This window comes from Boleophthalmus pectinirostris, unplaced genomic scaffold (genome assembly GCF_026225935.1).
Source record: "Boleophthalmus pectinirostris isolate CB_2022bp ecotype Guang Dong unplaced genomic scaffold, ASM2622593v1 HiC_scaffold_18, whole genome shotgun sequence".
Classification (NCBI taxonomy): domain Eukaryota; kingdom Metazoa; phylum Chordata; class Actinopteri; order Gobiiformes; family Gobiidae; genus Boleophthalmus; species Boleophthalmus pectinirostris.
In genome coordinates this window covers 33,869,405-34,153,353 of record NW_026571133.1, presented here as the reverse complement: position 1 = coordinate 34,153,353, position 283,949 = coordinate 33,869,405, and the positions used below count along the sequence as shown (strand labels likewise).

General features: G+C 38.2%; 1 protein-coding gene and 1 long non-coding RNA gene across 3 annotated transcripts; one reads left to right on the top strand and one right to left on the bottom strand.

Annotated features, from left to right (window-relative positions):
• Positions 1 to 6: 6 nt before the first annotated feature.
• On the top strand, positions 7 to 11,896 carry LOC129408892 (uncharacterized). Of its 2 annotated transcripts, none has more exons than XR_008632135.1 (2): positions 7 to 7,158; positions 7,219 to 11,896. It is a non-coding gene; the product is annotated as an uncharacterized LOC129408892 (long non-coding RNA). The 2 variants fall into 2 exon arrangements; XR_008632136.1 differs by having other exon boundaries at positions 7,207 to 11,896.
• A 30,763-nt stretch (positions 11,897 to 42,659) lies between these two features.
• LOC110166375 (ephrin type-A receptor 5-like) lies at positions 42,660 to 194,405 on the bottom strand. Its single transcript, XM_055153197.1, is given in 21 exon segments — positions 42,660 to 42,761; positions 42,763 to 42,778; positions 44,058 to 44,222; positions 48,468 to 48,661; positions 57,828 to 57,977; positions 63,812 to 63,953; positions 64,045 to 64,112; positions 72,032 to 72,093; positions 73,605 to 73,790; positions 74,404 to 74,529; positions 76,565 to 76,632; positions 83,806 to 83,908; positions 86,582 to 86,651; positions 88,748 to 88,837; positions 91,842 to 91,966; positions 116,021 to 116,150; positions 116,152 to 116,360; positions 119,754 to 119,909; positions 172,843 to 173,560; positions 193,016 to 193,080; positions 194,291 to 194,405. Coding segments are annotated over 21 exon segments (3,060 nt in total).
• Between the last annotated feature and the right edge of the window lie 89,544 nt (positions 194,406 to 283,949).

Here is a 283,949-nt window from a genome sequence, read left to right as displayed (position 1 = left end):
TACCCAGTGTTAAAGAATGGGTCAAATGCAGAGAACATGACTCCTACTTCTAATATAACTTCAATATTACATAATAAACCAAGTTCCTTCGTGACAAACATAAACTCCAATTACAATGAGCTAATTTTATAACTCATTTGAATTTCATGATTGGATTTGCTCGAGGTTAAAATCAAATATGATCATTTATATTAAAGGTTCTCTATGTAATATTTTTGTTGGGGAGTCCATCTTCTGTTTTTTTCTATGAATATGTCATTGCTCTGTCTGGAATGTTCCACAATATGGCATTAAACAGCTCTACCTTACATTTATATCAATTATAGCTGGTTTTCTAGCTCAAAAACACCTAGAAAAACAAGCATTCTAACTATGAGCAGGGTTGCCTCTCCACAGATATAACCCCTAAACCATTAACTACTGTACACAATAGCGTTACAGTAATTTTCATGTCAATATTCCCAAGTCAAACCAAACAGCACTATTAGACCACTAAAACAACAACTGCTGCATATTTCACCCACCATCTTTTCCACACATGTTCTGTTTGCCTGTTCCAATTGCATTATTCAATCCAACATGACACTGTGAGCTCTAACATGGGATATCAGACATCCACGCGCCCCCTTTGTTCTCCAGAAGGTTCTTTGTTTGTCTGTGAAGGTGTACGACAATGATTAGGTTTGATGGATGATAGCGAGCCGATAATTGTGACAAGGACGCCGCGTTAACATTGAAGCCGGGACAATGGCACCGCTGCAGCTGCACGGCCACTGCATAATTCAGACAGCAGCGGATGGGAAGCAGGAAAAAAAGGGGGGAAAATGGTAGACTGGGAATGTGAGGAGATGGGAAGGGAGGAAGAGGGAGGAAAGGGGGAGGAGGATATGGGCCATTTAAAAGTTTCTGAACAAAGGGGTTAGGTTCTGGAATGGATGAAACTAGAGAAAAAAGTGGAGAGAAGCACAATGCAATTTAAGTTAGGATTAGTTACACAATATTACAAAACATGAAAAAAGGTGGCTGAGACTTGTAAGTAACATAAGAGCCGGTTAGGTAACATTAACGTCTTTACCTTATTTGTTTAATTGGTCGTTACTGTAGGTGGTTACTGTACAACTTAATTATATGGTTACTATATAGCTTAGAATTTGTCCACTAAAGTCCACAAACAGAAATGTTGAGACATATCAATTCTTCATTGTATCCATGGATTTATTGCATACAATATTACAAATGGAGGCTCATAAGTTTATTTTGATGAGATAACTGTTGTCACAAAGCAAACAAACAAACAAACAAACAAAATTCAAGCATAGGCGGAGTTTGCGGAGGTCAGGGGAGTAACTGTCCCCCCTAGTGGCTGAAATATGTCATGACATTGAGTCTATAATATGGCCAATACAAATATTTACTTATGATTGGGTGGTTGGTCCTTTCGCCTGCGGTCACCCGACGGTCTACATGGGCGCACCTTCGAGCCCTTCATGACACTCAGTCCCGGTTCAGTTCTGACATAGTCCTGTTTTAGTCCTGGTCCCTGATGTCTCAGGTCACTATAGGACAGTACTGGAGATATCATGAGCCTATGCAGCTTGTTTTCACCATTGCCAGTAGCTCTGGTTTGACATTTAAGTTGTAGCTATTTTATATTTGTTATTTTTTTATATCTCACGTCGGGAGAAGTGGGTAGACAGCATAACCCTGTGTACCACGCTCACTACACCCCTAACCCCCCTCCTACACACCTCATGTGTGATGCTGTGTGGTGTTTGGCTTTATGGGAGGCTTATGAACAGTACTGCTGTATGTGTAATAACATTATAACTGTTGCATGTAATGTCACTGAATAGTTATAATGCATGGCGTCATGGACAGTAAAGCAATAATTTCATTGTACAGGGCAAAGCATTTCTTCACTGTGCACAAGACAATACTCACTTTAAATCTTGAACTTTAAAATGTTTGCCCCTCCCAGTGCAAAAGTCAAACTTTGCTTATGATTTCAAGTCTTCTTCAACCTATCCATGTTACAATGATGAAAAATTAGAACAGTTGCCCTAGCAATCAACAACAATCTTTTTTGAATGGGAAAGGTTCCAAATACTAACAGTAATGTTAACCCATATTAGTTCTTGATTGTTTACACGGATTTATTTCATGCAAAATTACAAATATTGTTTTGTTAAATTTAAATTTGGTGGCTCATGAGTTTATTTTGATAAGATAACTGGTGACATTTTCACCCTGGATATTTAGAATCCTTAATGAAAAAAGCTGTTAAGCTGTCAGACTGTAGATTTGTTACTGGAACTGGAGTAAATAAATAAACTCAAAATTTGAAAAAATGTCAGAAAGTTCAACATCTCTGTCAGTGTAAATAAACTAAAGTGAAATCATCTTTCACAATAGCTGCAGAAAGTGGTGCCATATTCAACCCCCAGTTATCAGTTGATAGGAGGTTCACATTGCAGGTTAGTGGAATATCGAAAAGATTCAACATTTATGGATTTTTATTTTATTTTTTCTTTCAAAAAACAGTGAATCTCCCATAGAGTTACATATAGCCCCTTACCTACTGTCTGAGATTATGACATTTCAATTTTTCAACCTATCTGTGTCACAATCATAGCAAAAAATTGGACAGTTGTCATAGCAATTAACAATTTAAAACATAATATTACATCTTTTTGAATTGGAAAAAAAGTCTTCACAATGTTTCATATAACGGGAACCTGAATCCCATGAATTTGAGGAGATAGAAGAGGGAGGAGGATGTATGGAGCAATATAAGCAGAAATGAGTCGCAGCCATGGCGAGGGGAGGGGAGATGGATGGAAATGGGTGGGCAAGGGGCGGGTGGAGGTGCAGGGGTGTGGGGCCGGGCAGGTGGAGAAGGTGGGGGTGACTGATGGGAGAGGTGGTGGTGGTGGGTTTGGTGATTGCGGATTCTGACTGGAGGCTATGTTGGAATCTGAGATGGGTAACATACAAGAGATTTTTCAGTTTGCACCATTGTTTCAGGTTGTCACTTGATGTAGTCATGTTACTGTTATTTTGGAATATTTCTTTGTTGTGTCATGTTTTGTTTTTTTTTTTTTTTCTCTCTATACATTATAGTTTTTCTTCTTTTTTCCTTTTTATTGATGGCACTCTGTTGTTGTATTTTTGATCGTTTTCAACATGTATCATATGGTAATGCTGGTACCAGACTATTATTTATTTATTTATTTAGTTTTTTTTTTTCTATGTGATATCAGAACATGTCATGACAATATTTTAAAATAGAGCTGGAGGGAAGTTGTTGGAATTCCATTGACTTTTTAACTATAATAACCTTGTTCATTTGTCCTGGTCTATGCTTAATGTCTGTTTTTGTGTCATGTGGATGGGCTTAGTCATACCTAACATTCAACTGTTCTAAGGTATTTTAGTATGAAATAATAACTAGGCAAGTTTATTTGTATAGCTCAATTCGTACACAAAGTAATTCAAAGTGCTTTACAAAATAAGAAATACATAAAAATCACAATCCAAGCAAGTCAAAACATAAATAGTCATCATTAAATTAGAGGGAAGAATGCGGAATGAAAACCTTTCAGTCATGTGCAGCTAAACAAACTGTTTTGAGCCTGGATTTAAACAGTCAGAGTAGAGGCCTGTCTCAAATGTTGAGGAAGATTGTTCCAGGTTTTAACTGCATCAATCTGAAACACTGACTCCCCGCATTTAGTCCTGACTCCGGGCACCAGCAGGAGGCCATCCCTCGTTCATATGGCACTAACATGTCACAGATGTATTTTGGTGCTCGGTCATGGAGAGACTTGTACACAAGCAGAGCTGATTCTGAGCCACAGGAGCGAGAGCAGAGACCTGAGCGCAGGACTTATGTGCTCGTACTTCCTGTTTCGAGTCAGAACCCGAGCTGCAGCGTTCTGGATGTACTGCAGCGTCTCACAGCTCATTTGAAGAGGCCCATGATCAGGCCATTACAGTAGTCTAACCTACAGGAGACAAACTAGTTATTGTTTTATTCAAAGTATTTTTCCTTTTTACCTTCAACCAGCCAATAAGACTATGGACCAAAATGACCTTGTATGGGAAACTCTGGCACTCATACTTCCAATTTCCAATTCCAAATCCATAGTATTTATATAGCATTGTTTATGATCATATAGCTTCCAAATTGAAAAAAAAAAAACAAAAAAAAAACATAACAAAAACTATCTGAATAAAAGTTCTAATCCAATGCTAACCACCACAGAAACCAATATAACGAAAGCAATACAACAACAAAGTACAAAGGAGAAAGTGATGTGATTGTGAGGGTTTAGAGGTGGGAGGGTCAATCACATCACTTTCTCCTAATTGCAATAACCCTAGGAAAAAATTTTAAAATTTAAAAAAATGGAACAAAGAAAAAAAATAATAAAAATAAGAACAAAAACGATCTGAATAAAAGTTTTAATCCAGTGCTAACCAACACAGAAACCAATATAACGAAAGCAATACAACAACAAAGTAATAAATAACAAGAAAACAAAACTTAATGCATTCAGTTCATACCATTAAATAACTATGAACAAATTTGAACAAGACAATCTATAAAGTATTGCAATAAGGAGAAAGTGATGTGATTGTGAGGGTTTAGAGGTGGGAGGGTCAATCACATCACTTTCTCCTAATTGCAATAACCCTGGGAAAATTTTAAAAAAAAAAAAAAAAATGGAACAAAGAAAAAAATAATAAAAATAACAACAAAAACGATCAGAATAAAAGTTTTAATCCAGTGCTAACCAACACAGAAACCAATATAACGAAAGCAATACAACAACAAAGTGTGGTATTAAATAACAAGAAAACAAAACTTAATGCATTCAGTTCATACCATTAAATAACTATGAACAATTTTGAACAAGACAATCAATGAAATACTTCATTGCAATAAGGAGAAAGTGATGTGATTGTGAGGGTTTAGCGGTGGGAGGGTCAATCACATCACTTTCTCCTAATTGCAATAACCCTGGGGGGGGAACAAAAAAAACTGCACACTCGAACAAATCACAATCATAAATAATAATACATTTTCTTTATATAGTGCTTTTCAGGACATTCAAAGATTATCATTAGATCAATAGGTGTATAATACAGTAAAGATAAAAGCAGTGATTTGTACAGAGAAAAAAAGTTGAATATTAAAGTATATTCTAAATAAATAATCATAACTGCCATAATGAATCCTTGTTTCTGAAGATGTCTGATTGTATTCATTTGACTAGACAAATCACTGACACAGCTCTAGATTCCACAGGGAACCATATAGGAACTTTTAACATACTCAGTCATGTATATTTACCATTGAGCATTCATATTTTATTTTAACACGTACTTAACTACCATAAATAGTTGATAATTCTCATACATTCATTCAGTCGAACGCATCTGGAGTATAGTGAAGAATAGATGGTCCCAGCCCCCACAGCGGCTCTGTCTGTGGAGATGGAGCTATTACAGAAACACTACAGGGACTGGGAGAATGCAGGTCATCAGCAGATCTGTAATCAACACTGTCTCTTTAAGCAGCTCTAAGTCTAAGCGCACCCAAAGGACCTGTTTACTGACCACACTGCTAAACTATAGATACTTCGGAGCTGACGTCATCGACATAACTGTAGGCACCGCTCCGTCTGAAGCTCCGTTACTCAAAATTAGACTTGAATCTGAGTTTTATTTCAACACGATCTGACCAGAAAGAGTTGATTTAGTTGGAACTTCAACAGGTGAGCGGATTTAAACAATCGCACACATAAAGTCACAGTCACAAACTTTTTTTCAGTTCAGGTTTTCAGTTGTCTCACCTTTTTGTTGAAAATCAAACACCTACACGGGAACATCTGCTCCTGTAAATGTGGTGTTTAAGTCTATTTTATATTTTCTTGAGTTGTCAGACAGTCTTAAAACTTTTTGGCTGTGTTTGGCTAAAGTATCATCATGTGTGTCAGTATTGTAACTTCTAATCATTTCACTATACAGACATGTAGAACCCCCCAAAGCTTGACGTCACAGCAATTTATATTTTAGTGATGTTGCATGGAACCACAAAACCATGAAGCAGAATGATTATTTTTATAAAAAGAAAAAGAAAAAAGAAATGGTGATTAAAAAAGAGACAAACCATTTTAGACTGGGTGCCTATTCTTTTTACATACCAACCTCCATAATCCATACCTTGGGACATGTGACTCTACATTAGATATATAGATAAATAGACACTGCACCACTCCACCAGAACAGTTATGCTTTGCAACTTTAAACATTCAAACTGAGAAAATTAAAAAATAAAATAAAACAATAATAATAATAAAAATAATTACAAAATTGGATGATATGATGATGGATGATTTTAGATCAGGGGTGTGAAACTCAAATTCATAGAAGACCAAAATAAAAAAAAAAAAAAAGTCGTGAAATTTTTGTTTTCTTTCAAGATATATAAAATAAAACTTTTCTTATTAAAATAAATGTTTAATAATAGTTTTGCTTAAACAATTAATCCAGAACAAGCAAAATATAAATAATAACAACATTTAAAATAAAACAATAATAATCTGTAGCTGCTGGGCCAGCTCTAATACATATTTGATATTATACTGCAGGAGTTTGACATGTCTGTTTAGATGACAATAGTTTTGACTGTGATCACCTTCACAAAGAAGAGTCTTTTGGATAGAGTTTGATTCTCTTTTGGAAGAGTTTATATTTTAAGTAACATTTAACTAATCATCTTGCCATATATTATGACTTTGACACAGATCATCAACACATTTTCGTACCATGTAACTCCTCATGAAAGATAAAACTTTCCAAGTAACATCTTGACCATTAGACCAAGACTAAATCTGGACTAAAAACACTAATAGTGTTACACTTTATATTAAGGCATATTACATGGTGAAATGCTAATGTGAATCACATACAGTGTTGGGGAGTAACAGATTACATGTATCAGAGTTACGTAATCAGAGTACAAATTATGAGTAACTGTATTCGGTTACAGTTACTGTTTCAGTGAGTGGTAATTGGATTACAATTACTTTGTTGAAATAAATGCATTACATGGCGGTCTAAAACCAGGACTAAAACCAGGACTAAAACCAGGTCTAAAACCAGGACTAAAACCAGGACTAAAACCAGGACTAAAACCAGGACTAAAACCAGGACTAAACCAGGACTAAACCAGGACTAAGTCAGGACTAAAACAGGATTTAACAGGACTAAACCAGGACTAAATCATGCTGTGCAGACGTGTCTCCTCTTCTATCAATAATATTTTTTAATACGGTTAAGTAAAGTCTGGGCTTTTTATTTTCTTTTAGCAGACAAAACATCTTAAGTTATGATATCCTAGTCTTTGCTTCTCTACAGCAAATCAAGTAATCCAAAGTATTCAGATTACGTTACTCATTTTAAGTAAGTTAATGGATTACATTACAGACTACTTTTTGGTGTGTGTAATCTGTAGGGGAATACATTTCAAAAGTAACCTTTCCAACACTGATCACATATATGCCATACCGTACCATAGGTAACCCTTTGAAAACTCACTGTTCAGTTTCAGTTCAGTATGTTCTTTTTCTGCTTGTTTCTTCATGTCTTTCAATCCAACTAAGTGCCAAAAATACAAAAGGAGTTTAAGATGTACAAAAGTTTAATGGCAAAAACAAACATCATCGTTTTGAAAAATTGCCCAAAGGTTTTCCACCAACGTCTAGAGATATTATCAATGACATTGTATAGTGGATGTTTATCAAGAAGAGATGGAATAATATTTTAACAGCAGTGAAATACATTTGACTTTTGAAACTATTACTATACTAAGCGTAAACTACAAGCCTCTGATGACTTTGTCAATTAGCATGTATCTGTTTTTGCAAAGTATCTTTTCAAATATATCTTACTTCCTTGTTTGCTATTACAAGAAATCTATATAAACAACAAAAATCCGGGACTATTGGGCATAGCACAACTATTTTAAGTTTAAATAATTAATCTTGTAGTTCCAACAGCTGCTTGGTAACCAGACAAAAATAACCATATAGGCTACGAAACACAACACATAGACGACTTTTGAACAATACAGCTCATAGGTCCATTTTTACTTTCTTATCCAATCCTATCACAATCTATTTAAAGTTTTTTTCCTCCACGCTAAAAATCTGCTCTGTCTTGCCTTTGGTGTGGCGATAAAATATGCATGCTTTGGACTTTTCACCTTTCCAATTTTTATTCCTTGTATAAATCAAAGGGAAACTGAGCCTTTTATGGGGGGAGCTCATCCATGTTTGATGTGCAGCCAGGAGGGAGACCCAGATAATAGCTTCTATCATGGGCACGGGTAACGGGGCAGGGTGGGTGGGTGCGGTGGGCATAGGATCAGCTGGGTGGGTGGGTGTCCTCGGTCTCAAGAAAAGTCATTATAGGCATTAATGGGCTCGCGTGGAGGTCTATTATTGCAGAAATGGGTTCAGTTGGACAATAGAGAAGGGTCTTGGAGTAATTTGTGTCTGGGTAAATATGTTGTTGGTGAGATAAATACACGGGCCTAGGTGTGAATCATAATAATGGGGACAAATAAGGTCAAGTAAGAAATAGACGGGTTTTGGTCATATTTATTTCAGTCAATGGTATGTTTGACCCAGTTCTGTGTACCCTCTGCTCAAACCAACTGGTGGCAGCACAGTGGCATAGTGGTTAGAGTGGGGGTCTCCAAACTTTTTTTCTCCGGTGAGCTACCTGTACGAAAAGAAAATGCTACAAGTCATAAGAAATTGAATATATACATGGCATGACATGGCAAGCTTTAGATGAGGTACAGTTAGATGCCTATAAAACAAACTATTATTCAATACCAGTGTACAACGTTAGGAACCAAAATGATACTTGAACAGTTGTAAAAGGCACTTAATTAATCAGATTTGACTTATTCAGCACAATACGTGTAATTCAGAAATCCTTTGGCGAGCTACTTGTAAGGGAGTAGAGGGGTACCAGTAGCTCCCGAGTTATAGCTTGGAGACCCCTGGGTTAGAGATTCAGCCTCACAACAAAAAAAGTGTCATTCCCAGAGGAGTGGCTTCTTTCTGAGTGTTCAAATGTTCTAATAATAATAATGCATTTGTCTTAAATAGCACTTACTATTTGGTGCATTATTCAATCACTCCACAGCAGGTGGTGGTAAACTAGCCGCAGCTGCCCTACGCCAGACTGATGGAAGCAAGGCTGCCAATCTTCACCATCGGCCCCTCCGACCACCAACACCTGTAACTTACATTACAATATATTTAAAAGCATTAAAACTGAGCTTTTGATATCAGCTTTGATGGTTATATTGCAGCAATAAGGATGTGATGTACTCTCCTGTATATTCCTATTTATAATGTATATGGTATACCTTTTTTATTCGCAGTCATCTTTTTTGCATTGCACAATGTAGGTAAGGCAAGTTTATTTGTATAGCACAATTTGTACACAAAGTAATTCAAAGTACTTTACAGAATAAGAAATACATTAAAATCATAATAAAACTAATCAAAATATAAATTATCATCATAAAATTAAAAATGTAAATAAAAAAATAGAGAGAGACATTAATTACATAAATTAGAGAGAAGAGTGTGGAATGAAAACCTTTCAGTTATTTGCACAGTTAAACAGAAATGTTTTGAGCCTGGATTTAAACAGCGTCACAGAAGAGTCTGTCTCACATGTTCAGGAAGACTGTTCCAGGTTTTAGCTGCACGAAGCGGAAACGCTGACTCCCCGTGTTTAGTCCTGACTCTGGGCACCAGCAGGAGGCCGGTCCCTGAGCTCCTCCGAGTGCAAGATGGTTCATATGACACTAACATGTCACAGATGGATTTTGGTGCTCGGCCATGCAGAGACTTGTACACAAGCAGAGCTGCTTTAAAGTCTATTCTCTGAGCCACAGGAGCCAGTGCAGAGACCGGAGCACAGGACTTATGTGCTCGTACTTCCGAGTTCGAGTAAGGACCCGAGCTGCAGCGTTCTGGATGTACTGAAGCAGATGTAATGTATGAATTATATGTGATTGACCTGTTCATTCTCTTGTGTTTTTTTTTTTTTTTTTTTTTTTTTGTCACTTCTCCTTCGTTTTTGCAAGTTGCGAGTGTTTGACAGCCTGATACTTTTGCCATATTCTGGGACATAGTTCAGAACCCTCCTTCTTGTTAGTTTGAGAACAGCCATGTATGGTAAAGGCTCTTGACTCCATCCAGTGGTAGAAAGTAATATACAACCAAACAGCACGCTGAATTTGCCTTTGCAGCAACTCACTTTGTGTTTGTATTCTCATGTGTTTATGGATGTTTGTTAGTTGTTTTGGATGTGAAGTTTATGAGGTTTATACCCTCATATTGAAATATTGAACCATGCACATGATTTTGTTTTGCAGTGAGCTTCTAATCAAGATCAAGAATAGTGAAGAACAAAAATTGGAGTCTGACGTAAATTGAAATCAAAGGTATACAAGTAGAAGGTGCAGCAATGCAGGTTTAGACCGATGAAGGGAAAAACTGAAACTGGAGAACTGATTTTGATAAAATAACATTTTATAGAATACAAAGGTTGGACACCCCAGCAATTGAAGTTGTAAGCTCAAATGAAAGTTATGATTGTAACTATGGTTCTATGAATTCTGGACTACCTCTAGTAACCCTTTGTTAAGGAATAATACTAAATCAAGGATTGATTGATTGGTAATATTTTGATAACAGTTGGAACTTATTTATCACAATTGCTGTCAAATCTGTATTAATTTCCCTCCAATTCTATTCACATTCAATTGGCTGGTACTCAGTGGTGGTACTCAGTAGAAGTAGAAGTACTTAAGTAAAAGTACAGGTACAGGAGGGGGGAAAAAAAAAGAAAAAGTATCACTAGAAAAACTCTACTTACCTAATGCAGAAGTAAAAGTAAAAAGTATCCAGATTAAAATCTACCTAAAATGTATACTTATGTACAGTACTACTTTTACAGTCAAAATTACCCAAGTATTAATATTTTACAGTAACATTACTTTCACCCAATCCCAGTACTTCTTTAACCTTGAATAATTTTACTCACAAATCCACTTCCTGCAGGACTTACCCATTCAGACACTTTCAGATACCCAAAGTTCTACTGAATCTCCCACCAGGCGGAATATAGAACGCCGACTAAAACATCTCCAGGGCTCCACCGCTTTGAGAACGAGTGATCAAAGCGTGCAAGTCGTTTATCATGAGGAGGATAGACGATCATCTTAAGGGGATGTCCTCAAACTAACTCTCCCCACTCTGTTTATAACTATGTGTTCTTGGCTTGCGTTGCTAAAGGACAAAATCAATAGCCATTTGACAAACATGACTTCATAATAACTGCCTGCAAATGCGGTTGAAGTGAAGGACAGGACAAGCATTGGTTTTAATGTAAAAGGCTTTGGAGGTGGATTGTTTCTGTCAGTTTTGAATGTTGCACAGTGAAAGAGCTGTCATTTTGAAGAAGTGATCCAAGTAAATGGTGATTTTATTGGGTTTTAATCTTATAAAAGGATGTTGTGCTTGTTTTCGCGGTCAAACAGAAACAGGAGACGCATACAGAAAAGCTCCGACCTGATTTTCCCATAAGACTATGTATACACTACCAATTAAAAGTTTGGACTCAACCTCTCATTTAGTGCTTTTTTCTGTGTGTTTACTGCATCAAATATCATCAACGTCAAATATATGAAGTAAGATTACATAAAAAATACATATATTTTACAGCCAAATCCTTAAATCCTACACACCCTCTGCTTTGTCAAAAAATAAATAAATAAAATAAAAAATACACTCTCTCATTCAGTGTTTTCTTTTTTTTGTACTACTTTCTACATTTTAGATACAAACAAAAGAGAAAAAAAAGTTAAATAACTCTAAACTAAATATATACGTCAACAAAAGCAAAATATGGTTAATATAATATGTATAGCAGAGTTATCTTTGCTATATAATTCTATACATCTTACTTCATACAACCAATTCTTCTGAGTCTTCTGTATATCAAATGTAGTAGTGTTTAATTCAAATGGTCAATCAAAAAAAAAAAGTTGGATTTGGTGATTTACTTGAGTGGTTCGATCCAAGAGCTCACTAGATGCCACACCAAAACATCTTCACTTTTACTGTATAATTTAAGCAACCCTGAATCTTGTATAAAGGTGCATTGTGTAACTTTTCTGGTGGAGGGTACAGCACATTTTTTTTCTTTACAGAAATGTTATTGCTATGTGTCCCACTGTATGGCATTAAAAGCTTTAGTTTCATTAGGGGTGATTTTATTGCATTCTTGCTTGCTTGACTCCATGGGGATAGACAGCATGAGCCCTCTCCAAGAAAAGTTATGCAGTGCATCTTTAAACAATAAATGTTCATGAACACTGTGAATATTTTAATACAGCAGGTGGAATGAAAACCCAAAAACATGCTACATAGGTCTCCAGGAAGAACAGTTGATAGCTAAGGTCAATTAAATACAATTAATCAATGAACCTACCCAAGGACTACAGGTGGAAATTAGCAGGTACAATCTATTTCTCCTGTTAAGGTTAATGTAAATTGTGCACTGTCCCTGTCTCAATAAATAAAGAAATTACACCTAAAAACCCTTTAAAAAAATACAAACAAAAAAACAAAAAAAAAACTGCCCCCCCTGTACATCAACGGCCAAAGTGTGGAGCGAGTGGAGTCCTTCCAATTTCTTGGGGTTCACATCTCTGTGGATCTCTCCTGGTCAGTCAACACCTCAGCACTGGTCAAAAAGGCCCTGCAGCGGCTACACTTCCTGAGGAGCTCAGGAAGGAACAACTAAACACAAGCTGCTGGTGACCTTCTATCGTTCCACCATTGAGAGCCTGCTGACCTCTGCTGTGACAGTGTGGCGCTCCAGCTGCACAGAGGCTGACAGGAAACGTCTGCAGAGGGTCACCAACACTGCACAGGACATTATCGGCTGCCCTCTGCCTTCCTTAACCACATTATACAACTTCCGCTGTCTCAGCAGAGTGAGGAAAATAATTACAGACAATACACACCCTGGATTCCACCTGTTCAACCTGCTGCCTTCTGGCAGGTGCTTTAGGTCAATTCCAGCTAGGACCAGCAGACTCAGGGACAGCTTCTTCCCCAAAGCTATCACCATACTGAATGAGAACTGTTCATTTCTTTTATATATTATTAATTCTTGCACTTTGAAGGAGCAGCTCTGAATTTCATTATACTGTATAATGACAATAAAGGCTTTCTCTTCTCTTCTCTTCTGTTTCTGTTCTGTTCTGTTCTTCTCTTCTGTTCTGTTCTATTCTGTTCTATTCTATTCTATTCTAAATAAATAAATAAATATGAGTTCAGTGTTGATCTAAAATGTAAACATTCACTCAAGAGGAAGGTTCTCAACTCAATTTCTCAACCAAGTTTTCCCCATATAGACCAATTATTCAAGTTTCTCACCTATTAAACTCAATGATGATTACCTCAAATTAAGTAACCTCTATTAAGTAATATATATATATAATATATATATATATATATATATATATAATATATATAATATATATATATATATGAAAGTTATTTAACATAAAATCAATCATAAAACATGTTTTGGTGCAATATTTTGCATATAACCAGGAAAATTCAACATAAATGACAACCTCCTTTAGAACACCATGCCCTAATTTAACTTTGCGTCAAAACCCAAATGGTACTGGCAAATACAACATCACATTAAGTAACGCTGTACTCTGCAATTAGTGATTACAAATTTGACATATTTATATAGTACAAATTACTTGGGAGATTATACTTTCCATTGAAATGTTGTGCTATGGTGCATTCTGCCCAACAAAGGAAAAGTACAGTATTGGAGTTCATACCAAAAACTACTTCATAACACCTGGTTTATTCAGTGATTTTATTTTTACTCTTCTCTGTTCCAATTTTGATGAATCAGATGCTTTTTTTCTATTTGTTTTACTCTCTACAATCTGACATATGGCACACTATTTCTTATTCAACCTACAAACTAAAATACTACCTTTGAAATACTTCAATACAACATCAAATCTTTGAGTACAGATACTGCATTTGTCCATTGTAGGGCAGTACTATTGTATTACATTTTCCTTGTATTGCATGCTCTGTCTTCTTTATAGATCTGGACAGGAGGCCAGCTCCAAACCAGGACTTCTGCTGCCCAAATCCTGCTGTTGTAACTCGGGTTTGTAGTACCACTGTATATACCAGTGTTTCCTTAGTACAAAATCAACCTTGACACATTTCTTCCAATTAGCATTTCACCATCTGTATCCCCCAATGTGCATTTAGCATAACACGGCATTCTATTGCAATTCATTCAATGTTAACAACCACGTTGTAGTACCTAGTTTCAAAATGACTTCTTTTTATAATATGCGTCTTCCACTTTTTGCAAATATGATTTAAGGTAAACCCGCCGAGGCATGAATTCATTATATATACATGATACATTGGTTACGTTACATACCGAAATCCGCTGGAGACAATGCGGAGAGCGAGGATGCGGCTAATACTTTTTGTCATTTTCCACGCGCACACAGGTGATACATTGCAGTCATTAGGAGCTCCGTGCAAAGGATTGTGGGTATTAAGACAGATGGGGCAGTTGCCAGAACCAAATTCGCAGTCATTAACTATGGATTATACAAATGTGGGAGAGGAATTTCCATATCGTTTAGCGCCAGGCGTGGTATGGGGTATTACAGGACATCTAGTACACGATGCAAGGGCGTTAGAGACATGCATCAAGTTGGAAATTGGAATGTGTTTTTGCATGGCTTTCTCGGATTACATTTGCGAATATTATATGGGGACAATGAAAGAGTGTGTACGAGGTTTGTGAATAAGCAAAACATAGGGGTTGGGTTATAACAATGGACTGTCACGAAAACGTAATTTGGAAGAACAGTTATGTATTGCGTGTTGTGGACATTGGCCATGATTGTGCCTGGAACAAAAAAGTATTTATTGTAAAAAAAACGTACTGAGTGTCTGTTTGACATAGAGTGAAAAGTTTGAGAACTACTGGATTAAAGTCATTAATCAGATGTTAAGTGCCACCGGAGAAATAGTTTGACGTTATTGGATCAGAGTACGAGCAGAGCTAAATCAGAACTACAACATGACTATTCTAGGTCTAAACTGGCGTCTAAAATGAGAAAACATAAAACAAAACCTGAACATTTTTGATTATTTTTTTGTCTTTAATTAAGCTTATGTAAGAACTGTAGAGGAACCCAAGTACCACCGAAAGCAGCCAGTGTACAGCCAGTTATATACAATTATAAAATTATATAAGATTTCCTTTTACTACATAATTCCATACATCTTGTTGCATATAATCAATCAATAAAACTTCATTTATAGAGTGCTTTTCATACAAAAATGCGACACAAAGCTCAAAAAACACAACATAATGGATGTCTTCTGTGTATATCAAATGTAGTAGTGTATATTCAGAAAATATTCAACATTTGTATGGTACTGTATGGTGTATTTTCATTTTAAAATAAATAAATAAAACAAACAAATAAATAAATAAGTAAATAAATTAATAAATAAAACTAATAAATAAAAAGGTCAATCAAAAAATGTTGAGATTGGTGATTATAACAATGAACTGTCACAAAAACGTATTTTACAAGAACAGTTATGTATTGTATATTATGGACTTCCAAGCACAAATTTGATCATTGTCTGGTACAAAAAGTGTTTATGGTGAAAAACGTATTGAGTTATTGTTTTGACGTAGCACCTGATGAATGATTTTAATCAGTGGTTCTCAAACTTTCACATCAAGTATAGCCTGAGAAATTGTATGGAGATCCAGTTATTGGATCAGAGTAGAAGCAGAGCTAAACTAGAACTAAAACAGGAAAAAAAAAAAAAAAGTTTTAGTCTTGACTTTAACAAGCTTATAAAAGAACTGTAGAAAAACCCACCAAAAGCAGCCCATGTAAACCTAGTGGTACCTGGACCACAACTTGAGAAATACTAAATTAGAGATAATGGATCTAGCAAAAAAAAAAAGTACATATTACACATTAAAATTACTTTTGTTTTGCACTGTATTGTGTTCCGTTTATGGCTCAGGCACAAGCAAAACATATGTGATTAAACAGACAAAAATAGAAGTAATTACATAACTGCCCTCATTTGATAACATGTTTTACTTTTCAGATTTTGCTCATTGTGAGATAAGCTCATCCTCATTCATGTCACTGTAACATTTATGAAAACTCAAGGAAAGGGCAGAATTTGGAAACACAGAAACAAACCTCCATATTAAGTTCTTCTTTCCTCCACTAGGCTTGTTCTCACAGTTGAATGTAATAAAACAAAGATAAAGTATTGACAACTCATAGCTATATTTGGTCTTTTTTTGGTCATCTTGAACAATTTGTAAAATTTTTTTTGGTGGAGGGACCGCTATGTACTTGCTTTGCTGAATGTGCCACAGAATGACATTAAACAGTTCTACTTTGCATTTATTTAAACTGCTTAAAATGCCTAGGAAACAGGTATTCTAACTGTGAGCGGGGTTGCCTCTCCACAGATCTGACCTTCAACTTGGTGTGGCTTGATCTCTATGAAAATAAATAAGGTTTAATATCATACTGTGAAACATATTAGACAAAGCAACAACATCTCCATGGACAAAAGCAGGTGGGGGACATTCCACCAGAAAAGTTACATAATGCACCTTTAACGTTGTTGGTATTGATCAGAGGTGGGAGTCTTTGTTTTGCAAGTCTCAAATCTTAAGTCTTTGACCACAAATCCGAGTCAAGTCCCAACTCAAATACAGGCAAGTCCAAGTCGAGTCTCGAGTCACTGGCCCATAAATCCAAGCCTCAAGTCACTTCAAGTCTTTAAACCAAAAAAGTACCAAATATATATTTGATTTTTGCAATTTATATACATTTTAAACTAAACTGTACTTAAAAAAATCATGGTATATTTATATATAAGTATTTATAGAGGATATACGAGATGTAGAAATTAATTTGGTTATAGGTTTTTTCCTTTTTAAATGTCTTTGTCAAGATCCTGGTGTGAATCATTATGGTCAGAATAGAAAGAATTCAGATTTAAAAGTGCTTCTCAAGTCACTGGCCTCAAGTCCAAGTCGAGTCCCAAGTCGTAGTCCATTTTATCAAGTCAAGTCTCAAGTCCTTAAAATAGTGAGTCCCCACCTCTGGTATTGATTATATATTAATTCTGGATATGTAACAAATGTAACGTATATAGTGTAGTTATATTTTCAGCCAGACTCACACATAGCATGGTTTGGTGTCTCGCAAATTCTTCCCACCAAAGAACCATGTCAAGGCATAGCAAAAATTTTACCTTTTTCTCCAACCTCCTCTTTTTGTTCTCAGATTCAAAACTCAATCAGCTCGAAGAATGACATTTAGACGCCGTTTCTGTCAACACTGATCCCCTCTATCCCCACAACGTGTGCGACGAAAGCCCTTTCCGAACACGGTATCCCCAACTCCCCTCTCTCTCTCCAGAAACACACCCTCTCCCAGTGCGCAGAGCTGTTCATGCATGACAGCACTGATTATGAAGTATGTACGGCAGACTCCAGGCTAACCGCCCCCTCCTCCTTCTGTATTCCTTCATGAGTAATGTCAAAATAATTATGCGAGCAGACAGCGCAGTGGGCATCGGCACCTCTTCATTTTGCAGCAGCTTTGTGTGTGTAGGCTAACGAACTCAAAATACTGCTTTGACTTTGGCCTCCTTTAAATCACACGCACCTTTGGCTTTCTTTGTAATACTTCTTATTAAAAGCTCAGCATTGTCCATTAGCAGTAACAGTAGTGCTCTGAGGGCAGCGTGTTGGAAATATTGAGTTTTGATGGTGTTGATACTTTGCAGCTGATGTCACCAATGTTCCTCGGGGTGGCTGAAGCTAACCTGAGGCACTGCTCTGTCTGAAGCGCATCTTATTCATCTTAAACTTTAATCTGAGCTGATACTGCAACAGGAAAGCTGATATTCACCGTATTTTCCGGACTATAAGTCGCTCCAGAGTATAAGTCAAACCAGCCAAAAAATGTGTAATGAAGAAGAAAAAACATATACAAGTCACACCAGACAATAAGTGACACTTTTTGGGGAAATGTATTTTATAAAATCAAAGACCAGGAACTGACATTTCATCTTGAAATGCAAGTTATAGTAATAACTACAGAATAGAGAACAACAGCCTGAGTAGGAGTTAATATGTTAATGTAACATATAAACAGTTATTCAGATAATTAGGTATAGCATAAACAACATAAGTTTATCAAACTCGCGATCTCACTCCAAATCACTAAATCCATTGAATTCTTCATCCTCAGTGTCACTTCTGCGTGACCTCCGGAGGTAAACCATAGATCCATGATGTAAACGGAGAGCTGCTTCCTCTTCCGCATAGCTGTCGTCAGACTCAGCATCATTTCCAGTTAGAATTATTCTGGCCTTTCCGAGTCCCGACAGGATAGTTTCGGTTGTCATTGAGATTCAGGCTTTGTCGATCCATCCAATGACTTCCAGAAAAGTTGCATGGTGCACCCGCCCCATTCCGTGAAGCTGTGTTCTCCATTCCCGCTTTCCGCCAGTCCCTCTCAAGTTTCTTGCTCACTCCAAACTTTCTTGCTGCTGCTTGATCACCATTTTCGGCTGCATATTTCACTATTTGCAGCAAGACAGCGGCTTTTTCGGCAGGAGGCATGCACAGCAGAGCGAAGTGAGTGGAGTGGAGTAATAGGAGTACTAGATACTGACACACAAGCCTAGAGCACCCTCTCATGGCTGTCAGTCTGAAAATTTTAATATATAAAGGGACCACCCAAACCATGAAAAAAAGTGACTTATAGTCCGAAAAAATACGGTACTCAAGATCACCGAAATATGCTGTTTGTATTATTTTGCTTTTTAGATGTGTTTGTTAATGTGTGCATTGTTACCATAGTAACTGGAACATTCCTCCATAGACATACGTGCAGTCCTCCCCATCATGTCACTGCAAAGTATGAATTATAGAGTGATATAAGCAATGGTAAAATAGCTCAGTTCATGGTCTGATATGTGCAAAGTGAAACTGCATATGCGTACAGAGAAGTGTGGGAGTGTAATTTATGAAATATTTCTTTGATAAACCCCCCCCGCGTTTCTTTGTTATCAGTAGAGCTCCCTCAAGAGACTCATACTGGTCCAAGAAATTAGGTCATGTTGATAATTGCAAGAATGATACTTCTGATTCAGGATGTGATTTCATACACGCTTAAAGCTGCAAATTCACAGTTGGATAGAATACAATACACGATACTTCTATTCATCTAAATGTCTTTATTATTGGACCAAAAACACAAAAAATTAAATCCTGTATATGCCAGTTGCTGAAAACTATAAATTGTACTGTATTCCTGAAATGCCATTTACATAGGTCTACCACTAGATGGAGTCATGAGCAACATACACAATGATAAAGTTTAAACCATTTAAACTGCTATGTCGTACAATTGACATTTGCAAAGACCTGTATGGAAAACTGAGCTACACATAAATACATTGTTATAGTTTTTGTAAGTACCACGTTTTTTGTTGTTTTTTTTAACTCATTTGTCCAGGAGTTGTCTATGGTAGAAAAGGTTTCAAATGTACTTCATGTCTTTCATAGTATCATTTCTTACAGCATTTAGCAAATATTGTCTTCTCTTGAAAAGTATTTGCTTTTGATGGATGTGTGTGAAGTTGTGTCAAGTTTTATCTGTTTTGTTTTGTGCGTCATAGTATTGTGTGACTGAATTAGGTAGACAAGACGAGCTGTAAATGCATAAAAAAAAAAAAAAAAAGAAGTACTTGGTGTCTCACAGTAGACCCGAGAATATAGAGAAATAAATGTCTGTAATTTAATACAATTTATTTTATGATAAGAATAACTGCCTCCCCTTATGTGTGAGTAATGCTTATGCAAGAAACTATTCATTACAGTCGTTTTCTTTTATTGCATCAGAAAATGAGAGCTATAATAAATTGACTTATGAAAAATAATACAAAAACAAATGCTTTTTAACTCTGGCTAGGAGTCTTCCAATTTTTCCATTTTTACTTTTTATTATCTCCGTATAATTACAATTTAATGCAATTTACAAAAACATAACACAGTGAACTGGGTACACTTGGTAATATTTTAATCTGCCCATAGTTAAAGTGAGATGGATAGCAAATAATAATTGTAACTTTTTCTAGTAGGGGGTCTGACACAAGCTTGTTTCCATGGAGATGTTATTGCTTTGCCTGAAATGTTTCACAGTATGGCATTTATGTTGCACTTATTCAATTACAGGTGTTTTACTACTCAAAAATGCTATGAAAAACTTGCATTTCTACAGTGTGTGGGCTCAACTCTCCACAGATCTGATCTGTAGCTTGGCCTGAGGGAGATAGATGGATGGAAATAGATAAGTTTAACGTCCTTACTGTGGGACATTGTAGACAAAGTAATAATATTTCCATAAAAACAAGCAGGTGGCCCTCTACCAGAAAGTTACACAGTGCATCTGCATTATCTTTCTCACATTAGATTCAAAAAGTGGAGCCATCATCATTCATTTTCTAAGGTGTAATTGTAATTTTTTGGAATTTTAGTGGAGCTATTCCTAACAAATATGTCAAAAAGAGTGAATCTCTCATAGGTCCTCACCCTCCACCTCCATTTTAGAACATTTAGAAACATGTGATGACAACTTTCAACAAGCTCTGTTCAAGTAGTAAGTCTGACAAAATCTGGGAATAATGAGAAAATGGCCCAGTTTTCTCCATCTACATGTCATTCTGTTGTGTTTGGCTAATCAACTATTACAACCATACTGTAGTTTTTATCATTCCCCCACTGACACAGAACTCCGAGTGCACTGGGTACATTGTGATTAAAAGAGATGAGGACGTCAAGTTCAAGATGATTCCAAACAGCACATACATATACAGTCTTTATTTTACCTCTGATGACATTTAGGTTATGTTTACACTGAAACAAATCACCATAGCAGCATATCGGAAACGAATTGCGTCCAGACATGTCGTTTCTGTGTCCGTTCCCTATCCACACACTAACTCAAAACTGCCTGAAATGCTAGTCGCATGACTAGGCTGGCGTCATGTCATCACGGTGTCACGTGGGCGGTAAAAACAAGAAAGTGGAGCACCATGTCTGAAGTTGCCATCTTCCTCAGCTTGAAATTGGCTGCTGCAAGCATGAAAGTAGTAAGTAGTCCTAGCTACGCTGTTTCCTGTTTGTCTAAGGTTTGTTTAAACTGTTTTCCGCAATAGCGTCACATGATCAATGTCATGAACCCAGCGAATCAGCAAGGCACAAGTCACAGTGATGTGGTCTAATAAGGACGGCAACTAGAGCTCCTAGGTCAGTGTGTCAAAGTTTTCAGGCGTCCACACAGTGCAGGATCAGATCCGTACTCAGATGAATTCGTGGGAGCTGGCGGCACCAGATCGTTCTGTCTCTGGAGCTGTTTTCCATCAGATTAGTGTGAACAAACACTGCATCTGCAACAAAAACAACTTGAATACGTACTAGTGTGCATGAGGCCTTACTTCAGTGAGTTTTATCACAGTTGGTCGGCGTTTGTGATGTACCGTGAATAGAGCCTATTGTCTCCTAATATACTGCTTATGTTTTTCAGTGTAATGTATTTGACCAAATCTGAGCCTAGAGCTAAAAACACACCAGAACTACATAAAAACATGTTATCAAAATGAACACCGAAATAGACATTGCGTGGGATGACATTTTAAGGCATTGCTTTGAAATAAGAAAGCGAACCAAGTGTACCGTTTGCAGCCATCCCAGCCTCCGCCGCCTGACATAACTCATTATACTTGAGGAATGGTGGCTGGAGTCTGCAATGTGCACAAGGGCCCATATAGTTCCCATTAATATCCACTATTATTCTATTGTGTCTAGGGTTAACTGCTCCTCTCACCTTGACCGACCTTGGACACCAATTCATGCGCAAACACACACACATACACACACACACTCACGCGCACACACACGCACATACATATTTTGGGTTTACATGCTTCTTGGGGACATTATATTGACTTCCATTCATTTCTTGGAGACTTGGAGACTAACTTTTTGGTTGGTTGTCCTTCGCGTGCTGCTTTATGGAGATGTCATTGCTCTGCCTGGGATGTTTCACAGTATGACATTGAACAGCTCTGCCAAACATTTATTCAATTACAGGAGGATTTATTGCTCAAAAACAGGCATTCTGACTGTGAGCGGGGTTGCCTCTCTAGAGATCTGACCTGTACCTTGGTCTGGTTTGGTCTCCATGATGACATTTCTGATAAAGCAATAACATCTCCATGGAGAAAAGCAGTTAACGGAAAGTTACACAATGTACCTTTAAAATGCATATGACAACTGTTTGTGTTTTCTAATTATTACTTGGTTTGGTTGGGATAGTTCCTGCCGAACTATACTATTTTACATCAGCCAAGTGACGTTTGTTGAAAAAAGTTGAGAAGAAAGAAAAACATAAACTTGATTTCAATACTAAGGAATGGCCTGGATCCTCAATACTGATATAAGGCTTTATTTAAACAATAGAACGTGTAATAGACAACAGAGCATTTTCAACATTTAATAATACTTTCTTTAATTTTACCTTGTGGCCTTATATCTGAATAATCCTTTTCATCCAACCCTAATAGTGTTGATAATATCAACAATGAAAATTCCATTCAAACAACAACTTATGTGCAAGTAACCATTTTCAGTTTAAAGTCGATGTAAATGTCTGTGTTGATAGAATAATGTTTGAAATAAAACTAATCTCGCATTGCATGAATCGTCGCATGTTAAGGGACTATTTTCTCATATATCAGTCCACCGCTGCCAAGCTTTTTATCAGGAAGAACAACTCGCTGCTGCTGCTCAGACAAAAATCTTCCAAATGCAAGGTTGGTTTAGACATTCACATTGATAGTCTGGTGTAATAATGGATTTGCTTCGGCTGCTTTGTGGAGTAGGTAAGTTTTTAGTGGCAGGCTAACTATGGCCATTGACATGCACTAGCCTAGCCCCAGCGACCAATGCAAATATAAGGGGACTGGATGTAATATTTAAAAAAGTGTCTCTACACGTCTCCAACACTCTGGGTAACTAGGAAATGAGGTCCTATGTCCAAAATGTTGGACTGTCCCTTTAAGTACTTTTTACTAGTGTAGTCATCTATTGCTAAATTTTTTTGGCCTTTGTAAACATTATATTTGCAAGGTAACAGTTTTGGAATTACCTATACATGTGTCACATCTACTGCCCATGTCCAACCAGGAAGCAAAATCATAAACTTAATAAAAGAGGGGGGGGGGGAAAAAAAAGCAATGTTTTAGTAAACATACTTGTTGTCTAACCTGTCATATGCACTTTAACCAGTCACTACTTGCCTAAACTTAATTTAGACCCTAAACATAAAATGTACCCATATCTGAACCTTAAATCATGCTGCTGTTTTAATAATAATTTCCTTCAGGTAATTTTTGTCCCTAAAAAGGAGACAGGTCCCCATTTTAGTCCCTGCAGTGTGCTAAAAACCCGTCCATGCGCACATACATGCCACTGCTCCTATGGGATTTCACATTAGAGACATTCCAGTTCGTATGATTGAGCGCATGGAATAAAGGACCTTGGAACAACATCTGGCCGGTGACACCCCCACCCCCCGGCTCCTCTCTTTGTTGGAGGGGGACAGATAGAATGCCCAAAACCCACAATATATAATGACACTCCAGACGGCACGGCCCTATAGTCCAATATGTCTTTTTTCCAAGCACCTCTCAAAGAAGACCTCCTGGATCACGCCAGAATGGATAAGACTATTTACCAGCAGCTTATGTGGTCCAGGTCGGGCCTCCAGTTATGGTTTTATTAGAGGTTAAAGGGAGGCTGCTACTTATCTGTCCCAATGCACCTTGAGTCCACATCTGCATGTCGAATGGATTTGAATGTACAATTGGACACGTAGAGGCTGCTAGAAACTTGGTGTAAGTGTTGGGAAATATCTATTTTAAAGGTTGCATATTATGCAAACTTGACTCTTGTGAGCTTTAAGATATGTTTGTATATTAGTATATTAGGCTGTCTACATTTCTCCCAAAGCTCAAAATGCTCTGTTCCACCTTGTGATGTCATGAGTGGTAGTTTTCAAATGTTGCCTTTTTAGTTTTGTTTAGTAAATGTTGACAGTTCGAAGGCTAAAATTACCAAATTGATTCTAGTGAAGGTGTATGGAGTTTAAAAACACAGTGGAAACACTAACACCTAGGGACGTAACACCATACACATCTCTTCCTACAATATTATCACGATATGCATCTCATGGTACAATATTTATTGCGATATTTTAGAGAGGCTAATATACTTGTAGATGGGAAACTTTTTTGCTTTTAAAATACCTTGACAAGAGTTTAGTGTGAATTATTTCAGTTTTAATCCCAAGAATTCAAGTAAAAAACATATTTCTTCATGTCGTTTGCACTGAAATGAATCATGGGATATGTAGTTCTTTATGTTCATAAGCCGTTGCTTCTATAAAACCAGGCATTTAAGCAAAGAAACTAGTAATTCGATATATTGTGACAGCCCACGATATTATTGTGAGACTTTTGACGATACAATGATATTGTGATATGGTATTTCAATTATTGTTCCAGTCCCTACTAACACCACAAAATCAGCACCTTAATTGTCAGAGGTAGGTAGCAGCCAAAAACTGTACTGAAGTAAGAGTAACATTACTTCAAAATATTACTCAAGTAGAAGTACAAAGGAGTGATCCAAGAAATTACTTAAGTAAGAGTAAAAGAAATAAGTAACATAATGAGTAACTGTTTGGACTTAACGTGTTTTAAAAATTAACAAAAAGTTAATGTAATTTGAAGAACAAACATCAAATAACGCATAAAATCTGGTATTTGTGTTGCATTTGTGTATGAAAAGCACTCCATAAATAAAGATTGTTGTTATTGTTGTTGTATTTTCAAAGAACAGACTCAAAAATGAGAGAGAAAAAAAAAAAAAGATATTATATCTGAAGGAGCCAAGCAAGAAACACCAATATTCAAATCATTTAATACTGTCAATATAAAGCTTTTGTCACTTGTAGACATACTCACAATGGGAAGAGAAACCAAAACTTTTATTCAGGTAAGAGTACTGTTAGTTCAATAAAAATATGACTCAAGTAGGAGTAAAAGTATGCTGCTAGAAAAGTAAATTGAAAAGTAAAATAATAAAAAAAAAGTCACTCAAGTAAATGTAACTGAGTAAAATGTACAGTTGTTAGAGGTGAATAGTTCTTTGCCTTGAATGTCACTGTGTTATCTGAAACCCTGCAATAGACAAGACAGGAGTGGTATATCACTGAAGTACTTTAATATACGTGCGTGCACAATGTGTATGTGTGCAGTGATGTGTCTTTATTTGTTAGCCAATTTTCTAAAACGCTTCTGTTAAATTAGTCATCATGAAATGTTGTTAAATACTGGCAAATAGCAGACAGTCACAAGCATCAATTCATTTTCTCATCCAAATGATTACATGGTACACTGAGCACATTATGCACTTCCCATATTAATTCCACTGGGTTATCTAACAAACGTGTCTAGAAGAATACAGCGCACCCAGTGAAATACACAATTTAAAGTGTCCATACGACGATATTTTCTGATCTATGTTATAATGTTTTCTCATCAAAAACATACCCGAAGTTTTGTTTTGTTTCATTCATGTTTAACACACAAATCCTGCATATTATATCCTGCTCAGTTCTTCTCTCAAATGAAAACACTCTGTTCCACCTTGTGATGTCATGTCGTAATACAGGAAGTGCTCCGCTGTGTTTTTAAACTCCTTACACTTTCACTAGAATAATTTGGATGATTTCAACCCTGGAATTGCTTATTTCTACTGAATAAAAGTTAAAGGTAGCTGTTAACTTGGAAACTACCACTACATGACATCACAAAGTGGAATAGAGTATTCTGAGCTTTGGAGATGTTTGCAGACAGTGTGAATGAAGGAAAACACAACTCCAGGTATGTTTTTGACAGACCCCTAACATAGGGGTCTCCAACCTTTTTCCTCCTATGAGCTACTTTTTGTTAAATGAAACTGCCAGAGAGATACAAATTTTAGCAGTCGCCAGAAATTTTGTAAATGTAAGAGCCATGGTAAGACGAAGATGAGGTACAGTTAGATGTCTATAAAACATAACTCATTATCCAGTTGTCAATGCACAAAATTAGGCATCAAAATTATACATTTACATAGACAATAGACATTTAATCAATCATATTTGAGCTATTTAGCGCAATATATATGATTCAGAAATCCCTTGGCGAGCTACTTAGAAGGGAGTGGAGAGCTACTGGTAGGTCCTGAGCTACAGTTTGGAGACCCCTGCCCTAACATGACTTAAAGCTCTCAAGAGTCAATTTTATGTAATATAGAACCTTTTTTATGGCAAAATGAGTAACACACATATTGTTTTCAAAGTGTTTAAAGAATAAAGGGTAAAAATAAATAAATAAAGTAATCCGTGTTGCTATGGTATCTCAAAGGAGGATAACAAATTAGAACAAAACAATCAAGTGGGAGGTGAGGGTGACCCCCATGAAAACTGTAATTACCTTGTAACTGTCACTGTCTCACCAGGAGCGAGTGAAGTGCGCTTTTAATAGCTACCTCTGCACACAGGGGTGGAGACTACAGACTACACGGGAATGAAGCAAGTTTAATTGTATATATAGAAAATAACATCTGTCTTTTATGATTTGGAATTTGGTGATGCAATTTATACACAAATACATGGACATTTGCAATGCTTAAAGGCTGTATGGAGGATTTTTATTTTTTAGTTTCAAATTGTCAGTGAAAGTTTAAAATATCGTTACAAAAACACAGCAGCCTTGTAATTATGATGACCAAAAAAATCTATCAACTGTGGACATAGTGAGGCCAGATAAACATCAGCCAGTAGATAATGAGACTACCTCATTATCTATTGGCTGTTAGGTTGTCAATCAAACTCCCTACAGTTCTAGTGTAATTGACTCGCCGGCGTGCGGGGATTACGTGGTTTATGCAGCGGTTCTTAGAGGCTTTTTCAAACTGTAGGTTACTCACAGTTTGCACAAAGTTTGTTGTGACAGCGGACGAGAATCCAGGACCTGTTCGCCGCAAATGAAAGTCCGTTTTTGAGATCGCTGAAAGAAGAAAAGGGGAAAAGGAGTGAAGCCAAACTGAGGTGATTCTTAAATATTCCTTCCAGCGATTGCGCGACTGATGCAGACGAAGGGGTCTAAAAACTGACATGTTGGTCGCTAAATTACTTCTAGCCAGGTCACTTCAGCAGTAATTCTGAACATGCACCGGCTGTAAACAAACATGATTTCTGGAGTAAGATGGCGGGAGGAGGTGTTTCTACTTGTGGAGCTGTGGAGGAGGAAAGTGGTGTCACGCATGCACAACATTTGAAAAAGTACTGTCGCTGTATTTCTCTTCCCTTAAAAAAAAATCCTCTATACAACCTTTAAGTGCTGTAAGGAAGCAGTTAATTGGTGATATTCTTATTGTACCTGATGCTATGTATGTAATATAGATGTTTTCCCTTTTTTAATGTATTTTTAAATATCAGTAATATTAGGATCTTTAGGCTGCTAGGTGCTCTTTTTTTAATAGAGTTTTTAGGTCTTTTTTTCCCCAGGATTGTAAATTGTGGCAGATTTAATTCAAGTATGTTTAATTCATTTCTATTTTTGTTGCTTACTTTATCCTAACTGAGGTGGGTTAAAACGAACATTCATATGAATATGTTGGTAATGATTGCACTATATAATCTCTTGCTTGGTTCTTTTCATATTTTCTTGGCAAATGAAAGAAACCTCAGCAATTGCAATCAGCTAATTTCATGGACATTTGTAAGACAAGGAAATTAAAAAAAAAAGAAAATTAACACCACAAGAGTCTGTATCCCACTACTAATGTACCCGTATAAAGCAAATATTAAAACTATAATAACTTAACTGATTAAAAATGAAGACCAAACTCCACAAAAAAGCTAACAACTTATGAAAAACTGTACAGCAGCTAGTCCATATGTGTGCGCGATGATGTTCACCTATATTTTCATGCACAAATATGCCTTCAGAGATGTATGGGCGCAGTCACCAGCACTGACAGCTAAGGTTTCAGTGAAGGTCATTGGTAATGATTAAGAAGCCATCTCTGCAGTGATTTTCAAATGACCCTCGGGACACAGGGACCACTGACACCTTTCAGGAGAAAATTAGTTTATCGTGCCTTGGGACATTTGACTTAGACTGACACGGGGATGCACTTATGAAGGACCAGACAGTTAAATGCAGAGAGCTAGACAGAAAACCAAATCCGGAAATTCGATAGTGTCACAAAATATCAATATGTCACCCAGCAGGTACACAATTTTGAGTTATTGCAGCCTTAGTCCATTTCTATTGCAGCCTTAGTCCATTTCTAGTTTTTATGTCCTGTCAACGGTTTTACTCAGATTATGAACATTCAAATGAAATTATAGTGTTGTTGTTACCTGGCCAGCCAGATCCACAAGCTTTGACAAAACTTTACAATGACAAGTAGATCTTTTTTGTGTTATATTTTAATTAAATATTGTTATACAGTGGTCCCTTGTTTATCGAGGGGGTTATTTTCTAAAAATAACCCGTGATAGGTGAAATCCGCAATGTAGTCAACTTTATGTTTTACAATTATTACATCTGTTTTAAGGCTGAAAAAGCCCTCACCACACACTATACATATTTCTCAGACAGAACAGGTGCAACCCTTTTTGTATCCTTCTTAAAACTTATTGCTGCTGTCGTCCTTTTGTTATTTTCCTCCTTTATGTAACGAACTGAAGATTCATTTATTCTGTAATGGAGAACTACAGCGCAGAGTCCTGCACAGGTCAAGACCCGCACCCGCACAGTACAACGCCACACCCGCCCGTTAACCTGAGATTATATCAAACTTTTGCACTGCCAAGCCACGGACTGAACCAAGACTAAACTAGAACTAACCCAGGACTAACCTAGGACTGATTCCAGGACTGAAACAGGAAGACTAAACAAGGACTGAACTAGGACTAAATCAGAACTGAAACAGGACTCACTGTCGGAACAAACTCGGAGGTGACCGCAGGAGAAAGTACCGGCTCAGCGCCGCACCTCACAGAGGTAAATGCTGCCGTCGCCCGATCACGCTTTGCGGACACCCTGCTTCGGTGTTCTCTCTCTTAAGTTCAAGATTAGTCCTGGTTTAGTCCTGGTTTAGTCCTGACCCACCATGTGTAATCCCGCCCACAAAATTCCAAAACATTAAAACCTACCAGTTTCAGCAACTATTTGCGGGTACCCGACCCGGTGCAAGGCTCTGCCACAGTTGCATAACTTCTACCTTTCTTCAGCATGTCCAGAAGTCCAACTTTTTGTGCAATGGTTTGCATCTTCTTCTGCCTTTTAGGTGCGACCGCGGGAGCCTTTGTAGGTGCAGACGTTTCGTCGACATTGTGAGTTTTGTCAGGGAGAAAACTTGCAAACATACAACACTTCAGAATGGAACATTTATTTAAATTTGGTAGCTAAACGCATGTGTACTGTACAGGAGACACGGCATGGAGGAGACTGATTGACAGTGGTCTACAGTCTCTTATCCAGTCAAGGTGCAGGGGGAGGAACACAATGTGCGTTTATACACTGTAAAAAAAAAAAAAAAAGGCATGCAGAATTGCACTTAAAAAAAATCCGCAAAACAACAAGACCGCGAAAAGTGAACCACTATAGCAAGGGACAACTATACTTATAACAAAATTGTACATTCTAACAGATATATTTCCAAGATGCTAATTGGGCTTATTTTAATACTGTTAACTGGACAAGAAGAAGGCAAAAAACAACAACTTTCAAACCTGTCAAGTTTTTGCTAGCACATGGAAGAACTTTTATGAACTTCAGCAACCTATAGCAAATGTTAATGTTGCATTTGGACTTTGTTGCATTGCATTGTTGCATTGTAATTTGTATCTATACACAGAGCTGGCGAAAGTGCAGGGCTAGATAGAAAATCATAGGCTTAAATCACTGGAGTTAAAAATTGGTGAGCAAGCCAGGAGAGCGTACGCCAGTGCAAGTATCATAAGTGTAAAGTTTATTATTACCAAACGTTTAGCTTCTTTCTAATCAATTTTGACCATCAGCTGTCCCTATTGATTAATTCTCTGCATTTTGACATTGTAAATATTGTAAAATTGGCACTAAATATTTTGGGTAAGAAATGTAGGCAAGCCAGCCAGGTGGATTAATCCATTTCTATCACAGCCTTAATCCATTTCTAGTTTTTATGTCCTGCCGACTGTCTTATTCTGATTATGAAAACGCAAATGAAATTAAAGTGTTGTCGTTACCTGGCCAGCCACATCCACACGCTTTGACAAAACTTTATCTTAACAAGTAGACCTGGAGCCATATCCTGTCTCCCTGATTTCAGAGGTTGTGATTGTCAGGCATATTTACCAATCAGAGAAATGCATTATATATTTTGTTCTGAATGATATGAGAATGTTTTCCACATTTAAGAGACACATGTTACAATTTAATGCCGACGGTTGGGTAGTCTCAACTTTGGACAAGACTTTGGACAAGACTTTTCATACACTATCGTCCGATTCCAGACACTTCACTAGAATGTAGAAGGGACTGGCTGGTCAGGCAAGAGAAGATGATAAATTAAAGTTTTATGTTATCATTTATCATCTAATTATAGTGTGTAAAATATATTTTCTTTCTACTTAAAATGTAAAATGTTCACTAAACATGCATTATTAAAAAAGTATGTAGGCTATTAATAAACCCAGTTTCATTTTTCAAGTGAAGGGCCATTTAATTAGGCTCAACAGTCTGGTTAGCAATATTCTGTTGGCTATTTGACTATTAATGTCATTTAGTTTGTACAAAATTTCATTGTTAAATTTTATATTGCGTTTTAAACTTTGTAGACTAAAAATATGTTTAATGCATTTAACCTGTGACCCTTCAACTGGTGGGCCAACCTGTCAGTGACCATAGTGCAACACTCTGTACAAGTGCAAAACTGTATTAACAGCAATGGCATAATAATTACCTCTGTTGTTTACCTTTAGGGCTGGATATCATTAAGAAGTTGCCAATACGATACATACCTCGATACACAGGCCACAATATGATACATATCTCGATACAGCTTTCGATTTGATACGATATATTTCAAATTGATTCGATACGGTTCAATTAAAGATTATGGCTAAATTATGGCTGTGACCCTAAAAGTCTTAAAGTCTGTTAAATCACTTCTTGTGCAAAGTTAATATAAAACACATACATTTTAGTCATCAAAACAGTGAATATATCAAATGTGTTGCATAAATGAGTTTTCTTTCCCTGAACAAGGAGCAAAACTGTAGCATTGTAACAAAAGCATTAAGTCAAATATACCAAAAAAATATTCTTGGCGATATATCGATACAGCAGCCCATGATATCGATACTGTATCATCACATTAAACAATACGATATATTGATATTTTGATATTTTTACACACCAATATTAACATTTGATTTTTAATTACAAACAAATGTTGTTCATCCTGTACGTCTTTTGCTATTTTTCTTATCTTAGGTGATACAAATATTATTATTGGCACTTTTATCAGAATTTGTACTCAGACTTTATATAAAATTATGCTGCTGATTTTTATTCAGTGTGGAGCACAACTGCAACAAAATTTCGTTCTGTGTACACCTGTGTATCTGAATTACAATAAAGTTTCTAAGTCAAAAGTAAAACAAATTCCATTTTTATCCCTGTATTTCTTGTGAGTTTTTATGTATCATTATTAATAAGAAAACCTGCGCAACACGATCCACAAGAACACAACAGGAACAATGTGATGGAAGTCAACTCAGCCCTGAGCAAAAACCTCCACTCAGAACCCTTCCAGTCAGCACCGGTGGGAATTCCAACCCATCCCACTCACTCACTTCCACACTGCCTGCAGCCCCTCTTTCTCTCCCTTTCTGAGTCGCTGATACAAGGCTTTTGGTAATAACCCCGATGATGGTGTGATGGCTAATTTCACCTTCATGCACTGGAATATGTCTCCAATAACCACCTTGAGCTATTCTGGCAGAGGATTCCCCCGGAGATCTGCACGACTTGATTCAACGTAACAATCAAATACAGCCATTTGGTTATGATATTTACATATAAATAAAGTGGAAATGCCTTGAAGAGGTTCACCTTCCCACAGAATCAAGGTTATCTTAAAGTTGTAATTTAGCATTATTGGCATGGTAAGCTATGCCAAAGGGTTAAAAATGACAAAATGGTATCAAGCACAAAGTGGTTTTAGCAATACTGGAGTAAAAAATATGTAAAGAATGTAGCTCAACTGGCATTTACAATAGATTTTTGTAGGGTTAGGGTTAGACAAAGAAACATGAAGCAAGTTTGGTTAAAAGATCTTGCATATTAGTGTATCATTAGCATTAACATTAACTCTTATACTACACACTTCCTCATGTACTCTAATTTAATTGCTAAGACAGGCTTTTTGTGCCAGATTGTAATTAAATACTATTACACTTATAACAAAATTGTACATTATAACAGATATATATTTCTAAGATGCTAATTTGGCTTATTTTAAAACTGTTAACTGGACAAGAAAGGGGGGAAAAAAAATACTTAGAAACCTGTCAAGTTTTTTGCTAGCACATAGAAGAACTTTTATGAACTTCTGTTACCTATAGCAAATGTTAATGCTGCATTGGGACTTCAAAGACTGCATGGTAATTTGCATCTATACACAGAGCTGGTGAAAGTGCAGAGTTTTCTCTTATGTCTAGATAGAAAATCATAGACTTAAATTGCTGGAGTCAAAAGTTGGTGAGCAAGCCAGGAGAGTGTACACCACTGCAAGTATCATAAGTGTAAAGATGATTATTACTAAACATTTAGCTATTCTAATGAATTTTGACCATCAGGTGTCCCGATGGATTAGGTCTATGCATTTTGACATTGTAAAGATTATAAAATTGCACACTAGATATTATGAATAAGGAATGTTGGCAAGCCAGCCAGGTGGATTATTTGAAGAAACAAAATGACCAAAAGGAAAGAAAAATATACTGCTGTTCCATCCTTTTTGAAATGAATCCAACACTTAAATACACCAATAAAGATGAAGTCAGTTACAATGAGAGGAACGGGTCTATTGTCTTCAAGAGACAGTTAACAATAGCATCAAGGAACAGCAATACATGCCAGTAAATTAACAGTCAGATTTAATTATCGCCTGTCCCGGTTGGCCTATCTTACACATTTTCGTCGCTAGTGAAGAACAGAGATCACACAATAGCACAGACCGCTGACATCAGCAGCTGATTTCAGTGCGGCTGACAGACCAATCATTGCCAGGGCTTGCATCATCAGCTTCTGTAACAGCAGGCTTTTCAGAGGACTCACATCTTGTTATCAGCACAACACAGAAATGAATGCTCCTGTACTGTAAGCTGTTGTCTCCTCTGACATAGTAACCAACATGAACTAAACAGAAACATGGGCATTGTGATTGAGTGTAGTTTACAGTTAGGTGAAGATGCATTTCCAAGGTTAGAATTACTTGACTGTTGACATTTTTTCCCTAGAGCTGCCTTTGACCATATTCCTTGTTGTCAATGTATCTATATTTGTATTACTATATATTTTATTTTTACTTGTACATATACATTTATATAATTATGCCTTATTTGACACCAGTCTCTTACTATTTTTGCTAGTTATTTAGAATGTTTTATTATGGATGGATGGCTATTACTATTTATATTTGTTTTCTTCATTAATATAATATATTGTGATGTGTGAGCTACTGTGTCTGAATAATTTCCCTTGTGGATCAATGAAGTTTTTCTAAGTCTAGATATATACATGTAATTTGAATTTCTAGTTTTCCTACCGACCTGCTTGGAGACTACAGACATAAACTAGCTTTCTTGCTATAACCTGGTTCCAGCGTCTTTCTCATGACTTTTGTCCTGGTTTATGTGTTGCTGTGCACTGTCCCTGTACAAATAAAAGCATGCCATACCATTTTTACCTTTATCTTGTTGTTCTGCTTTTTAACCTCCTGACCATGCCCTAAATATTTCAATGATGACAATGTTGAAATTATTATTAGCAGTAAACTTCCTTTTTAAAAACTCATGGTTGTCAGTATCATTTTGTATGACTTCTGAATTTATCTTCCATCTCCCAGGTCAAGTAAACCTGGAAACTATAAACATTAGAGCAGGGGTCTCCAACTTGTACCTTGGGAGCTACCAGTAGCTCTTCACCCCCTTCCAAGTAGCTCGCCAAGGGATTTCTGAATTCTATGTATTGTGGATAATAAGTTAAATTAGATTTATTACTAATGAATTAATTGTAAATATATCATTTTGATGCCTAACTTTGTGCACCAATAAATGGATAATGGTTTATGTTTTATAAGTATCTAACAGTTCCCCATCTAAGGCTTGCCGTGGCTCTTATTTTACTCTGTTTCTTTGCGACCGCTGAAATTGGTAGCTCTTTGGTGTTTTTGTTTCGTAATGGTAGCTCACTAGAGAAAAAAGGTTGGAGACCCCTACATTAGAGTAATTACCGTAGAAGGGAACAATCAATAACTAATCACATTCTATTGTAACTACTAATAGAGCCTATTACCATCACTATTAATTATTTAATGTTTGCTATTTTGGCCATGGCAGTGAAAATTATCTGACCCCTAAAGTATATGCTCTTATTGGCTATTGTGTTAAAGGCGGCTACAGAAGTCCAGGTCCAAGCTGTCAAGTTACACCTATAAACCAAAGACTATTACTTCAAAGAGATGGAAAAGCCAATAACTAATCACACTTTGCAGTTTATACTCTAATGGAAAACACTACCTAGTCCAGTTTTGTTTATACTGTTAATGAACTTTTATTGTGCATTATTTAGACTTCTTTAGCTATTCTGGACACCTTAACCTTGGCGTTTCCTCTAATTTGACTTAATGTGTGTCTTGAAAATATGCCAATGCCTTAGTTGGTGTGAGAAATGATCAGAAGAGCAACGGATATGGAACAGGAAAGAGCTTCATGGATAATGATGGACTGCTCAAGTATATCATCACATATATTATCATTACAATATTGTGAAAAAGTTTCGCATAATATGAAACACAGCAATTTAAGAGACATAGGGGAAGCTTATTTCAGTTGCATTCATAGCACCATCTTCAACAACCAAGTGAATAATCACCCCAAACTAATTAATTTTACATATTTTATTACAAAAATATAAATTTTGATTAACACGCTACAAAAACATCAACACAAACATAATACATGACAGTCTCAAAGACAAACCAATAGCACATCAATAGTTATGTATTTCCACTGTGCTTTCGATGAAATCACAAAACAGTTTATCTTCAAACGTTAGGTGTGATCAACCCATAGAATGTCTTTGAACGGGGAGAAGCCTACAATGTTGAATAGAACTTTACACTGAAATTGTATGAACGGAAGCTGCACGTATTTGGAAGATGTAAATTATCAGGTAATCTTTTTTTCATAAATTGTTGAAAATGTGTGACCATGGTGCATTTCTTGTATTGAAATATTATAAGACAGTTATATAAAACATCTGAAATTTATTTTTGTCAGCAAATTTTTTTGTTTGTTTGATGTACCCAACATGTTTTATGCTCAGAAATATTGCTTTATACAATTACTGGAGTCCTGTCAAACCTGCAAATTAATATTTTTGGCAATAAATGAAATATTGAATTAAATGCAAACTTTTATGTTAAAACAAACTTATTTTTTCATAATAAGAATTTAATAGATTAGTCTAGATTAGAAAATCACTAGGGATGAACTGATCCATCTTTTTCAATTGGTACTTTGGCTTTAAGTGTTATTATATTTAACAATACTAGTGTAGGGATTGAAAAAGTCATTTCCCCTTTCATTTATCCTGCAAAGTAACAATTAAACACATTTGTATAGATTCAAATTCAAACATTCTGAAACTTCCTGAGCCTGCATTAATTAGTAAATAATAGATTACATCCAATTGAAGGCCCAACCAGGATTTCAGACAAAATGATATCATGGAGCTGATACCTGATCCAGCAAATATTGGAAATAATGGATTCGCGATTGCCGATATTTGATACCAGCATCAGTATCGGTGCATCCCTAAATATTACCATTAAAAACTTTACAGCAAGGTTGATGGAACTTCAGTGTTAGCGTAGTGGTGATCAGGAGACATAACGCAGAGTACACTACAAGTCTTTGCTGGTTTCTTGTGCTCTCTGTTGCTTCAGTCGTTACACTACAATACTTGAAAGGATGAGATAACTTTGACCAAAAACTGTACTATCTTATCTTTTCATGATCAGAATTCTATTACTGAAACCCTGTGCTCACCTTCAGAAATCATGTATTTGTGCTAGTGAAAATGGTGCTTCATTTGCTTTGAAAGAATGATACACGCTATGTTTTCAATAGTTGTGCTTAGCTGTTGAAATGTGGATTATTACAGACCACAAATAATTACATATTAAACAATTCATAGAAAGAACACAGCCTTCAGACATATTTTGTCAAATAAAAGGGCAACTTATTCCTTGTAAAGTGCAAATTAAACTAGTTCCAACATTGTCTGACATTCTTATTATAGCCTCAAGATATTGTAGGCAAAGTATAGAAAGATTGGGGCACATTTGGGATTTCGAATTTTGGCAGGGGAGGAAATCGCGGTGCTCATAAGAGGCACTTTAAGGGTGTACTTGTCGTTAACCGTACAGGCCCCGGGTTACAAGATGAAGTCGGTCAATAAAGAACGCCAAGATCACAAAATCTGGGAAAGGTTTCAAAAGATTGTAAACTTCATCGAACATCAGTGATATTCTAGATTACAATAGTGAGCACATAAAAGCGCTCAGTAAAAGCCATTCAACTTTCCACGCTCTCGTACCAGGTGCCCTACCGATGCATTTGCCCTTTAATCCTCAATATGGTTTGGTAATCCCATAACCAAAATTCATTAAGAACATTAAAGCGTCTGTACCTGACTTTTCATATACTGTAAAATCAGCTATTTGTTAACAATAGATTACAGTGAATAAATTAGAAACAACTATCTGATTTTGACAGCTGTTTCTCTGCAAAGGATCAACATCAGAGAGGAAGGAAGGACTAAGTGGGCAAGGCTATAGGTTCACTCTCAAACACGTTCTTCACTCTTAGTTCAAAATCACGTACAGACCCTTTAATCTTCCAGTGTTGCGTAGAAGTGTAGAATAAAACAACTTCATTCAGGCATACAGTTCATTGAGGTCCTGTACACATACAATGATATTCTTAAAAAGCCAATTAATCTGATTCCCACACAAATCTATACAAAACAATTATAAGTAGAAGCTCAAATGGTTAATATTTTTGGTAATTCGGGTGCAGTATTTGCAAATATTTTACTCTAAGGACATGCAGGTGGAGCAGTAATCCGTGTATCGTTAGTTTTTCTAAATAAAACCAAAAATGAGAAAATGAAAAAACAACTATTTTCTTCATTATTTGCCTTCAAAACCAAAATGAAAAAAAGTGATAACGATTAGCTTTTTTAAATTTTTGATTTTGTGTTTAATGAATATGAACGGACGTTTCCCGTTTCCGTGACTTAAAATGCGATGCTGGACTTTTGCGCCACATATGGACTGAACCAGGTCTAAACCAGGACTGAACCAGGACTGAGTGTTGAGATGCGTAGGTGCGCCCGCGTAGACTGTTGGGTGATCAGGACTGAGACCGGGATCAGGGCCAGGACTGAATCCGGGACTGAGTCCAGGACCGGACCAGGACTAAGACCAGGACTAAGACCAGAACTGAGACCAGGACCAGACCAGGATGGAGACCGGTTTAGTTTGGATTAGGCCTGGTTTAATCCTGGTTCAGTTCTGGTTTAGACTTGGTTTAGACCTGTTTTAGTCCTCGTTCAGTCCATAGGCAGCACAAAAGTCCGGCATCGCAGTTTAAGTCACAGAAATGACCATTATCTGTTTTTTCCATTACTCATTTAAACACAAAATCGAAACCTGAAAAACCTAATTGTTATCTGTTTTTTCATTGGTTTTGGAGACAAATAATGAAGAATTTTTTTTTGTTTTTTCAATGTCTTATTATTGGTTTTATTTTGGAACACAGATTATCAGTGCACCTTTTTCTCTTATGTCTTTGCTTAATCCATATTCTAAAATTGTATTATTTTTTCCCCATGCATTTCATATGTCTATGTTTGTTCAAATTGAATTATCATTGTATGTCTCCAGGTTGTCTCCAGTTGAGGTTGCCACATTTAAAAACACAGAACCAATGTAATCAATTCACCAACAGTTTTTGAATCTGTAATTTGAGAATTTTGTAATTGAAAGTACACATTTATTTATTTATTTCATGTTTGAAGATAACAGTCTGAGTCTTTAAAAGTGCAACGCATCTCTCCAACCCCATTTAACCTTACATTCCTTAAGTGTGCTATTCGTGCTTTCTTACAGTCATGTCAGCGTCCATCTGTCCCTCCCGTCTTTACAAAACTAACTGTACAATCTCAGTACTTCTGGCTGTATAGGAGAATAATATGGAAAAGTAATAAATGCCATCTGCAATTCATTTTATATGTATCTACGTACTGTCATATCCTGCAATGTGATGCAAGTGGTGAACATGGTAATATACACAAAGTTACAAAAGTTAAGCAGGGTTAGTTTGTTGACATCATTGAATACCTTGCTTCATATGATTCAAAGTTCATAAAAGCACTCAACTTATATTTGGCAACATCCACACAGGTTACTTAACAAAAAAAAATTAGTCCAACTGATTTGACGTCAGTTACTAAGAGACCAAATTGTTGTATTGCTTTTAGTCTAAATGCCACGAGATAGAGAGGACTTTTTTGTAATAGTGCATTTTTTGTTCCAGCTTTGCATGAATATGGCCAATTTGAAGAAATAAAAACTAAAAATAATAAATCTATAGATTGAATAGATTGAAATAAGTGTGGATGTGGCATCTTGCTGATCAAACGATAGGATTCCTTCACCGAAAAAAAACAAACAAATTTCCAAGATACATCACATATTTTGTATATTATTATTCACTATTGTGTTAAGCTCTGAGATGGCTAAGCAAACTGTCTAAATGATAAACGAATGCTCCCTGCTTTAAATATATATTACACTATATACACAAAAGACATATATGCCGAGCTGCTCAGTAGTCCGAAATACTGGTATGATTCAACACAAACACTTTACATTACCCATTTTCAAAAGTAGTACAAATAAATAAATGATTATCAAGTTGATATTGCCTCCATGTTTTCCAGCAGTTCGAAGAGAGAGTGAGGTTGCTTGGGTTGTGGCAAAGGTGTTGGTGGGCTGGACCAAGTCGGTTTATTCCTTGAAATACCTGAAGTTGGTGAAGGCTATGAGAATGCTAGTGCACGTATGAATGAAGGCTGCGTCGGAGTCCATTAGAATCCGTCTGAATAGAGCCGGCATTGATAAAAATCTGTTATGAGCAAATATACAGTTGGAGTTTTCCACTGGGACTATCCAACGTCGAAAAAACTGACATTCGCCGAAAATGAAAGATAATGAACGCTCTGGTTGGGTGATAGATGCTTGTGTGGTCTTTTTATAGTGTGGAAGTTTGAAATCCATACGAATTCCTCAAGATGTTTCAAAGCTCGCGCTGTTCATCTGATGTTTACACAGTCTGGAGAACCAGCGTTGGTTCGTGACTCATTCGGATATTACAACATTTTAATATGATCGTGAATTTGAGTATTCGAGTGAGGGTACATGTAGACATTGTGTAACATGTTTCACAATACATTCGAGAAAAGAACGGTACGCAGCCTGTATGGAACTATTGACAACTTTACAACTCTTGGAAGCTGGTATTTGTTAATTCTTTTGCCTTTTACTGCTTGATAGTCGTGCTTTGAAAAAAATAATTCCATATTGCTGTTTCAATTCAACATTTTTCAAAGTTTGTTGGAAAAATAAATAAATTGGGTTTGAAAAGCTCCAACAAACCTTAACAGATACATTTTAAATTAAGAAAAAAAGACAATTAACCAACGTATGAGACTGGTTTCTGTAGTGATCCATGCAATGTCGCTAATGTGGTCTTTCACTTGTGACTGCTATATAATATGTTTTCATTACAGCATATTGGACTTTTTTATTTTTCAATCACGATCGGCCCTCTGCATTTGGCCCATCCGTCTTTGCCACTAGAGTAACCAATCAGCAGTAGTAGGCGACAACTGTGGATGAGAAACGCCCTGGGATCTTTCTACAAATCTTAGCTAGGTCCCAATTTGCCTATTGTGTGTTTACATTAAAGAGTTCAATTGCAAAAACAGATCTCAGTTTTGGAAAATAAAATGTCAAAAAGGTATTATTTTTAAAACACAACGGCCAACATCAGGGCAGCCCTGATGAAGACCAGATAAGGTTGAAACTAACAAATAAAGGCCTTTTAACTAAATTTTTCCTCATGCGATTTTTTACTTTTTCTACTTCTTTGGAGTGCCTGGAGTCCGTTGTGTTTTAGTTTTGATCCTTTTTCCAAGGGCACCCTCTACCTGCTCCCACTGATTGGAACACCTGCAGCGAACAGCCACATTTTTGTTCTTTTCGCACAAGGAATTATTTTTGTTTGTTTTCTTCTACAGATATCCTCAAGAAACATGACTATTGAGCGCATCTGAATTGAGCCGCTTCAACAAAATTTGAACGACATTTTAAAATTGTACATATATAGGCTGCACCTGAATATAAGCCACCGGTGTCGACATCTTCAAGAACTTTTTCAAGTTTGGGCCAAAACACAATCAAACTAGAATCTTCCTCGGCACATCACCCCCATCTCTCCCCGTGCTCTACTGCGCATGACTCCCGCAGAAAGAGCCTCTGTCATGTCTGTATCATGTCAGTGTCTTGTAGGAGTTCAGCAGATTTCAGATTTTCTGCGGCTAGGCTAGTTCTGTCAATCAGGTATGAGTAGATGTCCGGCTACTGAAGTTTGAGACGTTTCTTCTTGTCATTTATGCATACGGGTAAGACGTATCCCCCTCACTAATGTTCATTTAATATCATAACTTATTTCATCACATGGCAATAAACTATTTGAGTGCGCTGACAATATCACTTGCTAGTGTAGCAACTTCATGTTAACCCTAGATCCATGTGTTAACAGCACAGACAGCGACCAAATATATGAATGGACAATGTGCCAAACAAGAATCCGTCCATATATTCGACACATAGTTTTATTAGCTGCAGGGTTCAAAGTATGAGAAAAAAGTAGCGGCTTATAGTCCAGAATTTACGGTAGTATTTTGATTGCAGTGACATATAGTGTTTTTAAAATGACACTTGTCTGTTTTTGTGAATGAACCTTTTTTTTTTTTATTCTAGTTTGATTTAAGTATAGTCCTAATGTAGACTGGTTTTGGTCCTGTACTAGTCCAGTATAAGATTTGAGGTTTATTTCTAATTTGCTCCCAATTGGTGAACGCAGTTTTTGAAGGATGTGCCAGTCAAAATTATTTCAGCTTCAGGCCCAAATAGTTGTTGGATATTTGTCAAAATTAGATATCTCTGATCTAGGTGTACTGCATTTTCCACTTGATTGCATCATATTTTAAGCCTTACCATTGGAACATACTAGTAGTGAGCTGGAGGAAATATTAAAAAAACATGTCAAAACAAGCCTTAAAACTAAATTATGCTAACGATATCTGTTTTTTTGTAATGACGTGTATACCCTGCCTGAGAAAGATGTCCATGTGGAGGTTTTGACAACCTGAGGCAGGCTTTCACAGTTCATTCAGCCTGCTTTGTGGACCTCCTATATCTGCGATCCAGCCATTCAGCGCCGGAACTATCAAAATCCAGTGTTTCGACTTGGTTTGAATAGAATCTCATCAGTGCAGAGATGCAAAGATCTCAGAAAATTACACAAATACAGAAGTAAGAATGATAAAAATGTCTTCAGAGTTTTCACAACTTTGTCCACCATCGGTTTTCCTTCAGTAGCACCATTCTGTTTGGTTTAAGTGCTTCAAAGTTCCATAGTTCCATAGATCGATCAGCCAACCAACCAACCAACGAACCAACCAAAAACTGGCTTCCACAATCACAGCCACAACATTGGGTTTCCTTGTCCATAGAAAGTGCTAGCTAAGCCGCTCTAGGTCCAACAGCAGATTCCGTGTGTGGTAGGTCCATTCTATGCGGGTGTGAGTGAGGGTCTGTACATTAGAATATTACGGGCAGATTTTGACAGTGGAGCTGGCACTGTTCATATGGACTCTCATTTCTTGGATGCTAGTGATGATTTTCTTCTGGTGTCCGGCGAGGTTTACTCCGAACCCGTCGTAAATCCCTGAAGAACACAGAAAGGAATGGTTACAGGTCGTCATGGAGTTTACATAGGCTAAAAGTCAAATGTAAAAGAAGGAATCAAGTAGAGCTGTTTTCAGAGTTGAGAGGGCCCAATGCTTAATGCTTTGTGTGGAGATATAATTTGCTAAAAATGAGTCCTTGCATGAACCAGGTAAATGTCAAAATATATTTCACAAATGACTATTTTAAAGCTAAAAGGTTATTTGATTTTTTTTAGTTGATGGCATTTGTGAGAGAATGAGAATACAGCAATCCAATTACAGATTGCAGCTTTAAATGCAAAATAATAATTCAAAAGTAGAGCACTGTGAGGGCTCAATGTTAGATGTTCTTTTTCTGGATTTTACTTAATAAATGTACATTTTGTGGACCCACTTAGTGGCTTGGGAGGCTGTGTGTTTCAGAATGATAAAAAATTAGGACTGGTGTCATAGGAATTAACAATTCAAAACAAAATGATTACCGTATTTTTCAGACTATAAGTTGCTCCAGAGTACAAGTTGCACCAGCCAAAAAATGCGTTATGAAGAAGAAAACACATATATAAGTCACACCGAACTATAAGTCACACTTTTGGGGGGAAATTAATACAATCAGAAACCAGGAACCGACATTTCATCTTGAAAGGCAAGTTATAATAATAACAATAGAACAGAGAACAACAGGTTGTTACCATAACATATGAACAGTTATTCAGATAACTAGCTGTCGTCAGACTCAGCATCACTTCCAGTTAGAATTATTCCGGCCTTTTTGAATCCTGACAGGATGGTTTCGGTTGTCTTTATATTTGTTTACATTTTTAATTGTCAGTGATACAGAAGTAATGGTGCGATACCAGACAGTACAGAGGCTCTTTCTCTTTCTTCTGCAGCCGACATGCACAGTAGAGTGCGAAGTGACAGTGGTACAGGAGTACACAAGCCTAGAGCGCCCTCTCGCAGCTGTCAGTGTGAAAATTTTAACATATAAGACGCACCGGAGTATAAGTCACAGGACCACCCAAACCATGAAAAAAAAAAAAAAAAGCGACTTATAGTCTGGAAAATATGGTATATCTTTTGAATGGTCCTCAAAATATTATTTATAATAGGGATATGAAACCCAACCACAAAATAAAAGTGTCTTTCAACCTGAACCATGATAACATCATGTCAATACTAAAACCAACAAAATGCAGTGGAACAAGGACTGAACCACAAATCTCTGGGTTAGTGGGTGCTCAACCAACTAAACTACCGTGATATTTAGTGACTTACTCTGATGTCATCTGGGCCACAGTCTCCATTGAAGAGTACCCTCCCTCCTCGAAGAGCTCTGTGTAGCGGCCCATCTTTATAGAGTCCAGCCAGTCCCCCACAGTCTGGGTCCTGCTCGAGCAGTCTCCCTCCACACTGGCATGCTCCACCAGCAGGTTGGATACCCTGTAAACCACAACAAACATCAATACTATTACAAATCTTTAAAAAAATAAGAATAAATAAATACAAATAAAAATGCTCGGCTTTTTCATCATACAATCCAATCAACATCATATACTCCACTTTATTTCTTTGGCACATATACACTATAATCATCACAACTGTACACAGCAGTATTCCAATGTGTAACCACTCAAGCTTAAAGATGATTTTTCCTAAGACTAAAATGAGCCCAAATTCAAACTGAATCTGTGTCTGAACCCTTTGGAGTACAGTCAAATGGCGTGACTCTTTGTGAAGCTGAGCCTCTGTAATTTTGGCCTCTGTTTGATCTACTCTAATTATAAGTGGTAACAAGCTATGCACAAAGAAATATAAGATCCAGCTTCACTTTTTAACTAAATCTGTTGTCTGGAGGGATAGTCTAATAGACAGTACACAGCCACATTTTTGTTCTTCCAAAATGGACTCAGACTTGGGGCTCGACTCTGACTTGAAGATCAGTTACTTGGGATTTGATTCGGACTTGAGGCCTGTGACTTGTGACAAAAAAAAATACAGTATGTTTTTTGAAAATACTTTTCTCTTTGCAGTTGATAAATGCAGTGCTGAATTTTACAGGAGCAAACTGGAACATGTCCCTCCCACTTCTCTATTTGTTACTTTGGATGTAACTGATAAGATATCCTAAAATGTACTACAGTAATATATAGTATAATACAGTAATATCCAGTACAACACAGTAAACCAGAGGGAACTACAGAGAACATGATCTTTCATGACAAAATAACTGTTATTAAGCACTTTTAAATCTGAATTATGTTTATTCTGACTGTAATGATTCACAATAAATCTTGACAAGACATTTATATAAATAATTAAAAGTTTAGCTTAAAATTCTGCAAAAAAAAATCTTACTTTGGTTTAAAGACCTGAAATTACTTGAGGCTCAAAGCAGACGACTTGGACTTCACTTGGACTTATGGGCCAGTGACTCGAGACTCAGCTTGGACTTGCCTGTCTTTAACTTGGGAGTTGACTTGGACTTGAGGTCAAAGAACTAAGACTTACTTGAGACAACGACTTGGTCCCACCTCTGCTCACTAGTATTAGTATTGAATGTGCTGGTGTCACACTCTCAGATAAGGGCAGGAAGTACTTATTTATTCATTTATAGCATAAAAAAATACCAGCATAGAGATTCAATATTTATTTTTCTGCTGCATAAACAAAAACAATTACACAAAATTTATCACTGGAAATATGCTTCTAGTGCAAAGTTTCCCTAATACAACTAATATCCCCATTATGTCCACTCTTAATCGTGAAACTGATACGCACATTATACAAATGAGCTTGATCATGTTATTCTAATAGACTCAGATCAGATAATGCTTTCATTCAACTAAAATTATTAGATGAAGCCAAACAAATTAAAAACATCATTGCACACAAGAACATTTCCATTGTCGTTTCATTAAATCTTCCAACTGCAACATCGCGCTACATAAAGGATCCAAATGTGGAGATTGTTTTCAGATAACACTTCTTTAAACATAGAAAAAAGAGTGACCATTCTGACGCATTCTGTCTGTTTAGCCATTTAAAGTCCATTTTGATTTTAATTACAGAACAGAGTAGCCTTTAGTGCAGTCTCCACTTATACTTCCTCTGAATGATGATGGGCCTATTAACTGGCTGCAATAGCTTTAATTCACTTAAGGCCCGCGCAAGTCAATTAAATGTCTATTTGTTTGAACTATGGGAGGAGAAATGACGCTGTGTTCTCAAACAGGCCGACGCTCACGCTAATGGAATATAAAAAGGAAAAGTTCACTGTGTGTTACAACAATACAGCAGAGCATGTTGACTTTAGAAAGCATTTAAGATCCATAATGTAACCTTGTGATCATTAATAAAACATCAACAACATTAATAAATACAAATAAATAAATGAATCGTAGTATGTTGTTTCTCTTCATTCATTTACATTTATTATACAGTCATATAATTATGCCCTATTTGACACCAGTTTCTTGCTATCTTTTTTTGCTACTTATTTAGAATTTATTATTACCATTAATATTTTTTTTACTTTTTTTTTATTAAAATATATTGTGATTTGTGAGCTACTGTGTCCAAGTAATTTTGCTTGTGGATCAATAAAGTTTGTCTAAGTCCAAGTCTATTGTCACCACTTTCATTATTATATTTAGGCTACAGTTATTAGATAATTGCCCAGCACAAAGTCTTTAATATGTATTTTTCATTAGATAACATATAATGAGAGCCCACCAAGATGATTTGTACCCAGGACCCAAAATTTGGTGCTACACCCCTGGGAATCCTTTGTAGGATTTTGATTTTAAATTCCATAAACATGACCTGTGTCCCTAGATACGATATAGACATGTTCCAATCAAATATAGCTTTAACTGATAACAAGTATAATGCTGATTTGTTCTTAATATTCGATTGAGATTTGGGGCAATATATATAAGACTAATACAAATCCAATCATCACCTTGCAAAAAAAGGTAATTAGAGCAATCACATTATCAGCTTATAATGAAACCAACCAATGCATTATTTATAAACCTTCAAACTTTGAGATTTTACAATTTAGTCGAAGTTTACACTTTGAAAATAGAAAATGTAAACAACAATCTCTTGTAAAAATCATTACAAAATGTTCAAAATCCAAATTGCTAATATGGCTATGTTCAGACTACAGCCTGATGTGACCCAAATCCAATTTTTTCACCCTATGCGATCTGTATCTGTATATTTTAATGACAGTCTGAACCACAGAGATCCGATTTTTTTCAAATGCGACCCAGGCCACTTGGATATGTGCTCCTAAAACCGATAAATATCTGATCTTTTGACATGTGACTTCAGTCTGAATGGCCAGGTTGCATTCATCCCACCTGCACGTCAAATAGGCACTCACAAATGAACACTAACTTTCTTCTCGTCATATGAAACTTGTGTATGAACTCCATGTCCGTGAAGCAGCGAAGCACATAGCAGTCCCACCACTCTTGGCTGTGACTCCGCACCCACATGTTCCTTTCTACAGACGGTGCTGCCACTGCCTCACAAAACGCCATGGCCAAAAACCTCATCCTTCTCCTTCTCAATCTCTTCCTTTAAACAAATAAACTGGCTCCGGTACGACACCATCTTTAAAATGACCAGGTGCTCAGTGCTAGCGACCACGTTTAGGCAATTTCCGTAAACACTGAGCACGCTTGCTGCACGTGACGTAATGGTGTCCTCCAATGTGAATGGGGGACACTTTTGGGGCATTTAAAGTTCACACTGGAGATCACATTTCCAATTAAATACAACTTGTATGTGAATGACCTTGCAATAAAGTCAGATTTCACACAAAAAATCTGAATTGAGCATTAAGCCCTGCAGTCTGAACGTAGCCTATGAGCTCAGAGGTACGGCCATGTTTGTCAAAAAGAAAATCAGAACAAACATTATGAAATTTTGTATTTCTATTAATGGAGTGGACCTCTGGAACAGCTGTACAGAAAACCTAAAATTGTGCACCACTCTCTTCTATTTTATAAAAAAGTTTAAATGTTTAACTCTGGGCAGATACATGAATTATGATACTTAGTTTGTGCTGTAGTACTTTGTTGTACTGTTACTTATTTGTTTGTTTCCTCTTGCTGTATTTATGAAGATGAACTGATGTCAAGATGATGCTCTGACAAAGGAATTAAGGATAGGCATAATAAGCTCAAACTTCAGCCTACACCTTTTCGGTCAGTGTATGTTAAATATGACTGTGTCTGTGAAATTATGTCAGAATATCAGTCAATCAATAATAATAAAAACATTGGACATGATATCCAAGTTGTTTATGTTATAATTTGGTGTTTTGGTTCTCAAGATAATTATCCAATCAGAAGCTTCAATCTAAAATTAACCTCTCCCATCTGAATCCTCACAAACTAAACCCCAGCAGCCAGTCATTAATCAGTATTTAGTCTATGCTATCCATACTGACAATGAGAAAAACTACTACTACTACTAAAAACTACTACTGTTTACAGGTTAAGCCACCTGCAACCCAAGGTCATTTCTGATTATAGTCCCCTTTTTAAATCAGTAAGAGTGCACGGTACATACATATCCTTTAATAATACTGTGTCAAACCAACATACTATGTACTGAAATCAAAATATTTCAATTCTAACTCATGTTTATTCATCAGTCCCACCCCAGTACCTGTGCGACGAGTTGACCAGCTTCTTTAGTGAACTGGGGTTGCGGATGAATTTGTCCAGCAGGCAGACTATCTCGTCAAACTTGGGCCGATTGGTGCGTTCGCGTTGCCAGCAGTCCATCATGAGGTGGTACAGGGCCTCAGGGCAGTCCATGGGCCCGGGCAAACGGTAGCTCTCCTCCACCGCCTTTATAACCTGCCAGACACATGGAGAAAAATACAAGAGACAAACAGGTGAGAGGTGGACATAAACTGGACTAAGTAGCTGTCAGAGAGTGTCTGTATCTTCATCTGTCTTCAGGAAAAAGAAGAGAGAGAAAAAGTAGCGCCTGGTTGTTGCAGTAGTAATGGGTAAGCTTGATTTACGGCTAACAAGGGCGAAGTGGGTGCAGTATCCCCTTAAGTCGAGATGCTAACACGGGCAAGGTGAAAAAGAGGACATGTAGTCTTAATAGGCAACAGAATCACAAAGAAAAAGTGCTTGCGAGAACTGTGGTTATCACTTTTTTGTGCCAGTGGGTGAAACGCCATCCACCAAGACAAAGGGAAAACATGTAAACCGAGGAATAGAGTCCTGCCCAGGTCCATTTTTGGAGACCCACACCCGCCCGTTAACCCGTGATTATTTCAAAGTTAAACCCGCACCCGCCTAAACCCGTTAACATTCCACCCATTACCCACCTGTGCCCATGATAAATCACACACAAATTAAAAGGATTCTAACTCAACCATCCATCAGAATATGAATTGGAAAGTTACGACTTCAAGAATTACAATCACGAAATGAAATGAAACGGTTACGCTTTCTTCAGTACGAATGCGAATTCACAGACGCGACTTGACTGTCATCACTTCACACGCATTATTTACTGAGCAGCAGAAACATTGATCGAAATGCCAGGATGTTGCACCGCACACGCCACGGACTGAACCAGGACTAACCCAGGACTAATGCAGTACTAACCCAGGACTAAACCAGGACTAATCTAGGTCTGATCCCAGGCCTGAACCAGGAGGAGTAAACCAGGACTGAACTAGGACTAAAACAGGATTAAACCAGGAGTAAACCAGAACTGAACCAGGACTCACTGTCGGGGCGGGCTCGGACGCACCCCTGCATAGACCATCGGGTGACCGTAGGCGAAAGGACCGGCACAGAGCTCCGCGCTGACATAGATCAGTAAATAACACAATACAGGTCCTTAATGCAGTGTTTCCCAGACTTTTTTTTTTCTGGGGACCCACCCAAAAGTCACAAATCTTCGCGACCCAAGTCAATAGACATTTTTCATAAATCACAAAATAAATTTGTGACCATTATTGAACATTAATGAGGATATTTTATTGTTGACTCATCATGTCTCTCTGAACAATTAGAATTACCGTATTTTTCAGATTATAAGGTGCAATATCAGTCATGTTGAACTCTCTCATCTATTTTCATACATAAGGTGCACTGGATTATAAGGTGCATTAAGTGACACAAATGGATGACACTTGAGACTGTTTTATTTCCTATGAGGAGAATTTAAATATAGATTGAGTAATAATGTGTTTAATTCAGCTTTGCGCACATTTGTTTACATTTTACAGAAATTAAACTTAAAACCACATGGATAATTTGCATAAACTATAAGTGATAAAAAACAGCTCGTTCCTTGAGCGCTGATGCGGTCAGCTTCTGTTGGACTAAAGGACACGACTCAGTGGAACATATGTGAAAATTGGTTCGAGGTCAGCAAGCACAACCAAAATTAATAAAACGCACTGTCGATTTTTGAGAAAATTAAGGGATTTTAAGTGAGCCTTATAGTCCAAAAAGTATGGTACTCAAGTTTTAAACAAGGAAAAACAGTAATCAGTGTTTCCCTCAGAAAACTGGTTAGGCAAGGCGGTGCTGCTGAAAAAGTGAGGAGCGGTCCAGACCCAGTCTTTGGGAAATGATGCTTTAATGTCATTCTTGTGAGTAATAATTGATATAAAACTATCTTCTGTGGGTAATATTTTTGAAGTAAGAAGGCATTGTGAAATTTCCATTTATGTTTCCTACCTAATTTCCTTTTCCTTGCTTGACCACCTAATTACTATATCACTTACCAATAGATTAATTGCTGTACAGGACATTGCTTTGCTTTTCACTTTTTTACTGCATCTGTATGGACAACACCAGTAACTTTTCAGCACCACTACAATATCTCTCTCCCCGTTCCTGAATCTTACATTTGAGAGACGCATTGTGTGAAGCCACTGTTTCCAACTTGTAGAGAAGACATTTTGTTTGACACATTCTCAGCTCCTCATCGCCGCGGGGACTGTCAGCAGCTGCCAGAGCAAAGCGCCGGGAGAAGATCTCTGAAATCCTGGTGGTACCATAGCCCCCGGGCAGTTGCTCTCCATCTGACCCCAACCTCCTACCTCCAAAACCAGCACGACTCCCCCAAAATTACGCCAATCATCGAAACAACCCCACCGTTTTTATTTGTTTACGTAATTTACCCCTGTGCAGTTTTAAGGGTCGATATTACGCTATTTTCTGTTTTAATGTTGTTTCTTTATCACAAACTGTATCTGGAGTTGTGTTTTGTTTCATTCACACAGGCCATATGGTAATACAGGAAGTGCTCCACTGTGTTTTTAAACTCCACACATCTTCACTACAATAGTTTGGATAATTTCAGCCCTGGAATTGCCCATTTCTACTTAACTAAAGGTAAAAAGGTAGCGGCCTCTATCTGACCCCAAAACCAACTTCCAAAACCAGCATGACTCCCCCAAAATCATCAAAACAAGCTTAGCTCTTTTATTTGTTTACGTAATTTACCCGGTGCAGTTTTAATCATCTTAGAGAAGCTTCTTTTGGGGGCTGTGAAAATTGTTAGATGAATAATGAATGAATAAATCTTGGGAGTTTAAACCCTGCAAGTTCCCAGTTCCCAGCCTTGTTCTGCCAGTGTGAGACGCAGAGGGGAATTCATTTTTCGAGTTCATGACAGTTTTTACTTGTGTCAAAATCCACACTAAAGACAGACTGTGAAATGCAACGCACGCGCAAGAAGGGAAGGGTGAGACTGCAAATCAAATTACCGCTGAGATGAGTGGGAGGAAGGGGAGATCACAGGAGGAGCCGAGGGGAGAGGGAGAGAGGGGTTGTGTCAAATAGACTGGCATGGCACTGTTAAAAAGGGTCAGTGGAGTGAATAGAGAATACGATGCACTGTACTGAGTGTGTGGTCCACTGTCAAGAAGTAGAGATAATTGAAGCATTATGCTGGTTGGACAGAAAAGAATTATTCCAACCAAAAAGCAGGTTGCTATCTTGAGCATACCAAGCTGAAGTCATACACTGTTGTGTTTTTAAAGGGCCCATATTACACTATTTTCAAATCTATGTTATAATGTTGTTTCCTCATCAAAAACATACATGGAGTTGTGTTTTGTTTCATTCACACACGTTTAACACACCCTGCATATTTAGGCTGAGTTCTTCTCTCAAATAGAATACCTTGTGATGTCATTTTTTTTAAAAGTTATGTTTATGAAGGACATCACAATCACATTAGACAAGCCAGATACATTGCTTTGAACGATTTAACACAAGTGCAAGTTTTCACTAGCCTGATTTATCAGCTGGTTTCACTTCGTGGGAAACCATCTGACCTCGCAGCATTAGGATCCGTTCGCTCAATGGTAGGTGGGGCTTTTTTTAATTTAACCAATCGCTTCTATTTGATCGTGGCATATGTAATGCGCCGCTAACTGGGCAAACTGGTATATTAAGCTTTTCCCAAATCCCGTAGGAAGAAGGGCAATAACGTCTTTCCCCTTGATGAAATTCATCAAACATTCTCTTTGTTCCGACTTTAAATCCTCGACCTCGGGAATCGTTGCCAACACAGAATGTATGGCTCTTCGCTGATTGGCTGGTGCCTGGACTTGAACTTCCGAGGATTTTGCGAACCATCTTGTGTATTCCGATTCCTGACCGAGTCACTGGATAAAAATGAAATTGACTGGAGGCACTAGATGGCGCCAGCCTGGCTAAGTTTTCAACACCTGTTCATATAAAAAAATAATAATAAAAATCTACAAGACAAGACACATAAGTTACATACAGATAAAATATATACAGTCCATTTTCAGATTTTCAGTGGATGCATTTTTCATTGGAAACATAAAATCAAAATTTAATTTAATACGATTTAAATTTGTTGTTATTGGTTTCAAATTTTAAATCATCTGGTGAACAGTTCCACAGTCTGGCCCCTTTAGCAGAGAAACGACTGGCAAAGAGTTTTCCTGTACATAGGAACAAACACAGTTACCACTAGTAGCACCTCTTGTGTTAGGTCTGTGTGTACAGTTTATGGTCTTGGCCAATTCTCAATACAGTGGTGTATCCCAGTTAAGACACTTTCAAAAAGCATTCAAGATTATTAAAATTGAAAATTTCAAAGTTTATTTCAAAGTTAAAAATTATGTTATGTTTCTTTAAAATTTCACAGTGCCAGTGTCTGGGCTTTTTGTCAAGGACCTTAAGGGTCATTTTCTGTGACCTATGTCATGTGGTAATACAGGAAGTGCTCCACTGTGTTTCTAAACTCCACACGTATTCACTAGAATCATTTGGAGAATTTCAGCCATGGAAGCCAAACTCTACTGAACTAAAGGTAAAAGGTAGCTCAAAAACTACCTCTCCATCACATCACAAGGTGGAACTGAGCATTTTGAGCTTTGAGCAACCCTTTACTATTAATTAGTGAGCCTACAACTCCAAACATGTGTGAATGAAACAAAACACAACTCCAGATATGTTTTTGGTGAGCTAACAACATTCTAACATGACTTAAAGCTCACAAGAGTTAATTTTGTGTAATAAAGGATCTTCAAAGTAACCAAAAGTGGTACATCACCCGCATGATTCAATGGAAAGTAACAGCTTATACTTGCAAAAAGTGCTGATGGAAATAAGATACGTTCTATGCCATGTGGAATATTATAGCCAAAGGAACAGCATTTCCATGGAAACAAACATGACCTGGAGTCCTCCTCACGGCCAAATAAGATTTAGTCAGAGCAAGGATACAATGTTTGTGTGTGTATGTGTATGTGTTAGAGCAATAAAACATTAAAAACATGCTTTCATTGTCTGTTTTTGGCTAAAACGTTACTAGGTGGAGTTTTAATGAATTAAAATAAATGAATGCAAATAAAAAAATCTAACGTAAAAATGTCCATTACGTAAGAGAATTGTGTCTATACCAAAGAGAGCCCTATGAGCACCGTAGCAGCTGTAGGTATACAAACTGCAATAGCAAAATAACAGAATTTACATTTAGACTGAGTGTTGTCCAGGAATTAAATCCACATCCTTGCTCAGAGGCAAGTTAGATATTAAGCATTAATTTGTACCTTAGCTACATAACTAAGCCATTTTCTTTAATATCATAATTTAGAAGTTCAAAGAACTTTATATTTATTAAAATGCATAAGGCAAAAGGTACAAAAGTCATACAGCATAATGAATTCCTCATGTACATCCAGCATTTTAAATTTTACTAACACCATTCTTGCACCTAACTCTAGAAACACTGCAAGTTCCTACACTGTGGGACTAATACAGATTTTTTTTTTTTTCTAACAATTCACATAGTTGAAGTTATCACAGATGTGTCACAAACAGAGGTGGGTAGAGTAGGTAAAAAACTTCAAACGTCAGTACTTCAAAATAATAATACTCAAGTAAAAGTACACAATAGTAAAGTAGTGGTCCAAGAAATTAGACTGTTTCATCAGCTGGTTTCACTTTGAGGAAACCGTCTGACCTCGCAGCATTAGAATCCGTTCGCTTGACGGTAGGTGCGTACTTTTTTTTTAAATTAACCAATCGCTGTTATTTGGTCATGACGTATGTAATGCACCGCTCACGGGGCTAACTGATATATTAAGCTTTTCCCAAACTTTGTAGGAAGGAGGGCAATAACGTCTTTCCTTTTGATAAAATTTACCAAACATTCTCTTTGTTCTGGCATTAAATCCTCTCTCGGGAATCGTTGCCCACACAGAATGTGTGGCTCTTCGCTGATTGGCTCTCGCACTTCCGGGGTTCTTGTAAACCATCTACTGTATTCCAATTCTTGACCTAGTTGCTGGAGAAATGAAATTGAGAGGAGGCACTAGGTGGAACCAGCCTGGCTACCAAGAAATTACTCAAGAGTAAAAAAAAGTACTTGGTAAAGTACAGGTAGCGTAAGAGGTAATATCATGTTTTAATGTTAAGTTAATGTCATTGGAATAATAAAACAATAAAAAGAAAACTTTAAATATTGAATTTTCAAAGGATGTACCACAAAAGTTAGAACAAACTATATCATATCTGAAGGAGCGGTGCAAGAAACATGAATGTTAAAATCGCCAACATAAAGCTTCTGTCACTCGTTAACTTACTCACAGTGGGAAACGTCACCAATTTATTTACCCAAGTAAGAATACTGTTACTTTCAGACAAAATACTCCTCAAAGTAGGAGAAAATGTATGGTGTCTCTTAAAAAATGACTCATATGAAGGTAACTGAGTACTAAAAACACATATTGCAGTAAAAAATATACACAACTTGATCTGCACTATAATGACTCAACGCATTCAAAATCACCAATGACTTTTAAGCGAATGAACTTGCAAAGTAAAACTCGATGAAGACATTTCGCGAGACGATTGAGAGGCAACTTAATCTGTGCGCGGGAGGGGCGGGGTGTGCCGGTGCTCAGGCTCTGGCTCTTCTCCGCACAGATCACAGAAAATCCGCCATAACGCTTTCAATTAAACATCAAACGGCAGCTCTCCTCTCTGCTCTCATCCTCGGCGAGCTCATCTCCAGACTGCTGCTAGACAGAGTGCCTAATAACCCTGGGCGGCAGAGAGGGGGCGGCTGGTGGAGGAGGGGTGATAGAGAGAGGACGGGTGCTGGTGGGGGTGAGGGGGTGCACCGGGGTCAGCGCCGGGGTGAGCGTGCGTGTGCGTGTGTGTGTGTGCGGGTGGGAGCTAAACTTTTAACTCTATTGCACAGTGTTAAGAAAGTAAGCCATCATCGCTTCTCTTCTTTGGAACTTAAGTGGGGACTGCTAATGCAATTTGAAGGCAAGTGGTTTTTGAATGGCTAAATGATGATGGTGAGAAAGTAATTTTTGCGTACTAGATTAATTATGTAATCTAAACTACAGATATGCTCTTTGTAAATATTTGTAAAGTCTTGTGATCAACGTACAAAAGCAACCAGATAATTTGGAAACTTTGTGATGAATAGGGGCACATTAACTTAAGTTTTTCTTCTTCCCACTCCTATTGCTTTTCTGTTATTTACAACATTGTTTCCCAAAGACTGGGTCGCGACGCTCAGGTGGGTCGCAAGAGATTTTTTTCGGGTCGCCTTGTCATGATCTGCATGTAGGTCTGCAGCATAGACCACATGTATGAATGGACATAGCTAAGGTGCTAGCCGGCCGTGTGCCAAATAGGAAGTCCATCAGGAGGCTCTTCTGACTCCTTCTGACTCTAGCTCCAATTGACTTACATTAGGATCTTTTCGCCCCTCTATCTGTAAGTGCTGCAGTGAGCCTCGTCATTTTGGTCTTAAAACGTTTGTATTAACCCGCTCTACATGATCCAGATTTTTTATTTTTTTGCTATTTTGTTCGTCAAAAAAATCCTATTCATAACATAGAGCCTGACTCCAAATTCGCTTCTGTAACCACTAGCATCGAGAGCCTCATTTGAGCGGCGCTGAACGTTATGGGTGACGTCACACTCACTTTAGTCCACTTCTTTTATACAGTCTATGGTCTGCAGTATACAGTTCTGACACTGATATGCGTGTTGCGCTCTCCTCCTGCAACCCAGACTGGAATGCATTACAGAAACGCAGACAGGTCCACCTATCTCATTAGAAATGTTGAAAGACATGTTAAGACATGTTATGTATAATTTGTAGTCTTTTTGTAATTATTATTTTATTGACTATTTTGTTCCAGTATTGCTGGTTCAAATGAATATTGACTTATGGATAATTGGACTAACTGTACAGAAAGACACAAGTCACTCAGTCAACAATAAAATATCCTCATTAATGTTCAGTAATGGTCAAGTCCACCTTTATTTTGTTTTATTACACATAATGTCTATTGACTTGGGTTGCGAAGGTTTGTTACTTTTAAAATACGGGCCCCCAGAAAAAAGTTTGGGAAACACTGGTTTACAATATATATATATATATAGTATGTAAATGTTTCTCTCTCTCTCTCTCTCTTAGCACAAACTTGAAATAAAAACAAAATCAATCAACTATGAGCACCACACAGTGTAATTAAAATTATGCCACAAATAATTAAAGTAGTATTGTATAACTTTTCTGGTTGGTGGTCTATTCTTGGATACATTAGTGTTGGTCTTTTACAGAGTTTGGAGCAAGTGGAAAATAACATTATGGTATGGTTAAAACCTTCAAAAAGAGTAGCAATAGAATTTAAATATTGAAAGCGTTCAAGCATCGCCATGCAACTTTTTAGCTGTAAAAGACTAAAAGCTTTTTTTATTTAGTTGTTTTTATTACACTGAAAAACTTGGCAAAACGTGTGTCCTTACTCTGAGCAGACTCTTGCTTGTTACTTGTTTCTAATGAAATGTTGTTCCTATGGCTATAATCTTCCACAGTGCGGCATAAAACATCCATCCCCTTGTAAAATGTTCTTACTCTTTCCATGAAATCATGCAGGTGACATGCTGCCTCCAGAAAGTTGCATGCTGAATGTGGGCACGGCAAATGCAGAGCAGTACTAAAACTACTGTGGTTAAAAAAAAATAAAAAAAATCCACTAAACTAAATGTGCCATACAATACTACAAATATGACAAATTTTCCACAACTGCACTATATGTCACTTTCCTGGACAGAAATAATATGATGGCCTTGTTAAAAGTAAAATAAAAAAACAAAAAACACAACAACAAAAAACATTACAACAATAGACCTTTAAAGTTTCCATTCCATTTCCAGTATTCCATTGACTCTAATAATATTTGGTTGCTTTTTGAAATTATGCAAGAACTAAAATGTACTTTCCACCACACTTAGAACTCGCTGAAATCCTGCTATTACACTAATGAACACATCCCAAACCCAACTCAGAACCCAATATCTGCAAATAGCCAGCACCACCTCGAATACACACAGCATGTAACCTGGAAATAATTAGCCTAATGAACCACTGGCTACACTGCTGGGCTGGGACACTTCTTCTTTCTTTTTCTTGTAATTGCACAGAGGCTGAATGCACACATGAGCTTGATACAAAGACATATGGTATACTTACATCCTGGTTAGACATCTCCCAATATGGCCGTTCTCCGTAGGACATGACCTCCCACATGACGATGCCGTAGCTCCACACGTCACTGGCCGAGGTGAACTTTCGGTACGCGATGGCCTCTGGGGCGGTCCAGCGGATGGGGATCTTTCCACCCTAAAGGAAAAAAAATAAAAAATTTGCTAATTAGGGGGAGAAAAAGGCAAAAATGTATTAAAAGTAGTGTAATAGAATAGTGTATGTGAATTAGATGTAATGTCTGTGTAATTAGTATTATTGAAAATGATTATGGTTAATGGTCACATTTTTCTATAGCGCTTTTCCACCTTCAGGGCACTAAAAGGGCTTTACAATAAGAAACCACTCAGCCATTCACACACTCATTCATACTCCAGTGTACGCAGACACTGGGGGCGAGGTGGGTTAAGTGTCTTGCCCAAAGATACACGACAGCATTCATATGTGGGAGCTGGAATCACAACCTGTGGGTTAGTGGATCTGACCGCTCAATCCATGATGTTTATGTCGAGAACAGGAATCAAACCGTCAACCTTCAGACCAGTAGACAAATGCTCTACCAACTGAGCTACTGCCAATTAAGTCAGTATATCTTCTGAGGTTTTATTTTTTGTCAATGAATGGAATACAAAAACTATGAAGAAAAAAAAGGGAATTAAACATCAAATGTTCTCAGTGTCCTCAATTTTTGTTTTAAAAGTGGGCTTCTTTGAATACTAGAACTGTTGTTAGGGACTTTTGAATAGAATCTAAAAGAGATTCGGCTGATTTCATTAAATAGCAAATATTATCCCCTTAACGTCGACTGTCATAAATATGAGAAAAACTGTTTGGATCAAGATATGAGCCGAGATAGCGGCTGCATTCCCCCAGTGCCAGTTAGTGCACATGCAGGACCTCCCTAGGAACCTTTGGCAAGTACTTGTTTCTAGTTGTCACACATTTGCAACATACTCAAATTTCTTAATTTACCATCTACTTAAAGGCAAAACCACATACAAAACTTTTTTTTTTAAAATACATATATACATTTCTATAAATTCAGGCATTAAGGTTATGTTGGCGAAAATGTTAAGCACTTTAAAAAGTGTAGCTGTCATATTTATTGGTAAAGGTTAATAGTCACATACAGCACTTTTTCACCTTCGAGGCATTCAAAATGCTTTACATCAATGAACCACTCACCCATTCACACACACATTCATACTCCAGTGTACGCAGACACTAGGGGCAAGGTGTGTCAAGTGTCTTGTCCAAAGACACAACCGCCAAACAGTGGATCTGAGCAGTCAACCAATGATGTTCATGTTAAAAGTGGGATTCGAACCACCAACCTTTACAATAGTGGACAAACACTGTACCATCTGAGCTACTGTCGCCTATATTTACTGCATCTATGTTTTGTGCTGTAGTCTTAGTAAATTATATGCATTGAATTGTTTGATAATGTTTCATTTTATTTGTTAAAAAAAAGAAAAAAGGCCTGCTAAAAGCTTCTTGCATAGGACCTCCACAAAGCTAAAAACAACCCAGATAAGAAATCAAGTTTTAAAGTAAGTTACAAAACATTATAAAACATGTGTGCACAGCCTAGTTCTCAAACATTAACACTCTTTTAAAGCGCAAATGAAATCAAAACAAAGAAATCTGTCGTACACTTCCCCATGCACAATTCCACTAATGAGGACCAATTCAGACACACATTAATGACATCAAATCTTACATTCTTTCACGAGCCCCAATCCCTCCCCCTCCATCCTAACTGTCGGGGGCCTGCGATTCCTCTACATCTTTCGCCTCGTCTTCATTATCATGCTTTCATTGCAGAAGATAGAACAAGTTCACGAGATCACCGCTGAGCTCGGAAGGAACCCGCGCTTTCGGTGATGAGTGGCGAAATTAGCCTGATGCGGCATTGATGGAAATAAGCGGAAGGATATCTTAGGACCTGATTATTCGAAGGGTGAGAATGACTGAGGAGAGAGTCAGGAGGAGAGGATAAGGAGGCGAGGTGACTGGCAGCTCTTCCAGCGCGATGGTAGAGCCGGAGAGGGTGTTAATTGAATGTTGTGGAGACTGAGCGGTTTTGCTAATTGGGCCTTCGTCTGTCGGAAAAGGGGTTGACAGGTTGACTCCGAGTTAGGAGCGACTTAATTTAAGAATCCGCCGCTGCTGTGTCTGTGTTTTCCTACAGTGTGGACTTCCCGGTTAGAATTTGATAGGTAGCACACAGTCACACAGATGCTGCACTTGGGAGATTGGAGTGAGTGTAGACAATCAACATGGCAGCACAGTTTTGAGATTATTTTATTCCCAAGAAGTGTAGTGCTTGTCAAAACAAACCCCAAACTGTGAATGTAACCAGTTCCTATACTACAATTTTGAATGGGTTTACAGTGGTACTGAAAATGATAAAAAGGAGATGTCAGTGTACTGGTATGACTGAGAACATAATTGTACTGCAATACTTGGAAAACTGCTATCTTGACCAGTGGTATGTTTTGTTGTTGTTGTTGTTTTGCCATTCTACTTTTTCCCCCCCCTTTTTTGTGTAAAATGTTCATATTTTAATGATTCTTTGGGCTTGTTCAAACCATAGTCATGGTTCAAACTTGGTTCATTAAAACTTAAACCTGGTTTAAGTCTAATACGGACCTTCTAATATAGATTTGTTAGTCATGATTTGGATCTTTCATTGACGGTAGTCAATAAAAATTAAGTCAATAATAATAATAAGGGCCTGACAGATATACTGATTGGCCAATATTATCGGCTGAAATGGGCACTTGAAGACATATCGGCTATTGGCCTAAATTTTTTTTAGTTTATTTGTTTATTTATCAGGGACAATGCACATAAAAAACATGTGCACATGCTTGTGCTAGGTTTTAGCAAAATTGCTCATTTCCACCTTCAGTCCTTGGACAGGCTGATGTCATAAATGGTGCCCATGGCAATAAAATACAATACAATGTATATGATGCAACCATTCATCCAGTCAATCAATAAGTAAAACTATAGTCCCATTCAGTCTCAGTCACCACATCTACACAGTATTTCCATATTTACAGTTCATATTGCTGCATTCATACAGGGCAGATTAATGTGTACAGGTTTCTTGCCAATATGGGCTGATGGTCCACATGAGCAGGTTATACCTCGTTATGAAGCTTAGACTCTCTATGTTATGCCCATTTAATCCAATTTACAGACAGATAAATGTCTTAATCTGTGGCGCTGCATCAGTATTTATCAGAGGAGTAATTTATCTGAGTCTGTGATGCCATATTGCCCCTGAACGCACCCCCAGAGTCATGTCAATCACATGTGCTTGTTTACACACACATGCTGGAATATATTATATTTACGAACAATTGTTTTGAGTCAGGATTAAAAGGACACTGATTTGTGAAGATTTGTATTTTGAGAGGAGCCTCTATGAGCGGTGAGTGTTGCAAATGTATCGGTTTTAGAGCTACTTTTGGTTCTTTCTCATTGGTTAGCTCTTAGCTGCTATAGCTCCCACACATAAACAGCCTGTTTTCTCTTTCATTGGCCTAGTGTAAAGTGACTATAATGGCTGTACACACCCACATTGATATGTAAATGAGCTGTGAATAGATGTGTGAATGATCGGCATTTACGCATAATAAATTATCATGGCTCACTTGCATTTACCGCTTTACTTACTTTCTTTACTGGCTAGAATGTCATGCAAACATGCCAATAGGCCGACCTACTGTCTTTAAATATGACTGTGAAGAGGCAGAATAACAATAAATGTAGCCTAAATAAACCCAATAAACAATCCAGTAGAGCCAGACCTAAATTTTAATGAACTGAAGATTTATAGTGAATTTTTACATCACAAAATATATTGGCTTTTATATCGGTATCATATTGCCCTCAAAAAAAAAAATCCTTATCGGCCGGGCCCTAATAACAATGCATTGTAACGCAAGCACACTCCTTTTTGAGAAATGTGCTTTTCTGTTTTTACAATGTATATGTAGTATGTATATAATTATTGTTTCTCTCTTGGCACAAACTCAAAATAAACCAAATCAATCAATCAAAAAAGCTTTACAGGGCTGTCAAAGTATCTCAATTATTATCATCATTATTCATTTATTTCACACTCTGATATTACACTATTGTAGCCACTGATGTCCTGGGGTAGTCTAACTGAAGAGAGGCTGCCAGTCTATGCCATGGCCCCTCTGATCACCACCAATCACTCGTACTGGGTTGGACTGACATGCAAAGTACCCTGCTTATGTCTCTATAGCCTATTATAATTGTCCTCCATGGTCTCTTCTGACACTCGGGAGGTGTCCCTGGATGTGTGATCACAAATGTCCCCCGACGCACTAATGCAGGTGTCAATGTGTTAGCATGTGACAAAGATGTACAGTATATATGGATCCACAGAACAGGCGATATGCTTTTAGAGCAGCAAGTTACATTACATTTCACCGATACCACAGAGAAGGCAACTTTTATGTATTTAATCAGAGAACTGAACTGAAAATTGTCAGCAGTAAATGTTCAAATGCTCTCTTTGCATGCAAGGTGTATAAAGAACATTTGCCAAAAACAGGAAGTATTGTTGGATATTTGTAATCTAGAAATGTTGAATGTCAAAACAGAACTAGATGCAATGAAAAAGTAGCTTAAATCAGTTAGTATTCCTCAGTAGTGCCAAGCAATCACAGTTTGGAAAAAAATAAAACAAATCTTCATTTTTAAAGGAGACATATTATGCAAAAATCAGCTTAAATTAGCTTTTGACCTTTGTGGCCTCATCATTACCTCACTCAAAGTTGTGTTCTGATTAATTCATGCATATTTGAGTAATGCTGTGTTGTCCTGCATATCTGAAAAATGAAGTCTCTGAGTCATACATTTAGGTTTCTGAAAAGTCAAATGGTTACTTTCCAAAAAAAATACACAGAAAAGTGAAATGCCACTGTGAAAAGGCCTATCACTTCTGTAATTTTGAACAGGAAAGCAATCACCCTATTTGTATAATTAGCAGTCTTAGATCAATATTTGGTTTTACAATTACCATATTTTTCAGACTATAAGTCGCTCTCTGGACTATAAGTCACACTTTTGGGAGGAAATTTATTTTAGAAAATCACAGACCAGGAACTGACATTTCATCTCGAAACGCAAATTATAATAACTATAGAATAACTATAGAATAGAATACAACTGGCTGAAAAGGCGTCTGGTATGTTAACGTCACATATGAACAGTTATTCAGATAACTATAGCATAAACAACAGAACATAACAAGTTTACCAAACTCTCCATCTCACTCCAAATCACTAAATTCATTGAATTCACTTCTGAGCAACTCTGCGATCTCTGAAGGTAAACGGAGCACCACTTCTTCTTCTGTGTAGCTATCGTCAGACTCAGCATCAGTTGTAGTTACAATTATTCCAGCCTTTCTGAATCCCGACAGGATGGTTTTGGTTGTCACTGAAGTCCAGGCTTTGTTGTTCCATCCAGTGACTTCCAGGAAAGTTGCATGGTGCACCCTCCATTACCGTGAAGATGTGTTCTCCAAACCCTGCTTTTCTGCCATTCCCTCACAAGTTTCTCACTCACTCCAAACTTTCTTTCTGTTACTTGATTACTGTTTTTGGCTGCATATTTCACTATTTGCAGCAGGACACATGCAGGAGACATGCGGAGTAGAGCCAAGTGACAGTGGCACAGGAGTGTGAAAATTTTAATATATAAGTCACACCAGAGTAAACATTGCAGGATCACCCAAACCATTAAAAAAAAGTGTGACTTATAGTCTGAAAAATACGGTAGCCAGATGTAAAATGATGATGTACTTACAGTATATTTCAATACTAAGTACCTGAATAAAGGTATGTCTTCTTAAGTCCTATATTATGCAAAATGACTCTCTTATATTATAATATGGGCCTTTTAACTGCCAAAGTACTTACCCTTGTAGTGTAGGCTGCCTCTGCATCGTCCTCCAGTACTCGAGACAGTCCAAAATCGGACACTTTACACACCAGGTTTCCATTGACCAGGATGTTGCGTGCAGCCAGATCGCGGTGCACGTAGCCCATGTCAGACAGGTACCTGTGGTTTCCATAAAGAGAACCATATTAGCTAACAGCTGGTGTCCTGATGGTGTGTTCAAAGACAAGCTCAGAGCTCGTGCACGACATACCTCATTCCAGATGCAATCCCACGCAGCATCCCCACCAGCTGGATCACCGTAAATTGTCCGTCATTTTTCTGAGGAGACAAGGACAAAAATAAAAAGGTTAGAGCTAGAGAAATGAGATACAAACTTCATCTAATCAAAAATAAGAATGTTGGACTTCATTTACTGATACGTTTTGTCATGTGTCATTGATAAACTAGTCAACTAAAGGCTTAAAGTGGAATAGAAGTATACACATTTTTACAATAACACTATTTGTAGAAAAAAAAAAAACGGTTTGGAATGAGAAAACATGAAAAATTTAAATACCTAACCTAAAGTGTAATTTATTTACTAGTATACTGTTGATAGAAATATGGATGGACTGGGACCAAAAATGGCCCTGGACTTTTCCCTCACAAATCGGCCCAAGGTCAGTCCTCCTCTGGTCAGAAAATAAAGGTTCCTAGCATTGAACCTTGAGGCACTCCACTTAATAAGAAATGTACATTTAAAAGTCCGTGTTGAGACCTTTGGCTATGTTATTATATTAATCCACTATACGAAAAAAAAATATAAGAAAAAAATATCTTTAAAAATGTATCAATCACAATTTAATTTTAATATATACCATACAAGCATTTAAGCTAAACCCATTTAAATAATCTAAACTCCTTTCATAAGCTTTTAGTGACACTAGACTGGCTGAATGGTCACATAGACTAAAAAACAAACAAACAAACAAAAAAAAGATTTTTACAATTTGCAAACAATTTGATGATTGGATTAGAATTTAATGTATTTAATTAGCTTTTATTGGGGAGGGTCTGCCACCTGCTTGTTTCTATGGGGATGTTATTGCTGTCCCTCCAATGTTCCATGTTATGACATTAAATGCACAGTATCTATCGAGTATATATTCATTAAAAGTGTTTCTATTACACAAAAATACAGTCATTCCTTCCATGAATAATTGCGACTCTCCACAGATCTGATTTTTATTGTGGCGTAGTGCTGTAACCTGACTGTCACTTAATAAATGGGTTTAATCTACACTGTGGAACATTCTAGACAAGGAGGTGGTGGACCTTCCACTAGAAATGTTACACAGCACATCGTTAAGCCATAATAAGACTGCACCACTTGTCAATTTAAAGGTGCATTGTGTAACTTTTCTGGTGGTGGGTCTGAAAATGTTTTTCTCTATGGAGATGGTTATTACTTTCTCTGGAATGTTTCACAGTATGGCATTAAACCTTCATGGAGGTCAAACCAGACCAGGTTACAGGTCAGATCAGTGAAAAGGCAACCCTACTCACAGTCAAATGCCTGTTTTTGAGGTATTTTTGAGCTATAAAAGCACCTGGCAAAGGAGAAATTCAATTTGTCAACTGGACAAAGTTTATTTGGTTTAATACGTTCCGCAGCTCATCCAAACTGCTTCTTCGGTTCCTTAACAGAACTGGAGGTAGCTAACTTGGATGAACTGCGAAATGTATTCAACCAAATAAACTTTGTCCAGTTGACAAATTGAATTTCTCTTTTCCCATGGATTCTACCTGGAAAATTGAGGGATTTTTCACATATAAAACCACCTGTAATTGAATAACTGTAAGGTAGAGCTGTTTAATGTCACACTGTGAAACATTCCAGACAGCACAGTGACATATCCATAGAAACAAGCAGGAGACAGGCCTCCAAACAAAAAGTTACACAGTGCACCTTTAAACGACACCACAAAACACAGCCAAACAAACCCACACTTCCACCATCTTTTGTTCAGTCTTGATGTTTTTCTCATTCCGTTTCCCTCACAGTACTGTCTCTACACATGCTCCCGCGGTCATGTCTCATTTTTATATCCACATGAGTGCTTGTGAGTGCTCTCTGCTCACACCGGAGCAGCCAGGGAATCCCCAAACCAGGATAAAGAACTGCTCAAATCCTGCCCCGAGCCGCTCCATTGGCCCCTGCGCTGCCGTGAGCTTTACAACATTTCACAAAACGCTGGTCTCTGGTGGTGGAGAGAGCAGCAGAGTCAGCCAGCTTCCCCGGAGCTAAAGTCCCCGCCCCCTCACTCCGCACTGCTCTAGACCAGGGTTAACCTTCAAGCCTGAGCTCCCTTCACTGCCAGGCTAGAGGAAGACAAAGCGACTGGTATTTGTGGTAGAAGGTGCTGGATTCATACAATTTCTTTAGTGTTTCAAAGCTTTTGATTATAGACAAGATTGAAATGATACTAATTAAAGGTGCAACGTTTATTGTTGAGGGTCTGTCAAAAGCTTTTCTCCGTGGAGATGTTATTGCTTTCTCTGGCATGTTTCACAGTATGGTATTAAACTATTCTAACTTTGCAGACACCAAACCAGACCAAGTTAAAGATTAGAGAGGCAACCCCTAACATGGCTCAAACCAAGTGCCACCCAGTTTCCTTTTAGTCTGTCACGGCAAACCTGTCAAAATGATGTATCCAACTTGATCCAGGTAAAACCAAAACAAGTGTCAAGCGTTATAAGTCACTCTCACTGTCTGCCAGTGCCGCCACGTTTGTTTTGCTCCGTGTAGGCCTGGGGCTTGGGGTTGTCATCATGTTGCCTGTAACTCCTCCCCTTGCCATAGAAGCCCGGTGATTGGGCCGACCACTATTCTGGTGGAATTTAAACCGTACAGCGGGAGCACCTCAAGATCCATCATGCTGTGCAAAGTTAAAACAACACTGCTCACAGTCAGAATGCCTCTTTTTCTAGGTATATTTGAGCTATAACCCCACCTGTAATTAAATAAATGTAAGATAGTGATGTTTAATGTCATACTGTGTAACATTCCAGGCAGAGCAATGACATCGCCATGGAAAAAAGTATTTGACTGAGCTTCTGCCGGAAAAAGTTATGTAGTGCACATTTAATGTTCATGATGGCAATTTGCAAGTTTATTCTGCTTTTTACTTTCAGGCAAAAAAAGCATAATACAGATAAAATAAATAAATAAATAAATAAATACAATGGGAATATAAACTAAAGCTCTATTTAAGTCCACTAGTCCTCATTAAGACAGTAAAACTAGCCAAATAAATAAGAGCAAAAATACCAATAAATAAAAAGTTTAAAAACATAAAACTAAAGAAAATAAAGAAAAGACCCAAGTAAATAAATAAGTAAATGAACAAGGAATGGAAGTATCAATATATCAATACTGACTCAAAAGTGGTTAATGATATTGCTATGCAAATATCAATACTAAGTAACATGAGCAATCTTAAAGCTAAGCAGCGATTTTAGACATTCTACAGCTGTTTCTTCTTTGTTCTTTTTCTAAACACCTTCACCTGCTGCATTTTGGACTGACCCATCTGTGTCTGTTTGTCCTCTAGAACATATTTGAAGCCACTTTGTATATACATATTTGTTTAAATGCCCATAAGATTAGAGTAGTATCGAGTATATGTATTGAAAAAATTACCTCAAAAGTATGGTATTGTATCATGCCAAAAAGTGGTTTCAGCCTAGAAGTACTTATTTACAACATTTATTTTTACTTTTTTTTTTAAAGTAAGTGAAGTAAAATGTTTGTTTATTGATTGATTTTTGTGTAAAATAATATATCAGCAATAAAGTGACCACATAAGAATTAAATGTTGGTAACTCTGTTTTTGTGATGTTCAATTTCCATATGCAGGTGCATTTTTTACCCTTGCAATTTTTTAAAATCAACTGGATTATTCCTACTGTCACTATCTCATAATAGAAACTTACTGTTATAGCATTGATATATACCATTTGCTACATTCCATTTACTCCTAATAGTAAGTATCAGTACTCCTACTCAAGTAAAATGTTTTGCTTTTTTATGTTGACAATAAGAAATGATTTGAACATTTCTGTTTCTTGCACCAGATCATGTAGTTTTTTTTTTCTTTTTCCACATTTGTATGGTCTATCCTTTCGTGTATTTAAAATTTTGTGCATTATTTCATCTTTTGTCCTTCAAATTACATGAACTTTGATTTCTAAATTATGTGTCAACAGTTGCTCTTTAAACTACTCTTCTACTACTACTTCTTCTGAGTACTTACTTCTACTTTTGAGTAGTAGCATTCCCAAATACATTTTTACTCTTACTTGAGTCATTTCTTAGACTACTACTTTGTGCTTCTACTTGAGTAATATTATTCTGAAGTAACATTATGCTTTCTTGAGTACATTTTTTGTCACATTTCTGCCTTTTTGTTTGTTTTCCCCAGTCCAGCTCCGTTTGTCAGTCCATTCCGGTCCTCCTTTTGCTGCCTTCCTCCCTTTTCCTGCAGCTGCCTCTCATTCCGTAATCAGCCCATGCCAGTCTATATATACTCCCTCTACTCAGTCAGTCTTTGCCAGATTGTAGACCTGTAAAGACTTACTCTCAAGCTCCTGAAAACCTGAACCCTGAATTCTGAAAACCCTGTATTACCCCTGAATCTGATCTGTTTGCAACTACTGCAATTCTGTGTTTTTCCCTGTTTGTTGTCCCTGTTCCTGAGTTTACTCCCAGTTCATTTCTTACTAGTGTATTTCCCAGTCTTGGAGGATATTTCTGTTCACATTTTATATCATATATTCCTCTGTTATATTTTCAGTCTGAGTTACCATTATACATTACCTGTTAGAGGACGCTTTCCGTTATTAACTAAGACTTTGTTTGCCTGTATACTTGTGTTGCACTTGAGTCCAAATTACCTGCGTGATATTTTTGGCTACTTGACACACCTTTGAATACACTTCTCTAAAACATAATGTGCATAATTGTGAAAATAACCAAAGGTCTCTGACAATAGAAACTCACTATTGTACCACTCCATTTGCTACACCAATTTCTGTAAGTCTATTCTCCATTTCATAAAATTGCCATATGCCCTATATACTACCCTAGTAGGCACTCATGCAAACCACTTGTACATTCATATCTGGTACATACGATTGCATCAGCAGCACATGCTTGACTACACTTCCCAGACCTCTTACAAGTGAAATGAGATGTTTCAGCCTCAGGTACAAGTGATGAGTGTGCCTTTAAGTGCACTGTCCAGAGCGGTGACAGCTAATCTACCAGCCCCAGCGCCTGTGCTCGTCTCAAGGCTGTGTCATTTATCCTGGCCCCAGTACACCAGTCATCCATGTAATTGCTTCATAGAGTCTCCCGCCCTGTCCTACATCGTCTGCTGGTGTGTCCCTCCCAGGCCACCGTACAGGCTTACATCCCCCGGGGCAGAAGCTGTCGGCGTGTCAGCAGCTTCAACCAGCCACCACAAGCTAAGCAAATCTGGTTTTAAATACTGTTTGATATTTTGGCCTATTCACATTAAGTTGATTTTTGGTCAATGGTAAATGGTCACACTTTTTACATTTCCACCTTCGAGGCACTCAAAGCGCTTTATATCAAGGAACCTTTCACTCATTCAATCACACAGACACTAGGGGCAAGGGGAGTTACATGTCTTGCTCAAGGACACAATGGCAGTATTCATCTGTGGGAGCTGGAATCACACAGACCACTCAACCAACTATTTTTACGTCGAGAGCGAGGTTCAAACCACCAACCTTTGGATCACTGGACGAACACACTAACTGAGCTACAGTTGCTTTGCCAAAAGTTGGAACACATACTAATCTTGGTACAACTTCAAATAACTACCTGAATGTGTAACTTTTTAGCCAAAAAATAAGCTAAAATAAAAGGATTTTTTGCACTGAAAAACATGTGTTCTTACTGGGAGTGGCTGCTTCACAAACCTTACTCTTGTTTGGCTCTCCTGCTTGTTTCTGTGGGAATGTTGCTCCCTTGGCTATAATATTCCAAAGTATGAGATAAAACATCTCTTTCTATGGAAAATGTTCCAAAGTATGGTTTTAGCAGGTGATGTGTGACCTCCAGAAAGTCAGTGTTGATTTAGAATAGAATAGTTTTGTAGTAGTAGAGTCTGTTTCAAGATTAAACTGACATTTGTCTTCAATACAGCTTAGTGTTGTGTCAAACAAATAAAACAGTATCAACCAGTATGTTAATAAAACATGATTTTCCTCTCCAGGATATAAGACAACTACCATGTCAGGGTAGTAAAACAATAATTCCATGCATTAAATTGCAAAGTGAAAGAAAGTGTCAAAAAAGAACACTTGTCCAAATAATAGAACATAATGCATATGCAATCTAAAGGTAGGTGATCACTTGGAACCTCATGAAAGAATTCTCAGTGTATTTCCTATTTATGACTTCATAGTTCATTGTTCATTTGTTTTGTACTTTTAGCAGGTGCTTTGCCATGATTAAGAAATTAACAATAATAGCTGCCAAGAAACTGGCCTTGAGAACATAACAAAACACATAATAAACATTGCAAATTAGAATCATTAGATTAAAGCAGCTGAACTACATTGTTGTTGTTGTGTGAAAATGAAATAATGTGCTTATGTCATTATGTTGGTGTACCTTGTGCAATGAGGATTAAGATAATTATGAAATAAACAAAGTGAACATTGCAGTCAAGTCCATTCTTCTGTAAGGCTTTTTTCCAATACTGTGCTTTCATGGGAATACTTTCAGAGATTGGTAGTAGTCAGTTATGTTTACCTGAGTAACTTTTAAAAGAAATTGTACTTTTAAGAGTGCGTTTCTAGCAGCATACTGTTTACTCCCACGTGAGTAATATTGAAGTAAGTTTTGGTTCCTCTTCCCTTTGTGAGTAAGTCTAAAGTGACAAAAGCTTTATGTTGACAATATGAAATGATTTAAACATTTGGTTTCCTTGCTCCACACTTTAGATAATGTAGTTTTTTGTTTTTGTTTTTTCCAAATTTGTGTTGTCTGCCCTTTGAAAATACAAGATTCTGTGCATTATTTAAAGTTTTGTCCTTCATATTACATTGAATTCAAATTCTAAATCTGATGTTACGTCCCTACAGTTACTCTTGAAGTTACTCTTACTTGAGTAGTACTTTTTTTACTTTTACTTGTGTAATTTCTTGGACCACTACTTTGTACTTATACTTGAGTAATATTATTTTGAAGTAACATTACTCTTACTTGAGTACATTTTTGGTTACTCTACACACCTCTGAGTACACTTCTCTTAAATGGTGAATAATTGTGAAAAAAAAAAAAAAAAAAAATGTCAACCATGGTAGCCTCAAAGTAGTAGTAGTAGGAATAGTAGAAGTAGTAGGAGGAGTAGGAGTAGGAGGAGTAGGAGTAGGAGAAGTAGGAGTAGTATTAGCAGGAGTAGGAGTAGGAGAAGTAGGAGTAGGAAGTAGTAGTAGCAGGAGTAGGATAGTAGGAGGAGTAGTAGGAGCAGTAGGAGTAGGAATAGGAGAAGGAAGTAGCAGAAGTAGCAGCAGTAGGAGTAGTAGTAGTAGCAGTAGTAGTAGTAGCAGTAGCAGTAGCAGTAGCAGTAGTAGTTAGTAGTACATTTAAAAGTTATGTACAGCAGAAGATGTAGCCTAAGGTAAATTTGATATACCATAATTTAGAAGACATCTATTTGTACATGAGGCAATGTTTCATGGTAAGATTACCCAGCTTTGAAATAAATGGGTTTTTCATGGGGACAGGTTTGATATTTCATACTAATACCACAATGTTACCTTTCCAATGCAATGTTTCATATAGGTTTCATCATGTAATTGAGTTCTCTGGCGTTATTTGTATCCTGGCAGCTCATTTCTGTAATCTCTTCATTAGCGGTGTGTGGCAGATGTCATGTCATGTGAATCAGTGAACCAGCACATATGTAGAATATTTGATAAAATAATTGGCCAGCCTGCAGTTTTGGAAGGGGTAATATCATGTTGCTTTAATCCAGGTGCTTTGAACAATTAAAATGCATGGGACAGCCCTGATAACATAGCAGGTTTCAACATCAAAGTATTAATGGCTGCATTAGAGTTTGCAAATGTAATTCTTTTGAAATGGACATTCAGTTATACTAGATGAAATGAGTGTATTCAGGCCTATTGCAAGACAAGAAAAAGGATGGAAATACCTTTAGGAAAGTGTCCAGAGACCCATTCTCCATGTATTCTGTAATGATCATCACTGGCTTGCCTGAAAAAAAAAAAAAAAGTTTGACAATTGACTGTAAATCTGTGTATTAACAAACAGAATTAAATATTATGTTATTATACTTGCCCTTTGTTGTGTTTGTGTCTGTTTTCTAATATCTGCTATTATCAGTGTTTTATCTTGATTTTTTTATTATTATTTTTTACTTTTGTCTTGCTGTTCTTAAACTGTGTGTTGCAACGCTTGAATTTCCCCAATGTGACAAATAAAGGTTCTTCTATTATCGTATTTGAATTGAAAGTTGACATTACTTATAAACTGAGCCTGTTTACATCCGTCTGTCAATCAAATACCGTAATTTCTGGACTATTGAGTGCACCTGAATATAAGCCGCATCGACTAAATTTTAACAAAATTTTAAAATTTTACATATATAGGCCACACCTGAATATAAGCCGCAGGTGTCCACGTCTTCAAGAACGTTTTCAAGTTCGGGCCATCTGCTTTTATCGCCTCTGAAAGCTTTTGTTGTCTTTTTGCATTGAGTCAGTTCATCATGCTGCCGTCGCCAAAATCTCACCATCGACTCATCGATGCTGAGCTCACATGCAGCAGCTCTATTTCCTTCTTTGACACCCAGATCAATTGCCTTTTAACTTAAAAGCTGCATCATCTGCATTTCTTCGTGTGTTTTCCTTGAGGAGGGTGTGTGTACGAAGCGCAAAATAACTGTTCAAAACACAATTAATCGAGCATCTTCCTCGGCGCATTACCCCCATCTCTCCCCGCGCTCTACTCCGCATGTCTCCTGCAGACAGAGCCGTCATGTCTGGTATCATGTTAGTGTCTTGTAGGATTTCAGCAGATTTCAGGCTCTCCCAGTGGCTAGGTTACTTATATCGTTCAGGTATGATTGGATGTCCAGCTACTGAAGCTTGAGATGTTTCTTCTCGTCATTTACGCATACGGGTAAGACGTATCCCCTTCACTAATGTTAATGTAGCATAACTTATTTTATCACACGCCGATAAACTGTTTGAGTGTGTTGACAAAAGTGCTAGCTAAAGCAGCAACTTCATGTTAACCCTAGCTCCATGTGTTAACTGCACACACAGCAACACTTTCTGCACTCAGGCTGTGCGTATCCACTGCGTTGCCAAACCATAGACCGTATATATGAATGGATTATGTACCAAACAATCCGCATTGTTGTATAAGACGCAGGGTTCAAAGTGTGAGAAAAAAGTAGCAGCTTATAGTCTGGAAATTACGGTACATAATGTTTACCAATCCAATCTAAGTGCAACTTGGTGATATGGTAGTGCAGACACTTGCCTTACAGCAGTAACGTCCTGGGTTATATTGTCGAACTAAACATAGGACTTGCTTCATGTTTTACCTGTGTTGGTGCAAAGGACTAACTCTCCATCTGATTTGACTTATGTTATGTCTATTAATAAATGAGTTTGTAGCTAATATTTACCACAGAAAGATGAGACAGGAAACCAAACTATACTCAAACTAAGAAACTAAAAAAGTTACAAATCTCTTACTCTTGGTGACCACTCCCTCCAGGCGGATGATGTTGGGGTGGTTGAACTGTCCCATGATTGACGCCTCCCACAGGAAGTCCCGCCTCTGCTGCTCGGTGTATCCGGCCTTCAGGGTTTTGATGGCCACTTGGATCTCCCGTTTCCCTGGCAACCTTAGCGGTCCACAGCACACTTCACCAAATTCACCTAAACACATAACCACTGCTGTCACCATTGTAGAACAGACAGAGTGTTTCTTACACCAGTCTCATGAATTAAAACACACAGATATAATTTTTAAAAATCCTTGTTTTTCTCTTTAAATAATGATAAGGAAAAAGTGTGGATTTCATTACATAAATGTGTGTTTTTGTAGTCATATGATGAACTTTGTTGTATTTTTTTTTTATTTTTTTTAATTAAGGTTCAGGCTTAATTAAGATTGAAACTTTGTCACAATAAAGGTAAAAGTTAGTGTTTTGACTTTTTTTTTAACAGCATACTAGGTCTACTTTCTGTTTTCCTCTATTTTATTCTATATTTTCACACTGTTTGACATGTTTCAATAGTGTATTCAGTCACACAAAAACATGGCAATTTTATTTCACGGCGAACAAGTATAAAATATAGCCTATGATTCACCGCCATGCAATTACATTTCCATATTAACACGCTATATACAAGTAACCAGCCTGTTGGAACCGCCATATTTTCACGTATTGGAGCGAACGATAATGTATTCTGTGACACATTATGCTCGCCACATCTAACACTCAGACACGCTGGCAGTGGTATTAGCGTTGGCATTAGCGTCACTCACCTGCTCCTATGATGCGCTCTATGGAGATAAAGGATACGTCTATCTCCTGGGCAAACTCGTGCACAGCCTGGTTGGGGTCCTCGTAGGTCAGGGGGTCGATGTAGGTGCGGACCCCGGGGAATTTAACTGATGAGACACACACAAAACATCAATAGAGTTAAGATAGAGTTAAGATGGTGTTAAGATTGCATATAACTGAGAATTAGGAAGGATTAGGTACAGAATGAGAATGGAAATAAGGCTGTGGAAATGAGGGTGAGGTGCATTATGGTAGGTCGTGTTTTGGTGATTTCTTGTTGGTAACACTTTATAATAAGGCATACTTACAAATCATGTGTAAATGTTCATTAAACATGAACTAATCATTTACCAAAAATAACCTACTCATTAACAAGTAATTAATCATTTACAAACATGGAAAGGACAAAAAGTGCCATTACTATTTAATAAAACATTCTTAAATGTTTAGGTAAGTAAGTCTTTAATTATAAGCGCTGCTGCCATGCCAGTCAGCGCTATCGGTCCCTCTGACCACCATCATCACTCACACACACACCACTTTCATACTAGGCAATGTGGGTGAAGTGTCTTGCCTAAGGACACAATGACAGCTTTTTTTTTTTTTTTTGTGACTGGTGCTCCACTGTGGCACCTGATTTTCCCAGTGTCTCCCATCCAAGTACTAACCAGGCCCGGCCCTGCTTCTGAGATCTGACGGGATCAGACTTTGATCGGCCGGAATGGTTTAATTAGGAACATGTACAAACACTTAACAAATGTTTATTAATCATTAACTACACATACACTAATAATGGTAAATGATCATACTTTTCTATAGCACTTTTCCACCTTCAAGACACTCAAAAGTGCTTTACATCAAAGAAACAGTCACCCATTCACACACACATTCATACACCAGTGTACACAGACATTAGGGGCAAAGTGGGTTAAGTGTCTTGTCTAAGGACACAACGGCAGCATTCATCTGTAGGAGCCGGAATCACACCAGCCAACCTGTGGGTCAGTGGATCTGACCACTCAAACAACTGCCAACCGCCAACCTTTAGATCAGTGGACAAATGCTCTTATCAAGTAAAGACATACTTGTAATTTTTTAGTACATGATTGGTTAATGATTAATAAACATTTACAAAAGATTTTCAGGTATGCTTTATTATAAAATGATACCAAAATGTTGTTTTGGGATTAAAACCTGTTGGAGAGAGAATGCATTTTAAGATTGTTATGGGGAAAAGATCCTCTTATAATAACAGTGACTACTAACTTCACTTCAGAAAAACTGAGCCAACAAAATTCACAGTCAGTGCTTTTTCCAATACTTATTAATCTAAACTAATCTAATCTACACACATATTGATAAGTATAAAAAATAGTAATGAATTATGGCGATCCTGATACTTTGAAAAGTTCTTCTGTTGGTGCCTGGCTTTAAACTCATGAGACTGTTAGATCCGATTGGAACTCTGCAAAAAAGTCCCATTAGGTACGCTTTGTAAAATTGTACGTTATACATACATACGTACATACATACATCTTTTTTTGGTAATAGTTTGGTTAATAAATGACAGTTTGGGTCTAGTTTTGAACTACTTTGTCAATCAGGATCAGTCTCCAAGAGAGATTTAAACTTTGTCAATGTAAGATTTCCTCTAACACCAAGTACATTTCTTCTCAGCACGCTTTCTCTTTGTCTCAGACCGATTCATACAAACTAATTACCCCAAATGGAAGACATCGCTCACATCCCCTTTTTTATGCCTGTAGTAAAAAATGTTCTTCGGTGACATGAATCATGATATAAAACCATTTTTCACACTGAACGCAACCGCCGTGCACAGCCAACTCCGGTGCCAACAGATGGAGAGCAGGACACAAAGCCAAATCGTGTGGCCAAATATATTACGCTGTCATGGCCTATAAATCTTCATTGCTTTGTGCGTCTTTTGCCAAAACGTCTGCCGGGAAACCGATGTGTAACGGTGTCATTCAAAATAAATGTCTCCGAGTATCCGACATTGTTAGCGACAGGCACAGGTGAGGATCTGACAAGCTGACAAAAACATGGCCGCTACGTGAACCCGAAAAGTATGGTGTAAACTTGAAATGAACTTTTATGAGTGAAATCGGTTTGTAAACTTACTGTGACCGTTGTGGAAGTGCATCTTCTCCTCATCGGGGTCTTGTTTTGCCTTGCTATATCCGCAACGCCTGGAGGATGGACACACATAAGGAGGAGATGTTACGCTATAAAGAGTCTGGTTCTAGTGTATCTGCTCAGCTTGGGTAATTTGAAACATTTTGTACTTTAGTTGATGGACCCAATTCTCTTCATAAAGTGAAGCAATATTTGTTTTGCCGCAGTATAGATACAGTATATTATAAAGTGCTAATAATACAGTATTTTCTGATCTGATCACAAACATACCTGGAGTTGTGTTTTGTTTCATTTACACAAATCCTGCAGAATCCGTGTATCATTTGTTCATTTGTTTTTTAATATATAACCAAAAATAAGAAAATGAAAAAATAACAGTTTTCTTCATTATCTGTCTCGAAAACCAAAATGAAAAAAATGGATAATGGTTCCCGTTTCCGTGACTTAAACTGCGCCCCATATGGACTGAACCAGGACTAACACAGGCCTAAACTAGGACTAAACCGTTTTCAGGCCTGGTCTGGTCCTGGTCTGGTCCCGGTCAGGTCCCGGTCTGGTCCCTATCTGGTCCTGGTCTCAGTCTCGGTCTGGTCCCGGTTTCAGTCCAGGTCTCAATCACGGCCTGGTTCTGGTCTGGTCCCGGCCTCAGTCCTGGTCTCAGTCCCAGTCTGGTCCTGGTCTCAGTCCCGGTCTCTAAGTCCTTGTCTAAGTTCTGGTCTAGTCACGATTTGAGGCCCGGTCTCAGTCCCAGCCTCAGTCCCAACCTCAGTCCCAGCCTCAGTCCCAGCCTTAGTCCCGGTCTGGTCCCGGTCTCAGTCTCAGTCTGGTCCCGGTTTCAGTCCCGGTCTCAATCACGGCCTGATCCTGGTCTGGCCTCGGCCTCAATCCTGGTCTCAGTCCCAATCTGGTCCCGATCTCAGTCCTGGCCTCAGTCCCGGTGTCTAAGTCCCTGTCTAAGTACTGGTCTAGTCTCGGTCTGAGGCCTGGTCTCAGTCCCGGTCTCAGTCCTGGTCTGGTTCCTGTCTGGTCAGACCTGGTTCAGTCCTGGTTCAGTCCATATGCGGCGCAAAAGTCCGGCATCGCAGTTTAAGTCACAAAAACAGAAAACAGGCGTTATTCATTTTTATTTGTTATTATTCATTTAAACACAAAATTGAAAACAGAAAAAAATAGTCATTATCCATTTTTTCATTTTGGTTTTGGAGACAAATAATGAAGAAAACAGTTATTTTTTCGTATTTTTGGTTTTACATTGAAAAACGAATGAATGAATGATACACGGATTCCGCATATTTAGGCATAATCCTTCTCTTCTCTCAACCTGGAAACACTCTATTCCACCTTGTGATGTCATGTGGTGATACAGAAAGTGCTCAACTGTGTTTTTAAACTCCATACACCTTCATTAGAACTATTTGGATCATTTCAGCCGTGGAATTGCCAATCTCTGCTGAACGAAAGGCAAAACGTAGATGTTAACTTGAAAACTACAGCTTCATGACATCACAAGGTGGAACAGAGCATTTTGAGCTTTGGAGATGTAGACAGACTAATAATAAAGGGCTACTTAAACGTGTGGATGAGCTCCAGGTATGTTTTTGAGGAGACTGACCTTTAAAAGCAGCTAAAAAGGTCAAATTGAAACCACTGTGAGCGGTCTTGCATTTAATTCTACAACATTATTCCCCTATGTTACCAAAGATCTTTAACATTGTTTAGAATTACTTTATGACTGACCACAGTTAATGACAATATAGATGAAGTAAAAGTAATAAACCCTTTGTAATCAATTAATTATTACCGGAGACCGATATTTTGCAAGTCAAAATTCATGCTTCAATTCTTCAAGTAAGTCTCCAGCAGTGCAGCATTATATCTCCGCCTTTAGCATTTTGGCTAACCTTTAAAACGCAAGAGACTGTTTGGTTTTTCAATAAAGCCAGTGTGTTCAGTATTGATCTTTACTCTGTTTTTTGTGTAGAAAACTATTGATTGAAAAAGTCAAGGCTGGAGAATTTTGTTGTTTATCGTGAATCATTTTTCCAAGGGCTATTTCTTCATGTTCTGATAATATGTCCGACCCACCACATTCTTTCACATGCATGTTGTAATCCCAGGAATAAGTGTGCAGTTTGGAGGTGCTTCTGCTTGTTTATTTACAAATAAATCAATATCACTGTAACAAGATTCTTATTTCAATACTGAAAAAAAAAGAAAAGAAATTTTGACCTTTCATGAAAAGTTTTAGAATGTTCTTGATCTATGGCATGGAAATGTTTTACAGATTATTTTTCTTTTTATGATGTTAAATTACACTATATTCAGTTGAAAAATTAGAGCCACTGATCTAGTAAGCTTGCCTGGGATGCAGAATATACACTAATATACACTTCTTCAATACTTTACGAAGATGTGAGTCTGGTCAAATGGACATGATTGACAGGTGGATTAGCAAATCAGGGAGATGAATACTCTGTCCGGAAAAAAAGATCACAAGGGACTGAAAAAATTGTGGATTTCTGCAGAACCACTGACCCAAAAAACTAAAAAACTAAACTCTGTTAATCTGAGATGAGATAAATTAGATTTTATTTGTAAATGATAGATGACCAGAGAGCTCCTTTGTTTCACGTGTGTCGCTGAAAAAAAAAAAAAAAAAAAGTCTGCTCATGTTTGGTCAGACTCGAAACACAACAGAGGATGTGGGCTACTGATATAAATCTGCATAAAAAATACAGAGAGAGATTTTGGAATGGTAAGCAATAATTCCAAACAAAATACTCTTTTTATGGTGTCCAGAAGAAACTCATGTTATTAAATCCATGGATATTAACAAAAGATAACAAAAAAATAGTAGCTGGGCTGTTCATAGATTAAAAAAAAAAAGCATTTGACACAATAGATCACGGTAAATTATTAGAAATACTGGAATTATATGGCATAAGGGGGGTAGCTCTAAACTGGGTAAAGAGTTATGTAGCAAATCGATCTCAGTTTGTTCAGTTAAATGATTACAGCTCATCATGTTTGGATATTCTGTGTGGTCTACCCCAAGGTACTGTGTTGGGCCTCAATTTTTTTTATTTTATTTATTAATGACTTATGAAAGGTATCACAGTTATTTAAATCTGTCTTATTTGCAGATGACAAACTTATTTTGTGCTGGTGAAAACTTACAAGAGTTACTTTCAGAAATTGAGTCTGAAATGCTGAAATTAAAAACATGGTTTGATAGGAACAAATTATCTCTAAATTTGAGCAAAACAAAAGCAATGACAATAAGCAAATTCAGCTGCAAATACAGGGGGTTAACATAGACAGGGTAAAGAAAAATAAATTTCAAGGCGTTATTACTGATGAAAAACTTAACTGGAAAGAACTATACATACGAAAATTTCGAAAAGCATAGCAGTATTAGGTAAGGCCATATATTTTCTGGACAAGAAAGCTCTACATACACTTTATTGTTTCTTAGTTGCACCATATTTAACATACTGTGCTGAGATCTGGGGTAATAATTATAAAACAACATTGGAACCACTTCATATTACAGAGAAGAGCACTACGGATAATTCATAACGTTTGGTTTTATGAACACACCAACCAGCTATTTATCACTTCAAAAATGTTAAAACTTAAGGATTTGATAAGCTTCCAGACAGCAAAAATAATGTACAAGGCAGAAAGGAAGGAACTAATAAAAAATATACAGAAACTTTTTAGGGAAAGGGAGACAGCTTATAATTTAAGGGGAATTCATCTCTTTAAAATGGCCAGAGTCCGTACAACAAGAAAGAGTTTCTGTATTTCAGTTTGTGGGGTCAAAATCTGGAACTCTATGAGCTCCAAAAATGTCCAAATATGAAAATGTTTAAACATAAATATAAAGAAATGACTATAACTAGGAATGCTCAAGAAGAAATTTAATTTTATTGTTTTCTGAATGCAAACTATATTTATTTTTGTATCGGGAGTAATGTGACATACTATAAGAGTCTGGCAGAAGCACATTATTGCTGTAGTGGGATTGTAAAAGGGGGTGGGGGTAGATAAGCGTGGCTTCTCCCCACTCCTTTTCAGAACAATTGATTTTTTTATTTTTTTATTTCTATTTTCGGATATTATAGTCGTGATGTGCATATGCAATTTATCATTTACTGTATGATAATGCAATTTATTATTTATGGAAACATCCGAAATAAACTTATCATCATATTTCCCCTAAATTTACTCAAAAACGAAACATTTCTAGAAACGGCACACAGAAACACCATCATTCCGGGACGCTGCATATCCCAGAAGCCTCAGCCCGACCACAACTTGCTGGAAAGTCCGTCGTGCCTGTGTGTGAGTACGGTAAACACTGTCCCACATCAATATTTAGACAGGCCACATCAGCGATAATCACAGATAACCTCGATTAAACAGCACCATTGATTTTTACACTTGATCCAATTCGCAAACACGGATCCGCCCACACACGCAGAGGTCATGTCCAAGTCTGGTTCACGTCTGTATTCAGAATAATAGCTAGAGGCTCTGGGCTACTGGGTGGGGCGATTGGGGGTTCAATTCCTGTGCGTACGTGGCTGCGCTTGCCGGGGGGGCCGTTAATTTACCGGATGTGTTGAGTCAAGGGCTTTCGAGATCGCTAGCCGCATTGCCGATCGCCCAACTTCCTGCTAACCCATGCGCATGAGTTGTTCTAGGGGACCGTGTATGCGTGTGTGGGTAGATTTTGAAGGGGTGGTGGAGCACAGGATTTGAGCTACGGGGGATAGGGAGAAGAGGGGGATGGGGGGTCTGTGTCCTAAATCCTACACCGGAAAATTTGGCTTTTTTTGAGATCACTCCTCCCCCATCCACAACAAGAATAGTGACTGGGTATACTTGATCCTGCTCCTCTCTGCAGTGAGCTCTTTAAATGATTATGCGGTTCCAGAAGTGCATATTCATTATTGTAATTATTATAGGCAATGCATTATTCAAGAAAGCTAAAGTGAAAGTGAGATAATTACTATAGGGGAGAATAGTTTGATAAATAAAACATAAGGCTGACTATATCCACTGTATATTACATGTTGATTAAATTATAGAAGGGACGATTTGGAGCCGACATCTTCATCTTTGCTAATGGTTTGATCCGGGGTGGAGACAACTACTAGCTTCATTTTATTATAGAGTTCTTGCACTGGTATCAAAGCAGTGTAATGGGTCAGAATTACTCCTGGAAAATTCACTGTGTTTTGCTGATGTATGATGTTATATTATATTGTATTATAATATACACAGTGGCAAAATTGCACTACTATATATGTCTTCCCAGGAAACTGTAAACACAATGTCAAAATGAATACCTATTGATGAAAAAAAGAAAAAGAAAGTACAGTTTGCACTAATTTGTTTATTTGAAACTTACTCAAAGTTTTGATGAGACACTACACAATGTTAGCCTGATTCATCAACTAGTTTCACTTCGTGGAAACTGTCTGACCTCACAGCATTAGGATTTGTTCTCTTGATGGTAGGCAGGTACTTTTTTATTTAACCAATCACTGCTATTTGGTTGTGATGTATGTAATGTGACGCTAACGGGGCTAACTGGTATATTAAGCTTTTACCAAATCCCGTAGGAAGAAGGGCAATAACGTCTTTCTCCTTGATAAAATTCATCAAACATTGGCTTTGTTCCGGCTTTAAATCCTCAATCTCAGGAATCGTTGCCAACACAGAATGTATGGCTCTTCACTGATTGGCTGGTGCTGTATATATGAGTGGACATAGCTAACGTGCTAGCTGCCGTGTGCCAAATAGGACGTTCGCCAGGAGGCTCCTTCTTACCCTGGCTCCAATTGACTTACATCGAGATCTTGTCGCTCCTCTCTCTGTAACTGCTGCAGCGAGCCTCATTGTTTTGGTCTTAAAATGTTCATATTAACCTGCTCTACATGATCCTGAATTTTTTTTAGCTATTTTGTCCATCAAAAAAATCCTATTCATAACATAGCGCCTGGCTCCAGATTCGCTCCTGTAACCGTTAGCATCACAAGCCTCATTTGAGCGGCGCTGAAAGCCATGGGTGACATCACTCTTGCTTAGTCCATTTCTTTTATCCAGTCTGTGATTCCGATTCCTGACCTAGTCACTGGAGAGAAATGAAATTCAGTGAAGGCACTAGGTGGCGATAGCCTGGCTAACACATTGTATGGTGTGGATGAATAAACTCTTTATAAGGCTTGCAATGATGTAGTCTTTAGAAAGTTAGTTGAAAACACAACAACATTCACTAGATTAAATCAAGTTTGAAGACCCATGTAATGCTTAAATGTTCTGTAATTTATTTGCTCAAGTAGTAGTGGTTGGACTAGTAGTAGTAGTAGTAGCAGCAATGGTTGGTGGTAGTGGTTGAAGTAGGAGCGAATGAAGTAGTAGTAGTATTTGTAGTAATAGCAGTAGTTGTTGAAGCAGTAGTAGTGACTGAAGTAGTAGTAGTAGCAGTGGTTGAAGAAGTAGTAGTGATTGAAATAGCAGAGGCTGAAGTAGTAGTAGTAGTGAGTAGGAGTAGGAGTAGTAGTAGTAGGAGTAGGAGTAGTAGTAGTCATTGAAATAGCAGTAGTAGCTGAATTAGGAGTAGTGATTCAAGTAGTAGTAGTAGCAGTGATTGAAATAGCAGAGGCTGAAGCAGTAGTAGTATTTGTAGTAGTAGTAGTAGTAGTAGTGGTTGAAGTAGTAGTAGTCGTTGAAATAGTAGTAGTAGCTGAATTAGTAGTAGTAATTGAAGTAGTAGTAGTAGCAGTGGTTGAAATACCCGAGGTTGAAGTAAGTAGTAGTATTTCTGGTAATAGTGGCAGTGGTTGAAGTAGTAGTACATGTTTTGTCATTTAACCACAATAATGTAACAAATTATAGATTAAACATTTTCACCCTAATATACTGACACAAAATGAATTTCTAGTAACATGATGTTTGGCACATATATTCATATCGGGAAAAGTGCTGATATCACACCAGTCGAACCACTGGTATTATATTTTTCCATCCAATTTATTCACAATAAACACTATTTCTACCACTGGCTGTTTTATCCTCTCCATCTGTGTTTTCTAATGACCATTCTGTGTGCTGGCATCCCTCCATCCCTCCACGCTCTACACCTGCCCGTTCAAACACACAGGCCTCCTCTGCAGCTCCTGTTTACTGCATGATGTGTGTATTTACTGACTTACCTTCCACTGAGCAGGAAGCCAGCCACCACAGCCAGGAGGACGAGAGCCAGCGTAATGGCCACAGCCACGATGGAGGCCTGGGCGCGCTCGCTGGTGGCCGTCACTGCCAACAAAACAAGCGCACACGGTTTGACAGGAATTCAAAGGAGTCAGTGGGCACACCTGGCGAGGGGGAGATTCCACATGCAGGTGGGAGTCACAAGTTTATTGGAATAAACCCACGATTAGCAGAATCTTATATGGAGCCTTTTTGGACTTAAAACAGCTGTAATATGGTTAGCCTCGCACTTTTGAAATGTTTTTGGGAAAAGTCTATGGGAAAAAAATGCTATTGAGCTCCAATATCTAGCACTATCTCTCAAACTACATCCACTCAAGGCTACAAGTGTAAAGGCGTTTGTGTCAAAACTATTCAAGAAAAAAATACTAGGAAATAATGTAATTTTTTAAAAGTTGAATCTGCCTTTTTACATATGAATACAAAAAATATTCTTCAGCTAACTCATTTATTCACAAATTTCTCCTTCCTGCTGTTGTCCCATATAAACCGTTATGATCTAAATACAATAATAAGTCAACTAATCCAAATTTCTGTCAACTGCATGTAAGGTTAGTTGTGATTTTAAGACTAGAAATTGAATATAAGACCCTGTTTTGATCTGAATTAGACCTGTTTTAGCCTTGGTGTAGACCTGCTTTAGACCTGTTTCTCTTGTTCAGTCTATTGGTTATTATCTAAATTTGGTTTTGTTCCAGTTAAGTCCACTCATAGACCATTGGTGACCTGGTTTAGTCTTGGTTCTGACCTGGTGGTACTTGGAAAATAAATGTAAATTGTAGAACTGGAAAAATGGCAAAAAGTTTCCCACCAATTCTAAGAAAAATTCCCCATGATAAATACTAACTGCGATGATTGTTCCATCTACATGGTAAGTCGATATAGTAATTATCATGCTGTCCCAGAATGGAAACAGCTACCAACTGAGGTACTCTTCAGCCTGTCTTTATGCCAATTAATAAATCAGCATTTTATTTTATGTATTTCGATTTTTAAAAGCTCTGTAAATCTCATTAATTCAACAATATTGACAGGGATAAATTCAGCAGTTATTGGCAGTACCTCATTAAATTGTGTAACTTTTCTGGTGGAAGGTCTGTCAAATGCTTTTCTCCCTGGAGATGTCATTGTTTTGTCTGGAATGTTTCACAGTAAGGTATTAAACCTTTCTATCTTCATGGAGACGGGTCCAACTGCGGTCTGGGCATTTCTGTCATGATACAAGAACACCCACTGGGCGTTCTTTGTAGCAGAGTTTCATAAGGGATACTGGGTATAACGTCATTTGCCCGGGAATTTTTCGTATGGCAGTGGAGCATCTTTATCCATGATGTCAGTAAGTTGGCTATTTATTTTGAAAACGTTAATTGAGAAATGTTCTTATGTTGGCTGTATCACTGACATAGCTGCTGTTTCATCTTAATTGTATCCAAATCCGATACTAACATTAGCAACACACATTTGGTAGTAGCTAATCTCATGCTATCTCGTATATTAACAGCTAGCCAAAAGAAAGCTACGTGTTCTGCTGTTTGTAGTTACAGACTACAGTTTGCAGCAGAGTTTTTGTCCATTATTTTACGATGTAGTCTGTATTACTACAATACATTGTTAAGTTGGATGTGATCATGTTAGCTGGAAATAGCAGCCATAGAACATTGGTGGATGTGATGCTTCGTTTTGGTGGTAAACAGTATAACACGTAGCTTTCTTCTGGCTCGCTGTTAATATATGAGATAACATGAGATTAGCTACTACCAAATGAGTGTCGTCGCTAATGTTAGTATCAGATTTGGATACAATTCGGATACAATTAAGACGAAACGGCAGCTATATCAGTGATACAGACAACATAAGAACACTTCTCAATTAATGCTGTGAAAATAAATAGCCAACACTATGGAGCTTCTCTGAAATGATCATTTTGAAATCTAAATAAATACAGTCTGTTTGTAGCCAGACCTCTCCCTACTGTACACTCAGGTTTAGGTCCTGAAATGTAAATCAAGTTGATTAAGATGTAATTGGACATACGTTATGTATTTGGCTATGTTTGCTAATGTTTTCTCTATGACTAGATGTTATTTTGAAACTTCTCTATGAGAAAACTTAACTACTGTATCTATCAAAAGCTGTTTATCCGGATGTTGATGTTGAAAGAGCCGGATGACAGTGATGAGGAACGGAGCCCCCACCCACACGGGAACGCCCAAAGCACGAGAACACCCATATGTGTCCACAGATGGATGATACTGGACCAAAAGAGGACCCAGATCCACCTAGAGCAACAATAGCTCCTTTTCCTCACTGTCCCTTCCTCCTCCTTGGTCCTTATAATATATAAAGGAGAAGGAAGGACAAGGAAGGAGGTCTTTTTGCCCATTTCGGATGGAGCCCAAATTACAGGTCAGCTCTGTGGAGTGGCAAACCCCACTCACAGTCAGAATGCTTGTTTTTCTAGGTATTTTTGAGCTATAAACTCTTCTATAACTGAAGAAATGTAAAGTAGAGCTGTTTAATGTTATACTGTGGAACATTCTAGACATATCCATAGAAACAAGCACATGACTGACCCCTAACCAAAGCAGCTAATGAGTAAATACTTAATCTAAAGCTTATACTAGTTTATTCACAGACAGGTTGGATTTAACGGCCCCATGAAACTCTTCCTCCCCCTCTCCTCCCCGTGGTTCAGTTTTATCACTCTGATGTACTCACAGTAAGGGCTCGTCTGGAATTCAAAACGTCGACTGAATGCTCCGTAGCCCGCTGAGGTCCTGGCTCGCACCTGTAATCAAGTAAACATCACAATGTAAAGAGAGGTGGCAGAAAAATCATCAGTATGCAGAGTATTCGTCACGCCTGGTCCAGACTGATTTGTTAACTTGGTGTGAGTACAAGCTTCAAAGGCAGATATATGGACAAACTTTTTAGAGAAAACATTAAGAAACAATAAAGGGTGAGTGGAGTTTGTGTGCATTCAAGTCTGAGTCAATGTTTCAACATAGTGTATATATGGTAAATATTACAAGCTGATGTAGCATAAAATATAATATGGGAGGGCTTAAGACTAAACAAAGCATATATTTATTACGTAACATGTTATTTGCTTTACTGCTGTCGTTTTATGTATGAATCTATGTATATATTTAGATTCCCATATGTACAAATGTTTGTGTAATTGTGTTGTCATTCAGTTTTTGCTAAAATAGTGTGACAACAATTTCATAGCTCAACTAAAACAAGAAACTTAACTATGAAATAACTTCATAACATCTCATATTGTTGTAATAAATCCACCAAATCACGTGCTCTAAAATAAACCAGTTGCTATTCCAGATATAACCTGATTAAGGAAGCCATAACTAGGGCTGCAACAAAGAATCAATTTAGTAGTCAACTAGTCAAACGATTATTTCTGTTGTACATTTTAACGTTCTAAACACATTTTAACGTTCAATTATTTATTTTTTTTTTTTTTGTGATTTTGTATTAATAATGCCACTGTCTATGTCATGGCGTCATCAAACTAAGGTCTGCGGGCCAACCCGAGCCTTCTACGCCCCTTTGACCAGCCCCTAAGCCCCTCTGCCCCCCACCACTTGAACTGGCCCTATGGTAACCTGATTCATTAGCTGGTTTCACTTTGTAGAAACTGTCTGACCTCGCAGCATTAGAACTCGTTCGCTCGATGGTAGGCGGGTACTTTTTTCATTTAACCAATGGTTAAATGAAAAAATTAAATGCGCCGCTATCGGGACTAACTAATATATTAAGCTTTTCCCAAATCTCATAGAAAGAAGGACAATAATTATTTCCCCTTGATAAAATTCACTAAACATTCTCTTTGTTCTGGCTTTAAATTCTCAATCTTGGGAATTGTTGCCAACACAGAATGTATGGCTCTTCGCTGATTGGCTGGTGCCCGAACTCGCATTTCCGGGGATTTTGCGAACCGTCTAGTGTATTCTTATTCCTGACCTAGTCGCTGGAGAGAAATGAAGTTGAGTGGAGGCACTAGGTGGCGCTAGCCTGGCTAGCCCTATGAGGCAATCCTCAAAAGTTGTCATGGCCTATTTTTTAAAATTACTTTTTGGCAAATAATAACACATCTGCATCTTGTATTTTGTTGATTTTTTTCAATTAAAACAATTATATTTATATGAAGTATTTATATTTATATTTAAATAATTATATGACATATTTACATTTGCCACAAAATTTTCATCACCTGACAAGCTCAAAATCAAACAGTGACAGTTAACGCACACGCAGAGTTCTGTAGTTCATTTAAGGATAGCAAAATGGCGAGTGTTAAAATAAGAAAACTTGACAGAAAGTGCAGTGTTTTCAAAGAACAGTGGACGATTATTTTTTTTGTTCAGTGTAAGGACCGTGTAGTTTGTTTGAAAAGAAAGTGTGGCGGTTTTCAAAGAATATAATCTGCGTCGTCGGGGTCATACAATTCTTATATGACCTACCTGACCCTGGACTCCCATAACAATCAGGAGCGATAATGTGGCCCCCAGATTAAAAAAAAAAAAAAAAAAAAGTTTGGTGACCCCTGCTCTATGTACTAAAATGTCTATGTTTGTGCTTTAGAGTCTGTATATATGATTGTGATGATCAAAATACAATAAAACGTTTAAATAGTTGAGTATCATGCTGCAATGGTTAATCGACTAAGTTGAATGAAGACTTTCTGTTGACCATAAACTGCATTACCTGTCTTTTCTTACATATCTAGATGTCAATTTGTCACCCATTATAGAACTAGCAAGAAACTGCCAAATTACTTAGAAGAAAGATCACGTCATTTCCGACAACTATTGTATCCATAAAACACATTGGATAAAATACAAAACATATCACACAAAACCTCACCTGGAAAATGTACACAGACGACGGCTTGAGGCCCTCCACCACCATCTCCGTCTCCTTCGACTTGATTATAGTGTAGCTGGAGTCCTGTTCCTGTGGGGAGACAATACAGAGGAGAATTCCTTCATTTCACCATGCACACATTGTCTCAGCTGCTAAGACTTTTCTATCCTCTTTACCTGCAGGATATGTGCGTTTGTGCGTTTACTATGTGTGTGCGTGTGTGTGTGTGTCAGTATCATCTTCCCAACAGTAACCACAAGAGCTTTAAATGCAGCTAAATGCCTTTCCATTAGCCCCAAGCTATTAGCTAACCACTGACCACAAACCTCTCTCTTTTGCTTGGGATACCTTTATTCTGACCTTCCCCGAAAAAGAACATTGCATCAGGCTATGAAAGTTAGAAGAGGGAAGGGCGCCGGAAAACAGAGAGCTCAAAAGAATCAAATAGCTGGCTCTGCTTTTAAAAGAATGGATTAGAAAACAACTAGCGCATCGGATAGTCATTAGGAGGTGTAGTTTTTCTCGACGGATTTGGTTTAAATGGTCTTTATTTCAGCGGTAGAATGCGTGTGCGGGCTTATATCTCTCCACGGTCTAATTTAAAAGAGATAAAAGTTAGTTTGATTAGGCACAAAAGTGAAAGAAATGCAACGTCCGCAGTTTGAGCATTCGATGAAACTGTAATGTGAAGGAGTTTATACTATTCAAGAAGTTCAAAAGTTTGAGTTAATAATATTGGTTCTACTTTGTATTTTTCCTCTAGGAAGCAGCTTTACTTGAGTGTTTTTATTGTGCTAATGTTTAATGTTTATGTATGGGGTTATTGGACAGGGTCTAGCGCCTTGGTATTGCCATAGACTGTGTATATAAATTGACATAGCTAACCTGCTAGCCGTTCCCTGTATACATGATCAAATGTAGTATCCTTGTTTCTTGACATAACCTTACAAATACTCAAGTGCAAACATTTACTTGACTTAATTTAATTTAATAAACCAGGAAAAATAGAAACAACCATGAACTCCTTTAGCATAGGAAGCTTGGGAGGTTCCTAACCAGCGGTATGGAGCTATGATCTACTGTGCAGATCAAACCAACATTTCCAAACACACTACAACAGATTCTTAATTAAAATATTCTGCGTAAATAAACTCAACTTTACAACATATAAACTATAACCACTATACAGCCACATCAGCAGTTTTGATAATATAATTCAGCTTTGCACATTTGTTTACGTTTTACAGAAATTAAACTTAAAACCACACGGCTAATTTCCATAAACTGTTAGCGCTAATAAAAACAGCTCTTTCCTTGTGCTCTTATGTGGTCAGCTTCTGTTGTATTAAAGGTCACGCCTCAGTGGAATATGTGTTCTTTCTGTGACGGAGGTCGTGCTGCTGATGGTGAGTCTGTTCATTGTGTATATCGCATTGGAGATGGGTTATGTTTTACTTTCCAGTGATCATACGTGTGCAGGTCATACGAGTGCAGATTCGTGTGCAGTCATTTCATTTTATTTATGTTGGTCACTTTATTTATGTCACTACTGTTGTGGTGAAAAGACTGAAAAGTGTTTGTCTTTTGGACGCATGCATACTCAACTTTATGCTGCAGTAAACGGGATACTGCGTATACGCACCACAGTATCCAAGTTACTATCGGAATATACCAGCTACAGTATCCCGGTTTCTCATAACCAGGACACTGCCTTATTTGGGATACCGAAACCGGGATACTGCATATACATGCACCATGACGAAACTCAAAAAACCCGATCATAACCAGGAAACTGATGTGCATGTATACACATTCACTGAGAACTCTCTCTGTAACTGCTGCTGTGAGCCTTGTCATTTTGGTCTTAAAATGTTCATATTAACCCATTCGACATGTTCCTGGTGTTTTTATTTCGCTATTTTGTCGCAATATAAATAAATAACATACATTTGTGTGCCCTTATAACTGCTAGCTTCATGAGCTTCATTTGCTGGGAGCCACTATTAGTGACGTCCCACTCTCTTAGTCCACTTCTTTATAGTATGGCATTTGATATCAAACTGTGCAGTGTTTAATGTCTAAATTTTGCTGTTTATCTATGACCATGACAATTTAAAAACATCTCTGAATTGTGATGGTGATGTAAGATTGTTGATATTTTTAGCAATATTCGGCTGTACACTTATTTATTGTCCAAAAAAGTCAACGTTTATTTGTGTACTAGATGGTCAAAACTAATATATAAGTAACTGTTTTCTGTGATGATCTATGGTTATAAAATGTGGTACAGAACACTATTTGGTATCAAAGCATCACTGCCTTGGTTGGAGGTCTATGGTCACTAAGTAAGTCTAGCCAGAGCATGCATACAGCTATGGTAGCCCTGCAGGGACATTCTATTTTCAGTAAAAGTGACATGACTGTGTTTTTGTTATCTCTGCCAGTTATGAAAAGAAAAGGTAAAAGGCTAATTCCACTGGGTTTTATATGTGTACAATTGAACAGTGATTAAGAACACACACATCAGTTTGCAGTATATTTTTACACGACCACGCTGCAATCATGAAGTGATAATTGGAATTTTAATTAAATCATCATTTATGACTATGCCAAAAAGCACAAGGAAGCGTGAATATTAAACAGATGAAAATAAACCAGTGTGAAAAATGAAGATCACAGCATTTAAACATATTAGCTTTAAAATTGATAACTTGACCTTTGGCGTTTCAAATCAATTAAAATGATTGATTGGAGATATTGATCAAATGACAAAGGGTTAAATATTGACTGAAATATAATTTGGGTGAAATTAAGAATGTTTTGTAAATGTCAAATTTTGGTGATGTTGGTTTCAGGAAAATATTTTCAAGCACAATTAATTTTGTCTTTTAAATTTTTTTATTGTTATTTATTGTCTTTTTTATTTATTTTTTATTATATTGCAAAATATGTACAAAAAACACCAAGTTGTGGATTTAGATATATTCACATTATATAAAATTTGTATTTTTCTTGCAGTATTATTATTCATTATTTTATGTTGCACTATAATCATAATAAAAACTTTCTGTTCATAATACTTGTAGTACTTTACCTTTTCGAAGTACTTGATCTCGTATTCGAGGATGATTCCGTTGGGACGGTCTGGTTCGGCCCAGGACAGAGAGATGCTGCTTTTCCCCGTATGTCCTTTCCTCACCACGCTCACTGGGGATGGAGCTGCAACACACAAGTACACAATCACTGCAGATACAAGTACTAGTACACACAAATATTCCAACAGAAGAGACATGAAATTTAGTTCATTGTTTACTGAATGTTTTGATTTAGCTTAGCTACATGTCAGTGGTTAAAGGTCCTACATTAGCATTAAAAGGGCCATATTACGCTGTTTTCTGATCTGTATACTGTTGTTTCCTCATCACAAACATACCTGGAGTTGTTTTGTTTCATTCACAGATGTTCAACACACAAACGCTGCATATTCAGGCTGTGTTTTTTAACTCCATATATATTCACTGTAATAATTTGGAGGCTTTCAGACCTGGAATTGATCATCTCCACTGAACTAAAAGTAAAAGGTCGCTGTTAACTTGAAAACTACCACTACATCACATCACAAGGTGGAACAGAGCATTTTAAGTGGCATGTGGCCATACCGGCTTGTCAAACCCTAATCTCGTCAGATCTCAGAAGCTAAGCTGGGCTGGGCCTGGTTAGGACTTGGATGGGACACCACTGGGAATTCCCGGTGCCATGGGGGGGCGCCAGTGGCAAAAATTGTCATTGCGTCCTTAGGCGAGGTACTTCACATTGCGAAGTATAAAAGTGGAGTGTGTGTGTGAGTGATGGCGGTGGTCGAAGGGGCCGATGGCGGAGATTGGTAGCCTCGCTTTCATCAGTCTGCCCCAGGACAGGTGTTGAGTGTTGAGTGAATTAATAATGAACTGTAAAGCACTGGGTATCTTGAAAGGTGTTATATAAATGCACTGATGAATGAATGAATGAATGAATTAAATGACATGTAGACAGACCAGGATTACTCCAACATGTGTGAATGAAACAAAACCTTTAAACCATGTTAGAATGTTGTTACCTCATCAAAAACATACCTGGAGTTGTGTTTTGTTTCATTTCCACATGTTGGAGTAATCCTGCATTTTCATATATATTACATATGTGATGTCACAAAGCAGTAGTTTTCAAGTTAACAGCTACCTTTTACTTTTTGTTCAGTACAGATTGTTAATTCCAGATCTGAAGTTATCCAGATGTTCTAGGGAATGTGTATGGTGGAGGTTAAAAACACATGGAATCAGAAACAGTATTGTGTATCAAGTCTCTCCCTTAATTTGAAATCGAGTTTGAAATTGTAGTATTGTTACACCACATCATAAGTCATAAGGATCAGGCTAGAATTGTCACCTCACGTGCAACATTTTCACAGCTTTTAACAGTAAGTCGAAAGTTAAATTACGCTACTTTACGACTTACATAACACGCTCATTAGCAGTGATTAAACAGGAGAAATGTAAAGTTGTAAACGCGGCGGGTGTCCAAGTTTGATGACACCTCAAGCTTTGATGAGTACACAGGAAGCTAATTGTTAGTCGCAACGAGTCTGATGTTGTTCATAAAATATTCAAGTCATTACTGTGCATCAAAGCGACAGAAATGACACAAAAAGGAACACTCTGGAACATTGGTTTAATATGAAATGTGCAGAGGGGTATTGTGGTACACTGCAATAATGATCTATTATTAAGACTGACCCGATGTTTGGTTTTCTTGGTTAATATCCTGTTTTGATCACAGACGGGAGATGTAATTTTAATAATACACTGTGTCATAACAATGGAAGCTGTGTCCAAAATGAATAATGATAATATTGGTAATGAGGTTGCTGAGTATCTGTTGGTTCCACTGTGGACTTTTGCTAATAATATAACGTTGTAGTTGAAGTTATGGGTTAGATACGCCAACGTGTTATGGAAATTATTGTACGCATATACTTTTTGTGCATTTAAAGAAAGAAAAATGAAATGTTGACCCTAGCCATTGGTTACAGAGCGATGAAAATTGGGGTCGTTGCCATAGTGATTGTTAATTTAAAGAAGACTATTGTGTTTGTGTCTGCAATATAGTTATAATTTATAACACTCGTGAGTCATTATGTTATAATTTGCAAATTTTAAATCACCATGTTCATCTAATACAACTTAATAAAAGAAACAAGTTTGCTGACTTCCACGTTAGAAAACTGTGATGCTCAGTGCGAGCTGGTGTAGCTGAAAACGTCATCACAACAAAGAGCCAGTGCCTCAAATAGATGGCTCCACATGACTTTAGCAGGCTGTAGTTTTTTTGTTTTGTTTTTGTTGCTGCCTAATCCTACACATCACATCCATTAAAGGGACAGTCCCAATTTTGCACATAGGACCTCATTTCCTAGTTCCTAGTTTAAAATGTTGGAGTCCTTGTCCTTGCCTGTTGGAGATCCAGTCCTTGTATTTGCAGAGGTCGCTGGTGCTAGGCTAGTGCATGTCAATGGCCATAGTTAGCCTGCTACTAAAAACAATCTTACCCACTCCACAAAGCACCCGGAGCAAATCTATATGATGTAAAAGTTTGTGATGATAGACTAATGTTTGAAATAAAACTAACCTTGCATCTCATGAATTGTCACATGTTGAGGGACTAGTTTCTCAGCAGGAATTTTACTTTGCCGGTAAGATAGGTGCTAGGGGATATCAGTTCGCCGCTGCCAAGCTTTTTACCAGGAAGCACAACTCGCTGCTGCTGCTCAGAAATAAATCCTTCAAATGCAAGGTTGGTTTTACTTCTAAAATTATTCAAGACATTCACATCGACAGTCTGGCGTAATAATAGATTTGCCTTGGGTGTTTTGTGGAGTGAGTAAGACTGTTTTTAGTGGCAGGCTAACTTTGGCTATTGAGGTGTGCTAGCCTAGCACCAGCGACCTCTGCAAATACAAGGACTGGATGGAATATTAAAAAAAAAAAAAGTGTCTCCACACGACTCCAACACTTTGGCTCAATCGGAAATGAGATCCTACGTCCAAAATTCCAGAGTGTCCCTTTTAAGCAGAGCGAAGCAAGTACAGAGCAGTGGAAGTCTTGGAAATAAGCGATTAAAGATGAATCAAACATGAACAAATCACTCCTAATATAAGTTCGAGAAGGGAAAACAACTACAACATGATTTAAAGCTCCGAATAGTCAATTTTGCATAATAGGTCTGTATTATATTTTGAAAAGTGTCAAAAATGTCACTTATAAACAGAAAGCTAAAAATCCATGAGTGAGTTATTGTTTTCCTTTTTAAAAAATGTGGTTAAATAAATTAATGTGTATAATTTACTCTAAATCAACTTAAAATAAAATAATAAAATATTTAAAAAAGTATAATAAATATGTATGTATGATCATGATTTTTGACTGTGGGTGTAATGCATTATAATCAAACAGATCATACAGCAATAAAAAACATTACACATTAAGCATATTTGTATATTTTCCCAGCTGCTTGTGGTAACTTGGCCCAAATACCTGAGTGCACTTGTGCCTAATGAAACCTGCTTTACACATTTGCCACAGAAAAGCACTTGGCTCAAACTCCTGTGGTGTGAACACGCACCAATGTTTTTTTCAAGTCAAGTCCAAGTCAAACCAAAAACTGTTCTAAGTTCATAAATTATGCTAAAATCGCACACTGTTGTGGATGTCACTCAAATAATAACTAAGAAATACAAAATGCAAACCTGTAAATAGGAAAAATTCAACTACGAAAACCCATAAAATTCTTAAAAAGGGCGTACTATACAAAATCAAGCTTTCTTATAACATTGTTCTGTCATCAAAAACATGTCTGTAGAGGTTTTAAATGCACTGCTGGGCAAGTTACTTCAAAACTGTAATGTGTTATTTATTATTACTGTCATTTCAAAGTAATTTTTTTGCATTACAATATTACTGTGTTTAAAATGTAAGACATTACTATTGCATTACTTGTAAGTTACTCTCACCAAAATAACTGTGTGAAGATGCCAAACTTTTGCGCCGTATATGGACTGAACCAGGACTAAACCAGGTCTAAACCAGGACTAAACCAGGACTAAACCAGGACTAAACCAGGACTAAACCAGGACTAATCTTGGACTAGGACTTGGAATCTAGGACCGCCCCTGAGAGAACCCAGAGCCCGTGGAGCAGAGTGTCTGCAAAGCACAATCGGGCATCAGCTGCAATTAGCCCTGTGGAGCGTGGAGCTCTGCGCCGGACCTTTCACCCGCGGTCAGCCGACAGTCTACACGGGCGCACCTCCGGGCCTCTCCCGGCATTTGGAATCGTAACAATGGCATTTCACCACTGCTGATATGGCATTGATTTTAATGAATTTGTGTGAAGAAAAACGAAAAACCCACCACTTCAGTCCAGGTTAAAAATGCATTGTAACACACGTCACTGATATTTGTACCAAGTAAAATATTAAAAAATTTTTTCCCCCCTCTAATGCCTTACATTACTGCGTTACAGCAAAAAGCAATGTATTACAGTAAATCGTTACTTTTATAAGGTGTTATTCCTAACACTGTTTAGATGTTATTCATGCATGTTTCAGTAATTTAGTGGTCTCTCCTGGACCTTATTCAAACCCTCCTTATGGTTATCTGTGTGATTCTGCTCAGCCCACAAGTCTGTCACAACTTGACAAACCTCATGCAATGTGCAGTCCTTTCATTAGTGAGGTGCACGCTGATGTGTTGTGATATTGCTCTGAAGGGGGAGCGAACAGCAAAGAGAGGGTAGAAAACATGTGAATACATTGTTTTCAGTGACTAAAGCATTTTTATATGTTATGTGTTACCAATTGATCCCCTATAGAACTAAAATATAACCTCTTTAAGTTACACACACGTCATGTAAAAATTGTCTTCCGTCGCTATCCAACATCGTCGTAACCCGAGCTGTTTGCCCATCTCTCCACGGGACAATTGAGGCATCCCTGACACATAAAGAGCTTTTAACCAGGCAAAATGCTCCCTTCGGGCGCCCAACCCCCTTCCCCCCGCACCCACCATCGCTCTCTGGCTCTCAATGGGAATAAATCTACCAAACACAGTAACAGTATCCTGAGTGGCGGCCAGCGCACAAAGTGTTATCCGCGACATCTTAAAAGCCTGAAAGCAGACACCCAATCACAGTCAATGCTAAAGCCACGGAGAGAATGGTGCCACTGACCAGAAAGGGGCCTTTTTCCCAGCAGCTTTACAGGTAACAAAACACCAGCACGCACCACAAGAGCTGCTAAGTTTATCCGTCAAATCCTCCCAGAATGGAGCCGACGGAGTGAGGAGCAGAATCAAAAGTTTGGAAAATGAATCGGAAAGTTGTGGATGGTGAAAAGACCAACGAAACAAAAACAAAAGCAGAGGTTGGAAAAAGTAGCTTTGAGGAAGGCAATGTTAGAGCGAACTTCATAAATTTGAAGCTTTGAAGTACTATGTGACATCATACTGTACTGGCTTAATTAAAGGCAGGTCTTTCTGATTACAAACACTTGGCTGCACGGGCGGAGTTTGAAGTGTGGATACATGTTTAACCAATCACACGATTCCAGACCCCTCCTCCACTCTCACTCTCTTTTTTATCCTGCGTTCGAGTATCTTCCGAATCCCCCTTGAACCTCAGATTTGACATCACGTCCGAACTTGAAGTGTATTATTACGTTTCGCGTGTCAGACTTCGTGGATTATGATTATGACTATTCCCTCATCAATTTTTGAAATTTTCACTTCATTTTATGTCATGATTTCTCTTCTGTTACATCCTTAGGGACGTTATTGGCCTTTAAATCAAGTATTTGTTCAATATTGGCCTCACCATAACACCGACTACCAAACCCATTGGCAGTGATACAGATGCAGTAAGGTATTGCAGTGATACAAGTGACTCAGATTGTCACTAAACCACCAAAGTGTCCAAACACAATGAAAACAGTTCATATTTACACGTCACAGTGGGTGCAGCTATCTTCGATTCTGACTCGGAATCCTTGCTCGGTCTACTTTTTCCGCCACCGAGGTCCGAGTCGCGCCGTTCCAGGAAAGGGGCATGTCACACGTGTCGTTAGGTAACTTCCTCAGAAAACCAATTTGGAAGGATAATCGAAAGCAGGATTAGTCCTCCTGGTTTTGCCCAGGTCAACTGCTCTATTTGAATTGTGGTTGTGGGTAAGTTTCGTCACAGATTGGCAACCTCATTTCTTTCAGTCTATACCAAGGCAGTGTGGCTCCTTACGACCAATGAGTATGAATATGTTACTGAAGATAGGTATAAGATAAATAGTATTAATATCCTCTTGTTGTTGATTTAAGTATTCATATTTGGTAACTCACCTTGTTAAATCAAAAATATGAGTGTAGTGATAAGATGTAAACATCAGCAGATGGCAACATCAAACTTTGTGACAATACCACAGAAACTATTTGGTTTTCCGTATGCTACTAGAACCAAAACTAAATCAGGACCACAGTACAGGACAGTACGTTGATAGGGTATGTAGTCTGAATTATTGCCAATGAAAAAAAAAGGAAGTAACTGAACCGAGGTTGTCAGTGCAGATAGAAGACATATGCTTGTTTGTTTTTTCTCATTCTCATTATAAGGACAGGCCATGCCTCATGTGAAAGCTCAGAACTTCCAGAATTCACTCCCTGAGCTGATTGGCAGCAGAGGTTTAGGTCGTGACCATTCAGATCAGAGAGGGACTTTTTAGGTTTTAACCAGCTGGATTTCAGCATCAGAACTGGCAACCCAAATGTGAGAATACATCAGGCTTACAATTGTCATCAGTAAAAGCTACAGTATTTTTGATTTGAACATGTCTACCTCATATCTGGGGATACATATTTTCATTCTTATAAAAGTTAAAATAAAAATGCAACATCGTACCTTTAAAAGAAGATAAAATTAATACCAAACAATTATCGGATTTAAACCAAATAGTTGAACCATTAAGGAACTACTAAAGGCTCTCACTAGTTTTAATCAGCATTGTTGGCATTGCTTTAGATCATTCTCTCCAACATGACTAGCAAAAAATCTGGTGAATCAACAACTCCATTTCTGCCTCCTCCATTTTGACGGTTTGAATAAAAATTACATCTGCATATCTTTTATAACTGTTGACACATTCGGCTGGTAAAAGTTTCATCCCTCTTTGACGCTAATACCGTTGTGTACAAAAAGAGAAAAGAACAGTTGATTTTACATTAGACAAAGTCCGCCCTCGCTCATATTTAAATGCATTAACACTGGTTTGACAGACTAGACAAATATCACCTCGGGCACGCCACCTCTTCCCTTTGTGCAACTTTTTCTCAAAGCCTTAAAAGCCCACTAATATATTCATCACTTCTTTTCGAGTTGTCTCCCCTCTCTCGTCTCCGCGACACCTAAAGGAGCCCCCCACCCTCGCCCGTCCCGCCCCTATCGCCATGACGCCCATCGCACGTCCCCCCCCATGACTCCGAACAAAAGCTTCCTTTCAAACTCGAGACAGACTGAAGATGTACGCCCGCTGAGAGGAGGGAGAGGTGACGGAGGGAGAGGAGGGGTGATGAAGAGTGGGCGTCCGACATGAAGACAAAGTGAGAGAGAGAGAGAGAGAGAGATAGATAGAAAGAGAGAGAGAGGGTGACATAGAGGAGACAGGACTCCAGCAACACTCTGAGTTTAGAAAAGTGTTGACAACAACGCTTTAGCTAAGATGTTTTTAGTATGTGTTGTGTCTGATAATGAAATGCAATGAAACACAACAATAGATATTTTTGGTTTAATAATATATTTACTGAGAGACAATGCCACTCAATTATTGCTAGAGAGTGGGAAATCTATTGGATAGTTATTATTGGACGCCACTGTCAGCATCATGATCATGCAAGAATGAATACATGTGTACGAATCATACATGTATATTAAATTGTAATTTAGATATTTGGTTTGCTATCCGTGTATTTTGAAATCAAGATTCGATTGGTTTAAGTGTAGTGCTAAAATATTTAAGTAAAACTGTGAATCTAAATTGAACATGATATACTGAAAGATGGAAACATGGTATAATGTTTAGTTTTGTTTTTTTCTGATACTTGAAACTCAGTCAAGACATTTACTAGCCTGATTTTCGTGGAAACCGTCTGACCTTGCAACATTAGGGTTCGTTCGCTCGACAGTAAGCGGGTACTTTTTTTATTTAACAAATTCCTGCTATTTGGTCGTGATGTATGTAATGCACCGCTAATGGAGTTAACTGGTATATTAAGCTTTTCCCAAAGCCCGTAGGATGAAGGGCAATATCATCTTTCCCCTTGATAAAATTCATCAAACGTTCTCTTTGTTCCGGCTTTAAATCCTCGATCCATTGTACCAGGTTGTAGCTCTGGTGCTACAACCTGGTCTCTCTTGTTAAGGTTAATGTAAAAAATTTACACTGTCCCTCTCTCACTAAATGAAATAAATAAATAAAATTAATCTCAGGAATTGCTGCCAAAACAGAATGTATGGCTTCGTCTACATCCATCTTGACCACTTTGTTTACTGTTGTGCTGTACCACAAAAGTGACCCAGTCATGGCTTCACAGCTCTTCACTGATTGGCCATTGTGCCGTTTACAGCTTCTGGGGTTCTTGCAAACCGTCTAGTGTATTCTGATTCCTGACCTAGTGGCAGGAGAGAAATGAAATTGAACGGAGTCACTAGGTGGCGCCAGCCTAGCTAGACATTTACAGGCACATTGCTACAATATTGTTTGAATAATCCATCAAGAAAAGGGGAAAAAAAAAAAGAAAGACTTCTGTCAAAACAAAAGGTTTAGCAGGTTATACCTAAGGTCAAGGTCATACCTAAATTGTACATGGAAAAAATAATAAACATACAACATACAGAGATCTTGCCCTTTTGTATGTATTATTTTAACTCTACAAGCATAGTAATAAATTATGTTGTTGTGGACACTGAAAAGACACCCAATAGTTCAGACACATCCCTTCTTTGAAATTCATGTATGACCTGACTCGCTCCGCACAGTTTTGATGGAAATATCTGTTTACCAAGATGCAATCTACACATGCTGAATTACACCGATGTAATAATTTCTCTTTCAGGTGTATAGCATGTCTCATAAGATAACATTATACGTCTTCTACCACAGAGCCGGGGGCAATCTAGATAAAGACGATTCATATTCCGATGGATGAGATGGTGTCTATCAATATTATAAAGTGTATGGATTTTACCTACTGGTTCTTTTTGTTCTGTTAATCTGGGTTCATGAGGTAATCTATTTCGTGTATGGAGAGGTCATGAAAACAGAATGGCCCGCCTTTATGCTGGGCTAGGCTTCTGATAAGAACAAGCATACAACAACGGCTAACATAAGTAGCTCAAGCCCATATCTGACAGCTCCATCAGCCAAATCAATACGGCGTTCCAATATCGGTTTTATTATCATTTAACTACCCCCGGAGAATGACGGAACCAGCGCTCGGAGGCACAGTGGAGGGGAGATAGGAGGCGCTAAGAGAGATTGCTTTATTAAAGTTGTAATATAGCAAAGATGGTGGCTTTCAAACATTCGGATAGTGAGTGGAGCTAACGGCCCGCGAGCGTTCAACAGTGATAGTGGTATTACATTACATTACACAGGTCTGTGGAATTACATGTGCTTTAGATAGTATGGGATAAGAAGGTGACAGTGGGAAAAAAAATATGATTTCCGCTTTTGTATTTTGGTTCTAAACATGTTTGTAGTTTCTGTTTGAGTAATTTGTTTTCAGAATATGAGATAAGAGTTGAGACAGGAAGTCATGTAAGTGTGGGTGAGTGTTTTGTTGTAGATGTCAGTACTGAGAAGCAGAAGTGGGACCAAGTCGTTGTTTTGCAAGTCTCAAGTAAGTATCAAGTCTTTGACCTCAAGTCCGACTCAAGTCCCAAGTCGAGTCTTGAGCCACTGGTCCATAAGTCCAAGTCAAGTCCAAGTCGTCTGCTTTGGGCTTCAAGTCATTTCAAGTCTTTAAACCAAAGTACCAAATATAGCTTAGATTTTTGCAATTTATATCATTTTTAAGATAAATTATACGTGTATATAAGAGTTGTAGGAATAATAATATTTCCTTTTTAAATGTCTTGGCAAGGTCTTAGTGTGAATCATTATGGTCAAAACAGAACAAATTCAGATTTAAACATGCTTTTCAAGTCTTCTCAAGTTACAGGCCTCAAATCCGAGTCAAGTCCCAAATCACTGACCTTCATTCCAGGTCAAGTCCCAAGTTTTATTCTGTTTTATCAAGTCAAGCCTCAAGTCCTAAAAATAGTGACTCAATTCTGACTCGAGTCCAAGTCCCCACCTCTGCTGAGAAGCCATCAAATTATTAACTCAACTAGAAATAGCTTTTAAAGGTGCATTATGTAACTTTTCAGTTGGGGGTCTGTCACCTGCTTTTTTCTGTGGATATGTCATTGTGCTGCTGTGAATGTTCCACAGTATGACATTAGACAGCTCTACCTAACATTTATTTAATTACAGGTGTTTTGACTGCTCAAAAATGGCTAGAAAAACGGGTATTCTTACTATGAACAGGGTTGCCTCTGCGCAGATCTGACCAGTAACTTGGTCAGATTTGGTCTATATTTAATAATACTATATTGTGAAGATTTTCAGACAAATCAATAACATTTCCATGGACAAAAGCATCTGACAGACCCTCCACTAGAAAAGTTACACAATACATCTTTAAAGGGCCCACATTACACTGTATTTTCTGATCTACGTTACACTGTTGTTTCCTCATCACAAACATACCCGGAGTTTTATTCACATGTTTAACACATAAACCCTGTATATTTAGGAGGTGTTCTTCTCTCAAACAGAAAACACTCTGTTTCACCTTATGATGTCATGGGGTAATACAGGAAGTGCTCCGGTGTGTTTTTAAATCTTACACCTTCATTAGAATCTTTTGGATAATTTCGGTTCTGGAATTGCGAATCTCTACTGAACAAAAGGTAAAAGTTAACTTAAAAACTATCACTTCATGACATCACAAGCTGGAACACAGCATTTTGAGCTTCAGAGATATAGACAGACTTATAATAAAAGGTTACTCAAACATGTGAATGAAAACAAACTGCAACTCCAGGTATGTTTTTGAGGAGGTAACATTCTAACATGACTTAAAGATCACAATGGTCCATTTTGCGTAATATAGGACATTACAATATTCATCAGAAACTCCTACATTTAAATAGTACAAGTAGAAGACCATTGGATTCCTAAAAGTCCACAGTCTGGTGCATTTACATTTGCGGCCCTCTTCTGTCTATAGTCCCTCTTACACCTGGGTTATTATGAGGTTTTCTTTCAATCGGCCAAATATAGGCCCACCCACCTCCTGCTATTGTACGCATCATTGACCCCATCTCTGCTCTTTCACATCCTCTCCAATACTATTCACCAAATTTATTTTTTAAATGTCTGCGTAGTTCGCCCAAACAAAAGAACAAAACTAGTCACTTAGTCTAATAATCCGTGAACTAATGTATCACGATTCATTTGATTAATAGCCAACAAGATGAAAAACAATGTATATTTATGGTACATTTACTATGGACGGCAAATGAGCAGAGATAATAGCTCAGTTATTGAAACAAATATTCATATTCTGTAATTGGGTCCAGAATGAGCTTGAAAGAAAGGTGCTGAACCACTGTTGTAAACAATGTAAACATGTATTGTCAAAATTACTAGTGCTTTTTACAGCACTTAGTTATTTTGTTGAGTTCTTGTATTTGGTTCCTAGAGTTTCTCTGGGGACGTATTCGAACCGTCTTTATGGTTAGCGGTAATGCATTATTTATTACTTCTTACTGTCATTTCAAAGTAATTTGTTACAATACAATATTACTGTGTTTAAAATGTAAGGTATTACATGACTACTGCATTACTTTTAAGTTACTCTCACCAAAATAACTGTCACTGATTGTCAAATAACAATCAGCGCACAAAGATGCCGAACTTTTGGGCCATATATGGACTGAACCAGGACTAAACCAGGTCTAAACCAGGACTAAACCAATTCTAAACTAGGACTAAACCAGGACCAACCCAGGACTAATCTTGGACTAGGACTTGGACTCTAGGACCGCCCCTGAGAGAACCCCAAGCCTGTGGAGCAGGGTGTCTGTAATGCGCGATCGGGCATCAGCTGCATTTCTGATCCTCTTGCCAGAGGTCACTCAACTCGATGGTCCTCGCATCTCTGGGCCCGTCCCGACACTGATCATCACCGCAATGATGGCGTTTCACCACTGCTGATATTGTGGTGATTTTAGCGAATTTGTATGAAGAAAACCAAAAAACCCACCACTTCAATCCAGGTGAAAAATGCATTGGAATGTGCCTAGTACGGAGTAAAATATCAATTTTTTCCCCCTGTAAAGCCTTACGTTACTGCTTTACAGCAAAAAGTAATGCATTACAGTCATTTGTTACTTTAATAACACGTTACTCCCAACACTGGTTAGCAGTACGAGCACACGCCTCTTACAAAACAATACACTACAACTTTACAAACCTGACACAATGTGCAGTAGTTTCATTTGCAGAAGGCACTCTGATTGTGTCGTAATAGCACTATGAAGGGGGAGTGACTTAGCATGGGGAAACTGAATCTAGTTAAACATTTCAATATGTTTTGTAATATTTTCTGAAAATATATCATTTTCAAAAGGTACCATGGCGCTGTAGATAGACAACTAATAACCCACAGGAGTGTAATACTCCCTCTTGGGCTCTTTAAATACCATTACACATTTTGATCACATTTTTATATAGCACATTACCATCTTCAAGGCATTCAGAGCATTTTACATCAAGGAACCACTCACCCATTCACATACACATACACACACTCACACATCAGTGTACACAGACACTTGGGGGTGAGGTGGTGTCTTGCCCAAGGACACAACAACAGCATTCAAGTGTGGGAGCTGGAATCACATCGCCAATCTGTGAGTCAGTGGATCTGACCAATCCGTTTATCATTCGTTCATTCGTTTTTCAAAATAAAACCAAAAATAAGAAAATGAAAAAAATAACTATTTTCTTCTTTATGTCCAAAACCAAAATGAAAAACTGATTACAATTAGCTTTTTTCAGTTTTTGAATTTGTGTTTAAATGAATAATGAAAACAAAACTATACAGACAACGTGGTTTAAACTGCAAATAATGAATCATTATCCTTTTTTTCAGTTTGGGTTTGGAGACAAATAATTTTAAAAAGGTTGTTTTTTTGTTTTCTTAGTTTTGGTTTTAGTTTGAAAAACAAATGAACAAATGATATACAGATTTTGACCACTCAGCCAATGATTCAGAATGTTTCTTTGCTGGTTGGTTTGTCGAGAGCGGGATTCGAACTGCCAACCTTCAGATAAGTGGACACTCAACCACTATTACAACCAATGCCCTCCTTCTATCCTTACCCCTCTCAGATCCTCAGCCACATTATCTCCCTCTCTTCCCTCTCTTCCCTCACACTTCCTCCTGTTTTCCCCACCCACGCTTTATTTTAATATTCAGCCCGGGCTTCACATGGACGCCGTGAAATCACCTATCTCACTGATCTCTTATCGACGGTGGCACTTCCTACACATCAAAAAGCCCCATTTTCAAACTCTTCAGCTCTTGTCTTGCCCCCTTTGAAACTTTCTCTAGTTCAATACCTGTTTTATGTCTCTGCACCCTTTGGCCTATAAAGACAAGACAAAAATGCATCCTAAGAATCTGATTCCTTGTGTTTACAATCTAGAACTTAATGATGTCATAATTTGGCCCATTATGACATAATAATGTCATATGGGCCTGTTATAATATTCACGTTTTGGAAGAAATATCTAAAATAGAAATCTACAAACTTTGAATGGGTTGGGTCCTCAAACCTGTAATAGTAGGGGCAATTTTAGTACATTTGTCCTTGCCTGGATTTTTTTTCTTAATTTTGCTATCAAAACTCCCCTTTTACACCCTAGTGTTATACATCCTTTTTTTTCAGTACAATCTGTTATTTCACAATCTGCATGCTGTAGTTGTGTCATATTGCTGTACAATACAAGTTATAGGCCTAGAAATACAAATGAAAAAAAAAAAAAATATAAAATAAAATAAAAAATCTTAATTTAGAGTCTTAGCTACGAAAGTGCAAAATACCAAGTCTGTAACTAAAAATATTCTTATTGTCTCTCAAAACATCAACAAAAAAAGTGCAAACACTCCATGACTTTCCTGGTGCCAGTCATGAAAACAGGTCGTGTCAGGTCCTGAGCATAAAGCCATAAAGTCTTCCATGTATTTCCATGGTGTTTATTACATTTGGATTTGTATCTTTTCAGTGAAATAAACCTTTCAAATAAAAATACCATAGCATGTGTAATTACACAGACCAAGATGTGTAATTTGCCATTTATTTGAGAAATAACTGCACTTAGAGCAACTTTTTCAGTTGCTACGAACACAGACATTCAGAGCAGTCGACCATTTTGACTCTCTACACTCTTTGGCAAAGTTTGGGCAAATCAAAATGGATGGAGCGCATGTGTTTGGCTGGCCCTGGGTTTTCAAAATGGCCACCCATTCAAGTCAATGGGCCAAGGCCAGTGTCGCATGAGTCCAGATTAGCCTTTAGCCCGGCTAGGTACCTCCAGTGGCTGTGAGCCGACCGAGCATGTGCAGTAGTGCTCTTTTCTCCCGCAGGCACACGTGAATGCAGGTGAGCACACACATGGAGCACGGTCTTGTGTATCATGTGATCGATGTGAGCGAAAGGAGCTAGAGCGGACCAGAGCATAACCAAAGCTAACGATTATGAAGCATTTTTTGAGACAACTGAAGGGTTTTGAGCTGAGAAAAAGTTTATGATCTAAAACCAGGTAAAAATTGCCACAAAATCTGACATTTTTGAAAGTTGTAGGTGCCCTGTCAGCCAAACACAAGCAGTCTGTGTTTACATTGGGCTCTATGAGCAAATCTTATCTCAGCCCAGGGGATTTTTTTCGCTGAATTACCAGTGAGTGGCCACTACGGCAACTGGAGGCAGCTACAAGCAGCAACACCCTATTCAGTTATTGTAACAGATCCATGATGTTTGGCAGAAAATTTATTGGACACTAGTTTTCCCTGCGTCATTATGCAGCGTGCGCGTGACGTAGAATAATGCTGGAAATATGTTCAGAAAGCTCCAACTCTCAGCTTTTCAAGTTGTGTGCAGTTATATAAAACATATTCTCAGGTATCGTCAGGCTGGAAGGGTTAGTCTTTTCAACCAGCAACAATCATGTCTTTGGGGTTGAATAATGGACATTGTGAAGTCAGTCTACATCTCCAAAGCTCAAAATGCTCTGTTCCACCTTGTGATGTCATGAAGTTTTCAAGTTAAGAGCTACCTTTTATCTTTTGTTCAGTAGAGATGGGCAATACTAGGGCTGGAGTTATCCAAATGATTCTAGTGAAGGTGAAACAACATTATAACATAAATCACAAAACACCATAATGCAGGTCCTTTAAATTCTGACCAGCCCGCCAGCTCATTTTAAAACTATAGACTCTACAATGTTGTGAAACCCAACCTGTTACCCCAAGCATAAAATAGGAAAGAAGGGTGCTTAGAAGGGTGCTCAAGGTCCTCCTATGGTGATTGCAAGTGCTGTAATATAAGGGCTTGTAAAATACCGCTCATTATGTTTTATAGAGGCATGATTATGGATTAAAATCATTAGTGTAATTGTCTCAGGTAGGGCAGGAGAGCAGTAAAGTTTGATCACAGCACAGGTCAAACTAACCAACAAGGATAGAGGTGATAGCGATGGTGTAAAACAAGATCTGCATTGCCTGTATTTGTGGTTCCAAAAGTGGTCTGAGTACCACCGGCAAATTCCTATCCAGATTTTAGTCCTTCTTTAGAACTATATTAATGGGTTTCAGTTAATTCCTATTATATGCAACCTTTTGATTACATTTTCCAATTCATAAGGTTATATCTTGTTGTTAAATTGTTAATTGTTACGGCAACGGTGCTAATTTTTCATCACTTTGAAACCCATGGATAGCAGTGGTGTAGTCGTGTTTCACTCCAGGTTTAGTCCAAGTTAGAAGTTTTTTTAAGTTTTTCGTTATTTTTGGTCTACTGTGCCGACTGTTGTATATGACATAGGCTACATTTATATGATGACGGTTTGAACAGAAGACACAAAAATGGTGTCGCGTCTTCACTTTTTATTCTGCGTTTAAACAAGCATTTTCGTGAATAAATCTACGTGCTTACGGTGACGCAAAAGTGTGTGGAATTCGACTGGGTATGCATGCCGTCTGGCTCGCTTGCAACGAACTGGTGCATCCAGACTTTGACAGAGGTAATTTTTTTGTGTATTTATTTTATTATTTTGTGTATGTATTTATTTTGGGTAAGTAGAGATTTACATTCTTATACAATGGAAAATATAACATAAGTAAAATCATAATAGAAATGAAAATAAACACAACAAACAATTGCAGTAATTGGAGATCCTTCTTTGTTCACTAATAGTATCTCTGCATATTCTGTACATTTGTTGGGATGTCTCCTGGAAGTTTATTAGGTCCAACGCGTGGAAATGGTCCAACATGTTTCTGTGTACTGTATGTATGTGACGTAAACGCTGACGTGAGCAGATCTGACCAGAGTTTTGCGTCTTGGGCAGTGTAGACGGTTTTAGACTTTTGCGTTTTTAAGCCCCAAAAACGCAGTCACCATCTAAACGAAAGACACTTCGAATAAAATATTGTGTTATTTGTACCCGCAAGTGTTCTCGTGTAAACGGGCCCATAGGCTGGCGCTGAAGTTCCATTGAAACTGGAAGCATGACATCATTGCTACACAACTCCATTGTCTTAAAGCTCAGTTTGAATGGGTGACCTCAACACATTATGTCAGCACCAGAATCAAACAATTTATAACGGTGGCCTAAACAAAGCACATGCGGTCTATTTTCTGCTTATAGTCACTTTTCCTTCCAATACTCGTAGACCTCACCTCTGCCATCCTTGAGAGACATCCTGAAGCAACCTTACCGCCTCGAGCATGTTTTGACAGCCCAAAGAAAAACAGAGTCAGGGTGAACTCTGCGTAAAGGTCAACAAGTTTTAGAAATACTGGTAAATGGAAATCTAATAACACATGTAGACAATGGCAGCTCCGTCTGACCTATAAAACTACAGATATTTTTATTTAAAGAGATGTTTTTTAACTTCAGAGCGGTATTAATACAACATATTTAGACCGCTGTGTTACTTTTTAATGTTTTGTAAATGTTATATTTGCTGAAAACAACATATTAACGTCCTCACCACATCCCTCTCCATTTGCTCTCAGCATTTTTACAACACAATCAATGTGCGTCCTGCTAATGAAGCTACTGCACATTGCATCAGCTTTTGTAAGGGGTATTGTTTTGTATCATGCTTTTGTATAAATATATTTATAGAGAACTGTCGTGTGGGAGCATGGATGATGCAGGTTTGTGGGTCGAGAATTGCACAGAATCGATTGAATAGGACCCGGGAGAGATTTCTAAATTACTGAAACATCTAAACTCTGGCAAATAAATTTCAGACTTTTTAATAATCCTAACTACTACCACTAACTAACTGTCATATATTATTTAACATAAAACTGGCATTGGTAACTACATTATATTAGATTTACATTACATTAGATTTAGATATATCACTTTTTTCTGTAGTTTACTTGCATAAATGTATGAAAAAAATGCATTACAAGCTTTTTATTATGTTATATATATTGTCCAAACTACCGCTGGCAACTACTGCCAGTCCTAAAGACTTAAGAATGCAAGATAGCTGAATTTCAGTGTTAAGTTTGTAAAGTACATTTAGTGTCTGACCCTTCTACTCGGTGTAATCTAATCTAATCCTAATCTGCACTTGGTCCACTGACTGGGGTCTGTTTAATCCTGTTCTAACTGCAGTAAGTGCTGTAGTCTGGGCTAATCCACTCAGTCTGGTGACACATACAAGTACAACACTGGCAGCTCTGTGCACTGTCAGGAACCATCTGCCTGCCTTACACATACTTAAGTAAAACCGTAGACAATCAATGTCATTACCACTACTACTACTACAACTACAAAAAAAGTACAAAGTTCACTACAAAATTCAGTTATTGTATCTAGTCCTTTGGAGAGGATCCCATGGATGATGTTTAGTGACACTCAATTGATATTACTGCTTCCACTACTACTAGTATTGGTTCTGATTAATAACTAGGGGTGTAACGATATCCAAGTCTCATGATACGGTATCGTCACGGTATGAACCTCACGGTACAATATTTATAGCAATATCGTGGGAAAGCTCACAATATGGTGGGGAGCCACACGATAAGGGATGTAACAAAATCCAAATCTCTTGGTAATCTTTTCACGATATACATCTCACGGTACAATATTTATTGTGATATTTTGTGAAGGCTAATGAAACTGTTAATATGCTACTTTTTCCTCTTGACAAGACTAATCCAAAGAACTAAGATTTAAATGTGTTTAGAAATGTTATTTCTTCATGTAGTCTACACTGAAAGGGAGCAAAGGATCGTGGTTTATGTAGTTCCCTCTGTCTTTTTTTAGCTACTGCTGCACCATAACTCTTTTTTTAAGCAAAGAGACTTGTAATTCGATATATTGTGACGGTCCATGATATTATTGAGAACTTTGACGATACGATATCACGATATTTCGGTGATTGTTATATCCCTGTTAATAACACTAAAAATCTATCATTAAAAAAAACAAAAACAAAACAAAACTGTACCATCCTGATATTGCCAAATATAAATTGTAAAATTTTTAAATGTGGTTACATTTTATCAAATGTTAGCTTTTTATCTATGATATATTTATATATATATATATTTTTTTTTCAAAATATAAAAAAACTCAAATGTAACACACACTTTTGTACTACGACTACGACTACTACTATCACTGCTACTACTTCTACTCGCACAATAATCACTCACTTTTCAAATGGCCAGGCATTTACCCATCTGTTTACCCACCAGTAATACTACTACTATTACTACTGCTACTAGTAGTACTAGTAGTACTACTACTACTACTATTACTAGTGCCATCACCACCACTTCTACTGCTCCCTCTATATTCAATCACTTTTTAAATGACCATTTATTTAAACACCCACAATTTTTGAATATTGTTTTTTCTCTCTAACCTCCAAGCCTCGGGGAGAAGGACGATAATCTCATATTTTTCTCATTTTACTACACTGTGGGCTCCCCATTTCATTACGAGCACATAAAATAAAACACACTCTAGTAAACATAAAACAGTCTCCCAAGGTACATGTGCATCTCCATCTCCATTATGACCCATCCCACTAAGTATTCATTATTTACAGCTATGGGGAGTAGAGTCACCCAAGTACACTGCAGTCTTTAATGGCAGGCCACCGGGCAGATGAGTGATGGGAGTTAAAGTGCTGTTTTGTGCTGTTGTTGTTGATTGTGTTTAGAAAGTAAACAGACAAATGACAAAAACTTTCTTATCACTAAAACGTGCTCAAATGAATAAACCTTTACACAAGTGAATCTCTTGAGTGAAATTTTGTGCGGGTAAATACGTGATTTAAATAAATATGCAGTTTCTCTTTGTGTAATTCCTAAATTAAACCGTCTTTCACTTTTACGTTGTGATCCTCACTTACATTTTAGAGTCTGAGCTGAGTTTAAAAGCGCTTTTCACAACTCACAGAGACCAGAGCAGAGTTTTATCATCACATTAAAGCAAACAACAACTAGCATGCTAATGTGCCCATCCTAATTATCGGACAATGAAACAGCTTCAATTCTCAGGAGCTCTTTTACAATATATGTGTACTGGGGCAAGACACATTTTGCTTGAATACATGAGAATAAAAAATATGGTTAATAACAGTGTGCCAGATCTGGATTAGAAAAAAAAATATATATATATTTGGGATTAAATAAAACTACTACGAGTCATGAAACGGCATCATATATTTAGGCCAATGGGCAAAAAGGGTACTTATTACTTGTATTAGCTAATATAATAGAAAAAGTGAATGTATTCTTTATTGTGCCCATAGTGAAGCTTGCCCTCTATATTTGATCCTTTCCACAATACTTCTGCAGCAGCCTGTGTGGAGTAGTAAGCAATTCGGGCGTCCAGGGACCCAGATGTTGAGCTAAGTTTGGACAGAACCATTTTAGCTGGGGGAAAGTGGAGTATCCGGAGGCAGCCCCACAAGACACAGGGATAACATGCAAACTCCACACAAAAAGTTCAACCAAGCTTGGGAACCAAAACGTATTGCTCTAAGGCATTAAGTAGCTGAATGAGCCATAATAAACAGACACTATTAAACTACAACTCGCCGGCTACTACTTTTGGAAATAGCAACAGAAGGTTGAATCGTGTCAACTGGACAAAAGTTTATAGAGTTGTCTGAAAAGGATTGGTTCAGAGGCACTGCTACCATCAGGCAACAGTAGACGACTGCCTAGGGCCCCCAAACCTGCAGGGGCCCCCAACCAATTGCTCTCATTGCCACTCATGTCCAAGGCCTCAGAGCAATTACATTTTCTCTCAATATGGCATTAAAAGAGCAAAGTTTACTTTTAAACAATAATCATAAGAAAAATAATCATGATCATACAGTATGTAATGGATATAAACAGAAATGCAATTGTACGGGCAAAAAAAAAAAAAAAAAAACTGCTTTCAGTTCTGATTAGTATTAGTATTAGTATTGGATTGAGTAGGCGGACTGAACTAATAAGACAAGTTTCCAATCCACCATAACTCAAATAAATACAAATGTGCGTGTCTTAAGAACAATGGGGAAAATCAAACAATAAATATATTAAAAGCAAAGCAAAAAAAACAAAAAAAAAAAATGGTGCATTATAGTGAGGGGCCCAAACTCAAGTTCGCCTAGGACCCCAAAATTGCTCGCTCCGGCACTGGATTGATTTAAATATCTTTCTGAAAGGAGCAGCTAACTACACTGAAACTCACAGACCCTGTAGTTCGTAAGGATTATTTATTAGGTAAATCCATTGCACGACCCCAAGGTATGACCCAAACAAACATCTAACAACTATTGGCTACAGACACTCCTTTTTTTTTTCACTCTTTCATCTTTTGCTATGGAGCCAACCTGGACAACTGAGGGATTACATAGGAAATAACTACAGTCTCTTATCATGCTTTTGTATATTTATGGAGAATTGTCATGTGGGAGCATGGATGACGTAGGCTTGTGTGCTGAGCTTTGCATAAACTCTTACAACTAACCATCAGGAGCGTTCAAATAGGGCCTGGGAGAGATCGTTACATTACTGAAACATATGGATGATATCTAAAATTTCTTCAGGCATGTTTTTGATAAGGAAACAAAACAAAACAAAACAAAAAATATGCATAATAGCTCTTCTTTAAGTGTATTTTGTTGTTGTTAATGTCCATAGATCATAGACTATTGGGGAATCTACAACATTGTTTCTCAAAGACTGGATCCCGACCCTCAGGTGGATCGCAAGAAATTTTTTTGGGTCGCCCGATATGTGTTGTGCTCTCCTCCTGCACCCCAGACTGGAACACGCTACAAAAACGCAGACAGGCCCACCTATCTCATTAGAAATGTTGAAATCTTAAGACATTTTTGAATGATTTCTAATCTTTTTGTAATGATTTTATTGACTGTTTTGTTCCAGTATTGCTGGTTCAATTGAATGTTGAAAAGAAAAAGAAAAGGGCTACATTTACTGTCCAAACAGGTGACTATATGTGACTTTTAAAATATGAGTCCCCAGAAAAAAAGTTTAGGAAACACTGATCTACAGTATACAGCCTGATGTGTCTATGTGTGTTTATGTCAATGTGTGTATGTGAGAAAATGTTGTAACACAGGAAAGTCAAAGCATTTTTATTTTATTTTTTTTAATCCAAACTGCTCCAATATTCTATCTGTTTTTTCATTGCAAATGCCACCTCACAATTTCACCCAAACCTGCTCTGAACAGCTCCTCTCCAGCCAATGCAAAAACTTGAGTTGTCCCATTAATCAGTCCTGACAGGCCTGCAGAATAGCACCTGCTGCCTCTCCCGTATACACCCTCCCAGACATCAGCGTTCATTTATTTTATTTCCCGTTCACCGTGTTGATCCAAACGTGGTGCCTAATTGAGTAGCCCAAGCTGCTATTCCAATGAAAATATCTCCACGCTAAAACAAAGGGCCTTTCAGCGCGTCTCTGCCTCACCGTGGGGAGGGAGCACGAGCGAAAATTAATACAGCGACAGATCTGTTGGACAAATACATGATGATAATATGATCATCTGGCGTCTTTGTTACTAAACTATTATACACACGCCAGCCATGTGACACCATCGCCCGTCTACGCCAGTTTTAGTAAGGAACTGAGAGGCATGACTGAGTGGAATGAATGAAAGTCGCACGACTTCAGTTATGACAACTAATAGCAAAGCTTTATATTTATTGTATAATAATGGACTTTAAAAATGTACTCAATTTTCTCTCTGGTCACAACCAAACACATTGGTTTAAAACACCTCTACCAAACAAACAAGTATCTGCATAATATTTTAAACATTGTTTAGATCACTAAAGTTTCCAGAATTAGGAATTAGAAAATCCATTGGCACTGAACAATACTTTTGAATGCTTGCCCTTGAATCCTTATGTTACTACCACTTTTTGGAAGGAAGGTGCACTACCTGCTTTATTTTTTCATTTTATTTTCTTACCGTTACACCCCTACTGAGTAGGCAAGGCAAGGCAAGTTTATTTGTATAGCACAATTCGTACACAAAGTAATTCAAAGTGCTTTACAGAATAAGAAATACATTAAAATCATAATAAAAACAAATCAAAACATAAATAATCGTGAAGATTAAAATAAAAAAAGAGAGACATAAATTGGAGAGAAGAGTGCGGAATGAAAACCTTTCAGTTATTTGCACAGTCAAACAGAAATGTTTTGAGTCTGGATTTAAACAGCGTCACAGAAGAGTCTGTCTCACATGTTCAGGAAGACTGTTCCAGGTTTTAGCTGCATGAACCTGAAACGCTGACTCCCCTTGTTTAGTCCTGACTCTGGGCACCAGCAGGAGGCCGGTCCCTGAGGTCCTCAGAGTGCAAGATGTTTCATATGACACTAACATGTCACTATATAGAGTATACTGAGTAGGGGTGTAACGGTACATGTATTTGTGCCAAACCGTTTTAGTATGGGATGTCCAGTTCGGTACAGAGCAGTGCACGAGTGAATTCACATTTGTGTGTGTTTATATTCTGCTGCTACATGTGCATCTGCACGGAAGGTTCAGCTCTTTAATATTCATGAGAGACCTGGTCCGTGATCGGAGTGGTAACGTTTCCTGCAGCGCTTTATAGTTAGTGTGGCCCCCTTGACAACAGTTGCCCCCCGCTTTGACTCCATCCCTCTGAACCACGTGAATCCTCACAAAACTACAGTTGTCACGCCCCGGTCCTCACTTTCGCCTTTTGCCGGCATGGAAAAACTTCATCCTGGAACTGTTAGTGCTGTGCTTTACTATTTGAGAAGTTTTGTTTACTGTTTAGAAGGAATTTATTATATTAATATATAATATTTCATACATTTGTTGCTTATTTGACAATATTTTATTTAACTTATTAGTATTACCAAGCAGCACTTTGCATTTATTTTATTTTCCCATTTGTATAATGTTAAAAAAATGTTTGGTTTAATAAAACACAAATAAACAACAAGCAAATGGTTTTGCATTTTTGTTCTCATACTGTACCGAAAATTAACCGAACTGTGACCTCAAAACGGACGTATGTACTGAACTATGATTTTTGTGTACCGTTACTCATACTCACCCCTAATACTGAGTATACTATATATGTTTTATTATTGTGAGCTACTGTTCCAGGCAAAGTACTTCATTTCTGGTGGTGGACAACACACCAGAAAAGTTACACCGTACACATTTAATACTCTGAATTCAAGCAGTAAGAACGGTACGGGGATTTCATACAATACAACAGCACTGCTTATGACAAAATAAACCAGCAGGTATAATTGCTCATCCTTACCTGCCTGGTTGGTGGTCACATTGAGCGTCACATACTGTCTGGCGTGCTCTTTGGCAAGGTCTGTTACGCCATTGACCGCCTCCAGGAGAAAGCTGTAGTTGGTGTGAGACTGTAGATCGGCCACCATGACTGGAGGTGTTGGACAGGCCCAGGCGACGGGGGAGGAAGCGAACATTAGGCCCGCACTCGTCCAAGCCCCGCCCCTCCGGTAGAACCCGCCTGCACAGGATGTTGTAGCGCACGTCCTTCCTCCCCCCGGTCTCCATGGGAACGGACCACTCCAGGAACACGCTGGTCTCGTTGACGTTGGAGATGGCATTGCGGGGGGCTGATGGAGGGCCTGGACATAGGTGTTAGGTGGTGAGTATATAAGAAAATCAAAACAGTTGCTAGTCATGTCAGTTTATTCAATACAACTCCATCTATTCTGTATAAATTCTGTAAAAAATTTTTGTATTTCAGAAATTTCTGTTATGCAGAAAAACAGTTGCTTCTCCATGGAGATGTTATTGCTTTGTCTGATATGTTTCACACTATGGCATTAAACCTTTGTATCTTCATGGAGACCAAACCAGGCAAGTTTACAGATCGGTTTTATGGAGAGGCGACATCGCTCACAATCAGAATGCCAGTTTTTCTAGTTATTTTTGAGCAATAACACCACTTGTAATTGAAAAAATGTGCTGTTTAATGCCACATTTCAAGCAGAGAAGTGATATCTCCATAGAAACAAAAAGATAACAGATCCCCCCAACCGAAAAGTGACATAGTGCACCTTTAAGGACGCAACTTATTATTACGCAAATTCCTCAAACACGCACAAAAACAAAAAAGCAAATCTCTTATGTTTTTCAGGAAATAGTGTTATGGTTTAAATCTGTAAATCTTTAGTTAATCATAACCCATAAACGAAATGTTTTATATATATAATTAAAGGGCCCATATTACGACATTCTCTAATCTGTTATAATGTTGTTTCCACATCACAAACATACTTGGAGTTGTGTTTTGTTTCTGTTACACATGTTAAACACACAAATGCTTTTCATGCGATAATATGGGAAATGCTGCACTGTGTTTTTAAACTCCATACACCAATAGAATTACTTGAATACTTTCAGCCCTGGGATCATAAGCGTTTCTCATAGTGGGTGTAATGTTTATGTGGAGAAAGTTATTGGATGGGTGCTCTACACTATTATGCACTTTTAATATACTATGCAGTCCGTGATGCTCTAACGCAGGTGTCTTCAACCTTTTTCCTCCAGTGAGCTACTTTTACAAAATGAATATACCAGAGAGCTACTCATTTTAGGGGTTGCAAGAAATTGATACAAGAAACAGGGCAAGCATTAGACAGTTAGATGCCTAAACCGTTCTTCACTTATTAGTGCACAGAGTTAAGCACAAGTGGTAATAGTCATGTAAGTAATCAATTTTGAGTTATTCTAATACATATAATTCATAAATCCCTTGGTGAGCTACTTGAAAAGAGGTAGAGAGCTACAGGTTGGAGACCCCTGCTCTAATGCAACTTCATTGTTATTTTTTTATGACAATGACAATAAAGCAATTGAATCCTGAATCTTGAATCTTAAGCTCTGGAGATGTAAACACTCATAACAAAGGGTGGCTCAAACGTGAATATAACAAAACACAACTCCAGCTATGTTTTTGGGCAGGTAACAACATGACTAAAAGCTCACAAGAGTCAGTTTTGCATAATGAAGGACCTTTAAGAAAATAAAAGAAAGGAACGTAACAAAACCAATTACTGCAAGTCTTGATTTTATGTGCTGCAACCAAGTCCTCGATATTATTATATGCCAATTTTATCCACATAAATCCGATAAACTTAAATTTTGGTGGTGTTTTTGGTTGCCTGAAAAGCTGCAGACTTTTGCCAGTTGACACATTTCTTTAGCAGCCAAATCTAGTGTGATGTCATACTGTGCCTACAACTGTGCTGTCCTCCTCCCACTACACTGTCAGCGCTGCCAGAGTGCCTTTTGACAAGTTCATTTGAGCTTAATCATTTAAATTCCACTACTACTGATTTTTCACTTATTTAGTCTGTTTATTTAAGTTCCACTGGGTTAGATACTATCCCAGCGACTATTTTCATTGGACGATTTACATTCCCTATCCATGGGTTTCAGTGATGGAGATTTAACAAACAAAATCAAAAAGGCACATATAAACAGTAAGCTGAAACATGTGAATAGGTTGTGTTTATGAAATTCCTGTATTTTGTGTTTAAAATTTCCAATAAGACTAAGACTACGTTTACACTGAAACGAATCACCGTATTAGAAATCACTTGCGTCCAGACACGTCGTTTCTGTGTCCGCAAGCCTTCCCTATTCAAACAGCTTTGACACATTTGTTTATGTTTTACAGAAACTAAACTTAAAACTGCATGGATAATTTGCATAAATTGATGATGCAGTTCAGATTCTGTCAGACTAAAGGACACAACTCAGTGGATTAGTGTGTTCTTTTTGTAACAGAGGGGTGTGTTCTGCTGATGGTGAGTCTGTTGTGTGCTTCTTTTCAGAGATTATCCATCTGCAGGTCATACACATAGACTGTATATATGAATGGACATATATTCTAGCCTCTTAGCGTTTTATTGGTGAATTACTTTGCGGCACATAGACTTAGATCAGTGTATCAGTGTTTTCAGGCGTCCACACAGATCGTTCTGCCTCCGGAGCAGTTTTCTATCGGATTAGTGTGAACGAACACTGCATCCGCAACGAAAATGACTTGAACACGTACTAATGTGGATGGGGTCTAAATAACTTTATGGGAGTTGTACTGTACGACCTTATGACCTTATCGTTGTTTGTTAGGCAATAGGTCCACATAGAGAACTCGAACTTCAACTGACAATAATATTGCCTTTTAATCTCATTTTGCCCCAATACGTTGAGTTTGCTGAGAAAAAGCTTTTGTTTACTGTGCATAAGCCTTGTAATTTCTAAGATATTAACCATAAACCGCATCCAGATATCACCATTGCTAGGTTTTGATGTCATGTGAACCAACCTACTGCTGGGTTTCAGGTGACACCACAACATTCTATACAGGGCAATTATAGTTCATACAGATGGGGCAGGTAAAATTAATATTATTTGTCATAATTCTTGGGTCTAGTCACAAATAGATGATCAGGTTCAACATTTGTGGAATTGGCTATTTCATGGCAAAGGAAAACTGGCTCTTGCTCACCCATCTGAGAGTATGATATCATCACACTCTAAAATCTATAAAAAGCAACCCAGCAAGGTGCATTGGGTAACTTTTTTTGGCGGAGGCTCTGTCAAATGCTTTACTCCATGGAGATGCTATTGCTTTGTCTGGAATGTTTCACAGTATGGCATTAAACTTTTCTATTTTCATGGAGACCAAACCAGACCAAGTTACAGGTCAGATCTGTGGAGAGGCAACCCCGCCCACAGTCAGAATGTCTGTTTTTCTAGGTATTTTTGAACTATAAAACCACCTGTAATTGAATAAATGTAAGGTACAGCTGTTTAATGCCATACTGTGGAACATTCCAAGCAGAGCAATGACATATCCATACAAAAAAGCAAGTGGCGGATCCCCAACCAAAAGTTACATAATTCACCTTTAGGCCTCACTAGTGTATATATTTCAGAATAAATTAACCATGCATAACAAATATACTAATAATAATTAAAAAAAACGCATCCTAATTTGTCCTTACGTGTGCATGCCATGGCTGGTGGATCTGACTCTATCTTGTAGTAGCCGTCCTCACAGCTGCAGGAGGTGGCCCCGGGCTGCCTGGCCACACTGTGGGGAGGGCACTTACTGCACGATAGGGCCTCCAGCACAGAGCGGTAGAATCCAGGCTTACACACTGCAAACACACAGAAAACAAAGAGGGGTTGGATATGGCTGTGTGAAGCTAGACACAGAATAAAAGCATACTTTGAAAATACATTTAAACTTTGAATTTATTTGTCTCGCCATCTCGTTTTTGAGAGGGTCCTCGTAGTCACAACAACAGAAGACAGATAAGAGTAGAACAGACAGTAGGCTACATAAATTCAAATAAACATAGAAAAAACAAAACAACAAAATCAACGTACACACTCACACATAACCGTTAGACATAGAATAAGTCAAATTTGAGCCAAAACTAAGACTAAAGGTTAAAAAACAGCCACAAAATACAACAAGATGAACAATATAATTCAACAATATGATCAAAAACAATTACACTGGGTTTGTACATATTGCACCAGAGCATTTTTAATAAAGCAAACAAAAATTTAATTCATAATGAACAAAACGTTTATTAAGGGGTTAGGGCTAGGAAGTTTAGGGTATTTATTAAGTAGTAACAAAGTCTGAATCATTCTATTAAAAGTGTAAAGTGCTACCAAATGCTTTTATTCTGTGAGATATAATTCCACAAAAAATAAATAATATTTGGCATAAATGTATCTGAGTTAAAGCAGCAAAGCTACACTGTGAAACATTTTAGCAGCCTTCTTGCCCACCACCCACGCAAGTTAAACGTCAGGTCTGGAGAGTGGCAAGTCTGATCACAGTAAGACTTTTTTTGGCTGAACTATTACACAGTGGGGCTTTTACAAAGAGAAAACTGGGACCAGAACAAGAAATATGGATATAATTAACATTACACTTAAAATACCCAGTTGGAATGTCAAGTGTAATAAAAACGTGAGTATTTCAGAACAAAAAAGTGATTTCAATTCAAAATTAGCTCCAATGACGGTTCCAAAATCATGTTTATTCCCACAATAATTGTAGCATTAACATTTATATAGTGACTTCCCATTCCATTTTAACCTTGTATCATCATCATCTTTATTCTGACAAACAAGGACAGTGACATTACAAAAGAACAAGCATTTATGTTTATAAAAGACAACCATACCAGTGTCTCTACATTTTGGATTGATATCTTATCGCACTGAATCTCATATTTGTGAGTGACATTATTCCATTGTCTGATTTGTTCAGCCTGCAAATGAAACTGTACATTAAAATTCTTAGAGCAGCTTGAGGAGTGTTCACTTGTGCAGTAACAAACATGTCTGTCGCGCTCGTCCATTGTTGCTTCCTCAAAAGCAGCGTAAATTATCATTGTAGGCCACCTGCAGTCTTTGCAAACTGGCTTTTTTGTAATTAATCCAGAGGGGGGCTGTGTACAACGGTGTACAATATGATTTAAACAATAATAACTTTACATCCTTTGTATCACTGTCTATACATATCATCATCACGGAAATATCTGAAGTGATGTGTACACAAAAAAGTGTGATTATATTAAAGAAACACAGCATTCAACTGATTCTGTGTTAAGATAATACTGAAATGATTTTGCAACATGTTGTGCAGCTCAGGAGGAGACCATCACAGCAAAGATGGAAGGGGGCATGGGGAGAAAGGAGAGAGGAAAAACAGGACAGCATTGAGTCTTTTTGAACAAAAAAAGCAAAAAAAAAAAAAAAAAAAGCAGGTCATATTCTGAGCGGTGGAGAATTCCCTTGGTGTTTGTGTTTTGTTTGGAGCCTCCTAATCAGAGACACTGCTGGCGCTCAGAAAAGAAGCATTTGCCATCTATTATGCGATGTCAATTTTACATTTTATCTTTCTCGCTCTTCGCAAGTCTGATGTTGTCTTATGTCACTCTGGGGATTACCACCTGTGCAAGCCACTGTTTATTCATTTCATTTTATCTAAGGCAAAAAGTGTGTGCTTTGTAGTGATGGACATTTGGGGGAATTGTTCTTTGCTTTCTTAAGATTACAGAAGCTTTATATAGTCTTGACAGTCAAAAGGAATCAAATAAGAAGTGTTTGCCTGCAAGGGGTGTGTATTTAATTAATACTTATACAATTATATTGTTTAAATTCCCATGCTATTTGCAGTGCGGACTGTCCTTATTAAAAGAAGAGTTATATCCAGCATGAGTACTTTAACAACATTTGATGCGTTTAGGGTTGTCTAAAGTAAAGAAATCAGGTACTAATCGACACTAAAGCTAGTATCAAAACTACTTGTTTGAGCAGGTATTGATACTAAAAAAGTCACATTCACAGGACAGAAATGAACCTTTCCTGAATAATTTTAGAATGGTCTTGAGTAGGGATGTAACAATAACCGAAATATCGTGACATCGTATCATCAAAGTTCTCAGTAATGTCATGGACCATCACAATATATCGAATTACAAGTCTCTTTGCTTAAATTAAGAGTTATGCTGCAGCAATGGCTAAAAAAAAAGACAGAGGGAACTACATAGACCATGATCCTTTGCTCCATTTCAGTGCAGACTACATGAAGAAATAACTGTTCTAAGCACTTTAAAGTCTTAGTTCTTTGGATTAAGTCTTGTCAAGGCATTTTGAGAGGAAAAAGTTGCATATTAACAGTTTTGTTAGCCTCCACAAAATATCACAACAAATATCATACCATGAGATGTATATCGCGAAAATCGTACCAAGAGATCTGGATATTGCTATGTCCCTAATCGTGAGCCTCCCCACCATATCGTGATCTTTCCCAAGATATCGCAATGAATATCGTCCTGTGAGGTTCATCCCGTGAAGATATTGTATCGTGAGACTTGGATATTGTTACACCCCTAATCTTGAGCCGTATCAAAATGAAACCACATAGACTAGTCGATACCCATGGACAACTGCACGATGTAACTTTTCTATCATAACAGCTCACACCTTAGGGTAGCTGAATTTTAAGTTGTTGTAATTGATTTTTACTGTTGGAACTTGTTCATTTTAAACAGTTTGCAGCGGTTCAAAGTTATTGTTATTTTCCAAAGATTCTAATTATTCACCGTGATGAGTTTCTAAGTGCTTTCCACAACTCTCAAAGACCAACGTGACGGTAACGCTAACAACAACTGTCATGCTAAGGCACACTTCCTGATTATCAGACAGTAACATGCTTTCTACCTAGATGCTTGTACAAAAGACGTATGTGTACTAGGGCAAGACAAATTTTGCTTAAATACATGAAAAAAATGGGTACAGGCCCTTTAACTAACAAATACTCCTTACAGCAAACAACTAGGGTGTGGCTGTAAATTGAATTAGCTCCTCTCTGCCTACCCTGTCAGAATTGAAGAAGCAACCTCAACAGAAAAGTTACACAATGCACCTTTAACTTCAGCATTCAAATTCATCCCATGTTACAAACACATTTACCTAATCCATAATCCTTGAAGATGTATTTAGAGTTTGTAGGTCCTACGGAGTTATTCTAAGCAAAGCAATGACATCTTCATGAAGACAAACAGGTGGCAAACTCCCACCCAAAAAGTAACACAATGCACCTTTAACTTCAACATTCAAATTCATCCCATGTTCCATGTTACAACCACCTTTACCTAATCCATAATCCCTGGACATGTGTTCAGAGTTTGTAGGTTCTACAGAGTTATTCTAGGCAAAGCAATGACATCTTCATGAAGACAAGTAGCTGGCAAAGTCCCAACCACAAAAGTTACATAATGCACCTTTAACTTCGACATTCAACTTCATCTAAATTACAAACACCTTTACCTAATCCGTAATCAATGGAGATGTATTCAGAGTTTGTAGATCCTATGGAGTTATTCTAGGCAAAGCAATGACATCTTCATGAAGGCAAACAGATGGAAAACTCCCACTCGAAAAGTTACATAATGCACCTTTAACTTCAACATTCAAATTCATTCCATGTTATAAACACCTTTACCTAATCCATAATCCCTGGAGATGTATTCAGAGTTTGTAGGTTCTACAGAGTTATTCTAAGCAAAGCAATGACATCTCCATGAAGGAAAACAGATGGAAAACTCCCACTCAAAAAAGTTACATAATACACCTTTAACTTCGACATTCAGATTCATCCAACGTTACAACTGCTTTTTATCTAATCCACAATCCTTGGAAATGTATTCGGAGCCTATAGGTCCTATGGAGTTATTACCCATGCTCCTCTAGACCTGTCTCTCCACCCACACAGACCTATGCAGACATCTGAACTGAGTGAGTGGGAAGGCACGCAGGCAGCAGGTGACACACTCCGCATGCTAACACATCAACAATCTCCATCGCCATGACGACGGCCCCAAGTCAACCAATCACTGTCACGTTATCGTGGCATCATTCTTCGTCCCGGGATTCTGACGCCGCACCCAAACACATTTTATACAATAGACTGTCTAGAAATACTAATGAGAGGGTAGACGCGGAATAGGCAATGCATTACTCAGGGGAAAGACGGAACGGGTACTGGGAGGATTTGAAAATAGGGAAGCGTTTAGTGGCAATGTCCTCTAGAGTTTTTAATGTGGCAGTAAAAACGTGATTCGACTACAGCGGAGATTTACGCCCAATAATTAAAGTTCACCTATGAGGACGCGCGCACAATGGATGGAAGGGAGGGAGGGAGATAAAAAGACAAATGGAGGACTGCTGGAATGGTGATTGAAGGGCAGGTGTGCAGGGGAATGCTGGGAAAATGTAGCTGAAATGTGGAAAAAGGAAAGGAGCCAGAATTGACGATGATGGGAGGAGATGAATGTGTCAGTCGTCCATATGTTTCTGCTATAATGTAATGCTGAACATACACTAACAGAAAAAAGTTTGGACTCACTTTCTCATTCAGTGTTTTTTTTTTTTTTCTATATGTTTACTACTTTCTGCATTTGATATACATACAAAAGACATCAAATATATGAAGTAAAGTATATGGAATTATGTAGAACAGGTTAGACTGAGCCACCAGATCTTTTCATATCGACAGATTGGGCAGCTTCGGGTTAAACTTAAAATTCTGATTATTGGCATGTCTGATTCAGAATCGTTTTATTCAAATTGAAAATGCTTCTAAAAAGTTACTGTTTTTCCCTCCCCTACTAAGTACTCAATACTAACTTTATCAAGGTCGATTTTAAACAACTTGCAGTAAAAAGTGCTGGTTATGATCATTTGGGATAATTTGTCTAGCAGGCTGAAACCTGAGGACTAAGAAAAATGTGCCTGAAGTTTCAGATTTGGTCCTTGGGCCAAAGTTTGAGAGCCTGATTCATCAGCCGGTTTTACTTTGTTTCACTTCGACAAACCTTCTGACCTCGCAGCTTAGATTTCGTTCACTCGGCGGTAGACAGGTACTTTTGATCATTTAACCAATCGCTGCTATTTGGTTGTGATGTATGTACTGCACCGCTAAGGGGGCTAACTGGTATATTAAGCTTTTCCCAAATCCCGTAGGAAAAAGGGCAATAACATCTTTCCCCTTGATGAAATTCACCAAACATTCTCTTTGTTCCGGCTTTAAATCCTCAATCTCGGAAATCGTTGCCAACAAAGAATGTATGGCTCTTCGTTGATTGGCTGGTGCCCGAACTTGCACTTCCGGGTTTTTTGTGAACTGTTTAGTGTATTCTGATTCCTGACTTAGTTGCTGGAGAGAAATTAAATTGAGCGGAGGCACTAGGTGGCACCAGCCTGGCTATAGTTTGATAGCCTGATTCGTCAGCCGGTTTCACTTCGTGGAAAACGTTTGACCTCGCATTAGGATCTGTTCGCTCAACGGTAGGCAGGTACTTTTTTTAAATTTAACAAGTCACTGCTTTTTGGTTGTGACGTATGTAATGTGGCAAATCCCGTAGGAAGAAGTTGCAATAACGTCTTTCCCTTTGATAAAATTCACCAAACTCCTCTTTGTTCCGGCTTTAAGTCCTCAATTTCGGGAATCGTTGCCAACACAGAATGTATGGCTTCGTCTACATCCATCTCAACCACTTTTTTTTTTTTACTGTTGTGCTGTACCAGAAAAGGGACCCAGACAGGCGCTTGACTTTGACATCATGGCTTCACAGACCTTTGCTGATTGGCTGATGTGCGGTCTACAACTTCTGGGGTTCTTGCAAACCGTCTACTGTATTCTGATTCATGACCTAATTGCTGGAGAGAAATGAAATTGAGGCACTAGGTGGCGAGCGCCTGGCTAATAGTTTGAACATGCCTGCTGTAAATACTGTCATAATGAAACTAAAGTACAGCCTGCACAATGGAAAGGATATTCCCAGAGTAGCACCATGACTGGGAATGCCTGTTAGCCTGTTAGCGTGTTTTAGTATTGGTCTGTGGTGGCTCTGATTCACCTTGACAGAACCTTGGTCTACTGTCATGCAACATTAGGTCTGAAAAATGCTCCCTCTGCCCTGGATCCAAGCGCCTCGCCTCGGCCCCATACAGACAGAGACAGTTTATGAGCTATGTTCACCGCAGGAAGCCACACGTACCTAATTACTTTGACTTTGTAGGGGGAGAAGTCACGATACACGGACTAAAAACTGTGAAATACTAACAAGACATAATGACCCAAGATGAATGGAGTAATTTTGTAATATCAGTATTGGACCATTATGGTTTGATTAGCTTTTATATCTATGAAAAAGCTTGGTTTGATAATGGAAGTAACCCTATCTCTTATCCTATAGATTATTATCATGAGAAATATCGCTAACACTTCATAATAACTACACCTTATTTTGCCTTAATAAAGCATGAACAAAGGCTTAATTAATAATGAACAAATACTTAATTAATAATGATTCACGCTTAGTAACTACTTAATTATTACCTTAATTAGCACTTGCACTTAATTTGCCTGTGCTGTAAATAGTTACTCATAATTATTTCATACTTAATTACTCATGAACTAACCATTTGAGCATTTATTAATCATTAATAAGCTATGAGAAAATGATTTACTAATAATACAATGCAATGATAATTCAGGCAGCTGTTATCTGTTAGTCTTTTTGAGAGCTTTTCTAAAGTGAACTGCTTTATTAAGCATTTACTAAGCGTGAATTATTATTAATTAAATCTTTGTTCATTATTAATTAAGTCTTTGTTCATGCTTTATTAAGGCTAAGTAAGGTGTAGTTATTATAAAGTGTTACCGAAATATCTAATTCAATTGTTCAACCAGATCTTTTCTAATACTGACTTAGCCCTAAAGTTAGACTAGTTCTGCATTTTAAAAACATACATTTTAGCTGTACCCCCATCTGTATTGTGGCCTTCCTAATACATAACATTAAATTAGAATGTTTCTCCTTCACAAACAGACTTGGAGTTGTGTTTTGTTTCATTCACCCATCCTGTATATTTAGAGTTCTTCTTTCAAACAGAAAACACTCTGATACACCTTTGTGATATCATTTGACAATACAGGAAGTGCTCCATAAACCTTTACTAAAATGTTGTGGATCATTTCAGCCCTGGAATTGTCCATCTCCACTGAACTAAAGGCAAAAGATAGCTGTTAACTTAGAAACTACTGCTACATAAAACAAAGAATTTTGAGGTTTGTAGATACAAACAGAGACCAATAATAAAGGATTACTCAAACATGTGTGACTAAACCAAAACACAACTCCAGCTATGTTTTTTTGATGAAGTAACAAGAGTCAATTTTGTGTAAGATAGGACCTTTAACTTTGTATTTATTTATCAGTTATCAGAGTGTGAAAAATACAGCATTTATACACAAATTTTGGTAAACTAGAATCTGATTTTCTTTCATTTCATTTCACTTTATTCATGTACATATTGAGAGCCTTTTCACCTGATAGCTTTCTGCATGCCTGAAACTATAAAAAAAAACTGTGTATTTTTCATGTATGCCAGCGTATTGGGTGAATTGAAATGCAACAGTGAAACTACAAAAAAAAAACAAAGAACATGGTTGGGCAAAACATATTTTCAAATTCTGCACCGTGACTACAAATCTCTGCTTGGAGCTTCACTTAGAAAACTCACTCCTCCAAAAACAAATTGGTTGGAATGGAGTAGTTCTGCATTATTGAACTAGTTTTTCTTTATTGTTTTTTCATATGAATTCCCATTAGCTGAAAACTTTCGAAAACTTTTTGTAACACATAACATGCTGAAACTCAAAAATCTGAACTTAAAGGTGCACTGTGTGAGAGCCTGCCAGTTGTTTGTCTTCTTTTAGATGTTATTGCTTTACCTGCAAAGTGCGGCACTGAACCTTTCAATCTCTATGGCCAATATACCCCTAATTGAATAAATGCATCTTATATCATTTTCATGCCATATTGTGGAACATTACATGCAAAGCAATAGCATCTCCATGGTGGTGGACCCCTAACCTGAAAAGTTACCGTGCACCTTTAAAGCGTCTGTATTACGCCTTTTTTCTGAGCTCTGTTATGTTTGCGATGACGAAACAACATTATAACTGGAGTTGTGTTTTGGTTCATTCACACATGGGTCATTGCACACAAAATCTCTGAATGCCCCTGCTCGACCATCTCAGATTTGACTGAAAAAATAGGAAAAATCCCAAATTTTTGCTTCCAAATCCTTATGGTTTTGTTATAAAAAAATATTTTGCCAACTCCCCCCTGACCTGTTTTGAGCAGAGTTTTCTGAGGAGCCACTTTCAGATTGCGGTATCTGAAAAAACTATTTAAGGTAGGTCCTTCAAATTTTTAAGGGTTAAAATTTGGCAAATGTACTTGTAGAATCTGAATTTTTACACATGTCCCTTTGGTTTATCACAGATTTCTGAGGGCTTGAATTCACTTGAAAATTCTACTCTTCAAATCTAAGGACATATTTGAAGGACTGTGGAAAGTGCAATTTCAAAGACAGAGGTTTAATACTGAAAATACAGCTTCCCACACACGCTGGGTACTTTGGATTTTAAAACTGACCCTCTGTGATGAACACTCTAGAACAGGGGTGTCAAACTCATTTTGGTTCAGGGGCCGTATCCAACCTACTTTGATCCCAAAGGGGCCGGATCAGAAAACTCATGACATATAAACCCCAAAAATAACAATAAGTTCAAATATTTGTGCAGCGAAACACAAATCTATTACAGAAATCTTTTTTAATTGATGAACTCTTTCTTATTATAATATTATAATATTATGAACAATCTGAAACTTTAAGAAAAATTCAAATTCAACACAATGTTTTAACATGAACTTGTATGCAAATAGGAATAAGTCAATTTTTGTTGTCAAATCCTGCACTCGGCTCCACTTTTCTCATTTTAGACATTTTGTTGATGAGGGTGTCACGGTCAACAGTCAAATCGATCGTCCTTTAAGAGCGTTTGGAAAGAGACAAGTCTTCATTTGTGCTGCTCTGGTGGGAGGGGCCACGTAAAATTACCAATATTTAAATAGAAAATATAATCAAAATATTTTAGTAGAAAATCACCCAAGGGCCACATTAAAGGTCTTGGGGGGCCGGATCTGGCCCCCGGGCCTTATGTTTGACACCTGTGCTCTAGAAGATATTAAGTGTTAAAAATGGAAAAAAATAAATAAATTGGTGCCATCTTTACCATGTTATACCAAAAAAATGACTGCACCCACGACATAAAATAGACTGTTTTAGAAAGACTAGATGTCTGTTTTTAACATATCCAAAATTTGTGATGGTGTTCTGCCTTATTTTTGAAAATGGACTATGAAGGCACTTTCAGAAACTAAGAAAACACCCTGACTTCATGACACACAGCTAATAAGATAATCAAATCTGAGATGGTCGAGCGGGGGCATTGGGAGATGTGGAATGACCCACATGCTTAACGCACAAATCCTGCATATTTAGGCTGAGTTCTCTCAAACAGAAAACACCCTGTTCCAGCTGGTGATGTCGTATGGGAATATAGAATCATTTGGATGATTTCAGCTCGGGAACTGCCAATCTCTACTGAACTACAGATAAACGGTAGATGTTCACGAGAAAACATCTTCATGACATCACAAGGTAGAACTGAGCGTTTTGAGCTTTGGAGATTTAGCCAGACTAATAATAAAGGATTAATCAAACATGCATGAATGAAAACACACAACGCATGCTATGTTTTTGATGAGGTAACAACATTAAAGCTCATAACAATCCATTTTGTGTAATATAGGACCTTTCTGTCTAATGGTGCTATGTTCTTCTAGATGTGAATAAATAGGGTGCAGGAGGACACACCTGACCTATTCCTTTGTCTGGCCTATTGTCTGCAGTGCGTGTGCTAGCATATAGATTTATGGTCTTGTCTGGTGTCTACCTCAGCCTCCTAACCCCCCACGGTCGAATCAATAAAAATTGGATGGCATACTATTACACACTCAGATGCTCACTTGCACAAAAATGTAGAATGAACTGGAGATGTGTTATTTTTCATTTTTATATTCCTGGGAATGAGACTTGAATGGAAATAAGCTAAGAAAGGATGTTTTGTTCCTACTTTAAGATCAAACGTTTAGCGGTGTTTTGGCGAAATTTATCCCAAGAGGAAACTACCAAGGTTTTTTCTTTTTTAATTATTATTTTGTAATTTTGTTCATTTATTTCATTATTTGTTTCCTTGTTTAGAGCTATAATTCATTCATTTCCATATAACGAACATAACCTGGCACTGAGTGTTTATAATGATGTTAAAGGTGCACTGCATGACATTTCTAGTGGAGGGTCTGCCACTTGATGTCACCATGGAAATCTCATTGTTTTGTCTATAATGTTCCACAGTATAGACTAAACCTATCGATCACAAGGGAGACAAGCAGGTTACAGCAGCCAAATTCAAATCTTTTCAAATCTGGAGAATCTTTGTATTTTTGAGCAATAAAAACACCCATAATGAATAAATCCTAGATGGATATGTTTAATGTCATACCATGAAACATTTCAGGCAAATATGGAGACAAGAAGGTAGCTGTCCCCATGGGTGTAGTGAGTGTGGTATGCGGGGGTACGCCGTCCACCCACTTCTCCCGACGTGAGATATAAAAAATAACAGATATAAAATAGTCTACAACTTAAATGTCAAACCGGAGCTACTGGAAATGGTGAAAACAACTTGCATAGGCTCATGATATCTCCAGTACTGTCCTATAGAGACCTGCGACATGAGAGGACACGGACTGATCCCAGGACTAAACCAGAATTAAACCTGGACTAAACCAGAACTGAACCAGGACTGAGTGTTGGGACGGGCCCGGAGGTGCCCCCGCTTAGACCATTGGGTGAGCACAGGAGAAAAGACTGACACAAAGCTCTGCGCCCCATGGGGATAAGCACAGCCGTCGCCCGATTGCCCTTTGCGGACACTCTGCTCCTCGGGCTCTAGGTTCACTCTCAAGTCACGCATGTTGTTCAAATAGGTCTGAAGGCTCCGTCCTCCATGTGCTGGTTCCAGATGGGAGTGAGTAAGACCAGTGCGCAGTGAACTGGGTTGGAACGGTTCCATGCTGTCCTCTACGAACTGGATCCAAGCAGGGAAAGCGACAATGTGCGGTGGACTACAAGTATGGGCTGGTTGCTCCAGTCCTTCGTGCCAGAGGACTACGGCTGGATCTGAGATGGTGCAACGCATCCAGACATATTTTTTCTCAGTTTTTTTTAGATATTTTTAATCTAAGAGCACAACAACAGAACTTGGTTGGGGCAGGAATCAAAAGTACAATGATGTACTGCTCTAATCACTGAGCCACTGTCACTACAAGAGAGATGGTTAGAAAATTCACCGACCAAACTGAAGATTGGAGGTTCAATTTTAGCTCCAAACAGCGCATACAGTACTGCCATTGTTTCTTTGGGCTAGACACTTCACACAACTTATTTATGTTTGAATGTGGTGTGTGTGTGTACTCCAGGACAGCTGTGGTTACAAAATATCACTCCATCACTCGATACTTAACGTGATAACATAACATGGTCTGGCTGATGAAGATAAGATGGTCAGAGAATTCGTCCACCAAACTAAAGGTTGAAGGTTCAATTTTAGCTTCAACCGGTGCATAATGACATTGTTTCCTTGGACCAAACACTTCATCCACCTGGCCTATGTATGTTGTGTGTGTTCCCCAGGGCAGTTGTGGCTACACTTGATACTTGGTGAATGAATGATGCAATGTCAAGTATGTTCATAAAGTAAAAAATGCTGTAAAAATGTAAAAAATGGGTCCAGTCAAGCGGTAACGGAGGGAAACAGGGGCAGATTTTTTACATCCAAATATCTCTTATTCAGAAACTAGAGGGACTATTGAAATAAGTAAAGTATCAGAATGTAGGAAAGAGTTAACACTCCAACAGGGTAAAGTTAAACCTGTGATATTCTTTCACGTTGTTGACTCATGTCGGTAACGGAGGGAATGAAATATGCAGCACTTTTTGGGCAATAAATACAAACAGCGATAACTAGCGGTTCTGACTTACATATCCTTAACAAACTGGTTTGAATATTTGCTTCATATAGTTTTCTACCATATGGTACAAGATTAGGTTGAAAAACCTCTTACTTTTTGAGTAATGAGATTTTTTAAGAAGAAAGGTCATGGTAACGGAGGGAAAATTTTACAAGCAAGTAGAAGGTGCATGATTTTGCATAATTTGTCAGCTTTTTTCTTCCAAATCCTTTAATATTACTTCAAAATGAAAGATAACTATTTCTATAAAATATGTCAGTCCTTCCAAGCAAATTTTTATCATTTTAAATATTTTTTTTTTTGAAAAATCATGTACCTTCATCAACAGTTCAAAGATCGAATAACACAAGATGTGATGAAATACATCCATTTATTTACATGATTTGCAGGTCTTTGAAATTTGGGAAAATAATTTTTGTTTCTTGTTACATACATGGTCTATTTAAAACGTATGTAACTTTAGAACCAAAAATGGTACAGAAAAAAGGTCAACAGTTTCATAAACTACAGTACATATGTATCTGTTGAATACATTTTTATATCAGATGCATTAACTTGAATTTTTGAGCTTGCAGTATACTTCTGCTTGACCAGGCACACATATATATTTTGTTTTTTTTTTGTTTTTTTAATTTTTTGTTCGTTAGTTTGCCTGCTGTGTTCCTGGACATTTTCCAAGACCCAACTGCCCAGTCGAACACCCTACTGAGATCTTTTCGGTTGCGGTCAGAGCTTGGAGTCTAGATGCAGTGCACTTGTGGTTTATTTATAGTTGTGTTGCTGGACTCTGCTGGTTCCCTGTAGGCCCCCCGTCCATCAGTGTGATATGGGCAGAGAGGGGCACCATGACAGCCTGTTAGTACAGCTCCCTGACTGTGGTGGCCTGGGTCGCACTAGTTTGATGTTATAGTTCTCTCTTCTCTGAGTACGTCCACTGCTGTTTCAGATGGAGTACACAAGTGGGACTGCACAGTGTTGTTCAGAAAGAGGGAGACTGAGTTCATGCTAGGAACATGTTGGTAGTTTCAGCAAGATAGTCATTAAAAAGAAACAAGAAATATGCTTAACACAATTTCTTCATTCCCTGCACATTCATACTAAGGACACCTCTAACTTTGACTTGCTGACATTTCTTTATGACCCATTTTTGGTTATTCACCCTAAAATGGAGGCATAAATACACTTAAATGGCCATAGAGGTGTTGATGTTCTATACTGATGGTAAATTAACCTCTCCTGCCTTAGACATTTAGAGTCTCCAGTCTCTACACACAAATATCCCTGGGTTTCACAATGACGGAAAAATTAGGACTGTTGCCATAGTAACTAATGATTTAAAACCCAGACTCCTGAAAACCCAGGATACAGTTTATTTTTCTAACATGCATGACTAGTATCGTGCTCATGATTATGCCCTTATTTATTTATTTATTTTTTTTTTTCATCATAGTTTATATTATTATGCTTTGTAGCACAATAACGCTGAATAAAGTTCCTAGTTTGTGAATTTTGTTCACTGACAATGGCAATAAAACTGATTCTGATACTGATTAACAGTCAGCACAACTATTTAGGGACCTATAGTATTAAGGGCAAATGCAGATGTACTAGTGAATCATCATTTAGTTTGTTGGTTCTGATTCTGCAACAAAATAGCAGCATTAAAAACTCGATTGGAGTTCTTGTGCTGGTTTGAATAGTTAGCAATAACAAGTGAAATGATTACAATAATTTATGTCTTGTATTTATCACTCACAAGATTGTGCGAGATTTTCTGTGTACTTACAGACAAAAAAAAAAAAGGGAGTTAAATGCAATGGCAAATTACTCCTTTGAGAAGCTTTAATAGTTCAGGGCCTGTTTACACGAGAATGCTTGCGGATAAAAACAACAAAATGTTTTTACTGGAAGTGCCTTTTGTTTAGATGGTGGCTTAAAAACACAAAATTCTGAAACTACCCTCCAGAGTGGAAAAGTTGAATATGCTCTGCTGTAGAGTTTTCATCTACACTGCCCAAGACGCAAAACTCTGGTCAGATCTGCTCACATCACGTACGCGTTTAAGTCATATACATCATCACCTAGCGTCACTACATAGTCCATCTGGCGTGCATACCCAGTCGAATTCCACACACTTTTGCCTCGCCGTATGCGTGCAGATTTCCTCCCAAAAATGCTCATCTAAACGCAGAATAAAAAGTGAAGACGCAACGCCACTTTTGCGTCAGTCATCATATAAATGTAGCCTGAATTAAGCAGTGCTACACTAACAGCAATACATATATAAAAAGATATGAAAAATATTTGAGCTGAACTCCACAATTCATTTTTATAGACGATAATCTTGCCTTGTTTGATTCCCATGTCTTGCCTCATCTTGTCGAAATTGTCCCATCCCTAATAACACTTATAGGTTCCATCTGACAAAGACATTTTTTCATCCAAATACATTGCATTTACAATCCTATGACATCTTTTTTTTTTTTTTTTTACCAAGACACGCCTGACGCATTTCTCTCTGAAGTCTCAAATCACAAGCCCGTTTTAAACATCTGTAATTAAAAAGTGCAAATTGGTGCGGAAACAAATCTCTCATGTGTCACCTCAATAGAAGTCCCCCACTAATAAGCCCCAACACAGATGTTCAATATTTATCATCATTCATTCCAACTCATTTCCACTTAAATAGATTATCCACGGAGCGTAGACGAGACTAACACAGGAATTACGTTTGCAAATGAGATGCCTGTATTGTAAGAAGTGACATGGCGGAGTGACTGCTAATGACTAAACAGCTATATCATGTGGTATGTGCGAATGTATGCTAATAATCACAGGGTCCAACGATGTCACTGTGTACAGCCTGATGAGGGCAGTGGGTCAGAGGTGTCTGAGGAAGCGCCGGAGATAACTTAATTAGAATGCATGACAGAGTAAACAACAAGTAAGAAGAATGTGTGTGAGATGGTAATCAGGGCTGAAGGGGAGAGATGATTTGCCTAAGTAATGGACTTGTGTATATGTATAGATAAAAGAGACTTGAAGTTAGAATATCATGACAAATCAATTACACTAAGTAACTATGTATAACTGTATGGAAAGTCTGCAAACCAGATCACGAACCTCTGTCTTAATGAGGACATGGAGTCTTAAGTGATGCACTGATCCAGCTTCACAGTAAGAAGGTTCTGGGTTCTGGCATCAAACCACAACTAAGAATATGATACTGGTATCGGATATCAGTGCTGATACTGGAACTTTTGATGGATTGGATATCGACCCCAAGATACTGATTCAGACAACACTGTTGGGCAAGTTAGTTCAAAACTGTACTGCGTTATTTATTACTTGTTACTGTCATTTCAAAGTAATTTGTTACATTACAATATTACTGCATTTAAAATGTAAGACATTACATGACTATTACATTACTTTTAAGTTACTCTCACCAAAATAACTGTGCGAAGACGCCGAACTTTTGCACCATATATGGACTGAACCAGGACTAAACCAGGACTGAACCGAGAACTGAACCAGGGCTAAACCAGGACTACACCAGGACTAAACCAGGACTGAACCAGGTCTAAACCAGGTCTAAAACCAGGTCTAAAACAGGTCTAAAACAGGTCTAAACCAGGACCGAATCAGGACTAATCTTGAACTAGGACTTGGAATCTAGGACCGCCCCTGAGAGAACCCTGAGCCCATGGAGCAGGGTGCCCACAAAATGCAATCGGGCGTCAGCTGTGATTAGCCCAGTGGAGTGCGGAGCTCTGCACTGATCCTTTCGCCAGTGGTTACCCGACAGTCTACACAATAATAAATAAATGGATAATATTGGCTCAAAAACTGTTATATTTATTATATTTTACAAAGCTATTTTATAATTACTGCAAATGATCAGTAACAGTTACACACTTGGATTTTTTCCCCATATGCTATATATAGTCTCTGTGCTGGTATCTGTTGATATCTGGTATCGGTAGATTCTTAAAGGCAAAGTATCGCGATCATCATCAGCATATATGCATCCCTAACCACAACATTCTCCACAATAATTACATTTATATAGTACTTTTTTGGCCATATACTTCTTACAGTGCATTATTCATTCACTCCATACACAGTGGAGGTAAGATATTGTAGCCATAGATGGACCAAAGCAAAGCTGCTCATCTGCCATCAGCCCCACCATCCACACTCACTCACTCCACATTCATACTAGGCAATGTAGGTGGAGCGCCTTGCCTAAGGATACATCAACTGTACCCCACTTTAGCATCTGGTATTCGTATCCAAGTACAAGACAAGAGGTAAAAGCCTACGGTTGAGATAGTCCAAGTCTAGCTCAAGATCTGGACATGGAGATGTCAACTGTTCCTGACAGGTTGCTCCAGTGGCATTGAAGGGTGGCTCAAATGGAGAGAGCAAATTTCCCTACGGGGACAGTATAGTGTATCTTAACTTTAACCTTAACTCAGCCAACAGTAACTCAACAACCGCAAAGAAGTAGTTGATGGTACACAAATTTTAAATGAGCTGAGATGTTGAGAGCTTGATACATGATTTATTGGTGCTTTCATTTATTGGTGCTTTCATTTAATTAGAAGACAAAGGCAAAGGTGTTTACAAAGCAACATTTTCATTTATTTGGAAAACTAAAAACCTTATAAGGTGTTATTTGTGAGTAACATGACTGACTTTATTTGATCTTTTTTTAAATACAGTTACGGTGTACAAATAGAAATCCATCTCTTTCAAGTTTACCAAAGCTTTAACGGAATATCTCGGCATTATGTGGATTTAAAGATGTGTAGCACGCATGTAGGTTGTGGTGGGGGTTTCCCAGAAGAATAAATCCTGTGAGAACACAAAAGGCTTTGCAGACGGAAGGTGGTAGTTGACTTTGAACAAGGTCCTTAAGCAGACACAAAGGAAAGTGCTGGTGGTCAGCGATTCTCGGTGACTTTGAGGAGGCAGTGTGCTAATGAACTAACCAGCCCATTGGTCAGTAACTACATATACTGCTCCAGCTGGGACAAAGACAATGAAGTTAGAACAGGAGCTAGTAACAATCAAAAGTATGAAATATTGTTAGCGTTTAGTGATACTAACTATGCTGAAGTGGTTTAACAGTATATCTAATTGACTTGATGGATGTTATTTGGATTAACTTTTCATTCATTTTGAGATCATTAGAAGTTTCATCTATAAATACAAAACAATATGCACCACACAATAAGAAAATGCATTGCTAATATAAACAGACATACAGCAAATAGGATAAAAAAAGAAACAAAATCTAGATTTGTCTGTTGTTCTAAAGATTGAATTAATGATTTGGAGAAGGCATCTGGCACTAAAAAGGCAAAACAAAATGTGTCACAGTCATACAAGACAACAAAGTAAAAGTTGCGTATCTAATAACTGCATCAACATTTCAATGAACTACACAGCAAAAACTGAAGGGTAAAAATTTTAGGGTAAAATATTTCAGAGTTGTTTTTAACACCAAAAGTGTTATTTTAACTATTTGAAAGTTAAATGGGGGTTTGAGTAGGGGTTATTTGTCAGAGTTGATGTGGTTGAGGTTAATTCAACTTCTCTTAGTGTTAATTTGGCTCCTCCTATTCACCACTTCAAACTCTTGTGAGAGAAGACCACTTTGAACCAGTTTTGTTCATAATTTCTTCTTAAATTAACTAAAAAAAGTAAAAAATCTGTTTACTCTCAAAACGTTAATATAACACTGGATTTCGGGGTTAAACAGGAACTTTAGTCCAGTACTTAATTAACACTTCCAAAAATGTTAAATTAACTCTAGAACAGATTGGACTCATATAAACTCTGAGAAAATGTTAAAGTTGATTCTGTGAGAGTCAATTGTAACACTCCACTTTTTGCTGTGTACATTATAAAAAAGCTAAATTACTCAAATATAAATGCTTATTCTCTTAATCACACAGGTCACACAAGACTTTGCGAAGATGCATTTAAAAAAATAAACCAAACCACCAAAAAACAAATCTCTTCAAACTTCACAATGCATTTTTCCTCATACTACTCATACTTGGTAATGCTGGTGCAGTGCCTTGCCTAAGGACACATCAACAATACAACAATACCATCAACTGAACTGAAATTTCTTACCTGCTTAGGAGTACTGTTGCTAATGCTTGCAGTAATGTATAGTCCTGTTTGAATTTTATGGAAATGTGATTAAAGAAATATGTTTACCTGAATTATAAATCAAAATCTCTTCAAAATTCACAGAGCATAATTCATTCACTCCATACACAGGAGATGATAATCTACTGTAGCCACGGACTGACTGAAGCAAGGCTGCTAATCTACAAATCAGACCCTCCAACCACCACCGACTCTTACCCCACATTCATACTAGGCAATGTAGGTGCAGTGTCTTGCCTAAGGACACATCAACAATACCATCAACTGTACCGTGTATTTCATTTTGGGAAGTGATTTTGTACTGATTTGAAATTTCTAACCTTTTTTGGAGTATTGTTGCTAATGTTTGTCAGATGGTTTCACTTTGTGGAAACCGTTTGGCCTCGCAGCATTAGGATTCGTTCACTCAGATGGTAGGCGGGTACTTTTTTATTTAACCCATCGCTGCTATTTGGTCGTGACATATGTAATGCACCGGAACGCTCATTGGTGTCCAAGTAAACAATGCAGAGAGTGAACATGTCTGTCAATGATCATTGTCGTTTCTGCGAGATGAACTTGTGAATTAAAGGTGCAATAAAAAATGCGAAGTTTGTATTTGACAAAGGAAGTCCCAAGGAGGAGAGCGTATGCAGTCTGATATCGCAACTCGGGTTGGTTCAGATCTTCGCTGATTGGACGGTGCGCGGTCTTCAACTTCTGGAGTTCTTGCAAACTGTCTAGTGAATTCCGATCCATGTCCTAGTCGCCGAAGAGAAATAAAATTGAGCGAAGGCACTAGGTTTTATGTAGCAATCCCTGTATGAATGTCAATGTGATTAGAGAAATTCGCTTATACCTGAATTATAAATCAAAATCCAATCTCTTCAAACTCCTCCTCTGGATTCTGGATCAGGTGCTGTCCGGCTGTTTAATCATTTTCCTGCATTGCCATTTGTAACAGTTATGGCTATCCCTGGTAAAACGCTTCATTTGTCATTGTGCATGCAGTGTGTATATGCAGTCGGTGGTACTAGACATTATGAGTGTGTGGGTGTGTGCGATAGCTGCCCTTGGGCAAGCCTGTCTTTCTGATGCCACGCGCCTCTTTACGCGGCGCACAAAGGCTAATAGGTAATTAATATGCAATAGTGGGTAATACGCCTGGCTATCTGGGCGTCTGTGTGTGGGGTTAATAGGTAATTAATATGCGGCGCACACATGGCGTCCCAGGCAATTAGGGATGCGGTGGTGTCCGCCGGTGCAGCCTAACGAGCCAGCCTTTTAATTGGGAGCCTTTTATTGTAAACATGTTGATTTATATGACTGGCTGTCATTTGGTGGGATTAGACGTGGTAATGAGTAAAGCATTGACACGTATCTAAGGAAATGGGGAGGAGAAAAGGGGAATGGAAAAAATGTTGGGGATATACTGCGATGTGCGCTACATAATCAGTCAAATAGGTGTACTGTATTGGATAGAGATAGACTCTTTCGTGCAATGTCTATCGGCCTTAAATATCCAGCATCTTATTCACCTGTTGAGTTTATAAGCACTTTTCACGGTTAGTAATAGATAGATAGATACTTTGCCTTTATATATACTTTGCCTTTATCACTACAAGTTAAAACGCTGTTCCTTTTTCCTCCTCCTCATCCAGCGCAAATCACCGCAAACATTCCCAATTTCCCCAAATCACGTTTTTAACAATACTTGCCCAATCTCCCCTCTCTCGCTCCTGTATTTATCCCAATTCTTATGAAAACAAACATTAGCAGCAGAAACCCACAAACGCTCGGTCTGCCTTTCAATACAATGCTTGTGTTGTTAATAGATACCATTGTGAACTAATAAACCTGGCAACGCAATGCAGTAAATATCCTCTTCCTGTATTTGTCCCGCTGCGCTGCACTGGTCGGTGAATGTGTGTCTATTTGGATGTGTGCAACTGTAAAAATTGTAAACATTTCTTGTGTTAATTTTATTTTTTATGATTGACTTATTTTTTTGCATAGCTGAGGCCTATTGTATGAGCTAGTTGGTATTTTGCTACAGTTTTGTGAGAATGCAAACACAACCAAAAATGATAACAAAACTAAAATACACAATTGACTCAATAGGAACTTCCTGTCTAGTGGTTGACAGGGAAACTCATTGTTCGGATATTCTCACAATCGGACCTAAGATTGAAGTCTATACCGCCAATATCTACATCCCCAAAGCTCAAAATGCTCTGCTCCACCTTGTGATGTCATGTATTGTTAGTTTTCAGGTTAACAGCTCTTTTTACCTTTAGTTCAGCAGAGACAGGCAAAGGAGAAATTCAATTTGTCAACTGGACAAAGTTTATTTGGTCGTTTCACAGCTCATCCAAGCTGCTTCATCAGTTCTGGTCAGAATGCTGGTGAATACTTCTTTATATCTGTCTACACTGAAACTACTGTGAAACTAACACACCTACTTGTTTACAGTTCCTGTTAGTTGGTTAGGCCTATTGAACTGCACTGAGTGTGGGATCATATTAGTATAACCATTCAGGGCCATAATGGGTGCTTTTACACCTTCGGACCTAACCTGGCTAAAGCTGTTGTTCTCTTTTCTTTTTTTTTTTTTTTTTTTGGTTTGATTTAGGTTGTAAATTGGAGATAGATGGTGTCTGAGTCCCCCATTTCTGTGTAGAGAAGGATTCTCTTTCTTAATAAAAATAGCTTCTTTAACTCCCCTTCATAGACCATATGTATGACAGGACATAACTAATACGCTAGCCGCAGCATGCCAAATCGGAAGTTCGCCAGGAGGCTCTTCCAGCTCCTTCTGACCCTGGCTCCAATTGACTTACATTTGGATCTTGTCACCCCTCTCTCTGTAACTGCTGCAGTAAGCCTCATCATTTTGGTCTTAAAATGTTCGTATTAACCCACTCTACATGATCCTGAAAATTTTCTCTCTATTTTGTCAAAAAAATTCTATTCATAACATAGGGCCTGGCTCCATATTCGCGTCTGTAACCATTAGCATCATGAGCCTCATTTGAGTCGCGCTGAATGCTATGGGTGATGTCACACTCACTTAGTCCACTTCTTTCATACAGTCTATGCTCCCCTCTCAAACCAATTCTTTTCTCTGGCTAAGATCTGTGCCTCACTATCCTCAAAGGAGCAACCTGTGGCTTTTAGGTGATGTACAGAAGACTGGGGTCCACTGCTGCTCTCTCGTCTGTATTGGTACACCCTCTTGTGAAGTGGCTGTTTTGTTTCTCCAGTGTAGCGCTCACTGCAGTCTTCACTACACTGAATGGAGTAGACCACATTGCTTTGTTTGTGGCTCGGTGTTTTGTCGGTGTTTCAGCAGAGATTGGCAATTCCAGGGCTGAAATTATCCAGATGATTCAAGTGAAGGTGTATAGAGTTTTAAAAACACAGTGGAGCACATCCTGAATTACTGCATGACGTCACACGGTGGAACAGTGTGTTTTCTGTTTGAGAGAAGAAGTCAGCCTTAATATGCAGGGTTTGTGTGTTGAGCATGTGTGAATGAAGCAAAACACAACATCAGGTAAGTTTGTGATAAAGAAACAATATTATAACAGAGATGAGTGTAATATGAGCCCTTTAACAATAAATTTACATGTAAAATTTGGGGTTGTTCACATACCACATTAAAGGTGGAATCCAGAACTAAACCTGGACTACTCATTGTTCAGATATTCTCACAATAGGACCTAACCTTGAAGTCTGTACGGCCAATATAGCAACAATTCACAATGTGCTGATTGGAAGCCCGCAATGCATTAAAATTGAATAGGTTTTAATACATTGGATTTTGCTGTCATCGAATTCAGCCAGCATAGCACGTACTGCAGCTATGAGGAAATCCCAGGACATCAGTGCAATTGAAAAAGTGCAACGGCAGCAACTGTGGCAAGGAATATATATGAAGAAGTGTGTGGATTTTGATATGATCGTTTTATGAAAGTGCTGAATTATTGTAGCAGATTTTGTCACTGCTGGCAATAATGGGAAATAAACTACTGTTATGAGTAAAAGGATGAAAGAATGAACAGAGAAAATGGTAAATCGAATAAAGCGAGACTATAGCACGAGCAGTCTGACCTATTTCCCACAATAAGCGTTTCAAGAAGGATTTAGAATCACTTGGCAACAATTTAAAGGTCCTATATTATGCAAAATGGACTCTTGTGAGCGTTTAGTCGTGGTAGAATGTTGTCTTCTCATCAAAAACATGTCTGGATTTGTGTTTTGTTTTATGCAGACATGTTTGAGCTCCCCAAAGCTCAAAATGCTCTGTTACAACTTGTGATGTGATGCGGTGGTAGTTTTCAGGTTAACAGCTTCTTGTGAATGAAACAAAAGACAACTCCAGGTATGTTTGTGATGATGAAACAATATTATAACATAGCTCAGAAAATAGCGTACGTAATATGGGCTCATTAACCATGAATTTACATAATTGAGACATTATTTTTAGGACTTGAGACTTGACTTGATAAAATGGACTAAGACTTGGGACTTGACTCAGACTTGAGGCCTGTGACTTGAGAAGACTTGATGCTTCTGCTAAAAATATACTGTGTATGTTTCTAGAAAATACTTTTTTCTTTAGAGTTGATAAATATGGTGCTGAATTTTACAGGAAAAAACTGGAACATGTCCCTCCCACTTCTGTTTGTTACTTTGAATGTAACTAAAGTACTGTAATGTGGTATCCTCAAATGTACTACAGTAATACAGAGTACAATACAGTACAAAATATGACAAGACAAATTGTTATTAAGCTCTTTTAAATCTGAATTCTTTGTGTTCTGACTGTAATGAAACAGCAAGATCTTGTCAAGACATTTAAAAAAGAAAAATTTGCATTTCTACAACTATATAAATACTCATATATAAATATGCCATGACTTTTTAAGTACAATTTAGTTTAAAATTTAAGGTACTTTGATTAAAAGACTTAAATGACTTGAAGCTCAAACCAGACGACTTGGACTTGAGTTGGTCTTATGGACCTGTGACTCGAGACTCGACTTGGACTTGCCTGTATTTAACTTGGGACTTGACTCGGACTTGAGGTCAAAGAACTTGAGGCTTACTTGAGACTTGCAAAACAAAGACTTGGTCTCAACCTCTGCTCACAGCTAAACCAGAACCAGAACAGAATTAGACCAAAACTAAACCAAGACCAAACCAATTCTTCATTGGGACTAAACTTGGCTGAAATCAGGGCCAAAACAGGACCAAGTATGTATCCTTGGTTCTGGACTTTTGACTCTTATCTGATTGGTTGAATTATTGCCCACTGTGTCCACCCTCCAAGATAAAACACATGACTTTACGATCTTATAGTTATCAATTCATCAATAATGTCACACCCGTCTGTCACACACAAAAATAAACAAAGGTCATTTGCAGAAATCAACAGATATACATAAGCCTATGTTAAGGGGGATATGTTAAAAAGTCCAAATATAGTCTATCTGTGGTCAACTGGACAAGTAACATTATAGATTGGCATACATTACAGAACAGGCATTCAGTTATATTCTTCAAAGTCTTTTCTGCATATGATGACCTACCTGACAATTAAAGTCAACATCATTAATCAGATTACAATGAATAATAATGAAATCCTTCCGGAACCTCTGACACATTGGAAGCCAAACCCATCATCGTCTCATACATGGATCAGCACATCGTGTTCTAGACACCCACAGTATAGAAGCAGCGTTGACCTACATTCCTCCAGTCATGGCAGGCATGTATGGTTACATCATCCACAGAAGATCAAACACCACCAGTCTCGACAGAAATCCCTATCCTATGGCTTTCCTAGAAATACCATAAATGAGACCTATATACCCGTCAGGTTCAGTTAGATGAGTGTTCCAAGACGACGGCATATATGATTGCCTTGGTGTTTTGACGAGATCTGTTATTTCTTTGTCTTCATTTTTGGGCATAATTCATGCACGTTCCTGGTTTGTGAATTTTGTTGATGGACAATGGCCATAAAACTTTCTGATTCTTACGGTGAACAAAAAAGCAGAATATGGACTTATCATAAAAGGAAGCATTGCAGCATGTCAGCTCCGATTCATTAAAAAAAAAAAAAAAAAAAAAAAAGAGTTTAAAGGCATAACAAGCGCTCACCAGCTATCAGAAAAATTCAGTGAAATGCTTTAATTTTTTAGTTTTTAAATACAATTACATGTCTCGTGGTCATTAGTTACCACATTGCTGATTAGCCTCAAGCAATTTCAAAGTTTTATTTTATTAATTTATTTATGTATATGGGAAAACTGACTAGAAAATTTACTTCTGAAACCAAGCAGTACGTGATCACTGTGGAGCTCCATGGAGGAAATCCTTTTACGATCTGTATAAATAGGTCACTGATGGAGAATTTGAGTGCTACACCAACATATGTAGAAAAACCTGACTGAAAATCTTTTGCCGTCATGTGTTATTTTCATTGATTTTAATATGGTTGGTACAATGTTACATACAGGCAAAGAATTAATTACGCCTTTGGTTCCTATTGATCACCCTCTGCCTCAAAATCTATTCAACATTCGTCAACAATGAAGAAATGAATCTCCGAGGTCATAAAGATATTGCGTATTCCCAGGCTTAGTCATGTGTAGGTTCTTATGAGCTTCCACAACCTTCTTTGTCCCATTGTTCCATGATAAAAATATCTGAACGTACTAGCATATGTCTTGTAACACCGCAAATATTAGTAAATGATCTCATCCAGGAGTTCGAACATGTGACCTAAATGCATTTGAAGTAGCCATGAGTTGCAGAATCCCCCTTCCCAGCCGCGTACCCTCTAGAGACCACCGAGCTTTCATGTAGCGCCGTATGAGAAACTTGATTAATATTTCACAAACTGCAGGAATGAGTGTGCGTCTGTGAGCTTCAAATTAGGGGTCAACGGGAGCATTGCTTTAAAGTGTAGTTTTGGGTGCAATTAGGTTAAAGGGTTGCGAGCAAGTCTATAGGGTCAAGGAGGGACTTTACTTGTTTCTTTGTGTTAGCAAGAACAGAGAGATGGGGTGCAAAAGGAGGAAGGGCTTCGGGGAAAGTCAGTTTTGCCAACAAGCACTCAGGAAGCACTTTAGGTGTCATGGAAGTGTTGTCATGTGGGGATGACTGGGTTGGGAAATAATGGAGAGAGACAGGAAGGTAGAGGAACATGGAGGTAAGCAGCAGTGCCACTATTCTCAAACTGGGGTCCCAGAACTAAGTGTTTGGGGTCTAATGCTACACAAATAAAATGACATCAACAACTAAAGCTCAGTGGTTTAAAGGTGCCTTGTGTAACTTTCCTGCATGGAGATTTTATTGCTTTGTCTGGAATGTTTCGCAGTAGGGGTGGGCAAAAATATTGAAATATCAATATATCGTATGATTTAATGTGATGATACAGTTTTGATATCGTGGACTGCTGTATCGATACATCGCCAAGAGTATTTTTTGATATATTTTACTGATTTATTTTGTTACAGAGCTACAGTTTTGTTGCTTGTTTAGAGGAAGGGAACTTTTATGCAACACATTTGACATTTTCACTGTTTTGATGATTAAAATGTTTGTTAAAATACTTCTTGTGCAAAGTTAATATGAGACACAAAGACTTTTCGTATCATAGTCATCATTTAGCCATTATTTTTTATTGAACCTTATTGAATTGATTTGAAATATATCGTATAAAACCAAAAGTGCATTGTATCAAGATATGTATTGTACCGGCAATGTCTTAATGATACCCAGCCCTATTTCACATTATCTTAATGGAGAACAAACCAGACCAAGTTATAGGTCGGATCTGTGGAGAGGCTTCCCCGCTCACTGTCAGAATACCTGTATTTCTAGGTATTTATGAGTTATAAAACTACCTGTAATTTAATATTTAAGAGGTTTAAGCAGGTGACAGAAGTTTTAGAACCCCAGCTCTATTGAATATGCATATAAAATCCAACTTAACAAAAAAGGTTACTATCAGTAATGATGTGTATGAAAATATTATAGCTTCAGTTCATTGAGTCATTGATGAGTAAGGGCCTGTTTTGTGGGTAAAAACGACAAAATACTTTATCGGAAGTGCCTTTCGTTTAGACGGTGATGGCCTTTTTTGGGGCTTAAAATGCAAAAAAAAACGTGAAAAAGTTGAATACGCTTTGCCGTCTACACTGCCCAAGAACCAAAACTCTGGTGAGATCTGCTCATGTCGTGTATGCGTTTACATCACATACATCACCACCTAGTGTCACCACCTAGCTTCCTGGCATGCATACCCAATTGAATTCCAGACACTTTTGCGCCACCTTATGCACGCAGATTTCCTCCTGAAATTGCTCGTCTAAACGCGGAATAAAAAGTGAAGACGCAATGCCACTTTTGCGTCTTCTGTTCAGACCTTCATCATATAAACATAGCCTAAAACAGCATAATTATGACCTATTATTATAAGATGGCAAACTGGCAACAATTAGTGGGGCGTGGCCTTGACGATGACTGGATAATTTACAGACCCGACAAGGCCCTAATCACCAAAGATAAATAAGAATGATAAATGTCAGTCATGGAAACCCACAAGGCTCAATACTAGGACCCATACTCTTTTTATACAGTTAATATTCCCCCATTATTTTATGATATTATATTTCTAAATATTTTAAAAGAAACAACGCCACACATTATTAAGAAAAGTAATCGTGTCTGATCCTTAGCTAACAATATGCATCCTTTAAAATAAGATCATGAAGTTAATCCAATAAAGTTCCAATAGTCTCCCATCCAAAATTCTCAAATACGAGTTATGCTATATTATATACAACTGAAAACTTGAGGTTTGACCAGGCTAATGTAAGAAAAGGAGAAGAGATGGAAGGTGTCTGAACAAATTAAGCTCGCAGCGACAGCAATAGAAGCAGTCGTCTCCCCTGTAAAAGACCCAGATAGATGAATAGTGCTCGTGATTTTTCTAACTAAATCCAGCCAATTCATATTTCAGCAGAAAATGGAAACGACTCCCAGCTCTTCACAGCTTGCCGCCTCCTGGGCAATCCAAGGATGACAAAACTTCTATTTCTGAAAGGATTTATCTAATACTGTTAAACCCTAAAAGATAACAAAAAGCACAGATTAATACGAGATCTTAGCTTAGTTGTCTGACTTCTAATATGGAGCTCTCAAAAGTTTAGGCTGCGCTCGTGTTATATAAGGAGTTACAACGGTTGGGAAATCTTATTTTAATAATCCCAGCACATTAAATTTACACCTCCGGGAAGTGGCACAGCGATGTAGAAAATCCATTTCAATTTCAAAACTTATAGGAAGTTGGTACGTGTTCACATTTTTAATAATAAGTTGTATTACACAGAAAATAACAGAAGGAGACTAAATAAACAAGAGCTCTTAAGTATAGAAGTTAGTAAGCCATTTATCATTGTCTCGAATGTACTAGTATATATGTTTTAAAGTCAGTGCATAGTTGGTAGACCTATTATTTTGCACTTTGGTCAATATTGCCTGAAGATAATCATATGAGCATGACTTCCTTGGAGAATATAGGAGAAATGGTTCAAGCACAGAAAAATACATCAAACAGCCCTTTTCACATCAGCTGACTGTGACTGGCTGTGTTCTGACTAGTTTGAAGTAGAACTGAATTCTGCTTTATTTCAGAGACAAAGTTCAGCTAACCTTACTGCCCAGACCCACACAATTCTATATTTAAATTCGTTCACAAAGCACTCAGTAGTTGTCAAAACCATGATCTCGTCAGTCTGGCCTGGTAAGTACTTGGATGGGAGACCACTGGGAAAATCAGGTGCCACAGTGGGGAGCCAGTCTGTTGCTTGTGTCTTTAGGCAAGACACTTTACCCACTTTGCCTAGTATGAAGTGGTGTGTGCTTGCTGGTGGTGGTCGCAGGGGCCGATGCCGCAGATTGGGAGCTGAACTTCCGTCAGTCTGCTCCAGGGCAGCTGTGGCTACAATAGGAGCTTAATGCCACTGGGTATGGAGTGAATGAATAATGCTCTGTAAAGCGTCTTTGTGACATATGTCTGTGAAAAGCACTATATAAATAAAAACTTACTTACTTACTTATACAATAGCACAATAAATACTCAGAATGATGCCCTACACTTGTAATGTGCTTTACAGGTTTGTTGAAGTCTCTCCTATTGCTATACTGTAATAATTTCTCATTCACCATATTCATGTTACTAAGATACGATTGTAGCCACAGCTGCCCAGGGGTAGACTAATATAAGTGAGGCAACCAATCTGCACCATCGGCCCTTTCGACCACCACCAATTATTCACATTCAAGAAAAATTACTAGGCAAGGCTGTCAGCCAAAACCACACAGTTTGATAAAACTTTACAAAGACATGTCCGTATCCTGTCCCCGCGATTTCAGAAGGCGTGATTGACAGGTGGATTAACCGATCAGAGAAATACATGGTCTGTGCACCTAAGAGAAAAAAAAAAAAAGAGAAACAACTTCAATCAATCCCCTAACCTTCTGGTTGCGGGACCATTGCTCTAACCATTGAGCCACTGTTGTCCCAAGACTCAAAGGTAAGAAAACAAAGTAGACCAAATGTCAACCCTTTTTGCCCTCCAACTAAAGGTCAAATTTACCAACACGTTTTTGTCAAATATCATTCCTTTATGAATAATCCAACGTTCTCCCACAACTCCTACAACCAAAACATGTTTACAACCAGTGCTTCGACCCCTAAATGTTCACCATCCTGCTTACATCCACACAGAGACATGTCCATGCATCCGGGCCAGTGACTTTATCGCCCTTGTCACCACACCATCAGCCCGCCAGCCTCCTCCTGCCACTCACGATCCCCCTCTCCCCTTCTCCCCTGTGGACTGACTGACTGTGAGAGCTCCTACACTTTACCAGACCACACGGAGGACACTTTGCGATGGCCGCCGCACCCCCGTGACCAGATGGAGCTTGACATATGCTGCAGTGACGTGTGACAGGCAGCCAAACACACACACACAGAACATCAGGAGAGCTATGGGCCGCCGAAACAGAGGAGCGTCAGGGGAGATCCAAGCGTTCCCCGGGCATGGTGGGATGACAGCAGCCCCTCAGCCCGGAGACACTTCATTACCGCCGGGTTAAGTGATGACATGGATGATCGCGCTTCAGTTTGACATCCTAATTTCCATTTGTGTGACAGCTTGGTTGGCATTTTTGTCGTATACAGATGCAGATAGGATGTTGGCATGGTTAATGTGGTGTGATGTTACAGTGGTTTCATAATGGTTTGATATTTTTGAAAGAAAAAAAAATGCTATGGGAGGAAGATTTCTTTCTTCTTTTTTTAATTCAGAAGATATTTTGGTAGTCCAATAGAAATACCCTAAATTGTGTATTTTATTGTGCTACATTGTTCTGTGTATTTAACAAAATGTGGAGCAACTGTAATTTTAGCCATAAAAGTGCATGTGACTTTATACCCTTTTTTCAAAAATGAAAACGTATATTTTTATCAACTTTTTTCGATATTTTTCAATAATAAACAATATAGCCAATATTAAATAGTTCATATTTCAAATCCATCCATTCCATCCTTTTTCTTCCACTTATCAGGGGCAGCTGTCTAAGCAGGGACTCCCAGATTTCATTCACCCCAGCCACTTCCTCCAGCTCTTCCAGGGTGACCCCAAGGTGTTCCCAGGCTAGCCGAGAGACATAGTCCCTCCAGCGTGTCCTGGGTCTTCCCCTGGGGCGTCCTTCCGGTGGGACATGAACACCTTCCGAGGTTGGTGCCTGTCCAGGAGGCATCTGGAACAGATGTCCGAGCCACCTCAGCTGGCTCTTCTCGAAGTGGAGGAGCAGCGGCTCTACTCTGAGCTCCTCCCGTGTGACTGAGCTCCTCACACTATCTCTAAAGGAGCGCCCAGATACTCTGCTACGGAAACTCATTTTGGCTCATTTTATATTTCAAATCAACATTTATATTATAGATACTTCATCTTTAAATGGGAACTATTCCTCTGAAAAGCGTTCACCCAATGTATACTTAATTACATGGTAAAGATGGTACTTGTTCACATTATATCACTTTTCTACCTTCTAGGCAGTCAGAGCTCTTTACATCAAGAAACCACTCACTCATTCACACACAAATTCACACAGCAGTGCACGCAAACATTAGGGGCAAGGTAGGTTAAGTGTCTTGCCCAAGCACAGACAGCAGTATTAATCTAGACCAGCTGGAATCGCAGTGGATCAAGAGTGGGATTCGAACTGCTAACATATGAATCAGTGGACCAACACTCAACACTCAACGCCAACTAAGCTGAGTATTATGTTATTGTTTGTTACAATCTCAAACGTGAAATACAATACTATGAAATACATTGTACAAAGGAATACAGTAAACCTTTTTCATACTGAACAAAAACTTTATATTGTAGGTTGTCAGAAACTTTAATGATTACTGACATTTAGTATATACACTGAAAGACAGAACCTGCATCTCAGTCTACTGTATTATTAGCACTGTGGATCAGACTCATTACAGTCTTAATAGCTATAATGGCTATAATGTGTGTTACTTATAGATGTCTCAAGAATGTCACCACAAGAAAAGTGCTCACACTGGTCTACTGAATGATTTTCCAGTAAGATTGGATTGTACTTTTTCAAATGGATACTCTTATCCATTTTTAACAGGCAAATTTAATCTAAGTATATATATTTTTTTCTTTTTGCTTCTTTTTGCTGCTGTTTATCTTCTGTACAGGAGGTTTTATATGTCATCCCTGCATGTTTGCAATAGGAAGTGTTCATGGGAGCACTTTCTGGCTCCATGGACTGCATGGTTTGCATTTGACTTTACATTGGAAAATTGTCGACCCTCTCTGTAAATGCTTCAGTGAGCCTCATAATTTTGGTCTTAAAATGTTTGTATTAAGCAAATTTACATGATCCTGTTGTTTTTATTTCTTCATTTAGTCCGTTAATAAATTCTTATCACTTATTCCCTGAAGGTTTGACCAGGTTTTGTATTCACCCTGTGTGTGTGTGTCCACCTGCGATAATTCCGTCATTTATGGACCGATTGTCACCAGATTTGGTACGTGGGTCAAGCCCCCGTGCCCGATGCCGCAAAAAAAAAAGTTTGGTGATGATCCAAGATCATTTGAGGTCACACGGGTCAATTGAAAGGTCACACCATTATAAAGGATAGGCAATTTCGGCAATTTCTGAACCATCTGCGGGCTACAATATTCACCCAAACATCACACGAGTTGGCACACACATAACCGGGGTGCACTGGATGTTATAGGTTGAAACCGGTCAAGGTCACTTGAAGGTCAAGGTAACCAAGGTCAAATATGCGTTTTTGGTCTTAACTCCATGAAGGATCGAGCTAGAGCAATGGAAGTGGTCTAAAAATCTCAGAAAAAATATTATCTATTTATAATTCAATGCATTTGTATAGTAAAATATGAATAGTTTTCAACATAATCACTAATTATAACAGTTCCTTTCTCTTTTCAGTGTATGCCAAAAATTCTAAGTAGAACGAAAATAATTTCCATTTCTTCTTTTTTTGGTGATACACAACACACTGATCTACAGTCACAGAACTAACATGTACAGAACCCATGAAAAATTACATTTTGGTTACACGCTAGTAAACACAGACATTCTCATGTGTGACCAATATCACACAAATGTTCATGGGCCTGTACAGATACACACATTGCATTGTGGATATAACGATCATGTAATATGGGCTGAGCTCCTCATAAGCTGCTTCTGTGGTGATGAACTGACACCACTGATGCCTCATGGGGGACCAGGTTGCTGTCTCTGATTGCGCTTGTTTTGGACTTAAAATGCTCATATTAAGCAAATTTACATGATCCTGTTGTTTTTATTTCTCCATTTTGTCCGTTAATAAACTCTTATTCCTAATATGAAGATTGGCTCCAAATCCACCCCTATAACCGCTTTGTTTGACTGGAGCCAAACCCTATGGATGACATTACACTACCTTAGTCCACATCTTTATACAGTCTATGGTTCAGACCCTTCTTATGTTTAAGGGTAGAATTCTTTCCAATTGCTCATCCATAACTCCAATGCTCAATAAATACACAAAAACATTATACAAAACTATACACACTAGTCTCAGTGCTCTAAAAGGGGACTGACTTAATGCGGAGAGCAAAGGGAGGGGAGACTCAGATTAGCATTTTCCAAACAACAAAAGGTAACATGGTGATCTAAATACAGTATATTGCGTGTTAGCAGTTATTAGAACATACGCAGTTAAGACTATAGATTGCATATGACTTCCCCTCCCTCTTCCCGTCCCTCCTCTCTCATTCCTCTCTATCTACTGCCCATCTCCCCGAGTCCTTCTTTGTATCACATGCATCCAGCGCAGCCTGAAACTCTACATCAAAGCTCACCATCCCGCTCACCATCCCCCCCATTATCCCCCATTATTCAATCTCCCTCACATGGCATTTAGCCGATCATTTCAACATCCCATTTACCCACAATTCCATCTACACTTCATCCGATTTAGCCAATTTCCTTTTTATTGTGTGGTGGATTGGAGCCTATTTTCCCCGCTAAAGTACAATGTCGAGTCCTCATTCTAAGATTCTCATTCCATTGTCACTACAGTGCACTCATCTCATACGCAGTCACTGTTATATTCGCAGAGGTACCCATCCCAGCCACCACTCCATTCATTATTTACACTATTTATGCTTTTAACCATGTGCTCAGCCTTTTCCCTCCTGCAAGCCTGTGACCCACATCACTTAAGCGGCCATTACATCACTGCACTATTTGGGGAGCCGATGGAGAATTGGTATAGGCTATATAGATGCAGTTGCTAAATGCTAACTGGAATCCTATTAACCTCAGGACTGGTTATTTCCATGGAAACGAAGTTGTAAATTTACATATTCTGAGCCGACAATTGAAACGGGATATGCAAAGATGGGGAGAAGATGTGGGTTTGGATATGGTTAAGATGTGCTGATTCCAAACAAAGCAAAACATAATAGCAGTGAATAGAGCTTATTTATCTATCAAATTAAGAAAAAGTGGTCCATTTGACAGCTTATTCTAATATACTGTGGCCATACTGCCTTGTCAAAGCCTGATCTCCTCAGATCTCTAGTTAAGATGAGCTGGGTCTGGTTAGTACTTGGATGTGAGACCAGTGGAAATATCAGGTATCACAGTGTGGCACCAGTGGCAAAAAAAAAAAAATGTTGTTGTGTCCTTAGCCAAGGCACTTCATCCACGTGGAGTGTTGGTGGTGGTGATCTCAGGGGCTAATGGCGCAGATTGGCAGTTTCCGTGAGTCAGCTGTAGCTACAATTCTGTCTTACCACCACCAAGTGTGTTGTGAATTAATAATGCTCTGTAAAGCGTTTTGGGTGTCTTGAAAGGTGCTCTATAAATTCACTGATTAATTAAAGAATTAATTAATAATTCAAAATGTATTGATGTGTACAATGGTTTAGGAAAATCTTCCAGCTAGCTACCGTATTTTCCGGGCCCCGCAATCCAGAGCGCCCTATACACGAATCCACTAGGGTGTCCCAGCACAACTTCAGTAAACTGCAAAGCCGCACCACCCGCAGCGCACGCAAACACACAGACAGCGACTACGCGGCGAAAAACACCCGCAGCCACACTCATCACTCCACGCGGATGAGGAATGGAACAGAGGAACAAACCGAAAAAGCGAGTGCAATGTGCCACTTCTAGACACAACTGAACAACTGAGTCACTGAGAACACCCCAACAAACCAGCGGTTCCAGACAGCACCCTCCCTACACGCCACAACTGAACAAAGCCCAGAGTCACCGTGAACGCACCAAACAAAGTTCCACTGACCCATCGATCTGTTGTGTTTCGTTTAAAGTCCGGTGAGGTTTATTTGTGAAAAAAGTTCAAAAATAGACCTTTAAATGACAGTGAGCCTTATAATCCAGAGCGCTTCTTAACCAAGACCCTGTCACGATCTCGAGATGTGCCTTCGCTACACTGTGGCTGCCCTCTCCAGCTGAAGTTGCCCAGAGCACTGGTTGAACAGAACACTGTTCACTAAAGGCTAGACAACTGAAATACAAACTTGTGACTAAAAGTGACACATTCATTCATGTGCATGTTTCTCCCTGTGTCCCGTTAGTGTGTTAGCTATGTCCACTTACATGTGTACAGTCTATGAGTTTCTCCCATCCACCCAAAACATGCACATAGGTGAAATCCTCTGCTAAAGTAGTTCTGACCAAGACTAGCAACAACGTTTGAAGATGGGTCCATGAGCGCGGCACTGTGGCTCCCACTGGTCCTGATGGGGTACCCCGGTTAAATGATGGGTCAAATGCACAGGATAAATTTCCCTGTGAAGATAATAAAGCGTACCTTGACCTTAACCACATTTTCTTTTGGACTTTTGTTGGGCTAAGGAGAATAAAGTTGTGACTACTTCAAGATAGATTTGTTTCATTACAACCTGGCCAAAAACTTTTCCTATAACCATCTCTTGTAGGAACTACTAGAAACCAAGGCACTTTAACACCTCTATTGTACAATAAACCAAACTGCTCTGCTGCACAAATAACCTTCTGTCCCCTTATTCAAACCCCCATCCAACTTGGCTCTAACTCTAATGCTCCAGTCGATTTCTTTAGGAAAACCATTCATTTTGAGTCACATCTGCCTCTCCCCCCTCCTCCTCCTCCTCCTCCTCCCCCTCTCTCTCTCCTCTCTCAGAGCTCCATCCATCTGCCCACTGGCCCCTCTCAGTCCTCCTCCTCCGATCACTATCACTGCCCTGGAACAACAGGCATCCATCTCCCTGTCTCGCTCCCTCACAGCCGCCGTGTCAAGCGTTCAATTTGTCTTTAGTCTTCTGTACTTGTTTCATCACTCTTCCTTTCTCCAATCTATCCATTTATCCTCTCTCCTATCAAGTCTGAGCCTCCCTGCCCTCACTTCACGCCACACAGTCTTCAGGCTAACGGAGCGGTAAGCTGGTGATAATTATTTGGGGTGTACAGTCACTGAAACGTGAAAGAAAGTGAAAAGAAAGTTTAGAATTTCAAATGGGACTAACGTACAGATACATACAGATGATTGGATAACACTGCTAAAGGGCACAATGGCAGTATGCAGTGATGGATACAGAGATCTGTTCATCGACCTTCGGGTTACAGGTGAAATGATCTTCCGACTGAGCTACTGCCAATCTAAATTTTCTAAATTTACATTTAGACATGCATTGGAAATTTCAGAAATGTGCCATTATGAATTCTTCTCATATTTTTTGGAAATGTGCAGATTTGTTTTCTCAAACCATAGATTCTCAAGAGGACTGGTGTAACTTTTCTGCTGGAGGGTCCACTACTTTGCACCATAGCATACTGTGGAACAATGCAGGTATGGAAATCACACTTCCACGGAGAAAAGCAGGTGACAGACAGACCCTTCAATGGAAAGGTTACAGTGTGTTCCTTTAAATATCCATTACACTGTACTGCAGTGTTTCCCATATGGTGAGTCAGGACTAAAAATGATGGAGGATTGGATGATTTCGATTAATTCAATTTTTAAGCCAAGACGTTTATTTGATTTCAGAAATCAGTTTAACACTAATAATAGAAATGTATGGATTAATGGCGGATAGAAACGCCATTGTGTATGATGTTAAGATGTTCCAAATGACTCCCAAACTCACACGGTGTGACTGAATCTCATATGAGGTGAACCTGATCTCATGATGAAGGCGTGTGCACTGTGATGGCCTGTTCACACTGTATGAGAGACATGAGCCAGAGGAGGGCTGTGTGCAGGACCCAGCTCGGACCCTACTACTCACCAAAAAAATCACACGTCTGATTCTATGACTGCACGACAATATCAAACATGCCTGATATGGTAAATGGTAAATGGTCACATTTTTATATCCAAGGTTCCCACTCTTTTTCACTGACACAATTTCAAAACATTTTCATGACTTTTTCATGACTTAAAGTGAATTTTCCAGGACTTTACGGCACTCTACATGTGTAGAATTGATCCTACTTTTAGGGCTAAATATGAAATGTTAACCCTTATTATGGTTATGGTATTATAGTTTTGTAACATTCAAAATATTGTCAGTGCATTTATTGTCGTCTCTTTTAAACAAAAGGCGTTTATGTTCAGAAATAATCATAATAGCCTAATGATAATTTAACAGAACGCTGTAGTTGCATGAAAGAGACACTAAAATTATATGACTTTTCCAAAACTTTCATTGAATTTACACAATTCCATGACTTTTCTAGGCCTGGAAACTGACATTTTCAATTTCCATGACTTTTCCAAGATTTTCATGACCGTGGGAAGCTTGTATATTGCGCTTTTCCACCTTCAGGGCACTCAAAGCTCTTTACATCAAGGACCCACTCACCCATTCACGCACACACTCATACACCAGTGTACGCAGACACCGAGGGCGAGGTGGGTTAAGTGTATTGCCCATGAACACAGCAACATTCATTTATGGGAAGTGGAATTTCACTGCCAACCTGTGAGCCAATGAATCTGACCGCTCAACCAGTGATGTTTATGTCGGATTCGTAAATGGACAAATACACAAATATACTGAGCTACTGTCGCTGGAATCGCTGGAATCACTGGAACCGATCAGCAGATGTCATCATGAGCTGGTGATCACAGCTCGTAACCACCATGTATGAATCACGACACAGATGCATAGAGGATACCAAACTTGGACCAAAATATGTGTAGAAATTGGCCCAAAAATCACTGTATAACCCCCGTTTAAGTCTCAATTTACCACTGGGGCAAACCACACATGGAGCAAAATCATTTAGAAAATTTTACTTGCAGTAAAGTGGGTCAAAAATAAAATGTCCAGACATAAACGTACCTCCTGTCATCAAACCAGTGGGAAGTCCCAGCTCCAGTGAACACTAAACACTCAGTTCTGCCTTTTTCAAACAGTGTTAAAATGGGAATGACAATAAAGGGAATACAAAGCGGCGCAAAACTAGACAAAGAGAATGGAAAATAGGAGAATCCCGTTGAAGACTGGGGACTGCAGACAAAGCAAGATGGAGATGCAGTAATGCACAAATGTGAGGAGAGTTCAAAGACAAAAGGAGAAAGAACTGTCCAGAAAGAATTGTGGCCTACATTCACACCGGCTGGGTTAAATCATGCTCTGGTCTGCAGACACCGGCAGCTTTGTCCAAGACTCAATCGGACTTGAACAAACCTTTTTACCACGGCAGTATGTATGGAGAATGTGTGAATGCGTAGTAGTTGTAGTAATAGCAGTAGTAGGTAGAGTAGCAGTATAGTAGTTTTCCATTCAGAAATTATGTAAGAATCACTGACAAAATTTTGAAAAAAATGGATGTCAATAAACTGTAAACATTATTTCTTAAGACCTTGGCTTTGCTTGTTTTTCTTTTTTTTATAAGTACTAATTTATTTAGTGAATGCATATTATGAGCCAGGATCTTATCTAAACAAAGAAAGAAATGTTTGAATATATTACGTCACTTTTTCAATGTGATTATTGTGTGTCCAACCAAATAAAATTATTAAAATTAGGGCCGGGCACATTAATGCTTTAATTTTGTGTTTACTTATTAATTCATTATCACTGACAATTATTTTTCTCCCCTTAACTCAGTTTTTATTATTATTATTTTTATTTTTTTTATTGTACACGTCTGTTGCTCACTGGCTTTTATTTTGAAAAAGTCCATCGTGGAGCGAGGTTTCTGCCGACCACGTGTCAGAGCCATCGCTCTGCACCCGCACATTTTATGCACAATGTGTAGGGCATCAAGCACTTGCGGGGCACCACCGTGCGGTCGATCGCTCTTCATCACAACCCCCCTCCCTCCAACCCCAGTCTCACTTTTCTTCTGCAAGATGCCAGTGCCAGTGATCACATTAATAATAAGAATAATAATCTTATATGCCTGAGCAACTAGCTTTGTTCAGAAAAGTAAGTTCTAGGAATTGACAAACTGCACTGAAAGTGTTTTCTGGTTGTGTGTACTGTTCTCTGGTTACTGTTTTTAACTGAGATTCTCATTTTTATTTCAAACAGGATAACATTAATGCCCTGGCAGTGGCAATGCATTTCAGTTTTATATTTGGTTTGATTTGATTTTTCATTTGAGATTTACACCGAATACTTTATTTTACTGCTGCTGATCACATGCACTTTACTTTTGAATTCAATTCATTAACTCAAATTCTAGGAATTGACTAACTGCACTCAATTTTTTTTTCTTTTTTTTGAGTAAGATTCTCTAAAGGAAGAAGTATAAACATGGACTTTACAGACTAGTGCCCTGCTCCTGTATAAACAAATGCTGTTTGCACAACAAATGTATGGCACTTTTATTTACATTTCCAATAAAAGTGCGCTATACACTACTTTTGAATTCATTCATTGGTTTTGCGTATAACATGCGATTAATTCATGTGATTAATGTGATTAATATTTTTTTTAATTTTTGCCCAGCCCTAATTAAAATGCTATGATTTAAAAAAAAAAGGCAAATTAAATTTAAGAGTGCCCTTCAGGCGTAATTCCACATAAACATTGCTATGAATATCTGAGTCATTCCATTACAAATAGCTACAATATTTTACACCCAGCACATCTCCATAACCACTGTATACACTGTAATGTATGCTCTTCTCTTTACACAAGCACTATCCAGGGGCAAAAAACCCATTTACTTGTATTCGCTCCACACCGGCAACCGACTGAGACCGAGACTGTGCCTGTAATTGAGCTAAACTTGTGCAGCGGTGAAGAAGATGATTAAATCCTCCACGTCAGCTGTTTTAGTTTTCTATTCTATTGTATTCTGCAAATTTTGAGTCAGGATATCCACAAAAAAAGATTATATTTAAATAGATTATGCCTCTTTTTTCTGTGTAATTGTTTCATTACTTCATTTAGATTTTATGATTAAGAAATGTTAATTTAGCATTCAGTATAAATGGGAAAAGGTGACATAATGTGTTTGAATAGGCTCAACATCTCATCATTTTGAGTGCTGGTCAGGAGTATGTAACAATTTCATCTCTTTCTCCATTAAAGCCACAATACATAAAAAAATACAAAAGCGTAATTAGTAATAATAATAAGAAAGCTTTCAGAAATATTTGTGTGCATAGGATAGAAGTCCATGCATATTTGGGAAATCCGTGCGTATGTGGCTGTAGTTGATGATAAAATAAATATTGGTAAACTCTCGAATGAGTCCAGTCATACATAAAATGTGTTGTGTGTATTTTATCCATCAGAATACGAATTAAAAAGTTACAACATCAAGAATTACAATCAGGAAATGAAAATGTACAACTATTTACTGTTTAAGTCCTGGTTCAGTCCTGGTTTAGTCCTGGTTCAGTCCGTATGCCGCGCAAAAGTCTAGCATCTCAATCAATGTTTCTTCTGTTTCATAAATAATGCCTGTAAAGTGAGTCGAGTCGCATCTGTGTATTCGTATTTGTACTGAAGAAAGTGTAATCTTAAATTTTAATTTCATGATTGTAATTCTTGATGTTGTAACTTTTCAGTTTGTATTCTGATGGATAAAATACACACAATACTTTTTTTTTTTTTTTTTTACAATTTCTATTCTATGCAAATATTTCTGAAAGCTTTCTTACTCAATATTTTTTCATTTTATTTTTGGGTTTATTGAAAATTTACACAAGATTTATTTGACCTGTGGGAGAACCTCCACTTTTTTTGTTGTTGTTGTTCTTTTGACTATAATATTCTGAAGAATGGTTTTAACCTTCTTTTTCCATGAAAACATGCAGGTGACATGCCGCCCCCAGAAAGTTACATACCGTACCTTTAACACCACTTACAGCCTCGTTGCGCTTATATTCGCTCCAGACTGGCAACCAGCTGAGACACTGTGCCTCTAACTGAGCTAAACTAAACAAGATAATTTAATCCTCCACGTCAGATGTTTTAATGTAGGAATCATTCTTCAGACTTTGAGCCAGCAGATTCACATACTGTATGTGTTCAGATTTTTGAGTGTGGCTGAATTCCACACAATCTTTGCCATATGCATTGCACCATAATGTTATGTCATTTTATTCCAATCAGCTATAGCATGTTACGTTTTCCACCTTTAATTTCTCCATCTCCATAACTACTGTATAACACTGTACACATATGTAAACCCTTTTCTTAAAAACAAACAATATTTACTTGTATTTGCTCCTTACTGGCAACCGGTTTAGACGAGACTGCACTTGTAATTGAGCTCAAATAAAGAAGATGATGTAATCCTCCACATCACATGTTAAAGTAGAGCAATCATTCTTCACATTTGAGCCAGTATATTCACAAAAATAAAAATGTGCATATTTTCGAGTGTGGGTCATTGAATATTTGCTGAACTCAAAAACTTTGCCATATGTGCTGCACTATAATGTTAGTCATGTCATTATATAATACAAACAGCCAGTACTGTACTTAAATATACATTTTAGGTATCTGTTCTCTACTTAAGTACATTTTAAAGTGGATACTTTATACTTTTACCTCACTACCTTTGAAATTTTCAGTTTTCTACTCCACTTCATTTTGAACTGGACTGAAAAAAAGTTTGTTTTCTTTTTTTTTTTCATCTTTAAATTGACTTCCCTTCCCCAAAGAGCACTACTGCGTTCTGTCTACTGTGTATTATCCTCTGGAGGTCCAGGAAGCACTCCTTTTGGAACTGTTTTCAAACTTTTTTATTTTTTATGAGTGTCTGAAACCTGCTGAAGAGTGTTTCTTCTTTCTTTTAATATACATTTATAGTCTCAGGAAATTCAATTAATTAAAAATCTGTAAGAAAAATAAAATTAACTGAACAAAATTCAGCACAAAACAAAATTTGAACATCTCAAAATATGTGAAAAATACTTTTACTTTTAATCTTTAAGTACATTTTTAAACAGGTAATGCAATACTTTTACTTAAGTGTTTCTTTTTTTTTATTTTTTTTGCTTCAGCGTCTGTACTTTTATTTAACAAAATTCCGTTCTTCTTCCACCACTGCAAACAGCTATAGCATGTTGCATTTTCCAGCCTTAATTTCTCCATCTCCACACTTACTGTGTAATGTAAACACTGTACACATATGTCAGTCTTTTTCTTTACACAACCACCGTCTGGGGACAAAAACTCATTTTCTGGTATTCTCTCCACTCTGGCAACCGGCTGAGACCAAGACTGCGCTTGTAATTGAGCTAAACTTGTGCAGTGGTGATGGAGATGATTAAATCCTCCGAGTCAGATGTTTTAATGGCACACTTTCAAATGAGAAACCGCGAGCAACACCAAAGCAGAGACACTGAATGCGTAATGTGGTACCAGAGCTTTTTTTTTTTTCTCCAGTTTTCAGCACCATCCGAATACTTGACATGAAGAAGTGTTTGCAAAAGGAGCTGGCACATATGGTCCCAAAGAGGAGAGAGGAAGCCCTGTGTACACGCTTTCAAAGAGGCGTCGTGAAGCGGACTCATCTGCATATGCAAAGGGACTAAAACGTCTTCCTGCCATTTTAATTGCCAGTCAAATGAATGTTTTTATGAGGTTTGGAGTGTGTTGGAGTTGAGGTGGGACGCTGCAGATAGAATAAATTGTATTTCTTGTTTTGTAACTTGTATCTATCAGCAAAATATCATTCTTCTTCCATGTATCGCTAAGCAGTGTGTTCAGTTTTTTTTCTGAAACAGAATTATAATAATGCATTGGACTTATGTAGTGCCTTTCAAGACGCTCATTATCACTTTATATTCTATTACTTCATTCAGTTCATTCCACAATTTTAAGTTATGACTGCAGGTAGTATTAGGAAGTAACTGAATTCTGTACATGTACTGTGAATACATATTCTGAATACTAATTTTGAGTAACTGTACTGCAGTATTATAGTTATTTGGTGATACTCAGAATGCAGTTCCTTTTCTAAACTGATTGGAATACATTATTGTACACAATTTAGGCTTCAAACTGTTTGATATTAAAGAGAAAAATAGAAAACACAGTTCTTATAGTGAGTGTTTGTGCAATTTTTCCTTCTCCAATTAGTGATAAATAAATGCATAACAAACTGTCAATCAAGCTGTTTTCAATCCTATGTTGTGTTTTTAGACTATAATTTAAATCCACCTTGATATAAAAGTGTTAACCAACACTCACGCACACTCCACATTCATACTAAACAATGTGGCTGAAGTAAAACACAACGGACTCCAGGCGCTCCAAAGAAGTAAAAATCGCACGAGGATTTTAACTATATTTTTCCTCGTGCGATTTTTACTTCTTTGGAGCGCCTGGAGTCCGTTGTGTTTTTGTTTTATCCTTTTTCCAAGAGCACCCACTACCTGCTCCCACCGACTGGAACACCTGCAGCAAACAGCCACATTTTTTTTTTTTTTTTTTATGTGGCTGAAGTGTCTTGCCTAAGGACACAACAACAATTTCCACAAGAGCCACTGCTTATTAATTAATTAATTAACTGCAGCTCCTCTGTGGTACCTGGTGCTCCCTGCCGTTTCAAATCCAAGTACTAACCAGGCCCGGCCTTCATTATATTATTTTTAGAGGGGAAAAGAAGGAAAAAAGAAATCCATTTTGATTCTAATTTCTTATAGAGAGATGATCAGATTATGTCACTCCCCGTGTTTCTGCGCATGTCGCCTGCAGAAAGAGCCACTGTCATGTATCATGTCAGTGTGTTGGGGGATTTCAGGCTCTCCTGGAGGTGGGGGTTAGGTGTGTCCATCAGGTGTAAATGGATGTGCGGTCACTCTGCGGGCGAGTTTGGGCCATTTCTTCTCGTCATTTACCCACTCACCTGCATTTAACACATATGGGTCATTAAGACGTATCAAATTCAGTAATGTTCATTTGGCATCATATCTTATTTTATTGCACGGTGATAAACGGTTTTAGTGCACCGACAACATCACTAGTAAGTAAGTAAGTCTTTATTTATATAGCGTTTTTCACAGACATATGTCACAAAGACACTTTACAGAGCATTTTACAGATTCATTCTTCTTTTTCTCCACACCCGGTGGTGGTAAGCTATTGTAACCACAGCTGCCCTGGGGCATACTGACGGAAGAGCGGCTGCCATGCCAATCGGCGCCATCGGTCCTTCCGTCCACCTCCACCACCATCACTCACACACACACCGTTTTCCTACTAGGCAGTGTGGGTGAAGTGTCTTGCCTAAGGACACAACGACAGTTTTTGTGACTGCCGCCCCACTGTGGCACCTGTTTTTTTCCCAGCGGTCTCCCATTCAAGTACTAACCAGGCCAGGCCTTGCTTAGCTTCTGAGATCTAACAGGATCAGGCTTTGACAAATCGGTCACTAGTGCTGCAACTTCATGTTAACCACACACACAGTGGCACTTTCTGCACTCAGGCTGCACGTGCATCCGCTGTCTCTCCAAATGAATTAAACTGAGATTATAAACAATGCAATCTTATGCTTATCTATACATAAAGGTAGGCAGATGTTTACAATAAAAACATACAATTTGTACATTTTAATATGTTAAGATTCAGAGTCAATTATGCAAACAAGATATTTCCTTTTTAAAGTGTTCCAATTTACAATTTAAAGCAAAGTATTAGTAAATTTCCCAGTCATATCTTTGTCTGAAAAAGTAACCCCTTTGCGTGTTCGTGCTTCACCTCATATTAACTTTAACAGCGTATTTTCATGCAAATCAGCTACAAATTAGTGAGCCCTGTGTGCGACTGTGTGACCTGGTCAGGTTTTATTACCGTGTCATTGGTGTAATCGCAGCCTTTTGTCAACACTGGAACAAAGCTACCGTCTGAATGCCTTGTTTAAGCTCATTCTGCACTGGCTTGTTCCAAGCAGCAGTGTTTTGTTCAGTCTGCTCCTCGGGTCAAACCGAAACAAAAAGACCCTAGCTTTAACATGTCACATACTGCCCCCAGGAAGTGCACTACAAATTTAGGGGAGAATGGCATTTGCCCTTTTCTCTGCTTCAAATTGTTCTTAGTGACTGTTGCTAAGGCTCACAGGAAGCATCCCAGTGAAAATGTGTCCTTGATTGTGTTGTCTTCTTTACAGACCCCAGAAAATGGCAGCCAAGACAAAAGTATTCTTAATATAGTATTTGTTATGTACGATATGATGTCGCTGCATACAGAAGGGGCTATAATGACCAGCACCATCGCTTACATACCAAATGGACACACAGGTAGGAAGATGATGGAAAGGTCTTGCCAAAGGACACATGGCAGAATGCATTGCTCTCTTATGTTATAGTCAATATCAATTATTCTATATTATTACATTTTGGAAACCATGGCCCCATCCACGTTAGTATGTATTTGAGTCGTTTTTGTTGAGGATGCAGTGTTCGTCCACACTAATCCGATGGAAAACGGCTCCAGAGACGAAACGATCTGGTGCCGCCAGCTCCCACGAATTCATCTGAGTATGGATCTGATCCGGCACTGTGTGGACGCCTGAAAATGTTGATACGCTGACATAGGAGCTCTAGTTGCCGTCCTTATTGAACCAGGTCACTGTGACTTGTGCCTTCATGATTCGCTGGGTTCGTGACATTGGTCATGTGACACTATTGCAGAAAACAGTTTAAACAAACCATAGACAAAAGGGAAACAGCGTGGCTAGAACTACTTGCTAGTACACGTCTTGCTAGTCCATGAAAAGACTGTTTTCACGCTCTTCCTCGGCTCGAAATCGGCTGCTGCAACTTCAGACACAGTTAGCAGAACACCCCTCTGTCACAGAAAGAACACTCATATTTCACTGAGTCGTGTCCTTCAGTCCGACAAAAGCTGAACCGCATCAGCAGCACAAGGAGCAAGCTGTTTTATGAACTCTTAGTTTATGCAAATTAGCCATGTCGTTTTAAGTTTCGTTTCTGTAAAACGTAAACAAATACGCTCAAAGCTGTGTGGATGGAGAAGGCTTACGAACACAAAAACAACGTGTCTGGATGGAAAATCGTTTCTGATACGGTGATACGGTGATTCGTTTCCGTGTAAACATAACCCATGTGTTGCTTAAACGTGTTGTACAAATAAGGGTGGTATGGATAACAATAAGGTGGAATCATCAATGAGACATATTATACATACGCCACTTCACTTCTCAGAGTTGTATATTGATTATCCCATGTGTATAATACTGTATTGTCGAGCAAATTTCTATTTTCACCTTCGCCCATCCCTGCTGTGTACATATTTGTGATTATCCAAAATATTCTAACCAGACACATTTTGCATAGCCACTATTTCAAAAAACCAAAAACTAAACAAAACAAACAAACAATGCCTAATTAAAATCTAATGCTTGCTACAACAAAATGGTAATAAATGGGTCCAATAATAAGCCAATTTTAAGCTGTCAACGTCAAGTCAATGTCCCATTTCTAAATATTAAGTTGCTTGATAAATATTGCAAGTTACAATGATCAAAATGTAAAATAACAGTCTATATATGTTACAATGTCTCACCAAATCCCAGTAAGAAAGCATGATACGTCTTCTTTTACATGCCCCCTTTGCAGTATCCACCAAATCCACACTTACTCCAACACTGCCTGCCATAGCCCAAGTGTTACAAAGCTGATATCTGCACTGCCCGTGACAGATAACAGAACAGTAAAGTCAGTCCAGAGTAAGTCATCATCTCTCCCTGTCAGCTGAGTAGAGTCCCCAGTGGAGCAGAGTGGGTGATGGGGCAGAGACTGGCAGTGACTGGAGGCAGGACACTGGTCCTCTGGTACGCATCTGCTAATGACGTCCCAGCAGAGGAGCGAGGGGTACACAGCGCTCAAATGTGTGTTCTGTGTCTAACCGCCATGTTGTGTCTCTGATTAGACTGCAGTAATCACAGCGAAGAAGGCTGCAGGGGATGTGGGGTTTTGGAAGAAAGTGGAGTGCTGTTGTAAGGCTGTCTAAACTACCGACACCCACGACGCACGATATACCACTCATGATACGATATTATGACTAGGGCTGGGTATCGTTAAGAAGTTGCCGATACGATACATACCTCGATACACAGTCCACGAAACAATACGTTTTTCTATACAGTGCACTTTCGATTCAATGCAATTCGTTACGATATATTTCAAATTGATTCGATACAGTTCAGTGAAAAACAAAGGCTAAATCATGGCTGATACTAAAAATCTTTATTAAACCACAAAGTATGTGCAAAGTTAATATGAAAAATGCCCATTTTACTCAAAACTGTAAAAATGTCAACACAACTGTAGCTCTTACACAAAATAATGAGTAAAATATACCTAAAAATACTCTTGGTGATATATCGCTAGAGCAGCCCATGATATCAATACTGTATCATCGAATGAAATTATACAATATATCGATATTTCAATATTTTTTCACACTCCTAATTATGACAATATGATGATGATGCTCTATGATATTTTGGCATTTTTAAAGAAACAGATGCATTTTGTGCAACAATATTTCTTCGTTAAACCACTATTTATGCAAAGTTAATACACAGTGAATATGTCAAGTGCGGCAATTGTTGATGACTTTCTAAAACAGTGTGAAGAGTGATATCTGCACCTAAACGCATCCAAAACAAAGGATATGATTATTGACTTTCGAAAGAGTGCGCCTCAGAATGACGTCACATATACAAGGGCAGTCTGTTGAGTGTGTGGACGCCTATAAGCATCTTGGAACACTCATTGATTCAAAATTGAGCTTTGACGATAATTGTACTGCAGTGTGTAAAAGAGGCACCAGCGCCTTCATTGTCTGAGGAGGTTGTCCTTTTATCATGTAAACAAAACCATGATGACACTATAAAACGTTTATGGAATCAGTGTTAACTTTTTCATTGGTCTCATGGTTTGGGAGCGTCTCTGTTAAAAACAAAAACTCCCTGAATCAGTTGGTTAAATGGGCGAGTGAGGTGATTGTTCATCCTTTTAGTCCCAAGATCTAGAATGAATCATTTTAAAAGGAGCTTCGTTCGAGCTGCGATCATACTTATGAATAAATTTATCGATTGATTTTAGCACATTTGTCTTGGAAAAAGCGTGTGTTTTTACATATATTTAATATTTATTGTGATTTTAGTCAAGTGTGATGGATGAATTTAACTAAGTGTTTATGGAACAAAGCTACTCTGCATTGGAGCTCTGTAACACTTTATTTTGTAATTGAGTTTTTATAAGTGTTTATTGCACATAATGTGGATGAAAGAAATGTGAAATGTGGGACCTGCCTCTCAAATAATGTCATTATTAATAATAATTAATAAATACACGATAAAATAGTAGTGTGTCACAAAAAAATGTTAAAAGATACACAAAAATACTCAATGCAGAAGCCCATGATAATCGTACTGTATCCCCAAATTTAGTTTCATGATATATCAATGTTTCAGTATTTTTGTATTTTTACTAAATTATGTTAAAACTAGAATTGAAGCTCGATCCTCATTTGGACTATTCATACTGATAACAAATAGTACACAATAGTAATAAAGCTAAATGTTAAGGGAAAAATATATCTTAAAATGCAATAAAAAATACTTTTACCTTTCAGTCCAGTTCAAGGATGTAGTGATGTGAAAGTACAGATACTTGCTCTCAAAGGTAATGAAGTAAAAGTAAAAAGTATCCAGCTTAAATGTACAGTAAAATACAGATACCAAAAATTTAAGTACAGTACTTTATTACATTCCACCACTGCACATGTACACATCCCGTATATCCGCCACAGATGTAGTACCAGCAATCAGTATCAGTCTTATTTTTTAACTAACTACTGCAACTCACTCCAACTCCCAACATAATTCATATGCATACATCGAGTCGTGCCAAGAGCGCCTTCATTTGTGATTACGCGTGTGGAGTGACACTTGATTAGCTCTAGCCACAAGATCAGACTTTGTTGAGAGACTGACACCGAAGATCCAAGAGCTCGCACATAATCAGACTTTCCATTTTTGCATGCAGCGGATCATTCCCACCGCTAAATCTTCCCATTCTCTGCGATGCCACTCAGAGCTCGTTCGGGATGCACAAACACAGACTAGAGATGAAGTCATTTGGAAGCAGATTGGAAAGGAGAGAGCTGGCAGTGTTGGGAGTGGATGTTGGTGATAGTAAGAATGTGCTCGTATTGTCAGGGTAGGACAATTTCAGACTTGATTCGTGACTAAGGAATAGACCCAATACTCAATACTGATTCTGGCACCACCATAATAATATTTTTTTTTTAAAGTATTGTAGACCAAACATGTCAAACTCAGGCTCGGGGGCTAAATTTGGCCCGGGATATAATTATATTTGGCCCACAAGATCATATCAAATACGTATTAGAGCTGGCCCACTGGCTATAGAGACATGATTTATTTTAAATTTTGTTACTATTTTACATTATGCTTGTTCTGGATTCAATGTTTAAGCAAAACTATTATTAAACATTTATTTTCTATATACATACATATACATTTATATAAGAAAAGGTTTAAGATTACTTATCTCAAAAGAAGAGAAAGCATGCAGATGTTGTTGAAATTTTTCAATAAATATTTAGTTTGGCCCATGACTTAGTCCACCCCTGCTTTAGACAAAAACGTGTGATTTTCAACATTAACTCATAGTAGTTCACTGAGGTTTATTTGGTCTTTTGATATTTTGTGTTATTAGGTTCTTTTTTCAGACCAAGAATTTTGTTTGAGTTTCGACTGCTCACTAACGGTCTTCCTCAGAGTGGTCACGTGATGTTCCTGTGACGTGTCCAGTCACCTGATTTTTACAGGTTTTGGTGCTTTCTTCCCACCGGTAGAGGCAGGATGACAGCGCCATCTGCAGTCTGACTTCCTCAGGACAGTATTCCAGGTGTGTGAGAGTAAAAAAGCCCCTTTGACCCGGTTTATAGTCCCATGGGCATGTTTCCGTATTTTGATTGGCTCTTTAATCCAGCGGCGATGTTTGTTTTCCTCTGTCCCAGTGATGTTTGCTCCGTCCCAGTCCATAATAAGGTCAGGGATGGCTGATTTGTGTTGTTCCTGTTCCGCTTTGTGTTTTGTCGCTCGTGCGCACGCCTTCGCTGTTTCCTTCTCGCATTCTGTTTTATGTTCCTTTATTCGTGTACTGAATACCCTCCCTGTTTCCTTGATGTATGTTTTATTGCAGGACATGCAGGGTATTCCGTATAACTCATAGCACTTTCTTTTATATTACCATGCTGCCTTATAACTGTGAAATCCCTCAGTCCCATAATGCTCTTCTGCTCTAAAGCTATTCAGGAAAGGTTAATTTCTGTCCTGTGAATGTGACTTTGTTAGTATCAATACCTGCTCAAATGGGAATAAAATGTTTTGTACTGATTAGTATTTTTATATGGAAACATGATGAAACATTTGTATTTTTTTTTCTTACTTAAGAAATCTACAGAAGAAGTTTCAAATGATTCACGTGCAGTGTTTTAACTTCTTGCTTTTAATTGTCAATTTTAAAGCGTATATGACAGATTTTTATGATTCTCTAATCTAATTTTGATTTAATTTGGTGGGATTATAACTATCGTAAAAATATAAATGATACGTTTTACACCAATTAAGAAGAAACGGATGTGGAAAAGTTGAAAAATATGTTGAAACACATTGATGACATCATGCTAGAGAGATTTCTATCCAAAGGTTTGGCACAATTTACATGTAAGAAAAACTATTCTATTTATTTCAACAAAATAAAGGTGTTTTTCTTGTATTTGTATTTGTCAAATTATAGTTTCTGTGTTCATTAGAGGAGATTTGCTAAGTAACAGTTATAGTGTGACGTCACTATTTCCAATTTTAAACATGAAAACTGTCCAAACTGGGGAAAATGAGTTGAAATGTTTTAGCAAAATGTGTTTGAGTGAAATTAGTAGACTAAACTGTCACGGGCGCTCCAAGCAATTACGATTATATAGTGACCTTAAAAATCACAATGATCACTTATTACGTTAATGTCTACTCCAAGAAAATGTGGATTTCAGTATTTTGGCATATGGCCCATCCCTATACTCAAACCAGAGAGCTTGAGAGTGGCAAAGTGCTGCAGGGCCCGGGGGGAAATCGGCTACAAGGCTAAAAACACAGGCGCCCACTGAGCTACTCTTACAAAGGGAATAAACAGGAGCGCACTCAAGCACGCAGAACTAAAAACAAACACAGCGCTATACCAAAATAAACAAGACTGGCGCAGGATGGAAGGGCGAATGTGGATGTATACAGAGCAGAGCCAAAGCAAAGCATGGGAAAAGCAACGCAGTCTCCCACATGTGAAGAGCGGGATGTTTACGGAAGCCACAGACAGGAGCAAAGGGAGATGATCTACAGTATTAAGTCTTGCCAGTTTTAGTCGACTAAAACGGAGGTGTGGCAAAAGATCTCAAACTGTTTATTATCTCTACGATCTCAAGATGGAACTGCAACTACGTGAGTTCATGCAAACTAGCACAATTCATGACCAAATCTTCAGATCATCCTCCTTCCAACTGTTGGTAAATGGTCTTATTTTATACAACGCTTTTCCACCTTCAAGACACTCAAAGACCTTTTCATCAAGGAACCACTCACCCATTCACACACACACATTCATACACCAGTGTACGCAGATACTAGCCTAAGGACACAACAACAGCATTCATGTGTGGAAGCTGGAATCGCATCGCCAATCTGACCGATCAACCGACGATGAATAACAAATAAATAAATTCCCATAAAGTAAATAAATTGTAAATAGTTCATATAGTTTAATGTAAAATGTCTGAAAATTTCAAAATAAAGCTCATTGTGTTAGATCAGAAGAGGGGGGAGGGATTAAATACATTTTCTTCTTCCCACTCCTTTTTGGGCCATTTTTTTAATTTTTTGTTGTTGTTATTTCTGCTATGATTTCATTAATGCTGTATGTTCGATTGTAAGAGAATGTATATTTCTTACTTGCCGAAAATAATTACATAAATCGGTCAATCGAGATGTTTATGTCGAGAGTGGGATTCGAAGAGCCAACCTTTGAATCAGCGGACAAAAGCTCTACCAAGTGAGCTACTGTCACCCTCTGTTGTACATATAATTACAATTAAATTACAAATAATGACATATAACTAACAAAATTTAAATGTATAGTGGTTTAAGACAAATTAAAAGTACTTCAGTCAGACTACAGTCGTCTGCATTGTGTACATCTGTATTCAAGTGGACTTTTAAATGACAGGGCTAATACTAGTAGCATGTTTGTAATTTGTAAAAGATACTACTACTACTACTCAACAAAATCAGGTTAAATCACTCTGGAAGGTAGAGTAGTGCTGTGGCGTGTTACTGGTGAACATTTCGAAGGCTTTTTACTTCTTGGAGTAGGTTTTAGAATGATAACAAATGAGGATCGTTGGGAACAATTGACACATAAAACCAAAAGAGTAAACATTGGAATGAGCACCAGTCGTCAAAATGAACAAACCCATGAACACAGTAGAAACAGGAATTTAAACTACTTTCACGTGCAAACATTAGAACATGGAGGTAAGTTTGTTATTTTTTTGATAATTATTTATAATAACAAATTATCACTACATACCTGAAAAAAGTGTATATGTATTTTAAATAATGCAATTCAAAATGCTTGTATAGTAAAATATGCCTAGTGTAGTGTTTTGAAAATAAAATCAAGACTTGGATTGGTATTGAGTATGTTCATCTACTACTAGACAATTCTATAAGTCGATGTGAAATGAGTTTTTACTCTGATGGATAAAATAATACAAATTCCAAGATAGAAAATGTTTTTGATCGGCTACTGTACTCAGATGTAGGTGTTGAAATGTGCACTGTGTAACATTTCTAGTGCTGGCTGCTAGTCATTTGTCTCCGAGGAGGTGTTGCTGCTTTACCTACAATTTTCCAACATATAGCATGAAACTTTCCAATCTTCCATAGAAACGAGCAGGAGGTGCCGCAAAGCCAATTTACAGGTGAGATCTACGAAGAGGTGACTCCACTCATAGTAAGAATGCATGTCTTTAAAGGTAAAAACACCCATAATCGAATAAATTCATCTTGTATAAGTGTAATATATATTGTGGAGCATTACAGGCAAAGAAATAACATCTCCAGTCTGAAAAGTTACGCAGTGCACCTTTGAGTCGAATAGAAGCTCCGCATGCTGCACATATCAAACTAAGAAATAAAGAAAACATCTTACCGTGACACAGTCCATTGATCTCCTCGAATCCCGGCTTGCACACGCACTTCCCGATGGGCACTAGCCACTCCCCCTCCGTGCTGCAATGCATTCTGGGAGGCTCGTACAGCGGCAGCGAGTTATTCACACAGCGCCCCACCACCTCCACCAGCTGCGATGCCTCCGAGCCAGGAATGGTGTCCGGAAACTCCGCCAGACTTTTCACCAAAAACGGACATCTCTTGTAAAACACCCTCACCGACACCAGCGCTATGCATGCTCCCAAATCCTGGAACGCGAGGTAGAAGCCCTTCTTTGTCAGCGGACCAAGATCTCGAACTTCCGTGTTCAGTTTCATCACGCGATCGCCAAGGTCTAGCTCGGTGAAGCTCTCATCAGCCGCTATGGTGTCAATCTTGATATACCGGCTTTCCTTTAGACCCCAATCCTCTTCGTCCGTTATCCCGACCCCGTCTCGTAATGTCCCTTCCTCTTCGTCATCGTCGCCGTTGGTTTCGTAGTAGTACATGTTGAAAGTTTCCTTGCAGGTACCGACGCCGCCCGGTAAGCTGTTGCAGTCTCTCAGGGTGAATTTGAGCTCGATGAAGACTCTCTGGGCGCCTTCGGTCAGGATCCAGTTGGTGTGGAGCCAGTTGTTTTGGTTCTGCTCCATGACGCGGCAGACCTGGTACGTGTGGATGGGAGCGTAGTCCTCGTCCACCTCTCCGATCTCCTCCCACTGCAGAAGAGAAAAAGACAATAGTTACAAGTGAGGTTAAAGAACTAATATGCATTCTTTTGGCTTTAATTCCCCCTTAAATGTGCTTCTGGACACCTTGGGATAAGTCTTTCACATTTTCTAATAGTGCATGTGTTTGTAAAATACACCTTAATTTACAATGCAGTACTTAGGCGCTGGGGCTCCCTCTGTCCCTGCTGTCAGCAATGGGAATGAACAATGGGAAACTAAACAATTGAAGCCCTTATCCCTTGTGGATGCTATGCTAATGAAGCTACGATTAATTAAAGTGGAACTAAACATTACTAGTGAATCAACTTTTTTGCTACTTAAAAGGGCCCATATTTTGTTATTTGAGTTGTGTTTTGGTTCATTCACACACGTTTAACTCACACATTCTGCATATTTAGGTTGTGTTCTTCTATCAAACAGAAAACACTGTTCCACCTTGTGATGTCATGGTAATACTGGAAATGCTCAACTGTGTTTTTAAACTCCATAGAACAGGGGTCTCCAACCTTTTTTTCTCCAGTGAGCAACCTTTACAAAACAAAAATACCAGAGAGCTTTCAATTTCAGTAGTTGCAAAGAAACTGAGTAAACATAAGAGCCACGGCAAGCCTTAGATGGGGAACAGTTAGATGCTTATAAAACATAAACCATTATCCATGTATTGGTGTACCAAATATTTACACTGGCAATTCATCAAATTTGACTTATTATTCGCAATACATAGAATTCAGAAATCACTTGGCAAGCTATTTGGATTGGTTGGAGACCCTTGCCATACACCATCACTGGCAAGTACTGCTTTATGATATCACAAGTTGAAACAGAACATTTTGAGCTTTGGAGGTAAGATTAAGAATAAAGGGTTACTCAAACAAGTAAGAATGATGAGGTAAGTGAAAAATCCTTTAGTCGTCCACGTAGAATCCATGGCAAAGGAGAAATTCAATTTGTCAACTGGACAAAGTGTATTTGGTTGAATATGTTTCGCATCTCATCCAGTTCAGAACCTCAGAGCTGAAGAAGCAGCTTGGATGAGCTGCAAAATGTATTCGACCAAAGAAACGTTGTCCAGTTGACAAAGTGAATTTCTCCTTTGCCAATGATGAGGTAACAGCATTATAACATATCTTAAAGAGTAACTTTCGCGTAATGAATGAGCTTTAACTAACTGAATTCAGTTCCAAGTCTATATTTGCAGCTTTGTCATCAAAAACATTGGTGTGTCCTGTATCCAGTGGCCACTGCAATTTCAGGTATTACATGTCATCACTCACTGCCCCGATTACAGCCACATGTTTCTGCTTACCTGGCTTTGAGTTTGAAGTATGGACACATGTTAGACCAATCACACTCTTCCTCAGATGTTCAGACCCTGCCCCTCCTCCCCCCTCATTTTCTTCTTTAGTCCTTCAGGTCCTACCCAATAGGCTCTATTCACACTTACGTCACAAACCAGGAAGACGTTTGGAAACAACAATGACAACTTCCGATGGGCTCTGTTCGCAGTAGTAAGTCTGACAAAATCTAAGAAAAATTTGAAATTTGCTCAGTTTTCTTCCCCTACATGTCATTGTAGCGTTCCGTTATGTTTGGCTAATCAACAATTACAACCATACCTCCGTTTTCATAATTTCCCCAGAGACACACAACTCCAAGCGAACTGGGTACATGCGATTACAAAAGATGAAGATGCCAAATTCAAAATGATTCCAAACAGCACATGCATAGGCTGTCTTTATTTTACTGCTCATCACATTTACTTCGGGTTTTCTCACACTTGGTAGACAAGCCCAGTGTCGGAAACAACACTAGAAGTTGTCATCGCATGTTTCAGCTCTATCTGAAATGTAGTTTTGGGTGAAGTTAAGGTGTTTCGTCTCAATATTTGTTAAACATTTGTAAAACGGCACAGTATGATTAGTCTGTGATTTGTTCATTCCTAAAACATTTGGGCAACAATTAATTTTCATCACGATCACATTAAAATGGATCAAACTTCTCAGGTTTTCTTGCATACCGCAGCTTTTGTGTTCTATCTGCCAGCAAATCATCACACCACCCATAACACCCTTCTCTATAAGGAGGAGTAAGACGCGTGGAAATCTGGTGAGAATGAGCTCCGGCGAGGCATTTTAGACGGCTTAACACTGGCACGGAAACTATGAAAGGTGCCTGTGCGTGTGTGAGGATACAGATAGCAGTATAATCCCCTTCACTTGTACTTTATTTCCTCCTACCACAACAGGCACAAAAGGAACGCCAAATTGTTAAACGCTGTATTCGCATTTAGTGTCAGTGGGGGGTGGTGTACCTGTCTGAGGAAGAAAAGGATTATTGTGCCGTTGTGGGTATTATCAGTAAACGTCACCATAACACAACTAAAATAAATGGCCATCTTTTTTTTTGTCTGTGCATATCATAGAATATATTTATAGAAATGGGTTGAAGTATGGTGGTAGACTAATGCAGCTCAGCAAGCCTAGTATTTATAGTGGCTAATTTGCAACCAAGTTCAATATTTGAAATTCCACATGGGCAATAGACCATTGTCACAATGGCCAGAAGTGCTGCAATGTAGGGTAAATGTCACGTCTGGTTAGGGTGATCATTCATCTGGATTTTGGCCGGACAGTCCGGTTTTAGAGCCTTCTGTCCAGACTTCTGTTATGCATCCTCATTTTTGACATTTTGTCCTCATTTCCAACCCTCGACCGACACTGTTGCGCTCATCCTTACAATCCCCTGCCCACATTACACCTGCGATGCTGCAATAGCAGTGTCTGAAACTGTTTGCTGTTGAACAAAAGTAAATGCCAAAAAGGAAGACACCCTTCAAACATGCTTGGTGCTCACAGCATCATTTTGCCAGCAAGAACACCAAAGGAGAATACTATTTCTTCTGTAAACTCTGCTGTATTGACATTGATGTGAGTAGGTAAGATGGTAAAGATGCGTCAGAGTGACACGCAGACACAGAACGGCACAAGGAGAACACAAGCAGTGCTTTACCGTCTTTTTTTTTTGCCTGTCTTTATCGTCTTTTTTGGCCCCAACAACAACCAACCAACATAAGTTGTCTTCATCACCCCCCTGGTAGTGTCCTCACTTTTGGGCCAAAGTGTCCTAACTTTCAGAGTCATGCCGGTGGTCCCCTACATCTGGCTAATGCTTTTCTATGGCAAAATATCAGTGGAAATGTCTCGCATATTTTCCACCAGCTTCACAGATCTGCCCCATCACCACCATCACATTTGTCAATGAAGAATTTATCCACAACTGTCAAGGTAAGAAGGACGAAAACTTAAAGGCGAACAACGACGAGCATCTATTCTTGAGCAAAAATAACGATATTGTCATGAATAAAACATAAATAATAATAAATTTATCAAGAAGTAACTTGTTAAATAAATTTCATGATGTTCACAGATTACATGTCTAGTAGGGATGTAACGATATCCAAATCTCATGGTATAATATTTTCACGATATACATCACACAGTTCGGTATTTATTGCGATGTTATGGAGGCAAACACAATTGTGAATATGCTACTTTTTCCTCTTAAAATGCCTTGACAAGACGTAATTCAAAGAACTAAGATTTAAAAGTGCTTAGAACTGTTATTTCTTCATGTAGTTTGCACCAAAACGGAGCAAAGGATCATGGTCAGTGTAGTTCCCTCTGTATTTTTTAGCTATTGCTGCACCATAACAATGAATTTAAGCAAAGAAACTGTGATTCGATATATTGTGATGGCCCACAGACGTTTGGCGTTACGATATCACGATATTTTGGTTATTGTTACACCCCAAATGTCTAGCATTTAAACTGCACATATCTCTCTGTGTTTGCTAATATGTTACATCATGAAATTGATTTTTAATTTTAATTCTAAAATTAGTCTGAGTGAACAAGTTACTTGATTTACTATGTTTTTTTCATGACCATAATATTAGTTTTTCTCAGGAGTTCACTAATGCTAGTCATTGTTCGCCTTTAAGCTTTCGTCTTTCTTACCTTGATAGTTGTGGATAAATTCTTCATGGACAGAATATATTCTTTGTCGACCTTGTTAGATGAAGATTTGGTGATGGTTAGGTAGATATGTGAAGCTGGTGGAAAATAAGCGAGACATTTCCACAGATATTTTACCACAGAAAAGCATTAACTGGAAGTGTTTACCCTACATCATAGCACTTACAGCCATTGTGAAAAAGGTCTGTCAGGGGCGTTGCTGAAGGTAGCAATAAGGCACGACAGCTGTCAATCACACCTAGTGGTAGATGACCTCGGGGAACAAAGGCACCTGCTTGGTCTGTTATTATTGGTCATATCTTGATTTATGGACAGAATAGAAAAAATAAAACCAGCAGGATGATGTAGAGCGAGTAAAAAGAGAGAGGCTCAGATTTTTCTGTAGTCAACTCGGATGGAATCACTTAGTGCTCATGCAGCCTCTTTATCTGGAACACAGCAGCTAGCAGGTTAGTTCTGTCCATACTCTATACATAGCTTCTATAATGCGTCTATGTAAATGATGCAGCCAGGCTTGTGCTAGTGTGTTCCAGTGGTTGTGTGTGAGTTAGACAGCAGCATTAATTCCCTCCGCAAGTCTCCCGGGATGTGGCTATTATCTGCATCACTAGCACTCTCCCATGGCTAATACAGGCGCTTCATCATGTCACCCTAATATGGCCACAGGGAGCAGACTATGATCTGGTGTTATAGCTTAATAGCCCATATTAATCAATCCTCGCCGTGGCCGTTGTGCACGAGCTTTTGTCTTAGTCTTCTCGTCTTGTTCCCCATCTGTTTTTTTTTTTTTTTTTTTCCCGCTCTGCCCCCTCTCCACTCGTTTGTCTCCGAATTAGTTGGATTCTTTTGTTTTTGGGTTATCTCAACGGTTTGAGTGTGCTTAGGAATCAAAGAGCTCCTCTGCTTTGTCGACGGTTAATTTGTAGTTTATGTCAGCAAGTCAGACGGTTTTGTTCAAGTACAAAGTGGTTCTAACTTATCTACTGAAGCCAGTCTATTGCTGCATGCCTGTTGTCTCATACTGTATGATGTATGGAATTTAATAAGTGCTGGCAGACCTCAATATCAGATATATTTAATTTAATGATTCTCCCATGTGGGTCTGCATTGGGTTCTCTACTACCCTCATAAACATAAAACATGCATAAAAGGCAAAATTTGGAACTCTTGACCAAATCATGGTTTAAGATCTGAAGAAGGGTGTCACCTACTGCCTCTTATCTTGGGCAGTGCCTGGCAAAGGAGAAATTCAATTTGACAACTGGACTAAAGTTTATTTGGTCCGATACCTTTCGCAGCTCATCCAAGCTGCTTCTTCAGTTCTGAAAATAAACTTTTGTTCAGTTGACAGATTGAATTTCTCCTTTGCCATGGATTCTACCTGGACGACAAAGGAATTTTTCACACATCTTGGGCAATGCCTTAACTTGTTTTATGTGTCAACTTACAAATAATGCAGCCTGCACTAATGCACTTTTTGGTGGTGACTGGGGTATCCAACTTGTATAATCCAAATTAATCTATTCATTAGCATTTTATCCAATTTAAATGAGGAGGTCTTAGTCAACATAGACCCTTGTCAATGGCTATCTGGACATGAGTCGACCAAATAAATACAACACAATTACTAGAAATGGTCTGACACCATATCAGGACTTTATGGAGAGGAACAAGCCAAAACATTTATGTTTGAATTTTAACTATTGTCTCCCTGTGTGTGTAATTTAACCAAACAATTTGTGTTAGACAAATAACCTACTTTACTTTCACATGTCAGTGAAGAAATGCAAGAAAACCCAAATCATTAAGCCAATCAATAGTCTGTGTGTCTTGTATCTGTAATCCTTCAGTGCAGTGTAAACAACTAGGTGTGGTAGCTCCAACCTTCAGACAGATATAAAGCATCCTCCAGACTCCGGTCAGAACTGAAGAAGCCACTTGGATGGGTCATGAAACGTGTTCACTATAAAACATTTGTCCAGTTGACAGAATAAAATATTCTTTTGCAACCCCATCAACTGAAAAATAACATTTTACAAAGTTACCGAAGTGACAAAAGTGGAACCTTCATATAGGTTTTAAAATATGCACTATCAACCTGACACTTAACCAGATGAACTACAAAGATCCCCAGTCTTCATGACATGTACATTTTGGTGATTCCTATACTGTATATAAGCTGTAATGGTTCCCAGACTCAGGCCCAGTCAGTCCCAGTACAGACAGTAAGCCTCTTATTGGATAGATCACAGAGATCCAACAGCCGGCTGCAGCTTTACTCAGCTTAACCAGCGCACACCCACACACTCCATGACTGTGAACTTCCAACAGACGCCCCTCTTTGCTTTTGCATGGGACCAAATGGTGCAAGATACAGGCACAGTTTTGAGAAGTTTGATTTGCGTAATGCCCTACCAACAGTCGACAACAGTTGGGTTTTCATAGTAACAGAAAGCGTGACTGAAAAAAGAGCAATTGGGCGACAAAAAGACAGCATGATACGATTGGATTATGAAGTGTATTGAGTGACCTTTTAGTTGGAGTCACCAGTGGGACCAGTGGGTCAACATGGCAGCTTTCCCAGATTTTAAAGTACTTTTAAGAAACCGCATGATGTAAGATTTTGATTTGAAATGACATAAACATGACCTAACTACATTCCCATGTACAGGGTAGATATATCAAATATGACTTTTACTGGTGACAACTGTACTGATTTATTTGTAATTACATTTGGTGTTTTGGTTCTCAAAATGATTGTCCAATCATAAAGCAAAATGAGCCTCCAATCATAAAGCAAAATGAGCCTCACATGAGTCTCTCAGTTGGCTTTCCAGTTTCAATGCTGAAGACCATTTTTTAAAAAGCAGACCTATGCTTGTGTCTGCAATATAATTATAATTTATGACATGTGGATGATTATGTTATATTTTGACCATTTTAAATCCCAATATTCATCTAAAACATCTCAATAAAAGAAACCAATCCACTGTCATTAGAAAACTGTGTTGGCCATAAATTCGATCACAACAAAGAGATGAGCAGCTGTTGGCACCTCCAGTGGATAGTGGCAGATCACACTGGGTGCAGATTTTTAAAAATATTTGTACCAAACTGACTGTGACACTGCAGAATCTTAAACTTTTCAGAACGAAGTAAGTACAGAGCAGTGGACATATACTGTTGGTCGTGAAAAGAGCTGATCAGCAAAATGGTATCTTGAAAATAAATTATTAAACATTGCTCAAACATGCAGCAATCACTCCAGAAACTTTGGCTGAGTAAATGGCAAGGGGAAACAACTATAACATGGTTTATGGCTCTGAAAAGTGGATTTTGCATAATAGCTCTTCCTCACTAAACAAAACCTCAGCATCTTCCACCAGAAATGAACCAGTGGAGGTGATGAGGGCGGTGAAATTGACACACCAACAAACACCAAACATACAACAACAAAAAATACAGGTAGTTTTGAGATCACCGTGACAAAAATAATCATATTCTTTTGATCCATCAAAGGTATCGACTGACTTTTTGGCCACAGGCGATCTTGCAACCTGCAATTGTGAACTGAAGACAAGCTGTGATAATTGCCTCGCCCAGGTGCATGGATATAAAGTTGGTTGGCAAGCTGTATACAGTAACATACACTAGAAACCCGCTAGAACCAAGCTCCCAATGGAAAAGGGCAACCACATACAAGCCAAGACAGTAATTTGTACTTCCTTGTACTCTGTGCCATCTGGTTTCGTTTTTTAAAATGTCAATCTGCCGTTGTGCTGTGAAAATCCTGTTCCTTAGTGTACATCTGGCTATAGAAATAAACGTGTTACACTATGTTAAAATATATACAAGGTGTTTTTTGTGTTTTTGGTGTGGGACAGTATTTTTGAAGCAGTTGTCTGTCTCATTATTACACTAACTGTGACCAGATTTAAAGGCACACTATGTAACTTTTCTGGTATATGGACCTGAAATATTCCCCATTATGGGATTAAACTTAAATATCTTACATTTACTATATATTTAATTTGCTTAAAAACAACTTCAAAAACATATATTCTATATATAGGTGAGCAGGGTCATCTCTCCACAGATATGACCTGTAACCTGGCCCGGTGGCATCACTCGCTGGTCTCCATGGAGTGATCTATCCTCAGTGCTATACAGTGGAATTTTCCAGGTATACCCATAACAAATCTATGGAGATACGCATGTTTCTTGACTCTGTACAGGAAAAGTTACACAGTGCATCTTTAACTACAATTAATTATTATTTTGCTATATGTTGATGTGATCCTTTAGCCGGGCTGGTGCCACCTAGTGCTTCCACTCAATTTCATTTCTCTTCAGTGACTAGGTCAGGAATCGGAATACACTAGACGGTTTGCGAGAACCCGGAAGTGCAAGTTTGGGCACCAGCTGATCGAGAAGAGCCGTACATTCTGTGTTGGCAACGATTCCCAAGATTGAGCATTTAAAGCCGGAAACAAAGAGAAAGGAAAGATGTTATTGCCCTTCTTCCTACGGGATTTGGGAAAATATACCTTAATATACCTGTTAGCCTCGTTAGCGGCGCATTACATACTGTACATCACGACCAAATAGCAGAGATTGGTTAAATTTTTAAAAAGCAACCGTCTAATGTCGAGCGAACGAATCCTAATGCTGCGAGGTCAGACGGTTTCCACAAAGTGAAACCGACTGATGAATCAGGCTAGTGATCTTTGACAATTTTATTTTATTTTTTTACCTTTTTTGACAGAATATAAAACCATGTACACTGCAAAAAACTAAATCTAGCCAAGTTAAGATGACTTGAATTTTAAAAGTTTTATCATGATTTGAGTAAATTTCACTTGACAAGTAAAATTGTCCACCAGTAGAATAAGACTTTTTGTACTTAAAATGTGAAAAAACTATTTTTTGCACTTAAGAAACAAAACTGAATGTTGCTTGAAATAGAAAAACACACTTATTCCACTGGTAGATCATTTTACTTGTCAAGCTGAATCTACTCAAATTTTTAAAAAAGGTAAAATTAACTTACAGTATAGTTTTCAGTATCATTTTTCTGTGTTCCAGGTTAGTACAGTACCTTGCAGCCTGTATGTAACAATTTACCACTAAAATAAATGTGTGCCAACAACTGCCTTGTCCTGTTCTTTCTAAAAACACAAACCTGAACAGCCCAGTCTTCTCCTATAGTGAACTCTGCTGAACTAGTGTCCTGGGCATCCTTATGGCTGCTCATTACACTGCGTTTGTCTTCCCCTGCTGTTCCACGTCAGTAACAGAGAGAGAGAGAACGGTTGGTATAGGACGGAGAGATAGAAGGGGAAAGGGAAGGAGGGAGAAACGGGGAAGAGAGAACAGGAGAGATAGACGAAGAGGAGCGAGAGAGAAAAGAGACTGAGGAAAAGAGAAAATGAGGAAGAGATGCAGAGAGGAAGAAATAGAGAAGGAGGGAAAGAGGAGAGAAGGAGAAAGAGTAGAAGAAAGAGGGGCTTGAAATAGAAGGAGAGAGGGAGAGAGAGTGTGTGACAGAGAAGAGACAGTGAGAGAAGAAAAAGAGAAGGAGGGAGAGAAGAGTGAAGGAGAAAGAGTAGATGAAAGAGGGGTTTGAAATAGAAGGAGAGAGGGAGAGAGTCGAGAGTAATCTTGATAAAAAAGGAGAGTGGAAAAAGGGAGAGAACGAGGAAAAGAGTAGGTGAAAGAGAGAAAGCGAGGAGTTACAGAAACACGGAAAGAAAGAGAGACGAGAAGGAAAGAGAAACGCAGAAGAAGATAGAAACAGAGTAAAAGAGTGAGAAGAGGAGGAAGAGAGAGTTCCAGCGTTCACACAGCCCCCCATTTGTCACAGGCGTCAGTGCACCCCCTGTGGCTGTGCTGAGTGCCCTCCCGGCTCTGGCTCTATAAAGCTGTCTCCAACTTCTTATTATGAGCCATTAGCACTGACCGCCATGACACTGTAATAGAACTGTCCTTCTGCGCTCTTTAGCCCAACCCGACCCCTCCACCCCTCGTCTACATACACTCACCTGTACAACTTTACCCACTGTTCAACTCCACAGTCAAATGAAATACGTATCTGCATGAGCGCATTCAGAAAAAAACTGTTCTGATTAGTGTAGATGGGTGTGTTAAGAACCCATGGAATCTAACTTGCATTTCGTACTGGTGTTTGAAATGAGAAGAAAATCTAATAAATAGACCTTACTTGAAAAAATTCTAGGAAACTTGCCTTGAAAAATCTGACTGAAGCGGACTGTGAATCTAAAACTGAGCTTAAAAGTAAATCCTCAGTGCAGTGTACAGTGAATTCCTCTTTTTAGGCATAGGCAAGTGAAGTGAACTTTAGTTTTCATTCATAGAACCAGTGTTGGGAAGGTTACTTTAAAAATGTATTCCCCTACAGATTACAGATTACAGACCCCAAAATGTAGTTTGTAACGGAATCCATTAAGTTACTTAAAGTGAGTAATGTAATCGGAATACTTTGGATTACTTGATATTGTCCTGGTTTTAGTCCTGGTTTAGTCTTGGTTTAGTCCTGGTTTAGTTCTGGTTTTAGTCCTGGTTTTAGTCCTGGTTTAGTCCTGGTTTTAGACCTGCTTTTAGTCCTGATTTTATTCCTAGTTTTAGTCCTGGTTTAGTCTTGGTTTAGTCCTGGTTTAGTTCTGGTTTTAGTCCTGGTTTTAGTCCTGGTTTAGTCCTGTTTTTTTGTCTTGGTTTAGTCCTGGTTTAGTTTTGGTTTAGTCCTGGTTTAGTTCTGGTTTTAGTCCTGGTTTTAGTCCTGGTTTAGTCCTGGTTTTAGACCTGCTTTTAGTCCTGATTTTAGTCCTAGTTTTAGTCCTGGTTTAGTCTTGGTTTAGTCCTGGTTTAGTTCTGGTTTTAGTCCTGGTTTTAGTCCTGGTTTAGTCCTGGTTTTAGACCTGCTTTTAGTCCTGATTTTAGTCCTGGTTTTAGTCCTGGTTTAGTCCTGTTTTTTTGTCCTGGTTTAGTCCTGGTTTAGTTTTGGTTTAGTCCTGGTTTTAGTCCTGGTTTTAGTCCTGGTTTAGTCCTGGTTTTAGACCTGCTTTTAGTCCTGATTTTAGTCCTGGTTTTAGTCCTGGTTTAGTCTTGGTTTAGTCCTGGTTTAGTTCTGGTTTTAGTCCTGGTTTTTCTTGGTTTAGTCCTGGTTTAGTTTGGTTTAGTCTGGTTTAGTTCTGGTTTTAGTCCTGGTTTTAGTCCTGGTTTTAGTCCTGGTTTTAGACCTGCTTTTAGTCCTGATTTTAGTCCTGGTTTTAGTCCTGGTTTAGTCCTGTTTTTTTTGTCTTGGTTTAGTCCTGGTTTAGTTTTGGTTTAGTCCTGGTTTTAGTCCTGATTTTAATCCTGGTTTAGTCCTGGTTTTAGTCCTGATTTTAATACTGGTTTAGTCCTGGTTTAGCCCAAAATATGAAAGCAGGAAAATACCGCTGTGTAATCCATTTATTTCAACAAAGTAACTGTAATCCGATTACCACTCACTGAAACAGTTACTGTAACCGAATACAGTTACTCATAATTTGTACTCTGATTACGTAACTCCGGTACATGTAATCTGTTACTCCCCAACACTGCATAGAACTCATGTTGTAAAGCTGTGCCAACTAATCAGTCAGTTCCTCAAATTTGACTTATGTAGTAACCTTTACATTAAGAGTAATTTCTTCTTGGTAAACTTGATAAAACCATAGAAACCAACTGCCTTGAATTGAGCAAGTAAATGTTACTTAGAATAACAAGTTAGAGTAAAAACAATACAATAATGCCATTCAGATCTGCATCAGGTACACAAGGATTTGAATATTTATTAGTGTTTTAACAATAAAATGGAGCCGGACTCTTGGTAAGAATATGTCACTGTTGAAGTTACTCGTCTCATTCAAGTTGTTCTTAGTCTAACTGACCAGTAATGTGCTTTTTTTTTGCCATGAAAGTAACTTTAACTTACTTTACCACAGTCATTAAGATTCATAAATTTGTAGCTGTGACTAAAGTAAACTAGCTGAATGCATGTTAACCCTAGTGTTAGATTTGACTGTGTCTGCACATTTCAATTGCAATTATTTCAACTACCTGAATTTTGTGATTGAATTAATGCTAGAAAGGAATGATGACATAAACAAAACAAATCAAATATAGCTAATAATTATAATGCTGATTTATGTTATTAGGTTCTTTTTTCAGACCTAGAGTTTTGTTTCATACCTGACAGTTTGTGGTCTTCCTCAGAGTGGTCACGTGATGTTGCTGTGATGTGTCTGGTCAGCTGATTTAAACAGGTTTTGGCGTTGTCTTCCTACCGGTGAATTAAAGAGGCAATCGAAATACAGAAACGCCTGCAGGACTATAAACCAGGATGAGGGGGCTTTTTTCCTCTCACACACCTGGGATACTGTCCTGAGGAAGTCGGACTGCAGATGGCGCTGTCATCCTGCCTCCACCGGTAGGAAGACAGCACCAAAACCTGTTTAAATCAGCTGACCAGACACGTCACAGCAACATCACGTGACCACTCTAAGGAAGACCACTAGTGAGCAGTCGAAACTGTCAGATATGAAACAAAACTCTAGGTCTGAAAAAAGAACCTAATAACATAAAATATCAGAAGACCAAATGAATCTCATTGGACTATAATGCTGATTTATTCTTAATAACAAGGACATTTGGCATAATGGTCAAGTTGTTTATATATATATTTAAAAATCTGCTTCCAATTATCCACTCACATGAGTCTCTCATTTGGGTTGCCATATTCAGTTGGTTTAAACCTAAAATGTCTCTCTGATCTGGATGGTCACCTGCAGCCAGTCATGCCTCAGTGCTAGTGCAGCCTCTGCAGCTCAGTGAGGGAATTCTGGAGGTTCTGAGCATTCACATGAGACATGGATTATCCAAATTGGCAGCTCTGGTTCAGTTGTGATTGTAATAACATTTTATTTTCAAATTCTTGGATCTGCTTGTTTTTCCCTTTCCCACTGATACGTCTTAAAATGTGTTAATTACATGAATGTACTAAAACAAGTCAATATAACAACCCATATAATCAAGGTTCCATAACTAAATACATTTAAAATGATTAACCCAACTCAAATCAAGATGTGTTATTTTAATTTAAACACATTTATAGTGTTCATTTCCCCTGTTGCTATACATTTCCAATCAGTCTTGTGTCCTCCATACAGTAATTATCCAGGTTTGTCTCCTAACCTAGAAAACTTCCACACTCCTCGTGCTTTCATCACTGAGCTGTCTCCGCTCCCCCTGCCCTCCTCCATTCACACTCCCCAATGTCCTTGATTTTAGACCTAAGCCCTTCCCACAACTATGATACCAACCAGTCCGTGTTATTTTTATATCTTCCAGGAAAGTACAGCACTTCAATTTTAAACTACAATGTAACTTTTCTGAGTGTCTCTTTGGAGATTATATAGCATTCCCGCAAATCCTTCACTGTATGGCATTACACTTACCAATGTCCATGGAGACAAGCAGGTGACACCAGATGTAGTTATTACATATATATTTATATTACAGTATTTTTCTTTGCATATAAATGAGTAATGTTCTATTGTGGAGCATTCAGAGAAAACATATCTATGAAAAAGTGGTAAATCCAAAAAAGGTTCAAAATTCACCTTTAAGAGAGTAAATCAACAACAGTCAGGTCTCAGTGGTTACAGTGCAAAGATGTGGGAAAATAGAATCAACTCTTACTGCAACTGCATAAGCAAGCATCTGATTATAATTTAAATGAGATTGCTTCACAGTCTTTTTATTGCATTCAAAGTACCATATGATTATGCAACAATAATGATAATTGTTTCATACTGTGTTGTATGTATAACTTTTTTATGAGAAATAGACGATCTGCACTAGAATCATTTGGACAGAGATGCTTCGCCAAATGTTCTCATGTTGACAGATGGGGGAGAATATAAATGCATCAAAATGTCACAAACTGGTCCATGAGTTTAACCATTTGCTCATTATTATATTGAGTTTTTATCTTTTTTCCACTTTTCCACATTGGCTTAACATTTTTAAATCTATATGTAAAATGGATGTCAACTGCATTCTACAAGAAACTATACAAAGGCACTTGTCATTAGTTTTGCCAGCAAGACAAATTTTCAAAATTTTTGTGAATTCATAAAGTCTTCATAATAGATCTTGAACAGCCCTGGCTGAATCGTTAGCATGTGATAGGTCAGGAAACGGACCAATCACAGGACAGCATTGTGGTTTGTATGGAAGCCAGAGCCAAATTAACCAAAACAAACACGCTGACAGACGTACTTCAGCCTATTTTATTTGTGAAAAACATGCAGAGGGAAGTGTTTGCTTTTCTCTCAACTGGATTTAACATTAGGTTTGATTCGGCTTGTTTCACTATTTTGATGCTTCAACCAATAAACATCAAGTCTTAGTTTAAACGCTCCAGTCAGTGGTTCTAAACACTTTGAGTGAGAACCATCCCAGATTAATGTGTAGAACTCACCCAGAGTTTGATTATCCTTCCGAATCGGTTTTCCAAGGAATTTGTCTAGCGACACGTGTGACACCCCTCTTTTCCTGGGACGGTGCGACTCGGACCTCGGTGGCGGGAATAGTAGACTGCGCAAGGATTCCCAGTCAAAAGCCAAGATAGCTCTGCCAACTGTCAACTGCCAAACAGGAGGGTCCTGACTAAGGTCATCTCTATGCTGGGCCATGAGTCTCACCCCCTGCAGGACGCTCTGTCTGCTCTGGAGAGCAGCTTCAGTGACAGACTCATTCACCTTCGCTGTGTGAAGGAGAGGTTTCACAGGTCTTTCCTTCCTGCTGCTGTCAGACTTTACAACAAACACTGTTAACACTGAACATGTGCCAGTCAATTATATCCATGTGCAATTATTACTTCCGCCAAGGAGGTTATGTTTTTGCTGGTGTTTGTCTGTTTGTCTGTTTGTTTGTTTGTTTGTTTGTCTGTTAGCAACATAACTCAAAAAGTTATGGACCGATTTTGATGAAATTTTCAGGATTTGTTGGAAATGTGCAAAGGAAGAACTGATTTCATTTTGGGGGTGATCCGGAAGAAATCCTGGATTCTGGATCACTTTGAAATTTTAGTTAACATTGTGGTAAATGGGGCCAAAAATTTAGTTTCTCAATATCTCGGTTAATTATTGACCAAACCCCATGAAATTTGACTCAGGGATGGACAATGGGATCCTCTTTCATATTCCAAAGGCTGATCCGGATCTGATCCAAAAGACTGATTTTATCGCAATTTATATAAAAAATGGGGGTAGTCCTTGGCGGAGGTCTGCGCTCTCTGAGTGCTTTTCTAGTTTTTAAGTCTATTTTTAAAATTATTTTTAAGCTATTATTTATTATCTGTGTTACCTTTTCCTGCTGTTCTGAAATTGCGTGTTGCAACTTTGGAATTTCCCCACTGTGGGACTAATAAAGGCATATCTTATCTTATCTTAAATGACAATTTCAGTCACTCGTATTACTGAGATGCCTTCCCGTGGCCTATGGGTATGATAGTCAGTGTTGTAAGGCTACACGCTACTCTCCAAGTCCAACACATGAAATATAATAATACACTTCAAGCTCGGACATGATGTCAAATCCGAGGTCAAAGTGAGAGTTGGAAGATAACTGAATGCAGGGTCAGTTCAGAGGGCTACACATATCAATCCAAATTTGCTTTGCTGTCAAAATACACTGTGTAACCTTTGTGGTTGAGGGTATACCACTTAATATTCTTCATGGAAATGGACTAGTTCATTATATGTATTTTATTTCTCCAAAATAAAACATGTATTACTACTTGGCAAAGCAATAGCAGTAGATGACATACCCTCCACCAAGTTCTGCAGTGCACTTTTAAAGATGAGATGTAATTAACTAACTAACCAGCCAACCAACTCATTTTTCGTCATAGACTCTTCATCTTGATGCATCTCGAGTTTTTTCCTCATCTACTACTTTGCAAGAACCAACATCTGTTCCACTTCACAACATGAGGCGGCAGAATTCCTCAGGTCAGCAAAGTCTTTTTTAGCTTCCCATCAACTGCAAATGATTACAAGAAACACTTCAACGTAGCTCGCGGCAACAGCTGTAGATTGCAAAGTCGAAAAACCTCCCTGACAACGGAAACTTTTTATCAAACTGTACATTTCTATGACACATCTCAAGGTCATCCATCCGATCTGAAAGCTATTTAAACGTTTTAGGATGAGTTTGGGAGTTCAAAACACAGGGAATCTACAGGGGATCCAAATGTAAAGGGTTGAAGAGACGACTGAGATGAAATGGCAAACAGATGACAGACAGATGTGAAGAGAGAATGAGGAGTTAGACAAATGCTCTGGGACAAAGAGAGGTGGGGATGGGGGGAACAGCGGTTGGAGATGAGAGACAGAGGGAGAGAGAAGGAGATAGGGAGGAAAAAATAAACATACCATATGGAACATGATGTCAGGAAGGAAACATCAACAGGAATTAGCATGTGAGAGAATGGATAGTGGAGCTGGGAATGAAGTTACGGCAATAGAAATAAAATGTTTTGGCTACAGGGTGTGAGAAACTAGAGATTCATCAGCTGGTTTCACTTCATGGAAACCGTCTGATCTCACAACATTAGAATTTGTTCGCTCAATGGTAGGCGGGTACTTTTTAAAAAATTTAACCAATTGCTGCTGTTTGGTCGTGATGTATGTAATGCTCCACTAACGGGGCTCACTGGTATATTAAGCTTTTCCCAAATCCTGTTGGAAGAAGGGCAATAATGTCTTTCCCCTTAATAAAATTCACCAAATATTCTCTTCCGGCTTTAAATCCTCGATCTTGGGAATCGTTGCCAACACAGAAAGCATGGCTCTTCGCTGATTGGCTGGTGCCTGGACTCACACTTCCAGGGTTCTTGCAAACCATTTAGTGTATTCCAATTCCTGACCTCGTCGCTGGAGAGAAATGAAATTGCGTAGAGGCACTAGGTGGCGCCAGCCTGGCTAGTGAGAAACTGCAACAGAAATGCACTTCTAAACTTAGATTTGGTCAGGGACTATTGAAAATTGGATTTTAAGATGACAGAGATTCTTTCTGAAGAGACTGGACAGTGCCACGGGATGTTTCTGCTTGAGCTTAAAAATAATTTGCTCATTGATCATAGGCCTGTCACACTAATCCATTTTGACTTGTAATAAATTAACAGCAGAATGAAACACTTCAGTAGTTGGTTTGCATCAACATAGCGAGTCAAAGTAATCGATTCAACCCTCCGCAGCTCAAATCTTATTGTAGTACAGAAAAATAAAACGTTCTTGTCTAGTACAAAGAAAAAGTACCCATGATAAATACTGACCCCCAAAAAATTAGAGTTTTTTTTTTTTTTTTTTCATGACAGGCTTAACTAACCATGAAGCAATCATTTTATTTGTTCAAACAAAGGTTATAATAGATCATTTCAAATCAATTCATTTTTCAAAAGCATACGCCCTTTCAGTGTAAACAGAATGCCTACATTCTAAAGACTGGTACACCTTCTATTCCAAACGTTGGCTCTAATGAAATTGTCAGTGTCGCCACATCAACACTATGAGAGTCATGGAATTAGAAACTGCATGGAGATTCTACCTGTGCCGCCACAATTCTGGGGAATTCAAACCACATCTTCTCTGACGCTCTGAAGCAAATAACTTTTTATAAAAATGTACTGAAACCAGCGTGAATGAAGCGAATTTAGCATAATATGTGTCCTTTAAAGTCAGTGGATAACTCCTTCCTTCCCTTTTGATATGACCGATTTTATTTTTGTGCTATATTCACAAACGCCCTTGTTTGGTATTCCAAGGGTCTCATTCTAATGCGTCCATCCACCTTTGAATTCAGGACCATTGAAAACCTGGTACAAACCCCTCCTCTTTTTGCACTGTCTATTGTCAACAGAATTTTCCCGACAATAAATATGGCGATTGTAAAACAGTAATAAATGCAGACTTTGGCACCAGCTAATCACCAAGTTGGCAGAGGACCAGACTCCGATATCACTCTTGGTAGTAACAATGGTTGGTTGAGACTAGAAGGGTGGAAATGGGATTCGTAATAACCAGTAATGACAGCATCTCTTATTTAAAAAAAAAAAAAAAGTAATAATAGACTTTTCATTTTGGCGTTCTGAATGAGAATTTATCATTTAAATTAACCGTAGCCAGCAACAACTGTTAATCAGACACAAGGTCGTAATGGGGTCCTTACAGTCTTATCATGTCCCTTTATTCTGGATGTGTTATTTATGCTGGTGCTACGCCCATAATCACATCTTCATTAGAATGATTGCACATATGAATGCTTTTGTCAGCACTATCTCCCCATCTCCACATGCATTTGGATAATTTCAACTCTGGAGTTGCCAATATCCTCAACAAAAAGTAAAAGGTAGCTGTTAGCATGAAAACATCACAATAATCAGAATCAGAATCAGAGCAGTCACAATTCGTAATTCGCAAAAACTGCTTTTACTTGGGCGCCTCTGCAGTACAAGTTTTAGTTTAATTTGGACTAAACTTTATTGACATTTTCCTTCTCATTTAGCTCACATCTCATTTAGAACTTAATGTTTTACCTGGTTTAACTCTACTTTAGTCTTGAAATAGCCCCTTTTATGGATCTAGTTTCAATTTGGAGCTTCCCAAAAAACTGTCATGTTCTATGGTAGTACTTGCCCTGAAAAGAGAACCACTGATGTATGTTATAGATATCATGTATATATATATAAAAGCTCATCTTGCAGTTTAGATCTTTTACAAACATGCTCTGAAATGCATGTGATTCTTGTATTTGTTTAGCAGATAATATTTTTTCTTCTTTATTAACGCATCTGGAAATATTTCAAAGGCACACTGTGAACTGAATCTTGATAATCTCACATAAATCACAAAGCAAATCGCAAACACAGTCGCAATTCATGATTTTATTTCCAAAATGGTCATAGTACTTCATATAACTATAATATGACTGTTATATCCTTGTCTTAAAATACACTTTGTGAAGGACCAATCATTAGTCTTTTTTGGTTCCTAATTAGCTGTCACCTTGGGGAAACTGCAGATTTCAATTTTTGGCCTGCGAGTAATATATTCCACAGTGACTTTCGATGTCTTATTCATGAATTCAATTTAGCTTGATAATGAACTGGGACTTCCTTGAAATGTAATGACCTTTAACCTTGATAAAACAAATGAGGGACCTGCACTTGACCAGGGGAGTCATTTATCACGTACACGTACTGTTAGTATGCGGCCTCTTGGTTGTACATTGGGTAAAGGTTATATTGTGAGTTATGTATGCATTGGTTTTTGTCTAGTACAGTATATAGGATGTTACTTACCCCATTCTTTGGATAGGCCACCCACCCCAGGTCTCCCATGACAGATCGCGAGTCCAGGAGGTTTACTGTAAACACAACAAAATAGAAAGAACTTAAAGGTTTGAATGGCAAATACAGAAATGGAAAGATACATGATTACGCATTTTTGCTCACATGGACCTTAGAAAATCAACCAAAAAGATGAAATTTTTACTTAAAAGGCACAGATTTTTTCTTAAGGGCCCTATGCAAAATTGACTCGTGAGCTTTTAGTTATGTTAATGTTGTTACCTCCTCAAAAACATACCAGGAGTTGTATTTTGTTTCATTCACACATGATTGAGTAACTTCTGTCTACATCTCCAAAGCTCAAAATGCTCTGTTCCACCTTGTGATGTCATGCAGTGGTCGTTTTGAAATTAACAGCTACCTTTCAACCTTCAGTTCAGCAGAGATGGGCAATTCCAGGGCTGAAATGATCCAAATGATTCTAGTGAAGGTGTATGGAGTTTAAAAACACAGTGGAGCATCTGAATATTGCCACAGTAAAGATAGCATGCTAACAATGCACTTCCTCATTAGTGAACAATAAAACACTCTGTGGGTTATGAATATATTCAGGACAAAAATGTTCTACATATGATTAATATTAAATCCTCACCGCAACAGTTCGGCTGATAAAAAATATACAACCCCCCTCCTCTCCAAAAAAACACGCTTGTCCCTCCAGATCTGACTCGTAACTTGGCTCAAGCCATCTACCTACATTCAGTGTAGGATTTTAGTAGTACTTTTCCTAGAAACTTCCCATTCACTAAATTGTGATATGTGCACAGTGATATTTGGACACACGTTCAATCATGTACTAGGCCTAAATATATCATGGTAAACAATAATACTGCAACTAAGGTTTTTTTTTTTTGGTTGTTTGTTTTTTTTATATACGGTATCATTTAATGGCCCTATATTAATCTAAACTAACTCTTGTGAGCTTATAGCTTATAATGCTGTTACCTCCTCAAAACAAAAACATATCTGGAGGTTTTTTTTGTTTTTTTTTTCTTCCATTCACTCATGTTTGAGTAACCCTTTATTATTAAGCTGTCTACACCAGTGGTCCCCAACCTTTTTTGTGCCACGGTTTTATATCTGACAATATTTCGCGGACCGGAGGGTGTTGGGGATCAGCGTGGCGTGTAGGAGCAGGGCGAGGTGCGCGGTCTGCACGGCATAGTTAAGTCCTGGCTAAATCCTGTTTTAGTCCTGGTTTTAGACCTGTTTTAGACCTGTTTAGACAGTCCATGCGGTGCACGGGAGGAGGGATGGTCCACTCGCCGTACGGGAGGGGGGTCCGTGCGACGTATGGGGATGGGGGGTTTGCGCTTTCACGGCCCTGCACCAAACGACCCATGGCCCTGTACTGGTCCCCCGCACGGAGGTTGGGGATCCCTGATCTACACCTCCAAAAATGAAAATGCTCTGTTCCATCTTGTGATGTCATGAAGATTTAGTTTTGAAGTTAGTAGAGATCCAGGTTCCAGTTCCAGGCTGCAACCACCTTTCACAACTTGGGGGGCAAATCACACTAAATCTGACTGTATGATAGAAAAACTAACAAAAATCTCCCCACTATTGCAACAAAGATATGCACACAATTGAACAACGGTACTGAATGATAGGTCAATATAGTAATTATTCCGAAAGGGCTATCAACTACCATAAATCTGTTTTTCCCCCAACATTTTTATTTGTCTCCTAATCAAAACTATTGCACTACAATCTCTAGCAAAGTTTATTTTTTTATTTATTTTTTTCCTCTGTAGCAGCATTAAGAACTCAGACACATCTATTACAAGCCATTTCTCTCAGTCTGATGGCTAAAGGCTGCCAAGTCCAATTACCTGACCAGTGCACCTCACCACACACTCGCTAGCACAACTGACATATGGACACTCAAAGCTCTGTTCACAACGATTGTGTCTGACAGTTACCGCAATAAATGTCTCTTATAAGAAAATTGCCAGCTATTTTAAACCTTCTCTTTGCCCTCAATACAGTTTTAGGTGGTTTGTATTGTTTTAATGGGGAAAAACAGACACAGCAATTGAAAACAACCAGAGCGTCTTCATCAAAATATCGGTACAGTAATTACACCTGTTTTGCAAATTTGGCGACAATTTGTGTGTCCAATTAATTTGTGTAAGGCAAAGTAAGAAAGGATTTTTTAAAGATTGTCTGAAATTTTGAATAAATGTGTAATCAAAAAGCTTGGAAAGGATTCACTGCAATTTCAGTAAGATTGTTCCAGCGCCCAAAAGTCTCTGTTAATTACTGTAGTAGAATTGTTTTTTTTTTATTTTATTTATTTATTTTTTTTGGATCAGACTGTCCATCTAACCTTACAACTCCAATAATTTGAAAATGCCAATACAGAATAGAACTGCACAATATATTCCATTCGTAAATAGAATGTCAATGACTGTTCGCAAATAACAAAATAAAACCTTCTGACCTATACAAACTTGTGTTGTAATTCATTGGATTTCTGTATTAGGTTTTCAGTTCATATTTCAATCTTCTGTTAGTATTAATGCAGCTGGAGATGTTTACAATGTGGACTACTACTACTACTACTTTTTAAAGAAGGGGTATTTTACTTCTATGGGGTATTCACTGCAAACACATAACATATTTAGGTCACCATCTTATATTTTGTTGTTTTAAGATGCCATATTCACCAGAGACAACTAAAGCCTGACTGATATGGATTTTTTTTGTGGCCGATATAATACAGATAAAATGGGAGTTGGAGTTGGAGCTGATAGCCGACATAAAAGCCAACTGGGTTTGTTTAGGGTACATTTATTTTTATTCTGCCTCTTTACAGTCATATTTAAAGACAGTAGGTAGACCTAATAGCAGTTTTGCATGACATTCTAGCCAATAAAGAAAGTAAGTAAATTAGCTTTTAATGGTAAATGTGTGTGTGCCACGGTAATTAATTATCTGTAAATGCCGATCATTCACACCTCTATTCATAGCTCGTTTACATCAGTGCAGGTCCAATAACGTGTGTACAGCCACTATAGTCACTTTATAGTAGGCCAGTGTAAGAAAACAGGCTGTTTATGTGTGGGAGCTACAGCAGCTAAGCGCTAACTAATGAGAAAGAATGAAAACTGACACATTTGCAACACCCAGCGCTCATACAGGCTCCTCTCAGATCACAAGTCTTCACTAATAAGTTTGATAAAAACAAGCAGTAGTTTGGTTGCCTAAACTGCGCTGAAGTTCACTTTTATTTATAGTCAGTCAGTGTCGTGGATCAGACATAAGCTCTATGGGTGTGCACATGGATCTTGACTGACCCGTGACTCTAGGGGTGCGTTCAGGGGCAGTAAGGCGTCACACACACAGACAAAATACTCCACAGATAAATATTGATGTATCACCACATATTAGAACATTTATCTGTTTGTAAATTGGATTAAATGGGCATAATATAGAGAGTCTAAGCTTTATAACGAGGTATAACCTGCCCACGTGGACTATCGGCCCATATCGACAAGATTAAGGCCGATAGCCGATATGTCTCCAAGTGCCCTTATAGGCCAACCAATTTATTAGATGGGCCTTAGAGACAAGGTATTAACATGTGTTCCAAGTTTCATTTTTGATGCTCTAAGTTTCCCCTCACTTTGCTCTTTGTATTGAGTCACTCCCCCTTCAAAGCGCTATCACAACACAATCAGCGTACATCCCACTTAACTTACTGCACATCACATCAGGTTTGTCAAGTTTTTGTGTACAGTTTTGTATCATGTTTTTGGATATTTATAGAGAATTGTTAGTGCGAGCCTGGATGATGTAGGCTTGGAGGATTCTTTGCACAGGATTTTACAGCTAACCATAAGGAGTAGGGGTGTAACGATATCCAGGTCTCACGATACAATATCGTCCCGGTATGAACCTCACAGTATGATATTTTTTGCAATATCGTGGGAAAGCTCACGATGTAACAATATCCTAATCTCTCTGTACGATATTTTCAATCTCTCATGGTACAATATTTATTGTGATATTTTGTGGAGGTTAACAAAACAGTTAATATGATACTTAATCCAAAGAATTTAAAAGTGCTTAGAACTGTTATTTCTTCTTGTAGTCTGCACTGAAATGGAGCAAAGGATCATGGTCTATGTAGTCCCCTCTGTCTTGTTTTTTTTTTTTTTTACCTATTGCTGCATCATAACTATTTAAACATAGAAACTTGTCATTTGATATATTGTGATGGTCCACGATATTATTGTGAGAACTTTGACGATACGATATCACAATATTTCGGTTAGTGTTACATACCTAATAAGGAGACTTCTAATAGAACCTGGGAGAGAGCGCTACATGACTCAAACATGCATGAACACTGTCTAAAACTTTTTGATAAGGGAACAACGTTATAACATGGTAGAAAGCTTAAAAAAAAAAAAAATGCAAACCTTGTCATAATAATTTTTACAGTTTCAGAGTTCTACAGTAGAATGTAAAAGAAAGAAAGAAAAAAAAAAGTATAATCTTGGTTACTCCAACATGGTGTTTAAAGAACTACTCAGATATCTGGCTGTGATGCGGTGAAATTACAGAGCAGAGCTGGTAATGTTAGCAGAATAATGATGATGGCTATGTAATATCAAAGACGCCAAGTTCAAAATATGCTCCATTGACTTGACAGTTTGCTGGGTCATAAACTTGCACTGAGCTTTTGTCAGGGCCAGAGTTCACTCACTTTAATCTTATCTACACAGCTGTTTGAGTTGCACTAGGATATCAGCGCCGATGGGAACAAATAATACAAGGGAAAGTTTGAAAGCTGCTGTCTGCAAGTTTTATGGTTGTGTCCTGGTTTGATCCTGGTTTAGTCCTCATATAGACTTCCTGGTCTAGTCTTGGTTTAGTGGGGCTCTAGCTGAATGAAGAAATTCTTGGTTGATTAAAGATATGTCCTGTCAACAAAAAAGGAGGCGTGACAAAACCTTTCAAAGGTATTACATATCTCTATGTATCTGAGATGACAACTGTACAGGAGTTCATCCAAAAACAACTATTTATGCAGAAACAGTACTAGAAAATAAGATTAAATGTGTGAATCATGAGTTTAATCTGCTTTTTAACTAGTAAATACCAAAAAATAGCAAATCTTCAGCTAACTAAGTTTTAGTCAACATCATCAACAGATTAACTGACTAAATATAAGTACCACAGACCTAGTTTAGTTCTGGTCAAGACTTGGATAAAATCTGTGTTAAGTCCCAATAACTCTTTCTCTGCTATCAAATCCCAAAATGTATACATTATGGGAAAATAAATATGCCTTGACAAGAATTTTTACTAACTAAAATAAAACCAAGATTTTGTAGTGACTGCATGCAGACAACATTTTGGCAGGGAATATAATTAAAGGTGATCACTTTTCAAGCTTACCAACATTGTGACAAGTACAGAAATGCTTGTTCTATTTTATACTCTTACACTTGCAATCAATAATGCAAGATGAAATAATTAATGTATAGACCTCTACGTTTTAAACTATTTATAAAGGTATAACTCAAGATGACCTCATTGCCAGTTACTGCCGATATGCCAGCTCCAATCTCCGTCAAAGTTCATTAAAGTGCACAGAAAATTCTGTTTTCTTCAAGTAGAGTTAGCTAGAGGCCAAGCTATCAAGTGTTGTGATTATCATTAAAACCTGGGCAAATTGACTTTTTCTCATACCCCATTTCCTACATGATGGTTTAGTTCTTTCAAATCATCTCTTCAGACCAAATTATGACATTTGAAATGACAAACCTCACATGATTAAAGGCGCATTATGTAACTTTATTAGCAGTCTCCTGCACCTGCTTGTCTCTGTGGAAATATTGCTTTGCTTGATGTTTCAGTGTATGGTAATAAACTAATCTATCTTACATGTTTTCATTTATAGTCTGAACACTTTTTATCACAAAAAATGCAGTGTTTGGCATATATTTTGCATCACCTGTTACTTCATGGAGATGGATCCGTTTAATTCCATACATACTGTGCAACATTCCAGTTAAAGCTGCACCATCTCTGTGGTGATAAGAAGATGGCAGACCCCAAGAAAATTACATAATGCATCTTTAAAAAATGCTATATCACAGAAGATACACAGCCAGTATTCTATCTACCACATGTGGATGTCAAAAATGTAGTATTCAATACATCTGTAACTGAATAAAAGCAAGATACTGTATAATTACTGTCATACTGTGGAACATTCCAGGCAAAGCATTAACATCTCCATGGAGACTAGCAAGCTTAATAATAGTTTGTGTATATTGTACATTTAGATCATATCCAAAAAAACTGTCAAAAAGACTAAAATATAAACTGACAATTCATATTTTTGTTACTTAAGTGAATGTACAGATCTCAAAGTATAATATAAATAAATAAAAAAGACCTTTACTTTTCAGTGCAGTTAAAAAATGTAATGGAGTATAAAGTACAGATACCTGCCCTCAAATGTAGTGAAATAAATGTATCCACTTTAAAACGTACTTAAATTTGAGGTATATCTGCTTTGCTTGAGTATAGTACTTTACAACTTTTACTTCGTAACTTTCCACCGTTGCGTAGATCTAAATTACAGGTTTAGCAGTTTTATGCAGAATAAGACAGTGCATACAGTCATTAGTTGTTACAGAAATGATGGCACTTCTAAAAATTGCACTCTATTATTTACTAATTGTGTGGATTCAAATTGCAATTTCAACTTGATTACAAGAATACTGAATAAACAATCGCAGTCAGTATATCAACAGGAACAATATGGCGTACATTAGTGGATCCATACACTAAAGCAGGTGGTGTTTCTGCATTCTCCGTCTGGCCCTGTTCTGCTGAGAATAATAAAAGATGTTCCTAGGAGGCGATTAGACGGATAATTAGGCCATAAAGCACACATAAGTGAAGCTGAACTAGATCACATGCCCATACCTCTTTCACTCAAGCTCTCTCCAAGGAACCAACCACCAAGTTACAACTCAGCTTTCAATCACACGCATTAGGGCTAATGTTCAAGAGACGACCAGCGGTAATGACGTTGGGATGTCACTGAAAAACTACTTGAAGACAAACTTTATTAACTAGATTAAAGACGCATTGTATAACTGGAGCGTCCATAATGTTATTACCTCATCAAAAACATACCTGGAATTGTGTTTTGTTTCATTCATATGTCTGAGTAATCCTTTATTATCAGGCCCTGTCAACACTAGTACGTATTTGAGTCATTTTTGTTGCGGATGCAGTGTTCGTCCACACTTATCCAATGGAAAATGGCTCCAGAGACGGAACGATCCGGTGCCGCCAGCTCCCACGATTTCATCTGAGTTCGGATCTGATCTGGCACTGTGTGGACGCCTGAAAACTTTGATACGCTGACGTAGGTCTATGTGCCGCGAGGTAATTCTCCTCCAAAATGCTAAGAGGCTAGAATATATGTCCATTCATATATACGGTCTATGTGTATGACCTGCACATGTACAATCTCTGAAAAGTTTCACATGAACCATCTCTAATGTGATAGAATCACAGAACAGACTCACCATCAGCAGAACACCCCTCTGTCACAGAAAGACACATATAATCCACCGAGTCGTGTCCTTTAGTCTGACAGAAGCTGAACCGAATCAGAGCACAATAGCAAGCTGTTTTTTGAGCGCTCAGTTTATGTAAATTAGCCATACGGGTTTATGTTTCGTTTCTGTAAAACGTAAACAAATAAGCTCAAAGCTGTATGGATAGGGAAGGCTTGAGGTCACAGAAACGACGAGTCTGGACACAAATCATTTCGGATACGGTGATACAGTGATTCGTTTCAGTGTAAACATAGCCTTAATCTGTTTCCAAATCTCAAAAGGCTCTCTTCCCCTTTGTAATGTCATAAAACAAAACAGAAGTCCAGGTAAGTTTGTGATGAGGAAACACCATTATAACATAAATTAGAAAATACTAATAATATTGGCCCTTTAACAGAATTAGGGAGCAGTTTGACCCCACAGTCCCTATAAAACCTGTCACTGGAAAGATCTACCTCGTGCTACGGTAACCAGCAGTTCCAACAAAAAACATGACATTTCATAACCCCCTCTTTAGGCCCATTGTATTTGTACCACATGCGAACTGATTATAGAGTTGACATGATTCGCTCAGGGGATAATGGCCTCCTTCGAATACATAACTACTGTCATTTAGTGTCATTTATCCAACGCGGGGAAACTATAATCATTCTGTCTCGCGAACAGAAATGGCTTTGGAATCCATTGGCAGCATAAACTCCTCATTACCGCCATTATTAATCAAATACAATAACAACCCCCTAAAACAATCGGAGGACATCTGGCTAGGCAGCGATACGCACAAAAACGAATGGATTTGAATAAGAATAGATGAGGTTGGAGAGTGAGAGAGAGATTTGACAAATGCGGTTGCATATTGTGCTCGGAAAGGTGACTCGGGAACTTTCATTGGTGTCATTATCGCAAAGTGTACGCAAAGTTAATTCATTTCTGCAAGTTATTAATACCGGGATCCAACGCAATCTATGACGTGGTATCTTCTATCAAAGTTTTTCATCGTGTTTGTATGGTTAAACCTCATCAAAAACAAACCCCGAGTTGTGTTTTGTTTCATTCACACGTTTGAGTAATCCTTTTTTATTAGGCTTGTCTACATCTTCAAAGCTCAAAATGCTCTGTACCAACTTGTGATGTCACAAAGTAGTTCAAGTTTTACCTTTTGTTCAGTAGAGATTGGCAATTCTAGAGCAGAAATGAGCCAAATGATTCTAGTGAAGAACTAAATATGCAGGGTTTGTGTGTTAAATGTGTGTAAATGAAATAAAAAACACAACCTCAAAATGTTTGTGATGAGGAAACAACATTATAACAATCGGAAAACAGCCTAATATGCGCCCTCTTAATATTTTGGAGACAAGATCTAATATTAGAAAACAAGACATATGAAGTACTAAGATTTAAAAAATATTATTTTTCACACAGTGGGGGAAATTCCATAATACCTACTAGTTATCAATATTTAAAAGTAAAAAACAGAACTAGCTGAAGAGTTTGCAGCAGTCCAAAATTATGCCTTCCATTCCATTCATTTTATCTTCATTATCCACTGCCGTGAGTTTATAAGTGCTTTTCACAGCAAAGCAGAGTTTTGCCATCACGGTAAAGTAAGCATAAACTAGCATGCTAACAGCACACTTCCTGGTTCTTGGGCGACACTTTGTAGACTTTGAAATTGAAAGCAGACAGCACACAATGGTCTAAATTTGACCCTAAGAGCTGATTTTTCATAGCCAGTTTCACTTTGTAGAAACCGTCTTACCTTGCAGCGTTAGGATTCGTTCGCTCGACAGTAGGCAAGTACTTTTAATCATTTAACCAATCGCTGCTATTTGGTCGTGACGTATGTAATGCGCTGCTAACAGGGCTAACTGGTATATAGCACTTTTCCCAAATCCCATAGGAAGAAGGGCAATAACGTCTTTCCCCTTGATAAAATTCACCAAACATTCTCTTTATTCTGGCTTTAAATCCTCGATCTCGGAAATCGTCACCAACACAGGATATATATATATATATATATATATATATATATATATATATATATATATATATATATATATATATATATATATATATATATATATACACACAGTGTTGGGGAGTAACGGATTACATGTACCGTCGTTACATAATAATCAGAGTACAAATTATGAGTAATTGTATTCCGTTACAGTTACTGTTTCAATGAGTGGTAATTGGATTACAGTTACTTTGCTGAAATAAGTGGATTACAAGGCGGTATTTTCCTGTTTTCACATTTTGTGCTACATCCCATTTATTTATTTTTTATTTCGGTAATTCCACTCATTGCCGGAAACCCAAACAGAACGCGCGCAATAAGAGCGATGTAAACGTCATGTTAACGTTGGCGGTGTCAGTCACACAGTGGAAGCAGCAGTGCATTGGTAAAAACGCATTTGTGTCTTGGAAATTCTTCTCCTGATGTGAGATAAATATAAAATATATATATATATACATATAAAATCGCCTACAACTTAAATGTGAAACAGGAGCTACTGGCACTGGTGAAAACAACCTGCATAGACTCATAATATCTGCACTACTGTCCTATAGTGACCTGCCACATGAGGGGACGTGCACACAAACACACACACAAACACACACACAAACACACACACACACACAAACACACACCTTCATCATCGACATCAACCCGGGAACCCGCGGACCACGTCTCCTTCCGTAGTTACTCTCGTGCGCCGCGTGTGGACAGTGTTTTCTCGCGTAAACCGCGCTTCCTCCTGTGCGCCTCTAAACCAGAACTAACACCAGGACTAAACCAGGACTAATCCAGGACTAAAGCAGGACTGAACCAGGTTTAAACTAGGACTAAACCACGACTAAACCAGAACTAAAGACCTGGTCTAAACCAGGTCTGAAAATCAGGAGTAAACCAGGTCTAAAAATCAGGACTAAACCAGGTCTAAACAACATGACACCTAACAGTAGGTTGACATAATTTAAGGTGATCTCATATAAAAAATAATTTCTCTATCAATAATATTTTTTAATATGGTGAAGGAAAGGCTGATCTTGTTACTGTCTTTTAACAGACAAAACCTCTTATATTAAGATATCGTGGTCTTTGTTTCTCTACAGCAAACAGTTGCTTATTCATGGAGACTTGGGCTCAGACAATTTGAAGACAACAAACGAGAATTTTCAGGATGTGGTTGCTACATTCATGTCGTTTAAAAAAACATGACAATATCAAGTAATCCAAAGTAATCAGATTACGTTACTCACTTTAAGTAATTTAATGGATTACGTTACAAACTACATTTTGGGGTGTGTAATCTGTAATCTGTATACATTACATTAACATATATATATATATATATATATATATATATATATATATATATATATATATATATATATATATATATATATATATATATATATACAGCTCTTCGCTGATTGGCTGGTACCCAAACTCGCACTTCCGGGGTTTTTGCGAACTGTCTAGTGTATTCCGATTCCTGACCTCGTCGCTGGAGAGAAATGAAATTCAGCAGAGGCACAAGGTGGCACCGGCCTGACTAGATTTTTCATATGTAGTGGAACAGAATGTTTTTAATAAAAGAAATAAAAATGTGTATATTATTAATTCTTGGGTTATATCGCTGAACCGTAACTTATATAGCCACCTTAAATCTTTCACTAGATCCATGAAAAATCCTCTTGGTCTTCCTTTAGACTCTTGACATCTCACTGTTCCACTAGGCTCTCTCTTATTCAAAGTAATTCAGTCTTTCTGAGATATGACTGTTAGCTATGCTTCCAAAAAATGATGAAAATGGGTCAATAGTTTCAATTACATTAGGCCAACAAGAGAATAAAGCCTCTTTTAATTATGGTCATTGGTCTCTTTTGCACTGAAAGCAATAGTGTAATTTTCTCCTGCACTGCAAATGGATCAAACGGCTGTTATATTTTTGCTAGAAATTCATGGGTCTTCTTTTAAAACAGAAAAGTTAAAGAACACATATTATACAAAATTGACTTTTTGAGCTTTGGACCATGTTATAATACTGTTGTCCTCTATTGTTACATTAATCCAGAGTAGTTTTCTCTGTGCATTCAAAATGGTCTGTTCACATTTTGCCAGTTTTGTTGCATCATAAGTAAAAATCCAGATTTCTCCTACACATTATGGATCTTTTAGAATAGCATTTGCAGGGGATAAGGGCATCATGTGTTTACTTTCTGATTATTTCAAGTTAGAAAATTGGGCCCATATTGCTCGCTATGTTGTTTCTCGCCACAAACGTACCTGGACTTGTGTTTTGTTTCATTCATATTTAACACAAACCCTGCATATTTAGGCTATGTTCTTCTCTCAAACTGAAACACACTGTTCCTACTGGACAAAAGTTAAAAAGGTAGCTGTTAACTTGAAAACTACCACTTTGTGACATCACGAGGTGAAACATAACATTTTGAGCTTTGCAGATGACAGACTAATAGAGTTACTCAAACAAAACACAACTCCAGCTATATTTTTGAGGCTTCAAGAGCATTCTAACATGGCCTAAAGCTCACAAGAGTCATTTTTGCATAATATAAAACCTTTAACGTTCATAAAGCAGTATTTGAGTATAATATATTGTAAATGTCACATCTACTTTTCAAATGGACAGACTGTTTATTAGGCACCCACCCACAATGTTGACACTGCTCTGTTTACAGGTCTCGCGGTGCACATCACAACACTAAGTATGGATAATTGACCTCACAAGAAACAGATTTCGGCATAATTTGACTCTCTTTGAAGAAAGTATTGGGTAATCTGTGCTCTTTTTCGGTAAATTTAGGAAAACACAAGAATCTAAAAAGCACTTATAAGGCCATGTTGTGTTCAATGAGGATTTATATATCTGTGCATTTGCTAAACCTGGACATTTCTTTACTAAGTCATTATCACGGTAAACATCTTTTTTCTAGCTGTAATGATGTGAAAAATAAAAGACTGATTTGCATTGCATTTATATTATAGTCTAAAAATGCCGGGTAGGATTAAAAGCAGCTTTATATTTGTTTCACCGTTTGCTATGTATTTGTTTATCACTAATTGGAGAATAAAAAATGCACTCACCACAAGAGCAGTGTTTTTTAGTTTTCTATATTTCTCTCTAATATCAAGCCTAAGTTGTGTGATCAAGTACAGCAATGTATTCCAAATAATTTAGAAAAGTAACTGTATTTTGAGTATCACTAAATGAAAGAGTAACTATAACGCTATACAGATACAGAAAACGTATTCTCAGTATGTATTCAGTTACTTCCCAACACTAAAGTAATTTCAGTAACAAAGAACTTCCTTAACATTCCTTAACACGAAACTGAAAATGAATTTACTTCTGGAACAAAGTGGTAGGCGCTTATTATTGAGCTCCATTTTGCCCAACCCATCAGGCTGATTATTACTAATTATGTAACTGCACCACACACTGGCCTGTTTTTACCAAACATCACAGACTATTACGCTTTACGGAGCCAAGTTTGCAATGATGACCATGATGGAAAGTAAAGAAGTAAAACTAGTAAAGTACTGTACTTAAGTATAGATAATCTGTACTTTACATTTTAAAGAGGATACTTTTTCTTTTTACTTCACTATATTTGAGAGTGGGTATCTGTACTTTTTATTCCCCTCTTTGAACTGAACTGAAAAGTAAAAGTAGTTTTATTATAGTTTGAGACCTGCTGAAAAAGTTGAGGGGTTTATTTTCTATCAAGTTCATTAAAAAATCACTATATTTGAAGCCTTATTAGATCTCAAAATCAGTGTGGAATACTTTTACATTTTATTCTTTAAGTAGATGTTTAAAAACAATACATTAATACTTTTACTTAAGTATATTTTTTCACATGGTGAGCTCTAAAACCACTTGTAATTGAATAAATGTAAGGTAGAGCTGCTTGATGAAATATTCCAGACAGAGCGATGACATATCCATAGAAACAAGCAACCAAAAGTTACATAGTGCATCTTTAAGTAGCAAAATTCTTGTTCTTCCACCACTGATGACGACCAAAGCTTATCACGGAACTGAAGCCATCCTGAATCCTACACTGCACACACTGCACACACGCACCTTTCCATTCTCCACACATGTTGGCACACACCTTCTCCGACCCACAGACCACACACTGGGAAGTCTGGGAGTGAATCTAAACTTTAGGAATAAATCTGCCACCATTAAAAGCCCAGGTTGATAAATGCCTCCTCTTCCCCGTGCGCCGTCGTCTTTAACAACCCCCAACACTGGCATCCATCATGGCTATTAAAATGCTTGTCAGGAAGTGGACAATGGCGTGGGAAACATGCTCCGAAATCTTAATCGAAAATCATTTGTTATGTGTTTAACTCAACTGCAGATGTACTGTGATTTTAAAGGTGCATTGTGTAACTTTTCCGGTGGAAGGTCCGTCAAATGCTTTTCTCTTTTCTCCATGGAGATGTTATCGCTATGTCCGGAATCTTTCAGTGTATAGTGGTAAGACTTTCTATCTTCATGGGAGACCAAACCAGACCAAGTTGCAAGTCAGATCTGTGGAGAGGCAACCATGCTTGAAGTAAGAATGTCTGTTTTTCTAGGTATTTTTCAGCAATAAAACCACCAGTAATTGAATAAATGTAAGGTAGAGCTGTTTAATGTCATACTGTGGAACATTCTAGGCAAAGTAATGACATATCCATAGAAACAAGCAGGTGACGGACCCCAAACGGAAAAGTTACATTGCGCACTTTAAACTTAAAATAAATGGCTGATAAGAAAACAATGTGTAGCTTAATTTAACATAGAATTTGTTGTTGAGATGCGCGTGATTCAAAATGGCCTCAAGAAATCTTTCTGTGGTCCAGATTTGGCCCACGGACCACCATTTGAAAAAGCACAACTTGCATTATTATGAAGTAAAAATGCACTAATTACTGAATGTGCAATGGTTGTTTTCACTTTTCACGGAAGTCAATATATATTTGGAGGATAGACCACTGAATAAACTAGACTAAATATTACAAACAAAACATGAGTAAAACTTGAATGAATTTTAATATTGTAAGACCTCTTCCAACACATATCACCATTTGAGAATCATAAAGGGAATATTAGAGATTGTTAGATTATTGCAAATTTACAACTTTTCATAATGTTTTTAAAACTCTTCTCACAGTTTCAGACAAGCGCTTACAAGTACATCTATATCACAAATCTCTATTCACTCACATTAAGAATAATGATGCATTGAGTTAACTCTCGGGTTCCATCTGTTTCGAACGAGCAGTGCCGTGTACTGGCCGTGTAATGTGGGAACTTTTGGCAGCTAGTATTTAAAATGTCATTGAAATCTGTTAGAGCAAGTGATGAAATTGATTTAGCTCTTCTGAGGGGGAAAATGATTTTAATCCAGTTCGGTGATGATGTCCCTGTACATGCATGTAAGAGGAACATACATCAGTTTTAGGAGAGTAACAAATAGAAAGAATATTTTGCTTTTAATGTCTAATTTGATGCCAACTAACCAATCATATCCACTTACTGTCATGGGTGTCTTTTTGAAGGGAATGCGTCCCCTCTTTACAGTTGCAACAATGGCATACATTCAGCAGGCTATATGAAGACACAAAGAGTGGATCATCCCGCCATACCATGCTTTCACATGGCGAAGGACGGTTGCGGTTCATTTTGGATGCACTCTCCCTTTTTTTGGTCAAATATAACGAAGTCCAAATATAAAGCTGATTTTCTGACATGAGTTTTATCTCTGTCCTCCACCTTTGGTCAGAGTCATGTAGTCACCAGGACGCTCCACAGAAGGACAAGTGGAGAGGCACGGGGCTGATTGCAGCGCATTGCGCGTCTGTCTGCGCATCCAAGTCCTCAGAGAACCGGCGGCTGCATAAACAGACGAGCTGGATTCAAATGTGATTTTTATTTCAGACCTATATCTCCCTTTACATTTTACCACACACGGGGCACGGGTGTCCGAAAATACCCTATATTTCAGCCTGATTTTGAGGCGTGCGTCTCAGTGAAACGCTGCTCTCACTGGTGCCATCCATGGAAGAGCAGCCAGAGGATAAACCAGACCCTTGACTGTCAAAAGCGCACCCTGTCATTAAAACCCCATTAGTGCCATTCCCAGCGCGCGGGTCTCACCTTCATTCGCGGGGATGCCCCACGCTCCGAGCGCTGCCAGACTCCAAATCCAAAGACCCAGTCCAACGCTGCAACTCCACGAACGGGAACGCATGGTGCCTCCGAACACACAGCACCGGTCAGGGGGCAGGGGTGTCCTAAAGAGTCGCGGTTTGGGTCAGCGCAGAGCCGTGTGCCGTGGTGCCATGTGGATCGCTATACGTGCGCACGGAGAGACTGGAGCTCATGGTATGCTGCGGGTACAGCATAGAATGAACCGCTCCAGATTTGGGGAGGCGGGCGGCGCGCTTTGGGGGCGGGGTCACGCGAGGAGGCCGTCCAATCGGAGAGCGTCCACAGGTGAAGCCCACTCTTTGCCAGTCACTTCTCGTTTGTCCGAAAAGAAAAGCTATTGCTCCTGAGTTTTCAGTGTAACGTCATTATCGCGTGGTGACCATTAAGAGCAGCGCGTTTCATGTCTGCGCCAGCGCGACGGGCTAATTGGATTTGTGATGGAGTGCGCTGCGCCTGTCACTGAGACGCAGGTTCCAGATGCCACGTACCGCAATTAACTCCTGTCACACAGCTGTTTGCTCCCGTGGGCATCAGATTACAATGACATATACATTATTGCGTTTTCTTTATGTAAACCCATTTAAATTGAGTCGTTTTGAGCATGTTCTAGAAATTGGGTTTCACTTTTAGCTTTATAATAAGGTCCAGTGTTTGTAAATAAAGGCTAATGGAAAATGATATTATCCTATGAAACAGTGGACTAATGATGAATAATATAATAAGACAACAAATTTATAAAATCGACAAAATGAATGAAGTGAGTTTGTCGTGCAACTTTCTGAAACTAAATTTACTTTTTGAACAGTTGATTGAAGCTGTAAGATTAAATGGAGTTATGTGGACATCACAATGAAGAGACACGAGTGTGGAACAACGAGAAGAGAGGGGGTGACTCTGAATGACGACAAAGCTGTAAACCCGAATAAGTTACCTGAACTCAAAATAACTGAGGCAATCGATTATTATTTTTTTACTACTTAATTTTACTAAGTTGTACCTCATGTATGTTTTTAAGTTACGCTCAATTATACACACAATCGTTCCCTTTAATAAAAAATATATTAGTTAAAATTACTCAAAAAGAAGAACATGCAACATGCATGTACAGCAACTTGACATAATTAAGTTAGTAGGACTATTTCTAAAACTTTGAGTATACACAACATAATCTGTTTAATTTCTTTAAATGTTCAGGTTTACAGTGTAGGTCTACTCATGAACAGAAGAGGGTATCCCATGTGAATTTGGCTCTATTCAGTCTGCAGGGCTTAATGCTGAATTCAGATTTTTTTGTGAAATCCAATTTTTTTGCAAGGTTGTTCACATTTCCAATTAAATGTGACTTGTATGTGATCTCCAGTGTGAACTTAAAACGCCCCAAAAGTGTCCTGCATTCGCACTGGAGAACACAACGACGTCACACAGTGTTCATGTGCTCATTGTTCAGGGAAGTCGCCTCAGCACTGGGCTTGTCTTCCAAAACACGGCCCAGTTCTTCGTAAAATGGACAGGTTACACGGCCACGGTTGCTTCGTTTGTTTGAGTCTTTAGCCTCCTTGTATTTGGCTCACAGGCTCTTTATCTTTTATCGACAGTGCCCGGTTCTGATAAGACCTCTCCAATTTGGCCTGAATACAACGATCCCCCCAATTATTAATAAACTTGCTAACCTCGCTTTCCCTCCATTGACTAGATTCCAAGCCTGACGTGTAGGTGGGATGAATGTGACCTGATTTTTCAGACTGAAGTTGCATGTCAAAAGATCGGTTTTAGGCAGAGGCGGTGCTACCATTAGGTAACAGTAGGCGGCCGTCTAGGGCCCCTGAACCTGGAGAGGCCCCCAACCAATTGCTCTGATTGTCAGATGTATTTTAACTGTCAAAGCATACCCCCTTTCATGTTAGAATGGACGAGTCAGCTTGACCCTGATTTGAACATAATCATAGCATAATCATAATCATAAGTAATGGATGTAACCAAAAATGTAATTGTACTTGCAACAAAATAAAACTACTTTCAGGCTACCGAACTGATAAGACAAGCTTCCAATCCACCCTAATTCAAATAAACATGTGCGTGTCTTATGAAAGATGGGGAAAAACAGACAGTGAATATTAAAGAAATACAAAAAACGAAACAAAACTAAACAGTGCATTATAGTGAGGGCCCCAAACTCAAGTTTGTCTAGGGTCCCCAACTTGCTAACTCCGCCACTGTTTTCAAGAGCATATATCCAAGTGACCTGGGCTGCATTTGAAAAAAAATCAGATCTGTGTCGTTCAGATTGTCATTAAAAGATTAGATACAGGTCACATGAGGGAAAAAAATCGGATTTGGGTCACTTCAGGCTGCAGTCTGAACGTAGCCTTTGAGTCCTAAGGTTGGTTCCGTTATAATTTAGTTTAGGTTTAGTTCTGGGTTTAGTGCCAGTTAAGTCCCAATTTGATGTGGTAACTGTGCAAGTGTGAACGCATAGCTGTAAATAAAAATATATATACAGCCATTTCCTCCTGTAGATCTGTTTATTGAAGAGACAGATGTACTTTATGGTGTTGTAACAACCAGTTTGATGTGATCTGCCTGGACATTCTTGTGACACGAAATAAAGCAAATTAATAAGGTTAAATAATGATAACCAGGCCTTGAGATAGAGGTGTCAAACATAGGGCCCGGGGGCCAGATCCAGCCCTCCAAGACCTTTAATCTGGCCCTCGGCTGATTTTGTACTAAAATATTTTAATTGTATTTTCTGTTAAAATATTGGTCATTTTTTGCATCACTTAGCATAGCAGCATCTCCAGCAGTAGGCACAAATGAAGACTTGCCTCTTTCACTTCGTTTTGACTGTTGACCGTGACACCCTCATCAGCAAAATGTCAAAAATGAGAAAAGTGGTCTCTGAGTGCAGGATTTTCCAAGAAAAATTGACTTATTCCTATTTGCATACAAGTTAATGTTAAAACATTGTGTTGAAATTACATTTTTCTTAAAGTTTCAGGTTGTTCATAATATTATAATATTTTGTAAAAGAAAGAGTTAATCAATTAACAAAAGATTTCTGTAATACATTTGCATTTCTCTGCACAAATATTTGAACTTATTGCTATTTTTGGGGTTTATATGCCATGAGTTTTCTGATCCGGACCCTTTAGGATTAAAGTAGGTTGGATACGGCCCCCGAACTAAAGTGACTTTGACACTCCTGCCTTAAGAGATACGTTTAAAGCAGCTTTAGTCCTCTTAATATCATGTTTCTCTTCATGACTTTACAATTACAATCTGACTGCAAAAGCTAAAACTACAGAGTATCAGCTTCACAAAGAACCCAGCTTTTTGTTTATACTCAAAAGGGTTGAGAAACAGATTCAGTTTAGATTTAGGGCATTTTCAGTCAGGCGTTTATTGTAAATATCAGATGGAATGACAAGAGATTAAAGCCCAGATATAGACATGGATTTTGTGAACTGTCATCAGCAAACCCACCTTCTCCTCAGTGTGGGGAAGAAAAAGAAGGCGGTGGTAGACTCCTATCAACCAAAGACATGTAAGTATTGGCTGAAATAGCAATATACCAACTATGGCAGGGTAATATGCGTAAAATGTATATCAATGTATCATCATAATTTCAGATATGATACAACTGACGATTAAACTGACAAAACTAGACTTCATAATTCTTCATAACAGTGGCCTTTACCAAACTTGTATCAGGTTTTTAAAGTTATTATAAGTAGGGATCCAGCTTTTTCACTTTCGATGACTATAAACATCGTCAACGTCAGTACGCGATATCAACTACAGCGATTGAAAACTACATTTATTTCCTTTTAACAACAATAAAATGAGATAAAACTGATCTAAATGTGTTATGTAGCTGTTATTTATTTCAAGTAACGTTGCATAAATAAAAGTTTAAACATTATGAAACTTTCTGGGCCAACTATGGTCAGTAAACAGTAGGGATGTAACGATATCCAAACCTCACGGTACTATATTTTCACGATATACATCTCACGGTACGATATTTATTGCAATATTTTGTGGAGGCTAACAAAACTGTTAATATGCAACTTTTTCCTCTTAAATTGCCTTGACAAGACTTAGAACTGCTATTTCTTCATGTAGTTTGCACCAAAACGGAGCAAAGGATCATGGTCTATGTAGCTCCCTCTGTTTTTTTTAGCTATTGCTGCACCATAACAATGAATTTAAGCAAAGAAACTTTTGATTCGATATATTGTGATAGTCCACGATATTACTGACAAACCCTTGACGATATGATATCATGATATTTTGTTTTTTGCTTACACCCCTAGTAAACTAGCCAGATTCATCAGACGGTTTCTACGATGTGAAATCAGCTGATGAATCAAAAGTGAAAAACAGAACTAGTTGAAGATTTTGCAGCAGTCCAGGATGATGCATTCCATTCCATTCTGTCTTCATTGTCCACTGTCATAAGTTCATAACTGCTTTTCACAGTAAAGCAGAGTTTAGCCATCACGGTAAAGTTAACATAAACTAGCATGCTAATGGCACACTTCCTGGTTCTTGGGCGACAAAACACTTTGTAATTGGAAGCAGACAGCACACAATGGTCTAACTTTGATCCTAAGAGCTGATTTTTCAAGGTCTGATTCATTCGCTGGTTTCACTTCATGGAAACTGTCTGACCTCACAGCATTAGAATTTTTTGCTCGACGGTAGGCAGGTACGTTTTGCATTTAACCATTTGCTGCTATTTGGTCGTGACGTATGTAATGCGCCGATAACGAGGCTAAATGGTATATTAAGCCTTTCCCAAATCCTGTAGGAAGAAGGAAAATAACGTCTTTCCTCTTGATAAAATTCACCAAACTCTTTGTTACAGCTTTAAATCCTCAATCTTGGGAATCGTTGCCAACACTGAATATATCACTCTTCACTGATCGGCTGGTGCTTGAACTTGTACTTCCGGGGTTTTTGCGAACTGTCTAGTGTATTTTGATTCTTGACCTAGTCGCTGGAGAGAAATGAAACTGAGCAGAGGCACTAGGTGGCGCCAGCCTGGCTGCTAATAAACAGTCTCATTACATCAGTTTATATGTCCAATTAGAAAATTGACTAAACTGACATTTGCAAGCCGATATCCAATCCAGCTAATTTTTCAGGATCTGCATTAAAGTCCAATACCAATACCAATATCAGATCAGAGCATCTTTAATTACAAGTGAAAAGTTTGTCATGTTTTCAGTTCCTCCTCAGTCAGTGTTTGCTCGAGGCATAAACAGTAGCTGGAGTACACCTGTGAATTATATATTTGAATTTCGTATCATCTTCCTATAACATGAGCAGTAATAATATTGCCCCATCCCAATTTTATCTTTATCTGTTTATATTGCACTTGGGCCCATGAAAATCTGTTGGGCTATTCTTGCCTCAGAAAATGTGAGCTTCAGATCTTGTTTTTTATGAAGTTTTCTCTCATCCACATGGGCTAATCCTCCTGTTACTCCAGACCGCAGGCAGTGCACTCTAGTTGCCCTCTGCTCTTGACAGGTTGTCCCGATGGCTTTGAAGGATGGCTCATATTCACTGAACGAAACTGAATCTACTGGGACAAAATGACCAAAATTTACATCCAAAAGAGACAGCTTTTTCTATACATTTGGTTTAGTAAAGTGTATGACCCTGTACCCACTTTTTCCCATGCATGGATTTGAGCAAAATTTGTCTTGTACAGGTCTATTATATAAGCAGCTCCTGAGATCAAAACATAGGCTGTATATATAAATGGACATAGCTAATTGTTTAGCCGCCGTGTTCCGGATAGAAAGTGAACATGGGGGCGCAAATGACTTTACACTGGAAAATTGTCACCCCTCTTTCTGTTGTTGTTGTTGTTGTTGGTCTTAAAATGTTCATATTAACCCGCTCCACATGATCCTGGTGTTTTTATTTCGTTATTTTATCCGTAAATAAATTCCTGTTCCTAATAGACGAGTTTCCAGTTTACAGACATACAGAGATGCGCACGTAGCTGGGGAGCAAGAGATGCTAAACGGCTAAGTGGTTAACATTACCGGTTTTCTAGTCATCTGGCTATTGTAGACTTTTGTGTGGTTCTTGTACTCTTGCTAACACCGTTTAGAATAACCTATCATGTTGTGTTTAGATTGTAATTGCTTAAAATGGTCTAACAGTAACATAACATAATAACATAATATTCTGTAGCCGCAGGCAGGCTAGCCAGTTACGTCTCAGGTTGCACCACCACCTTGTTTTGTTGTTTATTCACCCAGAATGCTTTGTCATGTCTGAATGTTATGATGTCAAAATGATCCACTGATATCAAAGTTAAATAAAATTACATCTCTGAGTTTTTTGTCTTCTTTTTATTTGCATCAGTGAGTGCGTATACATGCGGATCAGTATCCCAGTTATTAGCCATATCCCGGTTATGTCAGTATTCGGGTTACTGCGTATACATGCGCACTGAGAAACCGGGATACTCATATCCGCGTATACATGATCAAATGGAGTATCCCGGTTTCTTGACATAATCTTACAAATGCGCAAGCTCAAAAATTTACTTAAATCAATTTCATAAACCAGGAAAAAATACATTTAGCATAAGAAGCCGGGAGGTTTAACCAACGGTAAGGAGCTACGAGATCTCCCACAATCCACTGTGCAGATTCTTCATTAAAATCTTCTGCATAAATAAACTCAACTTTACAACATATAAACCATAACCACTGTAGAGCCACATCAGCTCGTTTGATCATATAATTCAGCTCTGATCACATTTGTTTACGTTTTACAGAAACGAAACTTAAGACTGCATCGCTTATTTGCATAAACTGTTAGCGGTGATAAAAACAGCTCGCTCCTTGTGCCGCTCAGCTTCGACACGACTCTGTGGATCATGTGTGTTCTTTTTGTGACAGAAGAGGTGCTAATGATGGTAAGTCTGTTCTGTACGTATACAGTATAGGAGATAGTTCATGTTTTAGCTTCAGCGATCACACGAGTGCAGATTGTACGTGTGCAGGGTTAGCGCAGCTCTTAATTTTACAGTCATTTCACTCATGTGGTCACTTTATTTATGTCGCTACTGGAAAGTGTCTTTTGGACGCATGCGCACTAAATTTTACTTTGCAGTAACCGGAATACTGGGTATACATGCCACAGTATCCCGGTTACTATCGGAATAGACCGGCTACAGTATCCTGGTTTCTAATAACTGGGATACTGCCATAACCGGGATACTGAAACCGGGTTACTGCGTATACATGCACCATGAAGAAACCGAGATACTCAAAAAACCCGATTATAACCGGGATACTGATGTGCATGTAAACGCACTCATTATAGCGGCTTGACCTAATGAGCCTATGCTAGCTAGCGGTCAGTCAATTCATCCACAGACTGATCAAATGTGTGTACAGAAAAGTTTAAAACTAATGAGCTATCTGAATGGTTAACGATTTATAGGACGCTGACATCATGTCCAAGACATTCGTGAAAATTGCAATGTAGTAGTATGGTTTTACTGAGCTTCTTTGTCATCTTATTAACATGAACATGAACATAAGGTGAAGTAGCTCAAATATTTACGACAACTTAATTTATGACCTGTTATAATTGGCTACTGCACTGTACTGTACTGTATTAGCCTAAACGTTCTATGACTATGCTGTCCACAGTACTAGCGGCTAAGTTTGCTAGTTTAGGATGGCTGATATCACAACAAATTACACAGAAACCCTGAATAGTTCCTATTGTGCCGGCGACCTAAGTAAGTTGGTCCTCAGCAATGGTCACCAGTTGCCTGATCCATATCCAACCATTCTCACTTCTGTTTGTGCAATTAACAACAAAACAACTTCTCATTGTAACATGTGGACTGCTGACTGTGTCTCTCTTGCTCCTCGCCTGCGCGCAGAGCTTGTCTGTGACATCGCCCAGAAATACATCTATATGGACATGGCTCCAAATTCGCCCTTATCCTCGTGAGCTTCATTTGACTGGAGCTGAAAGCTACAGGTGATGTCCCTCTCCCTTAGTTCACTTCTTTATAGAGTCTGTGGGGCCTTGTACTTTCTACATCTAATAAAAATATATTTTAGTGTCCGATAATCAGGGAGTGTAATTTAGCATGCTAGTTTTTTATTGTAGCAATATAGTGTTGTATTGCAGTTATAATTACAGTCGTCATAACAACTAAAATCAGAGTTAGCCATTTATATTGCGGTTGCACATTAAAAAGTTAGCATGCTAGTTGTTTTTAGCTTTACCATCACCGACAGACACTGGTCTCTGAGAGTTGTGAAAAGCTACAAATTCATCGTGGTAAATAATTAGGATGCTCATAATGCATAAGAAAAACTTGCAAACGGTTCAAAAAGTAATTCTGTTTTTTATTTTTTAAGACAGCAAAAATCAAGTACAAAGCCTTTAACATAGTCGTCAGATTTTCAGAATATTATTTGAAGAAGTTAAGGAAAATGGCTAACCTCTGTGTGGGCGTGCGGCTCTGACTAAAATGCTAATGGAAAATGCTCCAGGAAAGTCTAAAAACATCTTGGCAAAAAGTGAAACGCGCTTGGCTGTTTCCAAAGGTGACCACCGGGCTGTTTGACTCAGATCCCCCTGTTCGGTGTTATTTTGGGGCTGTGAAGAATATCAGATCCACACCCCCACCTCCTGCACGATCTGGCACGTACAGTCCATACTGTGCCAAACCAGACACTTGAGCTGTGAAACATGATTTTATCTTTGTCTCAACTCTCGGCTCCTCTCAAATACACGTTTTACTTCATTACTCAGGAACAGTACTTCTGGTTATGTTTATTTTATTTTATTTTATTTTAATTTATTTAAAGGGGTTGTTGTGCTGTACAGTTTGTCAGTTTGTGAAGATATATCATGAAAAGCAACTCTTAATGTCAAAATGAGACTGCTGTGTGCTGTCTGCATCAGTTATGAAGTGTTATAAAGCAAACCAGCAAATGTGCCGTTGTAGTTGTTGTGAGCAAGTTGTGAAATACTAAATTCAGTGAGGAACTGTTAGCACTGGAAAGTGAGGAATAACTCCAGAATGCTTCAAATCACGTTTAACGATGTCAGCAGGAGAGATGCTTTGTACCAACTATAGCACAAGTGCTAATTTCCACCTATAGTTTCTGGGCAGGTTGGCGTTAAATCTTTGTTTTGACATTTTCAATTTACATACAAATATCGTTTTGTGATTTTGAAGTATGGCGATTTTTACAGAAACATAAAAACTCATTCCTGCAAAAAATAATTCATGCAAAAAATTAATACAATTTTCTGATTATAAGTCGCACTTTTTTCATGGTTTGGGTGATCCTGCAACTTATACTCCAGTACGAATTTTCACACTGAGAGGGTGCTCTAGGCTTGTGTGTCATTATCTGCTACTCCTATTACTCCTGTACCACTGTCACTTGGCACCCTACTGCGCATGTCTGCAGAAAAAGCTGTTGTCGTGCTGCAAGTAGTGAAATATTGAGCCGAAAACGGTAATCAAGCAGCAGAAAGAAAGTTTGGAGTGAGCGAGAAATTTGTGAGGGACTAGTAGAAAATGGGGATGGAGAACACAGCTTCACGGGAACTGGGAGGATGCACCATGCAACTTTCCAAGACGTCATCAGATGGATCGACAAAGCCTGGACTTGAGTGACAACCGAAACCATCCTGTCGGGATTCAGAAAGGCCGGAATAATTACCTCCACCAAGGAGGTTATGTTTTTGCTGGCATTTGTCTGTTTGTTTGTTTGTTTGTTTGTTTGTCTGTTAGCAACATAACTCAAAAAGTTATGGACCGATTTTGATGAAATTTTCAGGATTTGTTGGAAATGTGAAAAGGAAGAACTGATTTCATTTTGGGGGTGAACCGGAAGAAATCCTGGATTCTGGATCACTTTGAAATTTTAGTTAATATTGTGGTAAATGGGGCAAAAAAATTTGTTTCTCAATATCTTGATTAATTATTGACCAAACCCCATGAAATTTGACTCAAGGATGGACAATGGGATCCTCTTTCATATTCCAAATTGAAAGATACGAGACAAATATTTATGGAAAACACAATTAATATGAGGGGGACTGTAGTCCTTGGCGGAGGTCTGCGCTCTCTGAGTGCTTTTCTAGTTATAATTGGAACTGATGTTGAGTCTGATGACAGCTACACAGAAGCTCCATTTACTGAGTTGCGGTAGGCCACTGAGTTGCTCAGAAGATATCATTACGCATTTTTTTGGCTGGTGCAACTTATACTCCAGAGCAACTTATAGTCCAAAAATTACGGTAATACATAAAAACGATTTACATGTCAGTAGCTCAGTTGGTAGGGTATTTGTCCTCTGACCTGAAAGTTGGCAAGTGGAATCCCACTCTTGACACATCCATTGGTAGAGCAATTCCAGCTCCCCCAGATGAATGCTGTCATTGTGTCCTTGGGCCAGACGCTTAACCCCCCTTGCGTCCTGTGTCTGCGCACACTAGTGTATTACTATTTACCGTCAATTACTAATTTTACCATTAAAGCTGTCATCTGTAATTAGACTGGCCGACCCACCCCTGTTGTATTCTCACATACGACCACTAGACGCTGTCTACATTACTTCTGTTTGATAGTGTGGGGGGGAAACAGGTTTCACATCGGCCTTCTACTCATGAAAGTAGCTTTAAAATGACAAAGGAGACAACCTCACCAGTTGAAATAAGTATACAGAGACTGATAAAACAACAACGTAACTTAATAAAAAATATTTAATTCTATACATTTTACAAACCAAAAAAAGTTACAAATTCACTTTTTTTTTATTTACACCAAAAATCCCTTCCACCATGTCTTTATATTTTGTACATTTTTTTTGCACAGTAGGCAAAACTGCACAAGGCGAGACCAAAGCATAAGTGAGAACAGAGTGTGCAGAGAGCCAGAGAGGACCTGGGGCGTCTCACTACTGGAGCGCTACAGTACACGAGGGGCTGGTACTGCACGTTTTGAGGTTAATCCTAAGAGACACTTGTATTTCCAGCGTGCAACGTTCATAAGAGATATAAAACATGTTACACTGAATTTATGTGGATGGCTTCAAATTCACTCAAAAGGATGATGGTGAAGTAGCTGGTAGACTGTTTATTGCTGCAATTGACAATAGAAAAGTAGAGAATAAACCATTTTAATGTACAGGAAGTAAACCTAGAACTGTCACAGGGTTATAAAGTTACCACTCGGGAATCAGTTCTTCATGTCTTTGTGTGGAGTTTGCATGTTTCATTCTAGAGATCAACTGATTTTTTAGTTTCATTTTTTCATGGCTGATACAGATTGTTTGGAAGAGACAGACCATTGCCCGATAAGCTCTGCTGATCTTTCGGTATGATATATAGGGCTGATTTTGATTATTTTCCTCAAATTGTGCTATTTAAATTCATTACAAATTCCCTCAGCCCTCTTTTTAATTTTTATTTTTTATCACAAACCTTTAAGAAAACTGTGTAGTCTCACTTTATGGAGTTAAATCTTGGTATTAATGTGTCAATATAAAGCTGTGTGTACTTTTTAGGCAGCAGATTGACCCAAAGAAAATATCTGTCTGTACTTACGATTTATTTACGTTTTCATGCTGACAGCTCCTTTTAATTTTAGTTCAGTAGAAATCGGCAGTTCCAGAGCTGAAGGTGCATGAAGTTCAAAAACACAATGGAGCACTTCCTGTATAAGAATATGACATTACAAGGTTGAACAAGGTGTTTTCTATTTGAGAGAAGAACTCAACGTGTGAACGAAACAAAACACAACTCCAGGTATATATTTGGTGAAGAAGCAACATCTGATCTAACATAGAGCAGAAAATGACATAATATAGGCCCTTTAATTTCATTTCTCTCCAGCAACTAGGTTAGGAATCGGAATAAACTAGACGGTTTGCAAAAACCCCGGAAGTGCAAGTCTGGGCACCAGCCAATCAGTGAAGATCCATATATTCTGTGTTGGCAACGATTCCCAAGATCGAGGATTTAAAGCCGGAACAAAGAGAATGTTTGGTGAATTTTATCAAGGGGAAAGACGTTATTGTTCTTCCTATGGGATTTGGGAAAAGCTTAATATACCATTTAGTCCCGTTAGTGCTGCATTACATACGTCACAAACAAATAGCAGCAATTGGTTAATAAAAAAAGTACCCGCCTACCGTCCAACAAACAAATTCTAATGCTGCGAGGTCAGGTGGTTTCCACGAAGTAAAACCGGCTGATGAATCAGGCTAGGAGTTTAGATAGTGAGGATGTATTTCATAAATTGGTTTCAATTGGACTACAGGCCAGTTATCCGGTGTGCATGTAATACTGACTGACTGACTGACTGGAGCCATTGCCGCCTTTAAATGTACATTCAGAATAACCACTGTGCTTTTCTTCGCACCCCCACTGGTTTCCTGTTACATTGAAAACACATACATTTTACCTTGGCGCTTGGCTATTTTCCCCATCTCCCCTCTCTGCATGGTGCATTTAGATTCTTTGATCACGCAGGATTGTTCATGTGTTATTCCCTTGGCTTTAGACTGATTCACAACACATTGGTCCAACTCACAATTTTGCTCCAGCCACCCAGAAAAGATCCAATTTGAATTTTAAAGGTGCACTGTGTACCTTTTACACTATGGTATTAAACGTTTCTATCTTCATAGGGGACCAAACCAGACCAAGTTATAAGTCAGATCTGTATGTATTTTCTAGGTATTTTTGAGTTATTAAACCACCTGTAATTGAATAATTGTAAGGTATGGCTGTTTAATGTCATACCGTGGAACATTCCAAGCAGAGCAATGACATATTCATAGGAACAAGCAGGTGACGGACCCCCAACCAAAAAGTTACATAGTGCAAGTTGAAAATTTGTGTCTATTTTGAATTTGCAGGCAAAGTTGTACGTGTGTAGCCAGCGTGGTTGAGGTGGTGGTAGCGTATAGATGTATAAGGGTCTGACAGCGGGTGTGGAGGTGGATCTGGGACGCTACAAACTGTTAAGGAATACATGAGGTGTTTGGAGAATTATTAGAAAGTGTAAGAAGGAAGGACTATATTTTTGGAAATGTTGCATAACCATTGGATCTCTTGCTAAAATTACTCTATGGTGGCAGGGTGGCCCAATGGCTAGGTCTCTTACCACACAGCAAGAAGGTTCTGGATTCAACTCCCGGGCCAGTATTGCTGTAGCCTGATTCATCAGATGGTTTAACTTTGTGGAAACCGTATGACCTTGCACAGTATTAGGATTGTTCGCTTGACGGTAGGCGGGTACTTTTTTTTTGTTTAACCAATCGCTTCTATTTGGTCGTCACATATGTAAAGCACCAGAACGCTCAGTGGTGTCCAAGTAATTGCCGTCACAATAGCAAACAAAGCAGAGAGTGAACATGTCTGTCAACAATCATTGTCTTTTCTGCGAGGTGAACTTGAGAACTAAAGGTGCAATAAAAAATGCGAGGTTTGTATTTGACCAAAGGAGGATAGCGTATGCAGTCTGCTATTGCAACTCAGGTTGGTTCAGCTCTTTGCTGATTGATCGGAGCATGGTCTACAACTTCCGGGGTTCTTGCAAACCATCTAGTGTATTCTGATTCCTCATCTAGTCGTTGGAGAGGAATAAGTGGTGGTGCCAGCCTGGCAATATTCCTGTGCAAGTCTACCTCAAGATCTGGAGATGGGTCCTGAGCGCAGCACTGTGGCACCCATTGCCCATGTCAGGTTACCCCAGTGGTATGGAAGGACGGGTCAAATGGACGAATTTCGCTAAGGGGACAATAAATGGTACATGAACCTCACCTTAAGCTTTTACATTTGTAACATCATGCAACATACCTGGAGTCGGATTTAGGGTCATTCACATGCACCAATACCTTACCTAAATATACACAAACACACCAACATGCACAGATGCATACAAAATGATGCAATATTTGTGATGGTACCAACAGTTGTATCTTACTCAAATTCGACTCTTGTGAGCTTCAAACCAATTTATAATGTTACCTCCCCATATTAATACCAGCTACCCTTTTCTTTTTGTTCAGTAGAGACAGGCAATTCCAGGGCTGAAATGATCCAAATGCATGTGTGAATGAAACAAAACATCAATTTAATATAGATCAGCAAAACAAGAAATCTGCAATCTGACATTTAAACAGCAAATATGACTTTATGATCTAGTACAATTGTGTATAGTGCTTAGGTGTGTAAATAAAGCATTTTTAGGACTTCACATTTGTGTCAGCCCACTCGTGGCAGGAGACAAGGTCATACAGGGTCAAAGGTCATTTACACTCCTCTATGCCCATGGGATTAAACACATGTGCCATACCTCTTTGTATTGAGTTGGTAGCTCAATACAGCTCCATCAGCAAACAGAATTATGATATTGCTTTGCTCATCAAATAAGGATCAATTCAGTGTCTTGTGAATAGCTTAAATATTGTTTTATTTTTGCACTTTTGCATAGTTTTTTCTCATATTCGGCAATAGTTAATGCTATATTTGGAACATATACACTGTTACACTATTTATATACTATTACAAATTGATAGTACAGAATTCATAACAATATATTTTTTTTTATTAAAAGGTGCAAATAAATGATCAATGTTGTAGTTAAATGAACTGTATGTAAGATCTTGATTTTAAATTCCATAAACACGACCTAACTGTGCTCCCAGATATGATTTAAACATATTCAAATCAAGAAAGCAGAATGAGCCTCACACGAGTCTCTCATTTGGGCTGCCAGTTCAATCCTGAAATCCAGCTGGTTTAAAGTTTAGTTTAGTTCATTTATTTAATGAGACAAAGACAGTGCACAAACCTAAAAGGACTCTTTTGAATCTGAATCCTCTAGGGGTGTAACGATATCCAAGTCTCACAATACGATAACATCACGGTATGAACCTCATATTTATTGCGATATAACAAAAATGTCAACATACTACTTTTTCCTTTTAAAATGCCTTGACAAGACTTAATCCAAAGAACTAAGACTTAGAAGTGCGTAAAACTAATATTTCTTCTTGTAGTCTACACTGCGATGGAGCAAATTATCATGGTCTATGTAGTTCCTCTGTCTTTTTTTAGCTATTGCTGCACCATAACTCTTAATTTAAGCAAAGAGACTTGTAATTTGATATATTGTGATGGTCCACGATATTACTGTGAGAACTCTGACGATACGATAACTCGATATTTCAGTTACTGTTGCATCTCCCAGCACCTCCAACAGTTATTAATCAGTGTTTTTGCTGCTGAGAAAGAGAAAAAAAACTAAACGTGTACCTCTATCGGTGGGTTTAGGCACTGGCAACCCAGGTACAGTTGTGATTGTATTTAGGAAAAAAAAAAGAAAAAAAGCTACTAAAACGTATCTATGCCTCTAATCATGTATCGTTTGTTTCGATATAAAAGCTCACGAAGGTGCCAATGTATTATGAATGTCTTATATATGTCTTATGTATAACTGAGATGTATATTTGTATTACTATATTTCTATTATTATTATTTTTTGTTTTTTTTACTTGTACAAATACATTTATATTTATGCCTTATTTGACACCAGTCTCTTGCGATTTTTGCTACTTATTTTGAATTGACTGTTACCATTAAGATTTTGGCTCTTTGTTATTATATTTATTGCATTGTGTGAGCTACTGTGTCCAAATAATTTCTCCCCCGGATCAAGGATCAATAAAACTGGTCTAAGTCTTATTCATTTTCTGTTTCTAGTATCCCAGACAATCAACAAAATGATTTGAATAAACTCCACACCTTCATACAAAACCCAAATTGATTGTAGCTACTTAAAAACACAAATTGTGTGTAAAAATATCCAACAAGCGATGATTAACAGACCCACATTCAAGGTCTTTTACTGCATAATGTATAATGCATGTAATATTTAAACAGGCTAAATGCTACGAATAACTCAAAATAACTGCCAGCCACTCCTTGGCTCGCTTCCTCTGGGGAATAATGACCCCGAGCGAGTATAACTACCGTTCCCCTCCCCAAAACGCCTGCATTTCACCCCCATTCTCAAAATAATCAGCTTTGGGGCCTGTCCAGCTGGCTTCCACTGCAAGGAACTCTGGGATTTGCTGAAATTCCATGACAATATTGAGACATGGAGTTGGGCATTGCAGCGTGGTGATAATGAATAGAGTGAACAGACAGCGTTGGCGAGCACAAGTGTGTAGTCATTAGGCTAAGACCGAATAGCAGATTTAGCTTGTATTAACATGTCTAATTAGAGGGACTAATTAACTGACAGAAAAGAAATAGGCGAAATTGTTTGGAGTTAATTTTAAACAAACTAATTATTGGTTAAATGTGGACTGAAGTGGACAGGGAGAATAGTGAGTAGAAACTAGGCTCAATCAAAAATTTCAGCTTCAACTGGAATTTTTGAACGTGATGATAGTTTCTGTGTTACCACAATTAGGCAAAATTCGTATTCTGGTGAGCTGGGATTCTAACTTCTTGGTCAGCATGAACAGACACACATACAATGGTTGGACCAGGCATGTCCAAATTATGGACTATTTTTTCCCGGAACTGATTTTCTTCACCGTAAATCTCCCGTTTAACAAGGGCCAACGAATTCTCAATAAGGTTTAAGTCGGGCAAGGCAAAAATACCCTAGTTTCGAGACAAGTGGGTATTGTGACCATATCATGTTTTTATGCATATTCTCCAACTCTCCAGCTGTATAAACTTGAATTCTTATTTGATTTAAGCATATTCAATGATGTGTATTTTGTCCAAAGAGGAAGAGTGTGACCTAAGGAGATCGATACCCTCTATCAGTGTGTGCATAACAATTAGGCAAGTTCTTTTCCTCAGGCAAAATGGGCCCAAAAAGAGTTTCAACTGACTCTGAAAAGTCAAAAATTGTTAAAAAGTCTTTCAGAGGGATGGACGATCTTGAAACTGCAAAGATATTGGGGCGTGATCACAGAACCATGGAACGTTTTGTTGCAAATAGTCAACAATGTTGCAAGAAACGTGTTGAAGAATCAAACATGAAGCTACCAGGAAGTCATTATCCTCCAGCGCTGACATATTCCAGAACTGCAACCTACCTGAAGTGCTCAGAAGTACAAGGTGTTCAGTGCTGTAAGATATGGCCAAGGTAAGGAAGGCTGAAACCCAACCACCACTGAACAACAAGCATAAGCTGAAATGTCAAGACTGGGCCGAGAAATATCTGTAGACAGATTCCAGTAAAGGCCTTAAAGATGAAGAAATAATGCCACGGCCCCTTTCTTACCGGACCTAAACCCTATTGAGAACTTTTGGGCCCTTTTTAAAAGGGAAATTTACAGTGAAAGAAAACAGTACACCTCTCTGAACAGTGTCTGAGAGGCTGTGGTTGTTATTGCACACAAAGTTGGTAGTTAACAGATCAAGAAACTGGCTCCATTAATAGAAGCCTTATGGCCATTATTGAGAAGAAGGGTGGCTTTTTGTCAGAAATGTTTATTTGTAAATTTTTTGTTGTTTACTATTCTGACAGATGAAAATAAAGAAGTGAGAATGGATTAATCTTAATTTTCCATTTAGTTGCGTAGAAATTCTGCTGATTTAATAGTTGCCCAGTAATTTACACACATAGATTTTCTCCTAAGAAAGCAAAAACTTCAATTTGACTTTCTTAAATATTCATGTTTGAGGTTTATTAACATTTTGGTATGACAAAGAGCACTGTAGTTGTTCAATGATAAAATGATTCCTCATGAATACAACTTGCCTAATAATTAAGCACACAGTGTAAATGATAAAACACCAATGAGCTCCTCTGTTTCACAAGTGTCACTGGAAAAAAAACAAAAAACAAACCAATAACAGTCTGATTGCACAATTGTGTTTGGCCAGACTTGAGATGTAAGAGAGGTTGTGGAGACCAGACTGATATCCGATACAAACAATTAGATTTCACTGTATGGCCAGTCTATGGCCCTTCATCGACCCTCCACTTTCTGTTTTTTGATATTCAGCCTTGATGAAAAAAATATAGACATCCCTTAGATAGTCAAAGCACTTTGAATATATTGGCACATATATTTATGGACCCGTTTACATTACATTTCAGCAGTGCAGTCTTCAGTCCAGTGATTGAATGCTCTATCTGATCTACTGCCGCCCGGTTGTGGTGAGGTAAAAGACATGAAATGGAGGAGAAGAGAGAATGTTCAGACATTCAATAGGTCTATAAAATGTGTATTTTAACAAATTAACAAAATGCAAGCTTCTAGTAAAGATGAAACTAAACTACTCGAATGACAGGTCTCTGTATTTATGTAATGCTACTTTGGTTTTGTGAATGAAAATGGGTATGTTCATTTCTCTCATTAATGTCAAAGAAAAGACCAAGAGTCTTCTCGATCCCTCCACAGCTGAACCTAACCTTATCACCTCCAGGCCTGTGATGTCAACATTCAGAACATGATTGTGCACTAAAATATGACCTCACTGATCGACTCCCAGTGCCCACGGTTAAAATCAGGTTTGAACTCTCATAATTGGCTGTGAATACACAAAGGACTCATTTGGAACTGACTCGGGACATGTGAGATTGGCTCCCAGGAGAAAGGGGAATTGATAAATTTCCCACCTGCATGCTTTGATGAAGAATACAATAAAGACACAAAAGTAATGGTATCCTAATATTTATTACTCTATTAACTACTAGGCGACCAATGTGAAATATATGGTACAAGCAATCATAAACCATTTTCCATTTTAGCACTATTTGGTCACATTGCCACATTGAATGAATAAAGAGAGAAATAAAAACTTACTTTAGCTGTTTGTTTGTGTAACTGGGTGGTTAGCAGGCACTATTTTTTTTGTCCTACCGTAAGGCGTCCCTGAATGCATCTGCCTTTGTGTCGTTGTGCATGGCTCCGGGTGTCACTAACTGTGATTAGAAAAGGGTGTGCACGCCGTAGGGCAGAGTCCTGCACGGACCCATTTTTGGAGACCTGCGCACACCCACACCCACACAATACAGCACAGCACCCGCCCGTTAACCTGTGATTCTATCAAAGTTAAACCCGCACCCACCCAGACCCTTCAACATTCCACCTGTTACCCGCCCGTGTGTGATAAATCACACACAAATTAAAAGCATTCTAACTGAAGCATCTATCAGAATACAAACTGAAAAGTTACAACTTCAAGAATTACAATCACAAAATTAAATGAAACGGTCATGCTTTCTTCAGTACAAATACAAATTCACAGACATGACTTTACTGTCAAAAATACGTCATCAATTCACAGGCTTTATTTACTGAGCAGAAGAAACATGCTACGGACTGAATCCCGACTAAACCAGGACTAACCCAAGACTAACCTAGGACTGATTCCAGGACTGAACCAGGACTGAACCAGGACTGAACCAGGACTAAACCAGGACTAAACCAGAACTGAACCAGGGCTCACTGTCGGGGCAGGCTCAGAGGTGCGCCCATGTAGACTGTCGGGTGACTGCAGGCGCAGAACTCTGTGCCTCACAGGGGTAAGTGCAGCCTGATCGCACTTTGCGGACACCTGCTCCATGGCTTGAGGTTTTCCCTCTGTCTTAAGGCCAAGATTAGTCCAAGATTAGTCCTGGTTTAGTCCTACCCGGTGCAGGACTCTGCTATAGGGTGGCAATCGGGGCTTTTGGTAACTAATGAATGCGTGTACGCGTGTACGTATCGAGAGTTGTTTATTACAGTTCTTTTTAGAACTTGCCTGCTATTGTCGGTGACTACGTTTAAGAGTATTATCTGGAGCGGGCAGTGGTGACAGGGGCACGCTCCAGGCCCCATGTAGGGTGCCCTCCTTCTAGAATCCATGTAGAGGCTCTTGGTGGTGTATATTTGGGGTGGTGGCATTTGATGGCAGTTGTGTAGTAAATAGTGTGTTTTTATTTGGCAGATTACACTGCTGCTGTTTTTTTTTTTTTTTTTTTTTTCTCAGATTCTCTTAAACCTCCTTGAATTCTCTTACAAAGTCTGATCTCAGAGTTCGCTCACAAGTTCCTTTATGTGTAGAGTTAGTGTAGTTGTTATAGTGTGTATATACAGTACGTATCGGCTGGGGTAGTAGCACCTTCCACTTTAAAACATCTATTGTCTCAGAGCACTTTAAGACCACACACCTAGCACTTTACATCTAAAAAGAGAAACAACTACTACAGCACCTGTTTTATATTTACACAGCACTAGCACTTTGGATCCTGAAATCTGGGATTCAGCTGGTTGTTTTGGTTTGATTAATCTTTGGTTTTTGCAATACTAATTTCTGTTTTTGTGCGATTTAGTTCAGTTGGATCCCAGATTTTAGCTGCAAATTGTCGCGTTAAATGTGTACTTTTAAATGTGTAACATGAACTCTTTTTAATATTATTGTTAACTAAATAAAGAATTGTATTTTTTCCACTATTTACTACCTTTGTTCTATGTTTTGGCCAGACTTGCCTGTGTTATAAATATGTTAGTGGGGCAACTGTGTGCAACTTTTTGTCTATTTTTGTTTTAATTTTGTATAATTTTAACATTTTTAAAAAAGAAACAAAAGAAAATGCTAATTATTTGACTCATAATAGTAATGGTAATTATTTTACAACTTAAAAATAGGTTAAAGGTTACAACAGATTCCATGCCGTAACCTTTCCTATGATCAATAGTTTTCTGTAAATGTTTACGGTAAGAATAATGGGCTGACCATACATTCTTTCACATAACACTGGATTGTGTTTGCTCATGTGCACAAGGTTTCCAGGCACTTTTATAGCATCATTAGAGCAATCAGGAAAACACGTGCTAAGTTATTTGGACAGTGTCTCCTTGAGCAAGAGATGAAATTGCATAAATGTGTTATTAAAGAGGGCGTATTATGTAAAACCGTGCTTTTGGAGCTTTCGACCACATTCTAATGTTGTTCCCTCATCAAAAACATGCCTGAAGAGGTTTTAAATGATCTCTCCTGGCCACTATTGGAAACATTTAGTGGTATGATTGTGTCCAATGCTCAGCCCACAAGCCATGCCATTTTCAAAACAATACAAAAACTTGACAAACCTGATGCGATGTGCTGTAGTTATAGTTCATATTTACAAAACAATAAAAAGATAATCTACTAGTATATGTTATGCGTTGGCAGTTAATACCCCGTCTTTATTGTGTGACTGTATGTTTGATGCATTTGCTGTAGCTGAGGAGTCCATGAGCGCAGAACAGCAGACACAACTCTGTCAGATGTAACTTTGAAAATACTGAGGTAGTACAGCCCCATATCAGATGCATTATAATTAGAGGTGTAACAAGATCCAAGTCTCACGATATGATATTGTCACGGTATGAACCTCACGCTCATAATATTGTGGAGAGGCTCACGATTAGGAATGTAAAAATATCCAAATGTCTCGGTACGATATTTTCACGATATATGATATTTATTGCGATATTTTGTGGAGGTTAACAAAACTGAAAATATGCTACTTTTTCCTCTTAAAATGCCTTGACAAGACTTAATCCAAAGACATAAAAGTGCTTAGAACTGTTATTTCTTCTTGTAGTCTACACTGAAATGGAGCAAAGGATCATGGTCTATGTAGTTCCCTCTGTTTTTGTAGCTATTGCTGCACCATAACAATGAATTTAAGCAAAGAGACTTATATTGTGATGGTCCACGATATTATTGTGAGAACTTTGATGACACAGCATCACGATATTTCGGTTATGGTTACACCCCTAATTATAATTATTAAAAATAAGTTTGTGATCGAGCCTGTTTATCAGTACTTCACATGTTTTTGCAAAGTAGACCAGGGATTTGAACCGTAATTAAAACATCTTTCACCCACTTTCACTGTTTACAGATAACTTCACCAACTCTCAAAAAGGAAAGAAAAAAAAGTTTGATCCCTATTAATTTAACAAACTCTATTTGAAATGCACTGGCCTTTTCATGACCCCGAAATGTGAGCTCTTGTTTTTTAGGCTTAGAGAAGAAGCACACACACACACATACACACACACACACACACACACACACACACACACACACACAGCCCCCGGGCATGGTTAAGCCCTGCTTAGCTGCTCAGTGAGGCTGCCAGGCACTGCGCCCCGTTTTCCTCTGTTTTGGCGGCTCCCCTCTGCTCACTGCTCCAAATCCTACAGCTCACTTTTCACACACTTATCTCCACACTCAGAACCTGCACCAGTGAGATGTCTCCAAACGCCGCTAAGCTAAGTCCGGGACAACTTATTTAAGGACAGCCCACAGAGATAAAGAGGACGTGTCAGGAACAATAGTGTGAGTCTCAGAGAGGAAACAGATCTTCTGTAAACTGTGGTTCTGTGAAAGGTATACAAATCAAGTGTGCTGGATTTGAGGGCATGGTTTAAATATGTCTGTAAGGACTAGTTTGTCTGGGGAAAATTATATTATTGCTTTGTCTTCATCCATGGAAATATTTTTTCTTTGTCTGGAATGTTCCACTGTATGGCATTACACAATATATGCAACTTCTCTTTATTAGAGGGTAAGATAAAGACATACTTTACTGTCCTAGGATGAGGATATTTCCCCTCTACATTTGACCCATCCTTCAGTGTTACTGGGGTAATCTATTTGGAGCAGTGGGTGCCATACTCCAGCACCCAGAGACCTATCTCCAGATCTTGAGCTAGGCTTGGTCAGGATTACCGTAGCTGGATGTTTTAAGATGATGTGGGAAACTAGCACTCAGAAGAATCCCTCCCAGACACTGGAAAAAAAAACATGCAAACTCCACAGACAAAGTCTTGGCTGTTCAACCCAAACCTTTCTGTGAGGAAGAATGTTTTTATCACATGTGCACTTCTATGGTGAGCGGGGGAACCTCTCCACAGCTCATCTGTAACATGGGATCATGCACCACCTGCTTTTCTCCATGGAGACTGGTCAGTTTAATGCTGTATTGTGGAACATTCTAGAAAAACTCACCATCCATCAGACATGTATCTGTGTGTATTGTAAAAGGTGATACAAATAATGTAATACAAATAAATGGGAATTGTGACAAAAATGTATGTCAGTGTACACAAACATTTTGAGTTTTCAAACAATAATCTCCTAGTGCTGTCCATGTCATTTAGCCTATTCATCAGACGGTTTCACTTCATGGAAAACTTCTGACTTCTGAGACGGGTACTTTTTTTTTTTATTAAATCAATCGCTGCTATTTGGTCGTGAAGTATGTAATGCTCTGGTAACGGGACTAGCTGGTATATTAAGCTTTTCCCAAACCCCATAGGAAGAAGGGCAATAATGTCTTTCCCCTTGATAAAATTCACCAAACATTCTCTTTGTTCCGGCTTTAAATCCTCAATCTCGGGGGTTGTTGCCAACATAGAATGTATGGCTCTTCGCTGATTGGCTGGTGCCTGGACTTGCACTTGTGGGGTTCTTGCAAACCGTTTAGTGTATTCTGATTCCTGACCTAGTCGCTGGAGAGAAATTAAATTGAGCAGAGGCACTAGGTGGCGCCAGTCTGGCTACATGTCACTGGCAATAAAATATCAAATTATGTTAACTGGACATAAGTTTTTTTCAGAATGAGTATGTTTCACTGCTCACTTCTTCTTGCACTTCTTCAGTTCTGTCATTATTACATGAATTTTCTCCAAGTATCTGAAAATAATAAAAAAAGTCAAAGGTTCAAATACAGGTAGCGCCTTGCCTTCTGCATATTCCAAGGATTCTCCCATCAACCTAAAACTGTCACAATTGGCTTATCCTAAAAAAAAAAAAAAACTAAAAAAACCTCCTGATCATGATCTGTCTGCACTTGCTGTAAGTACACCCTAATCTCACGTTGGCACCAAAACAAAAGGCAACGATTGTTTGGATGAACTTTAAATTTAAGTTGCTATGATTCTGTCATTTGCCACTCCTAAAATGCAATAAGTGTTGAAAAATATATGGGTAGCCAGAATAGAAGGTTACCTCTTTCAAGTTTGATACCTGTACTGTAAAATAAACTTGACAGTGATCTTCAATTTATTTATCTTTGATCCATCTACCTGACAATTTTGGAACTGCTCATTTCAAAACACCTACCCAAATTAACAACCCTGTGTCATTGCAATCCATTATTGTACACTCCTGACATTTAGACAACAAGACCCTCAACTTTAATGAGTAGTGATCACTGATGTCATTTGAGCGTGTATTCTCCAGCACAGTGGGCAGTGTGTGGGCCTGAATTATTCCAAACTCTCTCCATAGAAACTTTGATCTCCTGGAAGATATTCAGAACAGAGAACAAAAAAAACTACATTTCCCACATCGCACCTGTCAGAAACTCTCATTTTCCCAACCAGCTTTTTGAGCTTTTACCACTTAATATTTATGCTACGATGTCTGTTTAACAATCCAGCCGGTGCGCCTTCCTGTTTGGGTATTCTTGGGTGCATTAATGCGCTCTTGTCCATATTCTGAGACAGTATCCGTCGTCTAATTACACTGAAGTGAACTTGGAGGGGAAAATGAGATCGCTCCTGGAATTTTGATCATCCCTAAATCCTGAACTGCCATTTTGGAATTATATAAGGCCCGTTTGCCCCCAGCACTGCACTACACTGGCATTGGTACTTTGCGGCTGATGTAATCAACGTTTCCTGCTGGTGTGAAGCGAACTGAAAGCACTATTCTCAAGTTAGACCCTAATATGAGCTTTATTTTAACACAATCTGACTAGAAAGAGCTGATTTGGTTGAAACTACAAGTGACCATACGAGATGATTTGTGCTGTTAAACAAGTCCCTCATATACAAGTTTGTCACAGTTTTGAATAATGGCACCACTTTCTGAAGATACTGTAACAAAAATAATTTCACTTAAGATAGTTTTTGGACTATATGTAGCAATTTTTTTCATGGTTTGGGTGGTCCTACAACTTACTCCGGTGCGACTTATATATTAAAATTTTCACACTGACAGCCACGAGAGGGCGCTCTAGGTTTTTGTTCCAGTATCTGCTACTTCTATTACTCCTATACTACTGTCACTTGGCTCTACTGCGCATGTCTCCTGCATGTGTCCTGCTGCGAGTAATGAAATGTGAAGTATGCAGCCAAAAACAGTAATAGAGCAGCAGAAAGAAAGTTTGAAGTGGCGGAAAGTGAAGATGGAGAACACAACTTCATGGTAACTGAGAGGGTGCACCATGCTACTTTCCTGGAAGTCACTGATGGATCGGACAAAGCCTGGACTTCAGTGAAAACCGAAACCATTCTGTCGGGATTCAGAAAGGCCAGAATAATTCTAACTGGAACTGATGCTGAGTCTGATGACAGCTACACAGAAGAGGAAGCGGCACTCTGTTTACCTCAAATGTGACATTGAGGATGAAGAATTCAATAGATTTAGTTATTTGGAGGGAGATGGAGATGCTATAGTCATCTGAAGAACTGTTCATATGTGACGTTAACAGTCAGTTGTTTTCTATTCTATTGTTATTACTATAAGTTGCTTTTCAAGATGAAATATCAGTTAATAATCGGTTAATAATCAGTAAATAAGTTTCTCCCAAAAAGTGCGACTTATTGTCCTGGTGCGACTTATATATGTTTCTTTCTTCTTCATTATGCATTTTTTGGATGGTGCGACTTATACTCTGGAGCGACTTATAGTCTGAAAAATACGGTATGTTTATTTATACTGACAGAAAAGGCACTGAACTTTTAATTCCATGATAGAACTACAATTACAGAAACATTAACCATAAACCACCAATGTACAATCTGACAGTTAATGGTCTTATATCTGATTTTTCACTATGTAATTGAACAAAATGTGTACAGATATATTGTATGAGCAGCTCTGTGGTGTGATAAGTGGTCTGACAATTAAAAAGTATTTATTGTCCAATAATCAGGAAGTGCACGTTTTTCACGTTAAGACAGTAAAAATCAGATACAGTGCTTGTCTTCTTTGTGATGTTTTTGTTTCACCTGGGATGTTCCACAGTATGACATGACACAAATATATCTTGCATTTATTCAAAAACTTGGACAAAAAGATGCATTTTTACCCAGTTCTCTATAGATCTGATCTGTAACTTGGCCTGGTGATGTTGATAGTTGATAGTTAAATGAAATGCCATACTGTCGAACGTTCCAGGAAAAAAAACAATAACATCCATATGGAGTCAAGCAGGTGGCGGACGCTCTACCAGAAAACGTTATGCACCTTTAAAACAGCAAATTCCGCTGTAGACTTTTGGCGTGTCCTCCAGCTCAGTTTCACAATAGAGTTTCTAGAATGTTCTGATGCCACGTGAACACAGCATATTGATTCCTCTGTATCCCAAAGGCACATGTGTTTTATCTGCTCTTTGTCTCATCATCCCCCTTCCATCGCTCCAGTATTTCTGTCATATTGTTTTCGCTCATTACAAACTGTGAGGTGTCTTCTCTTCCCCCACATTTGAGATATATTTGTAGCGTGACATGTTTGTACTTATATTTCTGAAGATGCTTGAATGAGACAGGATTGTGTTCGCTTGAAGGTAGATATATCAGTGCTAACTCAGCCTGGTGGAATAGTGTATTGAATGGGTAAACCTGGTCGATGTGGCGAAGGAGGAGAATGATGGATTCGGTACAGGGATACTCATCACCTACTGATGGTAGTGACCACAATAATATGGAGAGGATGAGTTGTTTCATAATTCATCTAGTCAACGTGGGAACCAATGTCTAGCAGGCTCAGGTTGGTGGTTCCAGTCCCACTCTTGACAGAAACATCGTCTCATCCGTTCGCCCACTAGTCTGAGTCATCAGCTGGTTTGACGTCGTAGAAACAGTCTGACCTCACAGCGTTAGAATTCGTTCACTCGACGGTAGGCAGGTACAGTTTTTTTTTTTTCATTTAACTAATCACTGCTATTTGGTCATGACGTATGTAAGGTCAGGTCAGGATTACCTTAGCTGGATGTTTTAGGATCATGTGGGAAAATTAGAGCTTAGAAGAATCCCTCCCAGACATTGGAAAAAAACATACAAACTCCGCAGAGAAAGTCTTGGCTGTTCAACCCAAACCTTGCTGCGAGGAACAATGTTTTTATCACACATGCACTTCTCACATCTCATCTGTAACATGGAATCATGGCACCACCTGCTTTTCTCCATGGAGACTGAGCAGTTTAATGCTGTATTGTGGAATATTCTAGACAAAGTTGCCATCCATCAGACGATGTATTTGTGTATATTGTAAAATGTGATACATTTTTGTCACAATTCCCATTTATTTGTATTAAATTATTTGTATGTCAGTGTACACAAAGAGATTTGGAGTTTTCAAACAATAATCTCCAAGTGCTGCCCATGTCATTTAGTCTGATTCATCAGACGGTTTCACTTCGTGGAAACCGTCTGACCTTTCATTCACTTGAAGGTAGGTGGGTACTTTTTATCATTGAAACAATCGCTGCTATTTGGTCATGACGTATGTAATGTGCTGCTAATGGGGCTAAATGGTATATAGTATATACAATAAAGTCTTTCCCCTTGATAAAATTCACCAAACATTCTCTTTGTTCCGGCTTTAAATCCTTGATCTCAGGAATCGTTGCACAGAATGTATGGCTCTTCGCTGATTGGCTGTTGCCCGAAATGGTTGGTTTTTGCAAACTGTCTAGTGTATTCCGATTCCTGACCTAGTCACTGGAGAGAAATTAAATTGAGCAGAGGCACTATGTGGCACCAGCCTGGCCCACCACGCACATGGTCGTGGTGCAATTTCATCCCTCTCGGGTGAATACTGTTGTTGTGTCCTTGCAAGACACTTAACCCCTTTCACCCCCAGAGTGTGAGGCCCCTGGTATGTGAATCTGTGTGAATTGGTGAGTCGTACCATGATGTAAAGCGCCTTGAGTTTCCATGAAGGTAGAAAACTGCTATAAAATTGTGGCAGTGGAACTCATCATAGAGCATTGATCAGGTTCCCAGAAGTATATTTTCCATTCATTTTTCCCATAGACTTTTTGACAAATTCAAATATTAAGAGTTCAAAGACATCGCAGAGGCTAACCAGTTGTGTGGTAACTTAAATCCACAAGTTGGTTCTTTTAAATTCATAAAGGGTTACTCAAACATGTGTGAATGAAAAATAGCACCACTCCAGGTATGTTTTTGAAGAGGTTACAACATTATAATATGGCTTAAAGCTCTCAGGAATACATTATGTCTAGGATTTTTGATATATAAATTAAAAATAAAATCTTATAATAATTAATTGTACTCATTCTCAGTGTTTGCATTTTCACACTTAAACTATTTATATATCAAGTTATCGTGCACTGTGTTATGAATAATAGAGCGTGCTTCACCACTTTGTTTCACAAGTGCATTTTCTCTGCCTATTAATTATGAATTTCCACATCACATTGTTGTTACTCCTCTCTCTCCCCAGGGGCTCAGAGCAGCAGATCAATTGTCCATTTGACTGGTTTCAGCAGTGTGCTGACAACATCAACTATTGCAATCACAGTCTTGGAGCTTATATCTTTGTCATTTGTCAGCTACTTGTCTCCTGCACAAAAAATACTTACATACATAAACATGAAACTACTGCACCTTGTGATGTCATGTAGCGGTAATTATCAAGTTAAGCTCCTTTTACATTTAGTTCAGTAGAGATTGGAAATTCCAGATGGTGAAAATTAACCAAACGATTTCAGTGAAGGTATATGGACTTTAAAACACAGTCGAGCACTTCCTGTATAGGCGAGTTTCATTGTTGACAAAAGCGTGCGTTGCATGCTGGGAATTATTTTGATCAGTGGCAATAAACACTAATTCAACATGACGGATGGAGTGAGAAAGCATGTAAAGGGTATTGATCCCGGTTATTTATCCACTCTAACAGCAGAGGACCCAAGACCATTTGACCAGAAATTGGTCATCAGCATCGATGGAGCCAAATCACCCTTTTCAACCCCTACAAAAGGTGGACCAAACCAAAATTCTGGTCAGAATCGCCAACTACCTGGCTAAATATTCACTTCGGCGATATCCACAATGACTTGGTGGAAACTCCTGGGCCTTTCACAGCAGAAAAGATGAAAGCCTACAAGAGTCTCGATGTGTTGTTGAACTTGTTGGAGTCCACGGTTTGTTAGGATCTTCTGCGTTTGCTCTGCGAATGTTTGAAAGCCATTTAATTCATCGTTAGCCATTCTTTTCACTCAGAATACGAAAAAGACCTTTTCCTTCTTCCATGCTTCTATTTGTGCATCCGATAATGCAGCAGGAATTTAGCATTATCGGGGATAAATACTCGAGGTTACGCACTGTGTTTGGCCGCTATCGTGTTTCTTGCCTCCGACCAAAATATTTCCCAGCATGCAACACAGGCTTTTAATAACAATGACGTCAGCTGAAACTCGCCTATTATGACAGTGTTTTCCGTTTAAGAGAAGAAATGCAGAAGGTGAGACAAAACACAACAGTCAGACCACACAATGCCAGGTTTATGTGTAAAAGTGCAAAACACACATCTTTACAATATAATATTACAGTACACTGATATAATGAGACGTATATTGTCGTCTACTTACTTCACAATTCTGCCTCAAAGCAAGAAAGTTGTTGGTACAATTCCTGACATATGTGGGTGGATTGATGAGTCTAACTGGCCCATGGGGGATTCATGTGAGTGACTGCTGTGATGTCTGTTTGAGTCCTTGGCCCATGATGACAACTGATGGCCAAGTCTGCTCTGCCTACGGCTCAAAGCAGCTGGTGTATACGCTCCAAGCATTTACTCCTGATCCTGACTAGAATGTATGAAATGAATGAGGGTTGTTGGTGGTTTACATTATTGTTTCTGGGTAATTTAGTTTTATGTCATTTTAATTATGTAGTTATCTTAAGTGTTAAGTCTTGTCTCACTTTTATTCACTGGCTTTTAACAGTGCATGAATGGCTTTATTGTTTTAGCACAAGGAAGATCAAATTGCCTTGTGTTGTCTTTTATGATTTCTGCCTCTGCGCAACATACTGGAAACTGCTGTGTTTGTAAAATGTGCAATATATGTATAGTAGTATTTGTATGTATATGTATCATCTTGGAGAATGTTCCGAAGTATGGTTTTAACTTTGTATTTCCATGTAATCATGCAGGTGATGTGCCTCTTCAATAAAATTACATGCTGTCACTTCAACTCAAGTTTGACAAACTTAGAACACAATGTATGGTGATGCATTTTCTGAAGTGTAGTGTTAGGCTGCTTTATAGTCCACTATCCAATCTAATCTATAATCCAGAATCCAATGTTATTTAGTTAATTATTTATGTGACAATAAACAGTCATCTTAGGCTCAAATGCAGAAATGTCTGTGCCAAACTTTAGCTTTTCCAAGCTGTTTTTACAGTATTTTTTTTAACTATAAGATGCACTTAAAATCCTTTTCTTTAAATTTAAAACTTAAATTTTAATAATCGACAGTGTGCTTTATAATCCAGTGTGTTTTATGTATTCATTCTGGTTGTGCTTACTGACCACAAACTGATTTTATGTGGTACACGGTGCTCAAAAATCTGTCAAAATGGTTTAGTACGACGTTTATTTGGTAAACTACGAAGCCGCACGACTCAGTGGATTGTTGCATTATGTCTACCGTAGTCAGGAACCTCGCAGTAATACACATTCACCAAGATAGGAAGGCAAAGCTGGGCGAGTTATGCCATGATCTGCCAATGGATTGTGGAAGCCTGGGCTGAGGGATCAGTCAGAGCTTTCACAAAGGCCAGAATCATCACTGAACAGCTAAATAACAGCAACGAGACTGACTCTGATAATGACGAGAGGAATCCGGGCATGTTTGAGCCGAAATCGCCTAAATGTTAAACTCAGACACTGAAGATGAAGAATTTGATGGTTTTGTGGAAGAGGAATGAACTGAACAAGTGAGTGTATTGTTTTGTATTTTATGTGTTACATTAATGTTGACAGTGATTGTGAATGAGTTGAATAAAGTTTGACTTACCTGACTGTTTTATTTCGCTTAATGCGCCTTATAATCCGGTGCGCCTTATGTAACAAAATAGAAGAGAGAATTCAACATTATTGATATTGTGTCTTATAATCCATTGCACCTTATAGTCCGAAAAATACGGTAATCAGATGTCCATATAGTCTTTGTGGATCAACTAATCAGAGCGCTTGTGTTTGACATAAATTCAATGTAGCTGAGGTGCACGTACACAGCACATATGCGGCACAGCACACACAAGTTTTCTGATTGGCTTTCACATGCGTCTGAGAGTTATGCAGCACATCTGAGTAGATTTGACGCTGGACTATAAACCTATAAACCAGCCCTTACATATTCGAGGTCTCACGTTCCTAGTTCTAAACAGCGAATGAATCTGGAATCTACCTCACGCTCAAAGCTTGTATCTTAAAGCTTTCATAAACAACATATCTTTATTTAGCTGATTGTTCTTGGCTCAGATACCACAGCGCCTGCCCTGCACATGCCCCCCACCCCTCACACACACACACACACACACACACACAAGCACAGATCTGCATGTAAAGAGAATAGATGTGTCCCAGTGGAGCACTAATAGACTGGATGGTGTGTGGGCGCATGTGGACGGGGGCGGATCACAGAGATAGAAGGTCTCACGGGACAGAACATATATCACGGTTCACTTCCAGTTAACCACAAACAAATGAATCAAAATCACATATACTGATGTTGTAATATGTGGGTAATATAACCGCAAAAACAGAAAGAAAAATACATGCATAAATAAAGATAAAAATGTCATAAACAATGTAAAAAATGATCAGACTGTAGAAGCTTTAGAATCCCATAAAAATAAGATAATAAGGCGGGAAAAATCAGAAGAACATTTTGTTGATTTTGTGAGGAGGATTTGATGTTTTTGTTTTTTCTTTTCTTTTCGTTTTTGAAGGCGTCACATAAAATCAACCCAGTTACTATAATTTTTTTTAAAGTTTTTAAGCCAAGTTAGCCAATGCCATAAAAACACAAAAATGTACAGATGAAACTTTTAATTCATTATTGTAATTTTACTTTTTATTCTAAATTTTGAGATAACTTGTCACATTCCAAGTTGCTAAAGTAAAAGTTTAATAGTAAAAAGTTTTAGTAACAGTTTTAGTCAATATTGTTTATAAGTTAAACGCTGTACATTTGAAAAAAGCTGAAAAAAGAGATAACGATAAAAAAAAATCCTGTTTAGTTGTTTAAATAGGAAAGCGATCAAGAAACGCAGGAATTGTCAGTTTCGCATTTATAATATAAAGAGTATTATGCAAATTCAATCTTTTGAACTTTCTACCATGTTATAATGTTTTTCACTTATCAAAAAGATGCCTGAAGAGGTTTTAGATGTCACCCGTGCATGTTTGAGTGATTTAGCTCTCCTCGGCCCTACTTGAACCCTCCTTACTGAAGCTGTAAGATTCTGTGCAGTACTCAGCACACAAATCTATGCCATTTCGCCATAAATACACAAAGCATGATACAAAACTGTACACAACACCTTGACAAACCTGATGTGCAGTAGTTTCATTAGCAGAAAACACCTTGATTTTTGTTGTGATAAACTCTGCTGAGAACAAATAGACAGGATACTCAGTGTCAAAAACAAAACTTACAAAACATGTTAATATTTACTTTTCTGCAAATATAGCATTTTCAAAACAATAAAACGTAACATGGTAACATAAATGTGTCATGTGGTAGCAGTTGAATAGCCAGGCGCCACCTAGTGCCTCTGCCAATTTCATTTCTCTCCAGCGACTATGAGGAGAAAAATTCAGTTTGCAGCTCCGAGCTTGGATGAACTGCGAAATATCTTCAACCAAACTAACTTTTGTCCAGTCGACAAACTAAATTTTTCTCCTCATGGATTCTACCTGGACGACTGAGGGATTCTTCACATATCTCCAGCGACTAGGTCAGGAATTGGAATGCACTAGAACAGGGGTGTCCAAAGTTTTTTCATCAAGGGTCACATATATAAACACAGATGAAGCAGAGGGCTGATCGAAGGCCGTAGACTGGTGCTCAGTACAGTGAATAATTGAAATATGTGCATGTTTAACACGTTAGAATGAGCCATCTTCGTCTTTATTCATGCTAAGATCCTTAAAACCACACACTAAATATTAAATATTAGCTTTACCAAGGAAGATTTTCAAAAAACTTGCTGTAAAAAGTTAATTTTTAATTAACTGCAAGGTAATTTGGGCCAGTTCACCTGGAAGCTTGAGGGCCAAGAAAAATGTGTCTGAGGGCCGTTTGGACATGCCTGCACTAGTTTGCAAAAACCCTAGAAGTGCAAGTTCGAGCACCAGCCAATCAGTGAAGAGTCATATATTCTGTGTTGTCAACGATTCCTGAGATTGAGGATTTAAAGCCGGAACAAAGAAAATGTTTGGTGAATTTTAACAATAGGAAAGACATTATTGCCCTTCTTCCTACAGGATTTGGAAAAAGCTTAATATACCACAGGGAATCCCCAGGTTTAATTATCCCACATTTAAGACTTTTTAAAGACCTTTTTAAGACCACTTATATGAAAATTAAGACCAACCTCGCACCCATTATGTGGACAAAAAACACCGGATCCAATTCTAATAATGACAACCAACTACAGTACTATATCTAGAATCTAAGAGACACTGTGGATTAAACTTGCACTTCCCCATCTTCTCAACTGTACTGAGGAAACCAAAGTATTGTTTGCACATACTCCAAATTAGACGTTCATTCACTTTACATGATTTCACGTTGTTGTTTTTTTTCTTTTCTTTTCTTTTTCCTCCGTTTAACATTGCTCTGCAGCCTGGTTGAGTATACAAAAAAACAGGCTAATGAAATTTAAGACCTTTGTGAAAAAAATAAGATTTAGACAACATAATTTAAGACTTTTTAAGGCCTTAATTTAGGAAGATTAAATTTAAGACCTTTTTAAGACTTTTAAGACCCTGCGGCTACCCTGTACCAGTCCCCGTTAGCGGCGCATTGCGTACGTTAAAACCAAATAGCAGCGATTGGTTAAATAAAAAAAGTACCTGCCTACCATTGAGCGAACAAATCCTAAAGCTGCAGGGTCAGATTGTTTCCACGAAGTTGCAGTTCACACCCCACACAAATAAAATAAACCAAATAGTATGAATTATTGTATTATAAAAAACAACACACACACAAAAAGCTTTACCTCCCTTGGCCAGTTTCTTGGTAAAAACTTCTGTGGCAATCTCGTAGTACATTTATAGACCTGGTTGAGATCTGGTGGCACTCACAAACCCAAATCTTTTCTTAGGTGGTTCTTGGTGTGATAAGTTTGAGAACCTCTGCCTTACCTCTGTGCAACTTTATTTTTATGACACCAACTTTGTCAGAGAGTACACCAGGCCCACAAGACCACGCAATAAAACTTTTTCTCCACCAAGTTGGATATCTGAGGCAGCCGGCAGCTTAATAGGCGTAAAATTGGGCTTGTCTGGCCGAGGGTCAGTGAAAGAAACTTTAAATCGTGTGGGACAAAAGAATAGAGTGGTGAACTGAGACAGGCTTGCTCAGGTAACAAGAACGACTACCATATAAACCCAAGTTAAAAGTCCTTTATCAGATTTTTATCCCATGTATTTGAGCAAAACTTCTCTGTATCTAAATTAGTGTTGTCATGATTTTGATACTAAGGAACAGACTTGATACTCAATACTGATTTAGATACCATGAAGATAAGAAAAAACACTCTTTCTATTTTCAACATTATAGAATAGGGGTGGGTTCATATAAGTTTTTCTTCTTGGTCTAGTGGTCCATGGGTGTATACTAGTGCTCTTATACTTGCTCTGATACAGCTCTTTTTTTTTTTTTTTTTTTTAAATAAAACTCAGGTACAGTGCCTTTAAACACATTCCTTTATATTAGAGATGCAACTATCCAATACAGAGCAGATACTGGAAAATGCCTGGATATTCGCTTGCAAATATCGATTCAGCTGATATCCTGTTTTGACATATATTGATGTAATATGACTATTTACAGCAGGGGTGTCAAACTCATTTTGGTCCGGGGGCCGTATCCAACCTACTTTGATCCCAAAGGGGCCGGATCAGAAAACTCATGTCATATAAACCCCAAAAATAAGTTCAAATATTTGTGCAGAGAAATGCAAATCACAGAAATCTTTTTTAACTGATGAACTCTTTCTTATTATAATATTATAATATTATGAACAACCTGAAACTTAAAGAAAAATACAATTTCAACACAATGTTTTAACAATAACTTGTCTGCAAACAGGAATAAGTCAATTTTTCTTGCAAAATCCTGTACTCGGCTCCACTTTTCTCATGTTGGACATTTTTCTGATGAGGCTGTCACAGTCAACAGTCAAAACGATCGTCCTTTAAGAGCGTTTGGAAAGAGACAAGTCTTCATTTGTGCTGCTCTGGTAGGATGGGCCACGTACAGAGACGCTGGAGACGCTGCTATGCTCAGCACCGCAGAAAATTACCAATATTTTAATAGAAAATATAATAAAAATATTTTAGTAGAAAATCAGCCAAGGGCCACATTAAAGGTCTTGGAGGGCCGGATCTGGCCCCCGGGCCTTATGTTTGACACATGTGATTTACAGGTACAAGCTGCCCAGAAAGTAATTTAGTTTACAAAACATGCACAAACATTTAGAATAGTTCATACAGTTCCATGGAAGATTTGTAAAAAGGGAACTCCCCAGAAGCTTATAAAAGGTGCCACAGATATATACAAAACCAAAATACATAGTTGCTCTGTCTTTACACGAGATAAATCACAGCTCCACCACACATTTGGATCTGTTCAGTCTTATTTTCTTTTTGTTCAAAGAAAATAAATGCTGTTTAGTTTATAGTTTCTGAACTAAAAACTAAACAAAAATCTAACCAAGTTAAGATGACTTGAATTAAGAATGTTTTATCTGGATTTGAGAACCATATTTTTCAGTCTGTAAGTCACACTTTTTTCATGGATTGGGTGGTTCTGCGACTTATACTCTGGTGCGACTTATATGTTAAAATTTTCACACTGACAGCCACAAGAGGGCGCTCTAGGCTTGTGTACTTCTGTACTACTGTCACTTCATACTCTACTGCACATGTCAGCTGCAGAAGAAAGAAAAAGAGCCATTGTCCTGTCTGGTATCATGTCTGGTATCATGTCTGGTATCATGTCTGGTATCATGTCTGGTATCATGTCAGTTGATCGCACCATTACTTCTGTATCACTGCCAATTTAACATAAAGTCAACTGAAACCATCCTGTCAAGATTCAGAAAGGTCAGAATAATTCTAACTCCATTCCATTTACCTCTGGAGATCACAGAGTTGCTCAGAAATTACACTGAGGATGAAGAATTCAATGGATTTAGTGATTTGGAGTGAGATGGAGAGTTTGGTAAACTTGTTCTGTTGTTTATGCTCTAGTTATCTGAAGAACTGTTCATATGTGATGTTAACAGCCTGTTGTTCTCTGTTCTCTTGTTATTACTATAACTTGCCTTTCAAGATGAAATGTTGGTTCCTGGTCTCTGATTTTATAAAATAAATTTCGCCCAAAAAGAGCGACTTATATATATCTTCTTCATCACACATTTTTTGGCTGGTGTGAATTATAGCCCGAAAAATACGATTAATTTCATTTGACTTGAAGTAAAATGATCTACCAATGGAACAGGACTTTATGTAAAATATGAAAATACATCTTGCTACACTTACGTTACAACAACTTTTTGCACTTAAATATGAAACAAAATCAAATGTTGCTTGAATTCAGGAAAACATTTTTTCCATTGGTAGATCATTTTCCTTGTCAAGTTGAATCTACATAGATAAAGTTAAATGTCATTAATTTAAATCATTTGAACTTTCCTACAATATAACTTTTTGTAGTGCAGATGCTTGCAGCCATAGTACAGAATATCAAAATTGAAAAAGCTGAAGCTGTACATCCCTACTTCATGATAAAGCAGGAACACACTGTAGTATTTTTACCGCATTGTCGTAACCCACTTAGGTCCATTCTAAAGCGTACAGATGTCATACAGAAAGGACATTGAACATAATATAATAAAAGCATGAAATCCTCCACGGGTAATTTACCAGATAGGTGTATAGGTGCACCACACATCACAGCAGCAATAGCCTCACGAGGACAATGGACCACGATTCTCCACAGTTTGAAGCTTATCCAGGATTGTTCCCTCTTTTACTCTTGGGAGTTATATTTTCTGTACCTTGCAAATTGATTCATCACGCCATTGTATAGTCAAATATAGGTCTAATTGTATTCTCCATGGCCGGGTCAGGGGCTATCATTTTCAGCTGGTTCAGTTCTTTCAGAGAGCTTTTAAATCGTATTATCTTTTTCGCTTTGAGGTATGTTTTAAGTAATCGTAGGGGTTTTTTCAAAGTTCAACAAAAGGTCAGTTTGCGTTACCTAGTGTCATAGTGGTTTTTGCGTGAAATCGTGAAGGATGTGTGATGAGTCAGCTATGAAGGATAATAATCTCAAAGTGAATTTAGTTTGAATGGTGAACATTGAAGTATTGTCAGCAGATATTATTGAGAAAGTGTCTGTTCCACGGTTAAATATTGGGGAGTGAAGCAGTCAGTATATCTCCGGTATTTGACTCATCTTGCAAGGTCACATTTGCACCTTAACGTTATTTTCTGAACTGTTTCCTCCTCAAAAATATACCTGGAACTGTGTTTTGTTTCATTCGCGTATGTTTAACACACAGACCATGCATATTTATTGATGTCATGTGGTAATACAGGAAGGTTTCCACTGTGATTTTAAACTCCATACACCTCCACTGGAATCATTTGGATAATTTCAGCCCCGGAATTGTCAATCTTTAAGGTAAAAGATTGCCTTTAACTTGAAAACTACAACTTTATGACATCACGAGGTGGAACAGAGCATTTTGAACTTTAGAGATGTAGACACACTAATATAAGAGGTTACTCAAACATGTGTGAATGCAACAAAATAGAGGAGGAGGTAACAACATTGCAACACGACTTAAAGGTCACAAGAGTAATTTTTGCATAATATCAGACCTTTAAAATATAATCCATAGTCCTGGTGTTCTGTCGAAATGGGCTGTCTCATCGAAATGAGCTCCCAGCAGCCTGAGTCGACAGTGACATCTATCGATTGACGGCACCCTGTCGAAGTAAGCAACCTTACGTTTTTCCATTTACAGATGTATAGATTCAATAAAGCCAAACCCTAACCTCCTCAGTTTTACAACATATTTCTTTGGATTAGAGACAGCAGCTTTGATTCTGTTTGTGCACAGTGATCACACTTTATACCTTAGTTATGTCAAATGTCAACTAATTTATATGAATATGAGTAGTTCATTTGGAAAGTTGTATTATGCTCAAATAGGGCTCTAAAGGTAGCACATATCGACAGGCCAATTTCAGTCAAATAATGCTCCCACTGTAGAATCACCATTATTCACTCATTTAGATGAATTTAAATGAATTTTTAGCTCATTTCGACAGGCTTATATCTTCTATCAAATAAGGCTCCCACTATATAAAAGAAACATATTACTGGAAACTGTAAAATCTTTATATTAAATAGCAATAAATATATAATATTTAATGCTGATATCAAAGGCTACCGTGTGACTTTCCTACTATAATATAGTAATATTTTATTTAAGCAATGCCTTTCTAAACAAAGTTACAACATACAACACATGGAAACAAAATACTAGGAGCATCGCTTTGCGATACTAATAGGCCCTTTCGCCAGCTTCTGGCGCTCGGGTCTAATTAAATCCAAACTATTCAATCATCTAACATAGTTAAATCTAACATGCACAAGTTGTTGCTTACATGCTTAACTGGTCAAAACATACAGTAAAGCCAATACACATTTAAAATGTGACTTGTTACTCCATTTCTGTCTCAGGAGCTCAAATCGACGGCATTTAAACTCTAACAGTGCTTGGGGGTTGTGCGCATGCGCAGCAGTGCAAGGTAGCTCAAATCGACGTGTAGCTCAAATTGACAGGACACCGACCCTCTCACCCTGGCCTTAACACTGACCATAATCTCAAAACCAAACCCTAATGTAGAATGTAGAGCACTCGGATAATGCTGCTGGGCCTTCATGGGTAACTACAGTTCACAGTAGCGGATATTGTTTTTTGTTTTTTCTCTTCTTTTTTTTTCCAATTGAGAATGAAATATAGATCAGTGAGCATATATTGCGGTTGGGGAAACTTTTTGGAGCAATACAGACATCCTCTGTATCCTAAACTCTTAAAACAGTATGAGACATTTAAAAAGGGCTTGTGTAAGTGGAACAGCGCTGTCTGGTTTTGTAAGCACCATGAATAAAGCATTTTCCTTATCAGTGTGACTGGGAGAGGGAGACCGGAGCAGGAGACAGCCTACAGGAGCGCACACACACACACACACACACACACATGCAGAGACGAGCAGAGGACCAGGGGAGGACTGGCACAGCTGGTCCACCGCATAACAGCATGTATACGCACACGGCACGCTCATCTCCCCCACACCTCTGCATATAACTGAATTATTAAGCCTACCGCGCTCAATAGCTCATTCATTACTTCCACATTGAGGGTTCTGGCTCCCGCCGCCTTGGCCACAGTCTGGGCTGGAAGCATAAAAAAGGCATTCCAGGTGTGATGTATGGAAATTACTGGCGAGGTAGAGAGCAGGTATGGGATGGGGATCCAAATGAGTGGTCTGTGTTGTTTGTTACATGGTTATGGGACATTGGTGACCACTCTCTCACTTTATTTTATTGTTCAGTTGTTTAGTTTTTTGTTTTTTTTCATCCGTTTGCTTCTTTTCGTATTTTGGGATTATGAGAGTGATGTTGGACTGGAGTCAGCAATTATTTAAATCTAATCAAATATACCAGGTTGACTGGTTTTACTATTTTATGATCAAATGACTTTCCCCAAGGTCATTCTAATGATTCAGGTTTTGTCCATGAAACCTGGTAGAAATATATACGTCTATATATGACTGTGTGTGTGTGGGGTGTGTGTGTGTGTTCGCTCTGGTTTGTTCTTGGTTTGTTCCTGTTCTAGACTACAAGGATTAGGGGTATTAAAACTGTAATATTGTACGTCAAATCCTAAACTGGTGAAATTTCCATGTCCACTGTGAAAAAAAGACAGCAACAAACATCAAAAGTATATTTTTACATATATTATACCTGATTAGTCCTCTCACCTCACAGCAAGATGGTCCTGGGTTCAATTTTGGGGCATCTCCTTCCGTCCTTTCTTTGTGGAGTTTGCATGTTCTCCTCCGGGTCCTACAGAAAGAATAAATTGATGAATAAATATGTAAATAAACACACAAGTATTTAACCCAGAGGTGTAGCACTATTCTGCATTCAACACACTTTATTTGTGTGTCAATTTCCCTTGCCTGGAAACTTTTTTTTCCCCCTTCATTTTGTCCTCGTAAGCAGCCATATCAGTTTTGAAATGTACGAAACACAGGTGCAATGGAGGAGAGGCACTTAGCTGAAAAAGTTTTCAAGAAGACTCCCACACACTGTCTCACTCTTGGTTTGCTTTTATTGGTACAAAGTTTTGGTTCCTCCCTGATTAGCCACTCCACCTGTCAGCGCCCATCTGAACTGAACATTCACTGGTGACTAAGGGTGGAACGATACTGGTGCTATCATAATATCTTCGTAGTAAAATTGCCACGATATCATTGTGGTCTTGCTACGGTATTAAACTTGTGTCTTTAGACAAACATAAGAATTTTCAGTCTGCTCCTGTGGCACATAGCACAGTAAACTACATGGACCATAATCCTTTGCAGCCGCGTCATCAGTCATTGCGCCTGTTGTGGATGCACCAGCGGCTTTTAAGTCTGAGATCTAGAGGCATTTTGGGTTTGTCGTGACACAAAACGAGAAAGGAGAAAAGATGATGGACAAGCAACAGACAGTGTGCAGACACTGCCAATGCACCGGGCGGTTCACCTCAGGAAATACTAACAACATGAGAAATCACTTGATAAGCCAACACACTGAAAATGTTCAAGAATGTGTTCAGAAAATCAAGTCGGGACAAAAAAAAAACTATACGTGAAACATTTACAACAGCGCTGCCTCACAACAGCACTCAAGAAATAATGAAATACATCACAGAATTTTGATTTGCATCCATTTTCCACAGTGGATGACGTTGGCTTTAAAAGGTTAGTGCTAAACTGGAACTAAAATACCATTGCATTTAAGTTTTGTTATTGTTTTTTTTTCCCTACGAGAAGGGCTCAAATATACCCTTGAGTAATAATGTGTTTAATGCAGCTTTGTACAGCTTTGTTTATGTTTTACAGAAACGAAACTTAAAGTCATGTGGCTAATTTGTATAAGCTCTGAAAAAAACAGCTCGCTCCTTGTGCACTGATGCAGTCAGACTCTGTCGAACTTACTCCATGAGGCTCCTGACTACAGTTTTATTACAATTGTTTAGTTGTTATTTAAAGTTTGCACTTCAACTTCAAAGGCTTTTCTAGCTGTTCAAAATGTTATTGATATGAATATGACAATAAATGTTGCACCAAATGACTGATCAAAACATTTTATAATGTCAGTCTTGTTATTATGTATAATATCGTAACATTGTGATCCTCCTCACCATATCATGAGATTTCCCACAATATCGCAATAAATATTGTATCATGAGACTTGGTTCGTTCACCCCTACTGGTGACCAGATCATTTTTTTTGTCAACTATTGGAGAAGTGTGTATTCTGGATTCCAGTCATTTTTCCTTAACTCTAGTAAAAAGCGTCTCAAACAGAACAGCTTTGGATACAAGGACGCCTGTAGGTCAATATGATAATAAAGCTCAAATGTTCATGTTGTGCATTTGCCATATGTCATTACACATTATCTCACCCATATTTTACGTTAAAACCGGCTAACTGGGACGTGGGGGCAATTTGTACTTAAAACCCTGACGTCCCGGTGCCATGGCGACTCATCAGGCCTCATCATTTACCTGCCAGGGGAGAGGTGGCACAGCTGGCATCGCCGTGGAGACGTGGGTCGACAGCTTGCGTGCACAAACACAGGGCCGCAGTGAAAAGGGGCATTAAAACAGGCCTTATGGCTCCATGTTTCTTTTATGTGCGGGGAGATAGGGGAGGTCTGCTGAAGCGGCTCTTTACGTCTGATTACCTGTTCATCGATGAATGTAGGTTAAGCACGGAGATGCAGCTCAATCAGGTACATGCAAAGTGTATGAGGGAGATGCTGGTCAAGTCTGTGTGCATTATGTAGCTGCTGTGTGAAATGCGCTATGATTTAGTAATAATGGACAATATTAATATGCAACAGAAGGTATGTTAATTGTGCATTGTATTCTAAGTACAGACTGAAGGTGCTGTACATGATTTTTACTGTTTTAAAAAAGAAAAACAGAACTAGTTAATTTTAAGATTTGCAGTGGTACAAACTTATTCCTCACTTACCCTAAAGTGTCTCCCAGCTCCAGAGTGTCGTTTAATGTGGTAAAATTAGTAACAATTAGCGTGGTAACAGTGCACTTCCTGATTTTTGAATGATAAAACGGTTGATATTTAGATGCAGACAGAATACACTGACCTCAAGAACTGCTTACTAGGGGTGTAATGGTACATGTATTCATGCCAAACCGTTTTGGTACGGGAAGTTCGGTTCGGTGCAGGGCAGTGCACGAGTGAGTTTGCGCAATTTGTGTGTGTTTACATTCTGCCACTACATGTGCAGTTACACTGAAGGCTCGGCTCTTTAATATCCATGAGGGAACTTGTCCGTGATTGGGGTGGCCTTGTTTCCCGCAGCGCTTTATAGTTAGGTCGCCTTGACAACAATTGCACCCCGCTTTGACGACGTCCCTCTGAACCATGTGAATCCTCGCAAAACTACGGTCGTCACAGTGCGGTCCTCACTTTCACCTTTCACTGACATGGACCTCCCATTGACATTGTAAGTGCCAGCAGATCTGCACTTACTGCAGCAATTGTGGACAAGCTGTTTTTTCTGGCTTTTCTGATCGAGTAAAACTTTATTCAGGAACTGTTAGTACTGTGCTTTACTTTTTGAAAAGTTTTCTTTACTGTTTACAAGGAATTTATTTTTTATAATATTTCATCCATTTGTTGCTTATTTGAGAATATTTTATTTAAGTTATTGGTTTTACCAAGCAGCACTTATTACTGCATTTATTTTATGTTCCCGTTTGTATAATGTTAAAACAAATTGTTGGTTTAATAAAAACACAAATAAAAAGCAAGCAAATGGTTTTCCATTTTGTTCTCATACTGTACTGAAAATGAATCGAACCTTAAAACTGATGTACGTACTGAACTGTGTTTTTTGTGTCATGTTACACTCCTACTGCTTAATATATCTGTTCTGGGAAAAAAATATTTTTGCAGAAATACATTGGAGAGAACGGGCCACGGGCTCTTTAAAAACAATGTAATTAAAACATGATAAAACAGAACTAGTTCATTTTAAACAGCTTTCAGTGATCCAAAGTTACATCTTATATCTTTCAGAGACCAGAGCAGAGTTTTACCGTGGTGGTAAAGTTAATAACAATAAGCATGCTAAACTCTTTATAATTGGATACAGAGAGTACTGACTTATTTAGACACAGAGCTGCTTATACAATATATCTGTACCATAGTAAGATCATTTTGTACAAATAGATGGAAATAATTTTTTTTTGTAAATACAAAGTGAGGCATATATACTATTTCAGTGTGCTGCACATTATTTTAACATCCTAATTATTCACCTCAGTGAGTTTATAAGTGCATTTTACAACTTTCAGAGTTTTGCCATCATGTAAACACTAACAACATTATTGGAAAGTAAAAGGCTTTATCATTAGATGCAGATAGTAGTGGATCTAAAGAGCTGCTTTTACAGTATATCTGTACTGGGGCCAGACAAACTTTGCTCAAATACATGGGAAAAAAATCAGGTCCAGACCCTTTAATTTTTTCTGAGTCATTGTGTTTGGCTCAAGATAAATAAATGTCCAGTTTCGATTGATGCCCTATGTTTTTTATTTTTTTGTTTGTTTTTTTTTTGGTTTGTTTGTTTGTTTTTGCTGCAGTTTGAACTATTTTCCAGAATCTAACATGAATAATTCTCTGGCTTGTGTACAGGAGCAGGGGACTCTCAGCCTCATCACTAATGCATATAGTACTTTGAGCCATCTGATGTTGTCTTACTTGACAAATGATTTCTAGCTACAATCGAAACTTATCGTTAAAGCAGTGGAGTGTAGAGCCCCATCTTCAATTTAAAGGCGTCATCATCTATCATACGAGCACCCTTATAGCTGCAAACCTTTTTGTTCTGCTATAAAAACAACTCTAACAGATGTATACGGTATCACTCTGGAATAACTCCTCCAACTTATCTTAATAAAGAATGAACGAAGAATTCACAATTTTATTAAGTTTATTAAGATTGTTAAGACTGATTATGATAACTATTTCCTGATCTCTGTTATAATGTTGTTTCCTCATTTCATTCCTTTATTTCATTCACACATTTTTTAAACACAAACCATACATATTTAAACTGAGTTCTTCTCTCAAATGGGAAACACTCTGTTCCACTTTGCAGAGGTGGGGACTTGCAATTCATGACTTGGACTCAAGTCAGACTTGAGTCTTGATCTTTAGGACTTGAGACTTGACTTGATGAAATAGACTAAGACTTGGGACTTGACTCGGACTTTAGGTCTGTGACTTGAGAAAAAAAAATATATATATGTTTTTAGAAAATACTTTTCTCTTCACACTTGATAAATGCGGTGGAACAAACTGGAACATGTCCCTCCCACTTCTCTATCTGGTACTTTGGATGGAACTAAAGTACTGTGATATGGTATCCTCAAATGTACTACAGTAATATACAGTACAACACAGTAAAATAGAGGGAAGTACAAAGAACATGATCCGTCCATTTCAGTGCAGACTACATGACAAAATAACTGCACTTTTAAGTTAGAATTCTTTAAATTTTGACCGTAATGATTTGCACTAAGATCTTGTCAAAACATTTAAAAAGGAAATATTTGCATTTTTGGAACTCTTATATAAATACTCATATATAAATATACCATGATGTTTTAAGTACATTTTAGTTTAAAAGTCAACTAAATTACATCTAATCTGTATTTGGTCCTTTGTTTTGAAATGACTTGAAGCTCAAAGCAGACGACTTGGACATGGCTTGAACTTATGGGCCAGTGACTTGAGACTTGACTTGGACTTGTCTGTCTTTGACTTGGGACTTACTTGAGACTTGCAAAACAATGACTTGGTCCCACCTCTGCCACTTTGTGATGTCATGTGGTAATACAGGAAGTGCTCCACTGTGATTTTAAACTCCATACACCTTCACTAGAATCATTTGGATTGTTTCAACCCTAAAATTGTCAATCTCTACTGAACTAAAGGTAAAAGGTAAAGGTAAAAAGTGGCTGTTAACTTGCTCTGGAGATGTAGACAGACTAATAATAAAGGATCAGATGTGTGAATGAAAGAAAACACAACTCTGAGTATGTTTTTGACAATGTAACAACAGTTTTGCGTAATATAGGATTGGGTTTGAGAAGCTCCTAAGCCTGAATCATTCTTAATAAACCATTCTGTTCACTATATAAAGGTTAATGAAGATGGTTATGGCTATTATAAAGTGATACCATTTAAGTGATGTAAAGTATGTAACCTTCTGGAGGTGGAACATTATCATTGAACATAGATAAGTTTTATACCATACTGTTCAATTGTATAGCCAAGAATTACATTTCCATGGAAACGAGAGGTCAAGTTTGCGGAGATGCAAGCCAGCGTGAGGAGTTGACCCTGCTGTTTTCCAAGGTTTTCAAAGCAATAAAACAGCTTGCAAGATACATTTAATGCCATACTGTGGAACATTTTAGGCAAAACAATGACATGTTAATGGGGACAAGCAGGTGACTCACAGTCCACCAGAAAGGTTACGCAGTGCACCTTTAACTCACTAGATGACGTTAACTTACATTGGAGTTAACAACAAAGAAAGATGTCTTAATGATTAGCGCCCCAAATGCACAACTCTTCTTCCGTGAGTTATTGTAGAGTACATGTAATCCTCTAGTGCCTTTCTTCTGCTTTTGATTTGGCTTATTTAAAGTCAGCCGGAGAATCTCCCGGTGGTGACGAGCATCTCCACAATCGCACGCCATCTTTGTTTGTGATGTTATAGACGCTGTGATGATCAGCTCAAAGGGAAAACTCTGGAGAAGTCTGTGTAAATCTTTCCAACCGGAGTTACTGACAAATACAAAAGTTTTATCTGTCTGCAAACAAACTGAGTCATAGGGAGAGAGAGTGACAAAACAATAAAGTTTACATATGGCTAAAGCGGATCTTAAAGGGGCGCATACTTTTCTTGTTACATAATGTAGCGTTAAACTATCTCCATGGTGATAAATAAATGGCATCACCGGGTTAAATACAGGTCAGATCTGGGGAGACTTACCCCTAAAAATTGTACTCAAGTAATATTACCAGGAAACTAGTACTCAAGTAATTGTATTTTCTTGAATAACTGTGGGGTTGTAACATCTGATTTATAATTTGAACTGAATGTCATTGTAAGGACTAAACATTAAGGGGCCCATATATAATGTTATAATGTTGTTTCTTCGTCACAAACAGACCTGGAGTTTTGTTTTGTTTCATTCACACATGTTTAACACACAAACCCTGCATAGCTCCACTGTGTTTTTAGAGTAATTTTTGGACAAATTCGGCTCTGGGATTGCTAATCTCTACTGAACAAAAGGTAAAAGGTGGCTGTAAACTACAGCTTCATGACATCACAAGGTGGAACAAAGCATTTGGAGCTTTGGAGACAGACTAATAGTAAAGGTTTATTCAAACATGTGTTTATGATGTCAACAGCATAACATGACTTAGAACTCAAAAAGTCAATTTAGTGAAATATAGGAACTTTTTTTTTTTTTTTTTTTTTTAAGCATTTAAAGGTGTTATTTCAAAAACAGAAACAAAATTTTGGAAAACGAAATCATATCTGAAGTAGTAGGATGAGTAAAAGTAAATTGTGAAATTAGTTTTCTTCTTCTTACTCCTTTTTGGACCAATTTTTAAATGTTATTTTATGTTTTTGTTGTTGTTATTTCTACTATGATTTCATAAATGTTCCATATATATATGTTCCATTGTAAAAGCATGTACATTTCCAAAATAAATACATGAATCAAATCAAATACTAATGTCACTTCTAATTCTATTACTCGTAGTAGTAGTAATAGTAGTAGTAGTAGTAGGAGGAGGAGTCGTAGTAGTCTTAGTCGTAGTAGTAAAAGTACATTTTTGTTCTTCAATTAACATACTAATCTCACTTCTAATTTAGCCCATAGATTCAAAGTATCACTCCTGAACCTTCCAGTATGACATGAGTGTGTCGTGCCACCATATTCATTACCCAGACATATTTACCACAATCCCTCATATATCTGACATTTTATTGGATTACAAAATTGGGCATTACGTGACAGCCACCGTGACAGCCTGAGCACATTTTAAAAACATGCCTGTGCTCTTACCGCGAGGAGAAGGAAATGAAAACTTCAAAGTGGTGCGCACAAGGAGAGGTAGAGAGGAGCAGAGAGACCCCCCTGTGGGCTTTGATACCCTATGGTGCCTGCCACATCCTCTTAGCTCCAGTTTGACAACTTTATAGGACATCCCCAATTCAGGTGGGATTGTTTACATTGTTTATCTTTTGAGTTTGTTTTTGTTTCTTTGCATGTGGAGATGCTATTTTGTGGCTACAGCTATTTTACCAGCATCCAGTTTCCTTCTCTTGGGAGTCTGTCACAAGGTTTGGAGATGATTTTATGATGGGATATGGTAAATTTGCTGCTGAATATACTGTAAGTTAAACTATCGCAAGAAGGAGAGAACACCTGCATGCACTAGTTTGATTATTTGGTTCACACCAAGCAACAAAATTGTTATTATGTAGCATATGGACTCCAGTGTGTTCTGCTTTCACACCAGCAAATGAACCAAAACTGGTCTGATTGACCTATGGCCAAAGCTCCAGAAAAGACCTCTCAGAAGCGAGGCCGAGAAGCACCATCTCGTTTGGACCTTGTGTCAGTATGGTTTGGACCTCAGTACGTGTTCTCACCAGAGGCTCGCACCTGAGTTTGTCATTTGGTGCACTTGGATCTGCACTAAATCAAGTGAACCGAGACCTCAAAAAGAGGTGGTCTCACTCTGCTTGATTTTGTGTGGATCCGAGTGTGACTGATGCTTTCACACTAACAAAAAAGAAACCGAACTAAGAGCTTTTGGTTTAAATGGAACATTTGGTGCGCACCAATTCGGTGTGAAAGCACCTTCAAAGTGCTTTACATTAACACACACTCTCATACACCAGTATACAGACACTTAGGGCAAGAGGGATTAAGTGTCTTGCCTGACCTGGCAGCATTAGGATTCATTCGCTTGATGGTAGGTGGGTAGTTATTTTATTTAATCAATCGCTGCCATTTTATCATGACATACATAATGCGCCAAATCCAGTAGGAAGAAGGGCAATAACGTCTTTCCCCTTGATAAAATTCACCAAACATTCTCTTTGTTCCAGCTTTAAATCCTCGATCTCTGGAATCTTTGCCAACACAGAATGTATGGCTTTGTCTACATCTATCTCGATGCTTTGTTTACTGTTGTGCTGTACGACAAAAGAGCCCCAGACAGGCGCTTGAGTTTGACGTCATGGTTTCACAGCTCTTTGCTGATTGGCTGGTGCGCGGTCTACAACTTCCGGGGTTCTTGCAAACCGTCTAGTGTATTCTGATTCCTGACCTAGTGGTGCCAGCCTGTTTAATGAACGTTGGTAATTAGCAAATAAATTAGGATACATGTTAACAACCACATAATACACATTCCTTAAATCCAATGTTAATTTGGAAAATGAAAAATATAGCAGGCCATCACAGTTTGACAGTCAAAAAAACTGTCAAACTAAAACTCTATACGCTGAATAATTATCATACAAGGAATGCGTTAGGAAAGAGAGAGAGAAAAAAATGCCGCTAAGTACTAACCAACTGTGAAAGTATTAAGTTTTGTTACTTAAGGAAAAGTACAGATACCAGAGCAAAATATACTTAAGTAAAAGTAAAAAGTATCATGTGAAAAAATCTACTTGAGTAAAAAGATTAAAGTATCCATTTAAAAACCACTTGCAACAGTAAAAGGTAAAAGCATTTTGTGCAAATTTTGAAGTCTTACAAGGCTTCAAATGTAGTATTTTTGTTTGCTCAAATGATTGTGTTAAAAGTAAAACCTCAGCCTTTTAGTAAGTCTCAAACAATAATACTAATCTGCTCCCAAAAGTAAAAGTAAATCTATCCACTTTAAAATCTACTTAAGTAACATTTTTTTTTAATCTGTGCTTTACTTAAATACAATACTACTACTTTTACTTTGTTATACCATTGCTACTCACTGTTTATCAAGGCAAAATAGAAACCATTTGCTGGTTCAAGGAATACTAATGTTTAGACTTGTCTCCTTGATCTAAGTGTTTCTAAATATTGAGTAATGTGAGGAAAAAAAAAAAAAAAGGAGACGGATGGGAGGGATGAAAGAAAAAAAACAGACTCATGTATCGCGCAGAGTAAAATGGATTAAGAGAAGGTAGGTCAACAGGATTTGGGGGAACGCCAATGAGGGGAGGAGAGGAGGGCAGAGGATAATGGGTGAGGAGGATTCAGGAAGTAATTGGGACACACGCAGTATAAACACAGTATAAAGAAGTAAACACAAGACAGTTTAGGGTGGCACTACACTGTGGGCTTAAAGCGGCTTGTGCGTTATATGGTCCATGACTAATAGAGACAACAACACACTGTATGAAAATGAACTTGAAAAGATGTGTTATTTACTGATGGAGGTTGTTTTTGAAAAGAATTCTACTTACGGTAAATAGCAGCTCTGAAAAAAGACTCTTCATTATCGACATCTATTAACAAGATTTATTTTTTTGTTGTTTTTTGGATGAAAATTGTATGTATCTTTGCCTGACATCTATAATACACACTTCGTCAAAACTGTACAAAGATGGAGTTTGGTTGTTGAGTCATTTGAAATTTGGATGGGCATGATTGACACTTGGATTAGTCAGTCAGGGACACTCATGACTTGTCCATGACTTGTACTAGTAAAGCAGACCTACTTTGTAAAGCTTTTAACCATGTAAGTAGTTTCCCCTCAACATTTACTCACTCGAAGTTGTATTTAGTGTGATTCGTGCATGTTTGAGCCATCTTTAATCACCCATTTTCAAGATGCCACATTGCCGATCAACGTCAACGTCTTCACTGCCACCACTTACTTCTCTGTACTTAGTAACTGGTGATACACTTAAGATTAGGCAGTGAACCATAGTCATTTTGGTACAAATAAAAAAATATATATGTTACTCGCTAGCTTGATCTGCAGCTGGTCACTGGAGTTGCGGACTCTTTGTTGTGATGACATTGATGGTGACGTCTGCTCCCATTGGGCACCACCGTCAGCGGACCTGTTTAAGATGAATACTGCAATTTAAAATGTGCAAATTCTAAGCCTTTGCATTAGAGTGTAGACGACTCCAGCGCACATCTTGGATGCCGTGGACGAACGGAAGAAAAATACTTGACGTGCATCTGTTGTCCTGGAAACAAGTGCCTGGTCCTGGTCTTTTCCCGAAACAGCCGACCAAGCTGAGAGACTTCAGTGTATTTATTACTTAAAACCATCAGTGGAGGTAATCAGCTGGGCGCCTGCGGTGTATATATATGTATACTCCGCTAATGACACTGGATCAGTCCTAGTCTAGTCCTGGTCCGGTCCTGGTTCAGTCCTGGACTAGTCCTGGTCTAGTCCTGGTTTGGTCCTAGTCCTGGAGTAGTCCTGGCGTGCGGCAATTGCAATGTGTATATTCATAGTCGTCCCTTCACGACGTGCAAAGACGCTCTGCAAAAACGCAGCACACTCTAGACCTGCATCCACATACACTTTGCATATAAACTGGACACCTTGACGTCCCAGTCTGAAACACATCCATGGTTGTTTTTATTATATATTTTATAGATTATAACTATATAGCCGGCTCAAACACAGCCTGTCTTCTGTAAAACAGCGATAGTGAGATACAGGGGAGATTCTTGTACTTGTGTAGTGTACAGTGTTGACAGCTTCACAGTGACAGAGCCTCACACAGTGCACACTCATCACATATTATAGCCAGAACTCACTGGTGACAGCGATAGCCAGAGGGATGACAGGGAACGCTGGTGAACAGGAAGTGTGACGATGATGACCCCTATATAAACAAAGAGTCAGTGGAGTCACACATCTACTAGCACACACAACACACACACACACACACACATACTGTCTGTGGGGGAGTGTGTGACAGAGCCCGGGGCACTGGCACTGCAGAGGCATCAGCTTACGCACAGGAAACTGTTAATTACATTAAACAGTGTTATTAGTCAAATCTGAGAAGTGTATTGGAATAAGTCTGGTCTAGCAAATACAGTCTATCAGTACAACCAAGCTTATTACAGAATTTAATTTAAAATTTAAAAACAAATGTATTTGGTTTGACATATATTTAACATTCTGAACAAGAGTTTCAAATGTTCAGTCTTTGTATAGAGTGCATGTTGTTGTGTCCTTGGGCAAAACACTTCACACACATTGCCAAATTAGGTTGCTGGTTGAGTGAGTGTGGAAGGGGATTTGGTGTAGACACAAACCAGCACTCTTTGAGCCAGTCCCATAATATGATCCAACCACGACACCAATTAGTGTTTGAACAAAACTCAAAATAACAAATAACTTTAGGCCACAATATCTTGATCTGTGCAACGAAATTATTCCAGCAGAAGTGGCAAGGATTCCAGCTTCTGGCACACTAAGCTGAGGAGCAAAGTTGTGGAGTTTCATAATTGTGGAAACATTTTGGGCACTGAAATGATCAGTATGTGGGAGAAGGTTGGTAGAGACTAAAAATCTTGAGGAGCTCCAGTGACAGTGTTGTTCAGTCACCCATACAAACCAAGGCTACGTTTATATGATGACAGTCTGAACAGAAGAAGAGTTGAAAGAGGTGTGTTGTCTTCACTTTTTATTCCGCATTTAGACAAATGTTTTCTGCGTACATACGGTGACACAAAAGTGAGTGGAATTTGATTGGGTATGTATGCCAGGTGGTTAGATGGTGATGTATGTAAACTCATACGCGACGTGAGCAGATCTGACCAGAATTTTGCGTCTTGGACAGTGTAAACAGAAGCACCACGTCGGAGCATATTCAACTTTTCCACTCAGGAGGGTGGTTTCAAATTTTTGCGTTTTCAAACCCCCAAAATGCCGTCACCGTCTAAACAAAAGGCATTTCTAATAAAATATTTTGTCATTTTTACTTGCAATCGTTCTTGTGTAAACAGACCCTGACATACATGAACATTCACACAGACAGTGTAAGCTCAAAAATGAACAAAATTGACAAAAATTAAAACACAAGTCTGCTCACACCAATCCATCTTCAGGCAATAATTTAGCTTCATTAAATGCTTCTTTACTAAAGAAAAATAGATGTATATAACTGTAAACTGCATATGTACAGCATAAGACGGGACATGGTTTGAAGAGAAATCTCCAAATTTAGACTCTTAAGTCTGAGCTTTACTGACCTTGGAAGCAAAACAGGGTTTGCCCTGGTTCATATTTGGATTGGAGACCATTGGGAATACCAGGTACCATAGTGTGGCAGCCATGGACATCCAGAGCATTCTGTTGTTGTTTGTTTGTTTGTTTGTGGGCAAGACACTTGAGCTGGTCTTCTCTCCCGAGTCCATAGGTGACCATATGAATGAGAGTGTGTATGTGAGTGAATACAGGACAACTTCTGGAAAATTACGATGACCACAATTTGGAATGGTGTGATCTGACATGACTGACAGTTACTGACCAATCAGAGAACACATGGTCTGTACATGTCAACAAATATACTGAGACAAACAGAGGACTGAGAAGCCGCTATTTCTGCAGAATCAACAATCAAAGCACTAAACTGTTATTTATCTTATCTATTTTATCTTTATCGAAGTTTTATTTTTGTTCTGAATGATACAAGAATTTTCAAAAGGAAATGGTTTCCAAGGGAGAATTCCATGTGTGAATGAAACAAATGAAAATATTGCATTTTTATGAGGACAAAAATAAAAAAGGTCATTTTAACATAAAACATAAAACCTTTAAATGACTAAAGTTCATCAAACGCATGCTGAAAGTAACACTAATTCTAGACAGTTTGAATAAGTCATTTGTCTCCTCTACCTGCCTTTGTTGTAAAGGCATCAGTCCCATCTGTCAGAGCAGCGTCCAGAGTCACAGAGCTTGATATAAAAACACAAGTGAGACTCTCTTTGGAGTGACTCACTGTTTGAAATCGTGCATGAAGTTTGTCTCTGAGGGGGTGTCAGCCTACTTCTATACAGAAACACAGGCACCAGAACAAACCAGGAAAGATCAGAGAAGATGCTGAACCTGTGGGATAATTGACAAAACTTTTACTAAATGTTTGGTGTGGGACGAAAAACACAATTTTCACAGAAACAAGAGGTTTGGTCAATGAGAATGAGACCAAACAAGATACTTGCATCATTTGCAATAAATACACTGTGCCAATCAGTTCACAATTTTGGTCTAAAAATTTATTTTCCTTTTTTTTTTAAATTTCTCTTATTATTTTATGTCATGTTTTTTGCTGTTAAAGTATCCATGCATTTTGTAACTATAGCCTCTCAAAAAAGCAAGGGCGATCCTTTTTTGTAGTCTGTGTGCAGTTGGTGATGTTACAAAGGCTGATGGTCAACTTCAATTGCCACAAATGGACTATGTCAAATGTCTTCAATCTATGTATCATTAATACATTTATTTTTCAAAATAAAACCAAAAATAAGAAAATGAAAAAAACAACAGTTTTCTTCATTATTTGTGTCCAAATTAAAAAAAAAAACAAACAAAAAAAAAAAACAGATAACGATTAATTTTTTCAGTTTTAAATTTTGTGTTTAAATGAATAATGGAAAAAAATGGATAACGGCCATTTCCCATTTCCCTGACTTAAACTGCAATGCCGGACTTTTGCACTGCATTGAACCAGGACTAAACCAGGTCTAAACCAAGTCTAAACCAGGACTAAACCAAGTCTAAACCAAGTCTAAACCAAGTCTAAACCAAGTCTAAACCAGGACTAAACCAAGTCTAAACCAAGTCTAAACCAAGTCTAAACCAAGTCTAAACCAGGACTAAACCAGGACTGAACCAGGTCTAAACCAGGACTAAGTAAGGACTGAACCAGGACCAAGTGTCGGGATGGACCTGGAGGTGTGCCCGCGTAGACTGTCGGGTGATCAGGACTGAAACCAGAACCAGACCGGGACCAGACCAGGACTGAGACTCGGACTGAGACCAGGACTGAGACCAGGACTGAAACCAGAACCAGACCGGGACCAGACCAGGACTGAGACTCGGACTGAGACCGGGACTGAGACCAGGACCAGACCAGGACCAGACCAGAACTGAGACCGGTTTAGTCCTGGTTTAATCCTGGTTTAGTCCTGGTTTAGTCTTGGTTTAGTCCTGGTTTAGTCCTGGTTTAGTTCTGGTTCAGTTCTGGTTTAGACCTGGTTTAGTCCTGATTCAGTCCGTATGCGGCACAAAAGTCTGGCATCACAGTTTAAGTCACAGAAAATCAAAAACTGAAACAACAAATCGTTATCTGTTTTTTCATTTTGGTTTTTGAGACAAATAATGAAGAAAATAGTTGTTGTTTCATTTTCTTATTTTTAGTTTTATTTTGAAAAACAAATGAACGAATGATACACGGATTGTCTTCAAATGTCTACGCTCTAACCAGCAATTATATGGGCCATTGCCTTAGTAGTAGGCTTTGATTCTTGACCATGGTTACAATCTACATAAACAATGATTATCAACACAAGTGCAGACACACGATCCATAGCCATTAATAAAAAGGCTTACGGTTTTTATTTATTTAAGCACAAGACGTAACCCATTTTACTTATTAAACGTATAATATTTACCACAGCATGTCATATGAAGTGTGTATGAACCCTGGTGCGTTAGCTGGAGGACACAGCCTTATATGGCCAAAGCAATGGGGTCTTGGAGAAAAGCCAAGAGTGTTACAGCCCATATCATTAGTGTAAGTGAGAATTACACTTCCTCTGCTGGATGTCGGGTTAGGAAACATCTCATTATCCACATACTGTCTGCGGAGATAACTACAGCTGTAAACAAAGATGTGAATTTGGAGTCATTTTGTAGCAGTAGTTTAACATGCGATTGCACTGTTAGTCAGAAGTTCATCCGTTTGCAAGATGTGAAAAATTCATATCCCTCTAAAACAGTTGACAATATTGGCGCAGAAGGTTAAACAATGCTTTGCACGCTAAGTATAGAGTTGGAGGTTCAATCTGTACTGCTAAGTCCTGCTCAAGTCATTCATTATGTGGCTGATTGTGAAAGGGAGGGCATCTGGCTGTCTTATTTTTTCTGTAGTGTAGTTAAAGTTAAGTTGCAATCAGTGGGGGCTGATCAATGCAGCGCGAACTTGACCTAGATAGAAAAATGTATGAAGTCGTTATGTCCGATTAGGTTGCATGTGTCATATTTAGTTTAAATTGAACGTGTATCTGCATAGAGATATTCTTATGTTAAATGTGCTCATATCACTTTATCTGATTCATGAGTTCATTGGGCCAGAGCAAACTCAATGGCCTTCTATGGGAGAGCCTGAAGTTTGGAAAAAATTAGATGTCAGTAAGTTGCTTCTGACCATTATTTTACACTAGAGCCCTGCACCCGACACAAAACAATGCGGTGCAGGACATATTCTGAAAGGTCATTGTGGGCGAGGGCGGGACTACACAACAGGGGAGCGGGCAGGTGGGATGATAAACTGCAGTCCCGCAAACTAAATATGAGTGTAAAGTAAAATATACAAATGATGAATGTATGTCTATTTTATTTGGCATTAATAAAAACATTTTAAGCAGCCTAAATTTGCGGATCTGGCACACATTTTAGACAATTCTTGTCTTCTCCGTGTTTGATAGAGCTTAAGAAAGCGAACGTCCCCATCTTGCGGGATTTGTGGGCATGAACATGACAAAATATTGCAGATGCAGACAGGAACTGGACTGAAAATTACAATTCTTTGCGGGAGCGGGACTGCACAGTGCGGGTGCGGGCGGGACTGAAAATTCAGTCCTGCGCAGACCTTTACTTTACACTACAGCCATAGAACTATTATAAAATGTGGAAGTTGAACCCAATGTGGCGTTATATTGTTTTCAATGGCCTGTGCAGGTGCTCAATGGCGCATGGGCCCAAAAATAATTTTCCCTTCCGCATAACTTCCTCAGTAGGGGCTAGCACCTCCCACATGTGTGATGTCTGTAACGTGCACAGCGTGGGGCGTTTTGACCAATCAGAGTGAGAGCTGCTAGAGCGGAGCTAAGTGCGGGCTCAGAGCGGGACGAGGCTAAGTCTTACAAAGCTTACAAAGAGGCCACTAACTGATCTCGAACTGGGACAGGGAGGGAATGCCTTGTCCAGTTTTTTATTATAGATCAGTGATTACAGCCCTGAAGTACGTCTTGGGCACAAAGCCCCACCCAAATAATTATACCACCAGCCAGCACTGGTTACAATAAGATCAAATTGTCTCTGTCAGCGCTAGTCAACAGTCAACACTATTCAACACTATACTTCTATACACTAATGGTACACCACTTTCATGGTTGTATGTTATTGCTTTGCTACAGGTTAGATCTGTGGAGAAGCAAGCCTGCATGTTTTTGTTTTTATCTGGTCCCCGAAGGGTTGACAAGGTTTGTATTCACCCTGTGTGTCTGTGTGTGTGTGTGTGTGTGTGTGTCCACCCGCGATAATTCCACCATTTATGGACCAGTTGTCACCAAATTTGGTACGTGGGTCAAGCCCCTGTGCCCAATGCCGCCAAAAATAAAAGTTTGGTGACGATCCGAGGTCACACGGGTCAATTGAAAGGTCACACCATTATAAAGGATAGGCAATTTTGGCAATTTCTGAACCATCTGCGGCCTAAAATATTCACCCAATCATCCCACAAGTTGGCACACACATAATCGGGGTATGGGCTGGGCTCCTCATAAGTTGGCTTCCGTGGTGATGAACTGCCCCCACCGATGCCTCATGGGGGACCAGGTTGCTATGTCTGATTGCACTTGTTTTTTTTTTTTTTTTTGCAAGCACCTAGAAGTAAATAAATGCAGGTAGGTGATTTTACTGCTGTGGAACATTAAACAAAGTAATAACATCTCCATGGAGACAAGCAGCAGACCGTCCACCAGAAAAAATGGCTGGCAGTGTGAAATTTCAATGAAGTCACAGTGAATGGACATTGAATAAACATTGAAATCAACACTACTTTAAATGCAATGACGGCTCTAAACATTGACATTTTAGTGATGACCTTTGACCTTTCGTGACCTCCTCCGCTCTCTACCCACAATGCCAGACTGTATCCACTTCTCTGCCTTTTTAAACTCTGCTGGGTACATGCAGGAGCGAAGTACTTATTGATTGCTGTGTGGTAATGGTGTTATCATTCAGGGACTGTCTAAGTAAGGCTTATGTGAGAAATACGAGTAACTCACACTGTAAGAGGAGAGCTGGGTTTGGGCTTTAAGTGATTCAGCGGATCCCATTCAATAAAGAATTTCACTGTGAAAAGGAGAAAACAAATAACTAAAAATAAAAAAATAACATCAAGTTCTTTTTTTTTTTATGGAGAGGCGACCAATCTCACAGTCCGAATGCCTGTTTTCTAGGGATTTTTGAGCTATAAAACCACCTCTAAATTTAATAAATATGAGGTAGAGCTGTTTATTGTCAAACTCTGGAATATTCCAAGCAGAGCAGTGACATATCCATAGAAACACGCAGGTGACAGACCCCCAACCAAAAAGTTAATACAGTTACTACCCCAAAGAAGTAAAATACCATCTCTTTAATAAGATAAGAGATCCTTTATTGGTTTCACAATGGAGAAATTCCAGTGTGGCAAAGCAAAGTTCAAGAGCAGCAGGAGAATTAATTTAAAATAAGGCTAAACAATGATTTTGATTAACTGTTTTTATTGTTTTTACTTTTTATTAAACTTGAAACTATGAGTAGGATACTGTGTTCTTACTAAATATTGGCATCGTTAGTAAGTCAGGGTTCCCACAGTCATAGAAATCCTGGAAAGGTCATGGAATTTTGTAAGTTCAGTGAAAGTTTTGGATAAGTCATGGAATTTTAGTATCTCTTTCATGTAACTACAGTGTTCTGTTAAGTTATCATTAGGCTTATTATGATTATTTCCAACCATATGCACCTTTTGTTTAAAAGAGGCGACAATAAATGCACTGACAGTATTTTGAATGTTAAAAAACTATACAACCAAACCATAAGGTGAGTGGAAAGGGTTAACATTTCATATTTAGCCCTAAAAGTATGATAAATTCTGCACATGTAAGGCCATAAAGTCATGGAAACTTCACTTTAAATCATGAAAAAGTCATGGAAAAGTTTTAAAATTTTGTCAGTGAAAAAGAGTGGGAACCTGTTAAGTACACATTCTACATATTCCACTTTCACAATGCTTAAACTATACATACCATAAAACAAAACTTATAAAAAATCAGCCCTAGAGAAAGTAAGAAAGTCTACAAATTTCATATTGTTTTATTTTTTGCAGTCTTGACAAAAACATGGTCAACAAAACCATTACTTCACATAATAATCCAATGTGCAGAATTGTTAGAATGAAAAGTCAAAAGGAATGATGGAGAATTACACATTATCCTGTATAGATTTACACCTAAAAAGAGAAAAGAACAGGAAGACATGGAGCACAGTGAAACCAAAGCCAAATCAATGGAAAGCTTTTAAAAAACCACAGAAAGGTGTGTATGTGTGTGTATGTGTGTGTATGTGTGTGTATGTGTTTGTGTGTGTGTGTGGGACCAAGTGTCACACATCTTTACTAAGCACATATTAGTGAAGGAGAGGTGATGTCATGGAAGTCAAGTACATAAGTTGTTTACCAAGTTTTATGGAATGACATCATTAGTATTTGTATGTTTTGAAGTCTTGCTTTGGTGTGTGTTTTGGTCAGGTGGTCCTTGCATTTAAGAATTTGTTCTGGACTAACCTATCGCACCAGACTGATATGTGTAGCACTATGAATTTATGAGATCCAGACATGAATCTGGGATGATTCTTTCTCAAAGCATTCAAGTAAAGGTTGAACACCATGACGAATATTTGAATCTGATTGGTCAGAGCGTTAGCCAGTTTGGCGCCACCTAGTGCCGCCGCTCAATTTAATTTCTCTCCAGCAACTAGGTCAGGAATCAAAATACACTACACGATTCAAGAACGCCGGAAGTGCAGCAAAAAAACATATATTCTGTGTTTGCAATGTTTCCTGAGATTGAGGATTTAAAGCTGGAACAAAGAGAATGTTTGGTGAATTTTATCAAGCGGAAAGACATTATTGCTCTTCTTCCTACAGGATTTGGGAAAAGCTTAATACACCAGTTAGCCCCGTTAGCAGCACATTACATACGTCATGACCAAATAGCAGCGATTGGTTAAATTTTAAAAAGTACCCTCCTACCATTGAGCGAATAAATCCTAATGCTGCGAGGTCAGATGGTTTCCACAAAGTGAAACCGGGCTGATGAATCAGGCTATCAAAGCATCACCACAGCAACGCAAGCTGAGAAATTAAACTTCTTTAAGGTCCTATATTACGCAAAATTGCCTTTTTTTGAGTTTTAAGCCATGTTAGAATGGTGTTACCTCCTCGAAAACATACCTGGAGTTGTGCTTTGTTTCATTCACACATGTCTGAGTAACCCTGCATTATTAATGTAGTCTGTCTACTTATCTAAAGCTCAAAATGTTCCACCTTGTGATGTCATTTAATAAGCAGATAAGCAGTTTTCAAGTTAACAACTGAAATTATGATGAATGATTCTAGTGAAGGAGTATGGGTTTGAAAAACACAGTGGAGCAATGTCTGTATTACCACATGACATCACAAGATGGAATATAGTGTTTTCTGCTTGATAGAAGAACTCAGCCTAAATATACAGGATTTGTGTTTTTTAAACATGTGTGAATGAAACAAAACACAACTCTGGGTACTATGTTTGTGATGAGGAAACAACATTATAACATGGATCTGAAAATAGTGTAATATGGGCCTTCCGTGCATTTATAAAAAATGTATTTGGTTTTGTACTATATTATCAGAATATATATATGTATTTCTAAATTCTCTATGAATGATCAGAACTTATAACCTCAATATCCCAGAACTCCCCAGAACACAGATAGAAGAGGATGCAGTGTTCAAACTAAAGTGCTGGGTTAGCCATATAAGCACTTTAATATTATGCGCTTCAGTCAGGTTCCACAGCTAATTATGTCAGTGTTGTGCTTATCCTCACACTTATACAAACTTTATTGATCCACAAGGGAAATTATTTAGACACAGTAGCTCTCACTTCACAATATATTATAATAACAAAGAGCAGAAATATAAATGTTAATAATCAGGTGTGGGACATTAACGGCGTGGGCGTTAATTATTATGAATCAATTACAAAGAAAATAATACAGTAAACATATTAACACATTTTATCACAGCTTGCATGCCAAACAACGCTGAACTTTTGTCACTGCACCATGTTGTGGTACGCCAGTTACTGACACACACAGTTCCGACTACAACAAGAATGGAGTATGAAAGTGGTCTGGGTCTACTGGACGGTAAACTTCTATTCAAAAACTACCTGATGGAAGTATCGTCAAATGAGTTGTTCATTGCAAACTGTGCAGAAAAGAGTTTCCATATTACAGAAGCACTTCAACCTTACGATACCATTTAAATGCAAAACATGTGACAGTGAGCACAGCAGCGACCAGCAGTTCTGGTCCAAGTACAAACAAGAGGTGTCTGCAGCCCAAACTTCAACAAATGACGGACTTCAGGAAGAAAATAAGTAAGGCAAATATTGTTGTGATTGAGTGCGTATACATGCACATCAGTATCACGGTTATTAGCCATATCCCGGTCATGATAGTATTCGGGATACTGCGTATACATGTGCGCTGAGAAACCAGGATACTCATATTTGTGTATACATGATCAAATAGAGTATCCTGGTTTCTTGACATTAATCTTACAAATGAGCAAGCGCAAAAATTAACCAAATTTAAGGTAATAAACCAGGACAAATACAAATAGGAAGCTCAGGGGGTTATTTTAATAGATCCATGGGTTCTAACCAGCGGTACGGAGCTATGAAATATTCCACAATCATGGCTAATTAGCATAAACTGTTAGCACTGATAAAAAGAGCTAGTTCCTGTGCCACATGCGGTTCAGTTTGTGTCGGACTAAAGGACACAACTCAGTGGAATATATGTGTTTTTTCTGTGACAGAGGATGTGCTGATGATGTTAAGTGTGTTCTGTGCGTATATCGTATAGGAGATGTTTCATGTTTAACTTTTCAGCGATCATACGTGTGCAGGTCGTACGAGTGCAGATTCCTGTGCAGGTTTAGCGCAGTCATTTCACTCATGTATGGCCACTTTATTTATGTCGCTGTTGTAGTAGTGAAAAGACTGAAAAGTATTTGTCTTTTTGACGCATGAGCATTCAAATTTATGTTGCAGTAACTGGGATACTGCATATACATGCCACAGTAGTATCCCAGTTACTACCGGAAAATACCAGCTACAGTATCCCAGTTTCTCATAACCGGGATACTGAAACCGTATACATGCATTATGACGAAACCGGGATACTCATGTACATGTATACGCACTCAGCCTGTAATTAATTAGATTAAAAAAAATAAAGTTACTAGTATTACATTTAAATTAAGCAAAAATAGAAAGAGACAAGTAAAAATAAAATCTAAAAATATAGTAATACAAAATTTATCTCATCTATTTACAAGAGGTGGGTAAGAGAGACAGTGCAAAGATGAAATAATGATTGACAGGACACAGGGTTATCAGGTACATCAGGGTGAGTGGCTGTACAGTTGTAGGGAGTATTATCTGTCACAAAAGGGTGAGTTGTTGTACAGTTGTATAGAGTATGGTATGAATGTAGTCCTGTATCTGTAACTGTCTGAGCGCAGCTGTAGGAGTCTGTTGGAGAATGAGCTCCTCTGTCGCTCTATCGTCTGGTGCAGTGGGTGATAACTACAAGAAATGGAGTCACTAGAAAGCAAGGATTCTGACTGTGCTATAGGCAACCAGCAGTTTTTATCTTCTCCTCAATATCCTTCATCTACTCTGAGCGCACTCTTTTACACTTTGTGATAATAGTCACACAATAGACTTGTGAGTGGTTTTTAGTACATACTGTACTTTTCCCAGTAGAGGTCAGTCTTCAGTTGAACAGTTAATGAGATGTTAGTGGATCATATCACAGCATGGGGTCTTGGTGAACATTTAGCGCACACAGTGAATCTACTGTTCAAGTGATGCACACCACAAGAGCAAATCTGCACACAATTTGAGGAAGGAAATGACTTTGGTGTCAAAAAATACCTTCAATTTCTTTTAAACTATTATCAAAATTATGGGATATTGGAGTACAATATTTTTTCAAGTCTAAGCTGAATAGTTTTTTGATAATGTTTGAGGTGTTTTAAAAAGTTGGTATAAATGTCTTTTATACCTCTATTATCTACAATTTTTATCTTTGTTTTTTATCTAACATGATCAGGGAAAATTCTGAAAGATCTGAAAATTAGAAGATAGAACAGAATATTTTTCCTACTAAAGAAAAAAATTCTGTTAACTGTAGTAAATATGTCTCAACACACATCCCAGGAGCTTCTTCAGTTCTGACAAAGTTCTGATCACTGCTGTAAATGTGTGTCTGAAAAGAGGAGCTGACTACACTGAAACTGACACACCATAGTTATTTACAGCCAGAAGTATCTGTTACTCGTTAAAACAGACCACTAACAGACAGATATATTACCCTGTCAGAACTGAGGAAGCAACTTGATGAGTAAAGAAATGTGTTCAGACAACATGCATGGTTTCTCTATTTGATTTTGAGTTTATTTTGGAAAAGAAAACATATTTGTATTACTACTGGAAGAGAGGCTATTATGCATTTTCTAAATCAACTATGTTATATGTTCTCTTATCAAAAACATTCCTGGACAGGTCTCAGATGTCATCCATGTATGTTTCAGTAATTTAGCGTTCTCTCCCGGGGCCCTATTTGAACCATCCTTACAGTTAGCTGAAAGATTCTGTCCAAGTCTACATCCTCCACACAACAATTTCCCTTATATATACAAACGCATGGTACAAAACTGATGCAATGTGCACTAGTTTAATTAGCGGGATTCACGGTTATTGTGTTCTGATAGTGCTCTGAAGGGGGAGTGACTTTTTGGCAAACCTTATTTTCAAAACAATAAAAGCTAACATGGTAAACTTTGTGTGTGTGTGTGTTAGCAGTTAAACCCCCATAGAAGTAAAATATCCCCTTTTTAACTCCCCTACCTGCCACTTTTTAAAGGGCCCATCTCATGCAAAATAACTCTTTTCACATTGTATCTTCTGCATATATAAAAGCACAATTTGGGTTTTGGAACATCCATTACACAATAGTTATGAAATTTAATTTATTTCTTGAAGGCAGTCACAGACCAGGAACTATGAAAGACCAGCTGTTACTCATCCCCCCGCCCGTCCTGAGAAAGCACAGGCTCCGCCCTCCAAACATGACATAGGCTCTGAGTGAGCCGCCCTTCCTCCGCCCAACTCAGGGAGGGAGGGGGAGACAGATGTGCACTCTGACAGCGGTAGGAATAAACTTTTATTCATCATGGCAATACAGCGCGTTCAGCCGCATGTGTTGGACCCGGAATCAGACGAGGACTCGGAGGTGCACGAAGCGCAAACACTGCATCGGCATCAACTGAACATTACTGATTGGTAAAGTATTAATAAACGCTAGTAGATGAAATTATATCATGTTCACTGCAGTGTAGAACAATGAGCTTATGCTGTCGCTTTTGTTTAGGTGTTCATGTGGGAATTGTCAGCCGATGCGGGGTGGAGGTGGAGCGCCTTCTACTACTTCAAACACATCATAGGTGTATCTGCCGCATCATTGTTGTAGCAATTTTAGTTCGTTGTCACGTGGGAGGGTGGCAGAAATACACTGCAGTTTGTTAAAAAAACACAGAATCAATCTAAAAACCACTTCGGCTACATATACAAGGCCCACACATCACTCGTAGAAAGTAGAAAGCTCTGAAAAGTTGATTTTGCATGAGAGGGGCCCTTTAACAGCTCTTGTCACGTGACGTTGAGGTGACCCTGTCTTTGTCCCCACTCGAGGTCAAGTAGCAGATGAAACCAGGAAATGAACAGCGCCCCTGTGAGTGACTACCTTTCATACATGCATTGTGCTTTACCAGCGTCTGGCACATCCCACGCTCCCAGGTGCCAAGATGGAGAGCCCGGTTCCAACTCTATTTGTGCTCACCTTGTGTCGCCCTACACTGGTCCCATGGATTGTGCTGTCTCCTCTCTCGCCTCTTCTGTGCGTGGACCAGTGTTGTGTGTCATTGTCATAGTTCAGCAGTCTGCTTCTCCTGCTCTCAGCTCCCCGGAGAATACTGTGGCCCATACGCCAGCACCCTCCGCTCTTCTCACACACTTAACGCACAAACACACACACAAATATGCAAGCACCGGCGCTCAATCTCAGAGAGTCATTGGGATTCAGGTAGAGGAGTGTACTTGTTGTGAGTTTTGACTGTGTACATGACTCAGGGTGGTGAACAAGAATGAAAGTTGAGGATTTTTATAAAAAAATCGTTGGAGGTAACTGAAATTTTTGTTCTTGGGCGCCGGTGGTGGAGTGTTTGTCCACTGATCCGAAGGTTGACGATTCAAATCCGGTCAAATCCACTGACCCACAGGTTGGTGGAGTGTACCCTGGTGTAAGAATATGTATGTGTGTGTGTGTGTGTGTGTGTGTGTGTGTGTGTGTGTGTGGGAGTGGTTTCTTGATTTACAGTGCTTTGAGTGCCTTGAAGATGGAAAAGCGCTGCATAAAAATGTGCCCGTTGACCACTGGTGTAATTAAGTCAGTCAACGTATGCATTTTCTATTCATTATACTTTGTTTGGTGGATTTAAAGTCGGGATAGAACCATCAGCCTTCGGTTCAGTTCAGGACATTTGGTGTTGTGCTTTAACAAATACAAATGGCCGGGGTGAATTCACAGCACTTTGCACCAACAGCCTGTACCTAATGCACCTCGTGTAGCACTACGAACTGAGTTTTAGACATTTATCAATCTGAGATGGCTCTTGCCGAAAGCGATCAAGAAAAAGACAGAACGTACCAACAAGTACTTCAAGTGGATTTGTTGTGTCACAGTCGAGAAAAACAGTCTTTTATTAAATCCACTCGAGAGAAAAGCACGGACATCTTCCCTGTTCACAAAGGCACAAAGTACTTCAATCTGTATGTTTTCAAGAACAAAACATTACCCGATCTTATTTCTGATAAAATATCTGCTCGAGTAGATTCACTGATGTCACTATGTTTGTATGTTTTGTTTTGTTTGGGTAGTTCACCTCTTGGCTTAAAGGGATAGTTTGGGATTTTTGACATAAATCTGTATGGCATCTGGGGGTGTGCAAAAATAACGGAATATCGATATATCGTATTGTTTAATGCGATGATACAGTATCGATATTGTGGGCTGGTGTATCGATATATCACCAAGAGTATTTTTAGGTGTGTTTTACTAAATTATTTTGTTACAGAGACACAGATTTGTTGCTTGTGGAGTGAAAGGAAACTCATATATGCGACACATTTGACATTTTTACTGTTCTGATGATTAAAATGTTTGTGTTTCATATGAACTTTGCACAAGAAATGGTTTAACAAAGACTTTTAGTATCATGTCCATGATTTAGCTTTTATTTTTATTGAACCGTATCGAATCAATTTGAAATATATCATATCAAACCGAAAGTGCACTGTATCGAGATATGTATCGTATCATGACCTGTGTATCGAGGTATGTATCGTATTGGCAACTTCTTAATGATACCCAGCCCTAATGGCATCGCCATGAGCAGTGTCGTGCATGCACACTGACTTATCCCTGAAAGCGTCCGGTGAGCCGAGATACTGGCCGTTTTCGGTGCTGACGAAAGTAGTCCGGCAAGTTGGCTGGGGAAATAAAGAGTTTTTCTTCTCAAAACAACATGTGTTCAAAAGAGTGATATGTTTCCATCACAAAACCATCACCCTCAAAAAAGTCAGACCTCATAATCGCTTGGCACTACTTTCTTTCTGTTCGTATAAGTGCACGCTGCTGCCAGGTGACAGCCGCACCTGGTTCACTTTATTTACTGCTTGGAATGTTAGCGACAACATGTCTGATTACGACACCGACAATAAAGACTTTGCCTTTACCACAAAGCCAAGGGGAGATCTTTTTGAACCTGAAGACACTGATACTTATCGCTCTAGCTCTCTCGTTAGCTCTCTCGCGTCACTGTGGTCTGTGCATGTAAACACTGCCGAACAACTGAAAAAAGTGATGGATCCATGCGCGGCTGTCACCTGGCAGCAGTGCGCAGTGATACGAACGGAGAGAAAACAGTGCCAAGCGATTATGAGGCCTGACTTTTTTGAGGGAGATGGTTTTGTGATGCAAATGTATCACTTTTTGGACACATATTGTTTTGAGAAGAAAAACGGGGGTAAATCAGTGTGGATGCACGACGGGGACGCCATACAAATTCATGTCAAAAAACCCGCATTATCCCTTTAAGTCTAAACCACAATGCTGTTCCATTATTTTTGCCCAGTTTGCCTCCTTCTTGTGGGTTTAACTCAATCGCATCAGCTGGACCTTGACAAGATGATTTCATGTGAGTTTGTGAACATACAAATATCGTAAGAATTCATCTCGCCGTGTCAGTTTACCGTTGGCCTTTTCCTCCACCACCAGTCAAACAGCCAAGAAGACACATTGAAGAAGGCAGGTGGAGCAAATGCAAGTCCAGTTGTCCTGCAGCAATTTCCATGTGCATCTCCATGTTCATCTACGGTCAGACTGGCTCTTATTTAAACAGAGAAAATCCTGTGTGATCATTTCCCTGTATATGTCTCTGCACCAAACTGCACCCACGGATATTCCCTTCGCAAAATCAACTGAACCAATCACAAACTCCCCTCTCCCCCAGACTCCTCCTCCTTTGTCAATAGAGACGTCTTCCACATCTTGAACCAGACTTCCCATCCTTGAGCTCCCTTTCATTCCCTCTCATTTCTTTCATCTTTCATTCTCCCCTGTATTTTCATATTATTTGTCTGTACGGCTCAAACATACACTCTTTACACAGCGCTTGCCCCAGTATATCCTTATGAACTCAAAGCCCTCTGCCTCCTCATCCTCTTCGTCACCCTCTTTCTTCTCCTCTGCCTCCCCCTCCCCCCTCTCTGCCTGTATCTCACTCTGTCCTAGTTTCCACAGCCCGCGTTATGAATTATGTGCAACTAGCTCTCCTCATGAAAGAGTCATGGTGCTTGATGAATAATAGATGCTGAGGAGAATAGAAGTGTAGGTTACAAACTGTGTTTACCCTCACCGCATTATCTGCAGTCCACTTGTTAATTTCATCACTTTTAAACAACTACGGCGAGGAGCAAAAGCCAAGTTGGTACAGGAAGATTTGTTTTGTGGGGGGTTGAAAATGTTGTACGGACTGATCGTTGGAGAACTGATTTTAAAGGTGGTTTGAAAGGGGGTTACGCTCACGGCAAGAAGGTCCCAGGGTGAACTCTTCCAGCTGTGGTAGTCCTGACCTCAAGATCTAGAGGTGGGTCCCCATGGGTTGCTCAGCGGGTGACCACTGCTGATATGTTACTTTTGGGCAGTGGTGCAAGAAGTACTCAATTTAGTTTCATAAAGGTGCACTGTTTGCTCATCTCTATGGAAAGTTGTTGCTGAAATGTCCCATAGTATGGCTTTAAACATCTGTCTATGGAGTCAAGCAGGTGACGCTACTAGGCCAAGTTACAGGTTAGATCTGTGGATTCAGTGAGAATATCTGTTTTTCAAGATAATAAAATCCCCGCAAATTGAATAAAAGCAAGTAATATAAGTTTAATGCAATACTGTGGAACATTTCAAGCAAAGCAATAACTTCTTCATGAATACAAGCAGGTGATAAACACTCTTTCTAAAAAGTTGCACAGTGCACACTTTAACTAAAAGTTCAGATACTGGAGCAAAAAAAGTATCACATTAAAAAATCGACTTAAGTAAAAGTATGAATGTACTTGTTTAAAAATGTAATTAAAGAGTAAATAGTAAACATATTTTGCACAGATTGTGAGATGTAATAAAGCTTCAGATGGAGACTACTTTGATCAAGATTTGTGCTGAATTTTGTTCAACAGAAATAAGAATCTGTAGTTTTAGGAATCAACAGTTATTTTGTAGCTGTTTTTATATTTTTGTTTGCTCAAACTATGAACATGTAAAAAAATAAATCCTATAGCCTTTTCAGGAGATCTCAAACTTCAGTAAAAATACTTTAACTTTTCAGTCCTGTTCAAAAATGTAGTGGAGTAGAATGTCCAGACACCTGTTCTCAAACATAGAAGTAAAAGTTAAATTTATCCACTTTTATCAGTAAAAATTTATCCGCTTTAAAATCTTAAGTTAAGTATAGATGCCTCAAACTTTTATTTATTTATTTATTTACTTACTTACTACCTTCTACCTTCTTCCACCACTGCTCCAGAGACACATATCTCTAACAACAAAGTGTGCCTCAACCCATTTAATATTAAACCACTGATCACTATAAAATGACTATAAAATTTTATTGTCCTTTTTGTCAGTTACTTATGAGTTGTTAACATAATTGTACAGTTTTAGAACAGCTTTATGAGGTATTGAAACAGGGATGGACTAAAATGTATCTACTCCTGTCCTCTGAGCAGGGAGGTCCAGACTTCCCTTTCCACACACACTTCCTCCAGCTCTTCCAGGGGGATCCCAAGGCATTCCCAGGCCAGTCCAGAGACATAGTCCCTCTAGTGTGTCCTGGCTCTTCCCCACGGCCTGGAACACCTCCCCAGGAGGCATCCGGAACAAATGCCCGAGCCACCTCAGCTGGCTCCTCTCGACATGGACGAGCAGCAGCTCTACCAAGCTTCCAAGCTCCTCTCCTATGACTGAGCTCCTCACCCTATCTCTAATGGAGCACCTAGCCACCCTGCGGAGGAAAGTCATTTCAACTGCTTGTATCCTTGATTTTGTCCTTTCGGTCATGACCCAGAGCTCATGACCATAGGTGAGCGTAGGAACGAAGATTGACCGGAAATCGAGAGCTTCGTCTTTCAGCTCAGCTCCCTCTTCACCACAACGGTCCGATACAACAACCGGCGTAGCACTGATCCGCCTGTCAATCTCACACTCTGTCCTCCCCTCACTCATGAACAAGACCCCAAGATACTTGCCACCTTTTTCCAGTCGAGAACCATGGCCTCGGATTTGGAGGATCTGATCTTCTTCCCAGCTGCTTCATACTCGGCTGCAAACCGCCCCAGTGCAATCAATATATAGTTTTACAATTAGATGCAGACAGCAGACAGCCTTTACAAGATAATCTGAGCTTTAAGCCATGTTATAATGTTGTTACCTCCTCAAAAATATACCTGGAGTTGTGATTTGTTACATTCACACGTTTGAGTAACCCTTTACCATTAGTCTGCTTTCTCAACTGGCTTGCCTGTATTCAGCCTCACATTTTACTGTGTGGTTTTATATATTTTAGCATGTTGGTGTGTGTGAGTGTGTGTGCATGTTTGTGTGTGTGTGTTTCTGGGTTGTTTGGTTGTGTGGAGACAGGCAGGTGTGGGGGTTCGGTTGGTGGGTGGGCGGAAAGAAATGTGGGATTGTTTTTAGTCACTGTAAAGCACTTTGTGTTACATTTTTGTATGAAAAGCGCTTTATAAATAAAGTTTGATTTGATTTGATACATCGCCAAAGCTCAACATGCTCCATCCCACCTTGTGATGTCATGAAGCCATAGTTTTCATGTTAACAGATATATCTTTTGCTTTTACTTCAGTAGAGATTGGCAGTTCCAAGGCTGAGTAGTGAAGGTGTACGGACTTTAAAAACGCAGTGGAGCGTGTCGTGTATTACCACATGACAGAGGGTGGAACAATGCATTTTCTGTTTGAAAGAAGAACTCCTAAATATGCAAAGTTTGTGTGTTAAACATGTGGGAATGAAACAAAACACAACTCCGAGCATCTTTGTGAAACACTATAACATGGATCAGAACAGTGTAATATGGGCTCTTTAAAACTCATTCATCTTGACATTTGATTGAGCTGCAGAGAACATAAAGCCATCATCGACTCTAAGACACTACTTATACTGCATACGACCATATTGATAGAGCTGGAATTCACGCATGCCACTGTGTACAAGCATGATGCATGGGTGGCGGGCTCTCTTAGCAAAAGCACAGCCAGAGGTAGAGAGTGGCGAGGTAATTATAGATCAAGAGCATGGTAATTCTGCGGCGTGTATCCCTACAGGCCAGAGGAGGCTGAGAAGAGGAGAGGAAAAGAGAGAAAAGAAGAGTGGAGAGGGGAAGACGCAAAGGGACAGTCAAAATGGGAACAGAGAGAGAGAGAGGAAGAGGAAGAGGAGGAGGAGGAGGAGGAGAGGAAGAAGAGGGAAGAGTAACTGGGAAACATGGAAGTCGCTTAATCACTCTAGACTGAGATACATTACCCCAAGTGGAATTGAACAGTGTAGTTAAAGGGACTGCACCCGATTTTTTTTTTTATGTATTTGAGCGAAATTTATCTTGCCCCAGTATAGATTTATTGTATAAACATCTCTTGAGGTCAAAATAAGTCTGCAGTGCACTGTTAGCATGCTATTTATTGTACCCCTGTAGAGAGAAAAGCGCTTATAAACTCATGACAGTGAAAATTAAATGTTGCTCAGTTACATTCTTTTTTTTTTCTTCTCTTGGTGCACTGTGTAACTTTCCTGTCATCTGCCTGTCTCCATGGAGATGGTTTTGCCTTGATTATTCCACAGTATAGAAATAAACTTTTAAACACAACATAGATTAAATTAAATTTGTGGTGTTACCTGCCTAGGGACTACAGATGGAAATTAGCAGTCTTGCTATAATCTGGCATATTTACACTGCAATGTTGTAGATGTTCATTAATATGCACTGTCCCTATTAAAATTTAGCCACTTACCATCCACCCGCCCGCCGCTATTATTTAGCCGCTAAATAAATAAATAAATAAATAAGTAAATAAATAAAAAGATAGCTTAAAGGGATGGTCCCGAATTTTGGACTTAGGACCTCATTTCCCAGTTAGAGTGTTGGAGACGTGTGGAGACAACTTTTTAAATATTCCATCCAGTCCTTGTATTTGCAGAGGTCACTGGGGCTAGGCTAGTGCATGTCAATGGCCATAGTTAGCCTGCCAATAAAAGCAAATCTATTATTACACCAGACTGTCGATGTAAATGTCTGTGTCGATAGAATAATTTTAGAAGTAAAACCAACCTTGTATTTGAAGGATTTATGTCTGAGAAGCAGCAGCGAGTTGTACTTCCTGATAGAAAGCTTGGCAACGGTGGACTGATATCACCTAGCACCTATCTTACCGGCAAAGTAAAATTCTGCTGCCCATTAACATGCCACGATTCATGCGATGCAAGGTCACACAGACATTTATATCAATGGTCTGGCATAATAATAGATTTGCTTCGCGTGTTTTGTGGAGTGGGTAAGACTACTATGGCCATTTACATGCACTTGCCTAGCACCAGCGACCTCTGCAAATACAATGGACTGGATGGAATATTTTAAAAAAGTGTCTCCACGCATCTCCAACACTCTGACTAACTTAGAAATGAGGTCCTATGTCCCTTTAATGGTCAGATCTATGGAGAAGAAAGCCTGCACATGATCAGAATTCTTGTTTTTTTTATGTATTTTTGAGCTGTTAAACACCTGTAACTGAATAAATGCAAGAGAGATATGTTTAAAGCCCTACTGTGGAACATTCCAGGCAAAGAAATACTGGAATGCCATGGAGACAAGCAAGTAGCAGACCCTCCACCTTAGAAGTTACAGAGTGCACCTTAAAGTGGTACCACATTTTTTTTCTTATAAATATGTAAAAACTAAAATCTGGCCGAGTTAAGATTACTTGAATTTAGAACATTTTATCATGATTTGAGTAAATTTCACTTGACAAGTAAAATGATCCGCTAATAGAACCAGACTTTTTGTACTTAAATATGAAAATGCATTTTGCTACAGAAGATCAGAAAAACAACTCTTTGCATTTAAAGATGCATTGTGTAACTTTTCAAACGCTTTTCTCCGTGGATATGTTATTGTTGTGTTGTCTGGAATGTTTTACAGTATGGCATTAAACCTTTCTATCTCTATGGAGACAAAAACCAGACCAAGTTACAGGTCAGATCTGTGGAGAGGCGACAGTCTGCTCACAGTCAGAATGCCTGTTTTTCTATGTAATTTTGGAGCTATAAAATCACCTGTAATTTAATAAATGTAAGATAGAGCTGTTTAATGTCATACTGTGGAACATTCTACTCAAATGAAGTCAAATATTCTTAATTTAAGTCACTTTCACCTACCTACCATATTGCTTTTTACAGTGTGAAGTCGTGTCTCAACCCACACACTTCAGATCAGTTACACTACACTGTTTTATTCCTTATTTCTAGCACTAATGATGATCTTGTTGGGTCTGAATCACATTTGTTACAACATCTGTGGTAGGATTCTAGTTTGGAGCAGCAGGTACCAGCAGCATGAACAATTCAATCATTTATAACACACAGCTCCAGCAGACAGCGCTATGGTGTCGGAAGGTTCACAAAAGTTTGGTTTGATACATTTTTGATTCGATTCCTTCACATTTACAGTATACTTTTCTTTCTTTCTAAGGCAGTTGTTTTTGCCACACAGATATCCCATGGTTTTTACTAATGAGAATCAAACCAGAAGCTACAATTCACCTAAAAAGTGCTTTGAAGGACCTATTACGCTATTTTCTGATCTGTGTTAAAATATTGTTTCCTCATCACAAACATACCCGGAGTTGTGTTTTTGCTTCATTCCCACATGTTTAACACACAAACCCTGCATAGTTCCGCTTCTCTCAAACAAAAAAACACAGTGTTCCACCTTGTGATGTCATGTGATAATACAAGAAGTACTCCATTGTGATTTTAAATGCCAAAGAATCATTTGGATAATTTTAGCCCGGGAATTTCCCTCCAACAACTAGGTCAGGAATAAGAATACACTAGACGGTTTGGAAAAACTACGGAAGTGTGAGTTGGGGCACCAGCCAATCAGTGAAGAGCCATATACTCTGTGTTGGCAAAGATTCCCGAGATCGAGGATTTAAAGCCTGAACAAAGAGAATGCACTACACTACAGGATTTTTCAGTCTTAAATGATTTGTAAACATGTGACAAAAAGCACACACCACACATACAAGGAGAATCTTATGAGACTTAAAATCTCCGATCGCAAAAATTGAAGTGGGATATGTCTACATACCACAGGCTATAAACCTCGTGTCTGCTGTTTCCTGTTGTAGTGGACCAAACAGAAAGGCAAAAACAAGGTATAAAAATAAGTTTAAATTTAATAAAGTCAAAAAATATATAATTTAACAAAGGCTCAAATTAGGCAAATTATTAACAAAAAAGCTGGGCCCAACTGGGGTAAATCAAAATCAAACTGAACAGAACAAAACTAACCCAACCAGACAAAGGAACAGGGGTGTGTAAATACCTGAGGACCAACTAAAGCTAAACACAAGAGGGAGGAATTACACTAATTAAACTAACTAAACCAATAACTTAATCAAAGTAACAAAAAAGCAAATAATTATAACACAGAAAATAATAAGTAATAATAACGTGACCTTAACACAAACTAAACTAACTAACTTAGTAAAACAAACTAAATAGTGCTCCCCCCTTTGCTGAGTCCTGATGGTCTCTCCCAGGGTCCTCCGGCCGGTGCTCAAAAAAACAAAAAGAACAAGTGTAAGTAAATTAGACTTATATTAACTAAAATGTGTGCACTCAAATTAGAACATAAGTCTAAATAAAGGAATTAAATTATGTGTAGTGTAATTAACTTACTGTAAATAGTAATGAAAATTAAATAATACTGACACTATGGAGTGGTGGCAGAGGGATCCACCACACCTGTCTACAGTAAAACGATGCTTTGAGTGTTCCAAAGATCAGAGCACTGCACTTCTAGTTTAAATACAAATCAAAGCTGAGTTATTATTATTTATGAAATATGGAATACTTCAGATACATGATTTTTAAAGCATACAAGATTGGAGATAAAGTACACAGGAAGTAGAGTCACTATCGTTATATGCAGCTCTGATGGCTCTTTGCTTTGTTAACGGCAAAAATTGTATTTGTACATCACATCACATATTCATTGTTCATGAGTGGTTCAGGTGTTAGAGGAGATCTGATCTACATGTAGACTCTCCACTGGACCTCC